At 43.3% G+C, this 280,055-nt stretch overlaps 14 protein-coding genes and 1 non-coding gene across 31 annotated transcripts in view; 10 read left to right on the top strand and 5 right to left on the bottom strand.

Annotated features, from left to right (window-relative positions):
- Positions 1-13,701: 13,701 nt before the first annotated feature.
- On the bottom strand, positions 13,702-35,596 carry LOC121177869 (DNA-binding protein SATB2-like). 2 transcript variants are annotated; one of them, XM_041032273.1, is made up of 12 exons: positions 35,370-35,596; positions 28,681-28,917; positions 26,703-26,888; positions 24,159-24,285; positions 23,889-24,012; positions 22,626-22,728; positions 21,122-21,172; positions 20,471-20,997; positions 20,152-20,364; positions 19,597-19,749; positions 17,334-17,525; positions 13,702-16,351 (listed from the first exon to the last, which is right to left on the bottom strand). In XM_041032273.1, the coding sequence occupies exons 2-12, from the start codon at positions 28,871-28,873 to the stop codon at positions 15,716-15,718; spliced, it is 2,505 nt and encodes an 834-aa protein (XP_040888207.1). In that variant the 5' UTR covers positions 28,874-28,917; positions 35,370-35,596; the 3' UTR covers positions 13,702-15,715. The 2 variants fall into 2 exon arrangements, with proteins under 2 accessions (XP_040888207.1, XP_040888206.1); XM_041032272.1 differs by having other exon boundaries at positions 35,407-35,596.
- Positions 35,597-38,194: 2,598 nt separating this feature from the next.
- On the top strand, positions 38,195-39,074 carry LOC121177949 (gamma-crystallin S-like). The gene is made up of 3 exons (XM_041032396.1): positions 38,195-38,203; positions 38,345-38,587; positions 38,802-39,074. Exons 1-3 carry the CDS (start codon positions 38,195-38,197, stop codon positions 39,072-39,074), a joined length of 525 nt encoding a protein of 174 aa, XP_040888330.1.
- Positions 39,075-39,366: 292 nt separating this feature from the next.
- LOC121177851 (potassium voltage-gated channel subfamily H member 3-like) lies at positions 39,367-59,605 on the bottom strand. Its single transcript, XM_041032230.1, has 15 exons — positions 59,530-59,605; positions 54,455-54,688; positions 54,162-54,293; positions 53,374-53,519; positions 52,458-52,716; positions 51,633-51,790; positions 49,991-50,198; positions 48,331-48,708; positions 48,040-48,239; positions 46,957-47,206; positions 44,417-44,631; positions 41,203-41,477; positions 40,430-40,539; positions 40,225-40,277; positions 39,367-40,128 (listed from the first exon to the last, which is right to left on the bottom strand). The coding sequence occupies exons 1-15, from the start codon at positions 59,603-59,605 to the stop codon at positions 39,367-39,369; spliced, it is 3,456 nt and encodes a 1,151-aa protein (XP_040888164.1).
- A 2,808-nt stretch (positions 59,606-62,413) lies between these two features.
- On the top strand, positions 62,414-92,361 carry LOC121177846 (protein FAM184A-like). 2 transcript variants are annotated; one of them, XM_041032223.1, is made up of 24 exons: positions 62,414-62,645; positions 69,347-69,424; positions 70,222-70,356; positions 70,532-70,630; positions 71,772-71,978; positions 72,432-72,605; positions 72,694-72,855; positions 73,325-73,460; positions 74,324-74,505; positions 74,596-74,781; positions 77,929-78,051; positions 78,136-78,297; positions 80,018-80,139; positions 80,415-80,565; positions 83,621-83,735; positions 84,196-84,293; positions 85,272-85,425; positions 85,634-85,761; positions 85,892-86,076; positions 87,042-87,188; positions 87,298-87,415; positions 88,033-88,137; positions 89,038-89,387; positions 91,741-92,361. In XM_041032223.1, exons 1-24 carry the CDS (start codon positions 62,481-62,483, stop codon positions 91,853-91,855), a joined length of 3,597 nt encoding a protein of 1,198 aa, XP_040888157.1. In that variant the 5' UTR covers positions 62,414-62,480; the 3' UTR covers positions 91,856-92,361. The 2 variants fall into 2 exon arrangements, with proteins under 2 accessions (XP_040888157.1, XP_040888158.1); XM_041032224.1 differs by having other exon boundaries at positions 88,033-88,144; positions 89,045-89,387.
- A 3,531-nt stretch (positions 92,362-95,892) lies between these two features.
- Positions 95,893-120,058, top strand: LOC121177914 (T-cell surface antigen CD2-like). Of its 6 annotated transcripts, XM_041032348.1 has the most exons (11): positions 95,893-96,020; positions 99,038-99,178; positions 99,814-99,903; positions 111,474-111,552; positions 114,523-114,831; positions 115,148-115,227; positions 115,655-115,829; positions 116,128-116,187; positions 116,341-116,418; positions 117,322-117,560; positions 117,920-120,058. In XM_041032348.1, the coding sequence occupies exons 3-11, from the start codon at positions 99,886-99,888 to the stop codon at positions 118,007-118,009; spliced, it is 1,128 nt and encodes a 375-aa protein (XP_040888282.1). In that variant the 5' UTR covers positions 95,893-96,020; positions 99,038-99,178; positions 99,814-99,885; the 3' UTR covers positions 118,010-120,058. The 6 variants fall into 6 exon arrangements, with proteins under 6 accessions (XP_040888282.1, XP_040888283.1, XP_040888285.1 ...); XM_041032349.1 differs by lacking the exon at positions 99,038-99,178 and having other exon boundaries at positions 95,899-96,020; XM_041032351.1 differs by lacking the exons at positions 95,893-96,020; positions 99,038-99,178; positions 99,814-99,903 and adding exons at positions 110,465-110,638; positions 110,942-111,033.
- pln (phospholamban) lies at positions 96,496-101,253 on the bottom strand. 2 transcript variants are annotated; one of them, XM_041032417.1, is made up of 2 exons: positions 101,132-101,253; positions 96,496-97,385 (listed from the first exon to the last, which is right to left on the bottom strand). In XM_041032417.1, the coding sequence occupies exon 2, from the start codon at positions 97,188-97,190 to the stop codon at positions 97,029-97,031; it is 162 nt and encodes a 53-aa protein (XP_040888351.1). In that variant the 5' UTR covers positions 97,191-97,385; positions 101,132-101,253; the 3' UTR covers positions 96,496-97,028. The 2 variants fall into 2 exon arrangements, with proteins under 2 accessions (XP_040888351.1, XP_040888352.1); XM_041032418.1 differs by having other exon boundaries at positions 96,496-97,382.
- A 1,924-nt stretch (positions 120,059-121,982) lies between the features above and the next one.
- si:ch211-132g1.7 (prostaglandin F2 receptor negative regulator) lies at positions 121,983-164,284 on the top strand. The gene is made up of 15 exons (XM_041032248.1): positions 121,983-122,327; positions 126,964-127,076; positions 127,324-127,582; positions 131,867-132,274; positions 133,777-134,205; positions 142,188-142,334; positions 142,420-142,580; positions 142,708-142,828; positions 143,599-143,818; positions 143,926-144,113; positions 148,315-148,422; positions 159,190-159,376; positions 159,480-159,598; positions 159,694-159,744; positions 161,166-164,284. The coding sequence occupies exons 1-15, from the start codon at positions 122,276-122,278 to the stop codon at positions 161,276-161,278; spliced, it is 2,676 nt and encodes an 891-aa protein (XP_040888182.1). The 5' UTR covers positions 121,983-122,275; the 3' UTR covers positions 161,279-164,284.
- Positions 164,285-183,192: 18,908 nt separating this feature from the next.
- Positions 183,193-188,348, top strand: LOC121177879 (sodium/myo-inositol cotransporter-like). Of its 2 annotated transcripts, XM_041032291.1 has the most exons (6): positions 183,193-183,313; positions 184,519-184,628; positions 184,719-185,376; positions 185,467-185,662; positions 185,746-185,873; positions 185,968-188,348. In XM_041032291.1, exons 3-6 carry the CDS (start codon positions 184,737-184,739, stop codon positions 187,200-187,202), a joined length of 2,199 nt encoding a protein of 732 aa, XP_040888225.1. In that variant the 5' UTR covers positions 183,193-183,313; positions 184,519-184,628; positions 184,719-184,736; the 3' UTR covers positions 187,203-188,348. The 2 variants fall into 2 exon arrangements, with proteins under 2 accessions (XP_040888225.1, XP_040888224.1); XM_041032290.1 differs by having other exon boundaries at positions 184,519-185,376.
- Positions 188,349-191,263: 2,915 nt separating this feature from the next.
- Positions 191,264-209,637, top strand: LOC121177877 (ATP-dependent RNA helicase DDX3X-like). 4 transcript variants are annotated; one of them, XM_041032287.1, is made up of 20 exons: positions 191,264-191,592; positions 193,364-193,415; positions 194,043-194,090; positions 194,529-194,585; positions 195,123-195,326; positions 195,530-195,632; positions 195,854-195,970; positions 196,382-196,481; positions 196,573-196,708; positions 196,847-196,944; positions 197,225-197,323; positions 197,422-197,582; positions 197,732-197,876; positions 197,984-198,128; positions 198,806-198,856; positions 199,894-200,075; positions 200,242-200,359; positions 200,497-200,650; positions 200,800-200,924; positions 201,196-209,637. In XM_041032287.1, the coding sequence occupies exons 1-20, from the start codon at positions 191,548-191,550 to the stop codon at positions 201,273-201,275; spliced, it is 2,220 nt and encodes a 739-aa protein (XP_040888221.1). In that variant the 5' UTR covers positions 191,264-191,547; the 3' UTR covers positions 201,276-209,637. The 4 variants fall into 4 exon arrangements, with proteins under 4 accessions (XP_040888221.1, XP_040888220.1, XP_040888223.1 ...); XM_041032286.1 differs by having other exon boundaries at positions 194,526-194,585; XM_041032289.1 differs by lacking the exon at positions 194,043-194,090.
- An 87-nt stretch (positions 209,638-209,724) lies between these two features.
- On the bottom strand, positions 209,725-213,318 carry LOC121177924 (dTDP-D-glucose 4,6-dehydratase-like). The gene is made up of 12 exons (XM_041032362.1): positions 213,131-213,318; positions 212,699-212,765; positions 212,456-212,524; positions 212,280-212,370; positions 212,024-212,172; positions 211,828-211,926; positions 211,495-211,554; positions 211,338-211,381; positions 211,075-211,240; positions 210,916-210,971; positions 210,549-210,646; positions 209,725-210,451 (listed from the first exon to the last, which is right to left on the bottom strand). Exons 1-12 carry the CDS (start codon positions 213,175-213,177, stop codon positions 210,357-210,359), a joined length of 1,041 nt encoding a protein of 346 aa, XP_040888296.1. The 5' UTR covers positions 213,178-213,318; the 3' UTR covers positions 209,725-210,356.
- A 505-nt stretch (positions 213,319-213,823) lies between these two features.
- gpr180 (G protein-coupled receptor 180) lies at positions 213,824-219,992 on the top strand. Its single transcript, XM_041032338.1, has 10 exons — positions 213,824-214,017; positions 214,775-214,918; positions 215,056-215,150; positions 215,321-215,426; positions 215,867-216,047; positions 216,206-216,255; positions 216,442-216,599; positions 216,837-217,034; positions 217,124-217,201; positions 217,521-219,992. Exons 1-10 carry the CDS (start codon positions 213,879-213,881, stop codon positions 217,674-217,676), a joined length of 1,305 nt encoding a protein of 434 aa, XP_040888272.1. The 5' UTR covers positions 213,824-213,878; the 3' UTR covers positions 217,677-219,992.
- Positions 219,993-220,175: 183 nt separating this feature from the next.
- trnas-cga lies at positions 220,176-220,257 on the bottom strand. The gene has a single exon. It is a non-coding gene; the product is annotated as a tRNA-Ser (tRNA).
- Positions 220,258-221,090: 833 nt separating this feature from the next.
- Positions 221,091-223,679, top strand: LOC121177964 (small integral membrane protein 11A-like). The gene is made up of 3 exons (XM_041032416.1): positions 221,091-221,176; positions 222,142-222,357; positions 222,616-223,679. The coding sequence occupies exons 1-2, from the start codon at positions 221,162-221,164 to the stop codon at positions 222,328-222,330; spliced, it is 204 nt and encodes a 67-aa protein (XP_040888350.1). The 5' UTR covers positions 221,091-221,161; the 3' UTR covers positions 222,331-222,357; positions 222,616-223,679.
- A 32,183-nt stretch (positions 223,680-255,862) lies between these two features.
- The window catches only part of s100b (S100 calcium binding protein, beta (neural)), a 614,446-nt gene continuing 590,253 nt past the window's right edge, over positions 255,863-280,055 (top strand). For 2 of the 3 annotated variants that reach the window (XM_041032412.1, XM_041032409.1), the window contains exon 1: positions 258,359-258,522. The gene's annotated coding sequence lies outside the window, so the exon portion shown is untranslated. Of the gene's footprint in view, positions 256,055-258,358; positions 258,523-280,055 lie in introns of those variants that run through there. The other variant, XM_041032410.1, reaches the window with a different exon arrangement.
- Positions 263,848-267,390, top strand: LOC121177963 (xanthine dehydrogenase/oxidase-like). Of its 3 annotated transcripts, none has more exons than XM_041032414.1 (3): positions 263,848-263,917; positions 264,112-264,271; positions 265,121-267,390. In XM_041032414.1, exons 1-3 carry the CDS (start codon positions 263,898-263,900, stop codon positions 265,202-265,204), a joined length of 264 nt encoding a protein of 87 aa, XP_040888348.1. In that variant the 5' UTR covers positions 263,848-263,897; the 3' UTR covers positions 265,205-267,390. The 3 variants fall into 3 exon arrangements, with proteins under 3 accessions (XP_040888348.1, XP_040888347.1, XP_040888349.1); XM_041032413.1 differs by having other exon boundaries at positions 265,115-267,390; XM_041032415.1 differs by lacking the exon at positions 265,121-267,390 and adding an exon at positions 264,546-264,886.

Genomic DNA, 280,055 nt, shown 5'->3' with positions numbered 1-280,055 from the left:
TTCAATTGCATTTTAATTATCTCACAGGCGTCTTCTTTCTGCCCGGAACAACAACACGCTGTCCTGGGGTGAAACTTTATTTTTTTATTTTATTTTTTTAAATTATGAAACATATAAATAGTTAAATAGAAATCAGCTGTGTAGTTAATAAGGCAATGAAACATGAAAACGTCCAAGAGGGGTGTATACCTTCTGTAAGCACTGTATAAGAAGATAGAAATCTTAGAAATGCGTACCAGCCATGTTTTCAGCATACTGGAAAAAGAAAAGAAAAATAGACGTGTGTTTCCTTTCAGCTTAAATTGTGGAAAACAGAATTTAAATTCAAATGCAAGTCTGTCGTGTAAATACAACGGTATTCCAAGCCAAATGTGTGCAGTATTCCAAACTGTCCACACGGGGGAGCCATTTCTCTGCGAATAAACATGCCACACAGGCATGTACATCACATCCAAACTGACGATGAAAATAAAACCTTGGAAGTTCTCACAAATTGAAAAGCTTGTTTTTGTAATTTCCTAATTTTTTACACTTGATGCATAATGCTTTTTTTTTTTTCAATAAAGTCATATTGTCATTTCTGTCCCCATTTTGTTCAGAAATGACAAACGTGACACGTCTTACCAGTTTTAACAAGAATAATTGACCTATAAATATTAAAATAATGTTTAACTTGTCAGGGACTGACTCACCTTGTAAGTACATGTAAAGCAGTCAGAGCTATTTTTCCACTCTTGATCCTCTACTCATAGAGCTATAATTTCTCTATGATTGGTGAGAAAATGCTCTGAAACACTGTCATTTGCATCTCATGCCCCCCCTCCTTCCCTCACCCCCCCTCACACCACAACAAAGCAACAGTACAAAGTCTATGAAATGTCTCCAACAAAGAGAAAAGCACCCGATTCAGAGCCAGTAAAGAATGTACAACACAAAAAAGGGGAAACAGGATTGACATTTTTTTGCTTAAGGTTTTTCTAGAACATCCATACTACAGTGGATAAACATCTTTTTTCCTCTCAACAAAAAGCTCATGACATTTTCAGAGTGTAATTCCTCTCTGCCTGTCTTGCAAATTTCCCATCATTACAACCTCCTTTCTCCAGATTGTTTGTACTCATCTGAGTAATGTGGGCCACACCATTACTTGTCATTCATTTCCAGCTTTTCTTAATTACCGGGTGAATTTGCCAACAAGGTCTGACTGTGCAAAATGAGAAGGGCATGTTTGATAATTACAGCAATTTACTAGCTAAAAGTCCTTTTATACTCCACAAAGATCATTTAAGACACAAGTGCTGTCAGGGCAACTCGCCTGGCTTTTTGAGTTTTCACTGAAAACAAAAGAAGAGATTAAAGCTGTGAGTGAGGATTTTATTTTTTCTTTCCTCTCTTTGTATTGACTAGTTTTGGACTTGATTTCCTGTAATATTATATTCTTATTATATTATCATCATTATTATATCTTTCCAGAGTAAGCAAACATGCAAGGTTGTGTGTGTGTGAGTGCTTTTCTGTTACTGTATTTCATGACCATTTCAAATTTTACTTCACTGAAATCAAACACAAATGACCACAGATGTGTATGGCATGGAAACTTTTCTTCAAATCTATGTTTTTATCATTGGACACAAACTATTTAGTCATCCGCCCTGTTTACCTGAAATGTCTGGGTGTGAGTAATGTGACTCTGAACAGTCCAAGCAAACAAGTAGAACAACAGGGCTTTGGAAATGTTTTCCTTCAGAATTAGGGCTCAGGTAAATCAGCCTCAGAGTCCCCAGAGGTCAGCAATGCTGAATGTCTGGACTGTTTGACACAACTGTGACACTGCAAACACATTACAATACACACTCCACTGAGACAGGAAAAGGCAAACACCTACTTGGTTGGGTTAGTTGGAACAAAACACACATAGAATGTAAAAACAAAACAAAAAAACTTTGGGCTGAAGGTAGATGGGTAACGTGAAGGTGAACTGTGAGCTGTCACGTGGCACATTTCAGACAGTTGCATTGATTTAAACTGTGTCTCTCTTCTGTCAGATGTGTGTGAGATGGGTAAGTGAAAAATGAATCTTTTGTAGACAGCTCATGAGGGATCAGGATGTTCTATCACAGGTAACAACAGTGTCACTATATCCTCACTGACAATAGTGGAGTTTGGCGTCACCTACACTTCCACAGTGGACATGTCTTTTAATTAATTTAACACAAGGGTGAAAAAGGTTGTTCCGCCACATTAGGACAAACATGATTGACGGTGTTCTCACTTGGGAAGACCGTGCAAGTGCTGTTGTTTCTCTTGTGAGGACAGTTTTGTCTCTGACCCACTTCACAGAGATTAAACTGCATTGTCTTCTCTTGACTTTGACGGCAAACAGGTGTTTTTCCCAAAATGTCAACTGTTACTTTAAGTCCTGAGACTTGCAGTGTATATAAAGACAGATATAGAACAATTCAAGGTCAAATATCAGGTCAGACGTGCACGTCTCATTGAGAAAACAGCCATTTTACCTCAGTCGGTCAGTCAGTCAGTCAGACAGTCGTGGAGACAGAGGTTGATGAAAAATGAGCCATAACAGAAGGGTTCGACTCTGGCTCTGTAATTACTCTACAAATCTCTGATTTCCCCTCCTTCATCTCCACACTATTTATAGCTGCTGCATTCCTCTCGGAGAATAAAATGATCTCTTTGAGACAGTACAATGCCAGAAATAACAGGTTTGGACAAACATTTGCTGAGGCGTGGTGGGCCTGGCTGACCATTACTGAGTTCCACTGTGGTTTCAGTCTACTGTTTTTCCCCCTCGTCCATTTATTCATCTGTTATTCTAAATGGCAGTGGGTTTGCTGGGGGAGGTGTGGGGGGGCGGTGGCGAGTAAGATGTGATGGTTCAACAAAATAGCTCGTATGAACTGAGATGAAATCACTTTGTAGTAGGGAAAAGCACAACAAGGCTGGGTGGGTTTTTTTCTGCATGTGTGGGAGTGGGAGAAAGAAAACACATACACTCATAAACACACACCTTCATGTCTGGGAATACTCAGGTGACTACAGGATGCAGACCTCCCTCTTTGCGCTCCATTTTGTTTATGTTACAATCATAGGACTCCACTGGCAAATATGATCAACTCAGACATGTGGCTTTGAGTGTGAAAATGTGTATATGCAATCATGTGTGTGTTTCTCCAGTGTGTTTAAGATACGAGAGAAGGAAGGCTTTTCTATTCACCGTGCTTCTTGTCAGCATTTGTTTAAAGACAGAACAAAGATCACATGTGGCCTGTGTAGCATCTATTCTTCATATTCAACTCAATCCCACCAGTATTTATTCTATGCTGCACTGGGAAAATGAGTGTAGATCCTTTTAATCTTGCTCTATGGACCAGATGACCCACCTGATTTAAGTTATGTTTAGAGGAATAAAACCAAAGATTTGGTCTGTAATACACAGAAACGTAAAAACTGACTCATCAGTGTGGAACTGTAGATGTAAAACCATGTGATTAATTAGTGCTCTGTGAGGGTCTAGACTATAGATGTGTTCTTCAAATGTAATTTCCTCAACTGGCGTCTTCAATCCTTGTGTTTGATTCGATGCAGAGGTATGAACCTACACACACAGCGAGGACTATCCGTCATATAAGACGCCACAGCCAGGAGATGGTTCACTTAGCTTAGCATAAAAACTGCAAGCAGGAAGCCTGTTTTCATGCAAAGGTTTCAAAATACGCCAACCAGCACCTCTGAACCTGTCCAATGAGCAGATTATATCTTGTTTGTTGAATGTAAACTGTTCCTTTAAGAAAAACTACAAACTTGATTCAGCTATCGTTAAAACCCAATTACGGAGCTGCGGTCATAATCTGGTTTGTGTCATGAGTTAAATGGAAATATCTGTAATGTCATTATTTCTTAAACAGCATTTCAACTAATTAAAAAAGATTTGAATTATACTTCTGACGATGCAATATAATTATTGGTCAGTGTGCTTATTGTCTACATACTATACCTAAAATGTAGTTGTCATACAGGTGGAGATGCCTGAAAGCCTGATACTGGCCTTAGATACACTGCTCATAGAAAGAGTAAGAGTTCCCTTCATTATACAAGTTTAGTTTCATGAGTCCATTACTCCTCACTCACACACTGTTTCTTCCTTTAATGACACTTGTCCTTGTCGTTTTGTGCAGACGTGTATGGCAGTGTGCTATGATCTCAGTGCCTGACAGATGGCAGTGTAACGTGGCTGAGATACGACGCCATTCGAGGGTTCAGGCCTCTGTGGAACAAGGTAAAAAAACTCTGGACTGCAGGCCAGAATGTGGTTTCACTTCACAGGTGTAAGGGAGTAAAGAGAGTGGTAATGATATAATGAGCCTTTTTTTTCACAGCAGACATTTTGACTTGTTATAGCAACAAAAGCACAAGTGTTACTAATAACATTAACGAGGCAGCATGCACAGTACCAGGACCCTAAAGCTGAAGCAGTTAAATGGACTTCAGCCATCAGTGATTTTATTATTTACACCAGTGCTTCTCCTACTGTGACACGTCAGCATGTCTGCTCTGAAAAAGACCCATCAGGACGACAGGCAGGGAAATGATGTTCTGAATATTTCCGTAATGTTAATTGAAGCTTACTCTGAGGCCTATAGCACCGCACGCAGCTTTATTTGGCACATTAAGCTACATGATGCTAACAGTGGTACAATCAGCAGTCACCCATGATACAAATTATTGGCGTTCTCATCGACAAATTAATTATTATATGACGCCCATGAAAACATACATGTGTCAGTCACATCGTACCGCATCGGCATAACGACGGTATATTGTCCCTTCTCTGGCTTTCTCCAGCGGTTGTTTGTTCTTTTGTGAAAATGCCTCACCACAATGGTGTTGCATTCCACAGCGACACCCGATGATTTCTCTAAATGTAGACATATTATTTAGGGTTTTATATGCTGGGGCCCTGGCTGTAGTTAGTGGGTGTGCACACACTGACCTATAATAAAGTAAACACACTCAACTGGGCTCCGGCCAGTGAACTAAAAGGAAAGCCAGCTCGCCTTGATGTTTGATTTTACCTCCTATAGCTGCTTTATTGAACATAGCAGGTACAAAATTGTAACGCCGCTGACCTTTGGTACACTTCTGGATTATGTAATCTGGGAATGGCTGAAATGCTTGTTATTTTCAGGGGTGTGGTTCCTGGTCGTTCCATCCTAAGGGATCACAATGTTCTATCAAACTACTCCCTTACTGACTTTGTCGTTTCCCCACAATCGGGAAAGACGACCACCATGGATCCTGTTTTCCCTGACTTTATTTTTCTAAATGTCCATGTCTGCTAATCCTTGTGTTGCATGAAGCAGTTTTCGTGCTGCTTTTACATACTGAGAGACAAGGTGACCTCACTTCCCTTTACATTCTGTCTGTGTCTTAAATCAGGTCTAAAAGTCAGTTGGGATCAAACCGGAGAATTGCCAATTGCAGCTGTACTTATTTACCAGTTTCTGCTCCATGTGACATTTTAAATAAAACATCATTCATGGGGGAGAGCGACAAAGACCGAGGGGATGACAAGTCGAGTCATTCTGCTATCATTTCGGATGCGGGATCATGAATTATTTGGCAGGAAGATAACACTAATTTTGCATTAGATTCACAGCCCAGTGCACCTGCAGCGCCCCCCCCCCCCCCCACAAACACACATACACACACATGCACATTTGTTGCCGTGCCCCTCCTGACACCCTGTTGTTTGTGTATAGTGAATGTAGGTCAGAAATTTGTGTATGTGTGTGTTTGTCTGTCGCTCTTTGGGTGTGTGTTTAGTGTACGTGGCAGCAATGGACGCACTGTGGGCTTCTGCGGTCTCCTGACACAACTGCAAACATGAATCTACACGCACCCCCCCCCCCACACACACACACACAGACACACACACACACACGTAATCCAGCGGTAGGTCAGTTTAATATTTCATTTGGCTGATGGACGGCGTCTGCTGCTCTGTGAGCCAAACATCATTACAACACACTAAGTGACTTAACTCTAATTAGAGCTGAAAATCACATTAAAGCTGCTCTGTGATACAGGAAGTCGCTCACCTTTTTCCCACCGTGGTTGATTTTGGGGCCCTTGCAGCTCCGCTGTCAAATGTGCAACTGTAACAGGCTGAAAATAATCACAAATCAAGATTCAGAAAGTCGCAGTAAACAGATCTGACAAACAAACTGCACAGAGAAGTCACAGGGAGTCTTGGGCAAATCAAATGTGGACATTACTGTACAGATTTACTCCCCCTGTACATTACTGATTTTTATTTGTGCTTTTTTTGTGCAGAATTTTTAACTTTTTATGAAAAACACTGTTTCTGCTTCATGTTAATTCGAAGCAAAACAACTCTGATGATCATTAATCAGCTTTTGTTGTGTTATTATTTGACTCTGATTCTGCAGCACAGAAATAAAACAGAACCGTTGCACTTTTGTCAGTGATCCTGTGCATCCTGTGTGTGTGTGTGAATGTGTGTGTTTGTGTGTATAATTTATGAGTGATGAGGGAGTAAACAGCTTCACTTTGGTAACATGCTTTTGCACTTTGAAATGCATGTGTGTGTGCAGGCCTGGTGTGGATGAATTAACAGCCTGTTTATATATGTTCTGTTTCTTTGTTTCCTTCTTTCTTTTTCTTTTTTTTGGTCTGTTTGTGGTCTGAGAGAAAAATTCACTGTGGACATTCACACCCAGTCCAAAGTGTCCCAAGCCTTGTCACCTCCCAGTGTGTAGTCTCATCACAATGAGGACTATTGCAACAAACACGAAACAACAACTGCCACTTCTCTAATCATCGTACAACATCAACAACCATTATTTTAACAAACAAAAGCAATGGTAAGTGCATGTGTCATCCCACAGTCATAAGCAGGCAAGCAAAGGAAAGATATCATTCAGAAGGAGGTGGAATCAGTAATGAAGCACAAAAAGATAAAAGATAAAACAATGCAGGAGCAAAAAAGAAGAAAAGATCAAGCTCTGCAGCAGAGCGAGCCACAGAACTGGATGCGATTCTGGGGCAATGACAGGCCAGTTTTTCTGAAGACAATGGACAAAACAAAGAGAAACCTCGAGCCAAAGCCTCGCAAGTTTACTGAAAGTCTCAGGTCACAGGTTTATAACTTCCAGTCATGGAAATCTATTCTGCACTGGATTGTGGTAACAGACTATCTCAAGTAAATAAATGAATCTGAAATTGAATTGAGAAGAGGCGTTTAAACCTGGTAGCTACCACACAAACTTTCTCCATCTGGGTGAAACCACCTTGGGTCGCTGCTTCAAGCTTGCATGTTGGAAGCATGAACTTTGAAACTGCCCCCCCCCCCCCCCCATCCATTCCCCTGCACAGCACCATGCTTCACCCATGGCGGGAGTCAGAGATGTCCTTGTTTTCTCCTCCCTCCATCCCTTCATCCCTCGCTGTGTTTGTGCTGAACAGATGCCAGCGCTGGGTAAAGTCCTCTCCAGAGGGGCTGCCAGCAGCATATTGGTTTATAATTAATGAAATTAGGACCGCTGTCTGCCGAGGAGGCTTCAGTCCCAGTGTAGGATAGACTGCTGCCTGCCAGGAAGACAGACGACTGGAGAGATCGAAGAGGACAGACAGAGAGAGACAGATGTAGTTGGATCATCGTCGATCCACTGTAAGGCCATGGCGGTTTACTGAACACATTCAGGATCTTCATCTTCATTATCAGTTTTTAATGACAACAGTTTTAATGTTATATTTGTCTTCTATTAAAAGTGGGATCTCAAAATAGGCCCCCAGATCATGGAGACAATATGAAAGTGCTGAGAGAAGAGGGGACAGGGGACCGCCCGCCGACCCTGGGACACATGGAGAAATAAAAGGACATGGGAGGACTTACTGCTAAACTTTAAGACAAAACAAATCAGTTCATCAATGCAAACATTTCTATTAATCCAGTCATGTTCTTTCTGGAAATCCACAAAAACACACTTTTTTCCTTTAGCCCTTAAAAAGTATGAGCAGTGCAGGAACATAAAAACATCACATGATAATAAATAACACTGTCACGCTATGTAAATACAGATGCATATTAAATATTGATACTTGAATTAATAATTTGCCAGGTTTTGAATTAAATATTTAACGTTTTGCACAGATTACTTGACATTTATCAGCTGACGTCCTGTTCTAGATGCTGCTGTAAAAATCTGAGACATGAGAAAACTAATAAAGACTCTAATAAAAGAGTGAAATCACAGCTCAGCCATTGGTCTCTTTCACAGCAGACACTTTGACTTGTCAGAGTAGGAAAAGTACGTGTTACTAATGTCATTAACGATGGTTTCCTTCTATTCGAGAGTCCCAGATGTGATGTGACAGTGAGCCTGAAACTGAAGCAGCTAAATGGAACTCTGGCCGTCATTAATTTTATTATTTACACCTGTGCTTTTCCTTCTGTGACATGTCAAAATGTCTGCTGTGAAAAAGGCCCATTGTGTTTGTTGTGTTTGTTCTCCTGAAATGAAGATAGAGAAATGTGTGTGTGTGTGTGTGTGTGTGTGAATGTTTGTGCGTGTGTTTCAGCGTTTCTCATGAGTGGTCATGACACACACACACACACACACACAAACTCCTATTCATGCCCACTAACCTTATTTCAGTCACTTGCGAGTTCTCCTCCCCCAGTTAATCCAGTTAGAGCCGCTCAATCCAGCAGCAGCCGTTGATGCTCTCCTGCTGTGTCCTGATGCAGCCGAACCTTCTACCCCCCCCCCCCCCCGAATGTGACATGATACTGAGGCCACATCGTTTTTACTCTGAGCTGCTTCCTGCTCCGTAAAGGCAAGTTTCTGTGTCCGAAGTGTTCTTGGCCGATGAATCGAGTTACAGGTGTGGCAAGACAAACGAGGGACAGATGGGCACGGTGACAGGAGCAGGCGGCTCAAGAGGAGCAACTGGTGGACGGACGAGAAATGGCAGTGCCTGGAGGGGAAGAGAGGAAAGGACAGATAGGAAGGTTAACATGAATGCAGAAGCTTTATTTGATAAACATCCTGTCCATTGGACACGTGTAGAGACAGGGCCGTATAACCCAGCAGTGAGTGGGCTGGACTGTAAATCTGCTTTACCAGCTCTCCCTTTCCTAGAGCTGAGTGCAGACCTGACTTCCAGGCATCATGTTGATAATGCATCTTGTTTGTCTCAAAACTTCACTGTTATGACATTTGTGTTCGATCACATTATAAACAGGCTGTGTGGCTGGCTGGCAATGCCGAACCACTAATTGTTGTAATTGTTAGCAGTTGCCTGGGCTGCAAATATGGGGCTGCCTGGTCTGAAGACAGTGTGTGTATGTATTTGTGCTTATGCACATGCTCATATATCTGTGCGTGTGCATATTTGTGTAGCTTTGTATGTTTTTTATACATACCTACACTCTGTGTGCATGCATGTGTGTATCTGTGCTGATGTGTGTGCATGCATCTGAGCGTGTGTGACAACTCTAAAGACTTCCTTTCTTTGTTTACATCCCAGTTAAGCTTCAAACACTCATGATTAGATGGAGGAGAGATAGAGGAGAGGGAGGGAGGAGGGAAGGCAGGGAGAGAGAAAGGAAGAAGGAAGTAACGAAGGATAATGGGGTGAGAAAAGAGTAAGGAAGGACAGAGGAGACTTGTAACAGCGCTCCATCTGGATTCGTCGTCTCTCTGTCACCTCAGCAGCCAGTCATACTGCAAAAATGTGAGGTTGTATCACATATCGCTCAGAGACACGTGTTTCAAACAAATAAAAGCCAAAAATATCCGAGTGGAAAATGAAAAAACTTTTAAACTGATCCCTTAAGCTCAAAGTTATCATTTAATTATTTTTCTTCAGTTTCTTGTGTTTGATAAAATGCTCTTGGAAGACTGTTCCTTTACTTGACAACAGTGCCCAGAGTGCAATCGCCTGTGATTGGCTGGTCTGCAAACAACTCGCACCCTTCACCGAGGAAAAGGTTATAAAATAGTGACTCAGAGTAAACTTGAATCCAAACACAGCCTGTTCTGCCTTGTGCGAGGGAGACGGAGCACAAGTCAACAAGCAGTAAAGCGTGCTGAGCTGTGGGCCCATGGCGGCACCGCGGAGGAACAGCCGGTGTTAATCCAACCCAGTAACGGTTCAGCAGGCTGCAGTTGGAACCAGTGGAGGAGGGAAGGAGCGTGAAATCCCCGACACCTGGTGGCTCTTTCTGCACAAGAGTCTGCAGCTGGTGTCAAGAGCCCACAGCCACCCGGCCTGCTGTGCTTCCTCGACGGCTCCGCTGGCTTTCACTGAGGTTACATGGACTGATACCAGCCTGCTCAAAGAGTTAAAGAATTCAGCTGTCATCCATCTTCCACAGTATGTCACAGATATGATGCTTAGAAATCATCTGTTCTATGCTTAGTTTTCAGAGGAGGCTTTTGTTATTTAAAGCAAATTAAAGAACATTTCTAAACAATTCATAAATTCAAAACTGATCAAAGTATTTATAATGAAAAAGAAAAGAGTCAAATACACTACCTGTTTGCTCCATGAATTTAATAATGTGTTTTTTTTACATTAAAATGGTGTCATCACAGCCCGTGAGTTGTTTCTGTGATGATTTATTTTTTCTTTTGAAAGTCACCAGAGTTGTAAATTGGTGGATATGGTGTGAAATCCAGGGTGGTGAAGCGCGCTCTCTGTGCAATGACACAATTATTTACAGAGCGTGAATTAAGCCAGTGTTGCTTTACGTAACCACAGAACGCCTAAATAGCTCATTTACTCTCACTTTTGCAACAGACACTCGGCCGGTGCTGAGGTCAAAGGTCAGGGATGCATTCAGAGGCTTTTTTTTTTTGCCGTACAGGTCTGAGTAAAGTTCCACATCCACACCCCGGCCTCCTTCTCGTTGCTCTGAGAACTTCACAGTGCTGCTGCCTGTGCAGGTCACAAGCAGGGTGTCTCCCCATCTGCTTCCTCTACAATGGACCCTGCCCTCATCTTCATTTATCTGCTGCTAACCTCCCGACGCAAACCACATCACACAAGATGCTGGATTGAATGATGAGTACCAAAAAGCCCTGTCAGCCAAAATGAGCACGCATTCACCTTTTTTGTTCTGGGAGATGAATCTGAAATGAATGAATCATCAGTGTTATAAAAATAAAATAAAAAACAGGAGGCGGGAAATCACACTGCCCTGTAGGTCTCACATGCTTTTTGTGGCATCAAACTCAAACTTTAAATAGAAGAAGAAATACAAGACAAGAGCCTTGATGAGGTTAAAGATAAAATGAAGAGTCTGTCTCAGGTTATTGAGCTTAAAAAAAAAGTTCATCAGCTGCAGAGAAACAACGATAATGAACCACAAGCATCAATGAACGACCCAAAAATGATTTGGCCATTTTTAAAGTTGTTCCAAAACAGAGACTGAGCTCTCTAATTTAGCTTTAAATTCATTTAATGGCAAGTTTTTATATATATATATATTTACAACAAATATAGCTTTTTACTACTTGAAATAAATAGAACATTAAATTATCAAATTCCAGACTTTTAGAAGTCGAACCACTATTAGTCTTTAATTGTTTTTCATTTTCCTCTTAAAGGGATTTGCTTTGAATGTCTTTTTGTGGGTGTAAAAATGTTACTAGCTCAATGTAACGCTATTTAGAGGCGCACATCAAAACCCGCTGGTCCGCCACTAATGCAGCAGAGCCGCCATAATTAAATGTTTGTTTTTGAAGGAGATGTGATGTGGTTGTTTTCTGACTCGTTTCATCTTTGGGTGTTTGAGGGGTGTTTTCACCATCTGTGTGTGTGTGTGTTTGTCATGGACCATGGATTGTGACATTTACTGTTACCATGTGTGATCATAATATGTAATACCTGATACCTACTTGCTTAAACTGTGCGTATCAGTTGTTACACTACAGTGTTCATGTTACACTCAGTTATAATCACATAATCCCAAATTTCCCCAAGGGACCTCCCAAAGGGATTAATAAAGTATATTCTATTCTATAACTAATTGTTCTCTAGTTTCTTAGCTGAGTTGTGGGACTGATGATAGTTGCTGAACACAGGTTCACATAGGAGCAACTTTCAAGTTTGGAAAAATGGCTTTTAAATTGTTTTAACTGTAACTTTGGACAAAAACTTTAAAATTCTCCTTGATTTACACTTTCTGAACTAGAGGTTAATATGGGTAAAATGCTTCTAACGTGTATGATGGCGCCTGTTTTGTCATGTCATGTCTCGCAGATCTTAGCAGTGGAGCTGGTGAGTAAAATGATATCCTAACTGTGGGAATGTCGGCCAGAAGAATGAAAATAAAACCCAGATTTGAGAAACAAATAGTCAGAATTCTCAGAAGAAGAGAGAGAGGACATTCACCAAAAACACACACACACAAACACACACACACACACATTTAGTTGTGAAAACTTTTTAAACAACTTTCTTATAGATCAAACTGCTTAGGTTTGCGCTTTCTGTTACACACACAACTTTGCCACTTTGCAACTTTGTTGCATACATGCAATGAAATTCACACACAAACCTCTGAAACATCACACACACACACACACACACACACACACACACACACACACACTGTGCCACGTGTTGTCTTTACTGACTACCGTGTGTTGTGTTCAATGGTGTGTAAAATGCTGCTGCTGCGAGTATTAGCCTGTTTATCAGAGTGTGTATTAACGTGCTGCAGCGCAGCAGGCTGGGGGGTAGTGTGTGTGTGTGTGTGTGTGTGTGTGTGTGTGTGTGTGTGTGTGTGTGTGTGTGTGTGTGTGTGTGTGTGTGTGTGTGTGTGTGTGAGAGTGTGTGTGAGTGTGCTAGCAGGGGATCACAGGTGTGTTTCCAAGCTCCACAGAGAGCCTCCTTTCCCCCATAACCCCTGCGCCTCCACCCCGAGCATCCTGGGTAATATCAGCCCACGGATGCACCTGCGTCCCTATGTCACAACACACACAGACGCACACAGACACACACACACCTCTAATGGCCCTGTATCAGTCTGCCATACGGCTCTAATAGCCAGCTGTGTGAGCAGAAATCCGGTGGACCGTACCAATACTCACTGATGCAGTTTGTAATATTAGATGTGAGTTAACTATGATCTCCAATTAGTTTTCATCACACTTCAAACACCCGATGAACACAGAAAAAACTAGCACACACACACATTAAACAGTACATTTCATGCTTTGGCTGTAATTTGCTTTGCATAAGTAGATTTTTGAAACACAGAACTTATGTACATTTATATTCTGAGGGTGTATCAGGGCAACACCGGGAGCAGCTACTGATGGCTGTTCACCTGTACAGCCCATTCCACTCAGCACTACACTGACATGCTGGACCTTCAGCGTGGACAGCGCTTACCTGAAGTGGTGTCTCAGCTTTTTAAGCACGCGGAGACGAGAGGGGAGGCTGGCATATGGAGACACCGCGTGAAAGGGACGAGGCACACTTGCTTGCTTTTCACACATGGCAGTGGTTAAATTGTAATTATTCAAATTGTTATCAGGTGTCCTGGCGAGCGAAGAAGACGTGAAACTGCGCACAGTTAGCACGACTCATAAATTAACCTGTTTCTAATGATTCCCAGAGCGAAGACGAGAAATCGAAACAGATCTCTGCACGTTTAGCAGCAGATACCTTTACACAGTGCACGATGGGGATGAGGCGGTTTGATCACAAATTTATTACACAATCGATCAAACCGCACTGGGTGTCTGCTGGGACTGATTATAATTATCTGTCCTGATCAGATCAATTTACGAAAACTATGTCATATATATATAGATTTTTTTTTTAATCTCATACACACTGCACAGGAGTTACAATATGTTTTGTATAAGGGGTTTAAAAAGACTGTGCCCCCCACCCATCTAATTATAAGTGTACACTTTGCTGTTGCTGCTGTTTTTATATTCCTGTGTCTGTGGTTTGGTTGTGGAGGACTATGCATTTTACATTTGTTCTCTTTATAGTGTTTGTGGTCAGAGGTTAGGTATGTGAAGGCTAAAGACCCAGAGTGGAATGACAACTATTCTGTTTCCTACTTATACATGATGACATTTAGCTTTTCTCTTATATCTGCACAGTTATAACCTGGTGTGCAGTGCTGCTTCAGGCTTTCAGAGGTTTTCAAAAGGCAAAGAGGGTAAAACGTTCCACACACAGAATACTTTGGAAAAGTTTTATCAGATTTTCATGTCCTTCCCACAACAGAATCAAACAAACATCAAAGTGGAACAAATCAGAGACCGCGTGTGCTCCGTCCAGGACAGAGGTGATTGTCAAACTCAGTCATCCGTTTTCATACCCTGTTCCTTTGTGGCACAAAATACACAAAACAGTGTAAAGTGACAGTGGTTGCATCCCACATATGATGACAGACTCACTTTTTCAGGTGGATTGTCAACATTTACATTAAGACGTACATGAACTTCCACTGGAAAACTGATCAGTCGGGTTTAAAAACAAGCCAGTAAAAGCTTGAGAGTCACATAAAGCTCAGTCGATGTAGGGACCTCTTAAAGCATCATGGGAAGGACAATAAATTACATATTAAAAAAAAAAAAAAACAATAGAAAATTGGCTTCATTTTGAATGGACGTTCTATTGTTATTGTCCTGCATGTCTCCATTTCCCAAAGGTGAATGCCCTTCACATGAGGTACCTCTGCTCAGTGTCAGTACGTTTTTTTAATCCTTGGTCCCAATATAATGACATCAACGTAACAAGAAGACAAACAGTTCATCTCTGGCTGCAGCTCGACGTGTTTTTATTTATTGATTGATTGATTTTTGAATATCAGATCAGATCTGGGAGGATTTTAATGTGGTTAGGATTAGACTCCAAACAGATCCAGCTTTGTTCATTTAATGTCACATCAAGGAGCCTGAGACTCTCTGTCTGTGTCTATGTGAAGAGACCGAGGCCCAAACTTACAGTGTTTCTGGTCAAAATCTTTTTAGCATCAAACCTTAAATCTTTAAACATTATAATAAACAGTAGAGTTTTAAAGATGGCTGAAGCCTTTTAGGATGGAAACAAACTATCTTAACTTCTCAAATCAATTCTGTAGCATAACCCACTTCTCTGTCTCTGCCTAAAATCAGTATGTTTCTGTATCTTTAAATTAAAAAAAAACCCTGTATAGCTAAATGCAAAGGACGCTGTGTATTTAGGTATTTGGTTTGTGGAGTATCGATTTAAAACAAAGGACAAACTCATAGATTCTACAGTGTTGATGGGTGATGTGGGTTTCAGTGGAGTGGAGTGATGATCTAATGCTGTTTGAAATGCTTTTTCCATCCTCAGCTCTGTGAAACACTGAAACTTTAGGAGGGAACGTGTTTAAAATCATCCAAAGATTCTGTCTTACAGGCAGCGTCAAAGCGATAATACTGGTGTCTGATGGTAGTGGTTGTACCTACAGATCCCTTTTCAGTCAAATCTTACATCGTTATTTTTCCACAGTTGTTCAGATATTCAGGAGCTCTGATCATCAGCTCTGGTAAAGGTGATCAAAGTGTGTGTGTGTGTTTATTCACAGGTCCTCTGTGTGTGTGGTCTTCACAGTTTGATGGTGTCCTCTGTCTCCATCGAATGTGTCTCTCTCTGTCTTGTTTCTCTGCTGTTATCTCTGCTGCTCTGCAGAGTGGGGGCTGTCCAGGCTGCTGTAGGGGGACAGGGAGGAAGTTGCTGGCCCTGAGGCTTTCCCATCATCCACTTCTTCCTTCTCTACTTCCATTTCCACCTCTCTTTCCTCTCCTTTGTCTCCTCCCTCTGTTCTGAACACCTCCACTGATCCTCTCCCGTCCTCACTTGACTCCTCAGAGGCAGAGAACCCCTCCTCCCCTCGGCTCTCCATCGCGCCGATGCCTCCCTCGCTGGGACTCGAGCTCTCCCTGTCGTCCTCCTCGGGGACGCACTCTCTGGCTTGGTTGTGGTGCTTGACATTGTAGCGCTGGTTCTGGAAGAACTTGACAATGGTGTGTTTGGGCAGGTCCAGCTGAGCTGACAGAGTGTGGATGGCCTCCTGGTCGGGGTAGAGGCCCACGTCGCCAATGAAGCTCTGCAGGATTCCCAGGGCCTCCAGGGAAATCCGTGTCCGCGAACGGGCTTTCTTTGGTCCACCGCCGCCAAGGCCAGGACTCATCCCACGCTGGGGCCCGTCCTCTGAGCCATGCAACACCGGCAGCGGGACAGGCTGCGGGTCTTCATGAATTGGAGATGGGGATGTCAGAGGTGGCAGGGGCTGTCTGTGGAGGGCCTGTTAAGAAAATCAAGAATAATTTAAAGTATATATATTATAATTTAATAGAAAGTTTTCACATGATTAAAAAAAAAAATCTTGGGACATGAAGTGGGAGGTCTGAGGCGAGCTGGGAGCAGGGAGTGACTCCTCTGTGAACATGACACCATGCTGTGTGATTACAATGCAGACCTCAAACTCCTCATCACCGCAGTAATAAGTGAACCACTCCGCTCGTCTCTCAGTGCCCCTCTGCAGAGTCACTGAAAGGAAATGTAGTACAAGCGGAAGTGTGATTGACCAGCCTCCATCAGCGTGCCAACATGCACGCTAAACTCCCCACTGCATCACACAAACAACCACACTACTAGAGCTTATTAACAGGGCGGGGTGGCCAGCACACCCAAACACAGGAATCCAACACCATAAATCTGTGGTCCATCAAAATTAAAGGACCTAAATAAAGATAATGGCAATTCCTTTTTCTCTGCTTCAATAATTACAGGCTATGTTCTGAATAATATTGAGGTTAGGGCCAGACTGGAGAGCATTTTGGTTTTGGGGAGAGGGTGGGATGGAGGAGTGTTTAGCAGGAAATGTGTGGGCTGGTCATTTACCACTTCTATTTTCAATGACTTATGGGACACAAACATGACAAAGAGGAGCAGGTGGTGGGATCAGACAGACAGAGGGAGACAGAGGAAACTTTTCTAAAACACCAAGAAATCACACGCTGCTACATTTTCTCACTCATAAAAAAAAAAACCCTTTGATTTGTGTCTTTTTCTTGCACTGTGGTTGAGGGTGTTTTTTAAAAAAAAACAAAAAACTGAATTTTCACACAGATTTTTTTTCCTCACACGTTTTAATCTTCAAAATAAACACAGATGAATTTATTGATTCTGAGCAAAAAAAAATATGAACTAAGATAAATATCCACAGCTACACTTACCAGTGCTGTGGGGACAAAAACAAACTTGCCGGTACATTCTGTGTCTACCTGCTGGTCTGGGATGTGGAGGACGGTGTGGAGCCTGTCGCTGTGCTGCTGCCTCGACTCTTCTTCGTAGACCTGGTCTCGGTCTGCCTGAGGTAACGCCAGGAACCTCCTGATCGTGCACAGGTTCTCCCACAGCGTGCGGTTATCAGGACTCGGGCTCTCTTTCCATCTGAGCAGCTCACAAAGCCAACCCTGGAACACACATGGAGGGAAAGAGGTTTGACCCACTGAGAACACGTACGGCAAAAAGAGATGGTTCAGCATCAGGAGGGAGACTGAAGGGCAGTTCTACTGTAAGTTACTAAACGAGCCCATTATAGAGCCGCTCTATGTGTAATAATCATGACACTCAGCACAAATAGTTCCTTATGTATATGGAAAGATGGTTTGTTCATGTTTGGTACAAACCGAAATTGCAAACATATCCTGTGATGAAAAACAGCTGCAGTGTAGAAGCAGAATTTAACCAAAAGTCGAGGATCTGTGTGTGATCTGTGCCACGTTCAAGTAAACTACCATTAACTGAAAAAACAGGTCAGTGTGATGAGCTCCCTGAGGAGAAAAGGCTTTGATTGTCATGTGATTTAGACGAGGCTGAGGACAAAATCCACTTCATGTTTGGTTGCTCTTTATATGATGATTTATGGGCGATGCTTGTTTTAGTAAAATGCCCCGATGGGCTCTTCTGAATAGATGATTATAACTTCAGTTGTGCAGGGAACTTTTTTTTTGTAGCACAGTTCATGGCACAGAAGACAAAGACTTTGTTTGCAAATGTGAACTTACATGGAGGAAATCATGATCTATATGGTCTGAAAAATGTTTCACCACCGCAGCAGTAGTTTTGGTGTCTTTTGAGTCTGTGTGGGCTGGCTGCTTATATGTGCACGACACAATAAATCACATCACTAACACTGAACTTTGCCAGTTTGACAAAAAGATAACAGATAACAGCAACAAATTACAGAAAGGTCCAGAAGCTACAGTCTCCATTTCATCATCCTCCTCTGGAAACATTTCATGGCAGTTTTAGAGACATGTTGGAACAAAATGTTGGACAAATGAAGTGAGAGACACTCAGGCCTCGCCGTTAGGACAGAAAAAAGGACAATGGTAATTCGGCTCTTGAAGCGTATCTGTTTTACTTTGATGATGATGATGTTGTTCGGCCGTGATCGCAGCCATTTGTTTTTTTGTCCTGTAAGCAGTGGATATTTGAAACTGTGCGATGATTTATTCGTTCTGTGTATGTTTGGAGCAGACCGCCAGGCTGCGTGTGGATATAGTTTCCATCACTGTCTTTTGCTGCTTTTGTGGATACGGTCTCACTCCTTTACGTGTTTGCTTTAAACAATGAAGCTGAAGCTCTGATGAAGTTCTTCTCTGAGCTGCTGGTCAAGAACTGATTGGACTGTGTACGCACAATTTTCAAATAAACACAGAGTAGAAAAGAAGCTGTTCCTGAAAAGGAGAGAGAACAAAAAAACAGAAGGAAAAAGTCTGAGGGGAGCAGTGAGTGTGTGTGTGTGTGTGAAGATTGGATTATATCTGCTAGGCTGACCCAGGATCTGCCACCAGCTGTTGTTTATGCGCAGCCTTCAGCCTGGAAATTAATGGTAATAATGTGATCATCCCCCCATCTTCTTGTGTATCTTTTCCTCCTCCTTGCATCCTTCTGTTCCTCCCTTCATCCTTCGCTTAATTCCAGTCCATTTACTTTTATCATTTCAGCATCTCTCCCAGTGTCTCTCATACAGTAGCATGCACTTTCTCTCAGACTCTTTCTGTCTGTGTTGGTGATAAATTAGTTGCATGGAGTTTGTAAAATAATGTGAAGACACTTAAACCGGTTTTTAAACCATCATCTTCCTCCTTGATCCCCCCCACTTCTTTCTTTCTCTCTCTCTTTCTCTCCACTGCAGACTCTGCTTTGATCTCGCCCTCGATCACCCGCATTGTTTATCTGAGGATGGAGACATGATGGTATGCCACAGCGGGTAATCAGATAGTCCGCACGCCCACACACACAGTCACACACCTCCCCGTTACACCCTCACCAGGCTCTTGCAAACATCCTAAACTCAGCCAGGAACTGTGCACATGTATCGCAGGATGTTTATATGTGCAAACTTCTTAAAAAACATTATTCAAAATGTCAGAAAAACCCTGTGACAAAGAAATGAATAAACAAATAAAATGCCTGTTAAAATGTTTGATGATTACATTTTATTTTATTTTATTCTGGGTTTTCGTTGGAACTGACCTGACTTTTATTGGCGGCCACCTTAGCGAACAGAGCCTGGGAGACCTTCGCCCTCTTCATCTCCTGCTGGATCTCCTCGTAGATCCCCGACGTGATGTTCACCAGCGAGTCGAGCTTCAGCGGCAGCTCCGCACTTGGCACGCCGCACTTTGTCTACGCAGGGCGGGAAACAGGAACTGAGGTGAAACTGAAACTGTGGTTTCAAAACTCAGTGAAGCTTAAAGTGGATAATACTCTATTTATTCCACATTTTTTATAAGAGGCCGATTTCACTGTTTATTCATCACAGTTTCACCAGCGTCCAATTTATATTTAAGAGGTTTAAGAGGTGATCCCTGCTATCATTTATTATTTATCTACTTTGTGACAATACTTCTTCATTATTTATATCCACTGCAAAAACTAACTGCAACATTAATGCAAAAATAACAAAAACAGAACAAAAAATGTGATAATAAAAGGGAAATATCACGATTCTGTAGGTGAGAAGACTGACATGTCATAAACTACGCTGTGTCTCAAACTGCTCAACATTAGAAAGCTTTGTGTGTGTACCTGTGTGTGTCTGTGTGTGTTGGAGTTGGAGATGTGGTTGGTGGAGTGGTTGTGGTTGGTGTTGGTGCTCCTCTCTCTCTCCTCCTGGTAGATGCGGTCTCGCTCGCCCTCTGGCAGGTTGAGGAAGTTCTGCATGGCCTTCAGGTTGACCAGCAGCGACTGAGAGGCAGAGCGAGGATCCTCCTCCTTACGAAGGATCTCGGACAGCAAGCCCTGCAGCACACACACAAATACACACACACACACGTATGTTTTAAGGAATGGACTTCATTCCATGGTCTCTCATGGTAAACAGTGGGATCATGTTATTTTTGTTTACCTGTGTGCGGTTAAAAGCCACGCGGGCAAACACTGCCTGGGAAACACTGGCCCTCTTCAGCTCGTTCCTGACCTGCTGGTAAATGTCAGAGGAGACTTCGGCCCCCGAGCAGTTGAGGCCGGGCTCGGAGGCGGCGCCGGAGCCCTTGCACGTCCTTGAGATGGGCGGGTGGTTGAGGAACTGCTGGTTGACTCCCTGTGGGTGCTGGTGGGCGAGTAGGCGGCTGACAGCCAGCTGCTGGTTGATGAGGTGGGCCATGGCGAGCTGCTGACGGACGAGCTGAGGGGAGAGCTGGGGGGACAGGAGGCCGCTGTGGCCCAGGAGAGGCGGAGCCTGGGGACGCAGTGGAGGGCTGGGGTGGTGCTGGCCGGCGGGGTGGGGCAGACAGTGAGGCTGGGCTGGGGTCTGGGCGTCCCCGAGGCCACTCTTGATGGGAAGAGCTCCGGCAATGGCGCCCAAATGGGTGGGAGAGGGCAAGAGAGAGGGAGGGCGCTGGCTGATGACGCTCAGGTCCAAATCCCTCTCCACTGCATCAACGTACACACACTTTCATGTTATTATACTTGCAAACTAAACCAAAGCTAACCGGAAGATTAAAGCCTCAGTCTGTGATCGGTGCCATGTCACAAAAAACAAAAAAAAAAAACCTACCTTTAATATCAGATTTGTCCTGCGCTGAACACATCTTCTCAATGTATTCACCTGAAATATCAGAGCAGCAATCTGTCACTTATTTCTGCATGAATATATTCAACCACTCTGTGCACACACAACCTCCCAGCTCAGTGAAGGAGGGCTCTTCTTCCTCAGTTCACTGGTTCTGGTAAAATCAGTTCCACTCTCATTTGTTATCGGTTCTTTACATCATCACAGTGAGTCTGTGCTGTAACCGAGAACCGTGTTTAGGAGGCTTTTGACAGCAGCAGCAGCGCTCACGTGTAAACCTCCTGGTTTATTCTTTTCAGAGCGACAGGTTGGTGTACTGGTTCGAGGGATGATCTCACAACCACAAAGTCTATTTTCACTCACCGGCTCCAAGTTCTCCAGATAAGATTATCAAATAAGCGAGGAATGTTTCGTTTTATCACTGCGTTGAACTCGGGTCTTTTCTGCTCTCCTGGATTTTAACAGCCTCTCTGCTCTTCCCCACACAAATCTGCTTCCTATTATGCTTCTACTGACTTTGGTTGAGAGTCACATTTTCGGTTGTTAAGGGAATAAAAGTTGGAGCAAGGTTTGGCAGCGCTTCAGATTTTTACCTTCCCTGAGTGTGTGTGAGTGAAATAAGTGTAAGAGGAGCTCTTATTCCTGGGTACTGGTGTGTGTGTGTGTGTGTGTGTGTGTGTGTGTGTGTGTGTGTGTGTGTGTGTGTGTGTGTGTGTGTGTGTGTGTGTGTGTGTGTGTGTGTGTGTGTGTGTGTTGGGGGTGGCTGCTGCTGCTGTTTTCCATTAGGAGTTAAGAGCATTTAGTTTTGTCATGTGTATTAAGGGTGACATTAATGTGAACCATGTGTGACAGTTCCTTCCTACTGAGAGCTGTCACTGACAGACGTCTCATGCCGCAGATTAGACGCGTACAGGCTGACACATGCTCGTGCACATACAGGGGGTGGACAGAAGAATGGAAAAACTTCATTAAGAAAGGATCAAACGTGAAGCAACTAAATCACAAAAACAAAGGCAGCGTGGCAGGTGAGTCATTTTAAGCTGAGCGGTGATAAGCACCGAGTGTCGGGTTTAAAAGAGCTGTGACAGTCTCTACCTTTATGAGTTCTCAAAGCAACATGAGGCAAATAAAGTGTAAACAGCTGATGGTTCGGGTGCAGGAGACTTAGTCACAGAAACTGTAAAGTTTTTAACAAGGCAGGAGGAAGGACACTTAACTGGGAAGGTACTGAACACCATAAAGCTACAGACTGAGAAAATAACCACTGAGGTGCGTTTACATTCACACATGGAGTCAGATTACTGTGAAAAAATAATCTGGGACACACAATAAGAGAGGACATCCCTGTGTGCATGTGTTTGAGTTTTACAATACAGATTTCTGTTCTGCAATTTATTTAACTTTTCACTTTATGACAGAAAGATCAATATAAGGTTTGATTTAAAGGGTCAGTTCACTGAAAAGCATGAGAGCGAGACGTGAGAGTTACCTTTGATGCGTTTGTACCTCTTATACCAGCGTCCAAACTCTTGGCATTTTGAGGTGGAGACGTTGGCGTAGTAGGAGCTGTTCACTATGGCTGAGATCATACTCTGACACAGAGAGACAGAGAGAGGAGAGTCTGAGAAACCACGCAACATTTCAGAGGTAAAGATCGACCAAAACTCAAAAGCGACCATGACATCGCAGCTGTCTGCGACACATTTCATTTTTCTATGGGATATTCTGAGACCACGTGGAAAACAAAAAGCCTTGAAGTCAGAATCTGAGTTCGATTCAACCAAATGTCAGTTAATATAAACCTGAGGTCTGCTGCAGTCTTGGGAGTGGCTGTGCCTCGAGACTGGGTGATGAGATTTTGTGTTGCAGAAAATGAGAAATCTCAGCAGCTGACCAACTCACTGCTGATTTATTAAAACCCTTCAGCCCCACTCCCTTTCCCAACACGCACTGTGGTCAGTTCCTCAGAGCAGGAGATGCATGAACTCTAAGTGAGCAGTGAGAGCTCTACATGGGAAACACTGAGGATTAAAACTCACATGAGTCAGGCTGCAAACACACACCACCCACACGCTTCCCCTAATCACTAATTACATCATGACTAAGTCCTGTGTATAAATCACAAGTCGAAATGACACACTCTCGGGTCTAATGACTGCAGGGTGTGTGTGAGCAGGATAATTGAGGTGTATGTATTTGCATCCTTTCCCATGGGATGGTATCAATATTTGTCTGTGTGTGTGTGTGTGTGAGCGAGACAGAGATTACACAGTGCAAGTGTGTGGTGAACTGATGATGAAACCACATGTGTTTATAGAAAATACTTAGCAGCATTTCAGCTGTATGTGTGTGTGTGTGTGTGTGTGTGTGTATGCTAACCATTTAGCTTTAGGGAAGGAATTTAAAACCGTATCTCTCATCTCATTACTTTCAACTTGCACAAATGTAATAACAAAAAACAGGTAATCAATAATCTATCAAACAGGACACCTGACTCTTCTAGAACAATCAGGTTGACTGACATAAAATGAACTATTCTGACAATAAATTCATAATTTCAGTGACTTTTCAAACAAAAATGCCAAATAATTTCTGATTTCACCTTCTGTACTGTGATCATTTTTGAATCAGTGGTCAGATAAAACAAGAAATCGACATTTTTCACACAACAGTTAACCTCTGTGGTGCCAGGTCTCTTCCTGGAGACGTTATGTAGATGCTGTGCTGTGTCCTGGTGCCGCTGAGCACTCACCTGGGAGAGAGGACACTCCTTAGCCAGAGCGCTCTGGTTGGTCTCTCGGAGCAGCTCTTTGAGGGCGTTCCTCACCGTGGCGTGGGTCCACTGCTCCGATGGCAGCTCCTCCAGCCGGGCAAAGCTGCATAACCAAAGGCTTCATTATAATATACTGAATCAGAGGCGGAGACTGATCCACGGGGCAGGTTAGCTACCAGCAACCTGCTCTAATCATTAAAATACTCTGTAAAGTGTATTGTATTGTAATGAACACAGTGCAGGACTGACCTGTGCAGCAGGATCCGCAGTGTGACCATGTGGTAAACATCCAGCAGCATGTCAGCCACTGTTGCCTCTGGTGCGTCTGTTAGGTAGTGGATGGGCATCGGCTTCCACCGGCCCACTTTAATGATGCCTGGAGGACACATACACATACAAAAACACAATTAAAGCATGTGCTAATTTAAAAATCTACATTTACTCTTACTGTCTGTTAGAAATGTAGTTTCTGTCCCGATTTTCTCACTGGTGTAAATCTAAATCTAACCTGGTTGTGCGGTTTGACCTGCCTGTTAAACTCTCCTGGTCCTGGAGCACCATCCTGGGTTGAACATTCCCCTGGCCTTGCTACGGCCGTGACTGGAAGTGCAACTCTAAACAGGCCTAATCGCGTTAGGACCTGCTAAATCAAACACAGACCCTGCCTGGCCTTAGCCTGCCAGCCTCAATCATGTGTGTGTGCGTGTGTGTGTGTGTGTGTTCACTGCATGAGGATGGTGGTGATAGGGGCAAAAGAACAAAGGCTGCTGTCTTTGGACTCTATAGCTGATTAATCAGAGGAGAAATGTAAAATCAGCTCAACATTAAAGACGAGGGCAGGCGGTGAATGAGCGCGGCATTTTGATGTTGATGCACTGAATAAACACTCTGAGGTCACTGCTCTCCTGTCTGACAGCAGGACACTTCTCCCCATAACTGGCAATTATTCGGTGTCCTGCAGCTGCCTTTGTTTTAGAAATGATTGTTAAAATTTTGACATGTCATCAGCCGGTGACTGATATGAATTTTAAGGCACTAACATTTTAAACTCGTCCTGGCCCGAAATAAATCAAAGCAACAGAACTACAAGGCCATGCAGACTGAATACAGATGAATATTTTAGGTTTCACAGTGTTTTAAAATATCATCTCATTCAAACCAAACTCCAGAGCTGAAATTATACACCGATTTTATAGTTTAATTTTAGCTCATCACAAATGAATCAGTATCTGTTTACATGCCTGTGAATACTAACAAGATGCTGCAGAGCAAAAATGCAGAATAAAATCTAAAATCCATTATTCCTTCCATCATTCCTTTCTACTCACACATCTTTTATAATATTATATTATATTATAAATTAAAGCATCAGTCAAATACTGATCTGGTTTCAGATCTTTGAATTGCTGCTCATCGTGCAGCAGGACAACAAAGCTAATCAGAGCTCTGTAGGTGGGATACACACAGAAAAGCCTCAGTTGTGAATTGCGCCCAGTGTTTTCAGCAGCTGTTGGCAGAAACGTGGGGGATTCAAAGGTGCTGTAAACTGGGGGAGTGTAAAGGCAGTGTGGTTAAACATGTTTAAAATATGTTCTTAAAATAAGAACTGGTTTGCTCCTGGGATCCACTGGTGGTTTGCAACTCTTAAAATACGGTAAATGGATATTTTTTAAGTGAGCAATCAGTGAATGCCTCCCAAAACATGGCCTGAAATTAAATTTAGTTACACATTATTTCTTTTGCTCAACGATTCACCTAAGCCCGTGTTAAACGCGGAGCAGAAACCATATATTCCAAATAAGAAATAGCTTCTTTTTAATTAGCCATAATGTTGAAGTTAATTAAAGAAAAACCCCCTGTGCCAGTTAAGGGCTTAAAAATACTCGTCCAGCCAAAGTTATGCAAGATGCAATTCAATCGCAGAAGAAAATAGCAGAGACTCTGTATAATTTTGGTTGTGACCACACTGGGGGAAAAAATGCATGACTCCAGCCAGAAATTATTTATTTGAAAAGAAAAGGCTTATTTCTCAGAACAAAACCTAGCTATTTGGGAGAGGCGAGGGGGGTCGCAGGGCGTCGGCCACTTGGTTACAGTGCCCTGTGTTTATGGGGACACACCAGGAATGTCAAACTGCCCCAGTTTCTGCGTGTGTGTGTGAGAAGGCTGCTGTTTCATGGTTGACTGGATGTTGTCTGCCCTCTTGTTTTGATCTCAGAATGATGACAAAAAAAAAAAAGTTTTGGGGCCTGAGATGAGAGATACAGATACAAACTTTTTGGTTTCACCTTCATGCTTCCAGGTGGGTGGACTGAATCAGCAGATAAACGCTAGAGGAAGCAGACAGATTTATCTTTAAAACACCCTCCTGGTGAATACCTTTCCTGTGACCGCCAAAGCTTCTCAGTACTCACTGTACCCATGTAGCAAACCCCACCCATTTGGAGACCAGTTATGCTCTATTCAGCTGCTGCTGGAAATAATTAATTACTCATGAATTACCAAACAAAGCGCTAAGAAAGACTTAAACATGAGATGTTTCCCATTAGCATGTAATAATGGAAAAGTTAAGAAACCTGTGTTTCCCAGATATGATGTAAAGAGGCAGATGAATATCTGTCAGCGCACGAGTCAACAATATTTTTGACTTTTGTTTCATTTGTCGTCGTCAAAAACAACGACTTATAGAAAAACAGGGATGTGACATCAGGTCACTTAATATCCTTTCACACATACATGACTGTGTGGGTTTGAAAGTGCACCTGTACACACTCAGACCCACAATACACTCACCACGCGCCTGTACAGCTGAGCTGTGCGAGTATCCCAGAGCGACCAGTGCCGTCTCCACCAGCTGTGTGAAGAGGACGTCCTTACGAACCAGCACAAACTCAGCGTGGCGGTCGCCGCGCCCCTCGCAGTCGCCAGCCACGCCCACGTCTGCGTGCTCGACCACACAGTAGACCGGGATCATCAAACCTGCAAGACAAGACAGAGATTTATAGAGATGCAGGGGAATAAGACTGAGCTGCACGGGGACAAGGGTGTATGTGTCTGTCCTCTGTCCAGGTCCTTGTAGTAAGGACTTTTTTGTCGTCCATGTTTCAGTGCTGCGAACAGGATCTGTGTGAAAGTTGTTCCTACAGAAACTGACAGTGCGTCAGTGCTGCAGCAGTATAGCTGCTTACTGGTCTCAGTAGAAGACTCTGGTTACACTGGGCAGCTGCCAGTGTGAATGTAAGTCAGTGTGAGATTTGTACAACTGTATTTGTGTTTGCACCACATATTAAAACCCACAGGGAATAAGACTTGTATCCAGAACCGCTCTCAAAGCGCTGCTGGATCTAATATCTATATCATCCAGCACTTAGGAGCCATGCCATAACTCCAGTGGTGAAACTGGTTCCTAAACAACATGTTGGTCTAGACTCGTTACCGGGCAAGAACCGAGAGCTCCTCCAAGCCTGGAACCATTCACACCCATCCAGTCCACTGCCGTGTCCCACAGGAACTGCTAATTAACAAGTTATCAATCCTCCTCCTGACAAGGCAGTGACAGATGAGCCGGAGCCAAACCGCAGCAGCATCAGGCACGCTATCAGCCAATAACCCAGCCACGCAGTGGAAGGGTGGAGGGAGGCGGCGCAGCACAACGTCTGTGTGTGGGTGTGTGTGTGTGTGTGTGTGTATACTGTCACAATGTTTGTGTGATGATGCATGATGATGTTTTCAACTGCATGAGAGAATAATGGGCATCTGTGCATGAGTGGTTCCTGTGTTAGGTATTTTAGAGTGAGCATGTCATACCAACACAGAGTGTGTATTACCTGTGTGTGTGCGTGTGTGTGTGTGTGTGTGTCCACCTCACCCATAGATGGTAGACACCATCTTGATCCACATGTCCCTGGTAAACTCACTTAAGCATCCATATATTTTCCCTCTTCCTCCCCCCAGCATCAATTTTAATATTCAGCGTCACTGTAAAAGTCCCTCATCAAGCCAAAATGCCAAACATTCTCTGCGTCTGGTTTCTTAAAATTAAGGACTGTTGATTTTCTCTGTTTCATTTCACCGCAAATTGATAACAGTCTCTTCGAATTTTTTTGGACTGCTGATCAGAAAAACCAGAAATATTACGACTCACCTTGGGCTCTGGGAAACTTTGATGGGTACATTTTCAAACAGGATAGAAATAAATAACAGACAGAGAGCCCACAGAGGCCTCTGGGACAAAGTGTGAAAGAGGGAAAACAACAAAAAACAAGAAAAGAGTAACGTACTGTGTTAGAAGAGACAGACATCTGAGGAACATTTCCAACATCTAACTGAATCCAGGCCTTGAAGCATCCAGGTTCCCACTTAACTCTATTACGAAGGTACAGTACATGTATGAAAGAGGCCAGAGTGGGATGAATGTGCTTTCTTATGTTATTACATGTATCTATAAGGAGCCCTGAAGGAACTAGACTAGGTTTATAGGTGGTGCCTGAATTCTGCCTGTAACTGTGGTAGATTAATCTGTGTAATTGTGTTGTAGCGTGTAAGTTGTTGTGCATATTCTTTGCTCTGTTTGCTTTTGCCGTTTATGCTGTATATGTGATGCCAAGTTAGTTTGAGGAGTAATTAGTGTTTGTTTCTCTGCCTCACAATAAAATACTGAAAGAAAGTCAAGTACTATACAAACAAAACAAACTACAACTGCATATCTAATGTTTTAATATGCTTTGAAGCATGTGTGTGTCTCTGTATGCCATGTGTCTTCACGCCTTACCTCCCAGTGGTCTCAGCGGTGTGCCGTTCTGTCGGGTTTGTGGGTTTGCTGGGCTGCCGTTGACCTCCAGACGGCCCAGCTTGCACGGCGGGGGGCCGCTGGAGGCAGGGCTCTCCCCTCTCTCCTCGGGGCTGGCGCGGTCCTGAAGGCCGGGGTTCTCTGTCCCCCCTCCCGCACCTCCACGCTGCTCCATGCCGATGAATACTTCAGGAGGAGCACCCAGCACAATGTGTGAAGCTGAGAGGAAACAGACCAATGTGCTTTATTATTTTTTACAACTTTTTATATTTAAATTTAGTATCAGTTAGGTTTTTCTTGTCAAATCCTAATATGAGCATCAATGTAATTGTCTGACTGAGGCTGAATATTTCTGAAAGCACAGGGTGAAGGTTTCAGTTACAGAGCGGCAAAAAGGATGAGTGTGAAGTTACTGTATCAGTGAACCTTTCCCATCGGAAAACTCAGACCTGACAAAATAAAACAAGCGAGCTGACACTGTCCTCCCACAGTTTACCTACACTCTGTGTGTCAGGCATCTTTCATACTTTGTTGACAGCGTTGAGCCATTACAGACTGCTCCATCAACAACTGCCGCTTTGTTCGTTCCCTCCCCGACCAGCACAGCGAACACATTTCTTTGTTATGTACATACATGAGACGCAGGGACAACCACAACAGACAGACAGCCAGAGTCATCTGGGACGAATCACAGGTCGGCGAGTGGCGTTCACGCACAGACTAAATACAGACAAGTTTACTTACTCCTTTGTTTAGACGCAGAAGTACACAACACGTTACAGTGACAGAGGTGAAGGTGTGTAAGAGTACGGGACACTGACAATGCACTCTGTGTCTGCACGCTGTTCCACCACAATCAACATCATATGTCCACGTATGCTCAGGATTACTCATTACTTATGCTAATTAACACAGTGTGTGCTTTAGCAGAATTTAATATTAAATAATATTATTTAAGCAAGGTGCTCACACACTGATTTAATAATCTCATTTACATCAGGAACCTGTGGAGCAAGTGTGATGTTCCTGTCATTGACCGATGACTTGACTTGACTTGTGTATTTTTGTCTGAATAAGTTGTTTTACGATAACAAAACAGGAAATGAGTTCAACATGTGAGGACATGACAGTGTCACACGGTGCAGCACGATTTTCAACAACATGACTGAACAAATCGGGAGAGAAGAGACGGACGTGACAGCACATGGCAAAACAAGTCACAATATCACATGGAATTTCATAACACCATGGGACATGACAGGACCCGGCAGGACCAGGACTTCAGGACTAGAGTCCTGTCTTCACACTGAGGTTTCCAGCAGAGTCCATAAGAAGTCACTGCTCACGGTTTGCAGCATTTAGTAAAAAGAAAATATGTTTACGTTTCAGTTTTCTCCCAAAAAGCTATAAAATTTACCAAAATGCCAAACGACTCCTACGTCAAGTTGAGTTAAATGTTTGCATCTCAGGTGTCCGTGTTGTTAGACAACTACAAACTACAGGAAGGTTTCTTTGTACTGTTGAATCATCTACGAGCAGCAAAGCCTCTAAAAATGTGCACGAGCAGTATAATCAAAATCTGCAGCATCATTCGTGGCTCCAGAAACTCTGCAGCGTTTCTTTGGAAAAGAGTGTGTGCTCTCTCTGTGCCGTGTGTTTTTTCCCCTCACACTGTGTGGTTTCCACTGGTATGACTGCAAAGCCGGCAGCGACACACGAATCTGAACCCAAAAGCGACACATGATTATAATAAAACACACATGCAAAATTAATTGCTGCCCATAAAAAAGCCCGTCCAACACAAACAAGAAAAAAAATAAATAAATGTCTCACAGTATGGAAGCATACAGCCCTTCCCCGCTTGAACAGTCTGTGTCTCTTTACTAGACGGGCCTGGCTTTATGTCACTGAACCTGGATTTCAAGACGTGCAGGAACATACTGCACAGATTAAAAGCAACTAGTAGTCAGCGCATCGAAAAACAGAGAAGGTCCTGCATTTACTGTCATAATAGCTTCAATCAGATTCAGAAAACTGTCATTCAGCTGTCCAGTTAAGCTTTCAATTTTCTGTGTTTAATATATTTTGTTAGACTGTAGCTGCATGAGAGAGGACGTTAGGGTAGATTTAGACTAGCTTAGCACAAACCACGCCAAAGCACAGCTGATTTCCTCTCTGAACCATTTTTCAATTTCAAAACAAGCAACAAGAGCCACAGATAAAAAAGGTGAAGCCAAGATACAGGACCTGCTGGCCCCATGAAAACTGGGTCTGCCCCACACACGTGTCCTGAGCACCATGTATGAGTGTACCACCTCTGAAAACAGCCAGATTATGTGAATATCATCAATCTATCAAGACCAACTCTTCATCTGTGCAACCATCACAATGTGAACGTGGACATCGACCAATTCCAACAATAAACAGCAACATTTAGAACCAAATGTTTCGCACGAGTCCGTGCACGGCTCAGTCACGGCAGAAAACACTCAGGACAAGCTGGATGTGGTGTGAATTCGATGTTTCAGGGTGTTTTGTTCAATTAGCAGATGCCACATCATCCTATCGCTGTCAGATGTGGGGGCTGCTGCTCGTCTGTCCCACCTCATCTCCACCCTGTCTTCCTCCTCTATGACCAAATTAGGATTTTCTGGCTCCTCTAGCTGACGAAGATGGTGGCGAGCGGCAAACTCCAGCCTCCAAAGTCACATCCCCTCAGATACCTGTGTTAGACAGCATGTAGACTACATCCCATGTCGTTCTACAGTACACGATTAAATAGCAGTCTTATTTCTAAAAGACCACCATGTCAATGCTGCTGCTGATCACTGTCCCTCTGATTGCAGCTGTCCATCCCACACTGCCTTTGCTAATTTCCCCATCAATCTATTATCATAAAAGAGATTTAATCACTACTGAGCATTCTCCAGTCCACCAAAACCACAAGCCTCTGAAGTGCTTTCCTCTTCCCTGAGAAATCTGGTTCCCCTGCTGGGGCTCAATTTCACTCCAGGGAGGAAAATAACTAAATGCTTTATTTCCCTCAGTCATTTTCTCAAATCAACACACAGCAAACAAGGACACAACGCCAGTGAAACAATGCTGTTTTCATATTTGTTTTAGCACAACAACGGTTCGGTCTAGTTCAGACAGCTGACACACTGTACCAAATCACAAGCAGCTGACGAACGGGACTGTGGGGCAAAAAAAAAAAAAAAAAATCAGTGTATAATGTTTAGATTGCGTGTCAACTTTCTAAACATAAAGTGCTCTTTCTCGCTCTCTTTCCTTCAATTTGTGTTCGGTCTGCTTTTAATAAACACATCTTTGGAATATTTGGGGCAATGGATTATAATCAGCCCCCTTCCCTCCTTCATATTTTCTCCCCTAACCAGAGCAATATTTAAGTCATTAATGAGGAGACATAAAATGTGGAGGGGGAATAAAAAAAGATGGCTGTGGTGTTTGAAAGGAACACACAGAGGAATCTGCACATATACAGACAAACTTACAAAACACAGCACGGTTGCCTTTAGCCTGAGAAGTTTGTGAGTATTCTTCCCAGGGATTATTTCGATCGACTGATTGATCAATCATTGAGCAGTGAGGCTCCACCGGTGCTCACTCTGCTTACACAGCCGCATAACCAGGGAAGATACCAAGTCATTGCAGGTGTCTGGTCCCTTAAAACTGTGGGGGTCTGTGTATATAAAGGCTGGAAATTCCTGTTCATGAGTGGATGGAAATGTCATTTTAAATTCAATGTCTTGCCTTTAACTTGAACAGAGTGAGTCGATTCATTATTTTCCAGTAACGTAAAACACTCATTTACTACGCTATTATAAACATTTGAATAATCATTAATACTGTAAAAAAAAAAGAAATGTGTCTTTCACTCACTCACACACAAAACCACTTCAAGCAACACATTCAGGGGGTGTACAGCCAAGAGACCACACACTCCCTGCACAGACTCCTGTTCACTTTACCAGCACACATGGAGGCCAAATGTACAGTCACACTCAGTAGCCTCCAACTGACAAATCACATAGGAACACACAGAAAGCTTCAGCTGGCTGCATTAGCAGATTCATTTAGGCAGCATTTAATTTAGGGGGTATCTTGAAGTGTTTAAGAGTGCTTTAAAGGCCTTTAACTGCATTTTAGGGGTTAACTATAATTACACCAACTGTGAATTCTCTAAGTGGGGATATTACAGTGGAGTTTGATGACGCCCGAGTGTCCTTGAGAGAGTTCATGGGGTCCTTGAGAAGGTTCCAGGGCATCGCAGACACAGTTAGAACTAGCTCAGCAAAATCCGGGTCTGCAGCCTAAATGATAACCCACAAAAACATGGCAGCGCCTGCACTTTGTTGACATTCCTGCTCACTGTGTTAAAGCTGCTCAGCCAGCCTCACTACACAGCGAGCCCCCACACTTATACTAAACAGCTTCAATTAGTAGCTGATTCACTTGCAATCAGAGAAAAGGCTGAGAATATATGGAAAACACTCCACATACAAATGCATAGCAATGCAATACAAACAGATTTATTACCAGAAGCAGAAAGAATCATTGCCTATGTTACCAGACATGACATTATCACTGGCCTCTATCTGCTCTCAGACAACTGGTGTCTGTCTCATCAAGATCGCCTGGATTTTGGGAATCACGCTCAGATCATGCAGGTACAGTAAACATCAACATCCTCGTGGCCACAAAACCTGGTTCATACATTCAAAACACCACAGACGCACAAATGTTCCTATCGCACACTGAGGAACGTGACATCTCTGCTCTTCTTCATGTAGGTCGAACAACAACAAAATCATCATCACACCTGTGATGAGTCCACAGACATACCTCAAATCTGAGAAGTGCCTGCACCTCTTTTCTCCAACAAATAAGAAAACATTATGCATTCCCTCACAGTTATGGATAAAATGGCCTCTTACAGTACACTCACACTACTTCAGGAACTATGCTTCCTTTTGTCCTTTAAAAAATGGATGTGAATCTTTGACAAAACCACACATTGTGATTGTAAAGGCAGGTGAAAATCTCTGCACGATGCACATTTTCTGCTTTACCTTCTAAGTCTTTATGTTCATTCTTAGCTTTTTTTTTTTTTTTACTCCTGTATAACAAGTACATTTAAGTCACCTGTCATACTGTGGGAATAATACTGACATTTAACATTTTGGGAATTAATTTTTAAAATTAACATTAAAAACATTATTTTAGCCTTAACTTTAAATATGTCATATTCGCTTAAAACACAATATTATTCAGTCATATTCTGTTCCTGAAATGCTCATAATATTATATTCTATAACCTTTATCATTAACAATATGGCTTAAATGATGCTGAAGCAGATAGTTTCCAACTTGTTTAAACAGAGATGTAGCAACTACTTGGTTTGGTGTGTATTCGCGACGAATTCCATTCAAATGCAGCTTAAATAATCGTTTATTCATGATTTATCATTCATTACCTGTAAATACAGAAATATTTCAAATACCTACCAAATTTTCAGGACATCCTGGTAAATTCGGCATAAATGTACAGGTTATTACTGACTTAAATGTCGTGAAGTCTCAACTTTTCCAACTGGATTTCCCTGTACTGTCATCGCTATCAGCGGCAGCAGTTATGGATATGAGAAGCTCTAAAAACAGCGCCTTTTCACCTGCCCTGTCACAGCGGGACGACACAGGTGCAGCCAATAAAATTAGGCTAATAATGCTTGATTCAGATGTGCAGTACAGTTTATGCCAATGAGCACTGACAAAAACGGCGGCGACACGGAAAAAAAGTCTATTGTTAATGTTCAATGGCGCCGCAGCTGTGTTTAACCAATGACACGTCTGTGAAAAGGGTGAGTTAAACTGTAGGTTATTAAAATTATGTCGCTTTAAAGAAGGCATTATCAATTTCTAAGAATTTCGAACTGAGTTTGGTGTAAGAGAGCAGAACTTGGAGGCTAACAGCAAGTCGGAGCTGCATTCAGCCAAACTCCATTCTGTTTTTGTCTACTTCTCTCCGTCCAGGTAAATTTCTTTTTCTAGTTCCTTAGTTTATTAAAAAAAAAAAAAAAAAAAAAAATGTGCAAGTCAGAGCCATACAGGAACCAATCCCTAAATATTAGCTAAAGCAAAATAAGTCATATCAAATATTAAATAAGTCAAATCCTTAATTTCCCCCAGTTTCCATTTTCCTCACAGCATCAAACTTTATAATGATCCTTTTAAGTGCATGTATTCGTATTTGGTGACAACACAGTTTCCTGAACATCATGAACTTGGAAATCACCCTCTCAAAATTTGAAAGCTAATAAGAAAATTGGATTTATTTCAAATTACTGGTGACCCCTAGTGCCAATCCAAGGACTGTGTAAAGTAGAAAGGATGTGACAGGTCTTTCAGTGATGTTCATGAGTTTTTATTATTATTATCGATTGATGTGTGAGCATAGCATTTACTTACATGTATACAAGTAATCTGTATGTATTTCCCCATGAAATTTGCCTTACATTAACCTAACCTGTACATAATGTAAGTCAAAACTTAATACTGTAATCTCATTGTCAGGCATGTCTGGGTATTTGCATCATTATCTATTTTTATTTTTACATTTTAATCACAGTTTGCCAAGTTTGGATACTACATACCTGGAGGTGAAGAACTTTTCAGTAAATGCTCACTCACTTTTTAAGAAGTCACTGTACTTGCTGGGGAATAAACTCCATCCATTGGTGAAAATGAGTGAATCCAGCCTGAGAGAATATGAGTTTTCCAATGTTTCCCTGGGTAAACAGAACAAAATAAAACAAAACAAAACAAAACAAAAAGAAAAAAAGAAAACACCAGATGAGGAGACCAGGCAGGGAGATATAAAGACGAGGAGTGATGAGGACAGACTGCTGCTGCCGGCTGTGTAAAGAGCAGTAAAATGACACATGTAGAGAGAGAGAGGGAGGGAGACAGAGGGAGGGAGACAGGGAGGGGGTAGATGGGGTTTGGGAGGGAAACCTAGAGACAGAATGACGTGAAAAAAAAGTCATATTTATTCAAACAATAGTCTTTAATGTGAACTGACACGAATCCTTCACATAGAACATAATGATTCAAATCAATAAAAATACAAAGAGGAAGAAGAAGTTGTACAGTAGGTGGGTACAAAGAGCCCCCTCTTTTTTTTCTAGAAAGCCAAATGAGTAATGCGATCACAAATTTAGAAAAGAGAATTAATTTCCCAGATGCTGTGGTAGCAGAGAATAGGAGGAAGAGAAAAAGTGGAAAGAGTTTGAGGTTAAAAAAAAGAAGAAGAAAGTGATTAATGTCCATCATGATAACAGTGTCACGGACCTTCTGCCTAAATCCAAGCAGCTACAGATCAGATAAAGATCCAGTGGGTTTGTGGGGTTCATCGACTCTGCACTGAAGAGAAACACAGGAAATGTTCAAAGTTATTTATTATCAGAAAATGATTCTCAAAAAGGACAACACAGAGAAGCTGATTGTCTGCCGCCTAGTGGTGAAAAAAAAAAGAAAAACTAAAATTAAAGGATTGAACAGGACAGAAATATGCCTCAGGGAATTTATTGCCCCGAGTTGAGCGTTCCAGGCAAACCATCCTATCCTCATCAGTCCTTCCTCCTTCATTACAATAAACCATTGCCCTAACTCCAGCATTATCACCTTGTCACGGGGGGGGGGGGGGGGGGGGGGGCAAGGACTTGGGGAGACTTAAACGAGACTTAAATACACAAGGCAGTGGGCAACAGGTGAAACCAATTAGGGCGGGGCATAAACTTATATGTAAGATATATTTTAGATAACTATATTTTAGTTTTATTTTTAAAATAATAAAAGACAAGATTAAATTTGGACTTAGTATCTCTGCTGTAGCAAAGTGAGGCCTGTATTTCCATGCTGTTCCTACCTGTCTGAAGCCTTGTAGACCACAGTGCAGATAAATCTTACCTGATGAAACTCAAAAGAATAACTACAATTTTTCTTCAAGAAAAGCAGATAAAAGCTTGGACTTTCCTGAGAATGTATTTCACATACATCCATCCATCACTTATATGTTTATTTGTGTGTCTTTCCAAACAGCAGGGCCTGGATTTCAGCGGCAGTGGTCAGCGTTCCTTGATTTATTCTAGATGGAAGAATAGTCACCTATCATTACTCCTCAGCCTGTCTGCCTTCCTGCCGCTCCTCCTCTGTGGTTTGTGTGTATGTGTGTGTGTGTTTGTGTGCACACTGCCAACACTTGTCTGTCCTACATCATCTTAAGTGTCTTTGACAGCTAACCACAAGTCCCTCACCATGAGTAAGAAGTGTGTGTGTGTGTGTGTAATGGTATGCATTGCAATTAAAGAGTGCTTTCACAAGGCTCCAATGAAAACAAGCCAGCTCCTATTACCTGTAACAGCAAATATTGATGGCCTGCATGCATTTATAGTCTCACACTACCATGTGGGGCTTTATATGTTCTTACTAAAACATTTGATTTTTTTATGATGTTAAGACAAAAAAAAACCGCAGCCAGTTCTGACATCTGAGGAGCTGAAACCATCTCATGTTTAATATTTATGCTAATCTATATTTGCTTTGTTTTCTAATTTCATCCCACTGAGCATAAACTGGACTTGTGAGAGGAAGACAGAGGAGCCTCTTGTTGTCGTTCCACTGTGGAAATGTCGCCACACTGTGGTGCATTTCTTAATCACAGGAAGTCTCAGCCTAATTATTCAAACATTTAAAATTAGACATGGTTTAGAAAAAGTTAAATTAAAATGTGCATGTTCTCCTTCTCTGTCACCGACAACATGAATTCATTAACATGCTAATGTTGGTCATTTTGACAGGTGGAACTGCTTCAATGAGAAGTCCACTGGAGGCTTCAGGTTCCCACATCACCCGTGTTTTGTGTGTCCCGGCTCAGTGTTGCTGCTGAGGATGATGATGGTGCGCGCACACACACACACACACACACACACACACACACACACACACACACACATACATACATACACATACACATACACACACGCACACACACACACAGAGCTGAGACCATGTGTTTGTTCCCTCAGTGCATGAAAAGGCACAAAGTTTTGCCAACTGTTTTAAACAACCACTGCAATGTAGAATTTATATGATCATCAAATAGAGATCCATAATGTTTGTACTAATGTCAGTGTGTTTGTGCGTATTTGTGTGTCGTGTGTTTACAGCTGGTCAGTGGTTGAGGTCTTTATGCAGAGTAATCCCACAGCCTCTTTCTGGAAAACATGACTCGCAATGGAACCACTGACTCAAAATTTTGGATCTCATTCTCATGACAAAGCAGTTGTCTCAATTGCAGAGGCCTGGGCAGGTATAAAAGAGAACAAGCGCACGTATGAGCACACACACACACAGGGTATTTATATTATATAACACACACATTCGAGGGAGACCACAAGGAGGAGCACAGAGTCCCAAGATGAGCAGGGTGGGTAGAAGAGAAATTCAGAGTTGGACTATAAATGACTGTTGATCAAAGGCTTAGAGTAAAGTTTATGAGAGAAGCATCAAGGATCATCAGCTGACCTTTTTGAATGATTTAATATCAGATAATTGTACCTTCCCTTAGATCATCTTCTATGAGGACAAGAACTACCAGGGTCGCAGGTATGAGTGTGACGGTGACTGCTCCGACTTCCACTCCTACCTGAGCCGCTGTAACTCGGCCCGCGTGGAGAGTGGGACCTGGGTGATCTACGAGAGACCCAACTTCTTGGGTTACCAGTACGTCCTGACCGGAGGCGAGTACAGGGACTACCAGAGCTGGGCTGGCTTCAGTGACAGAGTCAGCTCCTGCAAGATGATCCACTTTGTAAGCCTACGACCACAGACTCATCCGCTCTACCTCTCTACCCCCTCTTCCACCAAAATGTGCATCCAACCCCCACCAAACCTCTTCATGTTTGCACCATGTATTTTATTATCATTATTATCATCATATTATCATTAAATCTCCAACCCCTAATCTTTCTCTCTCTTTTTCCTCCTCTCTACCTGCTGTCTTCCTCTGTAACATCTTCACTCAGGCCAGTGGAGATCCTTACATGATCCAGCTCTACAATAAAGGAGAGTTTGACGGCCAGGTGTTTGAAGCCACTGAGGACTGCCCCTCTGTGCTGGAGAAGTTCCACTGGAGGCAGATTCACTCCTGCAGGGTCCTGGGAGGTTGGTGGGTCTTCTATGAGCACCCAAACTACAAGGGCCGCCAGTACCTGCTGGAGAAAGGCGAGTACCGCAAGCCGGTGGACTGGGGCTCCCTCTGCCCCACTGTCCAGTCTTTCAGACGGCTCATTGAGTAACCACTTTTTTTGTGTGAGTGTCTGGCAGTGTGTGTGCAGCGTGCAGTGAATCAGAAGTGTCAGACACATCAAAGTGAATCTGTAAAACAAACTCTTTAATTATCAGATCTGCGTATACCTGGTGATCATGATCATAGTTTATAATAGTAGTTTAAAATCGATGTATTTACATCGTAGCTCACAGGCCAAACTTTAGGCAAACGTTCGTCATGCAGTAAGTTGTGTGGCATGCTGGTCCTGTCAGTCAGTCCTGGGCCGGTGTCAGGGTCTTCTTCTTCTTCTTCTTCTTTGTTCACACCGACGGCTGTCCTTCATCGATGAAGCTGAGCTGGGCGACGTGCTCACCCCACTCCACCTCCTCCAGGTTCAGGAGGGGTTCTCGGGGGTGTGGTTCCATGCTGGAGGGCTGGAGAAGGGGCTGGAGGTGAGGCTGGGAGAGGGAGTGAGGGTAGGATGGGGATATGTGTGCCTGGAACTGGAGCTGGGACTCAGACTGGGACAGGAGCTGGAGATGGGACTGAGGCTGTGTTTGTGGCTCACTACCAGATCCGGATAAGTCTACCAAAAGAGGGGTGATGGATGACGGGTGGCTCGATGAAGACAGAGAAGGGATGGAGGAGGATGAGCAGGGATGTGGCACAACTTTGTGCTCATGGGGAGAGCTGTTGAGTGACGGGGGAGCGGAGCAATGAGAGACTGGAGGAGTCGTACTGGTCTGATGAGGAAAAGGAGGATAATGGCAGGAGACGGTCTGTGAGGGTGAACACTGAAGTGGATCAAACTCTCCTTGTATCACCTTCATGCTCAGCTGAGGAGAGGACGCTTCAGGTACCAGGGTGGGTGGAGGATTTGGATCGTCTGAGCTGTCCACAGGTGCATGTTGGGTAAGAAGGGGCGGGCCCGGGGAGCAGCTGTGTGAGGACATGCTGGGAGGCGGAGTCACAGCACTGGGGATCAGCAGTGCGGCGGGATTGTGGAGGAGAGGTTTGAGAAGACGCGTCATTTCCTGCAGCTCCTGACTCACAGCCGTCACCTGACGGGAGAGGACGCTCATCTGAGAGGAGGGAGTCCAACGGGAGAGTCATCAGTCTGTGTGTGTTCTCACAACAATAACAGCTTTTCTCTGTAACACTAGCATCAGCAGCCTTACCTCATGTTTTAGCTTTGCAATAGTCTGCATGGTGTCACCATCATCATGGGCCCCTGTGGACACACACATGCATAAATACTGAGTGAATAACAGCTTCAGCTGCTGATGATTAGCAATAGTTTACTTATTCATTCAATAATATGTCTTTAAAACTCAGACGTGGAGTGTGGTCCAGCCTGATGTATGCATGTGTGTGTGTGTTCACCTGAGGTAGTTGGATCAGGGCTGGGTGAGAAACTCTGAGTTGCGCTGGGAGAAAAATCAAACTTCTGAGCTGCCGCACTGTGGTTTTCTGTCTCGATTCCGTCCACAAACCTGAGGACGGACAGGAGGAGGGACAACAAGTAATTGAGACAGGCACTGTCGGGAGGAGATTGCGTGTTTTCTGACTGAGGAATGTCTCAGTTCTGAACTTTAACTCTTCTACAAAACATGCAACAAACACAGAGAAACCAACACAGTCACGTGTAGAAGTGTTTTCACAGGCGAGCGTTAACAAATCGTTAATCAATGAACTCTACAAAGTTCATCAATATGTCAAATTCACAATCATGACTCGTATACTGAACAGAGCACTTGTTATCCAGCTGGCGACAGTCAGCAGGTCAAAGGTTACTCAGTGAGAGCAGATGATGGAGTGCTGAGGAGAGGCTGCACACACCTGCATACTAATGACCAACCAGACTCTGATATGAGAATATAACACGAGAATAAAGCATAAGTATCCGACACAGTGACACAGTTCATGTGTGTGTGCATCGTTGCTTAGCTGCTCCAGTATAAAATGATTTCTCCAGCCCAGCGTCTGCTGCTGCCTCCCCAGGGGCTCAATGCAAATAAGCCTGTAGACAGTTTGTGTAATTTCATAAATTACAATGAGTGCAAGTGGAATTCCCGCTGAGAATTACTTGCTGCCACTTAATGAACTCCAAGCCAACACTAAGCACACAGTCAATAAATCAGTGAATGGTTCCCTACCGGGGGCTGAGGTCCGACTGCAGGCAGCTAAAGCTCACCACAGGGACCTGCAGGCTGGCGGGCCGAGTCTGATCGCTTGCTGGTCTGAAGGGTCTCGGCGGCAGCAGAGGGGAGCGCAGAGGGGAGCGCAGGGGGGAGCGCAGGCCTCGGCTCAGCCTTCCCAGGCTGGGCATCTTGGGGAGAGGGGAGTGTTCCCCCTCAGACCCTGATCCCTCCTCGTCCTCCTTGATGGAGGGAAGCTTCTTCATGATCCCCCCGTTGCTCTCGCAGTCTGCCTGGAGGATGAAAGTTTAACCATCAGTGTAGAACAGAGAAAGATGCACAGCCATAGAAAAACACCTCCATGATACCTGTGCCACATAATTAAACACAAGCACATGTTTCAGTATTTTCCAGTGCAAACACTCTACACACTCAGAACCTGCTGTAGGTAGCATGGAATCAGAGAGAGGTCACAAATAACTGCAGCTTTGAGGTGGTGGAGCTCTTTGACCACATGGTGGAGCTGCTGAGCTATTTAGAGGCATCACTGAGAGTGAACAGTCGCTGTTCTCAATGGCTGCAATGGCACTGACATCCATTCATTTTATCAGCAGCTCTTCTCATTCAAAACCCAGCAAACAGCATTCACTCGCAGAGACCTGCAGTCCTTCAAAAAAAAAAACAACAAAGAGCAAAACATGGATGACCTTTCCAGATGTTAATGAACCCTAACAAGTCCTGCCTAAACAGACTGGCCTTTCAAAATAAAATTCCTGCAGTCAGCATGTTGTTGCTGGTGGCTGATACATGTATTTGGGGGAAGGCTATTAGAGCAATATTTCCTGCACCTTCTCTGGGCTGAAATTTAAAGCCGATTAAAACACTGGCAAACATCCCATCTCCTCTTTTTCCCTTTTTTATTCCCCTCCCCTCCTCTTCTCCCCTGTCACCATCACCCTTCCCCTTCTCTCCCCCCGTTTTGTTGTCTCTTCTCCATCCAGTCTTTGGCTCACGTGCCCGGCTGGTATTTTTAGATCACAGAGGTTTAATTTTAGCAGAGGTTTGCCTGGAGGGATCTGAGCGGAGAAGGGACTGTTTGGAATTTCTGTGTGTGTGTGTGTGTGTGTGTGTGTGTGTATACAGCACGTGCAACCCTTGATATGCAGCATGCCACAATAAGGGCATCAGGCAGTTATGTGTGTGTCTTTGTGGGTGTGTGTTGCATGTGAGAGATGTTGCATGTTCATATGTGGCCATTTACAATGTGTGAGTTAAACAACCCGACTCACAGTGTGTTTCATGCGTGTGGACATGTGTGTGTGTGTTTGGCCTGAATACCCCTCTGTATCCTTCAGCAAGGACAAATATGCTGTGTTATGGTATGTTGCTGTGGCACAGTGTGATGCTGCATGTGTGAATGTCTGCAGTGTGTGTGTGTGTGTGTGTTGTCTGTGTGTCGGCACGTGAATGCAAATATCAGCGAGGTTCTTCTTCTTCCTTCCCCCTGCAGCTTCCTTTCATCCTGATGTTTTCTTGTCTCGTCTCCATCTGGTTGTTGCTCTATATTTATCCAGCCAGGGATGACCCCACCCCCACCCCCCTCATCTCACAGCGCTATTTTTAGTCCCACGCCACGCTTGGTGGAGAACACACTACTGCTGTACATGCACATATGTGTGTGTGTGTGTGAGAGGTGCTGACAGCTACATGGAGTTTTATGTTCATGCCAAGCGAATGCATAGTTTAATGTTCAGGCTTTTTTCAAGTAACTAGTGTTGTTTATTTAATGTAGTGTTATTTCTTTCTGCACTGCAGCTGTGCTTATACTGTAATTTTAAAGGTACTGTAAAAAAAAAAAAAAAAAAAAAAGACTTTGTACTGTTGACAAACCCGATGTTGCCTTTCAGGACTGTTTCAGGATTTAATTTTTGAACTAAGATTTAGTTTTGCTTGCAACTGCCAAGAAATGCTCCGTCACGAAATCCCCATAAAACCACAACATGTTGTTTTTTACACTTCAATTTTTGTACAGATTATGTACAAACGCACAAATAATATTATATATTAATGCTATAATCAGGCAGGAATGACCAGTATTGTTACCAGTTATAGTGTATAATGTTGCACTTATCACTGGGAACCTGTCAAGGTGCATTATGGTATTAATGCTGTGGTCCCATATACTCAAGCCAAAACACAAGTCAGTGAATTATTGTGATCTACTGACTCGTCTCCTGATGTTTCTCTTGCATCTCTGCTCTAATTAACAGGCTTACTCACAGTGAAAATGTGACTTAGTTATTTCCAGTATACGCTGGTTATTCATGTGTACACTACAGCTGAGATCCATCTGTAAATCGTTGGCATCTGAATCGTCCGTGTTTAGCTCATGTCTTTATCTGTTGGACGCATCTCAAGCAGAAGCCGTGGCTTCCTCCTCACTCCCAGTCCAGATGGCTAATCCTTTTCAAGTGCAAAGCCATCACTCCGGCATTGCGTAAAATGTTGGGTGGAGGAGGTCACTGCACAGCTGAGACTGAGCTGAAAAACAGAACGTCTAAGTAAGTGGATCTTACCCAGAATTTTCCTTAAGGCGTATTTATCATATGATCATTTTTAATAATGAAAGATGTGTATATGATTCATATACAGATTCTTCACTGGAGGTGAGCTGCTGCCGTAAGTACCCTCACATGTTCTCATGATGGAGCTCCACATGCAGACTGGTAGAGCATCAGCAGTGGGCTCTCAGTCTACCAGCCCATCTGTATCCAGTCCTCAGCCATGGTCATGGCCTGAAAGACTGAGAGACAGAAGCAGCCATGATGACTTTCCTCTGTGTGTCCAGGTCAACTCCTGGAGACAGGATGAGGAGCTCAGGCATCCACGAGGTCCATCTTGTTGAAAAGAGCCAAATGAGGTTGTCTGGGCATCTGATAAAGATCTGTCACAGCATGTTCAACTGGGAGGAGACCCCGAGCAGACCCAGAACACGCTGGAGGGATCACACATCCCATCTGGCTGGGGAACATCTTGGTATCCCCCAGGAGAAGCAGGAGGACGTGGCTGGGGAGAAGAACATCTGCGATCCTTTGCTTCGGCTGTACCCACCACAACAAGATAAGTGGCAGGAAATGGATGGATGGATGGATGATGGATGGATGGATGGATGGATGATAATGCAAAACTTTGCTGACACCGTCTCTGAGTTCAACACCGGTCAACATCGTACCTCCGTGTTGTGTCCTTCCCGCAGGTTGTAGGTCAGGTCGTGCTGGATCTCAGTGATGAACTTCTGGGCGTAGTCGGGATACAGACCGAGCACCTCGCGGAGGCCTTTGAGGCTGATGTACTGCAGGTCACAGTAGGTCAGGGCCTTCACGCAGGCGTTGGTCTTAATCACTTCCTCTTGCGTCAAACAGTGAGAGCCAATCAGGTCGCCCCGACCTGGAAAACAGAGACACAAATTCCTTTTACATAGTTTTTATTGACTTTAATAGAACAGACTGTTCTCAGTCAGTCGCTCCAAGACTGTGATATATGGAATAAGACCAGGAGCCATAGTATAAGGGTGATGCCCAGTCAACCCAGTGTGGTTATTAAAAATAACCTCTGCACACACTGGTGCAATTATGCTCCTATATTCTGACTTTAACTGTCAAATTGTTCAGCCTAGGACACGGAGAGCAGAGGGACTGACATGTTTGGTTAGACAATCTCATATTAGTGTTGGAGCATACACTGTGGGATACAGACGGACTGCTGCAGATTAGACTGGAAGGTCTGCATTATTCTTTTTTCTCTTTTTATTTCTGCTCCCTCTCTCTACCTCGCTGCCTTCTCCAGAGCTGTAAATCCAAAGTGGCAATGCCAAAACAATTTGAGAGTGTGTGTGTGTGTGTGTGTGAGAGAGAGAGAGAGAGAGAGAGAGAGAGAGAGAGAGAGAGAGAGAGAGAGAGAGAGTGCAGGCAGGACAAATTGTAAAAAGAAAAATAGAGTGTGTGAGCAATGTGTGACGATCCACATGCATGAGGGAGAAAGCAAAACTGTTCGGGTGCCTATTAGATAGTGTGTGTGTGTGTGTGTGTGTGTGTGTGTGTGCAGCTTTGTTTCTGGCAGTAGAAGAACAACACAAAGACACACAGGAGGGCGAGGAGGAGAATATGCGTGTTCGTGCATGTTTCAATACCCACATGCATGTGTGTTACTGTACATACACAGCAGGTACATCATGCTAATGAGTTCTCCCTCTTCCCTCTGTAGGCAGCAGTCCCTTCATTATTTACACCAGATAGATAATTAATATGAAAACCGGTGTTGCCAATTTGCTCCCTCTGCTTCATATGGACCTGAACTGATTCCAGTGCTGTTTGCGTTTCTCTATTCTGTTTCATCCGTGCGATGCAGCGTGGAGGGCGTGTCAGTGTATGCGTTGTAGGACCAGGCTCTGGAGAGACTCTTATTCTGGAGGAATGGCACTGAAGCAGGCTTCTGGCTCAGGCTGTTTAATCAACTCACGTATTGGAGACGTGCAGCATTTCGTTAATTTTGCAATTATATGTGCAACTGTTTGCTCACACGGTCGCCATAACAACTTTATGAGGTGATCATTTGTCAATGCTGTGTTTACAGTTTGTTCCACTGCTGCTAAGTGGCAAAACAAACACATAAATTCATTCATTAATACCGACATTAGTGCTGTTTATGGATTTCATGTACGGCTCCTGGCAGCTCCCAAAACTGTCCCATCAATCCCCGGGTTACACTCCATCTTTCACCCGATGGTGTGTGAATTGTTTGCCCACGGGATCAGTTTAATATGGGGATGATTGCAGGTTTTATCAGCACTGGGCCGCTCTTCACTGCGCTCCTCTTCATAAAAGCTGGCTGGCTGGCTATTAAATGCTGGGTGTCTAATAACTTGCTCAGTGGTAAAAGCCCTTTCTCATCTTCTGCTCATAATGCTCTAACCAGACTCCAGGATTAGACCAACGAGAGGAGATGCTGAAACCTCTGTTCTCCCTGCTTCACAAATTGGTTCGCATTTGATTGAACAGATGATTTCTGGTCTCGCTCAAGAATTTCATGCCCCTGTACACAAACTAAGTCTTGTGTTCTGCAACAAAACTCCTTTTTGGTAATCAGTGCCTTTAAAGTGCATCGTGAAGATTGTCTACTAAAGCTGCATCAGCTGAGTTTTATTTTATTTCCCTGTAAAAAACTGTTTCATCTTCACTCAGGGAAGAAGCAGGGACACTTAGATGAGAGCTGTAGCAGTGGCTGGATTTAAACAGAGGTCGTACAACATCCATTCCTGGGCAGCTGACGAAGGTTTTAATGACTTGGCTCCGGTGGTTTTGCCGCCATGCGTGGTCGTAGACGACGGTTTCCGAGTCACTTTGCTGCCGGAATCTAGGAGGGCTTCTACGGTTTGGGGTCCAAGACAGAGAAGACCTTCAAGATTCAGGTAGAAAAATGACTCACTCAGACTTTTGGCCCAACAGGAGGATTGACTCAGACCCCCCACAGGCCATCGGTGTCCTTACCTCCTTCTCTAAACTGGTTCTGGGCAAAAGGATGGAAACTAGCTGGTTGGGTGGAGTCTGCTCTGACTGTGGGAATGGGTGCTGTCCATGGTACTGAACCTTTGTGGTCTTGGCTGTGTGATATGGGGTTTGTCTGACATTATTTCACTTTGCTGAACTAAAAATTTTAAATTCAGTAAAATTGTTTTTAAATCACACGTAAACACAAGAGTAATAAAATACAGACCCAGAATGGCCAGCACGGTGTTGTCCTTTAGTACTTCCATGGAGCCCGAACACACAAAGTAGATGGCCTGGAGGGCGTCTCCCTGGCGGATGAGGAACTCCCCAGGGGCGCAGAAGGAGGTCTTTATGATGAGCGAGAGGGAGCGCAGACACCCCCTGCTGGCTGATTCAAAGAGCGGCAGCTGCAGCAGCTCCTTGTTCAGGTGCATGGCGATGTCGGCCCTCAGCTCATCGGGGAAGTCCTTCAGCAGCTGTGAAAGGAGTGAGAAGGGAGAAAAATTGACCTGAGCTGTGAAACAAAGGCACACAAAAAACTATTGGTTTACTATGACTGTAAACTCAGAGTCCCTATCTCTTTTAGCAGCTCCTTTCCTTTCTGTGTCATCGTTTGAATGTGAGTGTGTGGGAGGGTGAAGACAACAGGCAAAATAAAAACCTTTCACCTTCCCACATAGTCACAAACAAGTGATCCATGCTTGTCCAACAGCTCCTTTCAAGGTTTTAAGTCTTCTGCCTTTGCTCATTTACTCACATCTCACCCATAACAGCAAATACAGCAGCTCTCATAAACATTATCTGCTGAAGTGCTGCTGTGAGGGAAAGGGAAATTTTACAAGGAAAAGTTGTGGGTTGTTACCTTAAAGTATTTGTGTCACAACATGATATTATCTCTTTACAGAGGATTATCTAGATTTGTAAGACACACCAAGGGTGGTTTTAGTGGCCATTAATCCATGAAATTGAGATAGCTGCCCTAGCGTGATAGAACCCAAAACAACCCAAATCCTCTGAATGACTTTGAGCTGTTTCTTTAGTTTGCCTGAAGGGCAAAGTCAGCGGATTTCCGCTTTCAATTTTAGAAGCCAATCCAGTTGATCCCATTGTAGCTGACAAGGTCAATCCAAGCCACAGAGGTCGTATGCCCACTTCAGAAAGTTCAAAAAACAGTCCGACATTTTCAGAAACACGCTTGTTTGCCACATAACATTGATACTGGAGACTGATGTCGGTTTGATGGTCCACGATGTGTTTGCTTTGCTTGTGACTGTCTCCAGCCACTCTTGATGCAGTGATTCCCTCCTACCTCGCTGACGTCGATGCCGTTGTTGACAGACCAGGTCGTCTGGAAACACTCCATCATGCGTTGCTCGAGAGCCTTGGGCAGCCGGTGCACGCGGATGAAGTCCTTCAGGTCCTTGGTGCGGGTGTGGTAGAGGGAGCGGCGTGAGTACATCCTCTGGATGATGGCGGTCACGTTACCAAACACCACGGCATGCATTAATGCTGCAGAGGAGACGGATAAGGTAAAAGACTTACTCTCATGAGCCAAGTTAACATTTTGACATGTGTGTGTAAAGCCCTAACCCTAACCCACCTCCAATCAGCATGGTGCAGATGGAGAAGATCTTCTCAGAGTCTGTGTTGGCTGAAACGTTGCCGAAGCCCACGCTGGTCAGACTGCTCAGAGCAAAGTACAGTGACGTCACATAGGAGCTCCTGACAGATGGACCGCCGCTCAGCGTCGTCCCCGAGCCGCTCGGCGTCCTCGCTCTGGTCCTGCTGCCGTTCCACTGGCCTGCACCCAGCAAATCCGCCCCACTCAGCGACTCCAGCCCCGAGCCGTTCCACTGGCTGTAATTGGTCAGTCCCGCCGTCATGGTGCCCTGCGGCGAATCAGAGACTCCCAACAGGGAGGTCAGTGGTGCCAGGAAGTATGGTGTTCCTAAGCGTTTGGCAAGTTCATGGAGCCAGCCTGGTGGGGGAAGAGGGACAGTCCGGTAGAGTTTGTCAGTTTAATGAGAATGCACCCATGCTTGTTAGATGACCTTTACTAGCAGGCTTCATTAGCAGCAGTAACAAGGCTGGAATGGCAGAGTAATTACTTCAGTGTTGGTGTTTGTGTGTGTGGGACCACAGGCCAGGCTGCACGCCAGCATTTCAGATAATGTCATCTTACATTTACATCTACACACGCAGCAGATCATTCATCGAGCTTTTTAATTTGACCACGCAGCAGCTTTTTTTTCTCATTATATTCTTAACTGTTTAACACCATTCAGACCCAGTGTCCACTGTAATGGACGCTAAGTATTAATTAGTCTCAGCCAATGAAATTGAAGTGTTTTGACCAGCACTGCACACAGACACAACATGGAGTGGAACTGGCTGTGATATTAACTTACTACAGTTTTAATATTAAAAGTTTATTTTTGAATTTTTTATGAAAAAAATATATTTTGGACACTCAATATTCATTTTCCTCTTGTAATGAACAATGCATCTACATTTTATTGTTCATTACAATGTGAATGTGTGTGAGTCGCCTTGTAACGCGCAAAGTTAAAGGGATAATAAATATATAATGCTTCTCAAGCTGAGCGCCTTTCAAAAACCTCCCATTCCCCGTTGCACACACACTCATTACCCGAGAATGGTGGAGAGCTGCCCTGCTCATCGGAAGCAATTTGGGCTTAAGTGGCTCAATTACCAACCCTACAGTTAATGGACGGCTTCCACCTGAGCCACGGTCACCCCGTGTGCTCAGTGTCACCCGTGTCCATCTGTGTATCAATGGATGCCTTTTCCACATCAGCCATTCTTACACATCACTACAGTCTCACTCCATGTTGCTGATTTAAATCCCTTGAACAGGACAAACACCCTCACCGCCGTGCACCTCACAGTGTTGCTGTTATTTGGCACCGGTGAGCGCAGTAGGAGGGGGAGACAGATCACCATAATTAGAAGTGTTTTCTCAGTAAAAGGACACACACACACACACACATACACCACACACTGAATATATAAAAACCTGTCTTCATGCTCTGGATCAGTTAAAATGGTACAGATGACCTTTGTTTTAGTGTAAAGGGCTTTTCACAGAGGCTTCATGTTGTTTTTCTTTTATTTTTCTGTTTATGTTTATGTTACTACTGTAGTGATCACTTATGCTATTTGCCATTGTATCCTGTTAATTGTAAAAGTGCTCATAACACGTAATTCACAGGCTGCACAACACGCACGGAAACACAAACCTATATCCCAGGAGGCGGGGCTGTTACTTTCGATCTCGCTGCGTCCGATGAAGTACCAGACGCAGGCCATCCAGTGGCCCAGCAGGGCAAACGTGGACATGAGCAGGGTGAGGACCACGGCGCTGTACTGGGAGTAACGGTCCAGCTTCTGTAGGAGGCGCAGAAGGCGCAGGAGTCGCACCGTCTTCAGGAGGTGAACCCCAAAGTTCTGGGAGAGAGGAGTCATATATTAAGGTATGAACACATCTAACAGAACATTTCTAAAATGTGAAGCGTATTTGGATGGGATTCCTTCCTGTGAGATAAATTTGAACTCGATTTCATACTTAATCTCAAAGGTTTTCTGTCAGGAGCCAAGGGGAGGTTGCAATCAGAAATTACTGATCCACACTGAGAATTTTAATCAGTCATCCTCATAGGGAGCCGTGATGCTGAGGAGTCTGCACCACCATCTCATTCACAGTGCAGAAAAACCAAAGTCGAAACCCTGCAGCTCAGACGGGATAAGTAAAAATCCATCACACCAAATGTAACTCAAGATAGAGTTACTTTAATTTCAGTGGCAGCTTTTGCCAGAGAAGCCATTCAGAGACAATCACTGCCATTGTTATTCTCAACTAGAAAAATTCTTGCAGTCCTGAGGTTAAAATGACTTCTTCAATCGTCTGCCTGTCATCGATTCTCTCCCTTACCTCTCTATTAATTGCAGATGCAATTCCCTGCTTGTTTTACTGCCCATTCAGTGGTCTGTTAATTGAAGTAGCTCCGGTTTTCAAACTCAATCAACAATCAAACTAATCACCGTTTCCCTTTGTTAATAAATCACCAAAGTTTTGTTCTAAAGAACTAATTTCCTTGTTCTCTTAACAGTTCAGTTGTGTTTGTGAGCCTTCAGATTCCTCTGCTCTGTGGCTCAGTCGTCCTGTATCTATTGTATCTGTATAACAGCTACGCTCCACATCATCTGGCTAATCTACTTGCCTCCACCTGTAATTTGTCGTCAGCGTACTCATTCATCAGCTTAATTACCGGTTACCTAATAATGACTTTCTTGTTGAAGCTCCCTCGAAGCCAGTGCAGCAGATAAAGAGCAAGAAATTCAAATGTTGATTTTTCTTTTTCAGATAAAAACACTGCTTTGTTTGCTCTTTGTTTCAATTGCTGTGTTTTTGTAGCAGAACAAATTTTGTGTTTAAGTGTGTGTGTGTGTGTGTGTGTGTGTGTGTGTGTGTGTGTGTGTGTGTGTGTGTGCTGTTCACTGTACAATTGAAGGCCCTTTCATGGTCTTATTAAATCAATGGTGAGTGGGGGTCGAACAGCAGGAGAGTGCTATTGATAGAAGAATGACGTCTTTTACCACTGGCAGGGAGAATAGAGCCTCTACCAATATCTCTCTCTCTCTCTCTCTCTCTCTCTCTCTCTCTCTCTCTCTCTCTCTCTCTCTCTCTCTCTCTCTCTCTCTCTCTCTCACACACACACACACACACACACACACACACACACACACACACACACAGAAATTGCACCTAAAGACAAACAAAAGTGCAGGCACATATAATTTATGCAGTTTCACAACTCACACATTGTATATAACAACCCAAAAACTTGCTATGTCCCGTGTGTGTGTGTGTCTGAGACTCACCACACTGATATTGAAGGCGTAGAGGAGGTCAAAGGGCAGGGCGGCGATCAGATCCACAAACAGCCAGGATGTGACGTAGTGAATGCAGATGCAGCGGGCGTCGTACACGACCTGACCCGACGTGCTCACATAGGTGGTTCGGAAGTTCAGCGCGATATCTGACGCACAAACACGCAACTTATCACACCAGCGCTCCTGAGCGCGTGTTGAGTCATAGTTTGCATTCAGAGCTCACTCTTAGATATTTCAAACTATGATCTGTGTTGAGTTTCAAAACTCCAGCAGGATCACTGGGCTGTCGGATGAAGTGTTGACACCACAATGGAATAATACTCCTTTAAACAAGCTGCATTCAAAGATTTACTTGAATGAAAGCATAGAACTGTGATGGTGGGATCCAGGCGGTAAAAATATTTCCTTTAATAAACCCTCTTTGAGGGGGATTAGTGGACTTGTGGTTGCCAGAAGGGAGACAGCAGGTTTAGATAGAGGAGAATTAGTATACAGCTCATAAGTGTCAGGAGGAGTTGGAGGGCATTAAGGACTGCGGTGCAAAAAGGAGTGATCGTTTCTCGGCCTAATTCATTGGAATATTTTGAGCGGGAGGGAGCTGCCTCTTAAACCAGCATGATATTAGAAGAAATGGATATAAATAGTTCGGAGCTAAGAGGCATGGCTTAAAGACAGAAATGAATGAAAGAATAGAGAAGATTGAATTAAGAATGAAGTCTGTGATTGAAAGATTGGTATTGGCTTTAAGGGTGAGGGTCAGTCAAAGCTGATACCAAAGCAAAATAACATGATGGAGAAAGAAAACAACCTCACCGATGATAAAAAGGATCTCCACCAAGATGTCGCTGACACTCGGAGGGTTTCGCGCTGCTGAGCCGCCGTCCTCTCGAATCTCCACGGCAGTGAAGCAGACGTTATAGGGAACAGTAACGGCGACATAGAAGGTGGCCAGCAGGATCAGCCAATCCCAGCCGGCTTTGAACGCACCATAGTGGAGGAGGATGAGACGGGACTTCTGAATGTCTGCCACCTTGTACTCTGGGACCGGGTTAGCATTGGCTCCGAGAACACTCTGGGTATGGTTAATGGAAACACACACACAAAGGACATTTATAGTGAGTCCATGTTAGTATTATATATTTGTATAATTACCACTGGAAGCCTTTAACTTTGAAGGATCTCTGCTCGTCACCATAAATGTTTTATCGTCAGTACTCGTGGTGTATTATACATATTTCAGAGGCACATTTAAATACATTGGTCAAACATGGAAACATCAAAAGGAAACACAGCTTATTTGCAGCTTTACTCCAAAATTAGTTGCCTTCAAAAATATAGAACATCATCTACATGGACTCTAACGACAAAATCAAATATGTCCATCTAGTTAATAATGATGTGAGCTGATGCAAGAGGATGAAATCTCTTGACCATGATACCTTATGAGCCAGCCCCTCAATGAATTCACATGACTAATGAGAACTACTTTCCTCCCTTTAGGGTCAAACGTCACTGAAATTGCAAGTTTTCATCTTGTTGATTTAGAAATGAATGTAAAACTTGTGGTACAATTTTGTATTTTCTCTTCTCTGTGCAAGTGCAGCAAAGATTTTCTGTCAAACTTTGACTCCAAAAATATAAATATCACTATCATGCTTTAAAAAAAAAAAAAAAAAAACAGCAGGTGAAACTCTAATTAGGACAGCAGGCGTCAAACGTCATGTCTTACATTGTTGATCTTGAGCTTGCTCTTGGTCTTGTCCTGTTTCTGTAGGTGTCCAGACAGCTGGTAGAGGACAGCCCGACTGCGGCGGCGCTCCATGTTGAAGCCTGGAGGGCGGCTGATCTGGCAGATCTCCAGGCCTGTTTCCTCATCTGAAAACAAGGACACGAAATCAGAGGGACATGAAGACGTGTGGCAGAAACTGCCATCGTACAAATCCGAGGTTCTCACACTGCTAATCCAAACTGAACGGGCCATAGAACACATTACACAACCTAATGGCATTAAACTGTTGGAGCCATACTGGATATTCACTCCTGCTCCTGTGAGTCATCTTATCAGCTCTGGAACAGATAATATCTTAGAATCCCTCCACTCAGCTTATTATTGGAAATCAATGGGCACAGTGTTTCGCTTAAAGACAGCATTCACCACTGATGATGAAGTGAACAGAAAAAAATCCAGTACAACAACAACAGCAGCACATAATATATAAAATGATCTATTACCATCACTGAATATACAGAGCAACTGATGCAGAAACACCTTTGTACCTTTCTGTTTTGTTATGTTTTTACATGTCATTAAGCAGTTTAAGCAGTTTTCAGTACTGTGTATTTATGATGCCTCTGGGGCAGAGGGTAGTTACTGCTCCCAAACTGCCTCCATAACATCACCAGTCATGTCAGCAGCTAGATCTATGCCCCAGCTGCAGAGCCTCTGTTGGATCGTTTTGTGTGAATTACAGTGGAATTGGACCTCACTTTCTCTTCCTCGTTCATGCTTTCGCTCACCGGTGTCAGATTCATTGCCGTGGTCCAGGTCCTTATTTTCGGTGATGTCCTTGTGTGAGACCAGGAACAGAACCACCTCGCTCTTTTCGTTCTTTATGGGCACAATGTCCAGCAGACACCAGAACTTGGAGCCTGTTCAAGGAAAAGAGATGAGAATATTCCAGCCGAAGCAGAAAATACCCTGAAACCCACAGATGTTCCACACTTGACTGAAAGATCATATACCTTTGACTGACACCATCACTATTAAACATGATTCAATTTGACAGTGTCCTCCAGCAAATCAGCCTTACCGCCCTTCTTGTACAGAATGATCTCAGTCTTGAACTCTCGACGTTCATCCAGTGCTTTCTGCATCTGCGAGGTGAGGCGGTCGCTGGTCTCGCTGCCGTACAGGAAGTGACACATGCAGCTCTTCTGCATCAGCTCGCCGCGGGCGAAGCCGGTCAGTTCACAGAAGCCATCGGAGCAGTAGACTATGGGATAGAGGGACTGGACCTGGGCATTCCCCAGGACAAAGTTACTGTCTGAGGGGAGGAAAGATGGGAAAGTAGCAGGGACAAGCCCCAGGAGAGGGAACAGAACAGGGAGGAAGGATTGTTAAGAAAGATGGGGAGCAGACAGACAACCACAAACATCCATCACTTGTATCAAAGTAGGGCAGTAGGTTAGTGCATTCGGTTTGCATACAACAGCTACAGCTCCCGTTAAAAGTATACATAGACTCCCTCAAAGCCTCATGTGAGTTTTAGCTGTTAAGTTCGAACAAAATAATGCTTCAGAGTAAAAACGAAGGCAGCAGGAAGCACCGTGTTGCAGCGGCGAGCTGTGCCTTTAAGGGCTGCCAACAGTTTGGTTGCACGTCCAGTCACATTTACACTACATGCTGCACTCAGCCACGGGCTCATCACCTACAAGTTCACAAAGGTTTCATGTTAATTCAAAGAAAACATAATTAAAATTTTACACACACTCCCCCTGTTTTTTTTTCACAGCGTTCATTCTCACTCTGCGTTCACCTCTGAAAGGCTTTGCCGTTATTCCGCTCACTTTGAAGCGTTCTCCTCTGGGAGAATTTGACATGCTTACTGCTTTTCAATGAACTTCCTATCATCTCCTCTTTCTTCATCTCCCACCTATTGTTCTCTTCAAATAATCAGACTTTTTTCTTTGTTCGCCCGATGCGTCTTCCCCACTTCTCTCTGTCTCCATGTACAATATTTTCAGCTACTTTATCAGACATTGTGTGGAATTGGGCAAATAAACTTGGCTTCTCTTTTCCACAGAGCTCAGATTTCCCGGATTTAGAATATAAAAGTAATTTCTTTGTATTCTCAGCCTTGGGTAATAGTTAGCATTGGTTATGAGAATTTTTCTGTGCAGAGTAGAAACAAATAAAAACACTTACATACTGAATATCAGTGTGGGAGTTTGGGATCTTCCCTATCCCAATCCTTTTTATCCCCTCATATCTGCTCATGTTACCCATGCATGTGGTATATCAGGCAGGCAACTTTTATAAGATAAGATATAAAACACAAAAGCAAACATGTATGTAAATATATTTAAGTCGGTTGCCAGAGTGCGATGGAAGCAGGAGCTCAGATGAATGGTTTGAGAGCCTGAGTTATGTGGACAATCTTGAATAATTCATTATGAAACTGAGTCAGGTATGATACGTGACTCACACAGCCAAGACATTCATTCCACTGAGATCATTAAAGTTCACACATAAATTAATGTGGAAGACCGGAGCACTCACTTTGAAGAATGTGAGCAATATAGGACAAGAGAGCAGGCAAGCGAATGATTGAAAGAGAGGGACAGACAGAGTGAGAGACGAATTAGAAGAGATGCAAAGAAAGTGCGATTGCATGAAGATGAACTGGGGACAATGGAATTTAATAATTCATGCATTAATAAAACATGTCCAGTGTAAACGCTCTTGCCAGACCTCTCGGAAGTAAACTGCCTTTCGGTGCAGGAGGCTCACTGGAAATCACACACTTCCTCTGAAGCAGTACAACAACTTATGGATCACAGTCACACAACAGACAAAATGAAGTCCTGCAAAACAGAATGGTGTTGAGCTGTTGCTTTTTGGTGTTCAGCTTCTTATCCAGGTTTGCAACCCTAAGAAAATCGGCTCACTGTGGGACTTGAGATGCAACAAGTGTGATAAAAATCAGATGGATGAGTGGAGACAACTGCGACGGCGGTGTCTTCTCCCTGTTGTCACCAGGTGTGTTAAATAGATGTGGAAATGGCTGTAGTACCATCTGAGCATTCAAGCTGCCCTATGAGGCAGCAGGACACGGAGGCCGTCCACGATTTTAAACATAAGAACGATGCAGCTGGCAATTTTGAAGAGTGTGACAGAATATAACAGGATTTGATGAATCACTTCTCCCAGGAAAAATAGGCTCGTACTTTTGAGATGATTAACTGGTAGAATAGAGGCATATATTAATATTTAAGAGCACAGAGCCCATTTTGCATGAAAACAAGGGCAGTGCTTTCAATTAAGGCTAAAATGGTTGCTCTTACTGTGCCTCTTTAAGAAGAATGTTAGGGGTGAGGAGGCCACGGTTCTGTGCAGGCTGCTCAGCTTCTTCCACCCCAAAAGAAGGGAAAGCCATTTCTTTATAGACCTGACTGTGGCTGACCTGGTTGTGCGAATGCTTTCAGCCTGTGCAAGGTTACACTTTTCGCTCTGCGTTACACAGTGGACAACCCCATAAATACATGCGCACGCTCTGCCCCCCCAAGACGTGATCTGGTTACCGAGAAACGCTTCCTGTCCTCCATCATTTTCCCCCGACTCCGGCCTTATGCTGCGATCCTGTTTTCTTGTGTTGTGTTCATTCTCTGCACACTCCCCAGGCACTAGCCAGGCCTGTCACATCCACACCACAATCCAGGTGTAATAACACGCGAGCTGAACTACAAAACCTCTCAGACTCAGCCCCTGAGCGGCTTGGGAAACCCTGATAAACCTTGGTACTGATAACGGTGACAACGACAGCCCGCCATAACACATTCACCACCATGCATAGTGTAAACCAAACACACATGACTTTATAGAACAATTTATAAAATAAATGTTGCATCTGTAAATGCAGCATTCTAAATGTCTGCATCTCTAAAAATCTGAATTTCATCTCAACAATTTTGTGTTAGAGCTGAAGTCAGTGCTGATGAAATATTGGTGAATTTTCTACATGAGGTTCAGCTGCTTTGTGGCTCTTCTTCTGTGAGCAGATGGACAATACACACCTGTCAACAGGTTCGCTCACATTAAATTAGAATTACTATCTTATTGTGTTTGAAAGTGAAAATTGGTAACCTTTGTACTTATAAATATGTATGTGGTGGATTGAGATATTCCTGGGTCGACTGAAGCTTTCTGCTATAATGTAAGAAGAGCAGAGAAATTCCCAGGAGTCTCCTTGGCTATCCTGCTGCATTAATGTTGTATGACGAAGGATGGAAGATCCCAGCTCCTGACCTGAAAATACAGTTCTGCTCCAGCTGGCTCTTAGTACTTGAGAACTCATTCACAATCAACATGTCCTGCATTGTTTTCCCTGCCGTTGCTTTACTTCCTTATGATTTACTGTAATATGGCATCATGAATATATCTCAGTTTATTTTGCTCGGTGTATTTTTTGGTCCTGAACTAGCACCAACACTTTTTTCAACCCTTCTCCTTCACTTTACCAACACTTTCTTGGCAGCGCCCCACAGACAGACATGTACAGTTATGTAGTTATTTGGCTGGAGAAGCACCTCATTAAAATTCCCCGACTGTTTCTACCATGGCCCCTGCCAGAGGACAATAACACGAGTGTAATCATGAATGAAGAGCTCAACATGAGCATTATGTTAGACTTTATTTTTTCACACGGGGTTGTCCGAGCGTGAGGAACTGCTGCTTATTAGATGTCACAGTTCAGAAAAAGGTGAGTTAAGCTTTACTGTTACTTTGCATCGTGATGAAGTGTGTGAAACCTCTGCTCCGCCGAAAGAGTCCTGTGCCTAACACTGTACACTGGGAAGTGCAAATCTGCTCCACTTAAGGATTAGAGGAGAACTGATCACTGTTGACACAAAATGAAAAATTCTAATTGAATCAGTGCTATCTCATAAAGCTGTGCCTTTGGGGGGAGACACAGAAAACGTCTCATACCTACAGATGCCACTGAATATGATCAGATCTCTCATTATTCCACAGCAACCTCTAATTAAGTAGCACTTCACTGCAGAAATGCTACTTGAATCCACACAAATTAAATTTACCTTCCTGTGATGTACAGCTGTGTTGGTTTAGTTTGTGTTGGTGTTAAGTAACAGCTGTAATAACTGCAGCTGGCTTAATTGAAAATTTGTTTGGGAAACTAACCACACAGTCGTGTGACATGATATGATGGCTGTAGATGGGGCCCTGCTTTACCACCTCTATCTTCAATGAACAGGGGCACAGCAGCGCTTTTTTTTTTTTGCCCTTGGCCCACCTATCAGGTTAATCCATCCGTGACTGTATGTGAAGTATCTCTAATTGAATCTGCAGTAAAGGCTACGGCATATTGAATCCACGCTGAACTCAGGTGCAACCTTTTTGCGTTGATTGAGGCTTCTCAGTTGCAATCTGCAAACCAGAGCCTTTGAATGGTAATTAATGCACTGACTCACCGCACTCATTAACACTGTACGTTACAGCTGAACATATTATCACCATAGATACAGTCAGGAAACCACCAATTTGCATTAACAGTTTCTCAAATTTGTATTTCCTGTAAGATGAGATGTATATGTCCCAGTTTTATTTTCCCAGTCTGTTGACTTTGAAGTGAAAATATTTTTTTTGTCAAGGGCAAATTATCACTTGCTTTTAATATAAGAACTGATGATAAATAAAATCTAATAGGCCTAAAGGACTTAGTTGACTTCACTCCCTCTGCGTTAATGTGCATACAATGACAAAAGTATGTCATTTATTTTCGCATCAGACCAGGGACCAGCAGACAATGGTTAATTCATCTTTAAGCTGGGTGCTCAGGTGGGCGCTTCATGAATTCTTAACATGTCAAACATTCGTCTGTGCTTTCATTCATCATAATTCATTCATCAGTCAAAGTATGAGCACGTTTGTGGCCTGTTTGTCTCTCCATATGCCCTCAGTCCTCATTAAGCACTTTGCAGGTCACTGGAGGAGGACTTTGCATTTGCAGAGTTTACATATTGCTCTGACTAATAAACGGATCTGAGTGAGTGAGCAGTTCATAGTGAGCAAACTGCTTCAAACATCCATTGCGCACCATAAAATTGAGAGATTAGGGTTCAAGATAAAGATAAGAGATGTACTTACGGGTCCCATCGAAACGAGTGGCGATGGTGTCCAAGAAGGTGTTTTGCGGCGCGATCAGACCCCGCATCACTGGCATCCGAGAGCGGGTCGAACCGCGTCTCTCCCGGCGCTCCGAGCCATGGCTTTCGCTGGCGGTGGACACAAAGCCCGGCAGGAACTTGGATGAGGTCCCCGGCGCTCCTCCTAACCCTTGGAGGAGGGCGCCGATGCGAGACACCTTGGACTCCACGGTCCAAAACTGACCACCGACCACCAAGCAGGTGATCCCGGCGAAGAGGAGGAGAGAGGAGCCGTTGGAGGCTGGAAGGGTGAGGACGGAGGGATGGAGGGATGGAGGGGACCAGTGCGAGGATGGTCACATTTACGCACGGGTGTACTGCAATGCAATCCCTCTCTCCTCCTCCCCTTCCCTCTCTCTTTCTCTCCTCCTCTCTTACACAAACACTTTTTTCTCTCCAAACATTTTCCCGCTTCAGCATCGCAGTCTAAACACGCGTTCCCATTCGCTTTTTCCCTTTTTTTAATTCCCCCCCAGCCAGTTCACCCCCCCACCTTCCCTTTTCTCCATCTCTTTGAAATTCTATCAGTCTCTCTTCACCTCTCATCCTTTGATGTTCTGATGAAGCCCTGTTTAAAGCGGGGAAATGAAAGTGTTATATATAATATATATAATTATATTGTCTTTATTTTGGGAATTGCTCGTGAATTTATTTGATATTTCCAGCAGTGTCTGCCATGTTTCACACTTGAAGCTGCAAAAATTGTCACTCCAAGAACGAAATGAATAATTTAGTGGACAAAAGACTGAAACGTCACTGTTTGTGCAGCTGAACACTGAATACAATCCATATAATGTCATTGTCCATGTGTGAAATATTAAAATAAAAAAACAAAAGACACATGTGCCTGTGCATATGTGACATTTTCACATGTTAAATGTTCCATATGTGAAAAACATGAAATGTGAAGAGTGTTCAAACAGGCTTTCATAAGAGGGTCTGCTGGGTCCTTTATATCTGCAGATTACATGTTCTCCCACCCCACCTCTCACCCAGTGTCAGCTGGGATAGCAATGGATGGATGGAAGGATGGACTTTATTAGATGTCAAACACCCTCCGGTCAATAGATGTCTCCAAAGGAGATTTTAGTCCAAAGCAACCTCTCTCATTCTTTGAAATTTTTCTTCTTTTAGTTTAAATGAAACTAAAATAAAAATGTAGTTTTGTTATGGGCATGTGGCAGTACATGAATCCACTGTAAAGCAGTTTTTCCATTTCACTTTTAATGGTGTTGATGGTGGTTGGAAAAATCACTGGTAGCCAGTCCTCACAAAAATGGAGCATTGCACTTTGGTCAAGATGTTAAAAGAATAAACCGTGACCACACTGTGATGGTTCACTGGTCCTGGTCTCAGACACTGAGGTGCAGGCCATGAGTGGGATTAGTAAGTGAATAGTACCATCTAGAGGACATGAAGCTCAAATGAAGCAACACCGACAGAATAATAACGGGCAGCTAAAACATCACTGATCTAAAACATGCTCATAGTCTAGATAAGTGGAAGATGATAAGCGATTATTTTACTGTTCAGGTAAAGGTTTGATTTGCATACATGATTTGCTCTGTCCCAGTGTGTTTGTAGATGACACATAATTCTGGACAGACTTCATGTAGAATGGATTTTTGCTATATTATATTTCACATCCAGTGTTCAAGGTCTTTTCTGCACATGCACACATTCATCTGTGCTGTCTAGTTCATGCATGTACTTAATTTTTGATGTGTTTTGTATTTTGGACGAACTGATCCTTTAATGATTCTTTTGCAGTTTTTCAGTATCACCAGCAGATGCCAGTGCAGGATTAGTCACAGCTTCAGCATCTCCAGAGTGATGTAATGCAGACTCTTGAAAACTGTGTTTTTCTGTAATAAGATTTATGTTGCACGAAATGATCTTTATTTCAGTCTGACTTTTCTCTCATTATTGGCTATTTTTGTTTGCAATACTGTACATTTTCATTTTCCATGAAAGTCCAAAAAGCCTTGGTTGAAATGCTCATGTCCACACTCTGTGATGAGGCCACAAGCATATGCTTCATTTTAAGGGGTCACAAGGCAGAAGGTTGGGCATGTGTGGCTGTAACATGTTCTTCAGTATGACAGCCTTATTTCTTGGTCAAAGACCAATATTCATTTATGTATTTTGCATGTTAAAGACACAAAATACATAAATAAATTCCATGCTTTACATGGTAAACCCAGCTAAAACAAATGAGGACTGAGCAAATAAAATCAGGCAATTAATAACAGCACACACCTGCAATAATATGAGATAGAAATAATAAAAATAACAATAAAACAGATAAAACATGTCGGAATTAGTATTGTTATCATAGCTAAAAGGCCCAAATAGCACAAATATGAAGATATGATGATTTTACGTGAGTCTCTCAGCTCTGTTTACATGGCTGACATGTTCACGTTCAAACGCCCGTATTTCCGACAGCCGTGAAGGTATCATCATGCAGCGCGTGGAGCTGCTGCGGTCTCGGGTCTGAAAACCCCGTGTTGGAGCAGTCCGGGCTGGTGTTCACCAACATGTCCGCCGTCTTCTCTCCCTTTAGCTGAGCCTTCCAGCGGGCACATCCGCGCCGTTAAAGAGCGCCGCTTCAAACCGTAAACCAAGTCAACCCCGGGCGCGCGCATTCGCTTGAGCATCTGGCGCGCGTCGCCGCCTCTCTCTCATCAGCTCGCGCTCGTTGCTGGTGCGTGCGACGGGACGGTCTCGCGCCCCGCGGTCCCCGCTCCCCCCCGCCTCCCGTCTCCCGGTCTTCCTCCCTGACAGAGACCGAAGATTTCACCACAACAATGGGCGCATTTAACGCGTAGCAGCCGCCGCTTCGTTTCAGCTGAAGGTAAAGCGTCGCGTTCGGGTTTATTCCCGGCGAAAATGGCGACGGGGGCAGGCTGGCAGCCTCCGTACAGCTCCTCGACTGGCGGCACCAAATATACCCCCTCTCCAGCGTCCAGCATGTTTTACGACGGGAGTTTGACGCTGGAATACACTCAAGACCTGCACCTGAAGATGAGCAAGAAGATAGCACAGCTGACCAAGGTGCGTGGATGTGGGTGAACGACGGAGGGTGTAGTGGTTAAGTCATGCAGAGCAGGTTGGGATGGAGTAGTGCTGTCGGTGTGGGATGGGGTGTCATTTGTAAACAAGCCGATGAGGAAGGATGTGCTGGTATTTCATTGTTTTGGTGGTTTTTGTTTTTGTTGTTGTTTTTTTACATTTACAGTCGTGCAGGTCAGAGGGTTTTGGTGCTAATGTAAGACGTGCTGGTATTTTGGAGCTTGTTTGGTGAAATTTCACAGTTCTGCATCCTTTCATGGTTCATAGGTCACAATTAAGCAGCCAGGGGAGGGGCTGTCTGATGCTGATAGGTAGTATTAGTTATTTATCAGCAGCTTTGAGGAGGTTAGATCTGTGCAGGTCTTACCTAGAAAGAGTTGTATCCTGCTGTGATCTTACTACACTCTGCAGGCTTATAGTACACTCTACTCTGTATGAAAAAAAAAAAAAAATCTGTGACCGTACTGTATTTCATGATAGCTGGGAGATCTCCAAACGCCAAAGGGGAATGTGTTGCTTTGAATTTACCCTCTGCCAAACCACTGCTTAACCTGCGCGTGTTTTTCTGCCATGGCCGGTGCTGCCATTGCCACCCAAGGGCTGAGGGAAGTTATGTAATCTTGGAGGGATGCAGGGGTTTGGCAGGACTGCTTCTTCTTTGTAGTCCACCTGAAGCCAGTGTAGCATACAGGGATACTATGTGCCGCTCAGTAGTAGAAGATTTAAGGTGGCAGCTACGTTTTCAGCAGCTAGGCTTTCGTCTTGGTGGCAGGGTGAAAATGTAAATAAAGCATTTTATGCAGGCGTGCTGTACATGGGGAGACAAAAGCAGGAGTAGAGGGCTGAAGATTTTACATAACAGGCATGGTGATGCCATCCCAGTGCAGAGTTAGACACCGTGTACAGTCGGATAAGCTGTACAAATATCCACAGAATTGCAGATAGATTAAAAATGTGGATATCCAGGATTAAAATGCGGGGTTTCGGTGGTTGATTAAAATGATTTGCAGTGGCGGAGAGGTTGGCAGGACTACAGCGGTGGAATTACAACAGATTTAGCACTTTGGAGTCAGTCCCGAGATTGAGTTTGGATCCAGCCAGGTTCACTGGGACCGTTTCTCCTCGTGCTTACCAAAGAAACGCAGGTTAGACCAACTCCAAATTGTATTGGTGTGAATAAGACAGTGTTTGTCTGTCTCTGTGTGTGTGGTAGACCTCTTAACCTGTTCCAGGATGATTCTTGCCTAATGCATGCTGGGAAAGGCTCCAGCCCCCCTCCACCTTGGATGGATGGAAGGAGACCACAATCAGTATCTAAATGTTAGCAGACGATTCAGGTCAACCTGTGGCGTATTATGACAGGTTGTTGGCACAAGCTGAAATTATTTGTCAGGTAATCGTGTGGTGGATTGACAGACAATAAACAATTTACAGAATAATTGATAATGACAGTAATCGTTAGCAGGATCGGATGTGGTAAATCAAGTCTAAAGGAGTCACACAGATCTCTGGCTTAGATAATGCATTTAAAAATGGATTTCTCCAGTCGTCTCAGGAGCTAGATTGAATTTTGATGCACGTCTGCTGTTGTATTCCGAAGCCTCCTTAGAAGCAAAGAGCACTCTGCTGCGTTCTGTATCCAGATGTCTTTGCTTTTTAAAAATTGAAAGTGTTGTGGCAAATTTACGCCTCTCAGTTTTGCTTGTGTCTGGGCGTCTTCGGGCTCCCTCGATCTGTTTACTAGTCATGCTAAATGTGCTGCATGTGTTACTCCTCAGTGGAAACGCTTCCATTTCATATGAGTGAATCTGAAATCACTGCACTGTGATTCCCATGTTCCGTGTGTTTGGGTTTTTCTGCCTAAGGGTGATAATTCCTGCATAAACTGCTGTGTGTTTCAGTCATTCTGCTTCTGCATAAAGTGAAGTGTGTGTGAATTTCTTTGTCCTGAAAAGCCTGAAAATTAATTAAACAATTGTCAAAATAGTTGACAGTTTTCTTCTGATTAACTAATTGATTAATTAAGCTCGACACCCAAGACAAAACTTGACGGGGCATGAATATTTGGTCCAGGATCAGACGTAGTCCTCAGCACGGTGGTATGTCCTGCTCTGTTCTGACTGAGACACTGATCACATGTAATCTGTTAAGTTGTCTGGAGCCACAAAGACTTACATAAGCTTACCTTTCATACCGTTACATCATTCTGAAGAGTTAATACAGATATTCTGAATGTATGAAAACTAAGGGGAAGGCGTCTTCTTCAGGGCTGCCGTCGTCTCCAAGGACAGATGAAGCAGTTCTTCATCCTGTCACCTATACTTCGTATCCCTGCGGGGGACTTTGAACAGCTGTAATTAGCTTCTCAGCTATTTTACATTTACCAGGTGGAGCTATTGTTTTCTGCGGAGCGCGTCAGCTGAAATGCATGGTTATTATAGTTATATTATTATAGTAGCTTCTCAGCTTTTTGTTGACAGGCTCCTGTCTATTGAGCTCACACTTTAGAGGTCAAAAGGTCGCTTAAAAAAATCAGAGAGCTGATTTCTGTATGCAGGGCACGGCCGTCGTAATGGTTAAAAAAATTATGAGGACGTATTGACAAATGCCAGTGAGACAGCCCTCAGTATGAGGATCACGTAGTACTATCAAAACGAATAGCTTCATGTTTGTTGATTTGTTGTCTGCATCTCTGGAGACAAAAGTAAGAAATGTAGTCAAGTCAGACATCTTGCAGCAGCACAAACAACAGTATATACAAGAAGGAATAAACATTTATTAGATCTTGATTTAATCAAATGTTGTGTCATAGCCTGATCTAACTGTTTGTTTTACTTTAATGTGGTATATATACATGCTTTTATTGGATTGGTATTAGGCCAGTGACCATCTGTTAATCCAATTTGAAAGCATTAAGTATTAGATTTCAACTCAGAGACCAAAGTTTGTCTTTCAGAAGGAATCCTGTCTCTTTTTTAAAACAGCACAGAAGCATCAGAGCCATCAGTAAATTACCGAAGGTCCTGCTGAGATAAGATTTTTATCCCTGAGATGAGCGTGGATGTTCGACCGGGCGGCTTTGCTGTGCTCTGAAAAACGTCTGTGCCGTTGTGTGCAGCGCAACACGAAAGTATCAGTCCGGTTCCCTTCTGTTTGCACTGAAGTGCCTTCAATGGGGAGAAGCTCTGAGAAACTGGATCCATTGTTTGCACAGCAAACTAGATCAAAAGATGTTTGCAAGTTTTTACCCTTTTCTGAAAATCACTGACAACACCATTCTCTCTTTCAGAGAGACTCAGCGTGCCCTCGTTCTCTCGCCTGCAGTGTTTGTGACTTGGGTTGTGATGTGTAGCGATGCTCAGGGAGGAAAGTGTGTGTGCTGAGTGTCCTTGGAGCATCGGAGCAGCGCCACAACAAAAGAAGGAACAGATGCAAAGGGCTTTTTACGCCACGACAGGGAGGACAAAGGAAAACACACTGCGTGCTTCGGCTAATTGGTAACAGAGACTGTGTTGCCACTTCATGGCGTGTCTGGTGGAGGAAAACAGTGGACTAAAAGCTCAAATGTCGAGGGATCCTGTTAAGACTACAGCACCGCTGAGACCGAGGCTTTCATTAATCCTTTAATTAGTGAATATGATGGTAATCCTCTGAAAATGATGAGAGCAGAGCAATGGAGTTTTGTTAGAGACAAATGCTGCACTTGTTATTCTCCAGACATCAGTGACCTTTCTTCTGTGGTTCAGTCAATAGTGATCGACTGTAGAAAATGTCCTTTAGCCTCAGAGTCGTCCCTCCTGGGAGCCCCATTGTCATTTTTACCGTCAGCTTCACTGAGCAGCTCTGTATCTGACAGCTTGATGATAAAAAGACTGTAAATCTGACTGATAATTGGCCTTTTGATGAAAATTTGCCAGTGGCCCGTCATTTGTCCACCTCTGTAATGATAGACACGGTGGAGCTTGATCGATCACACATGTAGAATCGATCAGTGCCGCGCTGGTCGGGAGGAACTCGAGCTGAATTGTCGCTAATGACACATTTTAATGAGATTCTTCAGGGATGTTTTAGTTACCATAATGGTCTAAATTTTCTTTCACTCTCACAGGAATAAAATGATGCAGTGAGAAATTCTTGAAAATTGCAGGAAAGCTGTTTATTCGGGTCAGTATCTGGTCTCTGTGCACCCATCCTTCCACCCCGGCCTCCCTCCAACGTCACCCTGTTTCTGCGTTTTCTATTTAGAGAAGGCTTCATTCCAAATTCATCATGATTCACATGACCACGACGTGCATGTACTCCCCTCCTGAAGCATCTTTAGGTCAGGTGAAAAGAGTTATTTTCCCTCCTCAAGCAACTAGAAAGAAGTCAGTAGCAGCAGGGAGCGTGGTGCACAAAGGGAGTTCAGGATATCTTACTGCTGTTTCGACACCACTGAATGACTGAGTAGCTGCAGGCTGTTGTCTTGCCCTTAGGCTTGGTTTGATTGGAGCCTCGGGCCTAAAGTCTTTGCCGTGAAACCCCCAGCAGAGAAGAGAGCGAGACGCTATTTGCTGTCACGCTCTCAGTTTTCTTTTATTGTGAAACTTGTCATATCCAGGGAGGGACGTGTGCATGTGCACGCTCGGCTCCTCTTTCGTGTTTTCGCTCATGGGAGATGAGCTGATAAAAATCACATACAGATACAGTACATCTACATACACTGTTAATGTATTTTACCTGTGTGTGCATTGTTAAAAGAAAACACACAAGCTGCCACATTTATCGTGGCTGGATATTCTCGGTTCTCTGCCACTGAGGATGTTAAGCAGCTTGTCATGGCTTGTTAGGTCGCACCTGTCTGGTTGACAGTTGCCAATAAAGTCTGTTAAAACCGATTCAGCTCCAGTTCAGTGGAAGCTGTGCATTTTTTGCATCTTTATACACGGAAATCAAACCATGTAATGTCGCAGTCTGCTTCCACACAGCTCAGCTGCCTTTGCTCTAGGTTGTGCATGAAGTTACGGATTTAAGTTTTACAGCTGACTGTCGTAAGGTCAAAGGAACTATTTTTTGACCATGAAACAAATTGCATTGTGAAGGGTATTTATGGAAAGCGAGCTTTAGTGTTAGAGTGGAGACACAAATAGTAACGCGAGGTATCTTTATTCCTGTGAGACGGAGAGACAAAGAAGAAAGGGGGGAGGTGAGAGGAGAGAAGATAAAGAACAAAAGGAGGGAGAGATAAAAGGATGAGAGCAAAGGGAGAGGAGAGGGAGAGAGAGATGAAAAGCAGCAGGCACACCAGTGTCATTAAAATAATCATGTATAATTGAAGGAACATTTCCACGGCTGACTTACTGCCGGGAATCAAAGGCTCAAACTCCAGCAGAACAGAAGGCTAAAATCTGCCCCGCTCCGACTTCTTTCACTGTCAGCTGAGACACTAACATGTTGTCGAGGTAACACCAGTGACGCAGTTGTAAATAAAAACATATTTACAGGCAGTGATTGTCACAACGCAGAGTAGGTTTGTGATGGCGTAGCTTTAAGGCCTCAGTGACAGCCCTTACTCACTCATTGACCCGGTGTGTGGAGGTGTTTAAGTGGGCAGGAACTTCTGTTTGAACTTTCCATCTTTTGTCGTGTGCAACATCACAAGTGCCTTCGATGAGAGACCTTAATCCTCATCGGTGCAAGTCACAGCTGCTGACGGCACCGTCACCTGAAAGGCTAAAATGCAGTGTAATTTGTGCGCTGAGTAAATGTTATTTGTATCACAGCAGCGGCTAAGTACAGTGAAGCTTCCAGCAAAACAGAAAATTCACTGATGTGATTATTACTCACTGGTTTGATGCAAGTGGTGTTTAAATGTCAGACTGCAGTAATTACATGCCTGCGTTGTTACGCCTCGTGGAAGATAATCACCACGAAAATGTCCATTACATGCTTCATGTGTATATGTAAACTTTTCACCTGCAAGTGGAACAAACCGTGGAGCCTCTAGCTCTGATGCCAGCAGGGCTGTAATTTAGCTGACCATGACTAAACATTAGCTGCTCACTGGGGGCTTCAATTTGCTGAAGCTCCTGCATATCGTTTACCTCCAGCACTTATAAAACCTGCTCATAATCCTGGGAGAGGGAGCAGGCATGACTGACGAGATGTTATTCACTTAGGTCTGTGAGCAGAGAGGGCTTACAGGTGGCCGTCTCTGAGAACGAAATGTTTGTGCTGACTGAGACAAGACAGGAGACAAAAAAAGTTCAGAGAACCTGTAAAGAGAGGAGACAGACAAAAACACCTGGGCATGTACAGTTCAGAGAAACATACCATTCAGGTGGATAACAAAGGTCTTTTTTATGGAGGTGCTTTCTTCTTTTTTTCTGTAATATTTGTTGGTGTTTTATGTTTAATGTGCGCTGCTCGACTGGGAAACATCACGTCTTTCTCTTCCTCGCTGCTTTAGAGTAGCTGTGAATACACAACTCTGTGTGTGGATAATTCTGTGTTTAATCACAGTGCGAAGCCTATTTCTCTCCCTTCCTGATGCTATTGGTATTGATTTAGTTGCACTCTGAATGCAAAGCTGAGCTGCACTGCTCATCGCAGTGAATATTGGATATTGATCTGATATCAAAACGGTTAATAAGCGCGTTCTTTCCCATCTTCTTTCTGTTGTCTAACTCTCTTCCTGTCTCCAGGTAATCTATGCCCTCAACACCAAGAACGACGAACACGAAGAAGAAATCGAGTCTCTGAAAGAAGCCCACGAAGACGAGGTACGGACATCACACAGCACCAAACATGTATGATTGTACAGAGCACAGGAGCATATGGATAAGGTCACTATCTACCATCCAACACAGACCTGCTGCGAGTGAAATATGCTCAGCAGCTCACAGCAGCAGCATATTTCAGCTTCTCCAGATTGTCCACTTCACTCTGTCTGTTGTCAGTGTCATGGCAGGGAGAGCGGTTCTTCTGAGGTGGATCAGACGATTCGGTGTAATTGGTCTCAACGGGTACCAGCAACGCACCCGCCCACCGACGCTGCCATCACATGTTCTGACAGTTTTTAATTTAACGTTTCGCAGACATCGAGTGAATCTGGCTGGAGATCCAAACCGATGATCTCCGTTGACAGTCAGAGTTCATTTAAGACAAGACCTAAGCCGATATGAAACCGGTTTAAAAGCTGTTAGCTTCATTTGTATTGCTTTAGGAGAGAAGCTTCAGTGTACCGTGGTCTGAGTTGTTAATTAAATTAGTGTTGCTTTCAAGTGTTACATTTTCAAAGTGGGACTTTTTTCCACTGCCAAGAAACATTTCTTGGAGGCAGCAGTGTTTTGCTGGCTCCTAGTTTTATTTATTTCCACATTTTTTTCCCTTCAGTTCTTGTTTCCACCCACTCTGTATGTAGGTTTTCAGAATCCATGTTGGAAGAGAGCAAAAATCATTTTAATTGCTTTTTATGTCACATTAAATTGTGCAACCTAAATAAGTCTTTTATTCTAGTTTTAAATATTTTCCGCAGCATTCACAGTGTTGGCTGTTTGTTTTGTTTTCTCCTGCTCAGGTCCAGCACATTGTGACAGAAACCAGGGACAAAATCATGCAGTACAAAAGCAAGATGGCGGACGAGGCGGACCTGAGGCGGCGGCTGGCCAGTCTGGAAGAATCTGTCGAACTCCACGAACACATGAAGAGACAGGTCATTCATTCTGCTGGGCAACATGGGGGCTTCGTTTAGTTCACTGCGTTTACTGAGGCTGCGTTTGCTTCCATGAACTGAGCTGCACTGAACCTACTAAGCTTGTGAAACTACCGTGTTTTAATAGAGTGTGAAATAAAGTAACACAGTTGTCGTAATGTTTTGTTGTCATCAGGCTTTAGCAGAGTTTGAGATGTACAGACAGAGAATGGAGGACTCCCAGCTCTGCACTGAGGCCCAGCACACACAGAGAGTGGTTTCTATGAGCAGAGAGGTAAGGCTTTACACACACACACACACAAACACACACAGAACTGACAAATACATATGTATTTATATATAATCACATGGCCCTGGAGGATGGAGATGGGCTGTGATTTCCAGATACTTTAACAATAGGTAAAACACAAATATCAGGCTTCCACCACGTACACGGTTAAAGGGAGCTCAGGCTGAGTTTTATATTATCAGCCAGTTTTGATCTCGCCGCTGCAGCGTTCCTCTTTCGTGTGACCCCAGCTTCCAGGACTCGAGGTAAACACAAAAATTAAGCTTTGCTGCTGGGCACGAAGTTACGTAAGCTTTTGGAGAAAGCTGTAAATTGCTTATTTACACCATGTTTGCCCGGCGGAGTGAAGGTGTTGTGAGATTTGTTCACGTCCTTCGGACCTTCACTGTAAAGCAGTAACACGTCCTGGATCAAACAGCTTTACAGTGATCCAGTATCTTGCATGTAAAAAAATCTAACCTAATGTGATAACGCACATGTTTTACCATACCATGTCATATCATTTATCATGTCATACCATGACACAGTATCATATACGCCTGCTTTTGTAGAGTCTGATGGCAGTGGGCATAAATGAACACTTGAAGTGTAATTAGCTGGGATGAGCTGGTGGCTGAATGAGCTCAGTTCATCATCGCTCCATCTGTGTTTGGATTGGTCTGTGTTAGCGTCGGTCTCGTCTCTTGTCTTTCTCTCTGCCACTGCCTTCATACTGTCTCGTACCGGCTTGACTAAAGAGATGGCCTCTTTACCAACCTGAACAGCTCTGCTGGCGTCACATAACTTCACCCCTCATGCTACTTTTTCATGTTTTTGTTTTTTTTTTCCAGCCTGTCTGTCAGATTTTTGCAAAAGCAAACACGGACAAGTTTCTTTGTTGCTGCCGTTTGCACATGTAGAGGCGTAGAGAAGATGCAAGTATTTGTTTTGGAACAGAGAGAAACTACAAATAAGTATACTGACAGCATGAAGTAATGGAATTAAATATTTTGCTCTTTTTGCTAATGATTCCAGAGGGAAGTTGAAGAGAAGCTGTGAGCGTTTAGCTTGGCGCAGGTAGAGAATAGCCTGGCAAAAACCCTTAAACGATTTAAACAGAATAGAAAATGTTTCGTGGTTTCAATAGGTGGAGGAGATGCGTCGGGATTTTGAGGAGAAGCTGCGGGCGTTCAGCCAGGCTCAGGCCCAGTTTGAGGCGGAAAAGCGGCGAGCGCTGGAGGAGCTGAGGGCCACCCACCGCCAGGAGGTGGAGGAACTCCTCAACAACCAGCAGAACCAGAGCGCCACCTCCACTGAAGACCAGGAGAAACTGGCCAAGCTCCATAGACAAGAGGTGGGCTAAGAGTGAGAGAGAAAGGAAGATAGATGTGTCTTTTGGAAGGTTAAAATGTTTGGACGGAAGCATGTGTATACAGCAAGTTACCTGATGGGGTAATTGCTGTTTCGGAGGCTTATTAAGTTATTATTCAGTTTCTGGCATGAAAACTGAAAAACATAGGGCTGTTCTGGTGGCGCACTTGGCTTTTGAGTAAAATACAAACCTGATGTGGTTATAATCTGGCCATGGACCTTTGTTGCATGTCATCCCCTTATTTTCCTCCCATTTTTCCTTTCTTCTCAACTCTTTACTGTCCAATATAACAGATGTACTGAAGACTGATCTTCTAAAAAATAGATAAGATGTACATGCAATGATTTGCTCTACAGATTTCAAACAGACATTATGACTAACTATTCAAATCTGAAAAAAAAGACTCGCTTTCCATTTATCCATCTCTCCGTGTAGGTGGAGGCCTTAATGGAGAGGGTGGAGGAGCTAACAAAGGATAAGGTCCGTATGGTGGAGGAGTACGAGGCCAAGCTTGGCAAGGCTCAGGAGTATTACGAGAGAGAGCTGGAGGCCATGAGGAGAACACACCAGCTCACCACGGAGAACCTTCTGGCCTGGAAAAGGACCGAGGTAAAACCACAGCGTAGACTCAGGTAATAAGACAAAAGGTGTGCTCACGTCTTGGAGTGATTGTTTGTAATTTTCCGCTCATGCTAAGGTTGAGCTTCGTAAGGAGTTCCAGGCTCAGGAGGCAGCGCTGCAGCGCTCGCTGTCCAAGCTGAGGAGTGAGCTCCAGAAAGCTCAGGAGGAGGCCAGAGAGAACCGAGACAAGACCAACAGACTGCAGACGTCACTGGCCAACGCCGAGGGAACCATCAAGGTGTGTGTGCATGTGCATGTGCATGCGTGGGTTTATGGATATGATGGTTTATTGTCTTAACTGTTGCAAATGTGTGTGCAGCACTTGTTTGTTTTGAACCGTTCTAAACCACAGTGACTGCTGCAGCTCATACTAACTACCGATTTCTTCTTGTATTTACGTTATTCCCAACAAAGTACAAGTAGTATGAGAGTTGAATGTGGGTACGAAATTGGGCTAAATTGAATGAAAAACTGTTGGTGAAAACAAAGACAAAAGTAAAAGCTTCAGGGCAAAAACAGTTTTCAGGAATTTCCGAGTGGTGAAATCTAATGTGGTGTGCACTGATGGTCCTGCAGGCAAATCCGCTGAGCAGGAGTAGCTGGATGGGTTTTATGTGACTCTGAGCTGTGGTGGGAGAGATATGGCTGGGTTTTAACATGCCGAGTGTTGGCTTGTTTGGATCGAAGTGTTTCTGTGTGTGCTGCAGAACCTGCACAAGCAGCTGGAAGAAGCCATCCAGGACGGAGAGATCTGGGTGATGCAGCTGAAGGACACTGAGTACGAACTAGAGGGCAGCAGGGAACGAGTTCAACAGCAAGCAACTGAAATCCTCCACAAAGCCAGTAAGATACGAATGCACACACATCTGTTAAAGGGAAATCCCACTATTTGTTAACCTGGAGCTTATTGTTATATTTTTGTGATATGATAGCAGTGTGGTCGCCACGCCATTGAAGACATTTGGGAAACATAGTAAGGATAATGTCACCTGGTGCAACGTGAGCGAGACTCCTGCAAATGATTGTCACTTGCAAATTGCAGATAATGGCTCTCGCAGGCTCATCCATTTGTTTTCATTAGTGAGACGTCAAAATAAATGCTAGAGGAAATTATCCAACATGAGATGCTGCAAATTGGTGAAGCAGGACCGAGGCTGACGAAGGCTGTTATCTCCCTATTGTGGAACAGCTTCTGGAAGACGCTCTGCAGACACGCTGCCCTTCTGAAGGCGCCCTCTGCATGACTGCGTTCACACGGAGCCTTTATGCTGCGAATTTACAGAAAAAGACACCCATCAAAAATGCCTCCTGTAAAACATTTAATTCACTTTGAAAGCTCTGGATTAAACCTTTCATAATCCATTCAAAGGATGAAAATTTGTCATGTAAACTCTGCTCTGACTGCTTTATCTCTCTGAAACATCTGCTCTCTTTCCGCACACTTAATTTCAGTCGTCAACGACGTGCCACGCTATTCACCAATTTTCTACCAGTTTTACAAGCAGCTCAGTGGAACCTCTAAATGTCTAATACCTTTGGGGAGCTTAACAGAAAGCTCACCTTCTGTTGGTTCTGTTGCCTCAGCAGTAAAAATGCCAAATTCCCTGCACAGCTCCACCATTTTATCAGAGTTTGCCTGTGGTGGAGAGCTGATTGCTGACTGTGGAGCCCGTTTGACAGACAGACTTTGACGTGACTGTTCCCAGGTCAGATCGGATCTCTGCAGGCTACCCAGATGGCCCACGAAGCGACCATCAGGAACCTGGACCAGGAGCAGAGTCGGCTGAAGGAGAAGATCAGCAGGCTGGAGGAGGAGAGGGAGGCTCTGCTCAACCAGAGCCAGGCCGCCAACGAGCAACACAAACAACAAGTGCTGAAACTGGAACAGGTACTTCTGACTCTTCTTTAGTTCCAGGCCAGTTTTAAGGACAGCACAGATCATGAATCACTTAAAACCAGCTTCCTCCCTCCTCCTCAGTCTCTGCGTGAGGAGCACCAGGGCTATGAGAAGGAGCTCTCCAGACTCAGAGCGCACTATGAGGAGGAGACGCATCGCTTCAGGGAGGCGCAGGTCAGAGCGCTGGAGGAGATGGAGGAGAAACACCAGGCCATGACGGAGGAGGCCCAGCAGGAGAAGGAGGAGGAGAAGAAGCTCCTCGTGTCGGTGAGTCCTGCATTGCTGTGCTCAAGGTCCTTGTACTGGCTTTTCCCGGGGCTCTCAGCTGCACCTCTTGGTCTTCACTTGCACTTATTCCCTTACAAAAGCCACCAGTTATTTTAGTGTTACAGCCTGTTAGTAGAATAACATGTTACCGAGGTTTTTACCTTTTCAGGCAAGTATGCTTCATTAACCCACAGTTTTTCTGTGGTTTGGGATGATGTATACCTACATCAGACGTATAGATTGGTTTGATTAAATGCTGCAGAAGTAATTTGTTGTTTTAGAGAATGAAACATTGCGATGGCTGTGTTTTCTCTGTGTTCCCGTAAGGCTGAACCGTACATTTACATACTGCTGTCTGAGTGCGTCAAACCCTCTGTCAGTGTCGCTGCGTAAAAATGTCACAAGCTCAGCTCGAGCTGCTCCCCTGTGGTCCCACTGTTTCAACATATTTGGACACAATTTAAAGCGGACCATGGGAAACAGAGATTGCTTGTCTCAACTGCTTTCTGTTTGTTAAACATTTTTTGAAAGTGGACCACTTGAACCTTGTACGCGGACCCCCACGGTGATAAAACATGGAAAAGGCCACGAGTTAAGTCGCCGATTTTCAGATTTAAAAAAACAAAGCAGTAATTACAACACACACAGCTGAGTGTGCCTCTCAGGGGTTTGCATCTCTTTCTTTTCTGTTCAGCAACATCAGCAATTAAATTTCCTCCTCGGAGCAACTGGCCTCAGAAATATGTATCTCTAAGAAACGAGCAGCCCCCTCAACTGACTGCACGCATTTAATTAGGTCAACATTAAGACCAAGATGTGAAAACAACTTCATTATCCCCCTCTATTTCCCTCTGTGTCTTTCATTTTGTCATCCGTTTTTTTTTTCTTCCTTTCATCCTCCGGTCTTTTTCACTGCTCGTCCTCTGTCCTCTCTGTCTCTGAGTTCAAAGGGGCTGCGTGGAGGGAATACAAATGTCCTTGCAGCCAAAGGCTCAAGAACAACAGATGAAATTACACGGGTTAAATTAATTTACCATGATTCATTTACCAAACACAACAGCATCACATTACCGACAACAAATGGTTTCAAGTAGCAAAGGAGGATTTTACTCTTTCTCTGTGGATGGTGTGCCGGGGCGGGGGGGTTGGGGTGGGGGGTGGGGGGCTTCCTTGCACCGATGCAGCTGCAGCCACTTCAGCTGTACCGTCTGAAATCCATCAGTCAACAATGAGGCTGATATCTGCTGATGAACGTGTACACAGCAGCGTAGGAGTGAAACAAAACCCAGAATCACAGAGTTTCAGTTGCAGCTATTCAGAGCTGAGAACAATGATGAAGGATTTCAGCCTGAAATGGGTAAACCAGCAATTAAGTATTACTAAATGGCTCTTCTGGTTGCTGTGTTGTTTTTGATAATACTGGAACAGCTAATTTAATATATATAATGTGTTTCTGTTGTAACTGCATGCTGACTGTTCGCACGTTTCAAACGAACTCCGGTGCTTCGACCCGTCTGGTTCGCTTTGTTTTGGCTGGGGTAAAAGCTGTGAATCAAACTGTGGCAAACAGCCCGCGTTATATATGACTGGTTAACAAGAGTAGGATGTTACCACAGAATGGCAGAGGAGGAGGAGGAGCGTGCGTGCGTTCGTTTGCCGCATGCAGCCCTTACACTACATTACACTTGGTTTTATTCACGCTGATGTGGCTCCACCTGCACTCAGCAAACATTAAGAATCTGCAGCTCGTTGTCATCCGGTCACAGTGAATTAGCTTAGAGGCATAAAGGCAGCATGATATTTACTCACAGGGTAACTCGCACTGCGTTGTCTCTAAAAGTCCAGACTGCTCCTTTAAATTTGCAGCCTTTTGTCTAAAATGAAAACACATCTCTGCCTCTGACATGACTTTTTGAGTTTTGAATAATTTCGGGCTCGGTGTTCTCTCTCTGTCTCCTCCCGTGTTTCTCCTCTTTCATAACGTTCCTCTCTTTTCTTCCCCTCATGAGCTCATACTTTCAATGCTGTTTGAAGCTGACTGCTAATTGGCTGATTTTCATTGACATTAAATCCTGCCTCCGAGCCAAGTGAGAGCGGTGTGTGAGCATGTGGGTGTGTGTTTATAGATTCCCTGAAAGAAAGAGCGGTGGAGAGAACGGATGGAAAGGAGGAGGAGGGGGGTGAAGAAAGGAAATATTATGTAAGCCAGAGCCGTGCTGTGCCTCATCATCTTTAGATTAATGTCTGTTTTTGTTTGGTGTGAGATTAAAGACGACGCAGGACGAAGAGGTGGACGGAAAAGAAGGAGACAAGCGGTCAATTTTAAAACAGCAAATTTCATTTTTCACTTTTAACTTTTATCTCGGCAGGATGTTAACCAGTTTCCAAACGGAGGAAATAAAATGGCTAATTCTACAAATTGCTTGTGCTGTGTTTATTCATTATTCACCACAGTCGACTTAAGGCCAGACGAGATGGCAGTAGATTAGCTGCTTTTCTGTCGTATCTTTAACCTGCCTGCTGCTGACTGTGGATCTAGATGAATTCATTCACTCATCTGATGGGTTTGCTTCCACGTGGAGGTGACTGTGACACAGTTAACTGTCTTGTCTTTAGCTGTGGACGTGAAGCTTGAGAAGAGCAGTTTGGCGTTCGCTGATTATTAATCTCCATGTTTTCATGGAGGTGCAGCTAATTGGTTAAAGACAGGGGGACGTGGATCACTGGCTCACTCCCATGTGGGTGAGATAAGATGGAACGTTGCTTTATACGAGGGAGGGTAGAGATGTGAAAGATTCCCATGGTTACGAATCAGATCAGCTCAAGGTGATGAGTGTAATTTACATACTGAATGATTACTGGATTATAGGAAGAGTTGGTCTTGTGGGGGGAAATATAGTTTATATTTACCACATATTACTGAGGGATACTTTAGAAATGCAACGGATTAAGCACTTTATTCTTTTTTTTATTAACAGATTGATCAAGTTGTCAGATGAAATTATATTCCTGTTTCTGTTTCTTGTGTTATTTGTTTGTAATTAATTTTTTAGTCTAGTGATTTGAATTTAAAGTTCCTGTAAAGTTACTGTCCTTCCTCTTCTACTCGCACATCTTTTCATTCCTTCTCTTCCTTCTCATCTCCAGAAAATGAGTCAGGAGTTTGAGATCAAGCGTCTGTCGTTGGAGCAGCAGCGAGACCGTCTCCAGCAGCAACTGGACAACTTGAAGGAGGAGCTCTCGGCCAAACTCAACATGGCCAATCAGGAGGTACGAAACGTTCAGCTGGAGTCCTAAAATGTGACGGGTCTCGTCTCTGACTTTCTGACCGATTTTCTCTGGCGGTCTCTTCAGGTGTCCCACCTCCAGGAGCTGGTGAGGGAGGGGAAGCAGAACCTGGGATCAGCTCAGACACAGATCAGCTGTCTGAAGGAGACTCAGGAGAAGCTCAAGGTGGAACTGGACGCAACTAGAGCCCGAGTCCGGGAGACCAGTAACCTGCTAACTGACCTACAGGTGAGGAGAGATCTAGGTTATTGTAGCAAGTAATGGGAAATTAATCAAATGGAAATGTGGAAATTGGGAATGAAAGATAATAGTGTTATTGAAAATAGTTACAGTGGCTGAAAATGACTAACTGCCACTTGATTTACAGGCGATTAGTCAGGTCAGTCAGGTGATCAGTGGGCTCCTCGGGCAGCTAATCAATGATTCTGTTTTCAGTCAACAGTCTTTGCCCAGTCAGTCGATGTGAGTCAGCCAGTAAAGATTTCCATCACGTAATCTGGCAAGTCACTCAGGTTCAATCCATCAAGTTCGCCAGGGTTTTTTCACAAAATCAAAGTGTAACCATCTCCTGCTGAACTTTATTAATGACAGAAGGGACAGAGGAAAAGGAAATGAGAAATCGGGAAGGAAGTATTAGAGGGGAAGAAGGTTTTGAAAACAGGAAATGAGCATTAACTGAGAAATAAGAGCAGTACTGAGGGCCAGCTGTGAGATAATGATGATGAGGCTGTTATGAGTTGAGTGGTCCTGTGTTTGAAAAGAGCCCCGCTGCTTTGAGAGAGAGGAGACAGGAAGTGTGTGAGTGTCTATGTGTTTAAGACAGACGACGAAATAGGCTGGATCTTTTTATTTTATTTTTTTTATTAACATTAAGAATAATGTTTGCTTTGTAAGGATCTTCCTGGCAGTAATATTGGATCATCAGTGAATTAAAACACAGTAGTTTGAAAGATCCCAGTGGAAAAACTGAAGTGGTCTGGGAAACTGAAGCGTGCACAGCCAACCATGCAAACATGAACACAGGTGAAGTGAAAATATAAATAAATGAGTAAGTCACAGCTGCTGCATGAAGCCAGAGAATATAGAATGACTAATAAAAGGCAGGAAGGAGGACGATAAGAGAGACAGAGGACAGAGAGACTGAATGAGGAGTGATAATTACATGGAATTGCTGAGTGCTGCTCTTTGCTTTCCCACCAGCACCCGGGTTCTATAAAAGGAAAGGGATTTGGACTGTTAAAAAAGGCAAGCCTAACACAGGATTGTATCCTGTATTCACAGCCCGAGCCCTGCTTCACAGCGAATCTAGACCAGCTATTGTTTCGCGGGGTATGAACCCTTGAGTAGCTTACGTTCTCCATCACTGTGAATATATGAAAACAGAGCAGAATGGATCGTATTGGGTTTTCAATATGAAGATGTTTGTTAGTAGAAGTCGTTTATATGGATCATATCCTCTTATTTCACTATATTTCTTCAGCATTTCTATTTTCATTTTCAGTTATCAAAATGGAAAATGTCCTCAGGAAGATCATTCCTGTGGTTGTGAACAGTTTAGTCTGGATTTAACCACTCAGGTCCTTTAATGAGCTCATCAGCAGATAAACCCCGGAGCCTCTTCAGCAGCTGGCAGCGGCTGACCTGCCGAAGGTAGTTTCTGCCTCCAGACCAGCACATTACAAATGCCCCGTAGCCGTGGCATTATAAATAGATGTGGAGGTGGGCATTATGAGTCATCCAACCCCCGGCTATTGAAATGCTGCATCTGGTCAGAGACAGCAATTTGAGAAGGTTTTCTTACTTTTAGTGGCTTTGCACTGTTATTGATACAGATTCAGCAATTTACACCCAAACTCTGTCAAACTCTTTATAATATAACCAGTATTTTATAATTATATTTGTAATATATAATATTTATAATGTCATTCTTTCACTCTTTGGAGTTTAGGAGGAGATCGAGACCCAGAAACAGCAGCATGAGGCCAGAGTGATGTCCATCAGAACAGAAGAGAAGCAGAAGATGGACAAGATGGCAGACGACTTGGACCAGAAATGGAGAGATGCACTGCGGTAAAAAAAAAAAAAAGACAAAAGAAAACTCTCATGTTTGGCTGTTTTCATTTGTTTTTCCTTCATTCATCGCCCCTTCTCCTTCACAATCACGCTGGAGAACCAAAGCTCTCATGGATATTAATAAGCAGGAATAGGAAATGAACATAGTCGGACGTGAGTTTGTAGAGGCATACAATATTTACAGACATCCTTTAGCGGGACAAAATGCAGCAGAGTGAGGATACTAACACAATTAAGAGTAATTCTGCCAAACCCTGCCTGCGTCTCTGCAGGGAAGAAGTGCGTTTGCTGAAGGAGGAGTTGACCGAGGAGTATGAAGCAGACAAACAGGCGGCGCTGACTCAGCTCTCCCAGCAGAAAGAACTGGAGATGATGGCGGCAAGAGAGAGCTGGCAGAGGAAGGTGGAGGACCTGCTGGAGCAGGTAAAACAAACGGCTAACACAAACGCACATTTACAGTTGGATGTATCGTGGTTTTGGACAGAAATCTCCAAATGTCTCCCTAATGAATCAAACCCCTATTCTGAGGAGAAATACAACTCCTGCACCTGCTTTGTAATTCATGTAGCACAAACACAGGATTTAACTTGCCTTCCTGTGCTATTTTTGTCCATTGTTACTCTGCTTTTCGCCAGCAGCAATGAAGAATATAAAAAATCAGTTTGTTTTTTAATTAGTTTTTTCGCCATATCTCTCCCTCCTGTGATACTCATACATCCACGTTAAAGAAGAAGGAGAGTGTTATTTATCAGTTCTGTATCTGGTCTATGAAATGTCAGAATATAGTGACCCTCCACAGTTTTACAGAAAAACAGCAAATCCTCATAAATCAGAGGCTGGAATGAGGAAATGTTTGGTATTTTTGATTTAACATTCAAACTACAGTTGCCCTAAAATAGTTAATAATTAATTTTCCGTCAATTAGCAGTCTCAAGACTGCTCAGGGAAGAAGAGCTGTATTGGTATATATATATATATATATATATATATAAGTCTAATACTTAGACTTGAACAATAATTTCATAGCAGCTTCTTCAGTGAGCGTTTTCCAAATCTGCATTGTCACAACAAATTAGTTTTGGGAACGGTGTGAGTGTGAGTCACATTTCAAACCGATCATGCAGAGTGGCTGAAAATAAACATCAAACAGTGTCACAGAGCAGATACCAAGGGAGCTTATACTCTGTGTGCATGTGTGTGTCTGTGTGTTTGACTCTGATTGGCATTGTGAGGTGTCTACTATGTTATTGGAGCAAGGAATTATGGGCCATAATAATAATAATAATAATATTCATGCGTACAGATTCACAGCACAGTGTAGATGAGACTTTCGGGGAAAAGACAGCAGCCATTTTTCTGGCTTAGGCCAAAGACAGAAGGACACAGGTATCACTGAGGTTGTCTGCACTGTGCTGACCCACATGCAGCTCCACTGAAACACCAGCACTTCTGATGCAACTCCTGGAACGAGCTGCAGGGAGAGATTCGCACTCCCTTCAGACGCCGCACGTCACTTCGCGTTTTAAGGGTCAGTTGATACTGTTAACACATGATCCATGATTGAAACTAGCAGCTGTCAGAGAAACAACAGGAAGCCTCAGATGGGTGAGCTGAGTTTGATCGGGGGGGATGAATCTCCCTGTTTCCTCATCTGCTGCTGTTTCACTTGCAGGTTCTGTTTGCAGGTCACGCAGACTCCACACTCCACACTTGCCTGTTGCCTTGATAAATTCAAGTTAATGTAAATTTCCACAGCAATAATTTCATCATTAAAGCAACAGAGTCTTGTCGCACCCAGCACTCTGAGTTTCTATTTTAACAGAAATATTTTCATTTACAGATTAATTCCATTGGCTTCTGCAGGGTTTTTTTTGTTTTTTCAACAGTTTACAAAAGTGATCTTACAGACGGAGCTGCTAACAGCGATTTAAAAAAACCCATCAGAGCAGATGTGATTTTAATTAACCGGTGAGTGAAAACAGTGTTAGAAAGAGAAACTCGGAGCAGCAGAGTAAGTGTGCACTCCTAAATGAATCCACATTTTTCAACTGGTTCCTTGAACAATCCGAAATTCGAGCGTGTGGCATCATTAGGGCTCCTGCGTCTGTCAGTACCTGGGTCAAACCATAAATCAGCCGTGTGCACTTGATGCACGTGGTGAAGCAATTACATGTGCTGCTTAAGTGGAAATGAAATTTATTTACAGGATATGAACGTCCCCAACTGAATGAAGTGTCAGGGTTGTTTTGTGTGTGTGGGGGTGGATGTGCCATCGTTATCTATAATGACTTCTTTTTCATTAAGATATTCTCATTACAAGGTCCTAGCCCCAGGCTGCTGTGTGTGTGTGTGTGTGTGTAGGAAACTGTGTTTAATTAAAGCGCTGAGGGTTAGACGTGTGCACTACAGGTTGTTTAAGGAATTTCCGCCTCATTAATCTTGTATTTCTAGTTGTTTTTCTGTGAAAATGATTAATCATGACAGACAGTCAGTGGACACAGGGACGGAGGATAAACCGTACAGGTCATCTGCCTGACTTTTTAAATCCATATCCAATGTAGAACCTCACAAACTTCATCCCAGCCCCTGCTCCTCATCCTCTCATTTTAAATCCATCTCACCTTACAGCCGCTAATGGAGAACTTCTATAGTACTAAATCCTGCAGGGGATTTAACTGCTGGAGCTTGAGGAAGAGTGGCGTGTGGAGGACCAGAGCCGCCTCTCTGAGAGAGTTCTGCCATTCACAGCCACTTAGAACCCTAATAGTTCCAATATCTCCTCAAAACAAAACTGTTTTGTGCGCTGTAATGGGTCTTGCGCTAGTTGGCTTTATGTTATTTGGCTCTGTGTGCCGTCGCTCGTTGTCTGACAAGCTGTCGGCTCATTGAGACGAGCAGCGAAAATCTCCAGCTCCAGCACTCAGTGTCTGGCTTATATCCATATGTCGATATCTCCACCAGTGAGTAGTTGTCAAAAAAAAAATCTAGACTGCCTCTCTGAAGTCAAAACAATCTGTGGAAAAATGTTCTCATGTGAGGATTAGAGAATGAAAGACAGGCACAGGAGAAAATACAAAGAGAGAGCGATGATGTTTTTAACGTTGACCTAATTAAATGAGCGCAGGAAGTCGAGTGTGTTCTCTGAAGGTACACATTTCTCCAACAACTGAGGCCTTTTCCTCTACAGAAGAAATCTGGCTGCACACTCAGAGATAGAAAAGCACTTGAAGCTGTACCATGTTATCACTGCAGCCCACTGTGTGATTACTGTTTTTATGTTTGGGACACAGGGACACCAACCTGTCCACAGTTGCCTTTAATTATCGACCCATCGGTCCATTTCCTCACAGTTTGAAACAAGCGTGACACCTCAGTGACTGTTGTTTTGCCCTTCAGTGTGAACACCAGTAATTATTATCTCTCCTTTTCTGTGTCTTCCCTCTGTTTCTCTTGCATCTCTCTCTCTCTCTCTGTCCAGATCTCTCTATTGAAACAGTCCCTGGAGCTGCAGTTGTCTCAGTCGCAGTCAGCTCTCCAGCAGCTGCAGTCTCAGTTCAGCCAGGAGAGGGAGCTGCTGAGCCAACAGCTCAAAGGTAAGCAGGTCTGCCATGATGCCTGCGTGGACTTGTTACTGTTTGTAATACAAACTGAATGTTTCCTACTGCGGCTGCTGAACAGTGCAAGCCACAGGTGGCTTTCAGTGTCAAGCTGCCACGAGAAATGCAAACGTGTCTGTCGCCGAGGTTTGCAGTGATGCGTCAGTAAAACGAGCCACAGTCGTTCTCAGAGTCACAGCTCCAATATGTCAGCAAGGGAAAAATGTCAATTTAAGCAACGTGATGAAATTGTGTAAATAAATTAAAGTCCTGAAAACATCCTGACAGCTTTTCACACTCTGCTCAGCACTGTGCCTCGTGCTGCTGTGTGGCTGAACAGATCATCATGTCGTCTGTTTTTCTAAACAGAATGAAAACACTGTCTGGTTTTGATGCATCACGACGAACACGCTTATGTCTTTGTGTGTGTGTGTGTGTGGTGTGTGTGTGTTTGCAGAGATGCAGAGAGAGCATCAGAGGAGAGAGCATCGATTACAGGAGGCTCACTGCTGTGCTCTCAGCACCATGGAGGAGGCCAGACAGCACCAGATCAGGGTAAGGGACACACACACACACACACACACACTCAGACACACACAAACGAAGAATGCATGCGTGTAGGTGTACATTCTGAAGCTTGGGATTTAATGTTATCTGACGTTACTGGTTCTCACAAGGAAAAGGATTCAATTTATCAACAGTCCTCCTGAAAATTAGAAAAAGAAACGTGACAACAGAACTTTGAAAACGTGCAGGCCGGTCAGCCGACAGGTACAAAAACATCAAAAACAAAACTACCAACACAACACACAAGTCACAACAAACGGTCGAAGTAAAGTGCTTCAGTTGTTTTAATGTTGTTAGATGTCATTTAATGGCCCTTACTCCTGCTCCAGACTTAATTGGAGATAAAGGATTCATAAAGCAATCAAATCAGCTGGGAGAGTTCCAGCTTTGAGAAACATTTCATTAGGTTCATCTACTTTAATTTCACACATTTCCTTGTTAAATTATATTGAAAATGAGTCAGGATGGTAACAGCTTACTGTTGAGTTTATGGTTGAAGCTCCGCTGTAATTACACTGCAGGCACAAGCATTCAGTGATTTCTGCAGCCCTGCTCTTTAATGTTGTTTCAGCTCCTTCTCCCAGTGAGTGAAGTGAGTGAATTCCCACAAACAAAAAAACAACATAAATATCAATAAAACAAAAATAAATAAATAAATAAGCAAACAGATTAAATCAGCATTGACAGGTTTGTTTTGACTGTTTTCTCAGTTTAGTCACTTTTCCAATGGAAACATGACACGTGTTCAGAAACTGCTTTGAATTAGTATGGAATTGGGACACGGCTAAATATTGAATGTCAGAGGATCCTTGAAGGCATCACCAATGAGGTTTCACTGTTGACACTTCTCATGTCACATGTTAAGATATATTTTTGATGTATATTATATATCATCTCTGTCCTTTCATTTCTCCTCCCTCCCTCCCTCATCTCCTCTTTTATCTCCCCTTTGCCTCCCTCTGCCAGGCCCTGGAGGAGCGTCTGAAGCAGGAGCAGAGGGAGGAGGTTCATGCTCTGAAGGAGGCTCACAGGAGGACCTTAGATATCCTGAGACAGCAGTCAGACCAGGAGCTGCAGACACTGCGATTTGAACTGGAGGACGAGGGGAAGGCAAAGCTGGGTAAATGAAAATACACATAAAAACTTTGACTTCTTGGTTAAGTTTCCACCCACTGTGACAAACTCTCCAGCATCATAAAAAGCTCTCCCTTTGTTTGGAAAGGAATCTCAGAGAACAAAGAGGATATACAGGACATCATTAATGATCTACCCTCAGTGATGACACTTGATTTTTGTCAGACCATCATATTTGTGTGTCTGTCTGGCAGCCTCTCTCCGTGCAGAGCTGAACCACCTCCATGCTACAGCCATAGAGCATCTAAAGCAGATTCACCTTAAAGAAAACACTGCCGTCAAACGGGACCTAGAGAGCGCTATGGAGCACAGCCACCAGCAGGTAACTGTGACGGCGTCTGTTTCCTTCTTTGTTCTTGTGTCCGGCTGTGCATGTGTCAGTCAGCGTGTATCACCCTGCACCTGTAGCATCTTCAACAACAGCTGATTTGTGTTGCTGCGATTCTTTCCAGGAACAAGAGCTCCTGGTCCGCATCTCAGACCTGCAGGCAGAGGTGTGTTCCCGTAGCAACCGCATCACTGATCTGGACCACGAGATCCACTCTCTGAACGAGACCATCGACACTCTGACCAGAGAGCTGGAGCTGAAGGGCAAAGAGGTGCTGCGGGTCCGGAGTGAAGCAAACCATCAGATAAGGTACAGAGCCCCCCCTTCCACCGTTCTCTGAATTCTATCTGCAGACATGTTACATGTCACGTGTGAAACATTCCTGTTGATGTTATTATTATTATTATTATTATTGAGGGGGCAGAACTAAACTGTGACTCAACATGAACTGACCCAGTTTGCAGACAACTAATCCTGCACTCATGTCGTGTGGGAATAACCATCTGAAGAGCTTATGATTAAAAGCACAACTCTGCTCAGCTTCTAATCAACTCTATGAGTCTTAACATGCACACATTTTATTCAACCTCTACATTTCAGCAGAGACTGAAATATATTAATTTTTAGTCCCGGTTATGGGTCGAGCCTCACATCGCTATGATATCAGCAGGGGTATTTTCTCAAGCACAAGCTCCTCCAGAGCCACAGAAAACATTATGCAACTGCTTTCAGAGGCTGAGTATTACTCCTCATGACTAGCAACCTGACCTTGATGTGCAAAGGGCTTAAATGCTGTTTTTTTTTTTGATGCGTTGCCTGCTGCAAAATCACTGTGGCTAAATGCTAAAGCCAAATGCTCCGAATGCATAAATTCCATTGAAAAGAGTGGGAAAAGTCGCAGTCACTGTAACACAATAACATAAAGTGTGTGATTAAAGCATGGGGTGTTTTCACTTGCGGATTATTTACCCTGCCTGTGGTAGCTGTGGCACTTTTTAACTGCAAGCAAGGATTAATATTGTTTTCTTAAAGCTGCACATCTTGTTGTCTCCGTAATTTAGTCAGTGTCATGGTTCCCTACCAGGAAATTAACTGTATTTGTGAGCAATATCCATGATGAAATACTTGTGCAGTAAAATCCCCCCCAGTGGCACATAAGTGATTACTGTACAACACTTCTCAAAAAATCCACCCAGCGCACACAACCTGTGAGTTTCTGGTGTGTTTGAATGTTGCAGCAAGGTTTGTTGATGAGCTTTGTCTGTCTCCTGCAGGGCCCATGAACAAGACCTTACAAAGAGACACGAGAGGGAGCTAGGGGAGCTATCTGCCGTCCATCACAGAGAAACACAGATCATGCTAGCTGACTTCAACAAGGCCCAGGAGGTCCTCAAAGACAAGATTTCTGCTCTGCAAATACTGTACGTCACAGAAGCGTGTGATTGAGTCTCTGGTGTTTCTCTTCTCTGTCGGTGCTGGCGAAAATCATCGCTTTCTCCTTTGTAATGTGTGTCATGTCTGCGTGTCCAGGTTGGAGGGGACAGAGGAGAAGTTGAGGAACAGAGAGAGTCGACCCGAGGACCTGCATATTATAGCAGAGCTCAGAGAGATGGTCACCGAGAGAGAAGCTTTGGTCAAAAAGCTGGTGGTGAGTAGACTCAGCGGTTGCATGTGTAAGCTCAGTATTTTGCAAACACTAAAGTCAGGTTTTTTATTATTCAACTGCCGTCAGATTTTATCAACTGAAGCTGCTGAAGTGCAGACGTCATCAAAGATGGTTTCCCAAGAGAAAAGCTCACAACTCTGTAAGATTTTGGAAGAAGATAGAAAGTCTGCATAGAGTGAATAACGTGTCCTCTCTTTATTAGTGTTCGGATGAATGATAAAGGCAGCGAGATAAAAGCCCTGTAAAGATCTGGTGAACAGACCTTGGGTGAAGATGATTTTGTAGAACTCTTGAGTGCTTCGCTCCCAGAACAGGGAGCAAACACCAAACACTCCACTGAACTTCACACGGTGTGAAGTACCAGCCTCACACTTTACTGTCCACAGAACTGCCTCTTCAACATAATTTCACAAAGTGCTCACAGCCTCCTCTCGGAGTGCTCCTCCGAGAAGTCTGAGCTCGCTCTCATGTGTTTGCAGCGTAATGATCAGACGCACTGACAGCAGAGAAGTGGATTATGCTTATCAGGAGCAGTTCGATATGACGTGGGTGGATTTTGGGTGGAGTATCACTTTAACATGCCTTTTTTTTTTTGATAGGATGACAAGAAGTTTTACCAGTTGGAGCTGGTCAACAGAGAGACGGGCTTCAATAAGGTCTTCAATTCCAGTGCCAATGTCGGTGTCATCAACCCTCTTATCAAGGTGAGTAGTCTCACTTTCAGCGGTCCTCGTCAGAGAATGAGAGGCCCCACTCACAAAACCCTCAGACAGGAGAAGGACTACAACCCTGTGTGGCTGAGTGTTTTATTATGAATGTTCTGCCCATCACACATTCAGCTCACGATGCATTGTATTCGATCTTGTCGTGGTGTTTTGTTCTGATCCCTACCCTGAATTTAGTGCATTGTTCGAGCACCGTGAATCACCAAAGCACTGATTCACCCCATTGTTCCTGAGAACCTGCTGCGTGTGTGAGCATCAAACAGCTGACGTCTGTGTACAAAGCTGCTCATCAGCCTCCTTCTTATATGCACATAGTTGTCATACCTACTGTTGATCCCAGGGTTCATTCGTAAACAATAACGCTTGATTTCAGCATCATAACATCAGTCCTCCTCCTCCTCCTCCTCTTCATGCCTTTCTTGCTCACTGTGGGTTCTCTGTATTAGATAACATATGCGTCCTTGAATGCCTCACTTACACCACTAAGCTCCAGTGTGTAGGATTAGAAAGCGTCTGATTTTGGTGACTCTTGGTGATAGTTTTTAGAAAAACCTCTGTAGCAGGCAGCAGCGACAGATCCTGTCGGGGAGAGACGTCATTCTAGGCCCATTTCTACCTACACAGATTTTTGTTATTCGTGCTGACTGCAGTTATCAATGACTCCTTTATTCTCAAAGTTAGTTTCAAAGATGTTTTGTTTTTTTGCTATTTCTTATAGTTTCCATCGACCTAATGTCACTTCTAACTGTCTGTACTTACAAAGGCCACAGTTAAAGGTGGTGACAGCTGCTAATCTTCTTAGATAATTTTCTAAAAACTCAGCACATCCCTGTAATACAGACTCACCCTCCCCAACCCTGCCTTTATCTGTGTCTGTAGTCAAAAGCAGGCAGCCAATCAGATCACCTCTTCGCCAGCTTTCCTAGCCACTCAGCTCTCCGATTCGTCAGCCCTCCCATCATGAGTCATGAAGGAGAGGAAGAGGAGGGACAGGAGGTAGGATCAGGAGGGAGCTTTGCACCTCCTCTCCCCCCCCTCCAGCGGTCCCTCCCCCGACTTAGGAAAGCCCTGCCACAGTTCAGCTCTCTTCCTCCTTCTCCTTTTCCCCAGCATCCTCCTCCTACTTCTCCTCATCCTCCACATCATCCCATGCCAAGCCTTGCTCTTCCTCATGCTCCTCATCCTCAGGAACCCCTGGTGCAGCATCAGGGCCTACAAAGCTTTAGGAGGTGAGAACTAATGCGACTTACTTCCACTGCTGCCCTCAGTTCACTTTCACTTCACCTAATTCAGAGAGTGAATTACTTGATGTTTGCCGCCCCCACTGCCTGTATCTCTCACCTCACCCTTTAGTTTCCCTCCCCTCTACCCTCACCCCCTCCCAAAAACCTGAACAAGGGCTTTTTATTTTTAAGGTAGACATTTAAAACCTTTTTTACGATTAAATCAGATGTGCCTGTTAAACACTGTCATCGAATATACCAAAGCATCGTTCACCGTCTAAGCAGACGAGCAGCTGATATATCTGTTTATTTCTGTGAATCCCCTGTGCCTGAGTACAAACAATGGGGTTTGATTTCATGAAAATCTTAAGGACAATTTAGTGTCGTCCCTCTCATAATGTCAACAGGGTTGAACTGGAAATGAAACACACAGCTGGACAGAGGCGTGGATCTGTTCACCACGGTCTCAGTGAGGTGACTCAGAAATCCAGCTGCTCTGTTTGGATCCCACCCAGCGTTGAAATGTGAGATAAAACTAACTTCTATGTGCCTTGAGGGATTTAAAGGCCTTAATTTTGTTCATGGAATTTTAATTTGAGCCTCAGCCAGTGCTCAGTACCAAATTGATCTATTCATTTCACAGAACACTGCAGTCTCCCTCCATTAGTTCAGGGTCAGCAGAGAAAAATAATGAAGATATAATCCCTTTTTTGATCCATTATGCTTTAACATCTTATTTTCCCAGTTCCTACCATGGAGCTATCAGAGGCCGAATCTTCATTGAAATATACTGCACATGTTCACTGTCATCCCCCGTCTGCCTTCTGCTGCTTATAAAAAAGGATCCAACCCCAAAACCTTGCACTGACAAATCACTCTCAGTGGGACGTCAAACTCTGAGTGAAGCAAAGCAGAAAAAAAAAGAGTGATTTGAAAGCATTGCTGCAACATGCAAATGTGAAACTTGCTAGATAACACTGTAGTGCTTTTATTTTATCTCCCAGCAAAAAGCCAGTGGACACACAGTGTAAGAGGAGATGAAGGAGAGCTGCAAGCACTGATTAGAAAACACTGCTGGAGGCTGTAAACTGCAGATCAGCTGAACCAAAGACTTTGAATTTCAAATGTTATGTTGGAAAAAAAGGCTGATGTCAAGAACAGAAAACACCTTTCTTTGTGTTTAATGTTTGTTTGTTTTTACCAGTTCAGTTGTATTTTGAATTGAGAGGAAGAAACGTTTCCTTAAAGTTTTTCTTTTTTTGTTTGTTTCCAGCTCTGAAGCTGAGCTGCATCTTTCATCTAACAAATCACTGATGCTATTTTTTAAATGTGTCTGTATTAGTCTGGTCTTATCACAGTAGCATAACTACACAGGAGTTTAATGTCAGAGGGTAATGTCAGGCTTGTGATGGACAGTTGAACTGTAAAGATTATTTTAATGTTGCACATAAACTGCAACTGACAGTGAACACGCTGCTAACGTAGGCTACATCCTGCTTGTTCTGCAGGAGACTTTAACTTTTACTCTGACTGTGATGCTCAGCAATAGATTGATTTATCATTTTGCAGCCATTTTGTTTTGTGATGACTGTGTATGAGGGAAAAAGTCATTTTGGGCCTGTGGGACCTGCTGACTCTGCTGCGTCTTCAATCTTGGTTCCTGGGGCTTTGAATTCCTCTGCTGGAGTCTGTGAAGTTTGCATACTCTCCTCCAGTGTGAATGGTTGCCTGTGTGTGTGTGTGTGTGTGTGTGTGTGTGTGTGTGTGTCAGCCCTGAGTTGGACTGGTCTATAGACTGCTCTGTCCAGGGTGTACCCTGCTTCAGGCTCCACCCTGTGACTCTACAGGGGATAAGTGAGTTTCTAAAGTGACATCTAGTGGTGAGGTTGCAGATTGCAGCCAACTGAATACCCCTGCTCTCACCCCTCCCTTTCTAAGTGTGTCTTTGTTTCAGGTGATCATACACTAATGAAAACAGAATTATGAATATTATATTCCATTTCTGACAGTAGATCCTTAAATCAGATCCCACACACTGGTCCTCAGTGCTCAGATGTGGAGCTCCTCCTGTCCAAATCAAACGAATGTGATAAAAATGTACAGTTGTGTAAAATCTCCACTTGAGCAACATAAAAGATTCATGCATGGACTCATGGACTGTGGCCATCACCCCCGCCACCACCACTCACTGGATCTCCCTGAATACACTCTGGCACCGGTGCCTGTAGTCACAGCATGCCGGGGGATTTCACAGTTGTTTTCTGTTGTGATGGAGCCTAACAAGCTACGTTTGTCCTCTCGTGTTTGTGAATTTCCACTAACCTCCTCTTGATTTTAACATCTTTGATTTTTTTCTCAGCCTTCCTGAGGCCAGTGCGGCGACACCATCAGACCCGAGGGGGATGGAGGCAGGAAAAAGCAAAGAGTACGTTGCAAAAGAAGAGGAGCTGTACTCCCAGTACTTCTCTTTCTGACTGGCAAAAAAAAAAAAAATCCCAATTCTGTCAAAAAAAATGAAGTAATGGGACAGAGAGCTAAAGTTGGACAGCGATCAGACTGCAGGTTTCTGAAAGTCATTTGGCCGACATTCATTTCAAATGTGCATTTCTAATCACAGCATCTGCAGTACTGGGATTCCAGTGATTAAAACCTGAGGGCCTTCATACATGGTGAGCGCTGTGCACAATGTGGCTTGTTTGTTTGTGCATCACCATGAACGTGTGCATGGATAGTGAGGGGGGGGTTTAAAAATGTCAGTTTGCTGTAATTTGTGTCTTCAGTCTTTAGAGCATCTGTAATTCTGCAAAACATTTACGAGCTGCACCGAGCAACGTTAAGTGACTTTTAATTTGGATAAACTAAAGACCCAACAGTGTTATTGAAGAAACAGAATCAGATTTGGATAAACTGCTGGGTTGTGTTGCTTTGGTGAAATAAATCTTTTGTCCCGAGACCCGAGTTGTAATACAACTGAATTATTCTGAAAGCAGCAGTTTCCCTTAAGTCTACTGTGTCAGTAGCATGAAACCTTCATTTCCCTGGTGATGTCTGATCATCATGACCAATGTGTCACAAACTGCAGTGTTGTAGTGAGTATAAAGTGTGTTAAAAGAAAAAGTGGCATACTGTAGTTTAAGAGAATTTGCTTTTAGCTCCATTTAAGCTTAAAGTTTTTTTTTTTTTCTTTGTTCATCAACATGTGTCTTACAAGCTGTGATCTGACTGGAAGTGCTTTCAAAGTTCAGCCAGGACAAACTGATTTTTGCCTTGATAATCGCCTTTAGTGTTTTCATGCCGAGGGCTCATCTGCAGTATAAATATGTGTTTCACATTCAGACTTGTCTTTGAGGAAAAGGGACAGACCTAGCTGCTGATTCTGGTGGTTTTCTGGCCTCTACAGTAGGATAAATTACAGTATACAACAATGACAACACCAGCAAAAAAAAAAAAAAAAAAACGACTAACTTTAGCTTGCTGTCCCAGTGCTTTGACTGTGTACATACAGTAAATGTTTGAAAGTCATTTTCAAATCTCTGAGCTAGCCGAGGGGCGCTTGATTTACCATTCCAGACACCCGAGCGCTCTCAGGAGGGGAGACATCAAGATAAACTGAATCAAGCACCCCTCATATTTTTATTATTCTAGTATTTATAATCTAACAAGCTACTGTTTTTCTACGGTCTGTTTGTGATGCCGGTGGAGCAGGGACATACGGAGGAAGAGTTCTGTCGGCGACATGTAGACCTTAATTGACTCCTAGGAACTTTTTTAATGCCAAGGAGGGTTTAGTCAAACACTTAATTTCGTTACAGTCTAGGAGTTGATGTCGGCGACCGAACTCTTTTGCGACGTGTGGTCTCTGCCTGTGGGGCAGACCTTAGAGCATGTGAAAACAGAAACACTATCATAATGCTGCTGTCACTCACTTGAATCCACATGTCTCCGGTTTTCGGTGTACCGTCTGTTTTTTAACTTGACTCTAAAGTTTACATCGTCCTTGTGTAGAGTAGTTTTCATGACCTGAAGGTCCGTGAAGTCCATTCAGTAACCTGTACAGTTTCCAAACTGCATGGTCATCATCAGCCTGAAAGACGCTCTGTTACTTCTTCAAACGTGGGTAGAGAGACATGAGGTTTGAGAGTTTACTTCCTCTCACATTGACGCCACCGGGGTTCAACTCATTAACACATCAACGTACCCACTGATGCTCGTCTTCCATAACAGAATTCTTTCTGTTTACCTAAAGATAAAGAAAAATAAGCGTGTATGTGCAGATCTTAGTCTGTGGAAACTTTTATCAATCTTCTCATTTGACTTACTAAGATTAAAATCCAGCATTTTTCCTAAAATGAACCAAACAGTTTGGTTAAAGTTCCTGAAACCAGATTGAGACGCGACCGCTCGCAGATACGTCTGCATTTGTGTCACATGAGAAATAACTAAAACAGGCAGGATCACAGCACTGACATAAAACCAACTAAACCAACTATTTTCATCTCCAGTTTTATCAAAGTATAAAAAAATCCTTTTAACATAACATCCTAATGTCCAAGTATCCCTTACAACATGATGCAGCATCATGACACTGAAGCTATAGTGAATGCTGAATGTCATCCACACTCACACAGTATATTAAATGGTGTATTTGTAAATATTGAGTGGTAACGTGAGGAACCCCGGCAGAGTAAAAGGACCAATAAAAAACAGACGATGCTTTCCTCTCGGGGATCTCCCTCCCTCCCTTTCACACTGTGAAGATTATATTTAATCAAACGTGAAATTTTGACATTTGAGTTCAGACACCTGCACCAGACAACGCAGAACTCTTCTTTCTTCTGACTTTTTAAAATTAACATTACATTTTATCACAGTCGCATTTGAATTTACTGCCACTGCTGTTATTTCCCTGCTGATGATTTCACATGCTTGTCTTTTAAAAAACTAAGAAGCACATTCTGGGTGACTACCCTCTGTAAGGGCGAGAGTTAAAGGACCATTCCAATATTTTTGCAAATCTAAATCCACTGTCAACTTACTGTTGAGTTCTACAGTTGTGAATGTGTTTTTTTTTTACCTTTCCAGGCAGCCATTGGTGTCTATTTATTTTACTAGAGTATTAAAATTCAAGTTGGCTTAAAATAGGTGATCAGCCATTGTCGATAACGTCTGTTTTCCTGTCGTCAGAACTATATTTAACTCAAATTTCCCACTCGAAGCAGACGTGATGTTCACTGTGTTGGACTGCCAAATTTAAGTGACTAAAGTCTCACCACAAGGTCTGTTGAGTAGCTGTTCTGGAGATTTCTGTCATATCACATGAGCTTCATCAGCAAAGGGAGTTTTTGCAGTTGTCAAGGAATTATAAATGTTAGATTTTCCTTTTCTTTCTGAGCACTTTAAGGACTTCTTGTCCATGTTGGTTTAAAAGCGGAGCTTCAAAGTCTTGACCTCGGTGACAGCAGTTCACGTACTTTGTTGTTTGATTTTAACCATTTGTTTGTCCTGTATCAGATTAACTTTGCAAAATGACTGGGCATTCACAAGAATATCAACTCTTGTTTCTCAACAGATGAAAGAGGAAAACTCTGGAGTGTTATTTATTTTTATTCAGCTGACCATCCAACCACAGAAACTGCAACGTATTAATCATTTACTGTCTGTTTAGTTGATTTTTTCTTTTTTATTGGATGAAATACTGACCAGGGCTCAGTTCATTTCACTTTCAACTCACTTTTTCCAAAGTACCAGAAAGAGAAGATTGTTCCATCTGTACATTTGAAGACCTAAAAGTAAATGTACTGCAATTTGCATTATGAACTGAGTTGAACGTGACTGGATCTCACCCTTGTAACTTATCATTTAATGATGTCTGTCTTGCCATTTTTGAAGTAAAAGTATATAACAATTATAACAATAATAATATTTATTTATATTTGTATAATTTCTGTTGTATGTTATGGAACAGTAAAATTATGATTGTGAGATAAAGCCTGCTGTTGCACTCCTTTAGTGTGTGTGTGTGTGTGTGTGTGTGTGTGTATGTGTGTGTGTGAGAGAGAGAGAGAGAGGGCAACATGAGCCTCTGGTATTTTCTGTTTGTTTGTTTGTTCAGATACAAACAGAGGCATGGAGTTTGATTCTGTGGCTTTAATGAGCAGTTCCTGCTCAGGTAGTTATTCCTGGCGTGATTCTAGCCACCGGTAGAAATAAGTGATATATGAATTGAACATAAAAGTATTAATTTTCATTTTAATTTTTCATTTAAATTTTTTATGGTTCAAAAAGTAACCATCCTAATATTTCCTCCATTTATCTTTATTGGAAAACTCAGGCACAAAAATCCAAAGATGTACTCCCAATATTCTACCCAATCAGGACCTTGCCTTGCGTAGTTGCTAGGTAAAAAAACGTGTGAGGGAGCCCTGTGATTGGCCGTTCCTTTTACGAAGCCTACGGAGGAGGAAGAGGATTCTTTCGGGAAAAATTTGACGCGTTTTGTTTTGAGGAAGCAAAATTGTGAGTAAACTCCAAACAGCGGCTGTGAAGTGAGGATTGTTGTTGGTGGAGCTGTTGTTTTTAACACGGAGCGCATTTCTACACTTTTTTCTCACCTCTCCTTCTCACAACGAGGCTAAGTGGGTGAGTCAGTTTGGATTTATTAATCAGTGTGTTGAGAGCTATTTAATGCCACTGGCGCTAACTGAAATAACCCATCTCTGGTTAAACATCTGCTGAACTTGAGCCAGGTGTGTTCCAGGTGTGTTAGTTTAGACACAGATGTCATGTGCAGAGATTACCACCCACATGTATGAGGAGTAGGCCTCTTCAGCTGATAGGTTATATTCAGTAATATTTTTTCCACACCTGCAGGAAAGAACACATAAAAACACCACAAACATAGTGAAGATGCAGTGTGTGTAAATTGTATTAAATCCTTGTGGACTTCATAATGAGCCTCAGATTTAGGAATCTGACATGACAAAGTGAAAAGGTGATTTCTGGATTTGGAGTTTTAGGCTCTGGTAACCTCTAAGATGTCCGTGTTCAAGCTTCTGGCAGTCGAAGCTGATGGACAAAATAATTTCCATGTTTTTCTTTCTCTTTCTGGTGGAGGGCGGTGGTGTTTGTAGGAAGGAACGGGGCTCATGGGAAATGGAAGTTACACTTTATTACTTCAGCAGGAGACATACAGGATGTTTTTGAAAGGAGGGGATCAGTGTCCTTTGTAAATCAACGGAAATCGGCACATTGTAATGTAAGCATGGTATTATTCTGAATGAGCAGCAGGCAGATATACATGCATACAGTATATCAGTGAAGTTGAAACTGTTGGAGTCGGGTCACTTGTGATCATTCCCTGGAGAAAGAGAGGCGGGGAAGCTGATCCCTGATCAGCTCTGATGAGAACATCACCCTTGATCTCAGCCACAGCCATGAACTGAGAGAGTTTGGCCTTTACTGTTTTCACATGGACTCGTATCATCTCCGTGCTCCTTCTTCATGGCTGTTGTCAAACAGAGTTAGGCTGATATATGGGGCAGATGATATTCTCAGAAATCTGCCCTGGGTGTATCAGTGAACCCCATATATCAACCAAACCCTTTTCCACAGTGCAGCCTCGCCAAACTCTCTCTGGCTGCGCTGCTCTCAGCTGCTCAGCAGGACGATGATGTAAATAAGGAGCAGACAGATGAGGATGAGGGTGAAGTTGACGAACAGCTCCTGCAGGTTCCTCTTGGCTTGTGGATTCACCTCGATCTGAGACGCTCGGCGGATGGCCGACTTGGTCATGTGCTGAACGCGCTCCATGGAGACGGCGGGCTGGTTAGATTTTGAGCGGCTGGATTGGGAGAGAGGAGAGAATTCGGTCAGGCTGCTCGGCCTGTTTGGACTGAGAGGAGCCGGACTGAGCTGTCAGACTGCTGCTGTGGCTGTCTGCAGGTGAGCTCAGGTCAGGTGTGTTAGACAGCCTGGCCTCAAGTCTCGATACGTCTCTTCTCTCTGCTGTTGACAGAGGGAAAAAAAAAAAAGAAAGGTGACAGTAAGAAAAGGTTGTGACAGACACAGCTCACTGTTGGGTTCAGTCTCACTTTGCCTTCGTGCATCAGCACCCTCCTCCAGGCGCTGTCTCGTGTGTGACCTTTCTGTATCGCAGTGCGTGGTGCGATGATTAGAGGGCTGCTCAGAGGTGTCAGCCGAGGCCTGGTGATGTGTTAAGCCAGACTGTAGTAGGAGTGGCAGCAGCACAAATGTCAAGAATGACAGCATGTTTGCAGACAGTGAAAAAGAGTCATTAGAAATCATTAACTGAAAAATGAAACTGTGAGTTTTCCTATAAACTGTCAGACCTCGCAGACCTGCCTGGCTGCACAGTCATACAGTGAGCTGACTCAGTGGTCATACCAGTCAGGCTGTGGCAGTGTAATTCAATCAGTGTGTTTCATTGATTATTGATTTAACTTTTTATTTGTGCATTCATTGTTTCACTGTAATAACTTTTCCTCTCATAACTGCCTCTTGCTCTCTAACGCCCGTGTTAAATTCTACTTATAATCTCACGACATAAAAAGAAGTAGCTGGAAAAAAAAAAAAAAAAGAAAGCATGTGAGCAGGAATAATAAATGAGCCTCACGGTGCAGCTGCAGGCTCTCTGCACTCTGCTAAATCCCTCCTGTCATCTGATCTGGGACTTTCCTGAGATCAAAGTCACTGTGACAAGGTGACCGTGCTTTTGCATTAGTGGCTCCCACAAACAGTGAACATCTTAGCACTTGTACATCAGCTCTGCCAAGTTCTTTTCTATTTTTAATAAGATTTAAAGTCCTGTTAGCGCCCCCTGCTGGGTAAATTGTTCATTACAGTCTATGATACAACAGCATCCAGGCAGCTTTGGATTCTTAGAGCCTTGTTACTGGAGATGTTTTAACCACCTGATGCCTCCTGCAGACTTTTCAGTGCATGTTTGTGACATTTTACTTTTGCTTCTTCCACCCTTGATCTGCAATCACTTGACATATTAACACACAAAAACAACTTCACACACCCAAAAATCTTCAGCTCCCCAGTGTCATATGAGATGAGCTCATTGTGACGCCCCCGTCCAGCTGTTGGCCCCTGAATCACTCAGCCCAGCAGATCAGAAGCCTTCCACTTAATCCTATCTCTCCCTCTTCCTTATTTTACTTCTCGCACTCAGGAAGAGAAAAGAGTCTTTTTATCATGCCAGAAGTTTGACCTTTGACACCTCGGGGTTTAACCCGGGACGTCTGTGTGGGCCTCTACAGTTTGTGTGACTGACAGCTTGTGAGTTATCCTTTACTTGGGCTGAGTGCTGACTGTCAGCCACTTCATGCTAGAAGACTGGCTGTCCTTCTTCTGTGTGACTGCTGTGGAAGTAATCCTCGTCTGCCTCCACAGAAGAAAAGCCAGTGAAAAAAACTGAACACTGACAGTAAATATACGCAGGCTTTCTTCTGCCTCATGACATTTCGGAGCCTGTGAGTCTGTAGCACACACAGCGCACATATCTCCTGCCCAGTTTAACCCCTGCCCCGACTAAAAAGGGTCAACTTTTCTGATTTATCAACAAGCCATTTCCCTGTCATCACTTGCTCCTTTCCTCCTCTGTGTCTGTCTGTGCTTCTCACATCTCACAGGACCACACAGACGCAGCTGTCGCTCTGTCAGAGGCACGCACTGATTGGCTGATCCCCGTCAGGTCATTTAAATAAAAGCACGCAACTGGACAAGACGCGGCGACCGGAGGAGTCGGACGGGCCGAGAGCTCGCTGTGTCAGGTGCTTTGTGTTCTTTTGTTAATTTCAGGAGTTTTAGCTCTTGAGGCCTCTAAAACTATAAAAGCTCACAAGCCAACAAGTAAATTACCTAAAGGGTCATTTTAAGTGTTATTGATCCATTAAGGAGAAATGAACTGTGTTTAATCAACAGGTGTCTCAGTGATTTCTGCTCAGTCATCCTGTTGTTGTTGTGAGCTGATTCACTTCTGGATCAGCTTCATTCCTCCACTGTAGTTTCTATGAATTAGATGATTAATCTTAATTTGATTATAAATAAATAAATAATCTTGATCTTCTTTTACTCCTTTGTTCATAGCAACTTCAGTGTTTTTATTTTGCCTTTAAGCTTACATATAAATCAAGTTTTATTTTTAGATGCTTGTTACTGCTAAAGTGGAGTTAACTCCTCTCCTCTGTTGAAAGGACCATGTTGTACTTTTATAAACACAATCAGCTGTTGTTATCCGTCGTTGCCAAGAGCTAAATACCTCCAGTGTGACCAACAGAGGGGGTGTGATGTGTTGATGTGCAGTTAGATATGAAAGTTAGTGAGCGTTTCATCTTAGAAGCTGAAATATTTCCAAAAAAAAACTTAGTGTGTGTTTGTGTGTGTGTGTGTGTGTGTACTCTCTTAGATGCCAGTCGTTCCATGGGTGTGAGCTTTATCAGTGCGTGTCAGCACCAGAAACTGTCGTCTTAAGCGGCACATGAATCCAGATGTACAGGTACACACACACACGCACACACAGAGAGACACACACACTCACTCAGACACACACATTCACACACTCATATGAATGCACAGAGATTTCTAACCACTCGTTCTGCTTCTTTCTGCTGCTGAGTGTTAACGGCTCAGGTGATTAGTTTCCTCTGATCCCTGTGTGATTGGACCAGAATCAATAAATAGCTGCAGTGTCTTTAACAGCCTGTACGTCCTCGTAAAGCGAACTGACAGTAAAAGGGCAGAGTCTGACGTCTGTTGACTAATAAAATGTAGGTTAGGCAGAGATGTGGGTTTGCTGATGCTGACCTGTTATTCCAACAGGGGCACGATCAGTGTCACCCACCCACTGATGACAGCTGTTGGGTGCCAGTGGTTCGCACCAAAATTAAATTGACCTTATTTTAGGCCCTCGTGCTTCTGTCTTCTCTCTCCTGACTGAATATGAGTTCTGACTAAATGCCGGTGGTCAGTCAGGACTGAAATGAGCTGAACAGACGGTCGGATTCAGAGAAACCTGAATGATACACCCAGTCTGATCAGCTTCATCTTTACTTCTGTGGTGCAGGCCGTATCCTATCGTATCAGAGGTGACTGGACTGGCCTGACTTTAAACTGAAGGCCAGTATCAATAGGTGGCACTCGCTCTTGTAACCTTGAACTATGAAATGAGTGTTTAGATTGAGCTGATTTGGTTTCCCAGCGCTCTAAAATAAAACCATGTGCCTTGGATGGGACTGTAAGAAGTGAGGATGAATGTTTATCCCTCTGGGAGGCTCAGTCCCGTTTCCACCGCCCCCCGCCTCCCCCTTCAGAGCTGTGTTTACTGTATGTGAACAATGACTTTTTTATAAGAAGCATTGATTCATAGCGTTCTCCTCTGTATATTAACATAAAACGTAGCATCCTCTGACTCTCACAGTAAGATAAATGACGTCTCACTGTAACTGTGTTACTTGTGCAGAGCCACTGACTCTGCAGAGAACATTTAACCACCAGTTACTGCTAACAAGTGACTGACTGACATGAACCTCAGGAAGTCTGTAGTTCAATAAGAAAGCAATTTCACTTTCATTTACTAATAAAACTTTAATATATTAAAATTTTCTAGTTCCATGATTCATTCTAAGCATAATTATCACATATACATCATCTGGTATCGTTATTATCTCCCCATCTGCATCTAACAGTGAATTTAGATTGAGAGAATGCAGGATGCTGCCTCTTACCTTTCAGATGAGAACAGAGCTGGTTGGTGTTTGAGAGAGAAATGTCAGATATGCAACGCTCTCCAAAGCTGTAGACACAATGTGAGAGAGAGGGAGAGAGAGAAAGAGAGAGGGAGAGAGGGAGAGGGAGAGAGAGAGAGAGAGGCAGGACATCCTAGAAAAGATTTTAGAGGAGTGGGGATACCAAGGTCGTACCAGGTCTGGTGAATTACACACGTCTACCAGGGAAGTTCAGTTTAGTTCAGGATAAACCTGAATGCACCTCAGACAGCAGTGTTTTATATACAGCATTTTTTAATACGATCTAATCGTTGATTATTAAATATTTCCATATGAACCAGCCTTTAGCAGCAGCAGAGATTGTAGCTGAAAACGTGGGGAAATGTGATGATGATTTATGCGTCCAGCTGTTCTGGTTAAGCGTATTTTTTTTTAACTTTTCTTGTGCTCACCCACTTCATTGTGCTTCCCTTGGTGCTGTGGGTGAGCGGGTGAATTCTTCATCTTTTATTTAATGCATCTGTGACGTGTTATCTGGGAAGGACCAGTGCATCACAGCAGCTAGCTTGCAGTTTGGCCAACAATCAAACATCGTGCCTGGAGTACTCTATTGTCTTCATTATCCTGGCAGGCTGATAGACACTTGGCACAAGCGTGGTACCGATGAACAGCTGATGGCACCTCTAAATATACAGTTTGGCCATGACCACACCAGTGAAGAGCCTGAGAATTGATCCCTTGGGGATCAGGATATTGTTGAAGCGTCAGTGAAAAACAATAATTTCCCAGATCGCCGTGTTACCTACATTTGTCTTATATCTCCAAAACTGCATGAAAACTAAATAAATGTTAAAACTGGTCTTTGGCAAAGTAAGTGTGTATTTGTGTTTGGGTGTGTGTGAAGTCCTGGACAGCTTCCTTCACTTGGGAGAAATCAAAAGAGACAAGGGGTTCAAAAAAAAGTCAGGAAAAAGTAAAAATAACCCCCAACTGTGGCCCAGAAAGCAGCGCATCTGCCTTATAAGGAGAATGTGCACGTAAACAGGCTGTCAGTCCGGAGCTGGGCAGTCAGCTTTGTTGTTACTGCTGCTCACTGCTCTACTGTGGATGCACACTTCAAACAGTCCGAGCACATGCACAGGCTGATTTTTCCCTGTGTTTTTCCAGAGATAAGATGATCCTCCCTGTGGGAAAGCTGGGTTTCTCAAGGAGGACAGAAAATGTATTCAAGAAAATGGACAAGTCCGTGGACAAGTGTGATGCATGTGCAGGATAGGGACAGCATTTGGTGACTCTGGTATTTATAAGACAAAATGCAGGTATTGTCTGAGAGGGACAGAGGTGGTCTTTTAAAACTAAGCACTGATGTAATGCCAGGAGACGTCCAGTACAATATCAAGAAATGTTATGGTTAAAAAAAGACTGTTTGAAAGGTCATCTGTCTCCAGAGGGACGGAGGTTTGTTTGTTTGCTTTTCAGCCATGTTAGTGTTGTGACTCTGAACATTTACATTGACAACATTAGTATAGATCAAAAGTGTGACAACACATTATTAGCTGTGATGCACCATCACAGAGCAGGAAGCATTTGGCCCAGCACTGACAGGATAAACCTGGAAAGTGAAAGTCATTAACACCACTGTGGTGCTCTCGAGTAAGACCCTGAAACCTGTGAGGAGCTGCTGAGTGACCGTCAGCTCAGACTGTAGCTGTGCTGGGTGTGAACAGGCTAATCTTCAATCTGACTGTGACTTCATTCTCAGGGGATGATAAATGTATATATAAGTGTCTCAACGATCCGTTTTTATCATCATCATCTTCTTATTCATTCCCATGAACACACTGCTTTTAGTTCCAGTTGAAAAATTATTATAAAAAATGTTCCACCATAAAAATAGTTTTGTTTTTTGTTTTTTTTTGGGTTTTTTTTTTCTCAGGAGCGTTTCAGCTCTGCAGCCTTACATGGTGAAATGTGAGACTGCTCTGACCAAAGACTAGAAAGAAAGGAAGACACAGAGGGAGGGAAACGACTGTACTGATACAGAAAAGCATGGAAGGCCAGAGAAAACAGACTACGCTTCTGCTGCCGGTCAGAATACAGACAGTTCTCTACTGGCCAGAGAGTTAATTACAGAACTTATATATACTTTTTGACCTTTGGACTGATCCAGGTTCGCTGCCTCCCTTTGTCTCTAGTCTTTATGCTAAGATAAAGCTAATGGGCACCTGGCTGCAGCTTCGTTGTTACTCTGGAACCGACAGGCAGCGCAGGCATATGTGTTATCAGTTGGTGTAACCGTCCACACAATCCTAAATTCTGGCTTTGTCTGCTCACAGCGCCTCTGAGCTGCGCACACACAGGAAGAAGGATCTGAGCTTTAGTATGTGTCTGAAAAAAAAGTCTCAGGAAAACCCAACATTATGAATGTTTGATAACTCCACAGTTTATTGTAAATAAACCAGAACTGTTTAGCTCTGCGTGTCAGTTGGTATTTAACAGAAGGAAGTGTTGAGGAAATATTCTCTAACAAAGGCCCCGTCCTCTCCTTACATCCTACATAAAGCTGTGCTACTTGCCTTTGAGATAGATAGATAGATAGATAGATAGATAGATAGATAGATAGATAGATAGATAGATAGATAGATAGATAGATAGAGGGCACGTTAGGGATGTAAAGGGATGGAGGGAGGGTTTACCCCATCAGCTGTGTTTACTCTGGAAGCCTTAGTGCTTCTGTTGGCAGCTTCACACACATTCTCTCTCACTCTCTCTCTCTCTGTCACTCTCTTTCTCCTTCCCCCTCTCTGTTCTCCAGATATAGCCAGCTATGTGGAGGAGCCTACAACCAGCTTTTCCCCAGAGGCCTCTGTCTAAGAGCAGGGTTTATCTGATATGAGCTTTTGAAGCACAGAGCCAACCCAACATAACAGTTCTCCTCTGAAACCCACTCTAATGACATTCAAGTGTTTGTGCATAGAATTTAAGAATTGGCTCAGGGTTTATCTTTGCTAAAACAGATCATTAGGGTCTCTTTATGTTGCAGCCACACACGGTCAGACTTTGCTGCTAGGCCTGAGTAACCTCTCTGAACTCTGTCAGTTTACTGTTAGCCATTAGCCTGCACCCTGCTGCTAAGACAGTAGTGGTACGTGAAACTGTCAGGACCACCCAGATGGCAACGTCCTTGCTCTTCAACACAACTGCTCACAAAACTTTCTGTCCCTCTTTTACAGTTTCCGGCACAAGTTTGTTTACGTTGTCTTACCTTCCCACACGTCTCTCAGCTGACGGTCACCTATTGATTATCTGGTCCCAATGTAGAAACTGGATCGAATTCTTATTGGCTTGTGGGGGAACCAGAGGAAGGGCAGTAATAAGCAGCTTTTATTGAGTTAAAAACAAAACAGAAACACAGTCGAAACCCATTTTCACAATATGGGACCTTTAATCCGTCGGTGAGCAGGGTTACAGAAAACATCCCCTGATGTTTCCCACACAGCGATGGCTGCATCAGTATGCACACTAACGCGCTGAACCTAATGTGATTACAAAGGCACTGCAATTGAAACACAGGCCACACACACCTTAATCTGATGATCTTGTTTTAATGAGAAATTTGGATTGTTAATGTGGGCAATTGAGACGTATGGAGGATTGAGTTATTAAATCAGTTGGAGGCGTGTGTCTGTGTGTGTGGTGGAGGACATGTCACACTTTCAGTTGTCAGTTTAACATTGTTTTTTGGAGAGAGTAGTTTTATTTACATCCAGCTGATGTCGTACATTTCAGCAGTTACAGCAGCAGCAGCAGCAGCAGTGACATGATGGGCTCTGACATGAGGGAAGTGACTGACAGTGTTTACAGCCTGTAGGGGAGCATGTCAGTCTGACTGACCAGCAGCTGACACAGTGAGGGTGGGGATGGGTCTTCAAAGATCTTTGGTTGTGGCTCCTTATGGGAAACTAACTCTATACATCCAACTAGCTGAAGTGTCTCAGAATCGCTCCCAGCTGTTGGGCTGCTGCTCTGCGATAAACAGTTTCATCCTCAGGGATCAAAAGTCCCACAGAAATCCAACGGAAGTCTCCACAGCTACTGATCACCATCACAGCTGCCAGTGCTCCCAGTATGAAATAACACAAATCTAATTCTCCCAGTTTACCAAAATAACCGCTGGACCCAATCCTGGCATGCGCGCCGTACTTCTTCAATAAAACCACATAAAACGAATGCAGCCGGGCCTCCCGAAATAAAACCACGCAAATCCACAGCACCTGATCTGTGTCGTCCCCTGTCACGTCTCCAAAATGATCACTCAAATCCAGAGCCTCCAAAGGACGGCATTCCCCAGAGATACCCGGCAACGATCACTCACATTCGGAATGCCCCGGGACACTCGACCTCTAAAAATAACACAAATCCAGCGTGCTGGATTTTTGGACACACTTGTCATTCCTCTGAAAATAGAAACCGAAATCAACTGAGGCTTATCTACGCTGAGATCAGAGCTGCAATTGGCCAATGTATCGTTTTTTGGACAAAATACTTTCACTGTGTTAGATGCAGTCTTTTTATTTATTTATTTATTTCAGTTTTAGGGATAAAGATGCAGAAAGGTCCAGCAGTGATGAATGAATCTAAAGATGTAAACAACATTAAAAGCAACAGAGAGAGGTTCCTGACTTCCTCTCTTATCCCCCATTAATCTCCCCTCTGTTTATCCTTCAACAAACACAGATGAGTGTTTTAAACTGCGTCTCACAATTAATCTCTGTAATATTAGCTTTCTGTTAGCACTACTGTCTGTCTCCTGTCTGTCAGGTGAAACTGAAACTTGCAGATTCAGAGCCAAAAGTGAGAACCTGGCACAGGACGGGCAGTGGTTCAGATAAGGGAACACACAATGTTAAACAGTAATGATAAACAAAATGAATAATCCGATTTTTATAATCAGGTTTTAACTTTCTGCTATTTTAATTATAAGGTGTCTGTAGAATCATGTTCAGCTGCAGTTTATTTCTGTGAATCAGTTTGTTTTTCTAATGTACTCAGATGGAAAAACTTGTGCAAAGTTGAAACCAGTTACTATTTTTAACCATTAATATCCTGAACTAAAGACTAAACATAATTAACATAATTCTAGTCTGATTATATCTAACAGTAAATCTGAGCTTCACTAAACAGCGTCCCAGTGAACAGGAACCTTGTTCTGCTGCAGATAGTGCAGGCCACTAGATGCGTAACTAAATGTTCTTATCACAGGCCGTCATTAGAGCACAGTGGGCATTCTTTCCGTTGAAACCGTATTATGTCATCACACCGAGTCTATAAACAGATGCTCTGTTCACAAAGACAGCTTCAAGAGTCAGCCGGCGTCACTGAGCTGTTCTCTGTGAAGGTCCTGTAAAAACATTCCTGTGTGCTGAAGATGCAGCGGTGCAGGTCAACACCAGCTACGTGCTGCTGGTTAGAAAGCCTGAAACCACTTTATCTCTGATGCAGTAAATCAGTATAGAAAGAAAATGCATATTAATACAAATTATTCTGGAAGTGATCTCAACACATCTGTCACCTAAAATATATCCTAAACCCTTTGGTTCCCCTCCACCCTGAGGTCAGAGGTCATGTCGTCTCGAGGACAGAGCCTCTTCAGTAATTGGCTGAAGGGCCCTTCAGCAGGACTTCAAATCATCTAGTTGAAGGACGTCCACTCTGCTCATCACACCCCTGCTGATCCAGGAGTGAGAACCATTTGGTTTCACACAGACTAGTTGAAATATCTGATTGGCTGCAGTTATTTGGGGCGTTCTGATATGACGATGAAGTCATCTGCAGCGCCCTGATTGGCTGTTGAGGTTAACACAGAGGATTGTGATTGGATGCAGGAGTATCTGAAGGGTCTGTGTGGTGTCTTCGGTCTGATGTACAGACAAGTTGGACCGGAGCAGTGGAAAAATAACTGCTCTATTTATAAAGGCCCATTTAACAGAAGAGGGTCATCTGTGTCCCTCACAGGAACACAAACAGTCAGCCCGTCCTCCCCGCTACCAAGAACTCATTCCACCGCAAGATCACATCAGGACTCAGAGCTACCTGCTTCCACCTTTTTCACAAGCTGTCACACAGAGCAGAGACGCCATAAATCACATTTTAAAAGCTGGACGTATGCACATACTGAAGCTGGGACCAAATCCAGCTGGTAGCTGCTGTCACCTGAAGCCCTGTCCTTCCACATGCACACAGTAGTTTCTGTCCTTAACTCAGCCGGACAATCGTCATCGTGCTTGTGCCGGTCGTGCAGGAGTCACTTCCCGTATTAAAGGTCTGTGTGCATCATTTTGAACCACATACGCATGTAATGGTGCCACTCTGTGGACAACTGCAGACACTGTAAGAGTATCACAGTGGATCGAGCCTAACGTGATGCTGTTGATTGTCAGTATGCAGTGGTCTGTGTCAGTAGATAAGAAGAGTGGCACGTATTTGATTATGCAGAGAAAATAAACTGGCTGGAACCAGAGAATATGTTTTTCTGCAACAATTCATCTGTTATCAAAATAGGTGCAGGCTATTTTGTTGGATCAGATGGCCACTATAACAAAGATATATTTCTATATAAATATAACAAAATAAATGAAAAATAAAAGCAGCAGCTAAATAAAGATATTAGTTTTTCTCTGTCCTGATGCGTTCATCAACACAAAATATGACCCTGTGTTTGCTTCTGTGTTTCAGCAGAATGGGGAAGTGGTTCATGCACCAATGGCACAAACAAGATCTTATTTTAAAAAGAGTCAAATATGCGTTTGATGTATGAGAGATCAACCAAACCACAGTGCAATGAGTACTGAGTGAGTGGCGTTTGTTTATCTTGACCCGGTGGATGAAGACAGCTGAGTTTCAGCAGCAGTAAATGGGAACTACTGTCAGACAGAGAGAATTTTTATTAATTATTATTAACAGTGGATCAGATGTTTGTCAGTCATTTGAAAAGAGTCGCTCGCAGTAACAAACCCACAAATAACTTTCCCCCAGCTGCGGTTCAGCTCAGCTCTGCTGCTGGTTCCTGTGGCCTCTTGAGCTCATTGTTTGAATTCTCTGGCCTTCAAACAATGATCTCATCCACCTGCCTGGCACCAGCTAGACACTAGTTTGTGAACATTGTGGAGCATTTAGCAGCTAAAGAGCCAGACTCCAAATGAAGTAAACATTAGAGACTTTATTTATGCATTTCTACCATAAATAACATTAAAAAAAACCCTTTTATAAAGACCGTTCCGTGAGGGTAGATGAGGTGTAGGTGGCTGAGCTTATTTTTGACATCATCTTCATTGTGGGCTTTTTGGTTGTGGAAAGTAATCTGTCTTAAAATTTCAGTCCTGGTTGTTTTGGTAACAGCTGTGGTTACTGGTGGTAACAGCAAGTGTGCAAGTATTGCCCACTGAGGAAGAAGAAGTTGAATCTGAATCGGTGTAAAGGCTGAGACGAATCATAACCTTGTGTTGTTTTGATAAAGAAAATAGTGTTTGCCCTTTTTGTGTTGTGTTGTGTTGTGTTGTGTTGTGTTGTGTTGTGTTGTGTTGTGTTGTGTTGTGTTGTGTTGCGTTGTGAGCAGCTACGTCACCTGCTTCATCCAGTCATCTGTTTTAGATGCTCATTAAGCACTAACCTCTGTTACTTTTCCCTTTGCTGCTTCAAAATAAAAGCTGCTCCCATGTTCCCACTCCCAGGCCCAAGCTTTTACTGTGAACTCAACTACCCTGGAACTTAACACTCCTCTGAGACTGCGTGAGAGTGATCAGTGAACAGGAAGTCTATCGATGAGACATTAATACATATTAATATGCAGTTTTAATCCGGTATGGGAAAGACAGGCTCTGCCAGTAACAGATTTATAGCAATTTGTTAGCAAGTGAAACCAAACAGTGTGTTTCTGTAACTGCCAGGATGTGAAGGTAGCGTTATGATATACTTATACATTTGTGGACATAAAAACCCGCCCACACACACAGCACAAGAAGGAACAGGTTTAAGGTACTAAAGTTGAAAATGGAAGAACCATAAAGGTGCTGGAGGATGTGAAAGGTAATAGAGATCCACAGTGACTTCTGTAACAGATTCCTTTTTACAGCATGAGAAAGAAACAGTCTCAGAGATTTTTAATTTCCTTATGTGAACTACAGCTACATTAATGTTGAACCTAAAGTGAGAAGTAGCATCTCATTGCCCGGTTTTCAGTCTGTGTATCACTCAGGTCTACAGTTAATGTCACTTGAAAACCTACTTACAATTATGATCCTGACAGTTTCTCGTCTAAGAGAGAAAAGCTTTTGCGTGAAGCAGCCGACAGATGATAGAGCATGATAATAACCTGATAACAATGAGACCATCATGTCTCCAAACAAAGAGCTGACCATCATTCTGAGATGAGTCAAGACATTTAGTTAAAAAAAAAAAAAAAAGCAGGAAGTAAGAAGATGATGCATCTTTCTTGGAATATGAATTCATGCAGACTGCCTGAGTTATAGTTCCTCTTATTGCTCAGGAATATGATTACACATCATTCAAATACAGAAGGCTGTGAAGAGGTCATAGAAGTTCATCCTGGCTTTTCTTCATGTGTTGCCTGATAGTGAAGACAGAGTGTGACCTGATGATTTTATTCAGTAGCCTGTTAAATACCGAATGTAAAAGTCAAGCAATGCAGGCCAGCTTGTGTTGGTAAGTGAAATATTTAGCATAATTATTCTTATATATTCGTACATACAGTATCCTTATGTCGTGTTCTGCTGAAAGGATAAGTTTGGTTTCTAAGTTTTTTTTCTCTTTATGTATTTATTTGTTGGTTTGTTTAACAATACATTTTTAAAAAATTGTTCATCAGAAGGCTGGTATAGCTGCTGCTCTGTGCCGTGGGTCTCCGGTTTGCATGTTGTATGTTATGATTTTTGACCTGTGCTGCTTCGATTGTGATGTTTCTTCTTTCCTCTCTTCCTCCCTTGTTACTGCCCAAACCTTATGGCAGCACTAAAGCACTGGAGTACACACTTAACTGTGTGTCAAAAAAAAAATGACTGTTGAAAATGTTGGCTTCACTTAAAAAAAAAACAGGTAGACACGTGGAAGTGATCACCGTTCTGCTCAACAGTTAACATTTCTGAGTTTCTCTGCGCCTCACCTTGTTTATCAGTGTCAGATCTTTGTTGGCTCATCTCCAGGGCTGTTGAAACCTGACATTTCAACCATCCTTGTGATATACAGAGCTATTACTGGCTCAGAAATCATGACGGGAAACCACAAGCTGGTGTTAATTCAAGCTACACGTATAATCATTTCCCCTGTGTTTGTTTAGTGGTGCAGCAGCCACACACAGTCAGGAGAAAAGAAGGGCAGAGCACCCATTTATACAGAATTATTTCAGATAGCACAACATCTGCCTCCGGCACAGTTAGAGGGTGAGGGTGTGTAGCGATGCTGTTTGTCTGACATCCAGTCAAACCTACAGAGGTAAGAAACTTAATCTTCTACGTAAATCTCTGACCTTCCAGCTGCGGGAGAACAAATATTTCTAACCTGGCTTAAAATTGTGAAGCAAATCGCAACTTATTTGTCAGATTACCATCACAGAAGTTTTAATACTTGCCAGATCTTCATGACACATCTTTCCTTAAATAAACATTTCCAAAGTTTTCAGACGTTTTCAGCTTTTTTTTACTAAAATTTGCTTGTGAGAAATTAGTCAAATCAACAAAGCTGGACATTTATTTCTCATTTAGTCTGAAGTGTTCAACTTTCTTTTGACTTTGACAGTTTGTAGCTGTGAGAGGAGGAAAACTGCTGAAACGTTTTACGCCATTTGATCTGAGTCAAATTTCGTGTGAATCAAATGTGAATGGAAAACGGTGAGAAGACGAGCGATGACATGCTGCAGTGGTTGGGAAAATGTAGTCACTTTGTAAAGTTCGTTTTTTAAGCTGACCCAAAATCCATACAGCGCAAAAGGAAGTGGTTTGAACCAGATGTCAATGTATGCTTTAAGGTCTTAAACATACGTTCATATGTAGCAGTTTGGTGTTTGTGTTGGGATTTTGTTGTGTTGTGATGATCTTTAAATGCAGGTCACAGATTGTATTTTTAGCTTCTGAAGCAATAAAAGTAAAATAAGTATCACAGTGAACACGACCCTCGCTTTACTCACTTTGTTCTTCAACTATGAAAGTAGATAGGGCCTCTTGGATCACTTCCTTTAGAAACAATATACATGCACACATGAAGGAGGTGATCTGTGCTCAGACAGGAAATAACCTTGAAAATGGAAAGTGGCTGTTCTTCTTCTTTTCAGCTAAATATGATGAGGATGAAGATGGCTGCTGTCACCACAGTCTCTCTGCTTCTGCTCCTCTGCTCCGTCATCTCCCCAGGTACGATTCAACAGTTACACTCCTCACACTCACTAAGTGGTAGGATGTTATCATTCATGAGAGTTTTTTGTGCAGTACAGGTCTGTAGATTAGTAGATTATGTTTTCAGGTTCCCCATTAGCTTCTGATTTCAAACTCACTGGTGCTTACCATTAATTTCATTTTTAAAAAATTCTGTTTGAAATCTCCGGCCAGATGAAGATCTCTTTAAGTGCTTTCCACATTTTTTCTGCTTCTGTGCTCCAAATGATTCTGTTTTCCACCTCAGATTTTTTTTTACAAATATGTGTAACAGTGCCATCGCTTTCTGATGTGGTTCACGTGTTTAAATGTGTGTTACCTTTTTAAGGCTGCGATTGGTCTGTTGATTGATCAGTTTTCCAGCAGGGAAAAGCATCAGAACTCAAAACGTTGTAAAACTGTACAGTTTGTAAGGAAATGGGCCAGAACTTGGGGTTAGGCAACTAGTGTTGATGGTTAAGATTAGGGAAAGGAGAAAGGTAATGTGTTATGTCAGTGAGTATTGTGAAACAAGTTGGTGTGTATGTATGTGTGTGTGTGTGCACTTACATCATTCTTTTTAGTATAGATGTAGATGTGTCCATATAACTGTGGCTTTGCTTGCTGTTGCTTTGCGATCAGTCGGAAACACTCATGCTTCCGCTCCTTTGGCAGTCGCAGTCAGCGTCCGTACACTTAGACAAAAGAAGCACGTAGCTGCAGCGTGAACCTGCTGCTGCTGCTGATGTGGTTACTGTGGTCTGAACACGTTTGTGGGGGATGAACGGGAAGGAAAGCAGCAGTGACCAGCACAAGCAGCATTCACACCATACACAGGCAACAACAGGAAGAATTAATAAGTGAATATACTACATATTACAAATACAGGTACCACATTTTTTTATATACATAATAATTCAAATGAATGTTACATATAAAACATGGAGGATAGAAACCCAGGTACATATATTTTTTTCTTATTGGTCTCTCTTCATCAAATATGTAATAATTTGTTGTTTAGTTTATTAACGATTTACCATTTCGATAACGAAATGGTAAAATTATTTTACACTTTCAGAAACTCTACTACTACAATTTAAACGTCAGTCAGTGTTTCATTTTTATCATTGCACATTCATTAAAATTACTTTTGCATCGGTTCAACCAAACATATGAATACATATATTCATGCTGTGAATATTCTGATATGTGAAAGTCAGAGCTGATGGTTAACGTGTTGAAATAAAGGCGTGAAGAGGAGGAGCACTCAGCAGACCTTCACACCTCTGTCTGCTGCTTCCTGGAATTCTAGTTACTTCTATGCTTATGAAGCTTAAAATGATGAGGAATTCAACTCAGTTTTCTTTACACACTGAAGTGAAAAAAAAAGCATTATTGTTTTAAAATGACAAACATCTTAAAGGACTGTGAACGACTGCCGGAAGTTTACTGTAGGACGTTTCCAAACTAGATGAACAGTTGATTAGAACAGGAGTTTTGAGGAAGTAGGCAGTAGATGTGGTTTCTTCAAAATACATTCTATTTTCCTGTGGTCACAGCTCTGATCGCAAATTGATTCTTGATCACAAGACAATGTTGTCTTGTGAAGCAAAGTATCCTGAGAAAATAAGACACATAATTGAAAAGTACAAAGCCGTTGCTCCTCTCTACTTCACCAGCTTTGGATTGCATTATGAAAATAGCGATATCAGTACCAAACTTTTCTGTTGTGCATCTGGATGATCCAACTGTTAGATGTGATCTTTAGACGAAATTGTTTGCGGAGCATTGCTGTGTGCTGGTTGTTATTATCATCACAGGGATGAAACGTCTTTAAAAACCTGATCTCCTAAAAATTACCTATATATAATAACACGTGTTCTTGGTTTTTCCATGTTACGCATGCATTTACGCATTGTGCTGTAAGCTTGGTGACACTGAGGCCTCTTCGTCACTAACTGGGCCACAGGGTTACGCTGACCCTCACATCTTTGTAACTGCCACTGAAATTAAGACGTTGACTGAACTTCTGACTCAAATCTTTGTTCCAGAGAAGCCTTAAACCACCCAAGTTATTTTTTAACGTATGGGAAAATATTGTTGTTTTACCTTGTGAGCTCATAACTCTCATGACCATTAAGTTCCTGTGGGTTAACTTCACAGAAAAAGAAACGATCTCAGCGATACATTCTGTGGTTGCAGATCAAGGATTCTGCTGAGCGTTGCTTTTTGTTCTGTTACTTGTTTTGTGTGTTTTTCTTTTGTTTTCTTCACCCGAAAATTCCTGAAAAAACCAGAGGCAGATTTTGTACGTGAAAACAGAGGCTGGACGTTCATGCAGATTTTGTTTGGGAGTGTATTTAGTTGAGCATGACTTCTCAGCAGACTGTAGCCTGAGATACATCCTCAGTGCATTCAGGGTTTGCAAAAGGTGAAATGATGTGTAGGCTGCAGAGTTTCATTTTATAGATTTTGGTCAGGGTAGGATTTCATGTACTTGCAGAGTCAAAGGTGCACACACACTCAGGAGATGGCGATCAATAGAAATGATTCCTTTTTCCCAGAGTGGAACATTTTGTTTATGTAATTTAAAATCTCAATTGTGAGAATCGAAGAATAAAATGATCAAAAGTTTCATTTTCCTTTTTACACATGAGCCAAAGCGTCATTTCCCTCGCTTCATGTAAGCGTTTCCCTTTCTCAAGAAAAGTGAAAGAGGGAGGAGGTGGTTGGCAGTTGGTGCTGTACAACCTATGCAGCAGCTCTTGATGCTGGCACAGGCTTGTCCAACTAATCTGGTTTGATCTAAGTAGAAGAACCTAGTGTTGGAAATGGGAAAAACTGTAAACCCACTGTAAATATTCATCCCTCAGCAGCAGTGCCTAACACTTTGGTTTTCAGTGTCATGACATCAGCTTCTTTTGCGTGCCATGTGAATCTCCATTGTATTTCTTCACCTTTGTTCCACAGCTTCTCAAGAGCACTGTGACAAGTATGCTGTAACAGGAGGCGAGTTTACCGTGATCCTGAACCACACCCTGAAGCCCACAGAAAAACTAAGATGGAAGCACAACACTACAACAATCTTGGATCGAAATCCACCGAAGACAGCAGGGTCAAAGCCCACATATAGCAAAGGGAGTGAGAGTGATATTTATCAAAATGGATCTCTGAAACTGACGAATCTGAAGAAAAACCAAACAGGGACATACCAACCAGAGGTTTTCGAAGATGGAACACCAGTACAAAATCTGAAGAAAATGTTTTTATGCATATGGGGTAAGTAACAACAGATTAGAAACACATTTCCTCTGTTTAGGTAAATATATCTTGATATATCTTCCTGTCTGTCAGTCTTTATGCCTCACCTGGATCAGAAGTAAAGGTAAACACTTTCCAATATGTTACCTGATAAATCCTATCAATGTTAAGTGTGACATTGTTATAGATGTACGCCATAGGAAAATACTTTGGTCATCAGTTCACATATGTTTTAACATTTTGTTTGTCATGATATGATATTCAGAGGGTTTTTAAATGCACAGTGAACACCACTTCAAATAATGTTTGATCTAATCAAATCTACTCTTCTCAGACCCCGTCCAGAAACCTAGCCTGAAGACTGACTGTGTCGAGGCCAAATCAGAAGTCAAGTTTACCTGCAGTGCCAGTAAGGTGAGAGCAAGAAACCAGAGAGAGAGAAAGAAACCAAACTGTGTGAAAAGCAAAATGCAGCTTTGCATTTAACCGATTTAGGCCGCTTTAAGCAGCTGTTCTTAGAAATGGAGGGGGAAAAGCCAGACAACATAAAGAGCTGAATGTTGATTGTTTTTTGAGTTGGGGGATGTAGCATGAGTACCAGCTGATTATGGGCCACTTTGGGCATTGTAGTTTTGTAGGTGCTGTGCCCCATTGTAGTTGTTTTGCTTCAGTTCTCCAGCTTCACATGGCCTCCACATAACATTAGTCAGTTTCCCTTATCAAAGTAAAAGCCCTGAGAAATCTTCACTTGTACTAGTTAAGTCTTTTTTGTTATGCTTGAAGGTCGCTCATATTCTCATGATAAACTTCTACCCTGTCCACTAATGATGTTTTTACCCAGGTACCTGGTGGTTTCAACTTTGAATGGCTTCTGAATGAAAAACCCCTCACATCGGAGAAAGGTCAGACTCTGACAAAAAAAGTCAAAGATGTGAAAGAAGTTTCCATAAAATGCAGAGTTTTCAACAACGCCAGCTCTGAGACCAGTGAGCCTGTTACACAACCATGCTTTAAAAGTGAGTATTATCCCGTGGGTTCTACAGCTATATCTTTCTGGCCAAACAGTGAGGTGTTTGCCTCACATATGATGGAAATCATGCAGTTATAAATATGATATGGACTGTTAAAGATAAGAATAAAACAGTTCAGTATTACAGAAATTATCTGAAGCTCTTAATCTGAATTCTAACTAGACATTTTGATTATGTTCTTTTCCAGATTATTGCATCTATCAGATTATTTGACATAAGACTTAAGATACATGAAATCAATATTTAATCTACGTGTTTCCTCTCCCCATCTCTCCTCCTTAAGGCCTTATCCCTGAAAAAGTTCTGGGAGTTAGTATCTGGATTTTCGTGGGCGGTGGAGGAGGTATGTTTACTCTCCCGTGGTTACTCCACGGGTTAAATCATGTGATCTTTGTGAAATTTTGCTTCAAGTTGCACCTTACTGAAATATGCAGTTATTGTTGTTGTTTTTTTTTATTTCTCAAACAAATGATTGATTATTATTCATCCTCATCAGGTGTTGTTCTTCTGCTGATTATCTTGGTCATCGTTTGCTGTGTCAAGGCCAGACGGAAAAAACACATGCGGCTGAAGGGTAAGTGTTTCCCTGTTTGTTTGTTTGTTTGTTTGTTTGTTTGGTTGGTTGGTTGGTTGGTTGGTTGGTTGGTTGGTTGGTTGGTTGGTTGGTTGTTTTAAACTGTCTTCTGACTGACTCCCTGTGTTGGCCATAACTGTAACTGCAACCTAAGATCCAAAATGATTAACTTGGCTGATGTTCACTCATTGGGAGTTGATCAGAAGATCTGATCACGAAGCAGCTTGAAATGTCCACTGTCTGAATTGTCATTAACAAATGGCCGTAAAGGCAAACAGTAAAAATCAAGACAGGATCTGGAAGACCAAGAAAACTTTGAGATAAAACTGCATGCCTGCTGGGCAGAGACTCAAAGCAAAACCCCCACACGACTGCAGAGAAGCTGCTGGAAGGTTTATATGACACCGAAGTGGTGGTGCACGTTTGCACTGTGCAGAGTTGATGCACAAACAGGGTCTACACAGAAGAGTCATCTTTCCTGCAAACTCATCAAAAAAGTCAACATCTGAAATCAGCAAAGCAACATCTGGTTAAACCGGTTGTTTTGGAAACAAGCGCTGTGGACAGATGACGTTAAAATCGAGTGTGTTTGGAGAAGTTTCTTGGTTGTGTAGCAGCCAGTGGCACAGGAAACACTGCAGGGACAGAGGGAGGAATAGATTCCACTGAACATCAGCATATTCTGACACAGATGTCCTGCAGCCAGCCATGAAAGTGAAAGTAGAAAGAGGCTGGTGTCTGCAGTGCTTCAGCAATGATCCACAACAGACCTCAGAATCCACCATGAACCACTTCAAGAAACACAGGCCGAAGCTTACGGGACTGTGGGTAGATCTAAAACATGCTTTAAAATACCTCAGAGTTTATTTATAATATGTATAAATCATCTGTGCTAATTTTCAGATGAGCAGGAGCTTCGTTTGGGATGGACCAATCCTGAGCAACAACAGCAGCAACCGCAACAACAGCATCAACATCGTCGTCAGCAAACTCCTCTTCCTGAGCATCCCCACCATCACCACCATCACCACCAGCATCAGGCCGGCCACACTGGTCCCCGCCAAAATCGCACCAGACAACCCCGTCCCAGAGCCCCCGACCCCCCCAACGGTCACCCTCAGCCCAGCCCCAGAAGAGCACAGGTAGGAGGTTAAAGTGGATCATGAATACGTGTCAGCAGTTGTGTGCAAGGTGAACATATATATATATATATATATCCTTTTCACATTTAAGGATAATTTGGATTTATATTTGTAGTTCTGGGCATCATTTCTGTCACTTAGGATAATTCTGCACTCAGAACAATCACTGCTCAGATCAGGGTACACGATGACACTGCCACAACAAAGTCCCACAGGGCAGGAAACACTGAAACACAAGCAGCCACACGGAAAACTGTCTGAACATGATTGAAGTATGTGTTCAGAAGTCTTTAGTCAGTCGTGCTGCAGGTGACCGGTGTGGCATCTGATCTGACGCTTGTTTTTCCGCTTCCCTTCAGACCCCCAAACCAGTTGTTAACGACGATGACGAGCAGCCTCCTCCTCTTCCTCAGCCCAGGAAGAAAGTTCCCAAAACACCAAGAGCGTGACGAGAAGTGAGTGTGGGAGTTTAGAAAACTTAATCACTCCTCTGTTTATTTTTTCTTCAATTCACTGATCTGCTCCCTTTTTCTCTACTGATGTTTCTGCTCTAATGAAGAACATTAATTCATCCAAACTCAGCGAGGCAAAGCAGAACGAAGTCAGGTCCCTCTGTTTTGGTAGATGTTTTGGAAAATCAATTTGAAACTGTTTTTATCGAGTATTTTCTAATCTCTAAAAAAAGAAAAGAAAAAAAAACAACGCCTGTCAAAGCTGAACTCAAACTATGAATCATCATTACCTTTCAGTTTTATGATGCTTGAGATGTGCACACGTTGGTCAAACCTGCACTGCTCCAGTATTTTGGTTTTATAGCTTTTATAATCTTGTATTTATTTCTGAGGTCGCCTGAGGACAGCTGTTAATTTTAACCATTATTTCTTCTCAAGATATTAAACCATTATCTTATTATCATTTTTACAACTTTATTATTTGTACACAACATTTATTTTCCGACAAAAAAATGTTTCCTTGTCCTTGTCCTCTTTCATTTTTGTTCTTCTCCTCGATGAAGGAGATTTAAGTATGAGGCGTAAAAGGCCGTTATTGCAAACTAAGGACACATTAATGTTCTAAACTCAAACGTATTCACAGTGCTGTGCCAAAGAATTATTTTTGTACTTTTATATACTTTTTTGTATTTTTTTTCAAATGATTTCATCTTCTTTATATTTAAATTACATGCAAATGCTGAACAAAATATAAATCACCTTCTCAGAAGCACATATGTATTTTTATCCACTCACTTGTACTGAAGGTCAAAGGTGCAGTGACTCTGTCAGGAAAGTCCTGGATGCCATTACAGTTTCTGGGAGCGTATATTTAGTTGTATCAAACAGATCTGAAAATGTGAGTGACAGTAACAGAAATACAAAACAACAGAGTAAAAGTTAGCAATCAAAGTCAGCGGCTTACTCATAAATACACATTCTCGGTTCCAGTTATTACATGTTAGTTCAGTACAGGATTTTCTTTGTTAGCTTATTCAAAGACAGATGAAAGGACTGATACCAGTCATTGTTTGTATATTAAATGTGAACCTACAGCTCGATGCTCTGTTGGTTTAGTTTAGCATAAAGGCTGGAGACAGGGAAGCAGCCTGGTGCTGAATCTGCCTCCTGCACCTGTACGTTCACCTGCTTTCAGATTTGCGTTCATGTGCACATCGTGCCTGCCATGTGTGTTCTGCGTTCCTTGAGCGCTGTGGTTGTGCACTTCCTCACAAACTAACGTTACACATTTGCAAGACGCAAAGCAGCACATGACCGATGGGTGCAGGGTCAGAAAGCTGGATCACTGCAGCAGTGGCACAAAGAGAGAAAGTAACCGTTGCTGTTTTCTCTGCTGTGATCTCAGCATTGAAAATACCCTAACATTCTCTGGTGTCACCGACACATTAACATTGTGCAAAAGTGGAAGTATAAAAGGAAGATGTTTTCCTGATTGGGCCCCAGTCTGCCCCCTAGTGGATGATCCTCCAGATACACAGTGTGTAGACGTGAGCAATGATGCTGGAAAGATATAATGATGAGCCAGATTAGCTATGTCCCTCTGCTTCCAGCTGAGCTAAGCTTTCTTCAGCTGAATAAGCATATTTACCCTGTATGAGTTTTCTGAGCCTCCAACATTTTTGTTTTCAGCGTGAGAACCACATTCAGTGTTTTCACAGCAGCCTTCAATGTAAGTTTGACTTTTGTGTACACTTGTATGCTCTTGTTCATGATGCTCTTTTTTGTATTTGTGTTGTGAATTGATGAACAAAGGAAAAACTGGATAGTGACAAAACTTTTCTCTGAGAAGACTGAAAATAAATGTCATATGTGTAACAGTACAAGTTTGGATAGTAGGAAACAAGCCTGCACTCCTCAAATGATCTGTACCACTTTACTAAGGCATTTACATTGTGTGTGTCAGAGTATGTGCTTTGTGTGTGAAAATGCAAACTCAAACTGTGTTCAGTGAAGTTTTCAAATAAATGATGTAAATTATGATGTGAATTTTCCAGTGATGTGTGAGTGGGTGTTTTCACCTCTGCAACTGTCTGCTTCAGGCGGAAGGCAACGCGCACTGCAGACACATGGTGTGTGTATGAGTGTGTGTCTGTGTCAGTCACATATCCTGTGTGTTTTTGCTGAAAATGCGTTTGTGGTTTAGAGTGTTCATATGCTTAGCTACTGTTGTGTGCAAGATTATTATCTGTGTGTGTGTCTGTGTGTGTGTGTGTGTGTCTGTGTCTGTGGTTGTGTGTGTGGGTTTTCCTGTGCTCGCAGCTTTATGACAACACAAAACTACTAAATTAACTGAGACATTTTTTGCTGGTGTCCAACACAGAAGTGGTGTGTTAGGAAAATTAGAAATGTGTGTAAAATGCAAACACCAGCACAGGATTCTGCTTATTTATCATGTTTGGGTTTTATTGTGTGTTGCTTCTTATTTATCTTATTTATTTCAGTTTATAATGCGACTTGGCTGCTATAACGCTGCAGTTTCCCGTTGGGATTCGTTAACAGGGCTCTCTTTTCCCATAAGACACTGGTTTTTCATCCACAGCTATTTATAACTGCAAATAATACGCAGGTATAAATAATAGATGGTTGGATGGATACTGGAAAAAAGGGATGATATATTGGGTAAAAACATCCACTCAAGTAAGGAAGAGGAAAAAAAAACAACCTTTCCTGCGTCTGAATTTTCAACATGTTGTTTTCCCCTGAGGCCAGAAGAGGGCGCTGTAGCTCCATGTTTTCCACACCAAGTCAGCACATTGTCAGATTAAACTCACTTATATTTGGTCTTTAGTTCAGTCTTGAATCCAGTTCAGTGTAACACACAGTTTGAATAATGGTGATGCAGGGATTTTCAGTGTGTTAATGTGGTGTGTCCTGTGTATGAGCAGGAACAGGAATACAAAGACAAAGCTGGTTTGATGTTACATTTTGATTTTTAACAGTTGGTTTTACAGTTGTCTGATTGTATTCTGATCTGTTGCGTTACCACATTATTAACTGTTAATTGTTCGCCTGCAGCTTTCTCACTGTAAGAAAGTCTAGAGCGGAAAAGAGAACTTCAGATTAGCAGTTTATCGTTTATCGGCTGTTAGGCCATTAAAACCAGATCCAGTGCCAGGAATCCATGACCTGGTTAATGACTGATAGAGGAGTAGGGCAGTAAGATAAGCCTGCGTCCTCTGTGTGTATGTGTTGGTTTGAACAGATGTTGTGTGACAACAGATGCTTCTGTGTTGAGACCACATACAGTACTGGGCTACACACACAGGTTTGCCACACACACACATTTTAAAAATAGGTTAGTCAAACGTATCACAGCAGACGACCCATGAAGCTTTAACCTTTGGTCCTGAGGTTACAATCCCAAACTCCTCACCTCCTCCTGCTCCTCTGTGTGAGCCTGCACAGGCCGACTGACTGGTGAACTTTGCCCTGCCCGGTCGGCCTGTGTAAATACACAGCATGGGTCCGGCCACAGGACGGTAACTACCAACAGGAATGTGTCAACCTTGTTTAAAGGGCAGCCTGCAGGGAAACTGAGAAAGAAAATCTGGGAGACACTGGCGTGGAAATATTGGACTGAACTATTTTTATGCCAAAAATGTTCTTCTCCCCTCACACCTCCTCCTTTGTGCTCCTCCTGTTTTCAGAACAGTCAAAAATGAACATACTATGAACTCTATGGGAGCAATCCATCACACCAGAGGTGCAGCACAGTGACTGTAACACCTGGCCTGTGCTAAACACTCATATCTGCTCCATAAACCCCGTGACAGTTCCAGACTGATGTGGGAATCTGTCTCTCCCTCCACCTGGGACCTCCTATCCCTCCACTCCTCCTCACCGTCACCTAACTTCCGGCCACTCTCTCTCTCTCTCTCTCTCTCTCTCTCTCTCTGTCTCGACCCCCCCCTACGCCCTCCCCATTCCCACACACTCACACTAAACCGGTTCAGTGTCTGTGTGAGGGCCATGTAAACGATCCCGTCGGGATTCGGAGTTCGTTTCACTGGATTAGGAACCAAGGTGTGCATCGGATTTGCTTTGCGGCTCCGCCCGGTGGTGCGGCGCGGACTGACTGCACGTATCTGAGAGTTGTATTGGATTGCCCGACAGCGGCGGGAGAGGACTGGTCTTACCCCCACACACAGGACAAAGGAAACGAGGGGAAATTAAGGGAAAAGATACGTGTGAAAGAAGAGAGGGATGAAAATGGATAACGAGATCCTCACACTCCTCTTTGGGCTTTTGATGCTTGGTAAGAAACGTTTCTTTGCTTTAGTGTTGATGACAAATTAACTCCGATACGTGCCCTCGTTCTCCAGTCAGGAGAACCCGGTGGTAAACTCTGTGTAGAAATACGTCAATTTAATGTTTATTTGCTTGTGGGCAAAAGTACGTACCTCGTAGAAGATATAAAAAACATTTTCTATATCCATAACATCCATTAACCAGATCGGCGTGTATCCAACAATCAAACAGCACTTAATTTCAATTTATTTTCAACTTTTTCAACTGGCTCACACTGTCGCTACTGCCATCTGCTGCGCTATTTTAAGGTAGAAGTTCGACAGTGGAACAAGCGAACACATTTGAGAAGTTTAATTTTATTTGAAAAATAAATTTTGTGTCGGTGTGTTTCACCGAGCCGAACTGAAGAGTTTATCCAAAACACTGAAACAGTTTAATTAGTTTTGCTCTAAAAGGTGCCTACATGTGACGACAGGCGAAAAATTCAAAATGCCATGTCGGAATATGGAGTTTGGCACGAAAGTTTCTCCTTGTCAGGGCGAGCTGCACCTATTTTCCTCTTAAATGAACTGTTTCACTGTGTTGAAACGGCTTTACAGTTGAGTTTAGTAGATTTAATGATGTCATATCAAGGAGTGTCAAATTAATCAGCTTAATTAATCATAAGATTAATTAAAGCATCAGTACAGCATGAGGATGAAGACTTTTATTAGGGACAAACGTTGTGTCTCCCACTCAACTAAGATGAAAAACAGCCAGTTTTGTCACAGCTAGAAAATGCAGTGAGAGCACAGGGGAGAAAATAGTCCAAGTTTGATGTGCTGCCTCCCATCAGTCCCAGTCCTGTCCCACCTCCCTGGAAGACTGTGCTTCCATTACAGACCAGTCATCCAGCATGAGGGGACCAGCTTGGGCATGGTCCCATAAAAAGCCAAGCTGGGCTGGATCTCATGATTAGGGTTATCATTCGCCGTGTATCCATGCCAGAGTCCAACCCGGGCTGACTAATAACCAGACTGGTTTGAACTAAAGGACCAGACCAGTGCTTAGTCATTAAACTGGTTTTACCACAGAGACAAACCAGGACTTGTTCACTGGCCTTGTTTCTATCTCAGGGCCAAACAAGGTTAAACATGGCCTACCAATTCTGAAGCTGCCATATGTTTGGGAGCAGGACAGCGACTGTCTTGAGGGGCTCTCCTGTGTTTGTGTGTGTGTGTGTGTGTGTGAGAGAGAGGGGAGAGAGAGTGGGGAGAGAGGGGGGAGAGAGGGGGGAGAGAGGGACTTGGCTTAAATTAGTGCAGTGTAAGATGATCAAATGTCGCCAGCACTCCTGTGGTGTGTGTTTCTGTATATATTTGTGTGTGTATATTCTGGCGCTGCAGAAGTGGAAGTGTCTGCAGTATAAAAATGACTTCTCCTAACATGGACTCGGCTCAACTTGTCATGCTTCAGATAAAATCAAACTCACGCAACGCAGACTGTTACACGTCTGACAGCATGCACAGACTCCGACGATGCTGCCGAGCTGCTCTGTGACCTGAGGTAGACACTGGCACTGTGTTGGGTTGAAACTGCAGCATGAAATTTGCTGCACACATTCAGACTCCCAAGAGGACGAAGCCTCTTTCTTCTCCTTTCATGTAACCACCTCGCTCTCCTTTCTTTTCCTTCAACAACCCGTGGAGCATTTGCATTTTTTTTTTTAACACCGTGACTTGTCAATGAAGCACGGCAGCTGCCTTAATATTTCCGTTTTAGTGTACCGCAGACATGTCTGTTTATTTTTTGTTTTTTTCCGTATTGGTTACAGTTGGTTGTGTTAGACCATATTTACCATATGGCTCACATTAATCTATGTCACCATCTATTAGCATGTGTAATCTGTTTAGTAGTTAATGTATTTATATTTTTGTTTTGGTTAGGCAGCTCTGAAGACTTGGTGCACCTGTTGGTGATGAGCTGACTGACACACTGACGAAGACATAGCATTTTATTCCCTTGTGCTGAACTTGGACACTCAGTCTCTGCACAGGTCTGCTCTGTTGTTTCAGGACTCACATAAATTGATCCTGGCTGTCAGATGTACGTGCTGTCACCTGACGCTCAGCATTAACCTGTACGGTTTTAGCATCAGAACAGATGGTGAGGAAATAAAAGCACATTAACCTTTAGGTTTCTGGCATTTATTATGCAGCCTTCTTCTGTCACGCAGAAGTCTTGCATCCCCGATTTCGCCATTTATGTTTGAGAAATATTTAATGACCCTCGGGTCAGGCCAAGGCAGCACAGCGTTGTTCAAAGTGAAGTTCACTGAAAACCAACCGGGTCCTTTCAGGACTTCTCCTGCTAATCCTCCACCACATCCAGTCGGCCTCCTTGGACGTGCCTGCCCACGCCACAGTGACGTACACTGTCGGTGTCAGGTTGCTCAGCTGCTCTTCACACTTTCTGCGTGTCACCTGGCTCTGCTGGGTGTGCACGGTTTGAAACTGACTTTGAAAACCAGGTGTTTCATCATCTGGCCAAGCAGCTTTGAGTCTCTTCACCTACACACACACACACCCAAACAGGTTTACTGTATATTATGGTCATTCTGCTCATTGGACCTTTAAATGCAAAGGAAATGTCTGCACACTGCAGACAGGAAGTGGCATTTTTTTTTGGCATAGATCGGATGATAATTTGCATTAACCGCATGTGTTGAGACATTAACTCAAGAGAATATCTGTATTTTGAGTGTTGTAGACCTTGTTTCACTTCATGGCTCAGTGGTGCAGAAGAACCTTCTGGATGTATCTGGGTTGTGAACCTCAGACACGTCATACTGGACGTTCTTGAGTTGAATAAATGGCTTTGTAATATTAGAGATGTGGCAACAACCTCGTCACAGAATTTAAAGTTTTATACTTGTTTGATTTCGTAGCCGTTAAATGATTCATTCTTTTTTGTTGTTGTTCCAGAGAAGAAGTTAGAGATGAATTAAACCATAGACCACCTCTGGTAAACAGAAACATACCGTAGGTTTTATGTGGCACTTATTTCATTGTGACTTGTTACTGACCGGAGCAGAAAAAGCTCACACTCAGCAGCGTCTCACATAGAACAGCAGGCCAGTTGCCAAAAACCCCTGTATTGATGGACCATACAAGCACAGGGCTCGTTATTGAAGCACTTCTCTTTTTTAACCAGAGCTGATCCAGGAACTAAACCCCCCCTTGTCAAATGCATCAGTTTGCATTGATGTTTTAACCAAACCAAGACTTTCATCCAATTAAAATACTGCACAAAGAATTACTCTTCAAAGTGGGTCATATTCAATCCAAGGATAAAAACAATGTGAAAAATAAAACTAAGAATCGGACCAAGCTTCTGCTGCCAACTTTTCGTGCCAGTTTCTGAGGCACAGTTCAGTTCTCAGTGTTGAGGTTTCATACTCAGTGGTAGATGCGTAGGTGTGGAGCACTTCTCCTCACTGGTTCAGTCCACGGCCTCACTGGGTCAAACCTGCCGCACCTTTGATGCGACCTGTTATTCATCTTAACAAACGCAGAATATAAAAATAATCCCAAAACATAGTGAGGAATTATTATGTTAGTGCTGTGCAGGCGTCAGGGTTAGAGCCGGGGTGTGAAGGCCTGCAGCCAGAACCAGGAAGCAGAGAGACGGTGAACCAACCAACTCCACTGAGCTCGGTCAGACTCTGCTTTGTTGGTACATGCTTCACTCAGCTGGAATGTCAGGAGAGTTTAACTCTCACAGTGACTGGGGAGGAATGGAAACCAGAGGGTTTGATTGATCTGGTACAGACATTGTGTCTACACAGCACCGATCATCAGATGATCAGCTGATCAACAATGGAAACTAAATGAAAAAGCCACTTTTATAGATAAATCTCTCTCAGTGCTGTTGGTTTCTGCTGTTGGGGAATCTTTGAAATCTGCTGGAGCTCTGCCGTAACCAGCGGTTGCTGTTCTTGCCAAACAAAATAATGTGGGCATGAGTGTGTGTTTGTGTGTGTGTGCGTGTGTTCAGAAATACATGTATTGTACACAAAAAATGCAGTTCAGGTTTTAGAACCCTCAGCATCATTATTAACACCATTTAACTTCAAGCATGTTACAACAAGCTCTGTGTGTGTTTGAACTTTGTGTTCAAACACCTGTAGTGTCCAGGGCTCAGATAGTCCACGTGAGCGAGTGTCAAATTTGTCATTGTCTAATTTATAAAACGTGGCCGCTGAGACACGTATCCTGCCGCCGCATCGCTGCTGTAACACTGACAGGTCTTTAATACAACACAGTGCATCTGTTAGTCATCAGGCCTGCCGCTCGCTCCTAATAGAACATGCATATAAAATATTTTCCTCTGAAGATATACAGCTGAATAAAGCCTATTCATTCTGTAAAGTCTATTTTTATGCAGCTGATATTCTGTTCCTCATATGGACGTGGATCTAATCGCTGCTCACAGCATTGGTTTGACTCAACCTTCAGAATAAAGATCAGAGAGGTTTTGCTTCCTGAAATCGGACCCTTCAACAAACGCAGCCCAGCCTCAGTATTCATTCAGTGGACGTGAGTTATTTGTTGAAGACTCTTATTTTTCTGTTTATTTTTTTAACGTTCTCTCTGTCCCTCGAGGTGGGTGCTCGGCCCGAGTGGTGACGGTGTCTCCTGGTCCTTTAATCCGGGTGGAGGGTCAGCCCGTCTCCATCAAATGTGATGTCAGTGACTACTCTGGACCTCGTGAGCAGGTACTTTTCACTGACACATTGTTAGCCTGCACAGTGCATTTGTTAGGGACTATTTTCATCTGCGGATTGATACACATCTGGTTTAATTGTCATGTGAATATGAGTGTGGCATGTTTTATTATTCTGTTTTCAAATGGATGATAGTTATCAGTTATCATGCACATATCAAACTTGGTCGTCCAAAGGAAATTGTGTGTTTAGTCTTCACCTGACGTGCTGATCATCATTGTCCTACTCTGTCCTGCAGGATTTTGAGTGGATGACGTCCAGGGATGCGAGCGGGGATAGAATAAAGATGATCTCCACCTTCGACTCCAGCTACTCCGACTCGTCGTTCAGCAAGCGTGTTGCGTCTGGCGACATCTCGGTGGTGAGGCTCGAAGACAACGAGGTGGAGCTGAAGATAGCGGAGGTGAAGTCGCTGGACGCCGGGCACTACTGGTGTCAAACGCCGAGTACCGACTCCATCATCAGTGGCAACTACGAGGCTCAGGTCCAACTCATTGGTACGGGAGAGGTGTGTGTGTGTGTGTGTGTGTGTTTGATAGTTTTGTCCTTTTATTAATAACTGCGTCTCTTTCCTGACCTGAGCTAGCTGTCCTGTGTGTGTGCGTGTGTTTTACAGTACGACTGTGTGTATGAAGCTGACTGTGGATAAACCGGTTCATTTAACAACCATCCCCATGACTTACTGATGCTCCACAGTCCATGTTTATATCCTCCTGCACACACACACACACACACACACACACACACACACACACACACGCTCCTGCTGATTTTAGACAATCACTGGCGTACAATTTGGCTTTCACACAGACACACACCACACCGCGAACATGTCAACACACTCACACACAACCACGGTGCGGAGCAGATGTCAGGTGGGAGTACTTGGCTTGTGTCAAATAACGGCCAGGGAGACAGAGATTTGGAGAGGGAAGCACAAAGGCTGGGAGAATAATATAAATACCATCATAAATAATGAAAGCAGTCCAGAGGGAGAAATGTTGAATCACTTGGTTTTTAGCGTTAAACAATCTATAACAAGTGCTAACGCCAGCCATACAGTTGGTAATAGTTGGGATTGCTGTCGGCCTTGAAGCACCTTTAAAACTCTCACACTTGTGTTTAGTATCTGTGTCCTTATCGAGCTGGCTGGGTTTTCACCAGACACGTCCAATCGATTAAGATGCAGATATCTGACGTGCTCTGTGGTGAGCTAACTCTGATGTGTAAGCACTGATCCTAAGACTAATCCACTGTATATTTTAGACTCAGTAGCAGGTTCCTGTTCTGTTTTACCACTCAGAGCTTTTACAGATACAGATACAGAATAAATGCATAACATAGACATATTTCATTCCACACTGCTCTGTATTTAGTTTGGCAGGAGTTTGGTAACTTGGGCTCGTCGGTTATTATAAACAGTTTTAAGTTTGTGATGAAAGATGGATCATGATTTGCAGCGAAAGCCTGAGGATATTTTCTGTTAATGTGTTTTTACTCTTTGGCCAATTATTTAACGGACACAGGCGATTAGTCATTTAAATCTGGGAAAGAACTGGAAACACTGACAGTAAACAAATGATAGGTTTGCTGTGGAAGGTGATTCCTTTGCTCCGTTAAAGGGGCAGTTCACCCATCTATCTATCTATCTATCTTAGAAATCTGTGCACAATCAATTGTTTGGTTGCTCAGATCATACACACGCTTCGCTGTGTACAGTTTTATTTTCTGACAAAGAAACAGAGGGAGAAGGAGAGAAACCCACACTCAGCGTTTTGCCTCTGAATTTAATTGGGTTTCTCCCTCATGATTATCCAGTTAGTAATTAAACACACATTTTGGCAACTGTACTGGTTGAAATCCACCGTCAGCCCGATCCCAAACACGCAGGATGTTTAAACATGAAGAGCCCTACTTTTTTTCTTTTTTCTTTTTTTTTTATTTTAGATGAATCCTAAATGAAAATTCGGGGGTTTCAGGAACATTTTGAGAGATGAAGTCACAAAGAAGGATTGTCTGACAGCAGGTTAGTTAGCTCCGTAATGCACCATCATGTTCAGCTGCTCTCTGCTTCTCAGCACAGCTCCCCAGACACCTTGTTAAATTTAGACCTGATTTAACTAGGCAGCACTGTTTATGTGTGAAAGACATGATGTTGTGTATATGTAGAGCTTATGTTTTAGCGAGTGGTGCACGGAGCAGGGGAAGCTTTCTGTGTGTGTACGAGACAGCCGGTCGTTAACGGAGATGATGAGTTAGATTTGCTGCTGGAGGGTCTATACCAGTCGAGACCTGTGCACCTTGTTCATCAGCACTCACACTCTCACACACTCTCTCTCTCACACACACACACACACACACAGAGCTTCCATCGCCCCACTGAGGCTGTTTGGTTATGTAAGAAACAATTGAAGTGGAGGTCGCTGAGGGTTTGAACGCTCCTCTCAGGCTAATTTTAATTGATAGAGCAAAACGCAGATTATTCGTCCTGCCTTTGTTATCTGCCATAGACACTCACATCAGCGCAGCAGCACTGAAGACTCTGACTTCAAGTCTCATCGGTGTCCAGTACTGTCCAGCTAATGTCCGCACTCTGTGTATATGTGTGTATACGTCAGGGATTCCAGTGAACATAGTTTCAGCCTTTAATCTAAGTTCACCTTTGGTTTCGGTTGCTGCTCCTTGAAGCTGTGGAACCATTACCTCGTGTGAAGTGAGCTAACTGTGACTTCATCTGGCACAGCGACAGCAGCGTTTGCTCATCGCAGCCTGTAGTGTATGATGCATCACAAAAACCTGTACCTTTCCCCTTCTCCCGCCGTCTGAGCCACAACCAGATGCCTCTGTTTCTTCTCAATCAGTTAAGGCTCATTACACAAAGCACAAGACATCATATTTTGGGGGTGTGGCTCTGTTTGGGGATCTCCCAGGATGTCCATGATGGACAGGAGGTTTGTCATTTGTCCCTCAGTGCTTTGTTTACATAAAGACACTGTCCTCCGGTATTTGTAAAGTTTTATTTACCACCTAAAGCTGTGATGAGCACTTTTTTCTTTCTGAATGCATAAAAATCAGTCTTTCCCACAGGACGTGAGTGTGGCATGAATGTAATTCCCATAATGCACAGCTACGTACCCCTCATTCCCAGCCATCTGTCACTTCTTGGATCCCTTTGTAACACGACTAGAATTCGCTTCCAAAAAGGATTATTCACCGTTTATGTAAAACATTTTGGGGTGAAACTTGTAGAGTTTACAGCCACTATTGCTTTAAAATATAATATTTGTGCTTGTGAATAGATTATTAATTAAATATCACACACCTGAAGTCAGAATAGCACATGTGGACAAACCTGGCTCTTATTCATAATTTCCTTTTTTTTTTTTAGTGGAGTTTTGTGATGATGATGCTGATGATGTTCAGCAGTCATCCAACAGCACGACTGAGCCTGCCACTTAGCTTTATTATCAACCCCCCATGTCTTCAGTGCAGACATGCCATTCATCAAAGCGTCTCATTTTGAAAAGCAGAGGTTGTGCTTTTGATCTCCAGCAGCGATAAGGTCCCCATATTTTTTTTATTTTTTTTATTCCCTTTCACTCCCAAACCTGCTTCATGTGTCGCAACAAGAGAAGAAGCAAAGCCGTGGTGAAAGCTGCTCTGCTTTAACCTGCTCAGGCTCATCAGCATTTACGTTTAGCAGCCAAACATTTCCAGGAAGCCGTGTGCTGAAACCAACCAGGAACTTTTTCATTATCAGAGCAAAACAAGCCCACAGTGACAGACTGGAGGTGCGTGTGTTAGTGTGGGAGGGAAAGTGTTTGCTGTTACCTGAGCTGGCAGGTCATTAACCCCTATGCACACTCCTCTGGGTGTGTTTCACACACATATGCACACACATGCTCGATCACACGTTTACAGCTTTGTGTGGAGCAGTTTGTGCATTTAGCTCCTTCAGCCCGTGACCTTGATAAGAGAGCTGCGTTGTGTGAGACACTGTGCTGACCTACATGGTGTCTGGACGCTTAAAGCTCCTAATCTGGAGTTTAAGATTAAGCTGAGTCCAAAGTCTGAATCATGAGACATGTTTTGTTAACATGAATGTAACATAATGAGGCAGAAATGTGAGAAGCCGTCATTATTTATGATTCTGTCACTCCACCCGATAAACACCTGCGTTAAATGGTTGAATCTTGACTTAAATATTTCAGTTTGGATGAAATTGTTTCCCCTTTTTTAACTTCCTTTGATGTTATTTTTGCACGAACGTCCATTTTTAACGTGTGTTTCTAATCAGACATACCTCTCAGGCTCGTTCATTTCCATCATACATTGTCTCATGTATACAAAGTTTTCCCCTGCTCAACATCAAAGCGCTGAGGGGTGTGGGTAGGAGGAGGCAGAGCAGGAAAAGGCACTGCTTACTTTGATTATCTTGTTATGTCATTGCTCTTGTTTTCTGCTGATTTTTCACCCAGAAAATAAGCAGTTTTTTAAGTGGAAATTGGTTTAAACTGATCACTGCGGTAAATAAGATCTTCCTGCACACAGCTCAGAGTTTCCCTCCAGAAATAGACAGTGAAGACAAATGGGGAAACAATGCAAATATACATCTGATTATCAACCAGACTCTGCGTGTGTGTGCGTGCGTGTGTGTGTGTGCATGTGTGTGTGTGTGTGTGTGTGTGTTGAGAGCTTGCAGCTTCAGCGATATTCATGTTTTACAGTGTTATTATTGTGTTCCTCAAAGTTTTGTTTTTTGTTTTGTCTCCCTCTGTCAGTCATTCCCAACACCCTCAGCGTCTCCCCGCAGACCCCGCCCCAAGAAGTCCCAGAGGGAAGTGACATCACACTTTCCTGCAACGTCACCCGGGCGCTCACCTTCCCCACCTACCTGTCCATCACCTGGTCGCTGAAGAGCGGAGCAACATCGGAGGAAATTTTGACATTTGGTCCTCAGGGAGATGTGGTTACAGGGGCGAAGTTTGCCCGGCGCTACGCCGACGGAGGCATCCGATTGGTCCCCGGGAAGAATGGAGTGTATGAACTGGTGATATCCCGCGTGTCAACGTCTGATGGCGGGACTTATGAATGCAACGGAACAGAGTGGACACATGAAACTGGGGGGAAATGGATAAAAATCGTAGAGAACACAAAAGAGATGGGAACCGTTAAAGTTATTCCTACAGGTAAGAGAAAGAAAACACTGTTAGCTGCAGCTTTCAGTAGCTCTGCGGTGATTAAACTAATGTAAGGCTGGAAGGTGGCTCACAGCTCTGTGACTGAAAAAAAAAAAACAATAAGTCACAAGCAAAAATCACTTACATGATTGGAAAACAGCCTTCTGGAACTGAACCGACTGAACCGAGCGGCAGCAGCTACAGATGAAGTTTTTCTCTCCAGCACCTGAAAAAGACGGAGGCTTGTGCTCCAGCACGGTTTCTGTGACCTGATTGGGATTTTCAATCTTGACGAGATCCCCACTGGGGTCAGGTTATGATTAGGACTCACAGAGGTGACTGCTTCTGAGCACAAAAGCACAACCTGCTCCTGAACCTGTGTAACACTCTAATAAGTCCTTGTTAAATCTGGCCCAGCATTAGGAGGTTCCCTGCACATGCACTAATTATACGGCTGCAGTTATAATAGTAATAAGAGCTGAATTCGGAGGTAATTTTCCTGCAGGGAGCAATAGACAGTCTTCAAATCTCACTCTTGCTTCTCGATAAAAGAGGCTACAGGACTTGATGTGTTTGCAGTTTTCTGTGTGACTGTGTTGGAAATTGGAGGAAGATGAAGGATGAGGAGAGATGGAGGGACGTGGGAGAGTTCTCTCTCTCTCTCCGTCTCTCTCTGTCTCTGTTGTGTGGCTGTCTTTATTTTAAAGGCATCCTCTCCTCCGTGAGACTCTCTCTGCCTCGCTCTGTCCCAGGAGGCTCGTGACCCTCACTGTCTGTCTTTCTGTCTTATTCTGTCCTTAGAGAGGCCCCTACACACACACACACACACACACACACACACACACACACACACACACATTCTCTCTCACTCATTCGTTGTGGTTGCTGTGGTCACCGTATCTTATATCTTTGTGTTACCATATCCTCTTAAGTGTTGGAAAACACCCAGGGGTTTGTAATGAAACCAGAGATGAGCGGCACACACACACACTGAGGGTCTCAGTCTCAGCTCCATTGTGTCCCAGTCAGTTCATATTGACTTACTGACTTGAGTAAAGAGGATGAGAAAAGTCAAACACAGTGGGCTTTGTCTCTTTTGTCCTTTTCCAGACACCATACAGAGACTCTTCTCCACATATTGCAGTTTAGGTTGTTACTGGAGACCAAATCCAAACCTGTGATCCAACTGTTGGTTTGAAGACGCACAGAAAAGACTCACAACTATTTTTAATTTTCTTTGAGAGGATTATAAATTTCCTCTTTAGCGTCGCAGCTGAAAGAACGATTTCCTCTAAATCCCTGACACTTTACAGATGACTCTTTACTTTCAGATTCACATTTCTGTCACGTTCTGTCACCTGTTTCTGTCTCCATCTCATCGATGGATCGTATGACCTTTATAATTCAAATATACATATTATCATTTTATTAGTCATTATCAGGATTTAGATTTCATTTCTTTACTTAATAATAACTGATGTGGTCTCTGTCTCTGTCTCTGTCCTCTCAAGGTCAGTCCCTCAGCGTGAAGGCTTCATCCTCCTCCTCTCCCACCTCCACGTCTCTGCTCCTCTCCCCCGGCGACACGCTGACCCTCCAGTGCTCCGTCGCTGCCGACAACCTGCAGGCCGTCGCCCTGGAAGTGACCTGGCTGGCAGACGACCGCGACATCATCACCATGGACCGCAGCGGGGTGGTGATCTCAAACACGTCCTCGAATGGCGCGCAAGGAAAGCGAGGGGAGGCGAGCCTGGAGAGAACGGGGGCAGGGGAGTACAGGCTGGTGGTGTGGGGCGTGAGCGGGAAGGACGGAGGGGAGTACACCTGCCGTGTCCGAGCCTTCATCGACAAAGGAGGAAAGAGCGCGGGCGGAGGAGGGAGGTGGCACATGGCGGCGGAGAAGAAGTCCAGCCCTGTGACAGTTAAAGTGGCACAGATCAGTGAGTGAAACAGCAGCACCTTTCTCACATTCCTGTGTTTATCATTTTGATATCAGCTGATCAGACGATGAACAGGACGAGTTTCAGAAATCACATCAGGTACAGACAGAAGCAGCCGATTTAAACAAAAGCTCTTACATGTAACACATAATTATGACTGATGTTTAAAGAGGAGCATTGCTGTGTTTTAGTTTTTGATTTAGGGACAGTCCTGATGTCCAGTACAGTGGACCAGCCGGACAAAAAAGAAAGGATTGCTTGCATGATGTTACCGTGCGATATCATGAGTTGTGGATGTGTAACAGTTCTGCGGCGAATCAGGCGAATCTGGAGTCTCAAGGGGGAATTCTTTAATCCTCTAGTCAGCCTGTCGACCCCTGCTGCGAGGACGATTGATTAGTCATGCCTGTCCTGCACTCTGCTACCTCTGGGTATACTGTTAGTGTGTGTATGTACTGTAAGTGTGTGACGCTCTGATCCTCCCTCTAAAGAGCAGTGGTGTCAAACACAGTCGACACAGCAATCAATTACTGGCATGGCGGGTGGTCTCTCTCTGTCTGTCTTTCTTTTTTCTGTTTCCATCCTTTATTCACTCTGTCTTTGAGGTTTACGTCGTGATGCATTTTCTGCTGAAGCTGAGTGCAGTGGGCTCGCAGGATGGTGTGTTGGATACGCAATTAGATATGGCTGCTAAACATGGCTGCTATAGTTTATTTTGACTTAGTCCGACATGCAGCACCCTGCTACTGTAAATACTTATTATGATTAATTAATCCACTGCAGAAAATAGTCCTCAATTATTAATTTATGATTATAATTTTATATTTATTGAACATTTGTACATAAATCTATATTAAACAGAGATCATATTCTAAATGTCCATTAGCCTGGCTTAGCGTAAAGGCTGAAAACAAGGAGAAACAGGTTTCTCGTTCTGTCCAGAGGAAACGAAATCCACGCACCGGCCCCGCTAACTTACTGATTAACAAGTTTTACCTGGTTCGTTTAATCTGCACAAAAACAGAAGCGTTAAAATGACACATGGTGGTTTTACGGGAAGTAGCATACTGGAACCGTTTCTTGGCAGGGCCACTGACTTCCCGTAATCCTCCACTGGTTACCTGGCAACCTCACAGTGATGACAAGATTTCAGTGTTCAGTCTGAGCTGCACCAAACAGGACAGGTGTTAAAGCACTTCTATTTCTTATGTAATAATGATGGAGCATTACAGAACTCTTCAGTTTTTATAGTAGGAATTAAGTTCAGTGAGCCCCCATTTAATGTTAACGTATTTCAAAATAATAATGAGGAGAAATGTGTTTTCCTCTGCATTTCTTTTGTTTTTCCCACTGCACCGAAAAACATGTGGCCTAAAAACTTGAGCCATAAATTCTGTGTAGCGTCAGATCCGTGCTCTGGCTGATCAGAAAGCCAGCTGCTGTTCTGCCATGGCAGTTGGATTTCTGACAAACTCCCAATTCCCATATCTTTATGAAATAAATGGACTTTAATGAATAAATAAGTACTTGTTACATAATGGCTCTCAGTTCAGCTACAGTGCTATGTTTAATGCTTTTGGGAATTTCCCCAAAGTGTTTTGGCAGATTGACTCGCTAAAAGTTTGCTGTGGGCTCAAGAGCCCAAGTGCAATTGTATTTCAGGGAAGTGGCAATTAGCCATGGATTGTACAAAATAAAAGATCTTAAATGGTATTTGTGGAGTCCAGTTTGCTTTGGTGCTTCTTGGCCATAATATTGTCAACTCAGTTCAAAAACTCCTCACAGTGCTTTATTTCCTCTGTGGAGTTTGGAGTGGACAGGTGCCACTTAATCCTGATGATGAAGGAAACCAGGCAAATTTAAGTATTTACTGGACGTTGGACTAACCTGTCATTAACCCATAGATCGCTGCACTTTTAGTTTCATATAATATATAATAGTGTATTCATCTCTCAGGAACTACGTCTTGTGATAGTGTTCATTTTTATATGAAATCCTGTTTCCACTTATTTTTTGTCAGGGTTGAATTTCCACAAAATCGTTTTATTTTTATTTTTTTATATAAGTGATAAAACATTTATTTTACTTTTCACCTCCTCTGCTTGTTTCTATAGTTTGCCTGCTCGGGGGTTTGTGAAGGCCAACAACAGTATTTTTGTTTGTTGGTGTTTTGCACTTATACACAACACTTTTACTTTTTATATTTCAGCATAACAAATATTCTTCCCTCCCGTGGGAAACTGGATTAAAAACCTGTGAATCTGGATTTGAATGAACTGTCACTGAAACAGACTAATAAAGTCAAAGCATAGAGACTCTAGAAACTTTAATTTATAGAGCCAGAGTTAGACAGTGGTGGACACAGCTGACCTTCATGACTGATATCTGACTTTTCATGAGAGACCGAATGTCCTCAAACATGTCGAAAGATCTTAGACACACAAAGAGCATCAGTCTGATATTTCGCTTCATATAGTAAAGATGAATGATGAACAGGCTAATTAGCTGGTCGCCTCGTTACTGTAGTATATAAACCAAAGTCAGCTGGTCGCAGTGGACTGGGTGGTGTATGTCAGCTGGAGCCTTCAGTTAAAATAACAGCCGTCTCTTGTAGATACACAGAAGTTTGTTGAAGCCTTGAGGACCCATGTTACATTTAGAAATATCAAGGAGGCTTCACACACACACGCACACACACACACACACACACAGTGAGGGCACAGCTCAAATATCAGGCAGTGTGATCAAGAACATTTTGTGAGTCTCAGCCATGTTGTGTGTGTGTGTGTGTTTACAGCGATGATGGTATGTACCGTGTCGTGTGTTATCTGCATACTTATGTGTGTGTATGCATGTGTATTTGCTGGGTGTGTGAGAGTGAAACCTAGTTTGTTGAAGGCTTTCTCCGGAGAGAAAATGCCACAGACACACACACACACACACGTTTCAAACACTCTTTAACTGTGAGTGTGTCTTTGTGTGTGTGTGTGTGTGTGTGTGTGTGTGTGTGTGTGTGTGTGTCCCACATATTGAGGGTATGAGGCTGCTCTCACTGGTGGAACTCCTACAGTTTGGCCTGAGGGTATACATTCCTTCATAAAGCATCTGCTGACACACACACACACACACACTTACACACACCATGCGAACAACATTTCTAATTGACTATAGCTCGTATTTCATCTTCTCTCCTCTTAAGTATTAGCTTAAAATTGGTGCGTGTGTGTGTCTGTGTGTGTGTGTAAGTGTGTGTGTGTGTGTGTGTGTTGTCAGCCAGTCAGTTCCTATTCCATTGATGGTGCGGCCTTGAGGTTACCCCCTCTTCCCACGACGCTTTGCTACAAGCACAGCCTACCAGAAAGCACACAAAGAGTTGGAGAACTTGTTTAGGAGCGCCCCACAGCCAACACACACACACACGCACACACACACACACACACACACACACACACACACACACACACACACACACACACACAAAGCACAAAGACAGTGTAATTCCTCTCACCCTTGGCTACACTTCCCCTGTGTGTGTGTTGTTGTGTCAGCTGGAATTGCTGTCAGTGGAGCCGGCTTTTATTTCATTCTAACTCATACATCTTATTTTTCATAGCATATCAGAATATTTATGAATATATACGATGTATAAGTCAGTCTCTGTATGTTAATGTGGCGTGGATATGGCTGATTTCTGCTGCTGTGAATGTGCGATCTTGAATGGAGAGGAATGAATTTTTTCGTACTCAGGAATCACAAGCAGTCAGACGAGCGGGTTTGTAAACCAGCCAACAGTCGAGAAAGATTATCTAAGAATTTTTTGAGGTAAAATTTTATCTCAGATAAATGCTGGAAACATTTCCATCTCTGTGGCCGTGCTGCTGGAAAACAGAGAGTTAAAGTCTTCTATTAACCACTTGATCTTTTTGCAGTCAGTTGCTTTGACCAGAAAATGAACAGTTGAATTGAGTTTCTGTGCAGCCCGTCTGTCCTCACGCTACAGCACAATGAGGAATTCAAGGATACGAGTGGATCTCTGTGCAGTTTCAGCTGCTCCTCCACTCTGAGAGGAGCCAGTGGAGGTCACACCCTCGCTCCACTGGAAGCGCCCCAGCCTGACTGAAAGGAGACCCCGAGACCTCGGTGCAGACACCCTGGAGGGATCGAGTCTCCCGGCTGACCTGTGAGGGCCAGATGGAGCTGGAGGAAATTAATGGAGGAAAGGATACGAAGGCGTGTGTCCTGGAGTATGATCAGCACTGCTGAGATTCATTACCATTAACTCTGTGGTTCCCCCTCAGGTTTATTGAGCTTCTTAGCCTCTTTTAGCTCATTGTTTTGGTTTTGCCTGCCCACGGACTCCACTCACATGAGCCTCATTTCTTTCATTGAGTCTCCTCTGTGTGTACAGGGAACGTACTGTGTGTTTGTGGAGCGTGGGACCGTTGGCGGGTGCGTGTTGCCTCAGGTAGTGGCGGTGAGGTGGCGAAATACGCCAGAATTCCAGTTTGAGATACAAACACTGAAAACACGACACAGCAGTTTACAATGAGAAGAGACAGGATTGTACAACTCTGGAAAGTTAGTGTGGCTGCACTTGTTTTGTTTTAACGTTCCAAAATAATCCTTTGCATGCATTTGACTGGCAAACGCTGTGGTGCCTTAGGGTGTTGCTGGTTTTGTAAATGCAAAATGTTTTAAATCGTTATTTATTTATCTTTTTAGAAGTCGCTTTCAAAAAAAGCATCAAATGCAGGTGATGCACGGTAATAATTTAATAACTATAACTAGCCTTTGTTCTTTGTTTGTGTGGCAGAGGCCTGAATAAAAGAGTTAACTGTAGTCGTCTTTATTTCTTACAGGATTAACTGTGTGACTTAGTGTTTTTCTTCCCTAAGGAAACAGTTTAAGTTGCTTCCTGCAGCTTTCCAGCAGTTTTCCTAAACCCAGTGAAAATCTATCCTTCAGTGAAATTTAAAGCAGCTAAATTAAGGAGGTTGTGCATAGCCACAGGCAGCATGAAGCTGCAGTCTGTGGTTTTATGATGTTTAGCATCTGTACTGTTCAGAGTCTGTCTTCCCACTTTTGTTCGCTTAACCGGCTCGGTTTGTCTGCGCACAGCAAACGTTGCCATGATTTTCAAGTCACTTCCTCATCCATTATTTGAGGAGTATATATTATTTAACCTTCATATATCACACAGGATCCGCGAAGAGCTCGGCTCATTTTTCTGTTTTGAGCATGTAAAATAAACATTTTCACAGTTTGCCTGCAAACACATTTTACTCATAAAATATTGAGTCCACAGTGTGACCCTACACTTCTTGATGGGAGTAAATGTTCAAACATGCCTTTTTATCAGAAATGAGTGACTGTCTTGTAATAACAAAAAGCAGAGGGGAAGCCTGGCACGGGTGGTATCAGGGTACTGTAATCTGCCTGCACACACAGTAATCTGATTACATGTTGTTTTAGCTGTAATCTGTGATGTCGAATGCACGTCTGTTCAGTGTGTGTCAGCTCGTACTTCCCCTCCGTCCTGGGAGAAGCAGAGAGTGTTGACAGAGAGAGGGAACGGCTCGAGTGGCTTATTCATGTCTGCGTTTTCTAACACACACACTCACACACACACACACTCCTGCACACTCCAGTGAAACCACATACCTTCAGCAGTTTTGGCAGAATACAACATTCCTCTGCTCCTGGAGACCGATGGCTCTGCCGTGGTTGGAGGTTCGAATCCCTGTCCGGCTCGATGGCACCGTCGCTGCCATGGCTGCCGCTTCTCTTTCCTCTCTTCTGTCAGAAACGTAAATATTTTCAAGGCACGCGGCCCATCTGTAAATGAGCCAAACCAGAAAACACACTGACCAAACAGTGAAAGCCTGGCTTCACCTTTTCTGAACTCCCATCGAAACATAGCTGCTGAAGGCTGCATGTCCTTGTTTGGTGTTACACAGGAAGAGTGCGTGTGTCCGTGTGCTATAACAAAATAATTGTTAGTTGCAGCTCAAATTACTCTAATTTGAACATTCAGCGTGTTTGCTAAGGCTAATATCCTCTGTGAGAAGCAGAAGATATTATAACGTGAAACATACCAGTGACAAATCACCGTTAGATTCACAGCAAACTTAAAAGTCTCTAACTAAGAGTAGCTCCTTCAGATGAACACATGCAGTGTGATGCAGATGAAAGCAGTTTGTTGTGTTATTGACATTGACCTATTTTTTCTCACTGTGCCTCCTCGAGCCACACGCTGATAGAGCTCTTTCTTTCTTTTTTTAAAGCTTGTTTTTACACAATTTCCACTCGGAAATTTCAGGAAAGAGCAGCTCAGGCTCCGAGTCAGACTCACCTGTTGAAACATGACACCAGGTCAGCAGCATCGCCGACTCTTTAACATGAGAGCTGGGTGGGGTTTTTTTTGTGTATTCGAAGAAGCAGCAGGGACGTGAGAACATCATTTTTTATCGTGCACGCTGCCTCTATCAGATCACTTTTTCATACCCCTGAAATCAACTGACAACAACAAGGAGAAAAAAACCATATCAAAGACAAAACCTTAACAGATCTTGTGTTATCTGCAGTACTGCAAGGAGAAAGTCTTCTCTTCACCTGACATTTCAAACAAAAGTAGGTGAGCCATGTTTGTGAAGGCAGTCTTAATGTCTCATTTTATCTACAGTAACAGCAACTCCAGTATAATTGTTCGTCATGCAGCGGGAAAGTCACCAGACTCCCTTTAAAAATCTTGCAGTTTAATTTGGCAGTGGAAGTAGCAGTCATTATAACCAGTACCATCCCAGTAAAACACTGTGTGTCACCCATGCTGCAACATCTGCTCTATAGTGCATGTAAATATGACACAGCAGTTATTGGTGTTGATTTCAAAGGCTGTACTAACCCACAAAATATTATTAGCATGAAAGGTCATTAGTGGCTCTGAGTACATATATTATACCTGTAATTAAAGGCTTTCAAAACCAATATCAGTCACTTCCTGTGTCAGAGCTCCTGAACCGGTGACGTGTGGTTGTTCTATTAAATAAGGCAACGTTTCAGCGAGGGAGGAGGAGGAGGAGCACGTGGCCAGGTGGCAGGGAAACTTCACAAATTCTCATCGATCAATGTGTGTGTGTGTGTGTCTGTTTCACAGCAGATGGTGACAGTGCATGAGTCACTGTGTGTGTGTATGACGTCCAACTGACATCACACAAACCCCCGCCTTTGCCAAACACACTCTCATGCACACACTTGGATTTATAGTGTTTCATCTGTGTGTGCATGTGTGTTGGTCGGTGGCATGTATCGGCTTGCCAGCACACTCTGGTTTGTGTGTGTGTGTGTGTGTGTGTGTGTGTGTGTGTGTGTGTGTGTGTGCGTCACTCATCTCACACTTTAGCAGGTGGGAATCTTTATGTGTGTTTCCTGCTCATTGACGTGTAAAGATCCAATCTGGATGTCTCACTGACAAAACCTGGCTCATCACCTACTGTACACACACACACACACACACACACACACACACACACACACACTATTAACACTGAGATGCAAACCTCATCTCACACAGTTAACAGTGTTATTTCAGGTCTATTTTTATTATCTGGCTCCATCTCACAGCTCTATTTAAGGACCAAACCACAAAAAAAAAAAAAAAAAAAAATCAGGTTTCACTTCTGTCTGGTGATTCTCGACTGTCGTACAGTGACAAAACCTGACAGTGAAGGATGGGAATCATTCCTCTGGAGGCAGCACAGGAACTTGATTAAGGCATTAGAAGGTTTGAGTTGCTGCTTTGTCACCACGGTGCAGGTTTCCCCCCTGAAACTAGTATTAATTTCATCCCAACTGATAAAGACCATAGGGATAAGAGATGGAAAAGACAGTTTAACTTTGGCTTATTTTCTTTTAAAGCCTCTAAATGTTTGAACCACATGATCACCATGAGTTTAATTTTAGGCCCTCTCACCTTTTCTCCCCAGAGCCGAGCTATACACTGACCCTGGAGCCCGTCCTGAACCCACAGATGACAGCCGAACCCACGGAGCTCGCTTGCCACGTCACCAACATTACCCATTTACCCCCGGGAGGCCGACTGGGTGTCACCTGGGAGCACACCACACTTCCTGGTACTTTTGCCGCAGCTATTGGCAAAATCTTGAACAGGTTTTTCCCCAGAATTATTTAAAACTCACTCACTGTTTTCACCTGCAGGTATAGGGGATGATCCTCAGACCTCGCACCTCATTGGCTCCCTGGACGCCAGTGGCAACCTGTTGCCGGGGACGATGTACTCTGACCGGCTGAAGAGCGGTGTGATGTCTCTGACCAGAGTCCAGCCCAACACGTTCAAACTGCGAATCCTCCGCACACAGGTAGCAGAACTCAGAGCTGCGAGCATAATGGCCACTGGAAACGATTTTGATTTCCGTACTCACAGGTATTACATCTGTGATGACGGGATTAGCTGATCGCTGACTCAGCTTCACGTTTTATTGGTAGGAGATCGACATGGGCCAGTATGTTTGCACCGTGTCTGCGTGGAGCGTTAGCAGCCAGGGTGACATGGTGAAGACCGCCGAGTATGAAAGCTCACCGATGACCGTGCGATGGGATATGAAACGTAAGGAAGCTTTATTTATTTTTTATAAAAAACCTAATCCAGACCTTGGAGCAGCAGATAGGAGCCTTATGACTCACTGACTGATTGATTGATTTCTCCAACCCATTAAATCATAGAGGCAGTCGGCTTTTAACTGTGTGTGAGGTACTGCATGCAGATAACAGTGCTGGACCCAGTTAAACAGATCGGCCAAAGTATGAGTTTCTCTTTGTACTATGGGGAAATCAGCATTTACCATTGGCACCTTTACAACCATCTTTGCATGTGTTATTTCTCCCATTACCCAAGGCCATGTTCTGTGATTTAATGAGATACATTTGGGATAAATTTAAAGAAATGAGCCATTAATTCATATTTATGATTAAGAAAACTCCAGCCAGTCAGTCAGAGTTACCCCGCTGCTGGGTTTTATGAATAAGCCCTAATGTCCACATATCATTTCCAGACTTCACAGAAAAATTCCTCAACATAACAACAGGCCTCTCATTGTCTCAGCCTCTGTCTTATTCACAACACACACACACACACGTCCTCTCTATTTCAGTCTCACTGCTGAACTTGGTGCCCTCAGTTTAGTTAATTGAGCCATGATGTAACTCTCTGTGTGTGAGAGCCTGCTTTGAATCAGAATAAGTTCATGGTGTAATTGCTTATCACTTCCTGTGGGCCTCCATCGGGGACTTCCCCTCCTCTTGACACTCTCGTGGGCTAAACGACGTCCTTCTAAAAGTCCATTCAGCCATTAATTGACGGACTGGTGGCGTTTTCAGGTCCGTCTCTTAACGTCGTGGCCAAGCGTATCCGTGACGCCTCAGCGGGCGGGGCTACCTTTGAGATGAGCTGCACCGTGTCCACTGAGAACCTTGGGGAGGCGGGCTACTCTGTGCTCATCCAATCACAGGAGAGCCTGGGGAGTAACGTGAGGACCATCATGACCCTCAGCCCTGACAACGTCCTGCAGCACGGAGGCGCCACAGACCCCAACAGGAGGTACATACCTGGAAATATATATATATATATAAATATAACTTTTTAATGATGCACCTGTGTCTGTGTTTTATTTTGAAATGTATTTATTTCTCTGTCTGTCCAATCAGAGACAGCCTGGTTCTGACAAAGTCCGGTCCGGCAGAGTTTCGGTTTCGCCTGGCGGGCGTCCAGTTGTCCGACAGAGGTTTCTACTGGTGCGACATCACTGCTTGGACAAAACAGCAGCCAGGACAGACCTGGACCAGAGCCACAAGCGGCGAGTCTAACAAAGTCAGGATCGACTTTCAAGAAAACGGTGGGTCCATGCGTGTTTGTGTTTATCTGCTCATACAACTTTCATTTGCTGCATTTTTTATGTAGTATTTTGCTACAGCTGAAAAGATTGCTTCCATCTCTGAGTTCTCTTTTTGTGTATTTATAGACTAATCCGTCATCTGATTTACAAACTAGCCTGTAGCCGGTGTAAATGTTGAAGTTTTTCACTCTCTTTCACTCTGATTTCCAGCCTCTGTCTATTCTGTTCTTCCTAACAAAAGACAGAAGTGGCTCATGGGTACTGCTAAAACATCGCAGTTAGGTATGATTGAAATTACCTAGGAGGCTCCAGTGTTTGTATGCTGAGGAAGATTGAGTTTACCCTTCAAAATAAACTTTCACATGTGAATTTAGAGTGGAAAAACACTTAAAGAACCAGCCGCCGCCCACTTTGCTCCTCTGTTGAGTTGAAAGGAAATATTTCCACTGTGTTTCTGTTTCTAAATGTGTCCCTTCACTTAACCCTTTAGTTTTCTAATTTACAGCTCTTTTTGTTATTAAATCACTTTTTCAGTTTCATAACAATCTGAACAAACACTAGTGACTAAATTCACATTAAGTCCTCACAATTACCCTGGAAATCCTGGAGTAACTGTCTATAAATAGGAACATTAAAGCAGTTCTGTTCTGTACATTTCACACATTAAACACTCGCATCCTCCACCCACACAGAGTTAATGATAACCAACATAAATTCCCCAATAATACAGAAAAAAAATAAAGATTCACTCACACACACACACACACCTTAAGCCCTTTGACGCCCACCACAGCCACTGGCCTACTTAACTTTCTTTGATCTGACTGGGAAGTGGGAGACAGGAGGAGGGACAGGAGCATCAGGCAGGAGAGGAGGATGAGGAGGGTGGTGACAAGGACGAAGGGCATGAGAGAGAGGTGGTGAAGTGGACTGAGGAGGAGGAAAGTGGAGAGGAGAGGATGAGAAGGACAAATGATGAGGCAGGGAGAGAGATAAAGAAGTGGAGAGGGAGGAAGAGGTGGAAAAGGGTGGAGGAATATGGTGGAAGCAGCCTCTCAGCTTAGCTTAGCATAAAGACTGGAAACAGGGGGAAACAGCTAGCCTGGCTCTGTCGAAAGGTTGCAGAATCCACCACCTGTTATTAGCACCTGTAACGCTGTCATCTTCCTCACTCCAGAGGCCAACACCTGGAGTGAAGGGCTCCCTGCACGTTACTTTATTACACATCAGGCTGCAGCATTTCGATCCATCTGAAAGAGCAAAGAGAAGGAAAGATGGAAGCAAAGCAGAGACGATAGACTGAAGACTACCGTCTGTCTTTCTCTGGGGAGGACAGGAGCCCTTGAGCATTACTTCCTCTTTCTCTCTCTCTCTCTCTCTTTTACTTGCCGTTTTTCCTCCCCCGTTCTCTCCACCATCCTTTCACTCTCTCACCCCCACCGTCTCCCTCTACCTCTCCCTCCCCTCCCTCCCTCCCTCTCTCTCTGGGACATCTTCAAAGTGAAGCCCTTTGGCCAATCAGCCAGCTGCAGAGATCTGCACCGCTGCTTTCCTTTTTCTTTCTCTGCTTGCGTTTGTGTGTGTGTGTGTGTAATCTTTCAAGTGTTCAAGTGTGTGTATCCAAGTTGAACATTTCGAGTTGACCCCACACAGTGCAATAACCCCCCCCCCCCCCCCCCCCCCCCCCCCAACAGCACACACATACACACACACACACGAACCCACACACTGACAGCGTTTAAGCTTCAAGCTGAGCAGTTTTCAAGAACCCCTTATACTTGCCTTAGGGGACGGAAGCTCTGTGCACTGTGTGTGTGTGGTTGTGTGCGTGCAAGTGCATGTGGAGTTTTATGTGCACATCCACAAACTGGCAAGCCTCCCAAGGTTCCAGCTGTATCTTGAATGTTTCAGACGTGTTGTGGTATTTCAGCCTGTGCAGGGATCTTCTGTGAGGACGTATATGGAAATGCTAAGTCTCACCAGCACATTTACTGTTAAATAATTCAGCGTTTAAGTGATTTTGTGGCAGGACGGCAACATAAATATGGAGTGGTCGCAGGAAGGACGTAATCTTTTGATGAGAGTAAGGCCTGTTCGTCTATTAAATCTAACCTTTGCCAAATATTAAAAAAAATTCAAATAAGCAACTTCACCTGGATTTTAAGTAAAATTCAGAAGTTTTGCAGCCTGGGTCTGATTTCCATAGTTTTTACCAAGCTGGAGACAAAGTTTTAAACAAGTCCATAGTTCAGTCCTCTAATCTAAACCACTCATTTTGGAATTTCAAATCAAGATGGACGTATTATCCAAATAGTTTGGCTGAACTTCTCTCTGGTTTGACCTGCTGTTGCCATTGCAGTTGTATGGAGTGTGTTCTCTTTGCAATTCCATTTCCAAACGACTGCTTTACATAATTGAGTTAAATTTGTTTAAAACGGTCATTTTCAGATTCCAGTGCTGAAATTGATGGGTAAATGTTAAACCAGTCACCAAACAAATGAGCCACACTGTTTGTCTTCGGAGTGGAGCAGCCTCTGAAACCATGTGGTGTGGTGGATATGATGCAGTTTGATTATTTATTGTAAAAGGAATAAATTCTGCATAGCTCGTCCTTGAATTGAATGAGACAATGCAGAGTGGTTTGAACGTTCAAGTCATGTCAAATGTTTGTCCCCAAACATCCAGAAGCTGTTTTTGCAGGTGGTGCTGCAAGGCGCCATGTTCACCGCGGTTTACAGTAAACATGGTCCTCTCATGGCAGCAACAGGAAGTGAAGTGAAACACTCAGGACATAAATGAGTTGCTAAATATGCTGCTGATAATTAAAAAGTCCCCTCAAAGTAAATAAATGATGCCCCAAGGAAGGAATGATGAATATTTATCGAATTTCATAACCATGCTTCCTAATGTAAACATGAGTTATGTAGAGCATTTTGGGGACTGAGCCTTCTGAAGTGTTTCTTGAATGCTCCTGTTAGACTTGAGCAAAAGACTGATTTACTCACACACAGCTCACCACCGCCAAGACTCAAAGAACACGTTTTATATCCGTCCACATGCTGTTTATGCGGCTGCAGTGCATATATTTAACATCACTTTATTTGCAAATGACAGCATGAGTAATGCAGCGTTCTTAGGAAGGGGAGAAAAAACTGTCAGAACATCTTAAACGTTATCAGAGACGGCTTGAAAGTGGCTACACGCTGGAAACCACGATAACATGACTGTAGCTGCTCTCAGGCAACTTTTACACCCTTAAACAAATTCATTTGATCTCATGAATTTGTACAGCAGGGCTCATGTTTTACAAACCGCTCAGCTCTGCACTGTGAAGCACAAGGATTCAGGTTGGACCCCACAAGTGTCACGGTCCAAGGACAGCAGTTAGTCTGTCTGCCCCGTCCATCTGTCAACAACACGAGTCCAGAGCAACCCCAGGCCTGCATGCTATCACCGTGGAGAGTCCAGAACTGGACCAGATACCCCGAGAAGCTATATGCTCACTTCATTTCCATGACGTGCTGTTGGCTTGGTTGTAACATGTCACACTGGCTCATCTTCTCTCATTTGCTCTTAGGTATCTACTGGCAACATTTGACATGTAAGGAGAGAAATAATTTCTTAATAAATTACCAGGAGGTCCCAGCATTTTTCTACGATGAGGACATGTATGGAAATTCACATCGAGATTTTTTGATCTGACATTTATCATCAGATGTGGGGAGGTCTTCTGTGCAGCCACGCTTACATTTCTAAATCAGTGACGAGCCTCTGAGTCTCGTTTTATAAATGGCATTTAGAGTTTTCATCTGCGCTGTTGACGTCATTTATATTAATGAGAAAATTCTCCATATACACTATATATACTTTTTGTATTCTGTTTAGTCTTTAGTCTATTTTTGTTTCGTTTCCTCCTTGTTGATTTCATCATATCAGAGAAATCACAAACTGTGACTTTAAAGTGTTTTTACCGTCTGAAAGCTTGAACACAATTTTCTTCCAAGAATCTCACATCCTCCGTCGTTCCTCTGGGACATGAATTCAGAATTATAGTGTATGTAGGTTTAAAAGCAGCCTGTGTTTAAATGAATGCCTTTGATCTCAGTTGAGATTCACTGATGTTTTCTGTCTGTGTCAAATGATTTTTTTTTTTTTTTTTTTTGGAATAAAGCTCATTTGAACTCGTGTGTTGGCGTTGCAGGTCCATCCTTCTCCATCGCCATCAAATCAGACGACACCAGTGTTTATCCATCGAAAACTGCCAAGATGGAGTGTTCACTCAGCGTCTCTGGATCCTCACCAAAGACTGGTACAACACACACACACACACACACACACACACACACAGGTAGATCTCACATACTTGGAAATGTTTTCTCGCTTACACTCATAAATTACAATCAGTCACTGTTTCTTCTCTCTTGTGTTTTCTGAACTTTTTTTTTCACACACATACATAAATAAATGCAGATGTGTGTGTGTGTGTCTCTCACACACACATACACACTCTCAATCACACACTTTGTACTTCGGGTGCATTCTTCACCTGCCAACTTGTCAACAGCTCTGCTAATAAGAATGATGTGACTTGTGTGTTTCAGATGGATGTACAGATGAAACAGATTCTCTGTGCACTGTTATCACACCTCGCTGTAAAGTCTTTCACTTTCCTCTGTGGGTTTGTTTGCGGCTTGAAATACTGGTTACTTATTGTGCTGTAGATGTTCTACCCTTTTCCTTTCACATCTGAAATGAGCTTATTATTCTGAGATCAATGCCGGTTTTAATCAGATTATTTTAGAAATAACTGATTAAAGCATCAATTTTCAGTGTAAAATAATATTTTAATTTTCAGTGTAAAATAATATTTTAATTTGTGATATTATTTGAATTATTTTTTTCACCTCAGGTAAATTTGTAATGGAGAAACAATACACTCCATTACAAGTAAAAGTTGTGTGTAATCAGCACATTATACTTAAAGCTACTCATTGTTTTGGTTTAACAGGACAGAAACAGGACAAATACTTTCGTCGTTTATATATAAAACAGTAACTGTAATGTGTCTAGTAACTGCTTCTAAATGTCAGATATGTGTGAACTAAAAGTCTAATGTGTTTGCTCTGAAATGTAGTGAAGGCAAAGTGGTTGTGGTGCATCAAAACTGTGTGCACTCAGATACACTCAATCACTGAAAACTGCTCATGAATTTGGAAATGTTGGATGCTGTTCAAAAAAATGAATTATTTGCAGTGTCACCCACCCCTCCCCTCCCCTCCCCTCCCCTCCTCTCTCCATTCATCAATTTCTCCCCGTCTCACCCCCTCCGTTCCTTTTCCTCCCTCTCTCTAAACATCCATCCATCTTCTGTCCTCCCTCCTCTTCCTCGTTACTTTATACTCTTTAAGTTAAACATGACGCCGTGCATCGCTCAGCGCCTCCCTCTGTCCATCTGTCACCATTTCTCTCAATTCCGTCCTCGCTGTGCGCCTTTCTTTACTGTCCAACATGTGTTTTCTATATTATGTCCTTATAATGAGCAGATAAAGCACATTACACACCTCCTCACTCTGTGCTTGTGTGTGTGTGTGCGTGCGTGCGTGCACTTGGTTGTTTGGAAATAATTGTGCAAACACAAGCAGAGTGAAATACCATTTCCTGTTTAGACATACGTGAACACGTTTCTTTGCACCTGTGTCTTCACAGCAACGTATGCATGTATGTATGTATGTAAGCCATGTATACCCATACATAAACACAAATGTTCGCTTGCAGTAGTAGGGCGCTGCAGGGGTTGGTGCATTGGTGGTTATGGAGCGTGCACTCACAGACAGCTGCACCATGGGAAGAAATTCCCCCACAGCATCACAGCTGATAGCGAAGTTACGCATGGACATGTTCAGTATGGAAAGGGAGAAGGAAGCAAGGCAGGCGGTGTTGTTGTGTGCGTTTACGTCTCACAAATCTGTTGAAACGGCTCAGCAAATAAGTAGTTAGATTTTTAAACTGAGCTAAGTTATTACAACAACAGCTGGACGCTGAAATTTTCAGGAAACGTTACTCAGACGGGAGTAAATCATGTGTTTTCTGGGACTATTTTCAGCTGTGGATTAATACGTATTTGGTGCTGCAGTGATATTTACAGCAGCAGGATGGTGTATGTGGGACTGACTTTAAATAAACTGCAGGGTCCGTGTTTATGGTGAAACAGTGTGACTCACAGGTGTGTTTTTAATAGTTTCTGTACAGCAGTGGAGCTCTGTGGCACAGAGGAGTGAAGTTTCTCTCATGTGTCGAATCCACGGCGTCACCAGAGTGAATGACACGCGTGGCTAATAGAACAATTAGCAGCGGTGTCAGCAAAGGTGTGGCGCTTACGTTGACTCAGTTTGGACAACAGCCAAACCTTCACTTCCTGAACCACCTGTGTACACACACACACTCACACACACAGAGAAAAACTCTGTCCGTTGGGTGTGACAGCAGATTACACTGTGGTATAAAGCCACACCTTTGTCCCTGCGTGTCAGTACACTTACTAAAGTTGAATATTGACATGCATGCGTGTGCGTGTGTGCAAATGATTAGGAGATTACTTACTTCACCTCCGTATCTCATTGTTCTGACAATAAGATGAGAGGGGAACTACAGGAAAAGGTTGAGCAACACGGTGTGTGTGTGTGTGTGTGTGTGTGTGTGTGTGTGTGTGTGTGTGTGTGTGTGTGTGTGTGTGTGTGTGTGTGTGTGTGTGTGTGTGTGTGTGTGTGTGTGTGTGCGCGCACATTCCTTAGAGATGGCTGAAGAGAGCTCTCCTGTTGGAGCTTGTTTCTGTGATTGGCATGGTGAAACACACTCACTCACGAAATGTCCCTCAGTTTTCCCCTCAGTCACTCAGTGATCATATTTACTGTGTGTACCTGTACATGAGTTGCAGTTGTGCAACAAGGAACCTTTCCCAGGATTACACATCAGAGACGGCCTGTACTGAGCCTGGACAGTGTTATGGTGGTGCCTGTAAGACTCGTGGTCTAATTGTGTTACGGTTGACACAAGAAGGTGTGATTGTGTTGGAGTTGCTGTTTATTTGACCCAGTGTTGTGTTTTGCTTTGACGTGTTATTTCAGCGTGCCGCTGCGTGCAGACACGCAGCATTCATTACCGCTGGAATGACTGGCATGTTATCGCAGTCATGGACGTGTGTGTTAGTGAAACGCCGCACGCTTCAAATCAGTGTTTAGCGAGATGACATCACCATTAGAGATGTTTTTCTCTCCCTGGTCGTTTGAAGCACTGCCGCCGAATCTGTGACAGTTCGGGTCTTTTCAACACATCTGCTCTGAAATTCTTTTGTTAAAATAACAGCACGGCACTCTGCCCCTCCTGGGAGAAAACACAGCTTTGTTCCTCATTGGTTCACACACTCATACACACACATACATACATGCTGTTTTCTTTCAGAAGCCGTCGGCCGTACAGGGAAACAAGGCTGATGCTGAACAGCCATGATGGCCAAGATGATTTTATCTTTTAACCAGCGATTCACATTCAAAACAATTAGCTTGTATCACTACACTGTAAAAGGTGGGTAGGTGTCGTCTCAGTTCCCAGTGTTCAGCCCTATTGGTGGAGCACTGACGCCTCCATTTGTCCGCCAGAGATCTCTAAGGTTTTGCCTGCATCATCGTCGTATCCCATGATCCTTGCTGTTTTCCAGGCATTCGGTGATGGCTGACAGGGAAGGAAAGCAAATAGCACTCGTTCATTTTAATGAGGAGAACACCAGCTCTTTTAAGCTCACACAGGAACAGGTGATTAACACCTGGCAACGTAAATTCTGCTTTAAAATAACTGCTTGGTAAATATAACGGTGCATCCCTCGCTCCTCCTTTGGCTCCTCTACTCCTCATTTCCTCCTCAGCTTCTCCTCCCTTTCTCCTCTCCACACTCACCAAATTACCCAGCTGTCTTTGCAAGGCCGACAGGCAGCCGTTAATTAGCCAATCTCACGCTCCGTTAGCCAGCCGGGGAGACAGAACGAGGTAGAGAAAGAATAGTCGGCGAGATGGAGAGAAGGTGGGAGTGAATGGGGAAAAGTGGAGGGAGCTAAACCAGATTGTTAAAGTGAGCAAGAGTGGAAGCGAGTGAATAGAGGAGGCAGTAAATGGAGGAAGAGTGGCTCAGGAACAGCGTGCAGTGTTTCCTAAAAAGAGGCGAGGAGGAGAGAAAAAGGAGAGTGAATCCTAACGAAGTGGCGAGAGGAAGAATGGGAAGAGTTGTTGAACAGAGAGGAGGAGGAAAGTTGGATGAAGAGAGAGGACGGGCATGAAGAATATGAAGTGGTGAGGTGATGAGAGCGGATGACAGAGAGACTAAGTGATTCTCGCTCCATTAACTGTTTCTGGTGAACAAATAACATCATTTAGAAAAAAAAAAACTAACCTGAGTTCATTCAGTATCTGGTGACGTCCCCTGAACTTACTTGTTGCAACATTATTAGGCCCAAATTTCCACTTTCATCAAAATGTACCAACCAGATCCCTGTGAAATTCAGTTAGTGCTCATTTCAAACCAAAACCAATTGCACAGTACATCATGAATGCCACCAGCTACCCGACATTTTCCCCAGAAGAGATAATATCACCACCAAAAGCTGTTTCACCACACATCAGACCAGAAAAACTGTCTTTAGCTTTCGTCTTATTTGGACAATGACAGATTAATTTCTCTAAATCAGATTCTAAATAAAACTGAAGTGATTAAAAACTGATAAATTAATAAAATTCAATTCCGTATTTGACTTAAAGTGAGATAAACAGTTGAAAAACACACAGAGATCTTTCTGTTCTCGGTTCATCCGTGTTCCAAAAGTACTTTGAAGAAACGTTCAGATGAAAGTTTCAGGGAAGTAGTTATTTATTCATTTGTTTTCAAAAAATCGTTTCTAATATTCAGTGGCCTCTGGATGACTGCGAAAATCTAAACTAGCGCTTCTTTTCAGGTGCTCAGCAGAAGCAAAAGAAGAGTCTTGACGGAAAACATCAAACAGTGTGTCGCTCGGGATATTTATACTGCGGTGAAGAAGTGGAGCAAATGGTTTCCAACCAAAGATAAAGAGAGAAATGTTAGAAGGTTATAAAAGCTGGAAACCGAGGGGAAGAGGAGAGGAAAGAGCAGGGTGACCGTAAAACACTGAAACTGTTGAGCAGATAGTGTTAAACAGCAGAGCAGTGCCATCGTCTTCACTCCATTAGGTCTTCAGTTAAACAGGATCGGGAGCAGAGACACAGCTTTATCCTCCGAAACTGTGGATTTTAGTTTCAAAGTGCAAAGATAAATCATCACAACCCAAAAAAAAAACAATGCCAGAGGAGTTACAGTTTGCACGGACCATGTTTTATAGACAGCAGTGTTCCTTTGACTCGAGCCTCTGAAAAAGCTTGAGTTACTGGTTAGTGTATTTAAGCTGGGGCAGAAATTCTAACTCAGGTTTAATCATTACATTAATCAGAGTCAACGATCTGCTTCATGCTCCTGAGAATTAAAACCAACATGTGAACGTAAGTGTTCATTTGTCGACCTGTTGCATGCTGGGAATTGTGAGGCTGTGGTATTAGATTCATAAGAGATAACTGGTTTTATTTATGGCGCACTGAAATAGACTGAACTCTGCCTCAACCCGTCCTGATGAGATCCTCTGCTTTTTGAAGATGTCAGATCTAATATCTGATTTCTTTAAGTTTCAGCGTTTAGCTGCTGAAATGTGTCCTAATGAAACCGGCGTCGGTGTGACTCATCGGTCATGTATTCAGAAGGCATCTGCAAATGAAAGAAGCCAAATATCAAGTAAAATTTACTTTCATTTACCAGAGATCTTATTAAGCATGCAGCGAGTAACGAGGGAAACTTTGCATCCCAGTGGCTTTGTTTCTCTGCGACTAAATAGTGTTTTTATAGTGTTTTGTATTCCACTCTACCACTGCTGTCCTGCTTTATGGAGCAGAGAACACACACACACACAGTTTCATTTGAGGCACTGGTGGTAATTGTCAGTCTTTTGTGTATGTGTGTGTGTGTTTCAGGCAGTTTTACGCCTTGGACTCTCCTCAAGGGATTAATCCAGAGAAATCCAATCAGACTGTCTTCATTTCCACAGCCAGCCATTTTAGTTTTATTAGCTCAGACAGGAGCCAGATATTCTATTAGAGATGCACTGTAGTTCCTCGTCTGCCATCCAATCACCAGCATGCAACCCCCGATGCTTACTGAAGCTGCTGCACCACCTAAAACTGTGTTATTCGTAATGAAGCTAACACAGTTGTGAAGTTACAGAGCATGTTGTCATCAATCAGCCTGTCAGCTCATTACACACTCCCCAAAACTCTGACAGCTGATTTTCCCCACTGTCCTTGAACACTTCACCACGACTCTGCTGTTTCATGCAGCAGCACTAAATAACACAACAGTACAGAACTCTGGTGTGACATGTTCCTTCATTTCCACGGCACAAATAGTCGCTAGAGCATCAAATGTGTAATAAGATGCTGCAGCAGATTTTATATTTCCTCCTGTCTGAGTAACGTTTGCTGAAAACTACAGTGCTGAACTTCTTTAAGAAGTGATTTTTTTCACCTCGTTCACCCTGGAGTGTCCTGGTGTCCTGGTGGTTGAGTATGCATGTTATAAAGATGTTTCCCGTCTGTAGCAACACATACACACTTCTGTATTTGTTCTGGTCTCTCAGTGTTTACAGGATAGCGGTGCAGCAGTGCAGTGCACACAGAGCCTATAGCTTTTCAAGTGCCTGTTGGGATCAGGGGGTTCACGGGTTCATATAGGAGGGTAGAAAGGTCCGTATGTGGGGGGACAGCAAGAGTCTGCACTCAGCAGAGGAACAGCTGTGGGCAAGAAACTGTGAGTCAGCCTCCTGGTGGGGGATCAGATACCCCTATAGCACCTCCCATAAGGGGAGGGTGGGGGTTGTCTCTGGTGATGCAGCATGCTCTCCACAGACACAGCTTGAGATGTGTTCACATTGCTGAGTGCCTCTCGCTGTTGATTTATGGCTGTGTGATAAACAAAATAATCTCCTCAGTCGCTAAGTATTTCAAATCCCCTTCCCTCCCTCCTTCCCTCTCCTCATTCTGCCGTCAAGAACAAAGAAAGTAAAGGATGGGGGCTAACTGTGAGAAAGCAGAGGCTTTCTAATTATAGCTCCTTTCCTCGAATATTGGTGTCGTCGCTGAAACAAGCAACTGGAGTTCATACGTCAGTCCTGTGGAATTATGCAAAATGTGTCTTTGATCATTAACGGCAATGTCAGACTCTAACCTGGTGTTATCGGGACGTCAGTGTCTTTTGACTGTCAGCTAGGCAGTTTTTAAATGATGTGATTATATAAGAGGACAGTCATAGTGATTATATAAGGGATTAAAATAGTTTTCATACGTCCTGTTATCAAAAAACATCTCTGTTCAAGTAAATATAATTAAATGTGTTGTCCATACGACAATGTAAGTTATTTTTACTTATGTCCAAACACGTTACTTGTACTACTTACTTCCTAACCCTTTGCAGATTAATCAATAATGATAATATTTCTTAGTTGCCGCCCTAATAATGTTCTATGGCCTTGATTTGTTATCAGTGCCACACGTGATAAATGCACTCTCTGTGATTTGGACAGTTCAACCAGAGTTACACTCACCATACGTCCAACAGTTGATTCCTTCCTTTGAACTTTTGCCATAAAACCCGTCCAGTGAACCAGGTGTGAGTTCAGGACGTGAGTCTTACATCAGGTCACTTTGAGTCCACAACCCAGGAGACGTCCGTTCTCACCATGAGAAGCCTTCATCTTACACATGAACTGAGGCTGTTTTTCTTGTGCTGAAGCGTGTACCGATGGGAGCCCTGACTAACAGATGGGCTCAGGTTTGTGGAGGGGTCCTCGCTGTGCTTCACCCCACCCGTGTGGAGGGTCTCAGCGGAGGATAGGCTTACTTTGAGGCAGGCCTCAAGTGTGGACAATATGGTGGAGAAGAAAACCGCTAGAAACATTTACATTAATATTGATAAAACACAAAATAATATCCATTACAGTTTCCTATAGCCCCAGGTGATGTCATCAAATGTCTCTTTTTAATCCAAAAGCCAATATAATGACGTGTAAGACAAGGAAAAGCAGATAATTCTCACAGGAATGATCAAGTGATTGACTGAAAACAATTAATTGATTATTTAAAAAGTTGCGGATTGATTATCTACTGCTGTCTAATTGATAAATCACTGCAGCTCTAGACTGTAGAACTTGAAAAAGCGGGTTCCCTGCAGTGTTTCAGAGCCATCGTGGTCTTCATGTTCCTGTGAGGAAGCATGTGGGCTCCTCAGGAGGTTAATGGGTAAATCAGCCTTCTCTCATTGTTAGAACTTTACTCATCAGTTGATCTGTGTGTGTGTGTGTGTGTGTGTGTGTGTGTGTGTGTGTGTGTGTGTGTGTGTGTGTGTGTGTGTGTGTGTGTGTGTGTGTGTGTGTGTGTGCATTTAAAGCTGCACTCACACTGTTAGCCCGGCCGACTTCTCAGCCCAAATCAGCGTCTACACCAGAGAGAACACCGACTCTCTCCAGCTAATTGAGAAGCGGCAGAGCTGATTCGCCAAAATTACATCCCGGTGTCCAGTGTGTCCACTTCTCCACTAACAGGAAGTGATGGATTTAGACTTTAGAGAGGAATCCTGAAGTGTCCTGGTAGAAAGGCTGGATGAGCTGGTCAGAATGAATGTGCCGTTCACTGGTGTCACTTTTAATGGATCGTTGTTAGGTTTTTGTGTTGGTATTGGGGTATATGTTAACCAGTAAGTAGCAATAAAGTTTGAGATCATTTGAAAACAGTGGCGCCATCTTACATCTTTAAATTCTCAGCGTGTATCTTCACACTTTTTTCAAAAACCCAGTGGAACGTGATGTGTTAATCGTTTCAGAAATCCAGCCTGGCTCAAGGCTATACATTTGCTTTTTCTTCGAACTTTATCTTTAATCTTTGCCTGAGGGAAGCATTAAAAAAAGTTAACTGAGTGTCCAAAATAGAAAAAGGTCCTCCTTTAGGGAGCATGAATATCTTGCTCACTATAGTGGCAAACTGGCAAATGAAACTGGTTCATATTCTGTGTGAAAGTGGACATTTTGGTGTGATAGTGGAGCCAGAGAAAAGGTGGAGGGGCGACCATGATTATTAGGATTTGTCCTCTGGATAACTCTGCAGATTTCAAGTGAAACAAAAGATGAATTCTCAGAGATACCTGGGCCGTGAACACCTGTGTTCAGGGTGTTTGGTGAAAGAATCACACTTTGAATATCTGCAGCAAAACCTAATGAAAATCAGGCCAGCAGCCGAGAGGATATGTTGCTCCAGAGTCTGGACTTCAGTGTCACATGGGGGCAAAGGGACTAAGTTTTCAGGTAATTATTAATATGAGGACCATGAGACACTGAACTGAAACAGAGGCCAGCGTTATTACTACATCTGCTGCTGCTGCTCGTACTACTACTGATTTTTAATGATGTAGCACTTGAATATTAAAACCATTAGGGAAGAGGGGGAGAGAGAAATTGAGATGTGATTCATTACTCTGCTCTGGGTGAGTTCACTCCTCTCCTCCTCTCCTCGGTCTTTCTCTTCATTATATTCGCTCCATCCGCTCTTCTCTTTCTTCCTCCTCATTTCTCCATCTCTCACTCCCCCCTCCCCCACCCCCCCCCCCCCCCCCATCCCCACCATAATTGTTTTTCATCATCATTTGTCTTTTTTTTTCAGCGTTGTCGTTCGCAAATGTTCTCTTTATTTTTTCATCTGTATCCTCTATTTGTCTCTGAAATGACAGAGGATGACTAAGGCTCCATGGGGTTTTTATTGTGCCTCAGTGTGTGTGTGTGTGTGTGTGTGTGTGTGTGTGTGTGTGTGTGTGTGTGTGTGTGTGTGTGTGTGTGTGTGTGTAGGAGTTACAGTGCTAATAGTCCCTCTCTCCCTGACAGACTAATGACTAGTTTGTGCTTCTCTGTCTCTCTCTGTCCCTCTCTCTCTCTCTCTCCCTCTCTCTCTACGTCTTTCTCTTGGAAATAATTAGCTCGCTCGCCCCCTTCCCAAAGATTACATCTATTATCACAAATTCTCTCTTGTCCCTGTTTTCTTTCCTTTGTCATCACTATCCTTCTTTTTGCGATGCGTGTCCATCTCTCTCTTTTTTTATCTTTTCTCTCACTGTGGCAGAAACAGCAGCCTCTGTGTGTGTGTGTGTGTGTGTGTGTGTGTGTGTGTGTGTGTGTGTGTGTGTGTGTGTGTGTGTGTGTGTGTGTGTGTGTGTGTGTGTGTGTGTGTGTGTTAATGTGGTGATAATGGAGTTGTGGTTGTTTCTGTCAGATTGGACTGACTCTCCTGGTTTTTGATTTTCTTCTTTTGTTCTGTAGTTATCAAAGGGACATTAGAGCTGCATTGTGTGTCCAAAAATAACACACACTCACGTCCTCACTTTCCATAAATGTTAGAGGTGACTCTGTAAATGTTGGACTCGACGTATATGCGGTGCTGATAGTCAGATGTGAGAGTGTCACAGTGCAACATAAATAATAAGCTGTGACAGAGTTTTGCCTTTAAATAAAACAGCCTGTGAATTACACTTAAAACTGACCCTGTTATGACAAGAACCACACCTTTCAGGAGGACATGTGTCCTTTAATGTCCTGTTTTACCTGCTGCAGGTGTCCTCGGTGATGCTACTGATGTTGTGCCGACTGTGAGGCCTGAATTCACTCTCAGCATTTAGCTAAATGTAGTTTTTGGCTTTGGAAATGCATAGAAAAACACACATGTGCAACATGTTGCATATCCTGCCCCAGTTTTAGGCGCAGACTAAAACTGTTCACAAGCTCAATGGAAAAAAAAACCAAAACATACAAAATACATGAGACTTTTCAAAATGTAAAAACACTTTGTGGTTTTAAAGTCGCTTGGACCCGTTTCTTGTAAAATACAGATACAATTAAACAGAATATTTTTTAACACACTGTGTTTGTGTCTCTCAGACGACCTGGCGTACGAGGTGCGCTGGTTTTTCACCCGGCTGCGTGGAGGACAGACGACGACTGAAGTGGCCAGCGTCGACCGCTTTGGCATTGTGAAGGCGGAGACCCGTAACTCATCCAGTGAAACTTCGATAGAGCGCGTAGACACACACACCTACCTGCTGAACATTTTTGGCACTCAGGACAGGTGAGCGAGCGTATTTACAGGTAATCAGGTCTTTGTGGCAACCAAAGTCTCAGCTGCAGCGTCTGACTGTGCGTTCGTGTGTGTTCTTTTGTGTGGCCTCCAGTGACAGTGGGGAGTATTACTGTGTGGCCACTCCCTGGTACCTGTCGGCCTCGACGGGAGCCTGGACTCAAGCTGGAGAGCTGACGTCGTCCAGAGTCTTCCTCACGGTCCAGTTCGCTGGTGAGGAGTGTGCGCTGCGGTTCACTACACATCAACACACATTCCCACGAGCACAGTAACACAGATTAATTTGTCTCTGTGTGTTTCTTCTGCAGTGTGGGACTCACTACAGTTACCTCTCCTATACGGTGCATCGGCCTCAATAGGTAATGTAACTATTATCCATCCTCAAGTGAACATGAGAATCATACTTTATGATAAAAGCACAGTTTTAGAAGATATTATTGAAAACTATTGACACACAGTTACAAACAGAGGAGAGACCCACCTTCAAAATGCCAGCGACACTGGATAAAAATGCTCCCTCTGCTCCCTGATGCTCGCTGTCAGCGTCCTCCACTGAAACTGCTCGGCTGATACGCCGGAGTTATTCGTTCCTGTGCTGCTCTGCACTTCATTAGCTGACAGTGCGGTGCTCGTGCTTATTTAGGACACATGTCTGACAGCTGGTGTTGCCAGTGCACAGTGGATTTCACTAAGACGAGAGTCTGAATTTGATCAGGCTTAATATAGCCAAAAAACAATCAATAAAATATGCTTTAATTGGCACTAGGCACTGTATCTGGCTGGGGGACATTCCTTGTTGCTATTAATATTGAAAATCTTGGTTTATCTGCGTCTGCAGTGTGGTTAGCTGATGATCAGGTCCAGAACACGCAGTTGTAGTGAGAGGATTTTAATGCACCTCATTAAAAAGCTTTAACTGCTCCAGAGCTCGTCACTCCAGAGCCTGCCACATGAACTGAGGGTTAACCTGTTTCAGTTGAAGTGAACTGTGGTGCAGACTGACCTACTGCCAGTCACTGTCAGACCTGTCCAATCAAAGAGCTGCCTGTCAGTCTGAGTAACTTCATGTTTACTCCTCTTGGTTTGTGTCAGTGTGAACACGAACTGGAGCAGAACTAAAATGTAAGAGTGCATTCGTTTAAATGAACCAAACTACAGGTGGCTTTTACACCTTTCTGTTTGCAATTTCACTGCAACTACAGAAACAAGATTTAAAAAACAAAATGTTTAGACATCATTTTGGCACAGCAGCGGATGGCAGCGGTGGTAGAGGAGACTGAAAGTCCAGAGCAGCTGTCTGTAAAGTCGCAGTGCCAGAAAGTATTTATATAACGGGACTGAATCAATTAGCAAAGCTGGTTTTGTTTCTCCAGTCAGGAAGCAAACAACATAACTCTGTATTTACTGCCAGTAAGCAACGAGAAATGCCCGTCCCCTCGTCTGAATACATCTTCCAGCACGACTCAGCCCTTTTTACCGTGTGGATGAAGCTGCTGGGTTTGTTTTTGTCCAGTCATCAACGTTCAGTCCCTGAAAATATCCTCCCAGTAGTTCCTAAGCCTTCAGGAGGTAGCCAGAGCAGGGACTTTAAGGAGCCAGGAACTAAATTTAGACTGTGGTTCCTTCAGTCAAAATGCAGGTAAGGCTCCTGAGTTTTTAAACCACTTCCTGAAAAAGTTTCTGTGGTGGAAACGGCCTTGAAGTGTGAGCAGTAGAAGTAATAATGACACTCCTAGCAGAAGGAATATGGCTTCATTTTCACCTTGTTGTGTCCCGGCAGGTGTGGGCCTCTTTTCTCTGGTCCTGGGCCTGGTTTGCGCCCAGTGCTGCTGCCGCAACACCACGCACACTCCACGCTCACGCAACAAACTGATGGACCTGGAGATGGACTGACAAACACTTTCCCCCGCACCCACACACTGCAGCGCTCACAGGAAACACCACACACACAACAGACACACGCCCATAGACGATTTCTGGGACACCCAGCTGTTTCCAGGCGACGGACGTTGGGAGTAAAACGACGTGCCGCCTTGGAAACAGAAGCCTGACCGAGGTGCTCAGGATCTTTCAGCTTTGCAGTGGAGGAGCAGGGGACTTTTTTTTTTCTTACCAATGGGGAAATAGCCTTTGAGACTTCTCTTTCTCTGAAGATCCAATGAAATCTGTGGCGCTTCCAGTGATTTTTACACAGATATATTCGCTCCCTGTTAAGACGATAGAACTACAGGAAACTCAGAATCCAGAGTTTGATTTTTGAGGAACAGGAGACGTCTGAGACATCACTGCCACTTGGGAATAAAGGACCACTAAACACATCTGCTGCCTCTGTAACCACTAGGGATAACAAATGAAGCACTCAGGCTGGACTACATGCTTTTTTTTTTTCCCTCCTTGATTTCTTCTGATGCCATGGCTTCCTGCAAAGTGCAACCACTCCGTGTTCCTGATGGTAATCGAGTGTCTCAGAGTAACGGCACACCAGCGTAACCTGTTACGGAAGTGGCTTTTCGTTTTTCGTGTTTGATTGAACAGTGTACCTGCATGGGGTTGACGTATTCCTGTTAAGTCACATGGCTGAAGCTGTTTTGTATTTGCAGAGGCTGATGGTTTAGGCAGCCTGAGCCTTATTTCTGTCACGGTGTGAGCGTCATGGTCATTTGGGCAGCAGAGGTCCCAGAAAACGAGAGGTATTGCACTAGAACTACCACCCCAGAGTATTCCTAACTTAACGAAAGGACAATATATACCTTTATTCTCAACTCTAGTTTTTTGAAAATTAAGAGATTTTAAAACGAGAGACATTTTTAAGCTTTACAAGGAGATATGCAGTTAGTGTGTTTGTTTGTGAGATATACTGTACGTGGTGCCAATCTTTGAACTAACGGACGCGTGCTTGGTTCATTTTGCCAGATCAACACTTGAACAGCCACTAAAAGTGGTAACAGCAAGCACTCTTCTTTTATAGACATTCGGAAATGTATCCAGCTGTTATCTTTGCCTGAGTCTTGTGTGTGTTTCGTACACCGTGTGAGCGCTGTGCTACAGTGTGAGTCGAAGAGTTGCATGTACCGTTTTATAATGACAGACTGATGTCATTCACAAGCAACATCACGAGCCTTTTCCAGGGTTTCATTCTGACGACATCAAAGTCTCCTACATCCAGATTTTTAAACCAAGCTGTCACCCCGCTCATCTAAACTCTCATGTGTTCACATGGTGAACAACATGACTCTGTTTTAACAGAGTGTGGGTGGAGCAGGAAACTCGGTTGCTCCCAGTGTTTGTAGCTGAAAAGTTTTGAACAGGAGAATCGTGCATGTTTCTTAGCTTCAGTTTTGCTTTTTATTGGAATAGTTCAGCATTTTTAGAAAGATGCTTGTTTGCTTTTTTTTTTTTCTGAAGACTCAGGCGACTGGAGTCTGGAGTCACTCGGGTGCTTGGCTCAGCATGAAGACTGGAAACAGGAGGAAATGGTTAATCTAGTTTTCTCCAAAGTGGAAAACAACAGATAAACACAAGTATCTTGTTTGCTTAATTAATTCTCAATAGAAACATAAGAGTGACCGTTTGCTGTTGTTTTGGTGAGTCACAGAACTATTCCTTGTCTGGGCTGATGGATGATGGAGCTGTTGTTTTTCAGGAAATAGTTGTAGCACAAAACTCTGCCTCAAACCACAACTTGTCATTTTTACAGTTGTGTTCATTTACAGCTTAAACAAATGAGACAGTGTTAACTGAGATTTGGAGGTGGGGCTGTAGAGATGCCTCTCTGAGTCAGTGCTCTTATAGTAACCCCTCCCCATTTATTATTTCCATTCATTTTACATAACCAAGACAGGTGAGACTTCTGTGGTTTCCAGTCTTTGTGCTAAGCTAATCTCAACCTAGTTCTTGCAAACAGGCATGTTTTTCAAAGCGCCTGACTGTTCTTTTAATATTGTTAGCTAGAAAAGGAAGACTTTCAGTAAAGTGGTTTCCAGTCCATCCATGGTTACACCCCTTTTTCAGATCATTTAAAATGTTTTATCTCTATTCTTTTATTTTGTAGAAACATTAAGAAAAGTCAGCTGTGCCCAGCTCCCGTCAGCTGACATCTACTGACTCCCTCTGGTGTTTTTATAGCAAATGAATGAACTTGTGGTGACTGGTGTGTCGTGTTGACTGCTGTGTGAACACACACTCGCAGTTCCAGCAACAACAACACACAAAGTGAGGAAGTTTTGGTCCAAACTCAGCAGGATCCGAGCAGACCTGTTAGGTTTGTGCCAGACTGGACTGAATCAGGCTGCGGTTGATGTATTTAACTAGTTTTACAAGGTATTTTGAGCAACTACCAGAACTTTATGAGCAATATCAGGCTACAGAGTCCAACTTTTCTCTTCTTTTCAAACCACAATTTGGTCTGAATTAGCTGCAGGTCTCATCAGCAAAACACAAACGCAGAAATCGAATGTTCCCAGAGCAATGTTCACCTCCGTGTCAGAGCGTTCTCCTCGAACCATGTTGTGAAATTTGGGCAATATTGACAACAATGTGTGTGTTTTGGCTCGATTGATGGTGACAGTCACTTCAGAAATGTCCACTTGGTCTCCATAACCCCGCTCCACATGTGTGTCTGCCTCTCTGTGGTTGTGCTGCTTCAGTATTCAGAATAGGTTTTACCACTATCACAAACACACTCCATCTCACACACACACACACACACACACACACACACACACACACACACACACACACACACACACACACACACACATACACGCAACAAAGCATCGACACACTCCATTGAACACGTCACTGCAAGGCTTCCCGTGTCTTTTTATTTTATCATTTTATTGCAATGAGTATGATGAATCATGATGATGTTTTTTTTAATAAATAGATTTGTAAGATGTATTCATTTTGTTAACGGTGTTTGTGTTCTTTGTTTTGTTTTGGTCCCAGTGACCAGCACTGCCAAGACAAACAGGTTATTTGATAAAGAAAAAGTCTTAATTTAACTTCCTCTCTTTACGTTTCTGTTTTCCGTTTTCCGTTTCCCCTGTGGACCAACCGACTGACCAACGTGGATGAAAACAACTCGTTTAATGCTGATGTATTTTCACTCCATACATCAGTAGCACATATTTTTTTACATTAATCTGACTCGTTATGATTTTCTTGGTTGTAATGAACGTTGTCGCCTATAGGGGGAGCACTACGTGACCTTCAGACTCAAAATGTCACCTAAAACAATATTTAAGTGTTTTTCTTATGTCATGTTGCTGCTTTGTCTGAACAGTTATTCAATTGTGGTCGTGGTGGAGGTTGCCCCACATTCTACCTTCTTCCTGATGAAATGTGGCTGCTGAATTTTTCCAAAGGATCTAATGTGGTCGTGATCAGAGTTCCTGCTCGGAGACTTGTGACAAATGTGGGCCAATTTGGTTTTCTTCTCCGTCTCTGGGCAAGCCATCAATCAGGTTTTTCTGTGCTTCCAAACATCTGAAAAAAAAAAAAAAAAAAACAACTTCAAAAACTTCTAGCAGAATAAATGTTTTATAATTCAACATTGGACCGCAGCTATATCTCTCCCTCTTCCCTCCATGTCTTTCTTACCGTCTCTCCCATCCCCTTGTTAGTCTTATGGGATTTATTTTGTCTGTTTATACTCTTTCTCTCTTTTTGTCACCAGTCTCTCTTTCCCTCCATCTCTCTGCTGTTTGCTCCATTTCTCCTGTATGCTTCTCACTCCATCTCATTCATCGCGTCTCTCTCTCCACTTCCCCTCATCACACCCATCCCTCTCTCACCCTCGCTCTTGATTAGAAATGCAGATGAGTTGAAACCTCGGTTGCTCTCCAGGGTTTTGACTTTTACACCTCTTTAACAACAGCCTCTCCATCCCACACTCTCTCTCTCTCTGTCTCTCTCTCTGTCTCTCTCTTCCTCTTTCCCCACCTCTTTTCTCTCTCATCTCCATCTCACGTGGAGATGAGAGAAAATAAAGATCCAATGTCGACTGGCTCTGGATCTGTCTGTGGCTTTTCTAACTTGCATTCGTTCTCTCTCAGGGTCCATTTGACCCAGTTTTCTCCTCCCTGTGTGTGTGTGTGTGTGTGCTCGTGCCTCTCATGGATCATTTGGTAATGTGGCCTTGTCACGACTTAAACCGTTGTCTTCCTTAATTGACTCAGCTCTGTGTGTGTGTGTGTGTGTGTGTACTCTTCATTTGGTTGTAGTTCTCACCACTCTTACACTCCTGCTGCTTTGGAGATGGCACATTTCGTGGTGTTACCCCCAGCTCCGACTTGAACGTGTCACAGCTTGAGGGTTGCTCCACATAACAAAAATTTCAGACAGAAAAATTTAGCAGCGCGTGGAGGGAAGTAAGCAGCCTGTTCTCCCCAGAGTCTACCAGAGGCGACACGTTTTCTCCGTCTTCATTGTAATCAACGCTGATGTTTACAGCAGCTCCAAACAGCCAAACGCCTCGGCGCCATCACACCACTCTGCTGTCTGTTAATGCTCCGGGTCTTTTTCCATTCGAACACAGTGGTTTGGTGTGTTTTCTCTCTTATCCAAAAATCATTGTTATTGTTTTAATTAAGCTGATTTTCACACTGATTTCAGCTCAGCATTCACCAAAGAGAATCAGGACTACCGGATGGATACTTCATGCGTGGCCCTGAGTTAACCAGTTACCAGCTGTGTCGGTGAATATCCTGCTACTGTCATGTGTGATCATGTATGTGTCAGGCTTTAATCTCTCTGGTTTAACGCCACCTATTTTTCCAGGTGCAGGACACATTTACCCCCGACCATTTCCCAGCACACAGGTCGGCTCTGATGAGAAGTCCAGCAGCTGCTTCCCCACAGGAGCGACAGCAGTGGCACTTTGCTTGGGTGCGTCTACATTAGAGTAAGGCCATGTGGTGATGGATGATTTCAAACCCTAAAAACACAGAGCAAGTCCTTTCAACGCTCAGGATGCGGGCTGATGGGGCAGAGCGGACGGCCTGGGGGGAGATCTCAGCGACGACGTCGGTGTGGCCAAGTCGCTCGTCACCAGCAGCAGGAGATTCACTTCAATTAACTTCCTGCTTTGCTGCATGGAGAGGTGAAACAGACGCTCTGCTTCCTCACACCAACTCTCACTTCTTCTCTCCCCCACTGGGGCTACAGCCCACAGTTTACCCACAATGCTCCGCAGTAGCTCCAAGTCATGTGGAGCTACTGCGGAGTGTCAAGGATAATACACTGAAGTACTGTATATGTATTATTATCAGTGTTTGCATTAAGATGTCCTCAGCCTCTTCAGCTTTATCTTGGATTGTTGCAGTGAAAGCATTTTACCTGGTGTGTCTCTAGTCTGGCTGCTGTCAAACGATTTTCTAGAATAACTGAATGCACAATGAATGAATGAATGAATGAATGAAATTGGAGCAGTGTAGACACATGTGCTTCTCTTTTGCAGACCTGAGTTCACAGCATTAACACATATCAGTTACTGCTGTAGGAAAAGCAGGCCCCAAAGTGTTTGGTAACCCTGCGTGGCTCCCCCAGGTCTCCAGGAAAGTAAACACTGTTTATTAAAACTAACATTTGAGCATGGACGTATTTTAGTTTTAGTTTAGTCCTTCGTTGTTTCACAGCTGGTTGCAGAGAAAACGTTCAGAGTAAAAGTTGGTACAGGCTTTGTAACGTGACCTGAAATTCAAATTGTCAGCATTATGCTAAATTGTTGCACAGTGTAAAGCTTCTGCGGGGGGACTGACCCACTAACAGTAAGCCTGCGTTCACACTGTGGGGAGAGAAATGGAGCCCAGTGCAGTCTGGGTGTGAGCACAGGGGGCTCGGGCAAAAACAGTTGCACCTGGCTCAACTTTTGCCATAAGGCGACATGACGTCCCTCAGCAAGGTGCTGCACAGGCTGATCGAACAGGTGTGAACAGCCTGTCCCAGTATTATAAACCAGTGTGCACTGGTATTTTGGTATCTGTAAACCCTTCAGATTCATGGTTCTGTTACTCTGGATTTCTCGGACATTCTCTTGGGCCTGTAAGGATTTAGGTTAGGTTTCAGAAAACAAGGTGAAATAAAAAGGACAGAGGTGCTGACAAGCACCGAGAGGTGGGAAACAGACATTGTATCTACAGGACACTGAAAACCTCAGGGCTTGTCTGGTTCTTCTTTTTTTTTTTTTTTATTGAGGCAGCAGAAGTCAAATATTGGACTGGGAGAACTGGGAGGGAGTGTTAACTGACCCCCCAGAGTAAATGTTAATTTGTGTGTGTGTGAGAGAGAGAGCATGCGCTCAGGAATGCAGCGATGAATTGTCAACACCTTCCCCTCACCATGGAAACTATGTCAACACATGGGTGGGGGATGGAGAGAGAGAGAGAGAGAGAGAGAGAGAGTATGAGACAGGGGGTGGCAGTGTGTGTGTGATTTATTATTAGGTAGAAGATATTTGACCTTACTACTTCATAAATCTCCCTTGTGCTTTCACTCTCTCTCTCTCTCTCTCTCTCTCTCTCTCTCTCTCTCTCTCTCTCTCTCTCTCTGTCTCACACACACACACACACACACAGATATGGACTTCAGAGCAGTTAGATCATTTTCAGAGTCACTTTCATCTTCTGTAGACTTTCATTCAGTTGATTTATAAAACATTCAAACACAGAAACATTAAGAGAGCAGCACACGCTCGGAGACAGGAAGAGGAAAAAAAAAAGTTAGAGTGATACACAGGGCCAGGATTGTACTGCTATCACAAATCAAATATGCATGATGGATATGATGCAGCTTAATTGATTATTTATCAGAACAGAAAGGCGTCGAACTTAATTTCTTCATCAATCAGGTTCCAGACAAACGGGTACACGAAAAAAAAAAAAAATCATGACCACAAACTTTGTATAATTTTTACAGTGTGGTTTAATTTGGTAACCGAAGCATAAGAACAAATCAAACAACAGTTAAATGTGGGTGTCAGATCAGAAAATTCTGGTTTACAGATGCATTACATTACATTAGCCCCCTGAACTCCACCCGGGTGGAGCCGTCACAGAGCCGCAGCAGTACCACCCTGCAGACGCTCCGATCCTCCAGCCTGTCATGTCCTTGTATGGTGCTGTGTCTTCACCGTGGCACAGCTCCAGCTCTTCACCAGGCACACATCCACGTAATGCACACACATCCGAGAATACACAAATAACTGGTACTTTAAGTATGACTCCACATTGTCTCTCTCCCCCTTTCTCCCCCCCGCCTCTCTCTCTCTCTCTCTCTCTCTCTCTCTCTCTCTCTCTGTCTCTGTGTGTGGCATGATGCCAGCTAAGATCTCTCTGAAAGACCAGGCTGCAGAAACTGCTGCACTCTGATGCTGCAGATACTGTTTACTTCTGCTTCCACATGGTAAATAAAACTCAGGGTCTGATGATGGTTTTACCATGAGGGAAAGGTAGGAGACCATCTCAGGCTGCCTCATCAGTGACAGATCAATCACAGGAGGCTCCACATTAAATCTATTATTTTAGTGGATTATTATTATGGATGCATTGAAGTGTACGCTGCATTTTGAGGTGGAGACTTAAAGTGAGATAAACTCTGAGTGAAGGGCCATCATGGAGGTAAGGAGGTGTTTGTTTAAGGTCCCCAAAACTCTAAGTCAGCCCCCTGTGGACTCAAGTGTCGCAGATTTTTTGAGAACAGCTCTTAAAATGGGTACAACACAGTGATGATGGGTACTCCAGACGCACACGCTAATCACTGACAATGTGTATTGACATCATCGCTGTAATTCATGGCTGCAGGGATCTGAGCTAATGCTCCATGAGGGAGCATTAAAGCAAAAGGGATGAAGGAAGTCAGAGCGACTTCAGCGTGTCTGTGTGTTTGAAGTTGTTTGAGGCTGTCAAGGCGCCGCCGCTGCAGTCGTTTTCCTGCAGACTTCGGTTGCTCGTCATCAGCTTGTTCACTCTGAAGACACACACTTAGAGATAACACATACGACTTCCTGCTTTAAGTGATGTCCACAACAAATACAGAGCCTTGCAGGTCATTCATTTAATTTAACAGGAGTTATTTTCGCTCCTGTTTTTAAGATCAAGAAAACACAAAAGCAGAATAAAGCGAGTGATGTGAGCTGGCAACTCAGAGGCATGCGTCCATATCAGCTTACTGAGTTGTAAACTCATAAAATCCAACTCGACCTTGTAATCCTCCGCCCAGACGTAGCCTCGATCACTTTAAAAGGCTCACAACTCATCGAACAGCATGTCTTGGCCTGGATTTACACACAACGTCAGATTAGATTTTTATTGGAAATTCTCTGCTTTATTGGAGCCCATGCAGCAGAGCAAAGATGTCGACTGGCTGCACTCAGGTCAGCGTACGGGCATGAACTCACCACGTCACTGTATGCTGCCAGTTAATAGACATTTAACCTCCTCAAATTTAGTCTTGATGTATCAGCACTGCTGGTTGATCAGAAGCACAAATGAACCAGTGATGCAAAGAACAAACATGACTTCAGACAGTTAAAGCACTGACTAACATGTAACTACATGTTTTGACCCTCAGGCCAAGTTCAGAGCCACAGAGTCCACAGGGGGAGGATGTTGGTGGTGGGAGCACTGGTCAATAAACCATCGGACTCTGACATGGGAAATCGCTGCTGGCATCCCATTTCCTGCTGAAAGGTCAGTGACGTTGCTGACAAGTGGTCAGAAAGACTTTGCATGTGCTTTGCATGTTTTTTTTCGTCTGATTTTGAGGAGTCGTTCTTGTTCCACAGTGATGCAATGGAAATGTCATCTGTGCTGCTCAGGGCACTGAAAAGTGACATATTAAAAACATAACAGCCACAAATTATGTCCATAAGAGTCCAGATGATTCCTCAGCACTTACAAGCAAAAAACTACTAATGCACTTTTTTAAAATTATGGCATTACGTCACAGGCTGTTACTATGGCTATGAGAGTGGTGTCTGATCACTGTGCTACAGTGACGTTTGCTGCCAGTCTCTGTTCTGTGGATTAACACACATTAACGTGTGATGTGTGACCCTGTGCGACCCCGATCCGCTGCTTGTGCCACGTATGTACGGGCAGAGCGACAATGTGGGTCAAGTCATCTTGAAAGTGTGACGCGGTGTTTGTGTGCAAACACAGTCGACGCGCCATCAATCAGTTCATTTCACGGCCACATAAACCCTGAGTGAGGGGGAGAACATGTCACACTTCAAACACAATCACCAGCCATTAAATATTGTGTATAATTACACACACAGACACCGTCCCTGCTCATGCATCACAGCACACACGAAGACAACAGTAAATGTCTTATACAAACTACTTAAGGCTCATGCATGAAGGAAAACTATTAGAATTCGAGTGTGATTTTCCTGTCAAAACACCTGCTGAAACAGGTTATTTAACGCTTATTTAGAAGTTTGATTTCCAACATTTTAGTCGCTGCTCTTGACTTCATGACTGTGGTGTAATATTTATGCTCCTTTCGGCCCCAGCTTGTGTCTCTCATTAATATATTTAACATTTAACACAGATTTGCAGGTTTTTTTTCTCGTCATACAAACAGAGAGAGAAACATCAGTGAAAGTGTCGACCCCCCAAAAAAGTTAGTTAAAGTCCAGTTTTCACCTTTACATCAAGACACTGTGAATGTTAAATACACAGAAGAAGAAAAAACACATTACAGCTTCATATTCATCCCTGAATGTTTTTTTTTGGGCGGCTGCTCAGCTACTTCCTTCATCCGCTCCAGTTTACAGCTCACAGAACAGTGTATATGTATATTATCATACACACACAGTGTCAGATCCCATCATTATCATTGCTGACCCTTCATTATTCGTGCTGTTATGATGTGGATGCTCATACCCAGCCTGAGGCAAACTTACATTAACCTCTTTTCCGCAGAGAGACACTGAGGCTTTGACCCAGTCCTGCTTCTGCACATGATGGAGAGAGCAGGGCCTGGTCAGTGGTGGGTATGAGGATGTTGTCCTTTTGTCGTCTTCCTGTTGATGTTTATTTCCTCAGCAAATCTTAACTGCAGTACAAACCTCAAATTTCAGCCGTCTTCAGTGGTCAGATGATGTAAATGTTTCCAAGTTGTGAACACGGGAATCTTTCCCATCTCTGCCTTCCATCCCACATGAGCAGAGCATTATTCTAGGCTACCTAAGAGGCGTCTTTCCCGTGTGTGGAAAAGAAAAGGCAGCGGAGGGCGAAACAGAGATCTCTGCCACTGAACTAAAGTATCTGTTGAAGAAATCAATAAACATATTTTGGAACTCAAGGCACACACTCCTCTTCCTGCAAAAAAAAAAGAAGGTTATAGTAGTTCAGTAATGTTAGCTCAACACGTGAAGCTCAGGGACTGAATTAAAAATTCTAAAAACTGGAGCTGAATGTTTTCACTTTCTCCAGACAAACCAAAAAATGGTAAGCAGCGGCGAATCAGTCTCAAAATGAAAACCGCTCATGCTACAGCTGCTACGTATTTTACACCTGCTTCTGTCAGACCTGCACGCACTGACCTCAGTCGGCAATAAACCATCTCAGCCCGTTGTATGAGCTCTGGTCTGTAACGTGTGTGTGTGTGTGTGCACAGGATGAGTTCAGGCACAGCACTGAGTTGTAGCTCTCCCACATTTTGGCCGTCACACAATCACTGTAGTTACGCAAACAGTTGTGCTTCAGATTTCAATTACACGCGTATAACGTGGCCTGTGTAGACAACTGGACTGATTTAAACACGAGCGTCTGTGTTCAATCAGATGCATGTGAGATCCACCTGAAACTCCTCCTGTGTAGAAACTTTAAGGATCATAGCTGAGTGTGTTAACATACTAACATTTGCTTATTAGTATTGAACACAATACCAGATGAACAGTAAAGAGATGACAAAGGTCTTAGGATTAATCACTCTGCAGATCACCAGCCAATATTTGTCCAGATATTTCACCCCAGACCAAAGTGGTGCACCGGCCAACCCACATAGTTACATACCCCCTAGAGCACCTCCACTAGCACCACCACACCAGAGTCCATTAAATCAGCCTCAGAGACAGTGGATAGCAGCGCAGCGATATTACTTTTTAAAGAAGAATAGCTTTATACTCCTGCTAAGAGTTTGAAACAGAGGCAACGCATGAAAGTTTAACTGAAGACCTCCTCTGTCAACAACATGTACCATGTAGAAATTCAGTGTGTTGAGTCTAATGTTAACCTCACGGTGCTGCAGTAAAATACTGCTCCTCTTGTTCATTTGAGAAATACATCATTTCATAAACAAACTCGAATCCCTGATTGATAAATTCCTCTGTAGCATTGTCAAGCGGTTTGTTGGCTGCGAGCGATCAAGTGCAGCATCTTGAGAACCTGACATGGATAGATTTTTTCTTTTGGGGCCCCCCACACCAGAGTAAGAGTCAAACTGCGCCTCGGGGCATAAGATACTCCGACCTCCTTTCTCCCACTAACATACATGCGCATATGTCTGTGCTGCTTGAACTCTCCTTGTTCTCTTGGGTTATCTCCTCCAACACTGCACCAATACTGCCTACAGCTGCATTTCAAATAAAAGAGCTTTTTTTTTTCATAGATGCATCTGCTGTAACTGCAGGGCTTTATTCACCTCTTCAGTGGGATGTCAGTCAGGGACAGTGGGCATGATGGTGCCTGAGCATGTGAGATGATTTATGCCTCGACATACGAGGGTTGAGTTTTCTCAACAAAAAAGATGATGAGTGCAGAGTTAGCACAACCAGCAGCGAGGTTGGACACAGTTATGCAAATAAGGCAGAAAAATACTGGAATTTTCATTGGATAATTATAACGTCAGGCCGAACACAACAACCAGCGTAATTCCTGTTTGATTGTGGTTATTTTTCTGTCGCCGTGACGTCTGTTGTTTTTGTTGTTTTTTTTCAAGCAGGCGAAACAGCTGAGGACAGTACCAGCCCTGTGTGAAAAGAGTCGGCCCGCAGCTCAGAGGTCTGCAGTCAGGTTAGTGGAAGTGTAAAATAATCAATCATTCAATTTTCCAGGACATAAGAAACTAAAATCCTTATTAATACGGCTGACTCTGTGAGGCCGGAGGTGGCTGAAGAGGTGCCTGCTGTCACCAGTTGCACCGTCTCTTCCATTATCTCAGCTCTGACGCCTTCTGATTACTGATAGTTCAGTGTGAGACGTCCTTTTGTTGGACATGTTCTTAGTAAATTGAACCCTGGATTCACTCCACGCTGAGGGCGAAGCAAGACATGTCACGGCGCTTATTCCCACTGTGCTCAGCTCCTGCAGGTCTGTGCGACGGAGACGGCCGATGTCCCTGAAGCTGCAGGGAACATTTTCACAACAGGCAAAGACCAGACAACAGCAACACAAAGGTGAGTTTGAAAACTGTCCTTTAAAGTGAGACACTGTGATTTACAATGCTAACTGTGTCAGTTCAGAGTCTTCATGTGGGTTATAATAAGAAGAGCCACTTCTCAACACTTATTTAAAAGGCTGTGTATTTAAAGCCACAGCCTGGGGCAATAACTGGAATCTGCCCACTATAACCAGTGCAATTTTATCATTTTCCTGAATGACCAGAGGACATGTTCTAAACATAACTTTACCTTCAGTGATGCTCAGAGAGCTGGACGTTCATCCCTAAAAACTCCCAGCTGCCGCCGCCACCGCATTTCACTGGATATGAATCATTCAGACGCTGAAATCTAGTTTTATGTCTCCCAGTAGCGTGAATCACGAAAAGGTATTTCCACCGGGCGCTGCGCTTAAAGGTTCATCAGGAGCAAACTTCCACATTCAGACACATTGCGATATATCTGCACCACATTATGATGCAAATCTGTGGGCAGCGGTGGAAGAAGTACTCATACCTCTGAGTGTTATTCACCACCTTGGGGCCTGTACAGTTTTTATTGTTCATTTTACCAAACAGATTAGTGTTTAATCAAACCTGGAGCCGGTTGGGACAGTGATCACTGACGCATGCATGTGAACATGTTCCACATTAGGGCCTCGGTTCTGTTCGTGAGCAGTAACTTTAGTTTGCAGCAGGAACAAGAGGTCACAGAGTCTGATGTGTGGCCCTGACATTTCACTTTCTCTTTATATCCTACATCATTAATCCGTGAATGAGAATGTGCCCATACAGTCCACTGACGCTGTGAGGTTATTTAAGTCCACACGCGTTCAGGGGGACTGAGGGCAGGTTCGCTGCATACAGCAGCTGACTGCCCTTCATCACTCAGATGGTCCAAATGACTGTGTGAACCCAGGACTTACTGGATTAACCTTCTACATATAAACACAGACACACACACTCACACATGTTGTGGTATCAGACAGTGTTGACAAAGAGCAGCTATTGTTGGGCCTGTAGCTCTCTGTCTGATGGTGGGTTGATCGCGGCGTACGCTGCGGCCTTTAGCCATGTGAAATTCACAGCCGGGTGATGAGTCTCTGTGGGTTTGTCTCATTTGATCCATTGTTAAACGCTGATTTGTGCAGCTTTAACCTTCTTGTCCTGTTTCTGTTAAACTTCCATCTAATAGTAGAAATGTGTCATTCCAGTATCATAAGTCCCTTTCTGATTTTTTTTTTTTTGGAAAAATTTAATTACGTCCTGAATATCTCTGTAATAGAGTCAGAAATAGTTTATTAACTATTTTATTTTTATGTTCCATTCTCTCTATTTTCCTCGTGGGTGAAATTATCATCCATATATTTGAGCTACTGGGTCATTAAAAAACCTGTTTCTGCTACACAATTTGTTACCAGCCAGGAGGAGAGCGCAGATCAGCCCTGCTGTGTGGAAATGTTATTGATTTAGAATAGGAATGAGCTTTTTATTGTATTTTCTCATAACGGATTTCATTTCTAATTAAATTGCCACAGTGTGAGGTGAAGTGTCGAAGCCCACAGAGCCATCTATTTCTAGTCTGAAGCTGAAATCGGATTCTTAGAGTGGCCATAATCCATATTTTCATGTTAACCACGCGTCAAACGAGAGTGTGAAATGTGTCGAGGACATTTTTGTTGGAAACCTTGTTCAGGACGAACAGGTGTGACCGATAACGTGAGCTTTTCTTTCTCATTAAGATGATTTTATAGTCTGCTTTTAATGAATCACAATGGCCTATAAGAAAAATGCTACCAAGTCAAACACATGTAACCACACACACATAGTTACATAAGAGATCTGAGCTCCGGTTCACTGCATCAGTAAAGATGGAGAGAGAAGGGATGGGGTTTATTCCTCCTCATTCATCTGTCAAGTTTTCTTTCTCTCTCTCTCTTAAAAAAGCTGAGCTGGCATTTGATGTCAGCATGTTTGCAAGTATGTGTGTGTGTCAGTGTGTGTGTGTATGTGTGTGAGGATCAAATGTCCCCCAGACAATAAGACGCCCTTATTCAAAACAACTGAGAGAGAGGGAGTAAGAGACGGAGAGAAGGAACAATCAAGAGAGCGAGAGAGGTTAGGCTGAAGCCTGGTGTTTTCTCTCTCTCTTTCTCACAGTGTTTCTTTTCTTTCTCTCTGACTTTACGTTGGACTGAAATCTGGACAAACCTGATCCCACAGAAGAGAAGAAGAATTAGAGAGGAAGAGAGAGAGCAATTCTCAGTTTAACATTTAATCAAGGCTTATTTTTTTTTCTTTCTCAGCCACATTGCCAAGTAAAAGCAAAGCCAAAAAATACAGCTCTTTTTATTCTTCTGTATCCTGCTTCCCGTCGGTCCCAAGGCCCAGTCACGCTATGAAAGTTGTCTTCATGCAGCGTGTGGTGTGGTGACGACTTGCAGGGCTGGTTGGTGAGCTGCTGTACCCTTTCCCATGTTCCTGCATCTCAGCTCTTACTTTGGTGAGCACAGTGTTATCATAACTGATGCAAATTAGGGGCAAAACTATGAAATCTGGACTCCAGTTTTCTGCAGTTTATCCTTTAAACCTGCTGATCTCTGCATCATCTGTATTCACAGCTCTCAGATCAGTTTCAGCCGCACTCAGCTGAATGTGTGCTCTGAATCTCGGTTGATATAACTGTAAAAATATGGCCTCGTGAGTGTTTCTGTCTGAGGTCAAACAGCTGAAGATTAGTAGGAACCTTAATTTGAGTTCTTTCCAATTTGTTGATAAGACCCAAACGCAAACAGCTGGGCCCAGAGTGGTTCCTGAAAATCCTTTTCACACAGAATTCCTTATGTGGAGCATCTCAGTTCTGTCCTCAGGGCAAATATCTGCAAATATCTTAAGTACAGTGCCGATAGTTTAGGTTGTAAACAGGAGGTTATCAAGGAATCGGTTAGCTGTGGGCTACAACTTGATATATTTGTTTACATTTCAACAAATTGGCAGCATTAAATTTATGCTGAATTGTCTGTTTGCAGTGATTTCTGGAACTAATACTGGATTTAAGTGTTTTGAGCTGTAACTATGAAACGACTCATTTTTTTTCCTTTGGATTTCGCTTCAGAAATAACTTTCAAATGCAACCTAAGCATTCTTTCTCTTTAATTCTCCCTCTGTCTTTCTGACAGACACACACACTCTCTCTCTCTCTCTCTCTCTCTCACACACACACACACACACACACAGCAATCCTCACACTGCTTCATGCTGTCAGGAGTGTGTTTGCTGAGGTCACAAAGTCATGTGTGTTTCTCAAGTTTCTCAGCCGCCTCTCTTTCTCTGTCTCACACACACACACACACAGTCTGAAGTATGACATACACTCTCTGCACTCACACGCATGTATCACTATAGCAACAGCTGGGAACGTACGTTTATTACCATGGCAACGTCAGACTGTACGTGTGCATTCAGATTTCAGGGGTTCAGTTTCCAGTGTCGTTTAATGTGACTGGTTCAGCTCCCACTAAGTTCACCAGAGCACTTTCAGCGGTAATCAGCAGTTTTAGCACAGTTTTTAAATTCTGCTGCAAATTCAGTCTGAATGTAACTTCAGAACACGCTGGGTGTGAATGTTCAGCAAGTCCTTTTAAGATAATCTTTTTTTTTTTTTTTGATCAACAGAAAATTGATTACTTTGATAATCGATTAAGTTTTTTTTTTTTTCTCCAATGCTGCCAAAAATTTGGGTTCCAGTTTCTCACATATGAATATTAGTTAGACAAAACAGCTAGAGGACATCACCTGGGAAACTGTGATGAGCATTTTTCTCTACTTTCTGAGATTATATTGACAAAATAATGTTCTGATTAATTCATTCTAAAAATAAAAAAAACATATAACAAATCTGCCATCCAGGTACACGGAATAATTAATAATTAAGATGTAGCATAGCCTGTAAGTTAATTAGACATATTAGAATATATTTTGCACATTACAGCTGAGGACACATTATAAAATCTAGGTAAACAACTTTCCTGATATCGTGTGTTTTGCAGAGCTTCACTGAACCTTTATTTATCCTAAGATAAAAAGCACACAAACAACATACACATGATGTAAAGCCTCTCTCTCACACCAGCGTGACAGTCAGTGCTAGTGTTTTTCAGAATTCAATCACATTTTTCATTAACCCTGGGGGAACCACCCCCCCTCACACACACACAGACACTTCTTGACGATGATAAACATGTTGGAAGTGATTTTTCCATCTGCCTTTCATTCCCTCCACCATCTGCCATCGCCAGCAACTCTGAACGCTTCAGCTCTGTTAGTGATAGAAGAAGAATAGCGCCCTCCTCCTCCTCTTTCTTCTTCTTCCCTCTTTAGTGACATCTCCTTTTCCATCTTGTAGATTCACGTCAAATCTGACATGATGACAGAACATGCACCATGTGATCATAATATCAAATAATGAAAACAGACTTTAGGACAAATTTGATGTAATGTTTATTTGCTAAGGGGCATGTATATTGCATGAACCAGTTCCACTCAGCCAGGTATTTAAAATATCCAGTACTCAACAATAAAATACATCCAGGAAAAACATAAACAATGAGATATGATATATGTGCTGTACAGGCTTATTTTTTATGGAAAATGATACTGTAGATAATTAGCAGGTCTCAGATGTTTTTACTTTCTTTGGTGTTGCTTTTCAGTTTGTAATCTTGTTGTAGCCTGAGCAACATAAACTCTGCAGCTTAAAAAATACACATTCAAAGCCAAAGATTCATGTTCATCTGTTTGTCTCTGTCTGTCAATCAGCTGGAGGAAGGAATGCAGGAGTGTCGTGGGCTCGCGGAGATGCTGAGGGATGAGATTAAATATAGTCTGTAAAGATCGTCTTTTATCTGATGTTTTGGTTTTCCTCAGCAGGGATACAAGTTGGTGTATATTTGATTGGCAGTGTGGGTTTTTTCAAGTCGGTATTTCACCACAAAAATGGTCCATTAATATTTGATGGGTAAAGAAAAGAGCCTCGCTTCTCTTTCTTAGTCTTTGTGGAGAAAGATTGAAAGTTTGAAGAAAAGGGGGAAAGCAGAAAACATTTTAGAGCAAAGATGCAGGAGCCAGAGATAAAGAACTGAATTTATAATTTACATAACTGTAATAATGAAGGACTGTTTCATTACCACAGTTAAAAATGTAAAACTGTTAAAGATCAGAGACACTTCATTTAAATAAAACAGGAGTCAGTGCAGAGCCAGTGGTGCAGCTTGTTCAGAAGACGAGTGGCGCCATCTACAGTCCAGCACCTGAAACATCACATATTTCCACAGAAGACCCATGACCCTCATCTGCATAAATACAGCTGGTAGTTGAATTAATTGCATATCTGTGGAGTAATTTGTGCCATTAAAGTAGAATATCACTATCAACAGTGCTACTCAATACCACAAAAACATTCATTTGTCTTACACACAGTGACTTGTAGTGAAATTAACTTAAATTAAATTAAATTAAATTAAATAATTTTTCTGTGTGCTGTAGCGTCTCTAACCTATTCAGCACTAATCAGATCATGTCAGTGATTAGCAGACAGGTCTGTGTATAGAAAAACAAGCCGCTGCTTCTAGTGTGGTTCACCAATCATCTCCTCGTCCTGGCGCATTCTTATTTGCATACTGTTCAAACTAATGCCCGCTGACTAGTGACAAGCTGAGTTACTGTAACGCTTACAGATGTGATGTGTTGGGTTTTTCCTTATTTTGCTTTTAGGCAAATGTTCGGACGTATATTCGTGTTTATTAAGGATGTTTTGTTGTGGTGTGTATGTTTTTTATCCAGACACAAGTCCCCGGCGAGTATTCACCTAGAGCTGCTTCTAGTGTGGTTCACCAATCACCTCCTCGTCCTGGCGCACTACTATTTGCATATTGCATACTCTTTCAAGCTAACGCCCGCTGACTAGCGACAAGTTGAGTTACTGTAACGCTTACAGATGAGATGTGTTGTTATTTTCCTTATTTTACTTTTAGACAAATGTTCGGACGTATGTTTATTAAGGATGTTTTGTTGTGGTGTGTATGTTTTTTATCCAGACACAAGTCCCCGGCGAGTATTCACCTAGAGCTGCTTTTAGTGTGGTTCACCAATCATCTCCTCGTCCTGGCGCATTCTTATTTGCATACTGTTCAAACTAATGCCCGCTGACTAGTGACAAGCTGAGTTACTGTAACGCTTACAGATGTGATGTGTTGGGTTTTTCCTTATTTTGCTTTTAGGCAAATGTTCGGACGTATATTCGTGTTTATTAAGGATGTTTTGTTGTGGTGTGTATGTTTTTTATCCAGACACAAGTCCCCGGCGAGTATTCACCTAGAGCTGCTTCTAGTGTGGTTCACCAATCACCTCCTCGTCCTGGCGCACTACTATTTGCATATTGCATACTCTTTCAAGCTAACGCCCGCTGACTAGCGACAAGTTGAGTTACTGTAACGCTTACAGATGAGATGTGTTGTTATTTTCCTTATTTTGCTTTTAGGCAAATGTTCGGACGTATATTCGTGTTTATTAAGGATGTTTTGTTGTGGTGTGTATGTTTTTTATCCAGACACAAGTCCCCGGCGAGTAGTCACCTAGAGCTGCTTCTAGTGTGGTTCACCAATCACCTCCTCGTCCTGGCGCACTCTTATTTGCATATTGCATACTCTTCAAGCTGATGCCCGCTGACTAGCGACAAGCTAAGTTACTGTAACGCTTACAGATGACATGTGTTGTGTTTTTCCTTATTTTACTTTTAGGCAAATGTTTGGACGTATGTTCGTATTTATTAAGTATGTTGTGTTGTGGTGTGTATGTTTTTAATCCAGACACAAGTCCCCGGCGAGTATTCACCTAGAGCTGCTTTTAGTGTGGTTCACCAATCACCTCCTCGTCCTGGCGCACTCTTATTTGCATACTGTTCAAGCTAATGCCCGCCGACCAGTGACAAGCTAAGTTACTGTAACGCTTACAGATGTGATGTGTTGTATGTTTCCTTATTTTACTTTTAGGCAAATGTTTGGACGTATGTTCGTATTTATTAAGTATGTTGTGTTGTGGTATGTGTGTGTGTGTTTTGTTTTTTTTTTTTATTCAGACACAACAAGTCACCAGTAAGTGTTCATCCACAGCTCGGTAGCATCATCTTGGCTCTTTAAATTTGCCGTGTAGCAGGAGCCAATCAGCTGCTGCTGCTTCTAGTGTGGTTCACCAATCATCTCCTCGTCCTGGCGCACTTCTATTTGCATACTGTTCAAACTAATGCCCGCTGACTAGTGACAAGCTAAGTTACTGTAACGCTTACAGATGAGATGTGTTGTATGTTTCCTTATTTTACTTTTAGACAAATGTTCGGACGTATGTTTGTATTTATTAAGTATGTTGTGTTGTGGTATGTGTGTGTGTGTTTCTTTTTTTATTCAGACACAACAAGTCCCCAGTAAGTGTTCATCCACAGCTCGGTAGCGCTATCTTGGCTCTTTAAATTTGGCGTGTAGCAGGAGCCAATCAGCTGCTGCTGTTTCTAGTGTGGTTCACCAATCATCTCCTCGTCCTGGCGCACTCTTATTTGCATACTCTTCAAGCTAATGCCCGCAGACTAGTGACAAGCTAAGTTACTGTAACGCTTACAGATGTGATGTGTTGTGTGTTTCCTTATTTTACTTTTAGGCAAATGTTTGGACGTATGTTTGTGTTTATTAAGTATGCTGTGTTGTGGTATGTGTGTGTTTTGTTTTTTTAAATCCAAGATAACAGTTACGTGACTGGATTTTTAGTCAGTGGTGCTTGACTTACACAGCAAACCTTTTTGCACTAATTAACTTAATTATTGTACAATTCAAAACATTCAGTCCTTGAATTATTCCGTTCACTTACATGTGTTATCCAAACTAAGTGTTTTTCCCACAGGCCTTCGATTAATACAAGCTGCAAGGTGACTACAGTGTCTGCAAAACCACACAAATATCATCACACAATTTAATCAAATATGTTTCACCCCTGTAGAATGTGCAGCTGTCTATCTATCTTATAACAGCAGTAGCAGTTACTTGCTAAATATTGGCACTCAGGTAAGTTCACAATAAGTTCTATTTTTCTCTTTGGTCAAAAAATAAAACATAACCCTTGGTTTCTTGTCTCGGCTGCCACCATGAATTACCATTACAAATCTAACCAAAACCCCATGGCCTTTGGTGCCTCAGGGGTCACTGGGAAAGGACAAAGCAATATGCAGTTGTTGCATGCTCTGCAAGCCAGTGTTTTTGCATGTGGATTTACAGGACAGGTGGGTGAACACGCTGCTTTTCATATGTAGACGAGGAGGTTATATTCATGTTTATATTCTTTCTTGTTTTCTCCTGTTGTGCTGCCGTATGCAGCTGGGATGTTCACCCTTGTACAGTGGCTTCGGCCTTTTAAGGCCTCCATGGTGCTGCTTAGGCTTCAGCATCATCCAGTTGTTGTATTTTAATTGTTTTTCATTAGCAACAGTTCTGTATTTTAAAATCAAATGTTAAATCAATGTTGGAAATCTCTGGATAAGATGTGACATATTCTGAAGGATACCTTCAGCCCAGTGTAGCTTCATTGCTTTGCTGTGATAAAAGCATTGTGTCATCGTGACAGTCTGCTCCCAGCAGCCCACCACCTCGATTTCAAACAGTTCATGGCTTATAGTTTATGTAAAGTGCAAAATCATGGTGTGTGTGCAGAAACAGCTCTTTACTGTCACTGTAAGGTCACCCCGACTTGGTAATGGGTAATGAGGTGTTCATGGTTAATACACACACTCACACACACACACGAAAACACCGCAAAATAAAATATTTTGCATGCATCCATCCGGCAGCGCGATAAAATAAAGTCATGCGTGTGTAAATGCAAAGTTGCATGCACACTTGCAAACCATACACACGCATACACAAAACAATACTCCTGCAGACACGTGTATCAGTGCCAGGTCAGGCAGTGTCCACGTTCTCATGACACACACTGTCTGAACAGGTGGGTTTATGAGTAACGGTGTATGTTAGTGTGTCACAGTCTTTTGCTCCTAACGTGTGTTCGTGTACATGTAAATCTATAATACTGCATGTGTGTGTGTGTACTGGATGCATGCACGTGAGTTGCACTGTGTGCATGTGCAAACTGGAAAACATCCAACTTCTATTTCTCTTTAAAGTAAAATGGCAGGATGGCTGGTTTACTGGCGAAGTCACGAGTCTGAAGTAATAGACTGGAACACAACAACACGACGGTCAGCGTGCCATCATCATGGGATCATCATGTTTCCACTGAGTTCGTTTTCTCATCATCTGCACCACCGTGCTGCCTGTTTTCCTCCACCCAGGTGATGATGATGCTGCTGCTGCTGTGGGCGGAGGCTCCAGTCCCTCTTATTAGGCAGAGGTCCCCGCTGCCATCACAAGTCTATGCTTTCAAACCGGTCCGGTGGCAAACTCTCCACGACAAAGACAAACAAGGGAGACGAGTCGTCAGCGAACGGTGAGTACAGCATGTAACGCTCAGCTTGTTTTGCGCTTTCCCAGCGCGCACAATGTGCTTTGTTGAATTAATACGAATTGTGTCTTGAGTTTTTGTTAAACTCTGCATGTTCGCTCCTGTGTATATGGCGCCTTATTTCTAATTACAGTATTATTAGAACATCACACCGTGTCTCTGTGCTGCGCTGGAAATTTCCCTTAAGCAAAAATACACATGTATTTTACACATTTGCGGCATGACAGATAACTTCACTGATAACGTCATAAACAACATCATTTCCAACTAACTGAATAATAATGTAGCTGAATATTATATCTGTTAATTATAACCTTGCTTGCAGTACCACAAAAGTGCCTTTAAAGACTTAGAATAATAAGAAAAGTTATACTTGAATGAAGCACAGCAGCAGCATATTGTTGTTGTTCTAATAACTCTGAGTAAACCTTGTGTGTACCCAGCATTCCCCTCAAGAAGTCTGTTCACTTTGTACTAGTTGTTTAAAGTCAATATTGACTCTACTGCAAGTAGCATCAGGAGCAAACCCCGCAAATACTGGAAAGTCACTGTGGGGAAATGTCACTGATGCTGTTGTTCACAGGTATTTACACCAGTGGGACATTTTCCTGCCACCTGCACAGAGCCTAAATAAAGCGAGCGGAGGGAAACTGTGTGGACAGATTCTGATTTTCCAAAGACTAATTGTCCTCCACAGAGCGGAGCGTTCCACTCAAAACATGGGAAACTAACACAAACAGCAGCCCTAATGCAGGGCCCTCATACTACAGTCCTGTAACCAGCACTGCTAACACAAACTGCAGCTAGTAATTACTAGAGAGCAGCTGAGATGTGATCCCCCCACTTTTCCCCCTAATTTTAAAATAAATAGCATTGAGCTGTGAGCCAGGGTTCTTCCGTTTTTTCAGGATAGCAGAAAGGGTTAACTGCTCACGGCTAGACTTCTCCAAAACTGAGCACAAACAGCTGCCTGTCATTCCCAACCTCTTCCACCCTCTGAAAAGGCCACAGACATGAGGGAGCAATAGGCTTTATGAAAGGCTCTGCTGTGCAGGTGCATCGGAAAGACAGCACAGAAAAGAAAAGAAACATGTTTTCTGTGTTTACACAGCTTGCATTCCCTCTCACTTAGAGAGAGACAAGCCTCGGGTTTAGGGTTAACTAACTTTGTACATTTCCGTCTGTTGCAGGATCCAGATGACCTCTTTCTCTTGCAGCTCCCTCAGTCAAAACTCAGATACAATGCAATGCCGTGTTGTGAGCTGCCAAGCCACAGCCTGCACTGATTCCCAAAGCTGAGGTTAAGCAGATAAATGTATATGATTAATTAGATAACAACAGTGCTGATCTTCATATTACTCAGGAATACTCACTAAGTTTTGTCTAACAGCTTCAAAAGTGTTCAAACATGGCCACCGCTACCATGATGGAAGTGGCAGACATCATCGTTGTGGCAGCCTACTTCATCCTGGTGCTAGCGATCGGCTTCCTTGCCATGTGGAAAGCCAACCGTAGCACAGTGAGCGGCTACTTCCTCGCAGGCCGCTCCATGAACTGGGCAGCTGTAGGAGCTTCTCTGTTTGTCAGCAACATAGGAAGTGAGCATTTTATTGGGCTTGCTGGATCCGGTGCTGCTAGTGGGTTCAGTGTGGCTGCGTGGGAATTCAACGCCTTATTGTTGCTCCAGTTGTTAGGCTGGATATTTATCCCTGTCTATATTCAGTCCGGAGTTTACACTATGCCAGAATACCTGTCCAAGCGGTACGGAGGTAGGCGACTGAAGGTGTACTTTGCGATGTTATCTCTCATCCTGTACATCTTCACCAAGCTGTCCGTGGACCTTTATTCCGGAGCCTTGTTCATCAAGGAATCTTTAGGGTGGAACCTCTTTCTGTCAATCATCCTGCTCATCACCATGACTGCTCTGCTGACAGTCACTGGTGGACTCGTTGCCGTCATCTACACAGACACAGTCCAGGCATTCCTCATGATCGCCGGAGCTCTCTGTCTCACAGGCATCAGCCTCTTCAAAGTGGGCGGACTTGAAGGTGCTTTGTGCGTTGAAGTTATTGAATAAACTATAGTTTTGTCTGCATACTTTCCCTATGGTGAACTATGTCCTACCGTGTCATTTTAAGGGGTGAGGATCAAGTACATGCAGGCCAATCCAAACACCACTGCCATCCAGCTGTCTTCACCCAACCTGACGTTCTCTGAATCCTGCCACCACCACCTCAGCCCAAAGCCAGACGCACTGAAGATCCTTCGAGGCCCACGGGATCCAGACCTGCCTTGGCCTGGTTTTTTGCTGGGCCAGACTCCTGCCTCTATTTGGTACGTGTCTGAGTTGCAGGTATAGCCCGATATGTTGTTGTGTGCTCGTTGTTGGCTCTAATCTCTCTCACTGTGTGTTTTAGGTACTGGTGTGCAGATCAAGTGATTGTGCAGAGGGTTCTGGCAGCAAAGAACATCGCCCATGCCAAAGGTTCGACCCTCATGGCTGGCTTCCTGAAAATCCTGCCTATGTTCATCATTGTCATCCCAGGTATATTCACTGTTTGCTTTTTGAGTGACTAACACTGAAGAATCCTGACTGTAACCTCACTAAATGCCTGATTTATGCATGATCATGATTGCAGGGATGATTTCCAGGATCCTATTTGCTGATGAGCTGGCGTGTATCAGTCGAGAGCACTGCATGGAAGTGTGCGGCTCTGTGGCCGGCTGTAGCAACGTGGCTTATCCACGGCTCGTCATGTCAGTGATGCCTGTCGGCCTCCGCGGTCTAATGATGGCTGTCATGATCGCAGCTCTAATGAGCGACTTGGACTCCATCTTCAACTCAGCAAGCACCATATTCACGCTAGACATTTACAAGATGCTACGGAAGCAGGTGTCATCCAGAGAGCTGGTGATAGTTGGCAGGCTGTTTGTGGTTTTTATGGTGATCATCAGCATTGCCTGGGTGCCGGTCATCATTGAGATGCAGGGAGGCCAAATGTTCTATTACATCCAAGAGGTATCAGATTATCTGACTCCACCCATTGCTGCTCTGTTCCTGCTCGGTGTCCTCTGGCATCGCTGCAACGAGACAGGTGCCTTTTGGGGTGGGATGGTCGGGTTTGCACTTGGGGCACTGCGTCTGGTGCTGGCGTTCGTTTACCGTGAACCACACTGCAGCGAGCCTGACGAGCGGCCATCTTTCATCAAAGATGTCCATTTCATGTATGTGGCAGCCATCTTATTTTGGGTGTCAGCTTTGGTGGCTGTCGTTGTGAGTCTCTGCACTCCTCCCCCCAGCAAAGAACAAATTACAACAACTACTCTTTGGGGGTTAAACAAGAGAAAAAGGCTAAAACAGCAAACTGAGCAAGACATCAATACTTTGAAGCCTCTTAACCATGAAACCGTAAGTGGACAAAGTGTGCTTGGTAAAGAAAAGTTTCAGGACCACCCAAACAATCTCAGTGGCATTGAGGCCAATCATGAAAATGCTCAACCAAGCAATGATCGTGCTATCACAGCCACTAACACAGAAACGCACCATCTAGTCGAAAATGGTGGCTATGCAAAGAGTACTGATCCTAAAATGGTAGAAGAGGGAGAAGGGAGAGGAGTTGGAGAAGGAGAGGAGGAAGAGGAGGGCTGCTTTGGAGGAGGTGCAGTGGAGGGTGGGAGGTGTATCAAGCTTTTAGAGTGGTTCTGTGGCTTCCAGGAGAAATCGTCCAAAGCTCAGGTCATTACAGTTCAGGAACAGGAGAAGATTGTGGATGAGCTTCTCTATGAACCTCCGCGAACCAGAATCATCCTGAACACAGGACTGGTGGTGATTTGCTCTGTGGGGATATTTCTCTTTATCTATTTCTCCGTATAGGCTCCGTTAATTCCAAGCTGTGGGCACGTTTGTCCATAACCCACAAGCAGTGAGTGGTTTTCAGGTAAGCTGTCCTTTTTTTCCCCTCAGCTTTTCTTATGCAGAACCATTGTGGCACACCCTTTCCCTTCCACTTCATCCACGTTAGTAAACACATCACCATTCCATTGCTAGGCCTAGACCATCCACATGCAACCCACGACTGGCTAACAAGGCGTCCACTTAGGTGGAAGTAACCAGAGGGGTGTTGGTATGGGTCCAGTGCTTTGCATATCAGCTGCTGGTCAGCCTGTGATGCTTCACAACCAAAGAGAGTGTGTTATGACTTGAGTTGCTGCTTCACAGATCTGTTAGGGTGGAGTCTTCAGGAGACTGTTGTTAAATTACAGCACTTCTTTTTATACAAAAACATACTGTGGATTTTTTTTCCCCTTTAACCTACACAACAAAAAAATCATGTTACATATGTTCTTGTCTTTATGTATTTTCAAATATATGACATACTGTGTGTGAAACAGTTCAAATCTGAATCTACTGTGACGTGTGTTTTTTTGTTGTGTACAGATGCGATAACATATTCTTGAATTTGTCCCCATGGGGATGTTTTCATGATATGGAAATTCATAGTGAATGTGAAATTATAATAATGCAGTGACTTTGCCTTAATTGTCATTTTACTGGAAATGTATAACTTATCCTTTTATGTTTTCTTTTTTCCTTGTATTTGAGAGGGCAGCAAAGAGAGCACACCCTTATTTAACCTCATACACATGAAACATGCTTTATGTGCCAGTGCTGAGACAAACTGTGTGCTGTTTTTTCAACACTTTGTAGACTTCAAATCGTGTCTTCCAATGGTTTAAAGTTTTTATGAGAATAATTGTGAATTATGATGTTATTATGTTCATTTTTAAGAAATGAAGTTAAGCCTGATAATAGATTTGAATAAATCAGAACCCATTATGTGCAAGAGAAACTGATTAAGTTGAGCCAAATAACTTGACTGGCATTTCTGAATGTGGCTATTGTGTATTTTCTCAGGAATAATCAGAGATGCCAGTTCTCAGTTGTTTTCCTGCGTTTGACTGTAGTGAATTTTTACACCATCTGTTTTGCACAGTAAAAACTAAGCGATCGAACAATCGAGCTCAGTCTCCTTTCATTTAATGTTTGTCCAATCCACTGTCACAGTCACTGCTGCTCACCTGGTTTGGACCAAAATTAAAGTTTCATCAGATGCAAAGTGTTTGTACACGGTCGTTGTGGAATTACTTTGCTTCAAAACTTAATTTTTAAGAATAACATACTCTTCTAACTAATTGGTGTATAGTTTTAGTTGTTCTCTCAGTAAACTACATTGCACATCAGTTGTCACTGTTGAACTTGACACTATCCGGTAGTCACAGGTCATCTCTTAATGGAAAAAAGCAGGTAACCAAACTGGTTGTTCTGCTCCATTTAAAGGCCTCCACCAGGATCTGTGCATGAGGGTTATTGTATGTTAACAGTGTGCAGCGTTCAGCAGCTACATGCCGTGACTTTCTCTGAACTGATGTGCTGTGCAGTGTTTTTCATTGTGATTTAATAGTTCAGTGGTAATGTAGTGTGTGTTGTATGAGCTATAATAGAAAGGGAACAATGTCAAAGTTTAACTCGTGCTACATGTCAGAAGGCTTGTGGCACCACAAGAAAACACACCACTCAGTGGGTTAAGAGGACACTGACTACAGCCTCAGCCACAGTGGAAAGTTACAGCCTGGAGGTGGAAAGTTACTGGTTATACCCATCCACCACAAACTCAGTACAAAAAAAATGACAAGAAGTCAAAAGGGTTTTTTTTTCTCTTTCTTTCTTTTTCTGGTGTCTTCAGGTTCATTATCCAATAACACTGGCTGCTGCACCGTTTAGCTGTTTCCAGAAAATGCCACACTCTCTCTCAGTAAGTTGATAATCATCAAACAACAGGAAACTTTCAGACTGAATAAACATGCAAGAGTGGTCGAAGTAGATTTTACTTGTGCTGAAATAAGTAATGAGAAAGTAAATCAGCAAAATTCAAATACTTAAAATATGATGAGCAAAAGTATGTACAATGTACACTGAGAATAATTCAGAATGTCAGCTTCAAGAGGTTTGATGATTATCATTTTCACTACATACTACACTACTTTTTTTTTTTACTAGCTTTAACTATATGTTCTATCCAAGTGTCTAAAGGGAAGTCAAAGTCACTGACTTCACATTCTATGTGTGTGTGTGTGAGAGAGAGAGCATGAACGGGAAAGAGTATAAAATTAGTGACCCAATGGGAAGTGACTACAGACCACAGAAAACAGGTGTATGAGTGTGTGTGTGTGTGTGTGTGTGTGTGTGTGTGTGTGTGTGTGTGTGTGTGTGTGTGTGTGTGTGTGTGTGTGTGTGTGTGTGTGTGGACTATGTGTTTGTTGATCATGTTATAAGCCCTGTAATATTCTCAGAATTCATTGTGCTTCGACCATGACCACCAGCCACTACTGCATCAGTGGCAACAGTGTGTGAAAAACAGTCAGGGTAGGAGTTATGGAAATGTGTCGGCACCACCACAGTTTGACATAGTTGGGAAAATAATGCAGCAGTGCATCTTCCCCTATGGGCAGCTGACCCACTTAATTTTAAAAAGAATTAGCAGAGGTTGAACATCCCAATGTTTGTGGGTGAAGCCACAAAAACACTAGAGCCTACACAAGAACTGCTTCTTCAATATTCTTACACTGCTCAAGTGAACTTCAACATTTTTGTTGAACGGTGTGCTCCAAGTTCACATTTGTACATGTTCAGGTGACCTGTCATTAATATGTATGCATTAATTGGAAGTGTACTGACTGAACACTGAATGTCTGAATTTCCTTCAACTCTGGTACCACCTCATTTCACTGCTGTAGCTCCGATCTGTGAGGCACAGTGAGTTAAACAATGCTGTCAATGCTTTAAAAATCTAAATAGTTTCAATAGTTTATTAGAAGCTGTCAAAATCTGCTGTGAACATGAGTGTGAACATGCACCTCATGTACTTTTAAATGTCAAATATGATAGCAGACCTCACAGGTATGCACACACCCTGAGAGACTTTTAATACATATGTACTCTCAGGGTGTAGACAAATGTCCAGCAGTCTATTAAAGTGTGACTGCAACAACCTGTGTCTCACAGGTCTCTATACATGTTCTGTTTGCTGAGACACATGTCAGTACATTCAATGCAGTGGAGCAAGAGTAGAAACTGTCATTCCTCATTTCCACCACAAGTGGGAAGTGTTATTCCAAACTCACTGACTACCAGTGATCCTGATATAAACAGGGAATCCCCATTCATAAACTACGCCTAACAATAGATGGCTATAACAGACTAGAAAAGCCTTGAGAGAGGATAATGGGTGTTAAAAGATACGCAGCATGACAAATTTGATGGTGAACACAAATAGACTAAAACAGTATCTGAATGCAAAGCTGTTTTGCAGCTCAGTTAGTATTTATGTTACTGACTGAGCTGCATGGGATGTCATCTAATAAACAGTACACTGTCGAGACTGTGCCAGATTTTATTTTATTTCGTGATGTCTCCTGTTATTAGACACTTTACCAGTGCAGCAGCGATATCGCGACAAACTGTGATTTAAGTCTCGCGTTGTCTGGATTAATTTTAGATGACGTCGGTCAAGTTAACTGGAGGAGGCCAGCGGCAGTTCGGAAGTAGGGGAATTGAGACTTAAAATTAAAGGTTGGATTTTTTGTAACCTAATTATAGTCAACTATAACTCTATGTAAAATATAATTTAAGACAAAATGCAGGAGCGCTTTGTAGATATCTGTAAAAAAAAATACACGTCTTTACGAGTTTTGGACAATAGAATTAGTACAGTAGAGTCATATCTGCTTAAGTTGAGTTAAATTTTAATTGTATATGGCTCTAGTTAGATTGATTCCATCATTCATTCCATATACAGATTAGTTTGTTGAAGGGCTTTTATTTTGGCATTACAGGATGTTTTTTCCTGTTCTATTCAGGTTACATTGACTCTTCCATGACGGCTTCGAAACAGCTTCAGCTGAGGAGAAAATCGACATCAGCTGAGTTTGCATGAAGTGCCATCCTTGTAGCTGAAATACAGGAATTTATCATCACGTTAAATTCAACAACTGCGTTTTATAAAGTTGCGTGTAACTGTTGTAAGCCAACGAAATAACTGTCATCTGTCGTAACCACAGAAACAGGGCAGAGGCAAAGGAGAAATAACATTACATCAAAACCCGGCAAACAAAGAGAGCCTTTTTTCAACGACAACATTTTTCCTCCATATTCTATAGTTATGAGTCATGTGGCCGTCGAAAATGCCCACGGCCTAGAGCAGCAGGTAAGCCGATTCACTTTAATGTGTCTTGCAGCGTCAGTTGATGAAAAGTGTTATAACGGCAGGTATAAATGTTAGCTTGCCGGCTAGCCTAAAAACACCGCTAACCAGATGCTATCCTGCTAGCTGGCTTTGGGTGCGCTTCAATTCCGCACTCGCGTGACCAGAAGTGGCTGCGGAGCGGGGAACGCACCGTGCGATGTGGAAAATATTTTGGTCATTCTGCCTTATTTTTATTATTATTATTGGATCATAGCTACCTGTGTGGCACATAAGTGCTGTCAAAATCGGTTAAGAAAGCTGTAGTGGTTCTGAAATGCGTGATAGGTAGCTTAGACGGCGGTGAAGCTGCTAATTGTAACAGCTTACTAACAAATGACGTCCGAGTGGTTCCGCCGGCCCTCCTGTGTGAGCATATGAAACGCACCCATCAACTATTATCTTCACTGCGTTTGTCGTGCAGTCTGATACAATAATAAAATGGAGGTATGCGGGGATGGAGCTAGCGGGACTGACACACAAACAATGCGGCGTTTGATACTTTAGCCCACCGGCTTTCAGATTATACGCAGTGCTGCACAGTTTTCGTGCCTGTCTCGATTTCGTCCCGCTTTAAAGAAATGCTCATTTTATCTGCGTCACCAGCAACGTAGTCTATCTGTGTCTGACTGCTCAGACAGTTGGATGGCAACAGAAAAGTACTTTATGTTCTCAGATGATATTTTGGAAAGGTCTGCCTGCAATATGTCTACGGGGCGAGTTAGATGCACAACTCTGACCTCATTTAAACAAATCAAACACCCTGTGTTTCTGTTAGGATGTAAAACAAAGCTGCACTGGGGGTGTTTTTTATGCAGAAATTAGTTATTATCAGCCTAGTTCACTTAATGTTGCAGAGGAGCTTCTCAGGCCCAAATTCAGTCTCTAGAAATGAAAGCATAAAATCCAGAGTTAACAGCAGGTAGAGAATTAGAGGCTGGATGCACCAACATCAAGTCCTTTGCCTCTCATTACTTTGTTTGCCTTTGTTGTAAAATGTCTCAGACCAGCTGTGGTTGTGTGCACCTTTCTTCAGTAGAATTACAGTTGCATTTCTGCATGATGAAGTTAAAACATTTTTCAAAAACTAGTGTGCAGAGTTGTCTGGTACTGATATTAAAAACAAACATAAAAGAAATCTGAGTTCTTTTCCATTAAATCTAGACAGTGTAGTTTCTGTCTAGTGCTTGTAAGCAAAGCTTTCATGTTGTTTATTATGACTGCTAAAAAAATTGCTTGTTTTTAAGAAGGCTGCAGATTTTGGTGTTTGCAGAACGATGTTTACTGTAGCCTCACACACAGGCAGAAATCTGGCAGGTCCTGTGCTTAAGACCACGGCTGATATTTGCCATCATCAGAACCTTTTACAGTGCAGTTTGGTGATCTCTGAGGGTTTCTAGCATTTTATACGCATGACCGTGTGGGCCATGACTCAGTGAGCTCTTATTTCAACCCACATTAAGTGAGTTTCCACCCAGCTGTTTCTGTGTGCATTTCAGATTTGTAGGGGGAAAAATCCTGCATGGAAGCAGTGGAAATTTGGAGAAAAAAAAAACATTATTGGGCGAAAATTGTTGACAGAGAACGTACTAAAGATTTTTCCATGTAAAAGGGACATTGCTGCAGTTTAGTACGATTTTCTTAATTGACTGAGAGTAAGTCAAGCTAGTTTGTTCTTTTGAAACTGAGTGTGTATGTTGTCTGTTTTGCTCACTGTTTGTCTCTGTTTCTCCAGCTCGCTGTCCTAGACTTGAGTGCAGCAGACGGACAAGGTGGAGGCACAAACAGTAAGGAACCACAGTGTTTTTGTTAGAAGTGTTAGAACTTTGCATTTTGTCCTTCAAATGAATGTGCACAGACACAAACCTGAGGATTTTACCTGCAAAAATAATAAACCATGGTAACAAGACTGGGGATATCATAAAGACAGCAAATGAGGAAATGCTTCACTGACAGTAAATTTGGTAGGACAGAAAAGTTGGGGAAATATTCTCTGCTTTATTAATTTACAGAAGCACTGGAAAGGCAAACTAATTTAAAAACAAAAATTCACCTTTTGACTGATCGTTTTAGTTCAGTACCGTTTAAATGCAGATTTGGATTTCCTGTTTGTCCTGCTTCAGAGATGCACCGCAGGTCACTGAGGGCAGGGTATCAATGAACGGTTCATTTTTACTTGATTTAAAATCCAGTAGCTGAATACAGAACAGGGCTGTTTTCAGCTCATCTCAGATTTCTTAACAAATAATTTCCTGTCATTTTGTAGTTTCACAACCTGTAGTTGTCGCAGTCATTCAGAGCCAGGGTGGTTTTGGTGGCTTGATGTCTTTATTTAGATTTCACATTATTACACATTCAGATTCTGAGACCTCAGAGGAAGGAAACTCTGTCACTGATGCTGTCTCTGTCTACAGGGCGATACATTCCTCCACATTTACGGAACAAAGACGCTTCCAAAAATGGTGAGTGAGGTCAGGTTAAAGCTGTCCTGTGGAGTTTCCCTGTAAACAAAAAAAAAGCAACGTTATGTTGACTTTTAGCGTTATTCACCAAAATACATTGTGTGAATCCTTCTTTTTCCTTCCTCATAAAACATTAGTAAAACAGATTTTGTAAACATTTTAAGTTGTGCACTGTTTCATCCCAGTCTGCGAGCATCCGGTCTTCTTCTTCCCCGTCCTTGTTGAAGCATTGCTATGTTTCTTTGCACGTCACTGCCACTAAATGTCAATCTGTGGAATAGGCAGGATGTGATCAAAAACATGGCTCTACACATTGCTCATTGTAAAAACATTGCTCTATAATGCTACTAGTGGTCAAAAACTCCACAAGGCACCTTTATTAACTGCATCTGTTGCCGATAAATACCACAGCTGACACACACTCTTCCCGTCCAGCAGGAAATGCCTTTGCTGCTGGTCGACAAGGTGTCTACACCATGGCGCCTCCAGCCAACTGTAAGTTTCTCTCTGAATTTCTACCAAACTCAGTTGTTTAGCTGTGTGTAGTATTGTTGTGATGGCAAATGACCAGCAGCAGCCGAAGCTTGGTTAAAACACAAGCGACCATATTGTAAACGGTCATATGCCAAGCAGATATTAATGAACATGGAGTCAGAACTTTTATAGTTTCAGGTATAGAGAGGCTGCAAATACAACATGATTGATTTTCAGAATACAGTTTACCCATTTTTCAAGTGGCGTCTTACTGACCTGAATTCATGGTGAACATCCTAGTAAACCATGAAAAAAGAGATGACTGAGTCAGAGGGGGGCAGACAAATGACTGAGTCAGAGGGGGCAAAAAAAAACATTTGCAACTCATAACACTCACAGTAGATAGAGTAAACCCAATGTATTTGTTTGTTATACATGGAAAACTTTACAAAACTTCCTCCAGAAACCTGGCAGTTAAATATTTGCTCGCTGTGTGTAAACACAGCCTGTGAAACAGTGTCTACATCCTATAATTTATCGTCCTTTGTTCCTCTGCAGATGGTTGGGATGGGGGCCGCAACAACTTTGTTAATGGGTACCATGACAACCGGATGACTGGCAACTCATTTAACCGCGGCCCGCCTCGCATGGAGCGGGGCCGAGGTGGCGTCGGAGGAGGTGGCTACCGCGGCAACAGGGGAGGATCCTTCAACCCAATCAACCCGGCACAGCCAATGGGATTTGGTGGCTACGAAAATAAAGGTGGGATTTAGTTTCACTGCATCCAGTTTATTTGTCCAGAAATTAATTCCTGGTTAAGTGAAAGAAATTGGAAAGGAAATTGCATCTATGTGCAAAACACCTACGTACCATATATAGAATGTGAATTATAGCAATTAAGTCTAAAATATTCTGTTCGCTACCAGAACTGTCTTCTTATTCTTTTGTGTTTATTCTCCTGTCAGACGCAGGCGGCTGGAACACGCCCAAGGAGGCCTATAGCAGTTTTGGCAACAACCGAGGGAAGTCTGCATTCTTCAATGACAGAGGCAATGCTAATAGAGGGAGGTGAGGAGATGAGACACAGACTGAACAACCTCTGTTCTTTGTTTTTCTTTTTTTATTCTTTTGTTACTGTACTGAAACAGCTTCAGGTTAACACGCCTCAGAAATTTAATAAGAAACTGAGTTCACCTCTTGTAAATCTTTACATACCATGACATTGTGTTGAGTCGTTTCATGTGCACAGTTTGGAAAACAGCATAGCAGCATCTTTGTGTTGTGCTCAGGTTTGAGCACGGCGGATTTGGTGGCGGAGGTGGAGGAGGAAACAGCCGCTGGGTGGAGGAGTCCAGAGATGACGGAGACTGGTCCAAACCGACACCACGTAACGAACGCCTTGAACAGTGAGTCCGTGCTTTCGCTGCTCGTGACAGGTGTAGTCCAGATGGGGAAAGTTGGGTAATTTAATAAACTTTTCTGGGACATTAAGGAGTATCGTGGAAATGGTTCAGTGATTAGGAATAACATTAAATGTACAAATATAACATGTTAGTGTTATTTAAGCAGTATCATTAATATGGAAAAAATAGGTAAAAGTATGTCTTACAGGCTTGGGAGCCGTGCAGTGTATTTACAAACCTACAAAATATGAGATTTATCAGAGCTACTGTTAAATTATGCAAGATGAATGAGTGAGTCTCTTGTAGCTCAGTGAAAAAACAAATTGTGTTACTGTGAAGTATGACACTGCATAGAAATATTTTCTGAACGCTGGGCTGTCCTGCTCTGTTTCTGCTTTTTTTGCTCCTCTGTAGTGAGTTGTTCTCTGGCAGCAACACTGGGATTAACTTTGAGAAATACGATGACATTCCAGTTGAGGCCACAGGACAGAACTGCCCTCACCACATCGAGAGTGTAAGCCACCAAACAGTGTTATATACCCGCTGCACGATGACATGACTCGGCTGTTTTTATGAATGTTTGTGTCCGTGTGTGTACTGCGTAGTTCCAAGATGTGGACATGGGTGAGATCATCATGGGTAACATAGCTCTGAGTCGCTACACCAGACCAACTCCAGTCCAGAAATATGCCATCCCTATTGTCAAGTCAAAGAGAGACCTCATGGCCTGCGCACAGACAGGTAGAACATGCACACATACACATACATACAAAAACACAGTCATATTTTGGTGTTAGATTCTCGAGATGATGCTATGAAATGATGACTCTTCTGAATGCACATGGAGATGGACGGACATGGTTGATTTTGTGCCTGTAGGTTCTGGGAAGACTGCAGCGTTCCTGCTGCCGATCCTGAGCCAGATCTACACTGATGGACCAGGAGAAGCTCTTAAGGCTGCTAAAGCCTCTGGACAGGTAAGCAAAAAAAATCCATGCCTCTGAATGAAGGGGAAGAAATTACACAAAACCATCAAAGGAAAGCTGTGATTTAAATGTAAAGGGCCAGAAGAATCTATCCACTATCCATATTCAAAAGAAAATGGCATGACTATCCTGTCAGTACTCTTGAGACCCCTAAAATTTATCTTGTGACCTTTCCACGGGTCCCACCCCCCAGGTTTGAAGCCAGTGTCTGAGTTAGCCCTGACAAATGGTGACCTGCACTGACTCCACTGGTTTTGTGTCTGTGTTGCAGGATAACGGGAAGTATGGGCGTCGTAAGCAGTACCCCATCTCTCTGGTACTGGCTCCAACCAGAGAACTGGCATTACAAATATATGATGAAGCCAGGAAGGTATATGCAAACATGCACACACATTAAATACCCCCACACCCCAGTGACTGAAAGACATTTACCTCTGTGTTTCTTCACCCTTCTTGTTTTATTCATAGTTTTCCTACCGATCCAGAGTGCGTCCCTGTGTTGTGTATGGAGGAGCAGATATTGGCCAGCAGATCAGGGATCTGGAGAGAGGCTGCCACCTCCTCGTGGCCACACCGGGAAGACTGGTGGACATGATGGAGAGGGGCAAGATTGGACTGGACTACTGCAAGTAAGACGTGGAGAGGAGGAGGGAGTGCTGGATAAAACAGTAGATTTTTTTTTAAATGGACTAATTCAGACATGTATTTTATAAGGAAGAGAATCTTAGCTTTATTTTTAAGAGCTACACCATCTTCCTCTGTGTCTTCTTTACTTCAGCTACCTGGTCCTGGATGAGGCAGATCGTATGTTGGACATGGGCTTTGAACCACAGATAAGACGCATTGTGGAACAAGACACCATGCCGCATAAAGGCCTCCGACAAACCATGATGTTCAGTGCTACCTTTCCTAAAGAGATCCAGGTGTGTCTGCAGTGACTCCTGTTCCTAGTTTAGCTCCTGAGATCAGTTACTCCTCAGAAAAACTGCTAAAAATCTATTAATAAACACATTGTCTGCTCCTCCTGCAGATCCTGGCCAGGGATTTCCTGGAGGAGTATATCTTCTTGGCGGTGGGCAGAGTGGGTTCCACCTCGGAGAACATCACTCAGAAGGTGGTGTGGGTGGAAGAGAGCGATAAGAGGTCATTCCTCCTGGACCTTCTCAGCGCCACAGGTGAGACATTCACACAGCAATAGCTCACAACCGTCATAGGTGCATCTGTGTCGAGCTATTGCAAACACACATGTACATACACACAGTGCAGTTTTATTTCCCCTGTCCTTTTGCCATTGTCGTATTGTTGTCGTCACATCTCAGCCAGTACATTACTGTGTCTCATGTTTAGCTCAGTGTAATGTCCATCAACACCCTGTGTCTGTCAACCATTTGGAAAAGCTCAGAACATTCACAAAGTCATATTTGGTTTTTCCTATAATCAAAATTATACATTCATACCAGGGAGCAGGTCTGTGTACATTTTCTGTCTTTCTGGGGATTAACAAGAGGCAAAAAAAAAAAAACATCCATCATGGTTTAGAGATGACATTTCATCCAGTTATATATTTTTTTGGCTTGAGGAAGACAATGTTGAGAATGTTTTATAAGAAGAAGTGTTATTTCTGCCCCAAAGGATTCAACAAATATTTGCTGTTCCTTCAGTTTACAGAAAAAAAAAACATTTCAAGACACATTTGTTGTTTGGAAAATAAGTCTTGTAATAAGCCTTTTGTGAACTGAGGCAAACCTTCAGTCCATCAGGAACTTTAAACCTATTAAACATACGAGTTGGTTTTCTGCTGGTGATTGAGTGCAGTTTACATGTTGGTGGTTTGGTGTGGTTTTATCCCAAGTCATCCCCAGCGAGGTACAGGACAATACTGGAGACAACATAGAGAAACCTGGTAAGATCCTCAATCAAGAAACCTGTACTTGTCATTCCACATTTTTAAATAATTTTGCTTGCCTTTAATACTCCTCTCTGTGGGTGGAGAACCCCATGTTTATTCTGGTATTTTTGGTTCCGTGTATCATTTCATGGGTCAGGTTTGCTCAGCTTAAACCAAACATGCCTGTTGTATGTTTTTTTTTATTTTTTTATGGGCATCTCTATGTGCAGTTTGTTCCTGTGGTGTCTTCATGTCAGACCTGAATCTGTGATGGAGAGAGTCTGGTTATGCTTTAGTCTCAGCAGCTAACAGGTGGATATAAATGTGGATAAACGTGGGCCAGTGGCCTTCACATCATTGTCAGGCGGTTTTGTCATTGGAGCGGGAGCATTGAGAAAGACTTTGGACCAAACTCTTTCCATCAGTGGCTTCAGTCACAGTGCTGCTGATGCTCTTAGCTGTTTATTCTTGTTGTTGCTGTTTATTCTTGTGATTTTTTCTTTTGTTTTTTTTTTTCACGCTGCACCCCCTGCTGCCTGTTGCACTATTCTGTTCATAGATAAACATTACTGTAAGGTGATATGAACAATTAACTACTTCAGGTGCATGTTATTAAGATTTAAAGAGAGTTTTCAGTAACTAACTGATATGATTTGATAAACTGAAGGGTTTTCATTCATTGTGTTTCAGCTAATTTTGTACCTTCAGCTTATTTCTTTTTAAAAAGACAAATGAATGAGATACATTAAGATGGTCAATTGCCACTCAGGTGTTTTAATCTTTTTCTAGATATTGGGCTCCCTGAAAAATATTGTGACTTGTGTATCGCAAAGCTACCTGCGAGCTGACGCTAGTATTTTGTTGAGTATAAAATAGTTTTTTATTTCAGGCGTGGCTCTGTAGTGAAATGGGAAGTGTGATGCTTATCTTCTGCCCTGTCATCAGTGGGCTCAGAGAAACTTAAAACCTGCTGTTTGTGGTGGTGCGACCACCATGATTATCCACTCACCTTTAATGATTAACTTCAGGTGATTTTTCTCTCGGTTGACCAGGTAAGGACTCGTTGACTCTGGTTTTCGTGGAGACCAAGAAAGGCGCCGATGCCTTGGAGGACTTCCTGTATCGGGAGGGCTACGCCTGCACCAGTATCCATGGCGACCGCTCCCAGAGAGACAGAGAAGAGGCCCTGAACCAGTTCAGATCAGGAAAATGCCCCATTCTGGTGGCCACAGCGGTCAGTAAAAGTGAAATGCTGCTACAGACACTGAATATATGTTTTTAGATATTCATGAAAATGTGTAAACTTACTATAATACATACTGTTTCTTACACACACATCATCATCTTTAAAATATTGATTTAATATTGATATTGATTCTGGTCTTGTCTCATGGACTCAGGTAGCAGCTCGGGGTCTGGACATCTCCAATGTGAAACATGTTATTAACTTTGACCTGCCCAGCGACATAGAAGAGTATGTCCACCGTATTGGACGTACAGGACGTGTCGGAAACTTGGGTAAGACTGCAACTAATAGAAAGTATGTGACGTGTTATATATGATGTAAAATGGGGATAGACTTAAGCTTTTTGGGCCAAACCTCACAAAAAGCTGTGATTAACTGCCACTGTCACTTAATAATTTTTTACCTGTAGGACTGGCCACATCCTTCTTCAATGACAAGAACGGGAACATCACTAAAGACCTGCTGGACATCCTAGTAGAGGCCAAACAGGAAGTTCCCTCATGGCTCGAGAGCCTAGCCTATGAACACCAGCATAAGAGCAGCAACAGAGGACGCTCCAAGAGGTAAACATATATCTCCTGAGGCGTGTAAATGTGTGTTTCCTGTCAGTATGAAAGCCATTCAAGGAGCTAAACTCATCAGACTTCTTGTCTAAATGCAGTGAGGTTCATTGTGTGTTTGATACAAGTGATGTATTTGATTTCACCGCCAGGTTCTCTGGAGGTTTTGGAGCACGTGATTATCGCCAAACGGCCGCTGGAGGCAACACCGGAGGGTTTGGAGGACGTGGAAGTCGCAGCCAGGCAGGACATGGAGGAAACCGTGGCTTTGGAGGAGGTGAGGGTCTCATCTTTAGGATATTAGTATTGCATTTATACTCTGTGTCATCATTGTTCTTCCAAGAATATTTCCAGAACTGCTTCAGAGGATGTGCAGTACATTTCTGAATGCAGCTGTTACCAAATTTCTGACTGTTGTCCCCTGTCCTCTGGACTTTAGCTGTTGAGATATTTAATAAGTTTAGCTGAAGTGCCACTCAGCAACTCTGACTAATTCAGACCAATCTGCGGTTCTTCTTCAGTTTTCTCCTCTGTCTCTTCCCTCTCAGGTGGTTTTGGTAACTTCTACACTAGTGACGGCTACGGAGGCAACTACTCACACTCTCAAGTTGACTGGTGGGGCAACTAGGTTCCTCCTTCCTTCATCTCCCCTTCACTCATCCCTCTTTCTTCTTCTCCTCACTCATCCTCCTCCTTCTCCCCTCACTGTTGTCTGCACTCCATCTGTCTCCACCTTTCCATTAACCCCAAAAACCCATGTGCATGTTATTGAACTATTTATACTCGTTTATATAGTCCTCCTTCCACCACTATATGCTAAGATCTTTTAAATCCTCTTTAGATTTTTCTGTTCCTCTCCATCTACACCCTTGTCCTTACAGTTCCTCATCCTTTTTTGATTTCTTAAGTTCTGATAAATCGTCTTAAAACAGGCCAAAAAAAAAGGATTCTTCCATTTTAGTTTACACTAGCCACAGATTTATTTCCAGCAAGAAATATCCTTCGGTTACGGTGAGGACTTTTTAAACTTTTGCCCTCTGTAACATGTCTGAAAAAAAAAAAAACAATTAAATTAAAGTTCTAGGTGTTCTTTTAACTCCCTAAGATATATGCACACCTAAGATATACAGTGTGCAGACTTCTCCTAAACAGCTGTATAAGACCAGGGCCCATATTTCCACTTTAGATTTGAGTTGTGGCTTCATTATGTTTTTTGTCTGTATTCACCCAAAGCCAGCCAGGCTTCCTGTGTACCTTCACATCATCTTCATATGTAACGCATGGCCATGTTGTGAATCAGCGGCCGAAAACTTTTCTAAAACATAGCGCAGAGAAAGGCGAGTCGTCAGATCTGAGCAAAACACTGGCTGAGGTCTCCTTCACTTACATGACAGATTCTTAAAAGGGGCCACAGAAACAGCAAAATCCTTGTTTTTTATTTTTTCACCTTTTTAAAACGTATAGAGGTATTGATTTACCGAGAAAGATGTCCGACAGAGACAGAAGAGACACGGGGCTGGGACGCCGGCAGACGTTGCCCATTTGCAATGATGCCAGCAAACAGACTTGTGGTTGTTAATATCACAACTACAAATGGAATTTCTTTGTTTGAAACAAACCATATTGGAGGATCATTTGTTTCTGTACCGTGCCTTTCAGAATTTGAACTTTGTCTCTTAATTCCATTGTTTTTATTGCCATAATACGTAACTGGCTATAAGTATTGGCCAACTGTGACTAAAAAAAAAATCTGTATTTAATGTCATGTATGGGTTCAAACATGTTTTTCTTTATTTCTATTTGGAAGGAAACAAACTAGGCTTGAACTAAATCAAACCTTGGCAAAAAAAAAAAAAACCTAAACAAAAACTGTGGTGAGGAACCTCAACGTTGTTCCTTATCTGTCTATTGGAGTTCAAATTCATCAGAAGGTCTCTGATGAGCTGATTCCCAACAGCATATTACCACTGTGACCATATTTCTAGATTTTTTAAATACACCCTCATCCAAAGCCACTAAAATGGGTTGAGAAACATTGCATTTGTCTTATTCGAAAATAGAAGTATTAATTACAAAAACAGACCTCTTTGCTTCACTAGGCTGTAAACAGAGATAATAGCTGTGGTTTTATGCTTCTGGGAAACCAGATACCTCTCATTGACCTGTATGTCACATCTATAGCTCTGGTTTGAGCTTGAGTTTGGGTTTCTCAAAACCATCTTGTCACTAATTTTTGGGTCACTTGATGCCAGAAGCAGAGCCACTGAGAGAGAATTTGGTGTCGCCGTGCAGCAGCACCAGGTGTTGTTTCCTCTCCCTCTCTTACCGTTTAGATATGTGCTCAGATACCGTGGTCTGATTGGGTGTGATGCCAAAGCAATGCCAAAAAAAAAGTATAACCACAATGTGGCTGCTGCTGAAAACCCCGGTGACCAAATTTGATCAGTGGCTGTGGATTTTCAGCTGACTCTTAGTGCCATCATGCTCTTGGGAAACTGGCTCTGCTTCCACCACCAACATCGAACCCCTTGTTTGCCAAAAGCTTCTTTCAAGGGGACACAACTAAAAGGCTATAAGAGTTCAAAATTTTCTTGCTCACTCTATCCTGGAGAGTTACATGAAGAGTCTTCTCTAAAATAAGTCATTCCAGTTTATTCGTTAGGTCTTAAAGATCTGTGGAGGTAAGGGATAAAAGTAAAGAACTGGATAAGCTAGCCTAACCCATTTCACCGCAGGGACAGCTGGGGCTTCTGGAGGATGTAATGCCACACCTCTACAGCACACTTTAGCCATGTCCTGTCTGACTGTACTATGAGTTCATGTGAATACGCTTAAGAGTGCAGGTGCTTACATTCCTGTCCTTATGATTGAACAGGTGCTGTAATGAAGCCCAGTCCTCCGGTGCAGTGTTTCAAAGACATCAACCAACAAAGGAAGCACAGAAATGTTCTTAAATCCAGAGTCAGACCAGCTTTTAAAGGCAGAACACACACACCAGTGGCTTAAAATGCACTTCACAGCCTCTGCACCTGTTTTTTTTTCTGTGTAAGCTGCAGACCAGCAGCATCTTGGCACAAACCATTGCTTTTCTGACTGATGCTGTTATGATCTTTACTGACATCAAAGCGCAACAGCTCATTCCAGCTAATGTGCCTCCACTTCTGCTTCCACCTGTACGTCTGTGTGGTTGTTAAATGACGCGACACAGCTGGTGTGTGCCGCACTTTGACTACCATTATCCCTTTCTAGCCCTGTTAATGAAGTTAAAGAGCAGCCAAGCTCAGCATAGCACAGCAAGACATAGGACAGATAAAGTGTGCTTGAGGACAAGTGGCACAACAGAACTGAAAATCTTTGGCTACAAGAAAAAAGAAAATCATGTGGATTTTCTTGATGAAATTATTTTATAATACCTGGTTAGCCCTACTTTGCTCTGCTGTGGAACCAGGCTACACGGGGCAGTTGGTCTGCACCCAGAAACATGTCCATGTTTCATCCCTTGTGCGAACGTGTAAAAGAAACTCCACTGCACATTGGGACGGGTCAGTGGTAGAAGTCCTATCCCCCTCTGTGTCAGTCAGTGGCAGAATAAGCCAAAACATGCTCTGCTGCTACCAGGTGGGGAAAATTATTAATTTTTATCAGGTTCTTAATTTGTTTTCTTTACATGAATAAGCTTAGTAAAGTAAACATATAGATCAAATGTAAATAGTTCAACTCTTTAAAACAGAAAGAGAAGAATCTCCACTGAAAAAGAAAGCGAATTATAAGTGAAGCAACACTTGATGTGTAGAAGATTAAGTTTGATCACTCGACATTGGACAATGCAGTGTCTGATGGGCTTAGTTCAGTGGGCAATTTGAACAAGCTCAGCAGATTTATTCTTTGGAGACACGATTTACAGAATAAGTGTGTTTACACAAACATGAACCAAGAAGGGGAATTCATTTACCAATTAATGCTCACCAAGCAGATTCCCTCAAATTGCCCACTGGCTTTGACAAATGACAAGGCTGGACGAAGACAACAAAACATATGCAAGTGTTGTTGTTTTTTGGTCAAGGAGTTAAATAAATACAGTCCTACCACAGGCTTTAGTTTTGTTAAAACTCTCTGATTTTTTTTTTTTTCCATCCTCTATGATTTTTAGACTACTTTTTAATCAAAAGATGTGTTCGGGTCAGTCTTCAAATCTGTTTCCCTCGAGTACAGTTGATTAGAGAAGTTCAGGAAACCAGTTGGAGAATTCAAGCAGACAGCGGGTCACATACAGAATTTACAAACCAGATTTTCCAAAAGCTTCTTGATAATTTGGTGCAAAGACACCAGTCCCATGTGTGAGAATTTGTGGTGAGAGAAACTAGTTCAGTGATATATCTCACTAAACGTTCAAGGACAGTTGTCACATTAGAAGAAAAAGTAAACGATCAGTAGAGGGCAGACAGCTGCTGTTTGACTGTGGTTCAGCCGTCGGATTAACTGTTTATATATACTGGTTATACTGGTTAAAACAGCGATTGAATTGTTGATCAGAACTGTGTTTGAGGTGTCCCAGTACATGACTTTAGCACCTGTTAACCAATCAGAGAATTTTTCTCTCATGATGTGAATAACACTCTTTAGTTTCTCCTGCAGCCATGGTGGATAGTCTCCATCTTAAATTTTTATTACAGAAACTGTTAGGTATGAATTCATAAGCAGCAGGAAGATAGAAATCAGTACAATAACATTGCAAGTGACAATCAATTATGAAGGATTTCCTTAGATTAAAACTCACTTTACACATCAACAGAACTCTTTAAGTTGCACTTTTTCTTAGTCTTGGGGACACCTTGATATGTAGAACTATTCGTAACCAGCTGTCTTGCGGGCAGTTATTTGATGAACTGTCAATTTCTGAACTTGCACATCCAACTTCTGTCCTCCGTGATGGAGGAGAATGAAGCTTACAGTTACCTTACAGTTGAGGACACGCTCTAGATGTGTTGCATTAGCCAAAAGTGTCCCCAAATGCCCGTGCTGTTGGGGCATTTGGATGCTTTCAGGCCGTGCTACAGAATCAGAGTCTACCTTTAAATATTGACTGAATAACACAAGTTTAGTACTTGACTGAACTGTCAACTGACACTGTTGCATCTTCCCTGTGTGAAAGGGGATATTGTCAGCATTTGTTACTTGAAATCATGGCTGTTGCCAACCACAAACTTAGTATGCAGCTAGTGTAGTCTCTTGTTTTTAAAATAAAATGCTAAGCATGATAAAATACATTTTTAAGAAGGACATACAGTGTCAGAGGCAAAGCACGTGAGCGTGGTTCAGTGTGTAGACATTGTTGTGCCTTCTAACAGCCACTAGTGGGCAGAGAGAATAACCGTGAAAAAATGCTGAAATGACTGAGCATTTCACCTGCAGTGAGACAGATGCAAGGAGCTGCTGATCTAATACAAGATCTGAGCATATTGTTGACTGCTGGTAGTGTAGATAGGAATTTTTGACTTTGGAGTTAAACAGCAGGGAGTCATGGAAGGTCGAACTTCAGTTTACCTCACTTTTCATCTTGTTTATAGAGCAATCTTGTCAAATAGTAGTGTTCAGTGTACGCACATAAATATGCAATGTATTTAGGTCTTTTTGTAGGGAAGACAGATTATATCTATCAGCTGTAATTACTTTTGGACTGCGTTGGAGCAACACTGAACCACCACTGTGCCCCAAACCCCCACCCCGCCTCGTCGAAATGCCCCCCTGCCCAGGGCGCTGAACGTCTGAAGTGCAATAGATCTCAGTTACTTGTGGTTTGCTTTCACTTTGCCGTCACCAAGTTTTGTTTGGGTTGTTTTCTGTCTGTGCTCCGTTTGGATTAAAGCACAAACAGGCCCAAGTGAAATCAGCTGAAATTCTGGCGTGTGCACGGTGCCTTGAAGAGACTGAATCACTGATTCACTAAAGACAGAAACGTGTTAGTTAGGGCTGGGTATTTTTCAATACAGATGTAAAATCCAAACTATTAGACAAACAACAGTAAATGCATTTTGCGACTTCTCTGTGTGTGGAAATCACCATAGTCATCCACTCACAATGAAATAACACTATTAAAACATTGCATCGTCTAACAGCTGTTGTCCAATCGATGGCACAGATTCAGAAACGTTTCAGAAAAAAGTTTTTTTTTTTTTTGACTGACAAAGACTTAAAAAAAAGAAAATTAAAATAAATTCTCCATCTTGACTTCCTTTAGTCGAATGTGTTGAATTTGTTGTTTGCTTTTTAGCCACATTAGCGTCAGGGCTCTGTGGATGGGAGTGTAGGTCGGTCAGTTCATTTACCACTTTAATCCAGAAGTTTGTTTGAGGATGAATCCTAACAAACCCTGGAGCATTTGTTTGGACCACCAGTTTCACCAGTTCCACTAATTAGAAGCACAACATGCAGAGTTCATTTCCTCTGAAGGAAAACTCAGTTCTCATTTTGAAATCCAGCACTTTAGTTTCTGGTTTTTGAATAATTTCAAAACCTTGTGATGCCTTAAATTCCAGGGGGTGATACCCAGCCCTAATGGAGCAGATAGTGAAGTTGGTTGCACTGTATACAGCATTACCATGGCAACAGATACACAGTGTCACCATGGCAAAGGATTCTGCGTCACTGTGGAAACTAACTTACCAGCAGGAATATTTTGATCGTTGGTGAACAATTAATGGTGCTAAGCTCCCATTGCTGCGGCCGGCAGGCCCCTCTGTTGTAGAACGACTTCAAACCCCACCAAGTTTCACAGGAAATACTTCAGTTACCTAGTTTAACGTTCAGCTAAAGTCTTCTGTAGCATATGTCCTTCGAAACCTCCGAGAGATGTGCATGAGTGAGTGAGTGTGATTGAAATGATGTAGCGCAGCCAGATGTCAAAAAGAGAGGTTTGTCTGCAGTGTAGTGTGTGTGTGTCTGTGTGTGGGTGTGTGGTATCGAAAGGTTCTTCCAGATATGAATCCGTTTTTGTTTGTTTGTTTGTTTTTGGGACCAGGTGGAGTTGTAGTTAACAGCAACTGTAGGATTCAGCTGTTTGCACACAGAGTTCTCGAGTCTACTTTCGCTGCTAGTTTGTGTAATTTATCAAGCGTTTTTGAGAAATATTTATTTTTATAAGCCTAATACAAAAGTTGATATTTTACAAAGTGACTTGACCAAAAGACAGTAAACAAAAACACTGGCACTTGAATGTTGAATGTCATTGGTATGAGTGAAAATTTCTATTTTTCTGGGGTAGTGTGAGCTTTTTAACGTTAAAGATGCAACGTGTAGGGGTTTCTCTTTGGATATGTCACTGTGAGGAGTTTTTGTGGTAGACAAATGTGAAAGGGTTGTAAAAATCCAAAAATACCAGTACTGTCATTGGTGCCAAAATACTAAAGAATCCAACACACCAGTTCTCTGCTAAAGGCCAGTACAAAGGTACTCGCAGCACGTGCACATCTTTCTTCTGCCTATTACCAGTCCATTGTTTTTTGTTTGTTTTTTTAGAAACTTCTTCTTATGCTGTTTGATTAATATTGCCATACCACCCGTTGGAAAAATCTGATCGCTTCCTTTTTCTTAAAACTAAGTAGAAATCCTTTGTCATAAACTTGCGCTCAGCTTGAACTTCCCACTTGCAGCTGCTGTTAAATGGTTTGTTTTTGTTGCATAGTTTGAGAACATCCGTCAGTGAAAAGGTCCCACGGCCCTAACTGGGCTCTTCTCTTCTCTGTCATTTACAACAGTAGATGAAGATGTGCATGTGGTGTCACAGGAGGCGATGTAGTGAAGCACTGACAGTTGGATTACAGTTAATGTGACTGTGACATATTAAGAGAAACATCCTACACGGGTTACCTTTAAAGTCACATTGGACTCAGTATCAGATCCATAAACCTGTTTGTGTGACAGGTTCCATTGCCAATAATGATAATAAACCGTAAACAGCCATTTTTAATTGGCAAGCAAAATTTGAGACAATACCACCATGTATGCCAAGGTTTGGATAAAAACAAATAACAAAAAGTTACGATCAAAGACCATTTTGTAAAAAAAAAAAAAAAAAAAAGTGTCCAGATTCTCTCCAAGTCAGTTGTTGTTTTTGTTTTATTCTTTTCATTTGAGTCTTTACACTTTTCCTTCCCCTCAATGCCCTCGTTGTGAATGTCTGGCAAGTGGCGACCTTTAAAGTCTTCATAACGCAGAATTAACTGTGGTTCTATTGCTATGTTGTTGTGATTTGCATATTTTCAGGCGTGAGTGTGTTAGTGCTGTCACAGGGGAGCTTCTGGCCAATCATAAATGAGGATCCATCCTGCTGTCGTTTACTTTAGAGTGACATGAGTGTTTTTTTTATTGTTCAGCTGATCCATGACTCTTCATCTGTCTTACATGAGGAGAATATTGTAACTTGTGTTTCTGCTGTAGGTCCATTTAGCACAGACACTCTGCAGTTATACTGGGACAGCTCTGTTTGTCCAGTGACTGTAGCCTCAGTGAACAGAATGCAATGGAGCCAAAGCAAAGCCGCAATCATTGACTAATCAAACATGGCACACAAATAGTAAACAGTCACACTTTACAGCCGTGTGTGTGTGCACAAACTAAAATTTTGCGACAGTAAGTTCATGGGTCTTCAGATGGCGCTCTGGGAAACAAAGTACACAAAAATGCAAACGCTTTGGGGCTTTATTTCAATTTCAATTTGATTAACTTTAGAAAGTGATCTAAAAAACGTGTGTAGTTATATTTAGGATTGATTGTGGTTTAAGAGACTGAACTGAAATGAAATGGAGCCCAGTGTTTCCACCATTACTGACTGACCAGAACCCTCAAAGTGGACACACAGCAGCACCGGCCTGGTAGTTAGTATTTGCTTTATGTATTAGTTTAGCAGTTGTGCACGAAGAGGAGCACTGCACGAAGAAAAAAAAAACTGTGCATCATTTTATCACAAATAAAGGTTTGGATTTGCAAATGTACCAGGTGTTTTGATCGGTTTACTCTTCTTCCTCTGTGTATGTGTGTAGGATGTTTGAGAGAAGCATGATTAGTGCCACATACCCGGTTATTAAATATTAAGTTTATTTGTACTTAAATACATTCTACAGCATTGCATGAAAAAACATTTAGACAACATTTGTGGACAGTATAAAAACCATCTGACTGAGATGACTGGACTTTGAATTAGCTGCAGTTTCCTTCTCAGCCTTTTAAAACAGTATCTTTAATCAAAATGCTGTAAAAGATTTAACATGAATTTGAAATGTAAAGTTGCGCCTACAGTACAGCCGCTAAAACTTGCTACTCATGCTGCATCTTATCAGGAGCTGGCAAAAGCTGTTTACTTTCAGAACAGGGTTTTCCCTGTTCTAAGACCGCTTATCAGCATCAGCTGAATCAGTCATTCATATTGAGATAAAGTGCTTTCATTTCCAGGTGAGACTTTGCTTTGGTAGAAGGGAGGCTCTGCCTTCCTGTTGGCGGGCACTTCAGGGCCTGTTGGTCCAACAATCGTTTGGAGACAGTAGAGAGTAATGAATAAGCAGTGTTCGGTAGCTGTTATTTGAGCTGTAAATCAGCCATAATAGTGTCTGTGGTACACAGATAAGTGACGTTTTCTTTTAAAAAGTCACTGCTCACTGACTCAGTACAGTGTGTGTGTCCTGTCAGTCGAGCCTCAGGGCATATCTGAGGCCACTTATTTGCTGGGAGCTTCTTCAAGTTTGCTTCTGATTTGTCCTTGGTCCTCGCTCGTGTCTGGCCAGAAGTTTGGGTTGTCTTGGTACCATTTGACTGTAAGATGCATAAAACATAGGATTTAATAGCCACATTATATATCATGTAAATGTGTAATTTTGTGAAATGTGTGTGTGTGTGTGTGTTACCGTACCAGTCTGTCTGATGCCTTCAGCCCAGGACACTTCCGCTCTCCATCCCAGCTGCTGCAGCTTCTCACATGTGATGGGGTAGCGCAGGTCGACCTGCGGCCTGTAGAGCATCAGTAGATTCACATGTCTCTTGGTGTCATGTTGTTACGTGAGCTCAGATTCTCCTAAGAAAATATTTGCCTACTGATGTGTCTGACAAAGTTTTATTAGAACTTTTTTTTTTTTTTTTTTTAACATTTTTTGTAACTGCAAGAATGTGAGGATCTGGCTATTTCCTGGGAGCATTAAGTATAACTGCAGACCTGCTAAATACTGAGCTCACAAATACTGAGATATGTATGTTTGTTAGTTTTTACTTTCTTGACTCACCTGTCAGGCACAAACTCGAGCCAGTCATCCACCTCAGAGTCTGGCACATTCTTGACCTAAAATAAATCCCACACACACACACTTTTAATTAGTATTTAATTCTTATTTTGCAACCTCTTACTAAATGTTTGAATTTTAAAAAACACACTCTAAACCCACCATCCTAATAAGCTCCCTGGCCAGTTGCATGATGGGAATCTCACAGCTTGTCCCCACATTGTAGATTTCACCCACAATTCCTTTCTCCAGCACCAGTAAGAAGGCACTGATGGCATCATTAACAAACAAGAAATGGCGGGATTTAGGGAGGGTTCCCTGGATGGTGCTGCGGCATAGAAGAGAAACTAGATTTATTTACAAACACTTTATTATAACTACAAGGTTTCTCAGTAAAACTTTTTCAAAATAAAAACCAAACTTACCATTTCTTGTTCATTTGCAAGAAGGTGAGAAACCTTGGAATGACCTGAAAGATCAGATCATAAACTAAAACTGAGCCGTACTTCTGCAACAAAACTGTCCATCCTGTTAAATCATAAAAGCTAAATTTAGCAGCAGCTGTTAGTCAGGATGCCGTACCTTCTCAGTGTACTGCCTGGGCCCGTAGATGTTGTTGCTCCTGGTGATAATGATTGGAAACTGGTAACAGATAAATAGAGCACAAAGAATCATGAGGAACAAAAGATGGAAGAAGTGTTCTTCCAAACTAAAATTGGTCGTTTTAAGAAAAAAAAAAATGTGTTCAGGGACGTGAAGTCCAACTGCATCGACAGAAGCAAATGTGAGAAAAGAGAAAAACATAATAAAATCATTTGACTTTTTTTGCTTCGAAAATGGCTAGCTGATTATCAGGATAGCTGCAGATTATTCATGTCATTTACTGACTAAACCCCTGCCTGTGTGTATGTTTACCTTGAATTTGTCCCAGTAGGATCTGACCAGGTACTCTGCAGCTGCTTTAGTGGCAGAATACGGGTTGGAGGGCCTCACTGGACTGCTCTCATCAAACACCTGCAGACAACCAACACCCAGTGTTCAAGGTAATAAATGACCCATTAACCCACAAACCCAGACTCCTTATATCCACCCAGTAAAACCCTTCACTGACCTCGTCCAGACCAGCTCCGTACACTTCATCAGTGCTGACGTAGATGAAGCGCTGCAGCTGGTGTCGGGCCCTATGGGCAGCTCCCAGTAAAACTCTGGTTCCATCGATGTTAACCCGCTGGAAACTAGCCGGAGATTCAAACGAGGACTCTGAGGGAACAAACCACACAGTGTGTGGCAATAAAAAAAATAAACAAATAACAGTAACATCAGCCTGGTATATAAGCCAAACCCTGATGTGAACAACTGCTGCTCACCAACGTGTGTTTTGGCTGCCAGGTGGAAAATCACATCAATGTTTTCTGTGCTGAAAATGTAGTTTACCAGCCGCGAGTTGCACACATCTCCCTGTTAAAAGAAGCAGTAGATTTAAATAGTTATACTGCTGCTCAACTTGTGGCAGCCAGAAATATTGTAATACAGTAGCTCTCACCCTGATAAATGTGTAGTTCACTCTGTCTTCAACACTCTCCAGACTCCTGGGGCTGCAGCAGTAATCCAGCTGTAAAAAATAAGACAAGAAACACACTTTCAGCCTCACACATCAGGTCGTCCCACTTTTTAGATTCACAGATTTAGTGTGAAGGGGAAAAAAAGAATATTTAATCCATTATGAAACAGATCTATACGTCCTTTCGTCCATCTGTGGATGCACACACAAAAAGTGAAGACTTACATTATCCAGGTTTATAATTCTCCAGTCAGGGTGTCTGTTGACCAGTGAACACACAAGATGGGATCCACTGGAGGAAGAAATACACATTTTAGATAGATTTTATTTTTCTTTTACTTTATACTACAGATAGAACATAATAATTACCACAAAGCACACCAGAAGGCCTTACTGACAGATGTCTTAGATCAAAACCTGCACCCTGCAGATCAAATCCCTCCCTATACATAATAAGCATATTAAATCCACTAAATTAAAGCATCATGCAGCGTTTAAAATATGTACAATAGGTTGCTTATGTGTTAATACAGCAGTAATATAAATCCAATAGAATATATTCATGAGGGAGGTCAGGCTTTGTTACTTTATGAAGCTACAGTCGACACTGAGTGACATCTTTTCTCATGAATCTGAAGTGACAGTATGTGAACTCACATGAATCCATAACCTCCAGTCACCAGAACAGTCCTGTGAAAGTCCATCGTCTGCTCTAGATCATGTCACTTCACATTAAAGTCTCCCACGGACATAATCACATCTTCCCTGTGTGATACTCAGTCACGGAACCCACTCGTTGACTACCTGGAACACACTACTTCTCTATTTTTTCCCTAAACAGTAGATTCGTTGTGTAATGTGCGACAGTGGCGGGTTGTTTTACGGCAGTGTTGACACGTTGGAAATGGGCGGGGTTTTTGGCGCAAGCCGATGGTTTTCTGCTCTCTGGTTGGTCATTCTCTGTGACGTAGTTAAAGAACTGGTCTTTGATTGCGTGAATCCCAAATCAATCAAACTCATCGGTGCTGACAGGGCAGGGCAACAAGTGAGCAACAATACACATGTAGCGTTCGGAAGTTCTTTTCAAAATAAGAGTGTGCGACTTTTGGTCAAAATGAGCTATTGACATTTTCTCTGTATGACACTCATCAAGGTAGTTTTTCTCAGGTCAAGTTACATGTTATTGTTTAAAATCTTACATATCCTGAACCACGGGGGTGAACATAAATACAAATATATATAAGTACAGCTTTGAGGTACTTGTACTTCACTTCACGTAACTTCCGGTCTTGACCTTGGTAACCTTGTATAACTTGACATGGCTGGTTTACTTCTGGCTTCGTGGCTCATTGAATTTATTAGCTAACGTTTATTTGCCGACAACGTTAAACTGCACACGGGGACAATGTCGCGTTTCTGGGCCACGCTTGTAGCTGCGGTGCTGCTCAGTTTGGAGGCCTTTGGGAAAACTGTAACGGGACTTTTTAGGAGCGAAGTGGCGAGACAGCAGAACGGCCAGTTCATCACTAAATTCATGTACCAAGGTAACGATGCTGATGTGCTGCTGCTAACGTGTCACCTCAGCAGGGCTCATGCTCACCATTCATTTTAATACGGTGTGAAGACAGTGCGCTGATACAGTTCACTGTTTGTTTTGTTCTCTGCCCTTTTTACTATTGTTATTATTATTTTTATTTACCAGTCATGGGTGTAACCGGCATGTCATCATCACATAATCTGATAATGTCCACTCTCATGAATCACATCTTGAACAGCACTTTAATGGACCATAGTTTGTGTTCATGCCAGTCAATAGCTATTTTTCACAGTTTTATTTATCATAGTTTTCATTTTATTGTGAAGGATTTTCTTGTTTAGAGTGTGAGTGCTTCACTTGCTCCAGTATACTTTGTGTGAGGTCAAAGTTCAGCTGCAGATCTCACTGAGCTGGTAGGGTCTAACTTCAGCAGGGTGGATATGTGTGTCACAGTCTGAGAGTTCAGTTGAGTCTGCGATCATTTTTTATTTTCATTGCTTTGCTTCTTTGGTTTGTCAGGGTGCCTGCAAACTCATGGTTAAACTGTACTAGTCTTAGAAGCAAAGTGTCATAAATAAAAGTACAATAGAGAGTAAAAAGACAATCCACAGTAACAAACAGTATCATATGGTTTGTAAAAATATCCAGCAGTGTCATCAGGTACTGTATTTTGTTAGATGTAGTTAATGCATGTTGGAAACACGTGTCATGTTTCCCATCATCCACTGATCCAATACCCAGTTCCTGTCTCTGTCTTTCTGTAGGTGGAAACGGTTTGTTCGTGTGCCGGCTGGACAACTCTGCTCTGGCGTCAGAGAAGGAGTCCAGACTGCTGCTGTATCAGGATATGGACTCAGAACTGGACAACCTCAGCTGCACTGAGAGGCTTGCCAGAGCCCACTTCACCAGTAAGGACCAGCGTTCCCTAATCCATAGTGCTGACTTCTGATATGATGGCTGTGGTGCAGCTGTATTGATTTGCTCTTCTTATTCCTCTGCTCTCCTGTCACCTCACTTCACTGTCTTCTTCCTCCTCCTGCTTCAGTTTCTCTCACTCAAGAAGAATATAACCAGACGATCCCTCGCCAGTCCTCCCCCACAGCCTGGCAGGCCCTGTATGCTGACAGATACACATGCCAGGTAACAGCAGCATTATAGGTTGCACTGAAATGTAGTTGCTTGTTCTGCAAAAGTGCAGTTAGCCTTTTAAAAATCCTTCATAATATTTCTCTAGTTTCACTTGTTATATTGATGCTGAGAGCGTTTGTCACAATATGTTTTTTTCTTGTGTTTCTTTTCTGTCTTTCCAGGAAAGTGCAGTGATTCCTTCTCACGCTGATCTCAGTTTTACCCTCTTGCTGTTTAACGCCGACTCAGCTGGAAATCCTCTGGAGCACTTCAGCGCAGAGGAGGCAGGTCAGACATCCCGAATATTCCCATCACCACAGCTGACAGGCTTGTCAGTGTAATGTACTCGACATTCCAACCTGGAACTCATAACAACCCAGTGAAAATATCCAAATAATAGATAAAATTTTCATTGTAAGTTTGTGTTTGAAATTGTGGGATTTTGTCTGTTTTCTGTCTAAGCAAAGATATCCACCTCCACTGCTTTTTGCTTGTGTGATTAAAAAAAGATATTTGAGTTAAATATTTAAAGGATAGAAAGAACATAATGGCTTTCCATATGCTGTTTCAGATCTTTGACTGTGTCTCAAATCTGCACTCTGCACTTAATGTGACATTATAATTGTAATATGACAACATGCCATGATTTGTAGAAGCTGTAGGGATTGGTCCGGGGGTATCTGCATCATTAAAGTGGGACAAAATGTTTTATTCTCCGTCTCACTCAGGCCTTCACAGTTTTTACTTCCTGCTGCTGCTGGCCTACTTCATAGCCTGCTGTATCTACATCCAGCCTCTGTACCAGGCTCTGAGGAAAGGAGGTCCCATGCACACTGTCTTCAAAGTGCTCACCACTGCGCTGGCATTACAGGGCTGCTCCGCCCTCTGCAACTACATCCACCTGGCCAGGTAGAGACAGTAGCCTCTCAGTCTGGTTTTCATGCCAGATCAGACTGTTGAATGCACAGACCACACCAACAGACATGTGAGCATCCTTGCAGTGACACATAAGAGGAATATGAAATAATGCTGCAGTATTTTCTGTTCCCTCATTTTGTGTTCTGCAGGTATTCTCGAGATGGTATTGGTATTCCTGTGATGGGCAGCCTGGCAGAGTGTATGTTCCTCTTCTTTAAACATTTTTCTTTCCATTCATGTTCATATCTTCTTCTGAAGTCTGATTCAGTGTTTAGAGTGAGATGAATTTTTCTGATAATATCAGATACATGTGTAAACAGACACGAAATGAATTATGTTACGTACCTTCCTCTTTTTCACTTTTTTGTTTCCCGTCCCTGTGCAGTCTGGGACATGGTGTCCCAGGTGTCCATGCTGTACATGTTACTCAGTCTGTGTATGGGCTGGACTCTGAGTCGAGGCAGGAAGCCTCAGTCCAGACCTCTGCAGTGGGAACAGTCTCCGGCCTCCACGGCTGTCGCTGTCGGTGGAGTCATTACACAGGTACACAGCATTACACTGAGACTTTATTTAAATAGATATTTCTTATTTCAGGCAGGTGTTTTTTTTCTTATGAAATCTAGTTCAGGAAATCTCATCTCATCTGATATGAGTGATATAGTCCTGATTAAAGTGAAAAAATAGGAATTCTGGGATAAAATCAGAACAAAAGTTAGAAATTTGATAAATATGTAATTAACAAAAATTTCTCAGCTGAGTGTGAATCCATGTCACTTTTAGGGAGTGCTGCTGCTGTGGGAGCAGTATTCAGAGTCAGAGAGTGAACATCACAGCTACCACACCCAGCAGAGTCTGGCAGGTGTCCTCCTCATGGCTCTGAGAGTGGGCCTGGCCCTCCTGCTGGCCTCTATCCTCTACCAGATCATTTCCACTGAACGGAGCACCCTGAAGAGGGACTTCTACCTCAGCTTCGCCAAGGTAAACTGCGCTGTACACAAGCCTGCAGCCTTCAGACAAACAGATATTCACCTGCATCCCTTCATGAGGTCATGTGGTCTCCATTGTAGGGATGCTTCCTGTGGTTCCTCTGTCACCCCGTCCTCTTCCTCATGTCTGTCATCTTCAACGAACACCAGAGGGAGAAGGTTTGAACACACAAACAACCTTTGAGCAAAGCATTTTAACATGTAGTGATGGTGATTGCAGAAAATCAGAGGAGCTTAAGCTGTTGTGGGACGTTTTGTAGTTACATGGCTGCAGTTTTGGTCCTGACTTAGTATAAGAATTCTCGTGAATATTTACATTGCAGCTGCATTTTCAGTATTTTTATATTAACAGTGGATGAAAGGACGATGTGTAATGTGTAATGCAGTGTCAGATGCTTAATTTTCAGCTTGTTCATTTGCCCCCACGTGTTCACAAAATCCACATGGTGTCTGTTACTCTCTACTTTCCGTTGTGTAGGTGGTGACTATCGGTGTGATCCTCTGTCAGTCCATCTCCATGGTGGTCCTTTACCAGCTCTTCCTGTCGCGCTCTCTCTACTGGGAGGTCTCCTCTCTCTCCTCTGTGTCTCTGCCGCTCACCATGTCCAGGACGAACCACAGGGGACGTTACTGAGCACTTCCGCCGTCATGCTTTACCCGTGGGACAGGGAGCACATGCTATGACACTGAGGCTTCACCTCCCTGAGGAGGGAGACTTCCCAAGCATGAAGAAGTAAAGAAGACAGGCAGTGTAAAGCTGCAGGGACTGTTCTCCTTTGCTGTTAACTGTTTCCTGGGAAAATAATCACGGCCATTAGAAAGCAAGTTACCAGGAAACAACAGCACAGGTCAGGGAATGACCAGGGGACAATATTTATAGCAACGCCCTACCTCTAGTGACAGATGATTTTGACTGAACACTGCTGAGCAGGAGGAAAAGTTATTTAGTGCAGGACCAGCTAGAGATGAGACAACAGGCTTTCCAGTGTCTCACTGTGACATGCTGGATGTTCTAAATAACAGCCAAAGTACAGTTTCAGCTGAAAGGAACACAAGGATGGATGAAGATGGATCAGCGACATGGATGCATCTGCAGGTGAGGTAGAAGTTAAGAACGAATGAAGATTAGAGGAGATTAGATAGGTGGTGGCTTTTATCTCAGAGACACGGACCAAGATCAGACACATCTGAGGGTTGTCCTTATGCTCATTCAGTAATTTCCTAAAGCAAATGCTGAACGGTGCATGTGGGAGCGAGCCAAAACATGGTGGATACGTCAGTGGGTCAGTATGTGGTTAGACTGACATGTTAGTGGGTAAACAGACTGGACTTAAAATGTGGTGGATAAAGGTGGATATACTCATGAATGTACAGGTGGAAGAAAGGACAGATTTGGACAGATGGAGACAGTATGTGAGCATCTAGATGGAGAAATATAAAGGATCAGTTTATTTTTGTCTTTCCTAATCCAAAGTGATGAATATGAGCCAAAAGTTCAGGGTGTGTTCCCTGTACTCACAGATCAAGCTGTACTTTAAGTTATTTCTTCACTCTCAACATGAAATTCAGAGCTGGCAGCATGTGAGACCTGAACCTTTGAACTCATATAAACTGTATGTAGCTGGAGACACACTGCATGACTTATCCTGTTTTATTATTGTTTTTAATGTAAAAGGCAGAACAGGACAAACCAAAGTCAAATCATTACTCAGCCCTCACTAAAACGGGCCCTGCATTAGCATCAGATGGTATCCCAGTGGGAACAAGCCCATAGTTTTATTTAGGAACTTGACACATTTCATATGATGCATATATGAATATAGAAATTTCGCTTAACCAACTGAAAGCTAAAAAAACAGTGATGAATGTGATGCCTGATTTTGTGCAACCACTTGTCCAAAAACCCAAGATATTCAGTTTACAATGATAAAAACAAACATCTAACTCAAGGTACACTTACTAAGATTTTCAGGGGCTTTTAACCCCCCACTAACTGCACACCCTAACTGATTCTTCTCTGTTTAAATATACTGTATGCCATAATCTTCTAATAAGTTATTAGAAGTGTTCTGGTCAACATGCCAAGCCACAGGCCTGGCACAAATTATTTCCCACCTCATTTATGACATTATACTTGAATATGAGCCTTGTGTCTGGTTTGTTAATCACAAAATGTTCAATCTGATCTCTTCTATTAGCTCTTGTTGTGGATTGGTTTGCATTGAAACGGCGTGTTTTCTGTGCAGTATGTACTGTATGTGGGAAGCAAGAGAAAGCATTCTGTATATTTTGTTTTGTCCTACAGTGACAATCTTATTCTAACTAGACAACAACACAGTGCGAGACCTCTGGTTGCACTGTGTTCTTAATATTTTGTTCTTATTTTGTTGGATTTAGTTACAGTAAATTTTATTTAAAAAAAAAAAAAAACAACAAGACAAGTGTCCAGTCATTCCCTTTTTTTCTTGCGTTTCCATATGTTACATGTATTTATTTTCTATAACCTGTGGAAACATGGAGATTGTAACGAGGGTAGCTGTAGTAAAATACATTTTAAGGACAACTGGCGCTACTAAATCATGAATAATGTCCTTTCTGCTGCAGGTTCGGGATGACGATAATCAATATGTATGACGGTTAGATCAAGTTAGCAACAGGATCAGAACATAAAGCATCACAGTCACTGAGACTTTTACTAACGGTACTGTTTTTCTTTTTGGGATTTGATGGACTCCTGACGCAGAGCAGATCACTCTAACCTTGGCCCACATTCACACTGCCTGGTAAAAGTAACCCAGTTCTTATTTTTCAGTTGTAGCAGGTACACATCAGATACATGTTGTTAAGCAGGTAGAATCTCATATTTTCATAGTTTCATTATGTTTGTTTCATTATGTGAAAATAAATGTAGTTGAAATTCGTTATATGTCAAGTTTTGGACTAAAATGTGAACAATGATTGCAGGAAAAGCTTTGTGAATAAACAACCTGTCATGCATTGCAACAAGACAGTCAAGTCAAATCATATGTGTGCAAAATCATGAATCATACAAAGGACGTCGTAGCTATGCTATTCGGGAGGTCAGTGTTGTTTTTAGATGTAAAAGCTTTAAGCCGTGAAATAAATTTTTTAACGTCACGAACAGGATTCGAACCTGTGCGGGGAAACCCCATTGGATTTCGAGTCCAACGCCTTAACCTCTCGGCCACCGTGACTACGCATGTCAAAATGAGACAGGCGGGTATATGACGCAGCACGTATATACAATAAATACAGCGAATTGATTATTATGACAGCGTCAAATAGCTGCAAATAGTTTATATCAAGCTGCATTACATATGCCAGTAATTGTATACGCATCAGAGGCAGTTTCTTTGGTAGTAAACATGGCCGAACTTACCTTTGATAAACATGTCTAATTACCTTGCCTACGGTTACGGTCACAAATCAATTCAGCTTAATCAACACATCTTCAACATAGCTCCAACAAAGAAACTGAACACTGAAAGTTTCGTAAAGGTAGCATTTATTACCATTATGTATTACACTGAATTTATTTTGTGCACACTGTATACACGTTCTTGTTTTTAAGATCTTTTATTAAAATAAAACTTGTTGCTTTTCTTACAAGCAGCTTCAAAACATACTTGTATATTGTGAATGCAGCAAATATGTAGTCAGTCTATTTTACTCAACTTCTCGAACCTTCAGGTAGATGCAAGTCAGTGTTGTCCATGTAACAGTCTGTAAAGGGTAATGATGCATTCAGGCTCTACACGGAAAATTTAGGTTGACACTGGCAATAAGAAAAAGCATTTCAGAAAATTCATTAAATTTGAGAAGACAGTTCACCTCATCCTTCATATTTACACATACGTCTCACCGTTAAGTGCGTGTATATTAAAGGCTACAGCGGTTGAGCCATAGAGTAGTCACCTGTGACCGGAGACAGATGATCAATGCGCTGTTTTTCCGATGAACCTTGAACGCATTGTATTACGTCCAACAGATACTGGATTTTGATTGGATCTTCGCTACAAGCCACACCTTCTCGCAGGAATATTAAAAGCACTTTGGCAGTCACGGTTGAGAAGAAAAGTCAACGATACAGAAGAAAAAATGATCAATTGGAAGGTAAATAAGCTAAATTATATTCTGTAAAGAGGCCTAGTACATGTTTTATCATTGCGGTACAGTTGCTGTTTCTTTTTTGTCTTGTTTTTTCAGTCATTTGTCCCAACTGTCTCTAGCGTAATGCTAACGTTAGTACAATTGAATAAACCAGCATGTCTCGCGTTATCTGTGATAGCTAACATGTAGCTGCACGGTAAAGCAAAGTTTTGGTTAAATAGCGCACGTCTGTCGTGCCGTCCCTCTGTTCTTTGAGTTTTAATGTTTGAGTAAACGTGAATCATTAAGTAATAGCCTAACACTGATTCAGTTTAGAACTACGTGATGTATGTTCAGAAGTGAAGTATGTTCAGACAGAGAGAATAACAGCTTACTTAAAGTAGTTGTCAGAGTTCAAATTATATTGAAATTGCCACTTGTTGAATTATATGTATGCCGAATTAAAGAGTGTTCTATATTGATTAGTAAATCAATAATACGGGGTTGTGTCTCATTTAGTATGTAAAGAAATATGAAAAGTGTAATTTGTTTTTAAATAAAGTTTGGGCAGTGAAAACGCTGAGTATGTTACAGTTACAATCCCAGAATGCACATGGTGTGCAGCTGCTTCTCTCTCTCACACACTGCCTCCCCTGTCTGTGACAAAATTAACTCCCATCTAGACAGCTGATGCCTCTGGTGGATAAGAGGGGAGGGGGCAGAAACATCTTCTCCAGGATCCCTGGCTGTTCCAGAGCTTTCTTTTCCCTTCTTTCAATTCTGGTTCTGCAATCCCGACTTTGTCTGTGTCGCTTTTCTGTGTCCTGCAGTCAGTGGTATAGTTCTCATGAAAAAAAAAACAAATAATCAAAAGGAAGCAATGAAGGAGGAACTCTGTGCCGTCCACAGAAATGTACTTCAGTGTGTGCAACTGTTTCAAGGTAGCAAATACAATGTCCTCTTCTAACATAAATTCTGTCCGTCCGCAGGCTTTGGACAACGTCCCCATCCTCCTGTACATCCTGGCCCTTAAGACACTGCTGCTGTGTTTGGGGTTCGCTGGGGTGAAGATCTACCAAAGTAAGAAAGCTGAGGCGGCCCTGAAGAGGCAGCAGGCTGAGAAGAGGAAGCTGGCCCAACGGACGCAGGAGCTAATTGACAACTTGAAGGAAGACTGAGCAGAGGAGAGAAGCTGTTGTGCACCGGTACGACTGTACCTAGTCGAAAAAAATAATTGTTCACTCACGGATGTGTTGTCCAGGCTTTGCAGGGCTGATATAATAAAATATTGGATCACTTCAATATATTACATTACAGTCAGCTCGTAAAACTGCTAATTAGGAGGCTGTTAATCTGGATTTTGTGCAATTGCCATTAACCATGAAAAGTTGCATTAATGTGACCATGTAATATACAGTAAATATCAACTAGACATCTCACAATTTGTCTTTTATCTTCTTCAGGGAAACATTTTACTGACCGGAGCAACAGGCCACTTTCTCCAAAATGACACCAGATGTCCGGATGTTTGCAGCAATAGGGATTTCCTGTGCTCCAGGCTTGTGGAGTGCTGGTTGTGGTTCCAGCACCAGGACTGTTCACCATGTCAGTAAATGTTTGACTGAACTAGGATTTTATGCAATGAAATTCGAGTCCTGAAGAGGGACTGGGATGAGACCGTTGTGTTTTCGGTTTGAGAGTACCTCAGTGAAAGAAACACAGCAGGTTCTTTCATTTGCCAAACATTTTCTCCATTCTGAGTTCAACCTCCCCAAACATCATCTGCCTTGTTTTTACTCATATCTGTGACTCAGGTTTTCCACTGAGGGTGTTGTCTGGACTCACAGAAGACAGCTGAATTTATTTCACTTTGTACATCACCATTAGCTGTAGACACATCAGCCAGTGATGTGTCTACTTAAACCTAAAGGAATGTAGTAACTGATGATTTGATAAATTTGTATATACTTTAGTGTGACATACAGTTACTGTCAGTGAAAATATACAAGGGGCCAGTAAAAGGTGAAACTACTGGCCAAACAGGCCAGTAAGAAGAAAGTGTTATGTTGGACCCTGGTGCTGAGTATCATGTATGTGTGTTAGTGATGAATTTGGTATCTGGATACTTATATCAGTTAAATTCTGTTGGGCAGGTTCTTGTCACCTATGTTTGATGTCTTTTAATGAGCTTTTATTTGTTTTGAACTCTTTATTCTGTGTGTAAAAGTCCAAATAAACTCTGTTGTGTTCCTCTTTTGATATTTCAAACTGTTTTGCAAACACATTTCCCAGTGAGGACTGTTGAATAGATTTGGCTTTTGAACACACCTTATATGACATATATAGTTTGCATTATCCAGATTCAGACTGACCCATTGCACTTTTGGTATTTATGGAAACAATTGTTGTTCTGTTGGTTGTGTTGTTGTTCTGTTGTGCCTGAGAGCAAAGGGAAACTGAAGAGAGATTCCTTGTGTGTATGCATAAATCTGGTCAATAAAACTGATTCTGATTGAAGTCTTTAATGCATAATAAAACCATGGAGTCAGACTGAAAGTGAACCTCTGGCAATTTGTGATCATTTCAAACACCTGTTCTGTGTTGGACGTTACTGCTGCTTTATGAGGGCAGTCACCGCAGTATTCCACGGAAGACTAAAAACAGCGTCTCCCCGCACCTGCGAAAAATCAAATTCTGCCCTGCTATTGGCTGGGCCCTCTCCTCCCCGGTCACATGGGTTTGATTAGCGCATGGGCAACAGGTGCGACTGATTTTTGGCGCAGCTCAAACTGGAATCTGACTTCGGTTTCCCTTTGCTCTCAGGCACAACAGAACAACAACACAACCAGCTGTTGGTTCTGCTGCAGCATAAATGCACAAGTCTCAGCCGGTCAGCATCTCAGTTGGATTCCTGAGTGTGAGAAAGTCCTTAAAAAACAGCAGTGTGAGCGCTTGGCCACCCCCGTCCCTGTTTGATGTCCTCCCAGATTATTTACTCAGCTTTTGTTCCAGGTTAAACTTGACCTTTTCCCAGAGGTTTGAGTTTCTTCAACTCATTTCACCAGGTATGATTCCTGAGGACAAACAAAACTTTACAGCTCAGCCTGTATTTTTTCCTCTGTGCTCATTAAAGATCATTTTTGGAAAATTTGGTGTTTCATGTTTTATTTTGGTAATGGTTGAGTTTCCGGTTATTCACTGCTTTTGCCTCTCATTCCAGGTGTCTATACTTCCCTCTCATATATTGTTTAGAAAAGGACAAATGAAATCCGTAAGTAACACAACAACTTCTTGGAAGAAGAAAAACAGACATATTTTACACAATACCATCCATTTTTTTGATTTTTTAAATGAAGTACTGAGTGGTTTAATCTTAACACTTTTAAAAAAGTATTCATATGAAACAAGCAAGCCAAAAAGGTCAACGGGAACCACTGTGTTATATTGTTGGGTCGTTTGAACAACAAAGATATTATATTAAGCGAGCTTTTCATCTGTTTTATGTATCAGAGCAGTATTTGTGAGTTCGACTTAAATGCAACCGCGTCTTTTATTTTGAAAGGGTCTGGAGTCGGAAGTGTTGCAAGTGTTGTTGAACCCGGTTGCGGCACTTCAAAGATGTCTGCCGGCAAGGAGACGCTTTATGCTTCTTTATCAAATCTTCTTTATCAACGGAAAAAAGGTATGTTCAGCTTTTGTGACTTATTATTTAACAATTTGTGGTCATGTAGCTGTTTTTTGTTAGTAATTAGTTCGTTTAAGCCTATGTATGCCACAAATGTCTAATGTCAAACGTTTTCGAGATTTAAAACAAAAATTTGCCTGTCACCAAATTCTCCCTAAGCTAACAGAACGGTGTCAGAGACTTTGACAGTTTAAACAGTTAAGTCAATTAAACAAAAAGTGGTAAAAAAATGTTTCAAATAAACTTAAAGTCTGTCAGTTTATTTGAAGGAAAGGGCCGCCGGGCTAACCAAACGAAAGCACCATCGAACACAACTGTAAAAATGATAATTCGCCGTTTTTGCTAGCTTAAAAAAAAAAAAAAAAAAACAGTATGTGGTCAACTTTTAAAAAGTTTATGGTCAGGCCACTGAATTGGTTAATTTGGATAACATATCTTAAAAAAAGGTTGTACATTTTTCAAGTAAAGTCATTAATTTTATTTAATCATTTTAATAAGTGTGTCGGTCCTATTAGTCGAAGACAGCGGCCATTTTGTAAAATATGGCAGCAGTGGCGGGAATTTATTAAAGACATATTAGAATGATTTTTTCTTTCTCTTTGCCATAGTTTTTCAGCAGTTTATAGTCAGGCCACTGAATTTGTTGATTTGGAGAACATATTTTGTTTAAAAAAACGTTGTATGCTCATTCTTCAAGTAAAGTCATTTTATTCAATCATTTTAATGAGTGTGTCGGTCCTATTAGTCGAAGACTGGCCATTTTGTAAAATATGGCAGCAGTGGAATGTATTAGTCATATTAGAAGGCTTTTTTTTCTCTGCCACAGTTTTTCAACACCTTTTATTTTCTTTCTTTATAAATTAATTACAGTACACTGAATAATTTTGTAGTTTGGTATATTGGTTAGACAAAAGAAGCTATTTAAAGGTGAACGTTTTTTTCTTTTTACACAGTAAACAATTACTCAATAAAGAAATTGTCGGTAATGAAAATACTCAGTTAATGTAATAATATATAATATTAACTTGTATTGTAACAAATTTTCTCTATCAAGTACTTTCTTGATATTTACATACTAATGATACACATTTTTTAAGTGATAGTTTCCATGCAGTGGTGGATTATTTTTATGCTGTATTCTTACTCCAAAGGTTAGTAGTAGTTTTGATTTTAGTTAATTAATTTAAGCAGTAAGTAACAACAATAATTTACATGCAACAAATATTTACATGCTTCTAAATAAATTTCAGTCAGATCTTACATTTTGTATTAATCCTTTTCATGCATTTCCTCTTGATTTTCTTCCTGTCTTTCCGTTTCCTCCTTTTTCTCCATCTCAGATTGAAGGAGCGTTCATGCAGGGTTTGGGTCTCTACACTCTGGAAGAGTTGAAGTTTTCCCCCTCGGGGCTCTTGTACACTCGTGGTCCATCTCAGTATAAGATCCCTGCGGTGTGCGACGTGCCACTCCTATTCAACGTCTATCTGCTGTCAGATTCCCACAACCCCCATGCTATATACTCTTCAAAGGTCAGAGGTCATCTTGTACACATGTACACCTTTTCTTTTTTTCGCCTCTTCTTTAACATGTTAAAAGGAGTGCACTTATTCCCAAGATATTTCAAAACAGACATAACATGTGGCATAGAATTGAACAGTAGATTCCTGCTGCAATTGCATCAAACTCCACAGGTGACATTCCCCATAATCCTTTGGCTCTGCAGAGAACCCGTCCTCTTCCTGGGCAGTTCAGTGTTCTTCGCCATCAAAGATGCCGTGGCTGCAGCTCGCTCAGAGTCCAGTCTAGTTGGCCCGTTTACTCTGAGCAGCCCTGCAACACCAGAGAGGGCCTGTTTGGCCTGTGCCACCCCGTTCACTCAGAAGGTAATGATACTAAAATACTGATGTTCTGACTCAGTAAGTTCGGTGCTAAATATTGTACAAGTGTTTGTGTTTTATCAGCACCATGCTATGATTTGCCCAACGTGGATTTTGCCAGTAGTTGACATTTTTGTTAACAGAAAAATCACGTGGAAGAAAACTCCTGAGGCAGCATCTAGACCTTTAGAAAACACTCTCCACTACTAATAGGAAGTTCTAAAAATGACCAGCGTGCCTTTGCTGTTAATATGTAGGTTGATGTTTGTTTTCTTTCCAGATTCCAGGCAGCAAACCAGGATCTTTTAAACTGTGTACAAATTGAAATTCTGTGTGTTTTCCTTTCTTCAGTGTTCAAATTAAATCTAAACTGTGAAATAATTTGAACTAACAATAATTAACTAACACAGTTATTTTACTCAACCATTCAAGGATTCAAGCGGTTTATTATCATTTCTATTATACATTTACATGTGAATAAAAAAGGAAATAGATACTAATCCTTTCTGAACTATTTTTAAAGGTTAATTTTTAATGAACAAATCAAACGTTTTACTGACACCATATTGAGCATCTGTTCTCATTCTGTACCATGTAAATGTGAAATAAATACATTATTTTACAGCACATTTGAAAGTTTTTGCTTATGCATTTGTCTTGCAGGATCATTTTCAACAACAGAATGAATAATCGGACGAATACTGAAAACAAAAAAAAAATCAAATGAAATTAAGAAATGACATTCTATAACAAGTGATTTTATCTTTAGTACAAAGACTTTAAGTGTCACAGTAGAGACATAAGCCATAATAAAAACTGGAAAAATAACACTGATTTGTCTTCTTGTGGACTGAGGATGATCACACATGGATGCACCACGGGGTCGCAGTACCATCCGTCGGAGATGAAGCCTGCAAGAGCGACAGGAAAGGCTGCTGATCAGATGTTTGCCAGGCAGAGGATAGGAGAAAGAAAGCCAAATTCAGGATTTCAGTAATCAAGTAATCACTTAATATGTCTTTTAATGTTTTTTTATGATGTGTTATTTTATGTCTGACATTGATTTATACAGAAATGAAATGTCATTAGTAGTTGACGAAGTAGTTAAGAAATTACATTTAACTCAAAAGCTCCTGAAACTGTTAGACCAAAAATGTGAGTTGATGGTGGTGTTGTACATGTACCTGTCCAATGTCCAAAGCAGACATCCATCACGGTGTCGGTGCTAATGTTCTGCAAAACAAAACAGAATTCGCTTTGCTATCAGAGGGATGGTGAGCAGCAGAGGAGGTAAGGCAGAAGCAGATGGCCAGTAGGTTTGTAGATTCAACAAGTAATCACTTAATATGTCTTTATATGTTTTTTATGATGTGTTATTTTATGTCTGACATCCAATGTCCAAAGCACAACTCATACTTCTCCTGACATCCATCACGATGTCCGTCCCGATGTTCTGCAAAACAAAACACAATTCTCTTTGCTATTCAAATACAAGATGTATCTGTATTATATCTCATTTTATATATTTAATAATATGCATGTAAAACATGTCTTATCCTATTCTAATGGCTGTTTGAAGGCAACTGGACTTCTTGCTTGAAGCTTGAAGATGTTTCACCTCTCATCTGAGAAACATCTTCAGTTCTGGAGACTGGTTAGACAGTCCAGGCTTTTAAACTCCTCCCTATCTCACCTAGTGGGTGCTACCTCTGGGAGCAATAGATACCACTGAGTGGAACGTTCACGGCTTGAGTGGCTCCCGCTGGGCTGCCTCAAGTGGAGTCGTTAGCACCTGAGGATACTTAGGTGAGCGTAGAAACTAAGCATCATGTGAGTCGCTAGAGTCACGTGAGCCCAGATGTGAATGTGTTAGTCGTTTGGGGAGGGATCTCAAAAACTGCGTCATAGATAGGTGGCAGCTGGTGTCTTAGACCGCCCCCTGTATTCAGTGATGGATGTTCTAGTTTGACATGGATGGCCTCCTTAACTCTTCTCTCAAACCATCTATGTTCCCGGTCCAGAATGGGGACATCGCTCTCTTCAGAGGAGTGTCCTCTCTCCTTGAAATGCAGGTGAACGGCTGAGTTCTGACCGGAGGAGTGAGCTCGTCTGTGCTGGGTCATGCGTTTGTGGAGCGGCTGTTTAGTCTCCCCTGTGTACAGGTGGGAGCTCCGCTCGCTGACTTAGACCGCACAGACGACATGGCTTAGTTTGTTTTTGGGAGTTTTGTCTTTGAGGTGTAGCTGTTTCTGTCTCAGAGTGTTACAGGGTCTGAAATGAACTGGAATGTTGTGTTTGGAGAAAATCCTCCTCAGTTTCTCTGACACTCCAACAAGTTGTGGTTTGTGGTGTCCTCCCTGCTGGTGGTGTAGGGTTCTGGTTTGTGTTTGTGGTTTCTGGTTAGTGTGTGTCGGTTTGTGGTTTCTGTCTGTAAAAGCCGTCGTTGTTGTTGAAGTAGGTCGTGGTGAGACAGAGGTCTAAAAGAGTGCAGATCTGGTCCGGTGTGAGACTGGTACGGTCGTTGAGGGAGTGTCAGAGAAAGTCTGTGCGGTCAAAGTCAGCCTGCAGTGCTCCCATCTATATATAGGGGAGACTAAGCAGCCGCTCCACAAACGCATGGCTCAGCATAGACGAGCTCACTCCTCCGGTTAGAACTCAGCCGCTCATTTGCATCTCAAGGAGAAAGGACACTCCTTTGAGGACAGTGATGTCTGCATTTTGGACCGGGAACATAGATGGTTTGAGAGAAGAGTTAAGGAGGCCATCCGTGTCAAAATAGAACATCCGTCACTGAATACAGGGGGCGGTCTACGGCACCAGCTGTCACCTATCTATAACGCAGTTTTGAGATCCCTCCCCAAGCGACTAACACATTCACATCTGGGCTCACGTGACTCTAACGACTCACGTGATGCTTAGTTTCTGCGCTCACCTGAGTATCCTCAGGTGCTAACGACTCCACTTGAGGCAGCCCAGCAGGAGCCACTCAAGGTGTGAACGTTCCACTCAGTGCTTTCTATTGCTCCCAGAGGTAGCACCCACTAGGTGAGATAGGGAGGAGTTTAAAAGTTTGGACTCTAACCAGTCTCCAGAACTGAAGAAGCTTCTCGGATGAGAGGTCAAACGTCTTCAAGCTTCAAGGAAGAAGTCCAGTTGCCTTCAATCAACCTTTAGGATACAATGACCTGTAACACACACACAGTACATTCAACACACACGCTTAACTTTAAAGTAAGAAAATATAAAACAAACTGAGAGAGACACAGAACAGCAAAGTCACTTAATAATCCTCTTGCTGTCTGTTTAAAACTACCTCAGTCTCTACTAGTTATGCTGTTATAGGCCGAGGCTGCTGAGGGACTTCCCATGATCATCTCTTCTCTCTTTCTCTCCTCAGACCCACTCTCACATTTATTAACCTTTATTACATGCCATTAACTCTGTGTCCTTTCTCTCCCGTAGTCCTGTGCTTGTCTCTCTCTGGTCTCTCTTTCTCTGTACCTTCTGCAGGTGCAGTCTTGCCTCAACAACACTTGAGGCAAGACAGAAGCAGAGGAGGCAAGGGAGGAGCAGAGGAGGCAAGACAGAAGAACAGGAGGCAAGGCAGAAGAAGAAGAGGAAAGGGAGAAGCACACACAAGGAATCAAGACAGGTAAAGACAAAGATGCACACTTGGATACAGACACAGATGCATATTTCCAGGGACCAACAATCAGATGGATGATGAGCGAGACAGGAGACTGGACACATGGAACAGGAACAACACTTGAGGCAAGACAGAAGAAGAGGAGGCAAGACAGAAGAAGAAGAGGAAAGGGAGAAGCACACACAAGGAATCAAGACAGGTAAAGACAAAGATGCACACCTGGATACAGACACAGATGCATATTTCCAGGGACCAACAATCAGATGGATGATGAGCGAGACAGGAGACTGGACACATGGAACAGGAACAACAATTGAGGCAAGACAGAAGAAGAGGAGGCAAGGCAGAAGAAGAAGAGGAAAGGGAGAAGCACACACAAGGAATCAAGACAGGTAAAGACAAAGATGCACACCTGGATACAGACACAGATGCATATTTCCAGGGACCAACAATCAGATGGATGATGAGCGAGACAGGAGACTGGACACATGGAACATGAACAACAATTGAGGCAAGACAGAAGAAGAGGAGGCAAGACAGAAGTAGAAGAGGAAAGGGAGAAGCACACACAAGGAATCAAGACAGGTAAAGACAAAGATGCACACTTGGATACAGACACAGATGCATATTTCCAGGGACCAACAATCAGATGGATGATGAGCGAAACAGGAGACTGGACACATGGAACAGGAACAACACTTGAGGCAAGACAGAAGAAGAGGAGGCAAGGCAGAAGAAGAAGAGGAAAGGGAGAAGCACACACAAGGAATCAAGACAGGTAAAGACAAAGATGCACACTTGGATACAGACACAGATGCATATTTCCAGGGACCAACAATCAGATGGATGATGAGCGAGACAGGAGACTGGACACATGGAACAGGAACAGCAATTGAGGCAAGACAGAAGAAGAGGAGGCAAGGCAGAAGAAGAAGAGGAAAGGGAGAAGCACACACAAGGAATCAAGACAGGTAAAGACAAAGATGCACACTTGGATACAGACACAGATGCATATTTCCAGGGACCAACAATCAGATGGATGATGAGCGAGACAGGAGACTGGACACATGGAACAGGAACAACACATAAGGCAAGACAGAAGAAGAGGAGGCAAGGTAGAAGAAGAGGAGGCAAGGGAGGAGCAGAGGAGGCAAGACAGAAGAAGAGGAGGCAAGGGAGGAGCAGAGGAGGAAATGCAGAAGCACACACAAGGAGCCAACACAGGTAAAGACAAAGATGCACACTTGGATACAGACACAGATGCATATTTCCAGGGACCAACAATCAGATGGATGATGAGCGAGACAGGAGACTGGACACATGGAACAGGAACAACACATGAGGCAAGACAGAAGAAGAGGAGGCAAGACAGAAGAAGAGGAGGCAAGGGAGGAGCAGAGGAGGAAATGCAGAAGCACACACAAGGAGCCAACACAGGTAAAGACAAAGATGCACACTTGGATACTGACACAGATGCAGATGCATATTTCCAGTGACCAACAGTCAAGGGGATGATGAGCGAGACAGACTGGACACGTGCAGCAGGAACAACACTTGAGGCAAGAAAGAAGCAGAGGAGGCAAGGGAGGAGCAGAGGAGGCAAGACAGAAGAAGAGGAGGCAAGGCAGAAGAAGAAGAGGAAAGGGAGAAGCACACACAAGGAATCAAGACAGGTAAAGACAACGATGCACACTTGGACACGGACACAGATGCATATTTCCAGGGACCAACAATCAGATGGATGATGAGCGAGACAGGAGACTGGACACATGGAACAGGAACAACAATTGAGGCAAGACAGAAGAAGAGGAGGAAAGACAGAAGAAGAGGAGGCAAGACAGAAGAAGAGGAGGCAAGACAGAAGAAGAGGAGGTAAGGCAGAAGCAAATGGCCAGTAGGTTTGTGGATTCAACAAATAATCAGTTAATATGTCTTTATATGTTTTTTATGGTGTGTTTTTTTTTCTGGTTTCCAGGGACCAACAATCAGAGGGATGATGAGCGAGACAGACTGGACACATGGAGCAGGAACAACACATGAGGCAAGACAGAAGAAGAGGAGGCAAGGTAGAAGAAGAGGAGGCAAGGGAGGAGCAGAGGAGGCAAGACAGAAGAGGAGGAGGCAAGGCAGGAGCAGAGGAGGAAATGCAGAAGCACACACAAGGAGCCAACACAGGTAAAGACAAAGATGCACACTTGGATACAGACACAGATGCATATTTCCAGGGACCAACAATCAGATGGATGATGAGCGAGACAGGAGACTGGACACATGGAACAGGAACAACAATTGAGGCAAGACAGAAGAAGAGGAGGCAAGACAGAAGAAGAGGAGGCAAGGCAGAAGAAGAAGAGGAAAGGGAGAAGCACACACAAGGAATCAAGACAGGTAAAGACAAAGATGCACACTTGGATACAGACACAGATGCATATTTCCAGGGACCAACAATCAGATGGATGATGAGCGAGACAGGAGACTGGACACATGGAACAGGAACAACACTTGAGGCAAGACAGAAGAAGAGGAGGCAAGGCAGAAGAAGAAGAGGAAAGGGAGAAGCACACACAAGGAATCAAGACAGGTAAAGACAAAGATGCACACCTGGATACAGACACAGATGCATATTTCCAGGGACCAACAATCAGATGGATGATGAGCGAGACAGGAGACTGGACACATGGAACAGTAACAACAATTGAGGCAAGACAGAAGAAGAGGAGGCAAGGGAGAAGAAGAAGAGGAAAGGGAGAAGCACACACAAGGAATCAAGACAGGTAAAGACAAAGATGCACACTTGGATACAGACACAGATGCATATTTCCAGGGACCAACAATCAGATGGATGATGAGCGAGACAGGAGACTGGACACATGGAACAGGAACAACAATTGAGGCAAGACAGAAGAAGAGGAGGCAAGACAGAAGAAGAGGAGGCAAGGCAGAAGAAGAAGAGGAAAGGGAGAAGCACACACAAGGAATCAAGACAGGTAAAGACAAAGATGCACACTTGGATACAGACACAGATGCATATTTCCAGGGACCAACAATCAGATGGATGATGAGCGAGACAGGAGACTGGACACATGGAACAGGAACAACACATAAGGCAAGACAGAAGAAGAGGAGGCAAGGTAGAAGAAGAGGAGGCAAGGGAGGAGCAGAGGAGGCAAGACAGAAGAAGAGGAGGCAAGGGAGGAGCAGAGGAGGAAATGCAGAAGCACACACAAGGAGCCAACACAGGTAAAGACAAAGATGCACACTTGGATACAGACACAGATGCATATTTCCAGGGACCAACAATCAGATGGATGATGAGCGAGACAGGAGACTGGACACATGGAACAGGAACAACACATGAGGCAAGACAGAAGAAGAGGAGGCAAGGGAGGAGCAGAGGAGGAAATGCAGAAGCACACACAAGGAGCCAACACAGGTAAAGACAAAGATGCACACTTGGATACTGACACAGATGCAGATGCATATTTCCAGTGACCAACAGTCAAGGGGATGATGAGCGAGACAGACTGGACACGTGGAGCAGGAACAACACTTGAGGCAAGAAAGAAGCAGAGGAGGCAAGGGAGGAGCAGAGGAGGCAAGACAGAAGAAGAGGAGGCAAGGCAGAAGAAGAAGAGGAAAGGGAGAAGCACACACAAGGAATCAAGACAGGTAAAGACAACGATGCACACTTGGACACGGACACAGATGCATATTTCCAGGGACCAACAATCAGATGGATGATGAGCGAGACAGGAGACTGGACACATGGAACAGGAACAACAATTGAGGCAAGACAGAAGAAGAGGAGGAAAGACAGAAGAAGAGGAGGAAAGACAGAAGAAGAGGAGGCAAGACAGAAGAAGAGGAGGTAAGGCAGAAGCAAATGGCCAGTAGGTTTGTGGATTCAACAAATAATCAGTTAATATGTCTTAATATGTTTTTTTATGGTGTGTTTTTTTTTCTGGTTTCCAGGGACCAACAATCAGAGGGATGATGAGCGAGACAGACTGGACACATGGAGCAGGAACAACACATGAGGCAAGACAGAAGAAGAGGAGGCACGGTAGAAGAAGAGGAGGCAAGGGAGGAGCAGAGGAGGCAAGACAGAAGAGGAGGAGGCAAGGCAGGAGCAGAGGAGGAAATGCAGAAGCACACACAAGGAGCCAACACAGGTAAAGACAAAGATGCACACTTGGATACAGACACAGATGCATATTTCCAGGGACCAACAATCAGATGGATGATGAGCGAGACAGGAGACTGGACACATGGAACAGGAACAACAATTGAGGCAAGACAGAAGAAGAGGAGGCAAGGGAGGAGCAGAGGAGGAAATGCAGAAGCACACACAAGGAGCCAACACAGGTAAAGACAAAGATGCACACTTGGATACAGACACAGATGCAGATGCATATTTCCAGGGACCAACAATCAGATGGATGATGAGCGAGACAGGAGACTGGACACATGGAGCAGGAACAACAATTGAGGCAAGACAGAAGAAGAGGAGGCAAGACAGAAGAAGAGGAGGCAAGGCAGAAGAAGAAGAGGAAAGGGAGAAGCACACACAAGGAATCAAGACAGGTAAAGACAAAGATGCACACTTGGATACAGACACAGATGCATATTTCCAGGGACCAACAATCAGATGGATGATGAGCGAGACAGGAGACTGGACACATGGAACAGGAACAACACTTGAGGCAAGACAGAAGAAGAGGAGGCAAGACAGAAGAAGAGGAGGCAAGGGAGGAGCAGAGGAGGAAATGCAGAAGCACACACAAGGAGCCAACACAGGTAAAGACAAAGATGCACACTTGGATACAGACACAGATGCATATTTCCAGGGACCAACAATCAGATGGATGATGAGCGAGACAGGAGACTGGACACATGGAACAGGAACAACACTTGAGGCAAGACAGAAGAAGAGGAGGCAAAACAGAAGAAGAGGAGGCAAGGGAGGAGCAGAGGAGGCAAGACAGAAGAAGAGGAGGCAAGGGAGGAGCAGAGGAGGAAATGCAGAAGCACACACAAGGAGCCAACACAGGTAAAGACAAAGATGCACACTTGTATACTGACACAGATGCAGATGCATATTTCCAGTGACCAACAGTCAAGGGGATGATGAGCGAGACAGACTGGACATATGGAGCAGGAACAACACTTGAGGCAAGAAAGAAGCAGAGGAGGCAAGGGAGGAGCAGAGGAGGCAAGACAGAAGAAGAGGAGGCAAGGCAGAAGAAGAAGAGGAAAGGGAGAAGCACACACAAGGAATCAAGACAGGTAAAGACAAAGATGCACACTTGGATATAGACACAGATGCAGATGCATATTTCCAGGGACCAACAATCAGATGGATGATGAGCGAGACAGGAGACTGGACACATGGAACAGGAACAACAATTGAGGCAAGACAGAAGAAGAGGAGGCAAGGCAGAAGAAGAAGAGGAAAGGGAGAAGCACACACAAGGAATCAAGACAGGTAAAGACAAAGATGCACACTTGGATACAGACACAGATGCATATTTCCAGGGACCAACAATCAGATGGATGATGAGCGAGACAGGAGACTGGACACATGGAACAGGAACAACACTTGAGGCAAGACAGAAGAAGAGGAGGCAAGGGAGAAGCACACACAAGGAATCAAAACAAGTAAAGACAACGATGCACACTTGGACACGGACACAGATGCATATTTCCAAGGACCAACATTCAGAAGGATGATGAGCGAGACAGGAGACTGGACACATGGAACAGGAACAACACTTGAGGCAAGACAGAAGAAGAGGAGGCAAAACAGAAGAGGAGGAGGCAAGTGAGGAGCAGAGGAGGAAATGCAGAAGCACACACAAGGAGCCAACACAGGTAAAGACAAAGATGCACACTTGGATACTGACACAGATGCAGATGCATATTTCCAGTGACCAACAGTCAAGGGGATGATGAGCGAGACAGACTGGACACGTGGAGCAGGAACAACACTTGAGGCAAGAAAGAAGCAGAGGAGGCAAGGGAGGAGCAGAGGAGGCAAGACAGAAGAAGAGGAGGCAAGGCAGAAGAAGAAGAGGAAAGGGAGAAGCACACACAAGGAATCAAGACAAGTAAAGACAACGATGCACACTTGGACATGGACACAGATGCATATTTCCAGGGACCAACAATCAGATGGATTATGAGCGAGACAGGAGACTGGACACATGGAACAGGAACAACAATTGAGGCAAGACAGAAGAAGAGGAGGAAAGACAGAAGAAGAGGAGGAAAGACAGAAGAAGAGGAGGCAAGACAGAAGAGGAGGTAAGGCAGAAGCAAATGGCCAGTAGGTTTGTGGATTCAACAAATAATCAGTTAATATGTCTTTATATTTTTTTTTATGGTGTGTTTTTTTTTCTGGTTTCCAGGGACCAACAATCAGAAGGATGATGAGCGAGACAGACTGGACACATGGAGCAGGAACAACACATGAGGCAAGACAGAAGAAGAGGAGGCAAGGTAGAAGAAGAGGAGGCAAGGGAGGAGCAGAGGAGGCAAGACAGAAGAGGAGGAGGAAAGGGAGGAGCAGAGGAGGAAATGCAGAAGCACACACAAGGAGCCAACACAGGTAAAGACAAAGATGCACACTTGGATACAGACACAGATGCATATTTCCAGGGACCAACAATCAGATGGATGATGAGCGAGACAGGAGACTGGACACATGGAACAGGAACAACAATTGAGGCAAGACAGAAGAAGAGGAGGCAAGGGAGGAGCAGAGGAGGAAATGCAGAAGCACACACAAGGAGCCAACACAGGTAAAGACAAAGATGCACACTTGGATACTGACACAGATGCAGATGCATATTTCCAGTGACCAACAGTCAAGGGGATGATGAGCGAGACAGACTGGACACGTGGAGCAGGAACAACACTTGAGGCAAGACAGAAGCAGAGGAGGCAAGACAGAAGAAGAAGAAGAGGAAAGGGAGAAGCACACACAAGGAATCAAGACAGGTAAAGACAAAGATGCACACTTGGATACAGACACAGATGCAGATGCATATTTCCAGTGACCAACAATCAGATGGATGATGAGCGAGACAGGAGACTGGACACATGGAACAGGAACAACACTTGAGGCAAGACAGAAGAAGAGGAGGCAAAACAGAAGAGGAGGAGGCAAGGGAGGAGCAGAGGAGGAAATGCAGAAGCACACACAAGGAGCCAACACAGGTAAAGACAAAGATGCACACTTGGATACAGACACAGATGCAGATGCATATTTCCAGGGACCAACACTCAGATGGATGATGAGCGAGACAGGAGACTGGACACATGGAACAGGAACAACAATTGAGGCAAGGCAGAAGAAGAGGAGGCAAGGCAGAAGGAGAGGAGGCAAGGCAGAAGGAGAGGAGGCAAGGCAGTAGAAGAAGAGGAAAGGGAGAAGCACACACAAGGAGCCAACACAGGTAAAGACAAAGATGCACACTTGGATACTGACACAGATGCAGATGCATATTTCCAGTGACCAACAGTCAAGGGGATGATGAGCGAGACAGGAGACTGGACACATGGAACAGGAACAACACTTGAGGCAAGACAGAAGAAGAGGAGGCAAAACAGAAGAAGAGGAGGCAAGGGAGGAGCAGAGGAGGAAATGCAGAAGCACACACAAGGAGCCAACACAGGTAAAGACAAAGATGCACACTTGGATACAGACACAGATGCAGATGCATATTTCCAGTGACCAACAGTCAAGGGGATGATGAGCGAGACAGACTGGACACATGGAGCAGGAACAACACATGAGGCAAGACAGAAGAAGAGGAGGCAAGGTAGAAGAAGAGGAGGCAAGGGAGGAGCAGAGGAGGCAAGACAGAAGAAGAGGAGGCAAGGGAGGAGCAGAGGAGGAAATGCAGAAGCACACACAAGGAGCCAACACAGGTAAAGACAAAGATGCACACTTGGATACTGACACAGATGCAGATGCATATTTCCAGTGACCAACAGTCAAGGGGATGATGAGCGAGACAGACTGGACATATGGAGCAGGAACAACACTTGAGGCAAGAAAGAAGCAGAGGAGGCAAGGGAGGAGCAGAGGAGGCAAGACAGAAGAAGAGGAGGCAAGGCAGAAGAAGAAGAGGAAAGGGAGAAGCACACACAAGGAATCAAGACAGGTAAAGACAAAGATGCACACTTGGATACAGACACAGATGCAGATGCATATTTCCAGGGACCAACAATCAGATGGATGATGAGCGAGACAGGAGACTGGACACATGGAACAGGAACAACAATTGAGGCAAGACAGAAGAAGAGGAGGCAAGGCAGAAGAAGAAGAGGAAAGGGAGAAGCACACACAAGGAATCAAGACAGGTAAAGACAAAGATGCACACTTGGATACAGACACAGATGCATATTTCCAGGGACCAACAATCAGATGGATGATGAGCGAGACAGGAGACTGGACACATGGAACAGGAACAACAATTGAGGCAAGACAGAAGAAGAGGAGGCAAGACAGAAGAAGAGGAGGCAAGGGAGGAGCAGAGGAGGAAATGCAGAAGCACACACAAGGAGCCAACACAGGTAAAGACAAAGATGCACACTTGGATACAGACACAGATGCAGATGCATATTTCCAGGGACCAACAATCAGATGGATGATGAGCGAGACAGGAGACTGGACACATGGAGCAGGAACAACAATTGAGGCAAGACAGAAGAAGAGGAGGCAAGGCAGAAGAAGAAGAGGAAAGGGAGAAGCACACACAAGGAATCAAGACAAGTAAAGACAACGATGCACACTTGGACATGGACACAGATGCATATTTCCAGGGACCAACAATCAGATGGATGATGAGCGAGACAGGAGACTGGACACATGGAACAGGAACAACAATTGAGGCAAGACAGAAGAAGAGGAGGAAAGACAGAAGAAGAGGAGGAAAGACAGAAGAAGAGGAGGCAAGACAGAAGAGGAGGTAAGGCAGAAGCAAATGGCCAGTAGGTTTGTGGATTCAACAAATAATCAGTTAATATGTCTTTATATGTTTTTTTATGGTGTGTTTTTTTTTCTGGTTTCCAGGGACCAACAATCAGAGGGATGATGAGCGAGACAGACTGGACACATGGAGCAGGAACAACACATGAGGCAAGACAGAAGAAGAGGAGGCAAGGTAGAAGAAGAGGAGGCAAGGGAGGAGCAGAGGAGGCAAGACAGAAGAGGAGGAGGAAAGGGAGGAGCAGAGGAGGAAATGCAGAAGCACACACAAGGAGCCAACACAGGTAAAGACAAAGATGCACACTTGGATACAGACACAGATGCATATTTCCAGGGACCAACAATCAGATGGATGATGAGCGAGACAGGAGACTGGACACATGGAACAGGAACAACAATTGAGGCAAGACAGAAGAAGAGGAGGCAAGGGAGGAGCAGAGGAGGAAATGCAGAAGCACACACAAGGAGCCAACACAGGTAAAGACAAAGATGCACACTTGGATACTGACACAGATGCAGATGCATATTTCCAGTGACCAACAGTCAAGAGGATGATGAGCGAGACAGACTGGACACGTGGAGCAGGAACAACACTTGAGGCAAGACAGAAGCAGAGGAGGCAAGACAGAAGAAGAAGAAGAGGAAAGGGAGAAGCACACACAAGGAATCAAGACAGGTAAAGACAAAGATGCACACCTGGATACAGACACAGATGCATATTTCCAGGGACCAACAATCAGATGGATGATGAGCGAGACAGGAGACTGGACACATGGAACAGGAACAACAATTGAGGCAAGACAGAAGAAGAGGAGGCAAGGCAGAAGAAGAAGAGGAAAGGGAGAAGCACACACAAGGAATCAAGACAGGTAAAGACAAAGATGCACACCTGGATACAGACACAGATGCATATTTCCAGGGACCAACAATCAGATGGATGATGAGCGAGACAGGAGACTGGACACATGGAACATGAACAACAATTGAGGCAAGACAGAAGAAGAGGAGGCAAGACAGAAGTAGAAGAGGAAAGGGAGAAGCACACACAAGGAATCAAGACAGGTAAAGACAAAGATGCACACTTGGATACAGACACAGATGCATATTTCCAGGGACCAACAATCAGATGGATGATGAGCGAAACAGGAGACTGGACACATGGAACAGGAACAACACTTGAGGCAAGACAGAAGAAGAGGAGGCAAGGCAGAAGAAGAAGAGGAAAGGGAGAAGCACACACAAGGAATCAAGACAGGTAAAGACAAAGATGCACACTTGGATACAGACACAGATGCATATTTCCAGGGACCAACAATCAGATGGATGATGAGCGAGACAGGAGACTGGACACATGGAACAGGAACAGCAATTGAGGCAAGACAGAAGAAGAGGAGGCAAGGCAGAAGAAGAAGAGGAAAGGGAGAAGCACACACAAGGAATCAAGACAGGTAAAGACAAAGATGCACACTTGGATACTGACACAGATGCAGATGCATATTTCCAGTGACCAACAGTCAAGGGGATGATGAGCGAGACAGACTGGACACGTGGAGCAGGAACAACACTTGAGGCAAGACAGAAGCAGAGGAGGCAAGACAGAAGAAGAAGAAGAGGAAAGGGAGAAGCACACACAAGGAATCAAGACAGGTAAAGACAAAGATGCACACTTGGATACAGATACAGACACAGATGCAGATGCATATTTCCAGGGACCAACAATCAGATGGATGATGAGCGAGACAGGAGACTGGACACATGGAACAGGAACAACAATTGAGGCAAGACAGAAGAAGAGGAGGCAAAACAGAAGAAGAGGAGGCAAGGGAGGAGCAGAGGAGGAAATGCAGAAGCACACACAAGGAGCCAACACAGGTAAAGACAAAGATGCACACTTGGATACTGACACAGATGCAGATGCATATTTCCAGTGACCAACAGTCAAGGGGATGATGAGCGAGACAGACTGGACACGTGGAGCAGGAACAACACATGAGGCAAGACAGAAGAAGAGGAGGCAAGGGAGGAGCAGAGGAGGCAAGGCAGAAGAAGAAGAGGAAAGGGAGAAGCACACACAAGGAATCAAGACAGGTAAAGACAAAGATGCACACTTGGATACAGACACAGATGCATATTTCCAGGGACCAACAATCAGATGGATGATGAGCGAGACAGGAGACTGGACACATGGAACAGGAACAACACATGAGGCAAGACAGAAGAAGAGGAGGCAAGGGAGGAGCAGAGGAGGAAATGCAGAAGCACACACAAGGAGCCAACACAGGTAAAGACAAAGATGCACACTTGGATACAGACACAGATGCATATTTCCAGGGACCAACAATCAGATGGATGATGAGCGAGACAGGAGACTGGACACATGGAACAGGAACAACACTTGAGGCAAGACAGAAGAAGAGGAGGCAAAACAGAAGAGGAGGAGGCAAGGGAGGAGCAGAGGAGGAAATGCAGAAGCACACACAAGGAGCCAACACAGGTAAAGACAAAGATGCACACTTGGATACTGACACAGATGCATATTTCCAGGGACCAACAATCAGATGGATGATGAGCGAGACAGGAGACTGGACACATGGAACAGGAACAACACTTGAGGCAAGACAGAAGAAGAGGAGGCAAAACAGAAGAAGAGGAGGCAAGGGAGGAGCAGAGGAGGCAAGACAGAAGAAGAGGAGGCAAGGGAGGAGCAGAGGAGGAAATGCAGAAGCACACACAAGGAGCCAACACAGGTAAAGACAAAGATGCACACTTGGATACTGACACAGATGCAGATGCATATTTCCAGTGACCAACAGTCAAGGGGATGATGAGCGAGACAGACTGGACACGTGGAGCAGGAACAACACTTGAGGCAAGACAGAAGCAGAGGAGGCAAGACAGAAGAAGAAGAAGAGGAAAGGGAGAAGCACACACAAGGAATCAAGACAGGTAAAGACAAAGATGCACACTTGGATACAGATACAGACACAGATGCAGATGCATATTTCCAGGGACCAACAATCAGATGGATGATGAGCGAGACAGGAGACTGGACACATGGAACAGGAACAACAATTGAGGCAAGACAGAAGAAGAGGAGGCAAAACAGAAGAAGAGGAGGCAAGGGAGGAGCAGAGGAGGAAATGCAGAAGCACACACAAGGAGCCAACACAGGTAAAGACAAAGATGCACACTTGGATACTGACACAGATGCAGATGCATATTTCCAGTGACCAACAGTCAAGGGGATGATGAGCGAGACAGGAGACTGGACACATGGAACAGGAACAACACTTGAGGCAAGACAGAAGAAGAGGAGGCAAAACAGAAGAAGAGGAGGCAAGGGAGGAGCAGAGGAGGCAAGACAGAAGAAGAGGAGGCAAGGGAGGAGCAGAGGAGGAAATGCAGAAGCACACACAAGGAGCCAACACAGGTAAAGACAAAGATGCACACTTGGATACTGACACAGATGCAGATGCATATTTCCAGTGACCAACAGTCAAGGGGATGATGAGCGAGACAGACTGGACATATGGAGCAGGAACAACACTTGAGGCAAGAAAGAAGCAGAGGAGGCAAGGGAGGAGCAGAGGAGGCAAGACAGAAGAAGAGGAGGCAAGGCAGAAGAAGAAGAGGAAAGGGAGAAGCACACACAAGGAATCAAGACAGGTAAAGACAAAGATGCACACTTGGATATAGACACAGATGCAGATGCATATTTCCAGGGACCAACAATCAGATGGATGATGAGCGAGACAGGAGACTGGACACATGGAACAGGAACAACAATTGAGGCAAGACAGAAGAAGAGGAGGCAAGGCAGAAGAAGAAGAGGAAAGGGAGAAGCACACACAAGGAATCAAGACAGGTAAAGACAAAGATGCACACTTGGATACAGATGCAGATGCATATTTCCAGGGACCAACAATCAGATGGATGATGAGCGAGACAGGAGACTGGACACATGGAACAGGAACAACAATTGAGGCAAGACAGAAGAAGAGGAGGCAAGGCAGAAGAAGAAGAGGAAAGGGAGAAGCACACACAAGGAATCAAGACAGGTAAAGACAAAGATGCACACTTGGATACAGACACAGATGCATATTTCCAGGGACCAACAATCAGATGGATGATGAGCGAGACAGGAGACTGGACACATGGAACAGGAACAACACTTGAGGCAAGACAGAAGAAGAGGAGGCAAGGGAGAAGCACACACAAGGAATCAAAACAAGTAAAGACAACGATGCACACTTGGACACGGACACAGATGCATATTTCCAAGGACCAACATTCAGAAGGATGATGAGCGAGACAGGAGACTGGACACATGGAACAGGAACAACACTTGAGGCAAGACAGAAGAAGAGGAGGCAAAACAGAAGAGGAGGAGGCAAGTGAGGAGCAGAGGAGGAAATGCAGAAGCACACACAAGGAGCCAACACAGGTAAAGACAAAGATGCACACTTGGATACTGACACAGATGCAGATGCATATTTCCAGTGACCAACAGTCAAGGGGATGATGAGCGAGACAGACTGGACACGTGGAGCAGGAACAACACTTGAGGCAAGAAAGAAGCAGAGGAGGCAAGGGAGGAGCAGAGGAGGCAAGACAGAAGAAGAGGAGGCAAGGCAGAAGAAGAAGAGGAAAGGGAGAAGCACACACAAGGAATCAAGACAAGTAAAGACAACGATGCACACTTGGACATGGACACAGATGCATATTTCCAGGGACCAACAATCAGATGGATGATGAGCGAGACAGGAGACTGGACACATGGAACAGGAACAACAATTGAGGCAAGACAGAAGAAGAGGAGGAAAGACAGAAGAAGAGGAGGAAAGACAGAAGAAGAGGAGGAAAGACAGAAGAAGAGGAGGCAAGACAGAAGAGGAGGTAAGGCAGAAGCAAATGGCCAGTAGGTTTGTGGATTCAACAAATAATCAGTTAATATGTCTTTATATTTTTTTTTATGGTGTGTTTTTTTTTCTGGTTTCCAGGGACCAACAATCAGAAGGATGATGAGCGAGACAGACTGGACACATGGAGCAGGAACAACACATGAGGCAAGACAGAAGAAGAGGAGGCAAGGTAGAAGAAGAGGAGGCAAGGGAGGAGCAGAGGAGGCAAGACAGAAGAGGAGGAGGAAAGGGAGGAGCAGAGGAGGAAATGCAGAAGCACACACAAGGAGCCAACACAGGTAAAGACAAAGATGCACACTTGGATACAGACACAGATGCATATTTCCAGGGACCAACAATCAGATGGATGATGAGCGAGACAGGAGACTGGACACATGGAACAGGAACAACAATTGAGGCAAGACAGAAGAAGAGGAGGCAAGGGAGGAGCAGAGGAGGAAATGCAGAAGCACACACAAGGAGCCAACACAGGTAAAGACAAAGATGCACACTTGGATACTGACACAGATGCAGATGCATATTTCCAGTGACCAACAGTCAAGGGGATGATGAGCGAGACAGACTGGACACGTGGAGCAGGAACAACACTTGAGGCAAGACAGAAGCAGAGGAGGCAAGACAGAAGAAGAAGAAGAGGAAAGGGAGAAGCACACACAAGGAATCAAGACAGGTAAAGACAAAGATGCACACTTGGATACAGACACAGATGCAGATGCATATTTCCAGTGACCAACAATCAGATGGATGATGAGCGAGACAGGAGACTGGACACATGGAACAGGAACAACACTTGAGGCAAGACAGAAGAAGAGGAGGCAAAACAGAAGAGGAGGAGGCAAGGGAGGAGCAGAGGAGGAAATGCAGAAGCACACACAAGGAGCCAACACAGGTAAAGACAAAGATGCACACTTGGATACAGACACAGATGCAGATGCATATTTCCAGGGACCAACACTCAGATGGATGATGAGCGAGACAGGAGACTGGACACATGGAACAGGAACAACAATTGAGGCAAGGCAGAAGAAGAGGAGGCAAGGCAGAAGGAGAGGAGGCAAGGCAGAAGGAGAGGAGGCAAGGCAGTAGAAGAAGAGGAAAGGGAGAAGCACACACAAGGAGCCAACACAGGTAAAGACAAAGATGCACACTTGGATACTGACACAGATGCAGATGCATATTTCCAGTGACCAACAGTCAAGGGGATGATGAGCGAGACAGGAGACTGGACACATGGAACAGGAACAACACTTGAGGCAAGACAGAAGAAGAGGAGGCAAAACAGAAGAAGAGGAGGCAAGGGAGGAGCAGAGGAGGAAATGCAGAAGCACACACAAGGAGCCAACACAGGTAAAGACAAAGATGCACACTTGGATACAGACACAGATGCAGATGCATATTTCCAGTGACCAACAGTCAAGGGGATGATGAGCGAGACAGACTGGACACATGGAGCAGGAACAACACATGAGGCAAGACAGAAGAAGAGGAGGCAAGGTAGAAGAAGAGGAGGCAAGGGAGGAGCAGAGGAGGCAAGACAGAAGAAGAGGAGGCAAGGGAGGAGCAGAGGAGGAAATGCAGAAGCACACACAAGGAGCCAACACAGGTAAAGACAAAGATGCACACTTGGATACTGACACAGATGCAGATGCATATTTCCAGTGACCAACAGTCAAGGGGATGATGAGCGAGACAGACTGGACATATGGAGCAGGAACAACACTTGAGGCAAGAAAGAAGCAGAGGAGGCAAGGGAGGAGCAGAGGAGGCAAGACAGAAGAAGAGGAGGCAAGGCAGAAGAAGAAGAGGAAAGGGAGAAGCACACACAAGGAATCAAGACAGGTAAAGACAAAGATGCACACTTGGATACAGACACAGATGCATATTTCCAGGGACCAACAATCAGATGGATGATGAGCGAGACAGGAGACTGGACACATGGAACAGGAACAACAATTGAGGCAAGACAGAAGAAGAGGAGGCAAGACAGAAGAAGAGGAGGCAAGGGAGGAGCAGAGGAGGAAATGCAGAAGCACACACAAGGAGCCAACACAGGTAAAGACAAAGATGCACACTTGGATACAGACACAGATGCAGATGCATATTTCCAGGGACCAACAATCAGATGGATGATGAGCGAGACAGGAGACTGGACACATGGAGCAGGAACAACAATTGAGGCAAGACAGAAGAAGAGGAGGCAAGGCAGAAGAAGAAGAGGAAAGGGAGAAGCACACACAAGGAATCAAGACAAGTAAAGACAACGATGCACACTTGGACATGGACACAGATGCATATTTCCAGGGACCAACAATCAGATGGATGATGAGCGAGACAGGAGACTGGACACATGGAACAGGAACAACAATTGAGGCAAGACAGAAGAAGAGGAGGAAAGACAGAAGAAGAGGAGGAAAGACAGAAGAAGAGGAGGCAAGACAGAAGAGGAGGTAAGGCAGAAGCAAATGGCCAGTAGGTTTGTGGATTCAACAAATAATCAGTTAATATGTCTTTATATGTTTTTTTATGGTGTGTTTTTTTTTCTGGTTTCCAGGGACCAACAATCAGAGGGATGATGAGCGAGACAGACTGGACACATGGAGCAGGAACAACACATGAGGCAAGACAGAAGAAGAGGAGGCAAGGTAGAAGAAGAGGAGGCAAGGGAGGAGCAGAGGAGGCAAGACAGAAGAGGAGGAGGAAAGGGAGGAGCAGAGGAGGAAATGCAGAAGCACACACAAGGAGCCAACACAGGTAAAGACAAAGATGCACACTTGGATACAGACACAGATGCATATTTCCAGGGACCAACAATCAGATGGATGATGAGCGAGACAGGAGACTGGACACATGGAACAGGAACAACAATTGAGGCAAGACAGAAGAAGAGGAGGCAAGGGAGGAGCAGAGGAGGAAATGCAGAAGCACACACAAGGAGCCAACACAGGTAAAGACAAAGATGCACACTTGGATACTGACACAGATGCAGATGCATATTTCCAGTGACCAACAGTCAAGAGGATGATGAGCGAGACAGACTGGACACGTGGAGCAGGAACAACACTTGAGGCAAGACAGAAGCAGAGGAGGCAAGACAGAAGAAGAAGAAGAGGAAAGGGAGAAGCACACACAAGGAATCAAGACAGGTAAAGACAAAGATGCACACTTGGATACAGATACAGACACAGATGCAGATGCATATTTCCAGGGACCAACAATCAGATGGATGATGAGCGAGACAGGAGACTGGACACATGGAACAGGAACAACAATTGAGGCAAGACAGAAGAAGAGGAGGCAAAACAGAAGAAGAGGAGGCAAGGGAGGAGCAGAGGAGGAAATGCAGAAGCACACACAAGGAGCCAACACAGGTAAAGACAAAGATGCACACTTGGATACTGACACAGATGCAGATGCATATTTCCAGTGACCAACAGTCAAGGGGATGATGAGCGAGACAGACTGGACACGTGGAGCAGGAACAACACATGAGGCAAGACAGAAGAAGAGGAGGCAAGGGAGGAGCAGAGGAGGCAAGGCAGAAGAAGAAGAGGAAAGGGAGAAGCACACACAAGGAATCAAGACAGGTAAAGACAAAGATGCACACTTGGATACAGACACAGATGCATATTTCCAGGGACCAACAATCAGATGGATGATGAGCGAGACAGGAGACTGGACACATGGAACAGGAACAACAATTGAGGCAAGACAAAAGAAGAGGAGGCAAGACAAAAGAAGAGGAGGAAAGACAGAAGAAGAGGAGGCAAGACAGAAGAAGAGGAGGCAAGGCAGAAGAAGAAGAGGAAAGGGAGAAGCACACACAAGGAATCAAGACAAGTAAAGACAAAGATGCACACTTGGATATTGTCACAGATGCAGATGCATATTTCCAGTGACCAACAGTCAAGGGGATGATGAGCGAGACAGACTGGACACGTGGAGCAGGAACAACACTTGAGGCAAGACAGAAGAAGAGGAGGAAAGACAGAAGAAGAGGAGGCAAGGGAGAAGCAGAGGAGACAAGACAGAAGAAGAGGAGGCAAGGGAGAAGCAGAGGAGACAAGACAGAAGAAGAGGAGGCAAGGGAGGAGCAGAGGAGGAAATCATCACAGGTAAAGACAACGATGCACACTCGGACACGGACACAGATGCATATTTCCAGGGACCAACAATCAGATGGATGATGAGCGAGACAGGACACATGGAACAGGAACAACAATTGAGGCAAGACAGAAGAAGAGGAGGCAAGGCAGAAGAAGAAGAGGAAAGGGAGAAGCACACACAAGGAATCAAGACAGGTAAAGACAAAGATGCACACTTGGATACAGACACAGATGCATATTTCCAGGGACCAACAATCAGATGGATGATGAGCGAGACAGGAGACTGGACACATGGAACAGGAACAACAATTGAGGCAAGACAAAAGAAGAGGAGGCAAGACAAAAGAAGAGGAGGAAAGACAGAAGAAGAGGAGGCAAGGCAGAAGAAGAAGAGGAAGGGAGAAGCACACACAAGGAATCAAGACAAGTAAAGACAAAGATGCACACTTGGACACGGACACAGATGCATATTTCCAGGGACCAACAATCAGATGGATGATGAGCGAGACAGGAGACTGGACACGTGGAGCAGGAACAACACTTGAGGCAAGACAGAAGAAGAGGAGGAAAGACAGAAGAAGAGGAGGCAAGGGAGAAGCAGAGGAGACAAGACAGAAGAGGAGGAGGCAAGGGAGGAGCAGAGGAGGCAAGACAGAAGAGGAGGAGGCAAGGGAGGAGCAGAGGAGGCAAGACAGAAGAGGAGGAGGCAAGGGAGGAGCAGAGGAGGCAAGACAGAAGAGGAGGAGGCAAGACAGAAGAAGAGGAGGCAAGGCAGAAGAAGAGGAGGCAAGGCAGAAGAAGAAGAGGAAAGGGAGAAGCACACACAAGGAATCAAGACAAGTAAAGACAACGATGCACACTTGGACACGGACACAGATGCATATTTCCAGGGACCAACAATCAGATGGATGATGAGCGAGACAGGAGACTGGACACATGGAACAGGAACAACAATTGAGGCAAGACGGAAGAAGAGGAGGCAAGGGAGGAGCAGAGGAGGCAAGACAGAAGAGGAGGAGGCAAGGGAGGAGCAGAGGAGGCAAGACAGAAGAGGAGGAGGCAAGGGAGGAGCAGAGGAGGAAATTCAGAAGCGCACACAAGGAGCCAACACAGGTAAAGACAAAGATGCACACTTGGATACAGACACAGATGCAGATGCATATTTCCAGGGACCAACAATCAGATGGATGATGAGCGAGACAGGAGACTGGACACATGGAACAGGAACAACACTTGAGGCAAGACAGAAGAAGAGGAGGCAAGACAGAATCAAATGGCCAGTCGGTTTGTGGATTCAACAAATAATCAGTTAATATGTCTTTATATGTTTTTTTATGGTGTGTTTTTTTTCTGCTTTCCAGGGACCAACAATCAGAGGGATGAGGAGCGAGACAGACTGGACACATGGAGCAGGAACAACACTTGAGGAGGCAAGGCAGAAGAAGAGGAGGCAAGGGAGGAGCAGAGGAGGCAAGACAGAACAACACACAGGTAAAGACAAAGATGCAGACTCAGATACGGTCACAGATGCTGATTTCCAGGGACCAGCAATCAGAGGGATGGTGAGCAGCAGAGGAGGTAAGGCAGAAGCAAATGGCCAGTAGGTTTTTGGATTCAACAAGTAAACACTTAATATGTGTTTATATGTTTTTTATGTTCTTATGTTCGAATGTTCTGCAAAACAAAACACAATTCTCTTTGCTATTCAAATACAAGATGTATCTGTATTATATCTCATTTTATATATTTAATAATATGCATGTAAAACATGTCTTATCCTATTCTAATGGCTGTTTGAAGGCAACTGGACTTCTTGCTTGAAGCTTGAAGATGTTTCACCTCTCATCTGAGAAACATCTTCAGTTCTGGAGACTGGTTAGACAGTCCAGGCTTTTAAACTCCTCCCTATCTCACCTAGTGGGTGCTACCTCTGGGAGCAATAGATACCACTGAGTGGAACGTTCACGGCTTGAGTGGCTCCCGCTGGGCTGCCTCAAGTGGAGTCGTTAGCACCTGAGGATACTCAGGTGAGCGTAGAAACTAAGCATCATGTGAGTCGCTAGAGTCACGTGAGTCCAGATGTGAATGTGTTAGTCGTTTGGGGAGGGATCTCAAAAACTGCGTCATAGATAGGTGACAGCTGGTGTCTTAGACCGCCCCCTGTATTCAGTGATGGATGTTCTAGTTTGACATGGATGGCCTCCTTAACTCTTCTCTCAAACCATCTATGTTCCCGGTCCAGAATGGGGACATCGCTCTCTTCAGAGGAGTGTCCTCTCTCCTTGAAATGCAGGTGAACGGCTGAGTTCTGACCGGAGGAGTGAGCTCGTCTGTGCTGGGTCATGCGTTTGTGGAGCGGCTGTTTAGTCTCCCCTGTGTACAGGTGGGAGCGCCGCTCGCTGACTTAGACCGCACAGACGACATGGCTTAGTTGGTTTTTGGGAGTTTTGTCTTTGAGGTGTAGCTGTTTCTGTCTCAGAGTGTTACAGGGTCTGAAATGAACTGGAATGTTGTGTTTGGAGAAAATCCTCCTCAGTTTCTCTGACACTCCAACAAGTTGTGGTTTGTGGTGTCCTCCCCATTGGTGGTGTAGGGTTCTGGTTTGTGTTTGTGGTTTCTGGTTAGTGTGTGTCGGTTTGCGGTTTCTGTCTGTAAAAGCCGTCGTTGTTGTTGAAGTAGGTCGTGGTGAGGCAGAGGTCTAAAAGAGTGCAGATCTGGTCCGGTGTGAGACTGGTACGGTCGTTGAGGGAGTGTCAGAGAAAGTCTGTGCGGTCAAAGTCAGCCTGCAGTGCTCCCATCTATATATAGGGGAGACTAAGCAGCCGCTCCACAAACGCATGGCTCAGCATAGACGAGCTCACTCCTCCGGTCAGAACTCAGCCGCTCACTTGCATCTCAAGGAGAAAGGACACTCCTTTGAGGACAGTGATGTCTGCATTTTGGACCGGGAACATAGATGGTTTGAGAGAAGAGTTAAGGAGGCCATCCATGTCAAAATAGAACATCTGTCACTGAATACAGGGGGCGGTCTACGGCACCAGCTGTCACCTATCTATGACGCAGTTTTGAGATCCCTCCCCAAGCGACTAACACATTCACATCTGGGCTCACGTGACTGTAACGACTCACGTGATGCTTAGTTTCTGCGCTCACCTGAGTATCCTCAGGTGCTAACGACTCCACTTGAGGCAGCCCAGCAGGAGCCACTCAAGGTGTGAACGTTCCACTCAGTGCTTTCTATTGCTCCCAGAGGTAGCACCCACTAGGTGAGATAGGGAGGAGTTTAAAAGTTTGGACTCTAACCAGTCTCCAGAACTGAAGAAGCTTCTCGGATGAGAGGTCAAACGTCTTCAAGCTTCAAGCAAGAAGTCCAGTTGCCTTCAATCAACCTTTAGGATACAATGACCTGTAACACACACACACACAGTACATTCAACACACACGCTTAACTTTAAAGTAAGAAAATATAAAACAAACAGAGAGAGAGACAGAACAGCTAAGTCACTTAATAATCCTCTTGCTGTCTGTTTAATTCTACCTCAGTCTCTACTAGTTATGCTGTTATTGTCCTCTTTCTCCTGCAGTCCTGTGCTTGTCTCTCTCTGGTCTCTTTTTCTCTGTGCCTTCTGCAGGTGTCTCTGGCTCCAGAGCTGCATGTTCTCTGTCTGTGGTCCTGGCTCCACCGACCTGCCGCCCTTTATTGTCAGAAAAGGCCACATGGGTACACGCCAGCCACTGCAAACGGGTTCCTCAACCAAAGGCCGACAACCAGCCACCAGAGAATCAAAGCAAAGGAGGTCACATCAATTCTCTAGACCCAGAATAATGGTCTCGGGAAAACTGACTCATCCAGACGTTGAGGAAGACAACTGGGGTGCACGCCGTGCGCTGCCCCTAACCTTCAGCTGCGTTGGAACCGTCTGCAATTTAAGAGTGAGGGGTGAAAGAGCGCCCTCCTCCACCAGTAGCGTGCCAAGCTCCAACCAAGTGACTACAGAGTAAAGCTCTGTGTCACCAACAAGAGCAACAGTGTAAGGTCTATTGATAGGTCAGTCACACACCAGATGGCCTCTGGCTGAGGCTCGTGATGATGATGATGATGATGATATTGATGTTGGCGTTTTGAGTTTTTGTATTTTTTGTATTTTTCCCTGGCTTGCTATCAACTTAAGGACGTCTGTGTCCTACAAAAACAGCTAAATGCATATTTTAACATTTATCAGCTAATCATGTGTCTACTTAAACCCAAAGCAATGTAGTCACTGGTGATACGATCAATATCTATATTGTATATTTTGATTTATTTTTGTTTATTTTTTATTGTATATTTATTTTATTTTTATTGTAATGTCAATTTATCATATGACCATATACTCTTTTATCAAGCATTCCTATATTGTCATAAACTCGTATATTCAGTTCTGGGTGAAGTACATACAACATGACCTGTCGTGGCCTAATGTACTCTGTATTTTTGGGATTAAACTCTTTGTCATTGAACTTGTTTGTTTTCTGGTTTGTATTTTAATTTCCCAGCAGTTCTCTTATATTATTGCCTGTTACACAGCAAATCTTGTTGTAAGTTACTATTAAGATGATGTACTTTGTCTCTCAGAATATAAAGAACTATAAGTCATTTAAGTCCAGGATAATCAATCTGCTGAAACTTGGTGCAACTGCAACTTTGACTTGTTGGCTGACTTAAGGAAACTTCTCTCTCTTTAAAATAACAAAGCCAATATCTTTATGTTTAAAACAATACAAATTTGTTGTATTCACTTCCTCCATCATCTGACCACTGTTCAGATTTAAACTTATGGAAGGAAAATGAGACTGTAGTCGTAGTGGTGCTATAAATTTAAGGAGGCCAAAAAACTATTTCTAGAGACCCAAGCACATGCAAAGTACATGTTTTCCTCCTTGTTGTTTATTCACTTTCTTTCTGGTGCCAAATTTACCTCCGTGCAGTCGTTGTTTACAGCTTACCTGTCTTATTATTGTGGTTTGTATAACTCATGTCTGCAGCACAGAATCAGAAGAGGAGAGTCGCCGTTGTGTCGTTGGTAATCGTTGGTAAGGTCAGCTTGTGTTGACTCAATAGAGGCTTTAAGATTTAAAACCACTCTGACTGATGAGGATCAGAAGAAAAGCTGTTGAGTCAAAAAAGTCGCCCTGATTACGTATTTCTACTTTTCTAGTTTCTCCACTACACTCTGACTTCATGAGCTCCTGTTTCAGTCTGTGTTAGTCTTAGTTTTTCCGGCCTTATCTGCTTTGGAATTGGATTTTCTGAGCTCTGGCCTTAGTCTGTCTAGGTTTAGGTCTCAGTCCTTGTAAGCTCTGGTCCAGTATTTCTACGCTCCACTGTAGGCTTTTGTCTTTGTCTAAATGTTGTGTGACTGTCCCTCATTCAGCTCTGTGACTGTTATTTCAGATCCGCTCTGAATACACCATCATTTCTGTTCTTCTGTTCAAAATGGATCAATAGCACTTTGGAAATGAACTCTTCCTATTCCTATTAAATAAAGCCAGTTATTGCATATGTAGCACACACATACACACACACACACGTACAAACACACACACACAGAAAAATTGGAGGATTCACAATAAGGATATTTAAATGCAGATGCTGAGGGAAATCGGATTGTGACAGACATGATGAATTGTTCTTCAAAATGACGTTTTAAGGAGAAAATTATATTTTCATTCAGTGAGATTTTCTTCTGGGTCAGCTGTAACACCACATCTCCACCTTTCTGTGCTGCTTTCATGTGTTTCTGTCAGGTTCCGCCTTTATTTGGAAAATTTGGTGTTTCCTGTTTTGGTAATGTTTGAGTTTCCGATTGTTCACTGCTTTTGCCTCTCATTCCAGGTGTCTTTACTTCCCTCTCCTGACAGGTTAGGGTATAAACCAAGCTTGAAAAAAAAAGAAGAAGAAAGAATTAAAATTATAAAACGAACATTATATAATATGCCCAACAGAACATGAACAGACAGAGAGAGGGAGACAAAGTGAACATTGAAGAGTTGATTTAGATGCAGAGCGACATGGCATCAGATTTATAACTTGTTTCCTGTTTTATTTTGGTAATGTTTGAGTTTCCGGTTGTTCACTGCTTTGTCCTCTCATTCCAGGTGTCTTTACTTCTCTCTCTCCTACCAAATACATGAATCTAACGGATACTGTCAAATGTCGCCGTCTGGCGGACATCAATGCTTACTACATGCAGAAACCGCTAGACCCTGACGTCATCACGCTGCGCTTCAGCAGACGCTCCAAATGACATACTGTTTACGTTGATTTCTCTGCTCCGTTGTCCCATCAAACGTGTGTTTTTTCGCCACCAATTCCACATGGATCGCTTTGAAAATGAGCAGGACAAAGACGCGTCTTATTTCCTCTGTCCCCGAGGACATGGATTCGTCGCAATTGACGTAAATTCGCTGCCAGCTTACGGCTAACGGCTAGCTTTCAGGCTCTCGCTCGGAGCCACTTATCCCCAAATTCCTCCCCAAATCCCGCTCACTTTAACCTCTTTCCTCCTCGCTCATAAAATTATGCGTGACAGGAAAACGTTTCGCTGCTTTTGCTAAAGATCAAAGCCTTGTAGTGAATTCGGTCCGTGTTTGGCGACTCCTAATCTTAAACGATCCCTCATTTTAGCGTTGTGAATAGAAACTCGGTGTGCTCGTTCTCCAGGATGACTGCTCACTCAACGCCTTTAAAGAGAAGAAATGTAGATCGAGGATTCGGCCTGGAGCTGATCCAAATCAGCGGAGACAACAAGAAGAGCTGCAGACAGCAATGCACGTTACCTATTTCTTTCATAGGTGTATAAAACGTTACTTTCCCTGATTTTGTGCCATTGTAAATCATTTTCATCTTTCTTGCCCATTTTGTTTTATTGTGTGGGAGGGTTTTTTTCTACTTTGTATGTTTTCATGAATACATTTACCGAAACGCAGTCAAATATACGGATTTTTCTCTTCTAGCTAGCTGTACCGAACTTGGACTGATTAAACTGTATTTTTGCCACCTCTAACTCTGACTCTGCTCCTGTGTCCACTACACTACCACCTCCTGACAGTTTGGGTTTATTTTTACGGATATACCGACTCTGGCACTGCTTTACAGGATGGACAGGTTAGGGTATAAACTAAGCTTTAAGAAAAAGAATTAAAATTATAAAACGAACATTATATAATATGCCCAACAGAACATGAACAGACAGAGAGAGGGAGAAAAAGTGAACACTGAAGAGTCGATTTAGATGCAGAGCGACATGGCATCAGATTTATAACTTTTGTTTCCTGTTTTATTTTGGTAATGTTTGAGTTTCCGGTTGTTCACTGCTTTGTCCTCTCATTCCAGGTGTCTTTACTTCTCTCTCTCCTACCTAATACATGAATCTAACGGATTCTGTCAAATGTCGCCGTCTGGCGGACATCAATGCTTACTACATGCAGAAACGCTAGACCCTGACGTCATCACGCTGCGCTTCAGCAGACGCTCCAAATGACATATTGTTTACGTTGCTTTCTCTGCTCCGTTGTCCCATCAAACGTGTGTTTTTTCGCCACCAATTCCACATGGATCGCTTTGAAAATGAGCAGGACAAAGACACGTCTTATTTCCTCTGTCCCCGAGGACATGGATTCGTCGCAATTGACGTAAATTCGCTGCCAGCTTACGGCTAACGGCTAGCTTTCAGGCTCTCGCTCGGAGCCACTTATCCCCAAATTCCTCCCCAAATCCCGCTCACTTTAACCTCTTTCCTCCTCGCTCATAAAATTATGCGTGACAGGAAAACGTTTCGCTGCTTTTGCTAAAGATCAAAGCCTTGTAGTGAATTCGGTCCGTGTTTGGCGACTCCTAATCTTAAACGATCCCTCATTTTAGCGTTGTGAATAGAAACTCGGTGTGCTCGTTCTCCAGGATGACTGCTCACTCAACGCCTTTAAAGAGAAGAAATGTAGATCGAGGATTCGGCCTGGAGCTGATCCAAATCAGCGGAGACAACAAGAAGAGCTGCAGACAGCAATGCACGTTACCTATTTCTTTCATAGGTGTACAAAACGTTACTTTCCCTGATTTTGTGCCATTGTAAATCATTTTCATCTTTCTTGCCCATTTTGTTTTATTGTGTGGGAGGGTTTTTTCTACTTTGTATGTTTTCATGAATAAATTTACTGAAACCGCAGTCAAATATACGGATTTTTCTCTTCTAGCTAGCTGTACCGAACTTGGACTGATTAAACTGTATTTTTGCCACCTCTAACTCTGACTCTGCTCCTGTGTCCACTACACTACCACCTCCTGACAGTTTGGGTTTATTTTTACGGATATACCGACTCTGGCACTGCTTTACAGGATGGACAGGTTAGGGTATAAACTAAGCTTTAAGAAAAAGAATTAAAATTATAAAACGAACATTATATAATATGCCCAACAGAACATGAACAGACAGAGAGAGGGAGAAAAAGTGAACACTGAAGAGTCGATTTAGATGCAGAGCGACATGGCATCAGATTTATAACTTGTGTTTCCTGTTTTATTTTGGTAATGTTTGAGTTTCCGGTTGTTCACTGCTTTGTCCTCTCATTCCAGGTGTCTTTACTTCCCTCTCTCCTACCTAATACATGAATCTAACGGATTCTGTCAAATGTCGCCGTCTGGCGGACATCAATGCTTACTACATGCAGAAACGCTAGACCCTGACGTCATCACGCTGCGCTTCAGCAGACGCTCCAAATGACATATTGTTTACGTTGCTTTCTCTGCTCCGTTGTCCCATCAAACGTGTGTTTTTTCGCCACCAATTCCACATCGATCGCTTTGAAAATGAGCAGGACAAAGACACGTCTTATTTCCTCTGTCCCCGAGGACATAGATTCGTCGCAATTGACGTAAATTCGCTGCCAGCTTACGGCTAACGGCTAGCTTTCAGGCTCTCGCTCGGAGCCACTTATCCCCAAATTCCTCCCCAAATCCCGCTCACTTTAACCTCTTTCCTCTTCGCTCATTAAATTATGCGTGACAGGAAAACGTTTCGCTGCTTTTGCTAAAGATCAAAGCCTTGTAGTGAATTCGGTCCGTGTTTGGCGACTCCTAATCTTAAACGATCCCTCATTTTAGCGTTGTGAATAGAAACTCGGTGTGCTCGTTCTCCAGGATGACTGCTCACTCAACGCCTTTAAAGAGAAGAAATGTAGATCGAGGATTCGGCCTGGAGCTGATCCAAATCAGCGGAGACAAGAAGAGCTGCAGACAGCAATGCACGTTGCCTATTTCTTTCATAGGTGTACAAAACGTTACTTTCACTGATTTTGTGCCTTTGTAAATCATTATCATCTTTCTTGCCCATTTTGTTTTATTGTGTGGGAGGGTTTTTTCTACTTTGTATGTTTTCATGAATACATTTACTGAAACGCAGTCAAATATACGGATTTTTCTCTTCTAGCTAGCTGTACCGAACTTGGACTGATTAAACTGTATTTTTGCCACCTCTAACTCTGACTCTGCTCCTGTGTCCACTACACTACCACCTCCTGACAGTTTGGGTTTATTTTTACGGATATACCGACTCTGGCACTGCTTTACAGGATGGACAGGTTAGGGTATAAACTAAGCTTTAAGAAAAAGAATTAAAATTATAAAACGAACATTATATAATATGCCCAACAGAACATGAACAGACAGAGAGAGGGAGAAAAAGTGAACACTGAAGAGTCGATTTAGATGCAGAGCGACATGGCATCAGATTTATAACTTTTGTTTCCTGTTTTATTTTGGTAATGTTTGAGTTTCCGGTTGTTCACTGCTTTGTCCTCTCATTCCAGGTGTCTTTACTTCCCTCTCTCCTACCTAATACATGAATCTAACGGATTCTGTCAAATGTCGCCGTCTGGCGGACATCAATGCTTACTACATGCAGAAACGCTAGACCCTGACGTCATCACGCTGCGCTTCAGCAGACGCTCCAAATGACATATTGTTTACGTTGCTTTCTCTGCTCCGTTGTCCCATCAAACGTGTGTTTTTTCGCCACCAATTCCACATCGATCGCTTTGAAAATGAGCAGGACAAAGACACGTCTTATTTCCTCTGTCCCCGAGGACATGGATTCGTCGCAATTGACGTAAGTTCGCTGCCAGCTTACGGCTAACGGCTAGCTTTCAGGCTCTCGCTCGGAGCCACTTATCCCCAAATTCCTCCCCAAATCCCGCTCACTTTAACCTCTTTCCTCCTCGCTCATAAAATTATGCGTGACAGGAAAACGTTTCGCTGCTTTTGCTAAAGATCAAAGCCTTGTAGTGAATTCGGTCCGTGTTTGGCGACTCCTAATCTTAAACGATCCCTCATTTTAGCGTTGTGAATAGAAACTCGGTGTGCTCGTTCTCCAGGATGACTGCTCACTCAACGCCTTTAAAGAGAAGAAATGTAGATCGAGGATTCGGCCTGGAGCTGATCCAAATCAGCGGAGACAAGAAGAAGAGCTGCAGGCAGCAATGCACGTTACCTATTTCTTTCATGGGTGTACAAAACGTTACTTTCACTGATTTTGTGCCATTGTAAATCATTTTCATCTTTCTTGCCCATTTTGTTTTATTGTGTGGGAGGGTTTTTTCTACTTTGTATGTTTTCATGAATACATTTACTGAAACGCAGTCAAATATACGGATTTTTCTCTTCTAGCTAGCTGTACCGAACTTGGACTGATTAAACTGTATTTTTGCCACCTCTAACTCTGACTCTGCTCCTGTGTCCACTACACCACCACCTCCTGACAGTTTGGGTTTATTTTTACGGATATACCGACTCTGGCACTGCTTTACCGGATTGACAGGTTAGGGTATAAACTAAGCTTTAAGAAAAAGAATTAAAATTATAAAACGAACATTATATAATATGCCCAACAGAACATGAACAGACAGAGAGAGGGAGAAAAAGTGAACACTAAAGAGTCGATTTAGATGCAGAGCGACATGGCATCAGATTTATAACTTGTGTTTCCTGTTTTATTTTGGTAATGTTTGAGTTTCCGGTTGTTCACTGCTTTGTCCTCTCATTCCAGGTGTCTTTACTTCCCTCTCTCCGTGTGCTCCTTCCGCCTCCTGATTAGCCTTCCTCCCTTGAAAACTAGAAACTCGGTGGAAGGTGGAAGGAGCACGCGAGGAGAGGGAAGTCAAGACACCTGGAATGAGAGGAAAAAGCAGTGAACAACCGGAAACTCAAACATTACCAAAATAAAACAGGAAACACCAAATTTTCCAAAAAAGGCGGAACCTGACAGAATCACATGAAAGCAGCACAGAAAAGCTGGATTTGTGGTGTTACAGCTGACCCAGAAGAAAATCTCACTGGATAAAAATATAATTTTCTCCTTAAAATGTCATTTTGAAGAACAATTCACCTCTAGTTTTCTAGCCCTTTTTCTGTATGATCTCTGCCCGGTATTTTTTGGATTACGAGCTAGCTTGGACATGTTAGGGTATAAACCAAGCTTAAAAAAAGAAGAAGAAGAAAGAAAATTATAAAATGAAGATTATATAATATGTCCAGCAGAACATGAACAGACAGAGAAAGGGAGAAAAAGATCGGCAGGATCACTAGGAAACACACAAGACAATCTGGCGACGAGGACTAAATACATCAGGAGGAGGGGAGACAATTACACACAGGTGAACCACATGAAGGGAGGAAGGCTAATCAGGAGGCTGACGGAGCACGCGAGCAGAGGGAAGTCAGGACACCTGGAATTAGAGGCAAAAGCAGTGAACAACCGGAAACTCAAACATTACCAAAATAAAACAGGAAACACAAGTTATAAATCTGATGCCATGTCGCTCTGCATCTAAATCAACTCTTCACTGTTCACTTTGTCTCCCTCTCTCTGTCTGTTCATGTTCTGTTGGGCATATTATATAATGTTCGTTTTATAATTTTAATTCTTTTTCTTAAAGCTTAGTTTATACCCTAACCTGTCCATCCGGTAAAGCAGTGCCAGAGTCGGTATATCCGTAAAAATAAACCCAAACTGTCAGGAGGTGGTAGTGTAGTGGACAAAGGAGCAGAGTCAGAGTTAGAGGTGGCAAAAATACAGTTTAATCAGTCCAAGTTCGGTACAGCTTTTTTTTAAGCTTTATTTATACCCTAACCTGTCAGGAGAGGGAAGTCAAGACACCTGGTATGAGAGGCAAAAGCAGTGAGCAACCGGAAACTCAAACATTACCAAAATGAAACCAAATTTTCCAAAAATGATCTTTAATGAGCACAGAGGGAAAAATACAGGCTGAGCTGTAAACTTTTGTTTGTCATCAGGAATCATACCTGGTGAAATGAGTCGAAGAAACTCAAACCTCTGGGAAAAGGTCAAGTTTAACCTGGAACAAAAGCTGAGTAAATAATCTGGGAGGACATCAAACAGGGACGGGGGTGGCCAAGCGCTCACACTGCTGTTTTTTAAGGACTTTCTCACACTCAGGAATCCAACTGAGATGCTGACCGGCTGAGACTTGTGCATTTATGCTGCAGCAGAACCAATAGCTGTAATGACACTATTTTTCAAATGTAATAATCTGTCTATCTTTTAATAGAAGAGATTTTCATGACAATAGAATAGAAAAATATAGGCTTTTGATGGGATGTAGGTAGACAGAGCAAAGGATAGTCTTTTTCAGCTTTTAGCTCCCTCTTGTGGCACTACTCTCCACTTCCACTCTCTCTCTCTTTTCTCTTTCACATTAGCTTTTTCTGAGAGACAAGCATCACATTTCAGGGCATCGCATTTACAGTACAAACCAAGATCAGGCTGATGAAGTGAAGGTTAATGTGAGAGATGGAGTGTGAACCCACACTTTTTATTTTTGCAGCAGTTAAATTGTATTTTCATGTTTTATGATAAACTGCATGAAACCTATAGATTATATGTTCTTTTTCTGCTATGTGTGATGTGTTTGTCTGCCTACGTGTCTATAATATAGCTGGAGATGAACAAAGAAGGAAGACAGGAGAAAATATTTCATTTTGTAACGATAAAAAAAACACTCAGCTCTTTAACCCAGATTCACTTTGGTCTTCACCAAACGAGCAGAGTTCAGGTTAATTATTAAAAAATCGGACTTGTTGTGTAACATGCTGCTAAAGGAAAGCAGAGCAGCTGCAGACTTTAGATGTAACTGTCACAGCAAAACATATAAAACAAGACACATAGAGATAATGTTAATGTGATGAGCTGCGTCTACCCCTGGCAATCAGATTGTTCAGTTATGATTTTGTCCCTGAAGCTTTCTTTAAAATGTGAGTTGTGTTTTTTCACGTTTCACAGGTCACATAAGGTTGGAGGTGGGCATATCTAGTCCTGCACAACAAAACTGGATGGATCACATCAGAGGGAACAGGAAACAGAGCGATGTTACACGTACAAATAAAAAAAACAATGTTATCCCAGATGATAAAACATGCACATAATTGTAATCATTTTCTGCATAAAAAGTCACCCAAAAGCCTGAACTGTGTCTACACATCTGAAAACTGTTTTTTTTAAACATATTTTTTTTTAGAAAAGGACAAATGAAATCCTTAACACAAATACGTCTTGGAAGAAGAAAAACAGACATATTTTACGCAATACCATCCATTTTTTGGCTTTTTTGAATGAAGTACTGAGTGTTTTAATCTTGTAAAGACTTTTAGAGTATTCAAATGAAACAATTCCCAAGCCAAAAAGGTCAACGGGAACCACTGTGTTATATTGTTGGGTCGTTTGAACAACAAAGATATTATATTAGCTTTTCGTCTGTTTTATTTTCAAAGTATCAGAGCAGTATTTGAGAGCTCGACTTAAATGCAACAGCGTCTTTTATTTTGAAAGCCTCTGGAGTCGGAAGTGTTGCAGGTGTTGTTGAACCCGGTTGCGGCACTTCAAAGATGTCTGCCGGCAAGGAGACGCTTTATGCTTCTTTATCAAATCTTCTTTATCAACGGAAAAAAAAGGTATGTTCAGCTTTTGTGACTTATTATTTAACAATTTGTGGTCATGTAGCTGTTTTTTGTGAGTAATTAGTTCGTTTAAGCCTATGTATGCCACAAATGTATAATGTCAAACGTTTTTGAGATTAAAAAAAAAAAAAAATGCCTGTCACCAAATTCTCCCTAAGCTAACAAAACGGTGTCAGAGACGTTGACCGTTTAAACAGTTAAGTCAATTAAACAAAAAGTGGCAAAAATGTTTAAAATAAACTGACTTGTCAGTTTATTTGAAGGAAAGGGCCGCCGGGCTAACCAAACGAAAGCACCATCGAACACAACTGTAAAAATGATAATTCGCCGTTTTTGCTAGCTTAAAAAAAAAAACAAAAAAACAGTATGTGGTCAACTTTTAAAAAGTTTATGGTCAGGCCACTGAATTTGTTAATTTGGATAACATATCTTAAACAAAAGGTTGTATGTACATTCTTCAAGTAAAGTCATTTTATTTAATCATTTTAATGAGTGTGTCGGTCCTATTAGTCGAAGACAGCGGCCATTTTGTAAAATATGGCAGCAGCGGCGGGAATTTATTAAAGACATATTAGAATGATTTTTTCTTTCTCTTTTCCATAGTTTTTCAACAGTTTATAGTCAGGCCACTGAATTTGTTTTTTGGGAGAACATATTTTGTTTAAAAAAACGTTGTATGCTCATTCTTCAAGTAAAGTCATTTTATTCAATCATTTTAATGAGTGTGTCGGTCCTATTAGTCGAAGACAGCGGCCATTTTGTAAAATATGGCAGCAGTGGAATGTATTAGTCATATTAGAAGGCTTTTTTTTCTCTGCCACAGTTTTTCAACACCTTTTATTTTCTTTCTTTATAAATTAATTATAGTACACTGAATAATTTTGTAGTTTGGTATATTGGTTAGACAAAAGAAGGAATTTAAAGGTGAACTTTTTTTCTTTTTACACAGTAAACAATTACTCAATTAAGAAATTATCGGTAATGAAAATACTCATTAGTTAATGTAATAATATATAATATTAACTTGTATTGTAACAAATTTTCTCTATCAAGTACTTTCTTGATATTTACATACTAATGATAGTTACACATTTTTTAAGTGATAGTTTCTGTGCAGTGGTGAATTGTTTTTATTCTGTATTCTTACTCCAAAGGTTAGTAGTAGTTTTGATTTTAGTTAATTAATTTAAGCAGTAAGTAAAAACAATAATTTACATGCAACAAATATTTACATGCTTCTAAATAAATTTCAGTCAGATCTTACATTTTGTATTAATCCTTTTCATGCATTTCCTCTTGATTTTCTTCCTGTCTTTCTGTTTCCTCCTTTTTCTCCATCCCAGATTGAAGGAGCGTTCATGCAGGGTTTGGGTCTCTACACTCTGGAAGAGTTGAAGTTTTCCCCCTCGGGGCTCTTGTACACTCGTGGTCCATCTCAGTATAAGATCCCTGCAGTGTGCGATGTGCCACTCTGATTCAACGTCTATCTGCTGTCAGATTCCCACAACCCCCATGCTGTCTACTCTTCAAAGGTCAGAGGTCATCTTGTACACATGTACACCTTTTCTTTTTTTCGCCTCTTCTTTAACATGTTAAAAGGAGTGCACTTATTCCCAAGATATTTCAAAACAGACATAACATGTGGCATAGAATTGAACAGTAGATTCCTGCTGCGATTGCATCAAACTCCACAGGTGACATTCCCCATAATCCTTTGGCTCTGCAGAGAACCCGTCCTCTTCCTGGGCAGTTCAGTGTTCTTCGCCATCAAAGATGCCGTGGCTGCAGCTCGCTCAGAGTCCGGTCTAGTTGGCCCGTTTACTCTGAGCAGCCCTGCAACACCAGAGAGGGCCTGTTTGGCCTGTGCCACCCCGTTCACTCAGAAGGTAATGATACTAAAATACTGATGTTCTGACTCAGTAAGTTCGGTGGTAAATATTGTACAAGTGTTTGTGTTTTATCAGCACCATGCTATGATTTGCCCAACGTGGATTTTGCCAGTAGTTGACATTTTTGTTAACAGAAAAATCACGTGGAAGAAAACTCCTGAGGCAGCATCTAGACCTTTAGAAAACACTCTCCACTACTAATAGGAAGTTCTAAAAATGACCAGCGTGCCTTTGCTGTTAATATGTAGGTTGATGTTTGTTTTCTTTCCAGATTCCAGGCAGCAAACCAGGATCTTTTAAACTGTGTACAAATTGAAATTCTGTGTGTTTTCCTTTCTTCAGTGTTCAAATTAAATCTAAACTGTGAAATAATTTGAACTAACAATAATTAACTAATACAGTTATTTTACTCAACCATTCAAGGATTCAAGCGGTTTATTATCATTTCTATTATACATTTACATGTGAATAAAAAAGGAAATAGATACTAATCCTTTCTGAACTATTTTTAAAGGTTAATTTTTAATGAACAAATCAAACGTTTTACTGACACCATATTGAGCATCTGTTCTCATTCTGTACCATGTAAATGTGAAATAAATACATTATTTTACAGCACATTTGAAAGTTTTTGCTTATGCATTTGTCTTACAGGATCATTTTCAACAACAGAATGAATAATCGGACGAATACTGAAAACAAAAAAAAAATCAAATGAAATTAAGAAATGACATTCTATAACAAGTGATTTTATCTTTAGTACAAAGACTTTAAGTGTCACAGTAGAGACATAAGCCATAATAAAAACTGGAAAAATAACACTGATTTGTCTTCTTGTGGACTGAGGATGATCACACATGGATGCACCACGGGGTCGCAGTACCATCCGTCGGAGATGAAGCCTGCAAGAGCGACAGGAAAGGCTGCTGATCAGATGTTTGCCAGGCAGAGGATAGGAGAAAGAAAGCCAAATTCAGGATTTCAGTAATCAAGTAATCACTTAATATGTCTTTTAATGTTTTTTTATGATGTGTTATTTTATGTCTGACATTGATTTATACAGAAATGAAATGTCATTAGTAGTTGACGAAGTAGTTAAGAAATTACATTTAACTCAAAAGCTCCTGAAACTGTTAGACCAAAAATGTGAGTTGATGGTGGTGTTGTACATGTACCTGTCCAATGTCCAAAGCAGACATCCATCACGGTGTCGGTGCTAATGTTCTGCAAAACAAAACAGAATTCGCTTTGCTATCAGAGGGATGGTGAGCAGCAGAGGAGGTAAGGCAGAAGCAGATGGCCAGTAGGTTTGTAGATTCAACAAGTAATCACTTAATATGTCTTTATATGTTTTTTATGATGTGTTATTTTATGTCTGACATCCAATGTCCAAAGCACAACTCATACTTCTCCTGACATCCATCACGATGTCCGTCCCGATGTTCTGCAAAACAAAACACAATTCTCTTTGCTATTCAAATACAAGATGTATCTGTATTATATCTCATTTTATATATTTAATAATATGCATGTAAAACATGTCTTATCCTATTCTAATGGCTGTTTGAAGGCAACTGGACTTCTTGCTTGAAGCTTGAAGATGTTTCACCTCTCATCTGAGAAACATCTTCAGTTCTGGAGACTGGTTAGACAGTCCAGGCTTTTAAACTCCTCCCTATCTCACCTAGTGGGTGCTACCTCTGGGAGCAATAGATACCACTGAGTGGAACGTTCACGGCTTGAGTGGCTCCCGCTGGGCTGCCTCAAGTGGAGTCGTTAGCACCTGAGGATACTTAGGTGAGCGTAGAAACTAAGCATCATGTGAGTCGCTAGAGTCACGTGAGCCCAGATGTGAATGTGTTAGTCGTTTGGGGAGGGATCTCAAAAACTGCGTCATAGATAGGTGGCAGCTGGTGTCTTAGACCGCCCCCTGTATTCAGTGATGGATGTTCTAGTTTGACATGGATGGCCTCCTTAACTCTTCTCTCAAACCATCTATGTTCCCGGTCCAGAATGGGGACATCGCTCTCTTCAGAGGAGTGTCCTCTCTCCTTGAAATGCAGGTGAACGGCTGAGTTTTGACCGGAGGAGTGAGCTCGTCTGTGCTGGGTCATGCGTTTGTGGAGCGGCTGTTTAGTCTCCCCTGTGTACAGGTGGGAGCGCCACTCGCTGACTTAGACCGCACAGACGACATGGCTTAGTTGGTTTTTGGGAGTTTTGTCTTTGAGGTGTAGCTGTTTCTGTCTCAGAGTGTTACAGGGTCTGAAATGAACTGGAATGTTGTGTTTGGAGAAAATCCTCCTCAGTTTCTCTGACACTCCAACAAGTTGTGGTTTGTGGTGTCCTCCCTGCTGGTGGTGTAGGGTTCTGGTTTGTGTTTGTGGTTTCTGGTTAGTGTGTGTCGGTTTGTGGTTTCTGTCTGTAAAAGCCGTCGTTGTTGTTGAAGTAGGTCGTGGTGAGGCAGAGGTCTAAAAGAGTGCAGATCTGGTCCGGTGTGAGACTGGTACGGTCGTTGAGGGAGTGTCAGAGAAAGTCTGTGCGGTCAAAGTCAGCCTGCAGTGCTCCCATCTATATATAGGGGAGACTAAGCAGCCGCTCCACAAACGCATGGCTCAGCATAGACGAGCTCACTCCTCCGGTTAGAACTCAGCCGTTCATTTGCATCTCAAGGAGAAAGGACACTCCTTTGAGGACAGTGATGTCTGCATTTTGGACCGGGAACATAGATGGTTTGAGAGAAGAGTTAAGGAGGCCATCCGTGTCAAAATAGAACATCCGTCACTGAATACAGGGGGCGGTCTACGGCACCAGCTGTCACCTATCTATAACGCAGTTTTGAGATCCCTCCCCAAGCGACTAACACATTCACATCTGGGCTCACGTGACTGTAACGACTCACGTGATGCTTAGTTTCTGCGCTCACCTGAGTATCCTCAGGTGCTAACGACTCCACTTGAGGCAGCCCAGCAGGAGCCACTCAAGGTGTGAACGTTCCACTCAGTGCTTTCTATTGCTCCCAGAGGTAGCACCCACTAGGTGAGATAGGGAGGAGTTTAAAAGTTTGGACTCTAACCAGTCTCCAGAACTGAAGAAGCTTCTCGGATGAGAGGTCAAACGTCTTCAAGCTTCAAGGAAGAAGTCCAGTTGCCTTCAATCAACCTTTAGGATACAATGACCTGTAACACACACACAGTACATTCAACACACATGCTTAACTTTAAAGTAAGAAAATATAAAACAAACTGAGAGAGACACAGAACAGCAAAGTCTCTTAATAATCCTCTTGCTGTCTGTTTAAAACTACCTCAGTCTCTACTAGTTATGCTGTTATAGGCCGAGGCTGCTGGGGGACTTCCCATGATCATCTCTTCTCTCTTTCTCTCCTCAGACCCACTCTCACATTTATTAACCTTTATTACATGCCATTAACTCTGTGTCCTTTCTCTCCCGTAGTCCTGTGCTTGTCTCTCTCTGGTCTCTCTTTCTCTGTACCTTCTGCAGGTGCAGTCTTGCCTCAACAACACTTGAGGCAAGACAGAAGCAGAGGAGGCAAGGGAGGAGCAGAGGAGGCAAGAAAGAAGAAGAGGAGGCAAGGCAGAAGAAGAAGAGGAAAGGGAGAAGCACACACAAGGAATCAAGACAGGTAAAGACAAAGATGCACACTTGGATACAGACACAGATGCATATTTCCAGGGACCAACAATCAGATGGATGATGAGCGAGACAGGAGACTGGACACATGGAACAGGAACAACACTTGAGGCAAGACAGAAGAAGAGGAGGCAAGACAGAAGAAGAAGAGGAAAGGGAGAAGCACACACAAGGAATCAAGACAGGTAAAGACAAAGATGCACACCTGGATACAGACACAGATGCATATTTCCAGGGACCAACAATCAGATGGATGATGAGCGAGACAGGAGACTGGACACATGGAACAGGAACAACAATTGAGGCAAGACAGAAGAAGAGGAGGCAAGGCAGAAGAAGAAGAGGAAAGGGAGAAGCACACACAAGGAATCAAGACAGGTAAAGACAAAGATGCACACCTGGATACAGACACAGATGCATATTTCCAGGGACCAACAATCAGATGGATGATGAGCGAGACAGGAGACTGGACACATGGAACAGGAACAACACTTGAGGCAAGACAGAAGAAGAGGAGGCAAGACAGAAGAAGAAGAGGAAAGGGAGAAGCACACACAAGGAATCAAGACAAGTAAAGACAACGATGCACACCTGGATACAAACACAGATGCATATTTCCAGGGACCAACAATCAGATGGATGATGAGCGAGACAGGAGACTGGACACATGGAACAGGAACAACAATTGAGGCAAGACAGAAGAAGAAGAGGAAAGGGAGAAGCACACACAAGGAATCAAGACAGGTAAAGACAAAGATGCACACCTGGATACAGACACAGATGCATATTTCCAGGGACCAACAATCAGATGGATGATGAGCGAGACAGGAGACTGGACACATGGAACAGGAACAACAATTGAGGCAAGACAGAAGAAGAGGAGGCAAGGCAGAAGAAGAAGAGGAAAGGGAGAAGCACACACAAGGAATCAAGACAGGTAAAGACAAAGATGCACACTTGGATACAGACACAGATGCATATTTCCAGGGACCAACAATCAGATGGATGATGAGCGAGACAGGAGACTGGACACATGGAACAGGAACAACACTTGAGGCAAGACAGAAGAAGAGGAGGCAAGACAGAAGAAGAAGAGGAAAGGGAGAAGCACACACAAGGAATCAAGACAGGTAAAGACAAAGATGCACACCTGGATACAGACACAGATGCATATTTCCAGGGACCAACAATCAGATGGATGATGAGCGAGACAGGAGACTGGACACATGGAACAGGAACAACAATTGAGGCAAGACAGAAGAAGAGGAGGCAAGGCAGAAGAAGAAGAGGAAAGGGAGAAGCACACACAAGGAATCAAGACAGGTAAAGACAAAGATGCACACCTGGATACAGACACAGATGCAGATGCATATTTCCAGTGACCAACAGTCAAGGGGATGATGAGCGAGACAGACTGGACACGTGGAGCAGGAACAACACTTGAGGCAAGACAGAAGCAGAGGAGGCAAGACAGAGGAAGAAGAAGAGGAAAGGGAGAAGCACACACAAGGAATCAAGACAGGTAAAGACAAAGATGTACACTTGGATACAGACACAGATGCAGATGCATATTTCCAGGGACCAACAATCAGATGGATGATGAGCGAGACAGGAGACTGGACACATGGACACATGGAACAGGAACAACAATTGAGGCAAGACAGAAGAAGAGGAGGAAAGACAGAAGAAGAGGAGGAAAGGGAGAAGCACACACAAGGAATCAAGACAGGTAAAGACAACGATGCACACTTGGACACGGACACAGATGCATATTTCCAGGGACCAACAATCAGATGGATGATGAGCGAGACAGGAGACTGGACACATGGAACAGGAACAACAATTGAGGCAAGACAGAAGAAGAGGAGGAAAGACAGAAGAAGAGGAGGAAAGACAGAAGAAGAGGAGGCAAGACAGAAGAAGAGGAGGTAAGGCAGAAGCAAATGGCCAGTAGGTTTGTGGATTCAACAAATAATCAGTTAATATGTCTTAATATGTTTTTTTATGGTGTGTTTTTTTTTCTGGTTTCCAGGGACCAACAATCAGAGGGATGATGAGCGAGACAGACTGGACACATGGAGCAGGAACAACACATGAGGCAAGACAGAAGAAGAGGAGGCACGGTAGAAGAAGAGGAGGCAAGGGAGGAGCAGAGGAGGCAAGACAGAAGAGGAGGAGGCAAGGCAGGAGCAGAGGAGGAAATGCAGAAGCACACACAAGGAGCCAACACAGGTAAAGACAAAGATGCACACTTGGATACAGACACACATGCATATTTCCAGGGACCAACAATCAGATGGATGATGAGCGAGACAGACTGGACACATGGAACAGGAACAACAATTGAGGCAAGACAGAAGAAGAGGAGGCAAGACAGAAGAAGAGGAGGCAAGGGAGGAGCAGAGGAGGAAATGCAGAAGCACACACAAGGAGCCAACACAGGTAAAGACAAAGATGCACACTTGGATACAGACACAGATGCAGATGCATATTTCCAGGGACCAACAATCAGATGGATGATGAGCGAGACAGGAGACTGGACACATGGAACAGGAACAACAATTGAGGCAAGGCAGAAGAAGAGGAGGCAAGGCAGAAGAAGAGGAGGCAAGGGAGGAGCAGAGGAGGAAATGCAGAAGCACACACAAGGAGCCAACACAGGTAAAGACAAAGATGCACACTTGGATACAGACACAGATGCATATTTCCAGGGACCAACAATCAGATGGATGATGAGCGAGACAGGAGACTGGACACATGGAACAGGAACAACACTTGAGGCAAGACAGAAGAAGAGGAGGCAAAACAGAAGAAGAGGAGGCAAGGGAGGAGCAGAGGAGGCAAGACAGAAGAAGAGGAGGCAAAACAGAAGAAGAGGAGGCAAGGGAGGAGCAGAGGAGGAAATGCAGAAGCACACACAAGGAGCCAACACAGGTAAAGACAAAGATGCACACTTGGATACTGACACAGATGCAGATGCATATTTCCAGTGACCAACAGTCAAGGGGATGATGAGCAAGACAGACTGGACACATGGAGCAGGAACAACACATGAGGCAAGACAGAAGAAGAGGAGGCAAGGTAGAAGAAGAGGAGGCAAGGGAGGAGCAGAGGAGGCAAGACAGAAGAAGAGGAGGCAAGGGAGGAGCAGAGGAGGAAATGCAGAAGCACACACAAGGAGCCAACACAGGTAAAGACAAAGATGCACACTTGGATACTGACACAGATGCAGATGCATATTTCCAGTGAACAACAGTCAAGGGGATGATGAGCGAGACAGACTGGACATATGGAGCAGGAACAACACTTGAGGCAAGAAAGAAGCAGAGGAGGCAAGGGAGGAGCAGAGGAGGCAAGACAGAAGAAGAGGAGGCAAGGCAGAAGAAGAAGAGGAAAGGGAGAAGCACACACAAGGAATCAAGACAGGTAAAGACAAAGATGCACACTTGGATACAGACACAGATGCAGATGCATATTTCCAGGGACCAACAATCAGATGGATGATGAGCGAGACAGGAGACTGGACACATGGAACAGGAACAACAATTGAGGCAAGACAGAAGAAGAGGAGGCAAGGCAGAAGAAGAAGAGGAAAGGGAGAAGCACACACAAGGAATCAAGACAGGTAAAGACAAAGATGCACACTTGGATACAGACACAGATGCATATTTCCAGGGACCAACCATCAGATGGATGATGAGCGAGACAGGAGACTGGACACATGGAACAGGAACAACACATGAGGCAAGACAGAAGAAGAGGAGGCAAGGCAGAAGAAGAAGAGGAAAGGGAGAAGCACACACAAGGAATCAAGACAGGTAAAGACAAAGATGCACACTTGGATACAGACACAGATGCATATTTCCAGGGACCAACAATCAGATGGATGATGAGCGAGACAGGAGACTGGACACATGGAACAGGAACAACACTTGAGGCAAGACAGAAGAAGAGGAGGCAAAACAGAAGAGGAGGAGGCAAGTGAGGAGCAGAGGAGGAAATGCAGAAGCACACACAAGGAGCCAACACAGGTAAAGACAAAGATGCACACTTGGATACTGACACAGATGCAGATGCATATTTCCAGTGACCAACAGTCAAGGGGATGATGAGCGAGACAGACTGGACACGTGGAGCAGGAACAACACTTGAGGCAAGAAAGAAGCAGAGGAGGCAAGGGAGGAGCAGAGGAGGCAAGACAGAAGAAGAGGAGGCAAGGCAGAAGAAGAAGAGGAAAGGGAGAAGCACACACAAGGAATCAAGACAAGTAAAGACAACGATGCACACTTGGACATGGACACAGATGCATATTTCCAGGGACCAACAATCAGATGGATGATGAGCGAGACAGGAGACTGGACACATGGAACAGGAACAACAATTGAGGCAAGACAGAAGAAGAGGAGGAAAGACAGAAGAAGAGGAGGAAAGACAGAAGAAGAGGAGGCAAGACAGAAGAGGAGGTAAGGCAGAAGCAAATGGCCAGTAGGTTTGTGGATTCAACAAATAATCAGTTAATATGTCTTTATATGTTTTTTTATGGTGTGTTTTTTTTTCTGGTTTCCAGGGACCAACAATCAGAAGGATGATGAGCGAGACAGACTGGACACATGGAGCAGGAACAACACATGAGGCAAGACAGAAGAAGAGGAGGCAAGGTAGAAGAAGAGGAGGCAAGGGAGGAGCAGAGGAGGCAAGACAGAAGAGGAGGAGGAAAGGGAGGAGCAGAGGAGGAAATGCAGAAGCACACACAAGGAGCCAACACAGGTAAAGACAAAGATGCACACTTGGATACAGACACAGATGCATATTTCCAGGGACCAACAATCAGATGGATGATGAGCGAGACAGGAGACTGGACACATGGAACAGGAACAACAATTGAGGCAAGACAGAAGAAGAGGAGGCAAGGGAGGAGCAGAGGAGGAAATGCAGAAGCACACACAAGGAGCCAACACAGGTAAAGACAAAGATGCACACTTGGATACTGACACAGATGCAGATGCATATTTCCAGTGACCAACAGTCAAGGGGATGATGAGCGAGACAGACTGGACACGTGGAGCAGGAACAACACTTGAGGCAAGACAGAAGCAGAGGAGGCAAGACAGAAGAAGAAGAAGAGGAAAGGGAGAAGCACACACAAGGAATCAAGACAGGTAAAGACAAAGATGCACACTTGGATACAGACACAGATGCAGATGCATATTTCCAGGGACCAACAATCAGATGGATGATGAGCGAGACAGGAGACTGGACACATGGAACAGGAACAACAATTGAGGCAAGACAGAAGAAGAGGAGGCAAAACAGAAGAAGAGGAGGCAAGGGAGGAGCAGAGGAGGAAATGCAGAAGCACACACAAGGAGCCAACACAGGTAAAGACAAAGATGCACACTTGGATACTGACACAGATGCAGATGCATATTTCCAGTGACCAACAGTCAAGGGGATGATGAGCGAGACAGACTGGACACGTGGAGCAGGAACAACACATGAGGCAAGACAGAAGAAGAGGAGGCAAGGGAGGAGCAGAGGAGGCAAGGCAGAAGAAGAAGAGGAAAGGGAGAAGCACACACAAGGAGCCAACACAGGTAAAGACAAAGATGCACACTTGGATACAGACGCAAATGCATATTTCCAGGGACCAACAATCAGATGGATGATGAGCGAGACAGGAGACTGGACACATGGAACAGGAACAACACATGAGGCAAGACAGAAGAAGAGGAGGCAAGGGAGGAGCAGAGGAGGCAAGACAGAAGAAGAGGAGGCAAGGGAGGAGCAGAGGAGGAACTGCAGAAGCACACACAAGGAGCCAACACAGGTAAAGACAACGATGCACACTTGGATACAGACGCAAATGCATATTTCCAGGGACCAACAATCAGATGGATGATGAGCGAGACAGGAGACTGGACACATGGAACAGGAACAACACTTGAGGCAAGACAGAAGAAGAGGAGGCAAGGGAGAAGCACACACAAGGAATCAAAACAAGTAAAGACAACGATGCACACTTGGACACGGACACAGATGCATATTTCCAGGGACCAACATTCAGATGGATGATGAGCGAGACAGGAGACTGGACACATGGAACAGGAACAACAATTGAGGCAAGACAGAAGAAGAGGAGGCAAGGCAGAAGAAGAGGAGGTAAGGCAGAAGCAAATGGCCAGTAGGTTTGTGGATTCAACAAATAATCAGTTAATATGTCTTTATATGTTTTTTTATGGTGTGTTTTTTTTTCTGGTTTCCAGGGACCAACAATCAGAGGGATGAGGAGCGAGACAGGAGACTGGACACATGGAACAGGAACAACAATTGAGGCAAGACAGAAGAAGAGGAGGCAAGGCAGAAGAAGAGGAGGCAAGGCAGAAGAAGAAGAGGAAAGGGAGAAGCACACACAAGGAATCAAGACAGGTAAAGACAAAGATGCACACTTGGATACAGACACAGATGCATATTTCCAGGGACCAACAATCAGATGGATGATGAGCGAGACAGGAGACTGGACACATGGAACAGGAACAACACATGAGGCAAGACAGAAGAAGAGGAGGCAAGGGAGGAGCAGAGGAGGAAATGCAGAAGCACACACAAGGAGCCAACAAAGGTAAAGACAAAGATGCACACTTGGATACAGACACAGATGCATATTTCCAGGGACCAACAATCAGATGGATGATGAGCGAGACAGGAGACTGGACACATGGAACAGGAACAACACTTGAGGCAAGACAGAAGAAGAGGAGGCAAAACAGAAGAGGAGGAGGCAAGGGAGGAGCAGAGGAGGAAATGCAGAAGCACACACAAGGAGCCAACACAGGTAAAGACAAAGATGCACACTTGGATACAGACACAGATGCATATTTCCAGGGACCAACAATCAGATGGATGATGAGCGAGACAGGAGACTGGACACATGGAACAGGAACAACACTTGAGGCAAGACAGAAGAAGAGGAGGCAAAACAGAAGAAGAGGAGGCAAGGGAGGAGCAGAGGAGGCAAGACAGAAGAAGAGGAGGCAAGGGAGGAGCAGAGGAGGAAATGCAGAAGCACACACAAGGAGCCAACACAGGTAAAGACAAAGATGCACACTTGGATACTGACACAGATGCAGATGCATATTTCCAGTGACCAACAGTCAAGGGGATGATGAGCGAGACAGACTGGACATATGGAGCAGGAACAACACTTGAGGCAAGAAAGAAGCAGAGGAGGCAAGGGAGGAGCAGAGGAGGCAAGACAGAAGAAGAGGAGGCAAGGCAGAAGAAGAAGAGGAAAGGGAGAAGCACACACAAGGAATCAAGACAGGTAAAGACAAAGATGCACACTTGGATACAGACACAGATGCAGATGCATATTTCCAGGGACCAACAATCAGATGGATGATGAGCGAGACAGGAGACTGGACACATGGAACAGGAACAACAATTGAGGCAAGGCAGAAGAAGAAGAGGAAAGGGAGAAGCACACACAAGGAATCAAGACAGGTAAAGACAAAGATGCACACTTGGATACAGACACAGATGCATATTTCCAGGGACCAACAATCAGATGGATGATGAGCGAGACAGGAGACTGGACACATGGAACAGGAACAACACTTGAGGCAAGACAGAAGAAGAGGAGGCAAGGGAGAAGCACACACAAGGAATCAAAACAAGTAAAGACAACGATGCACACTTGGACACGGACACAGATGCATATTTCCAAGGACCAACATTCAGAAGGATGATGAGCGAGACAGGAGACTGGACACATGGAACAGGAACAACACTTGAGGCAAGACAGAAGAAGAGGAGGCAAAACAGAAGAAGAGGAGGAAAGACAGAAGAAGAGGAGGCAAGACAGAAGAGGAGGTAAGGCAGAAGCAAATGGCCAGTAGGTTTGTGGATTCAACAAATAATCAGTTAATATGTCTTTATATGTTTTTTTATGGTGTGTTTTTTTTTCTGGTTTCCAGGGACCAACAATCAGAAGGATGATGAGCGAGACAGACTGGACACATGGAGCAGGAACAACACATGAGGCAAGACAGAAGAAGAGGAGGCAAGGTAGAAGAAGAGGAGGCAAGGGAGGAGCAGAGGAGGCAAGACAGAAGAGGAGGAGGAAAGGGAGGAGCAGAGGAGGAAATGCAGAAGCACACACAAGGAGCCAACACAGGTAAAGACAAAGATGCACACTTGGATACTGACACAGATGCAGATGCATATTTCCAGTGACCAACAGTCAAGGGGATGATGAGCGAGACAGACTGGACACGTGGAGCAGGAACAACACTTGAGGCAAGACAGAAGCAGAGGAGGCAAGACAGAAGAAGAAGAAGAGGAAAGGGAGAAGCACACACAAGGAATCAAGACAGGTAAAGACAAAGATGCACACTTGGATACAGACACAGATGCAGATGCATATTTCCAGGGACCAACAATCAGATGGATGATGAGCGAGACAGGAGACTGGACACATGGAACAGGAACAACAATTGAGGCAAGACAGAAGAAGAGGAGGCAAAACAGAAGAAGAGGAGGCAAGGGAGGAGCAGAGGAGGAAATGCAGAAGCACACACAAGGAGCCAACACAGGTAAAGACAAAGATGCACACTTGGATACAGACACAGATGCATATTTCCAGGGACCAACAATCAGATGGATGATGAGCGAGACAGGAGACTGGACACATGGAACAGGAACAACAATTGAGGCAAGACAGAAGAAGAGGAGGCAAGGGAGGAGCAGAGGAGGAAATGCAGAAGCACACACAAGGAGCCAACACAGGTAAAGACAAAGATGCACACTTGGATACTGACACAGATGCAGATGCATATTTCCAGTGACCAACAGTCAAGGGGATGATGAGCGAGACAGACTGGACACGTGGAGCAGGAACAACACATGAGGCAAGACAGAAGAAGAGGAGGCAAGGGAGGAGCAGAGGAGGCAAGGCAGAAGAAGAAGAGGAAAGGGAGAAGCACACACAAGGAGCCAACACAGGTAAAGACAAAGATGCACACTTGGATACAGACGCAAATGCATATTTCCAGGGACCAACAATCAGATGGATGATGAGCGAGACAGGAGACTGGACACATGGAACAGGAACAACACATGAGGCAAGACAGAAGAAGAGGAGGCAAGGGAGGAGCAGAGGAGGCAAGACAGAAGAAGAGGAGGCAAGGGAGGAGCAGAGGAGGAACTGCAGAAGCACACACAAGGAGCCAACACAGGTAAAGACAACGATGCACACTTGGATACAGACACAGATGCATATTTCCAGGGACCAACAATCAGATGGATGATGAGCGAGACAGGAGACTGGACACATGGAACAGGAACAACACTTGAGGCAAGACAGAAGAAGAGGAGGCAAGGGAGGAGCAGAGGAGGCAAGACAGAAGAAGAGGAGGTAAGGCAGAAGCAAATGGCCAGTAGGTTTGTGGATTCAACAAATAATCAGTTAATATGTCTTTATATGTTTTTTTATGGTGTGTTTTTTTTTCTGGTTTCCAGGGACCAACAATCAGAGGGATGAGGAGCGAGACAGGAGACTGGACACATGGAACAGGAACAACACTTGAGGCAAGACAGAAGAAGAGGAGGCAAAACAGAAGAAGAGGAGGCAAGGGAGGAGCAGAGGAGGAAATGCAGAAGCACACACAAGGAGCCAACACAGGTAAAGACAAAGATGCACACTTGGATACAGACACAGATGCAGATGCATATTTCCAGGGACCAACAATCAGATGGATGATGAGCGAGACAGGAGACTGGACACATGGAACAGGAACAACAATTGAGGCAAGACAGAAGAAGAGGAGGCAAGGCAGAAGAAGAAGAGGAAAGGGAGAAGCACACACAAGGAATCAAGACAGGTAAAGACAAAGATGCACACTTGGATACAGACACAGATGCATATTTCCAGGGACCAACAATCAGATGGATGATGAGCGAGACAGGAGACTGGACACATGGAACAGGAACAACACATGAGGCAAGACAGAAGAAGAGGAGGCAAGGGAGGAGCAGAGGAGGAAATGCAGAAGCACACACAAGGAGCCAACACAGGTAAAGACAAAGATGCACACTTGGATACTGACACAGATGCATATTTCCAGGGACCAACAATCAGATGGATGATGAGCGAGACAGACTGGACGCATGGAGCAGGAACAACACATGAGGCAAGACAGAAGAAGAGGAGGCAAGGGAGGAGCAGAGGAGGCAAGACAGAAGAAGAGGAGGCAAGGCAGAAGAAGAAGAGGAAAGGGAGAAGCACACACAAGGAATCAAGACAGGTAAAGACAAAGATGCACACTTGGATACAGACACAGATGCATATTTCCAGGGACCAACAATCAGATGGATGATGAGCGAGACAGGAGACTGGACACATGGAACAGGAACAACACTTGAGGCAAGACAGAAGAAGAGGAGGCAAAACAGAAGAAGAGGAGGCAAGGGAGGAGCAGAGGAGGAAATGCAGAAGCACACACAAGGAGCCAACACAGGTAAAGACAAAGATGCACACTTGGATACTGACACAGATGCAGATGCATATTTCCAGTGACCAACAGTCAAGGGGATGATGAGCGAGACAGACTGGACACATGGAGCAGGAACAACACATGAGGCAAGACAGAAGAAGAGGAGGCAAGGTAGAAGAAGAGGAGGCAAGGGAGGAGCAGAGGAGGCAAGACAGAAGAAGAGGAGGCAAGGGAGGAGCAGAGGAGGAAATGCAGAAGCACACACAAGGAGCCAACACAGGTAAAGACAAAGATGCACACTTGGATACTGACACAGATGCAGATGCATATTTCCAGTGACCAACAGTCAAGGGGATGATGAGCGAGACAGACTGGACATATGGAGCAGGAACAACACTTGAGGCAAGAAAGAAGCAGAGGAGGCAAGGGAGGAGCAGAGGAGGCAAGACAGAAGAAGAGGAGGCAAGGCAGAAGAAGAAGAGGAAAGGGAGAAGCACACACAAGGAATCAAGACAGGTAAAGACAAAGATGCACACTTGGATACAGACACAGATGCAGATGCATATTTCCAGGGACCAACAATCAGATGGATGATGAGCGAGACAGGAGACTGGACACATGGAACAGGAACAACACATGAGGCAAGACAGAAGAAGAGGAGGCAAGGCAGAAGAAGAAGAGGAAAGGGAGAAGCACACACAAGGAATCAAGACAGGTAAAGACAAAGATGCACACTTGGATACAGACACAGATGCATATTTCCAGGGACCAACAATCAGATGGATGATGAGCGAGACAGGAGACTGGACACATGGAACAGGAACAACACTTGAGGCAAGACAGAAGAAGAGGAGGCAAGGGAGAAGCACACACAAGGAATCAAAACAAGTAAAGACAACGATGCACACTTGGACACGGACACAGATGCATATTTCCAAGGACCAACATTCAGAAGGATGATGAGCGAGACAGGAGACTGGACACATGGAACAGGAACAACACTTGAGGCAAGACAGAAGAAGAGGAGGCAAAACAGAAGAGGAGGAGGCAAGTGAGGAGCAGAGGAGGAAATGCAGAAGCACACACAAGGAGCCAACACAGGTAAAGACAAAGATGCACACTTGGATACAGACACAGATGCAGATGCATATTTCCAGTGACCAACAGTCAAGGGGATGATGAGCGAGACAGACTGGACACGTGGAGCAGGAACAACACTTGAGGCAAGAAAGAAGCAGAGGAGGCAAGGGAGGAGCAGAGGAGGCAAGACAGAAGAAGAGGAGGCAAGGCAGAAGAAGAAGAGGAAAGGGAGAAGCACACACAAGGAATCAAGACAAGTAAAGACAACGATGCACACTTGGACATGGACACAGATGCATATTTCCAGGGACCAACAATCAGATGGATGATGAGCGAGACAGGAGACTGGACACATGGAACAGGAACAACAATTGAGGCAAGACAGAAGAAGAGGAGGCAAAACAGAAGAAGAGGAGGCAAGGGAGGAGCAGAGGAGGAAATGCAGAAGCACACACAAGGAGCCAACACAGGTAAAGACAAAGATGCACACTTGGATACAGACACAGATGCAGATGCATATTTCCAGGGACCAACAATCAGATGGATGATGAGCGAGACAG

The sequence above is a fragment of the Toxotes jaculatrix genome, chromosome 24, assembly GCF_017976425.1.
Source record: "Toxotes jaculatrix isolate fToxJac2 chromosome 24, fToxJac2.pri, whole genome shotgun sequence".
In the NCBI taxonomy this organism is placed as follows: domain Eukaryota; kingdom Metazoa; phylum Chordata; class Actinopteri; family Toxotidae; genus Toxotes; species Toxotes jaculatrix.
The sequence above is the reverse complement of the archived record's forward strand: the minus strand, read 5'-3'. Positions and strand labels throughout refer to the sequence as shown.

Bases quoted from the DNA above. Each gene is read 5' to 3' on its own strand.
- LOC121177869 (XM_041032273.1), bottom strand. From the start codon at position 28,873: ATGGAGCAGCGTGGAGGTGCGGGAGGGGGGACAGAGAACCCCGGCCTT. The intron at 20,365-20,470 runs GTAAACAAAAAT...TGTGTGCTGCAG, and splicing joins TGGCTTTTAACCGCACACAG to GGCTTGCTGTCCGAGATCCT. The intron at 16,352-17,333 runs GTAGACACAGAA...TTTTCTTAACAG, and splicing joins TCCACATCCCAGACCAGCAG to GCCCTCCACAGACAGCCCCT.
- LOC121177949 (XM_041032396.1), top strand. The intron at 38,588-38,801 runs GTAAGCCTACGA...ATCTTCACTCAG, and splicing joins CCTGCAAGATGATCCACTTT to GCCAGTGGAGATCCTTACAT.
- LOC121177851 (XM_041032230.1), bottom strand. From the start codon at position 59,605: ATGCCAGTGATGCGGGGTCTGATCGCGCCGCAAAACACCTTCTTGGAC. The intron at 52,717-53,373 runs GTAAGACATGAC...AACCATACCCAG, and splicing joins GCAAGCTCAAGATCAACAAT to AGTGTTCTCGGAGCCAATGC. The intron at 41,478-44,416 runs GTACGATGTTGA...TTCATCCTCCAG, and splicing joins GGGAAGGACACAACACGGAG to GCAGACTGCGAGAGCAACGG.
- LOC121177846 (XM_041032223.1), top strand. From the start codon at position 62,481: ATGGCGACGGGGGCAGGCTGGCAGCCTCCGTACAGCTCCTCGACTGGC. The intron at 72,606-72,693 runs GTAAAACCACAG...GCTCATGCTAAG, and splicing joins TGGCCTGGAAAAGGACCGAG to GTTGAGCTTCGTAAGGAGTT. The intron at 74,782-77,928 runs GTGAGTCCTGCA...TCTCATCTCCAG, and splicing joins AGAAGAAGCTCCTCGTGTCG to AAAATGAGTCAGGAGTTTGA.
- pln (XM_041032417.1), bottom strand. From the start codon at position 97,190: ATGGAGCGCGTTCAGCACATGACCAAGTCGGCCATCCGCCGAGCGTCT.
- LOC121177914 (XM_041032347.1), top strand. From the start codon at position 111,444: ATGGAAAGTGGCTGTTCTTCTTCTTTTCAGCTAAATATGATGAGGATG. The intron at 115,830-116,127 runs GTGAGTATTATC...CTCCTCCTTAAG, and splicing joins TACACAACCATGCTTTAAAA to GCCTTATCCCTGAAAAAGTT. The intron at 116,188-116,340 runs GTATGTTTACTC...CATCCTCATCAG, and splicing joins TTTCGTGGGCGGTGGAGGAG to GTGTTGTTCTTCTGCTGATT.
- si:ch211-132g1.7 (XM_041032248.1), top strand. From the start codon at position 122,276: ATGAAAATGGATAACGAGATCCTCACACTCCTCTTTGGGCTTTTGATG. The intron at 143,819-143,925 runs GTACATACCTGG...CTGTCCAATCAG, and splicing joins GCCACAGACCCCAACAGGAG to AGACAGCCTGGTTCTGACAA. The intron at 159,599-159,693 runs GTGAGGAGTGTG...TTTCTTCTGCAG, and splicing joins CCTCACGGTCCAGTTCGCTG to TGTGGGACTCACTACAGTTA.
- LOC121177879 (XM_041032291.1), top strand. From the start codon at position 184,737: ATGGCCACCGCTACCATGATGGAAGTGGCAGACATCATCGTTGTGGCA. The intron at 185,377-185,466 runs GTGCTTTGTGCG...TGTCATTTTAAG, and splicing joins CAAAGTGGGCGGACTTGAAG to GGGTGAGGATCAAGTACATG. The intron at 185,874-185,967 runs GTATATTCACTG...TCATGATTGCAG, and splicing joins GTTCATCATTGTCATCCCAG to GGATGATTTCCAGGATCCTA.
- LOC121177877 (XM_041032286.1), top strand. From the start codon at position 191,548: ATGAGTCATGTGGCCGTCGAAAATGCCCACGGCCTAGAGCAGCAG. The intron at 193,416-194,042 runs GTAAGGAACCAC...CTCTGTCTACAG, and splicing joins ACAAGGTGGAGGCACAAACA to GGCGATACATTCCTCCACAT. The intron at 200,360-200,496 runs GTAAGACTGCAA...TTTTACCTGTAG, and splicing joins AGGACGTGTCGGAAACTTGG to GACTGGCCACATCCTTCTTC.
- LOC121177924 (XM_041032362.1), bottom strand. From the start codon at position 213,177: ATGGACTTTCACAGGACTGTTCTGGTGACTGGAGGTTATGGATTCAT. The intron at 211,382-211,494 runs GTACGGCATCCT...CTGATCTTTCAG, and splicing joins CCAGGCAGTACACTGAGAAG to GTCATTCCAAGGTTTCTCAC. The intron at 210,452-210,548 runs GTACGGTAACAC...TGCATCTTACAG, and splicing joins TGAAGGCATCAGACAGACTG to TCAAATGGTACCAAGACAAC.
- gpr180 (XM_041032338.1), top strand. From the start codon at position 213,879: ATGTCGCGTTTCTGGGCCACGCTTGTAGCTGCGGTGCTGCTCAGTTTG. The intron at 214,018-214,774 runs GTAACGATGCTG...GTCTTTCTGTAG, and splicing joins CACTAAATTCATGTACCAAG to GTGGAAACGGTTTGTTCGTG. The intron at 217,202-217,520 runs GTTTGAACACAC...TCCGTTGTGTAG, and splicing joins ACGAACACCAGAGGGAGAAG to GTGGTGACTATCGGTGTGAT.
- LOC121177963 (XM_041032413.1), top strand. From the start codon at position 263,898: ATGCTGTCTACTCTTCAAAG. The intron at 263,918-264,111 runs GTCAGAGGTCAT...TTGGCTCTGCAG, and splicing joins ATGCTGTCTACTCTTCAAAG to AGAACCCGTCCTCTTCCTGG. The intron at 264,272-265,114 runs GTAATGATACTA...GTCTTCTTGTGG, and splicing joins CCACCCCGTTCACTCAGAAG to ACTGAGGATGATCACACATG.